We start from the raw sequence: 263,114 nt of genomic DNA, 5'->3' as shown, positions 1-263,114 counted from the left end.
GTCCCGGGGTGGTGCCAAGGACGGGGACGCTGGCCGGGGGCTGTACTGGGGACCGGCCCTGGGCGGGGACAGGACTTGGGGAGGAAACGGGCTGTGAGGTGTCACCCAGGGGTCATACTGGGAGCACTGGGACTGGACTGGGGAGTCCGTACCTCTCTCGCCTCCCGCTCGCCTCCGTTGAGCAGCTCCCAGCAGCCGTGGGGCGCAGCTGAGCCTGGGGCGTCCCCGGGGCGATGGGGATGGTGACCCCCCACCCGCTTGGCGCTCGATGGGGCCGCGGCTCCTGCACCCATCGGCAGCAGCGCCGCTCGCCGCGGAGCAAAGTCCCTTCTCTGAAGGGTGGGGACCAGCCCCCGCCCAGCGCCTTGGCTCCCCGGATTTGGCAGCGGGGGGGGGCACCCGCCCACAGGCAGCTGCTGCCGTGTGTCCCCTGCCACCGTCCTGCGCCGGGTGACTTTGAGCTGTTGGGCGCGAGCCACCGAGCAGCCCGTGACGGGGGGCGGCCCAGAGCCCCCTGACACCTGCTGGGGGGTGGGGGGCAGCAGCGACAGATCTGTCCCCCCACCTTGTGCCCATGTCGCAGCCCTTTACTGGGCTGGGCTTACCCGTGGCAGGGAGAAAGGGGGAAACTGAGGCACAGGGGGTGGGGCTGTGGTTTGCCCTGAATTCCCCGGGGGGTGGGTAGCAGGGGGGAAGTGGTGATGGGCCCCATCCTGAGACACGCCGCCCGGCCGGACTCCTGGGTCCTTTGTCTGGTCCCCGGGGACCCTAACAGGTTCCGGTACCCAGGCGTGCCCCCCCCCTCCCCAAGCCTCTGCCATGTGTCCCTCCCCCCGCCAGCGCCAGGCGGAGGATGTGGTGACGGTGGCGTCAAAGTTCAAGCAGCGCTACGAGTGTCGGCTCCCGCCCGCGGCCGTCCGGCGCCAGCCCGACCCCGAGGAGGAGGCGCAACTCTACAATGGCTCCGGCGTCGCCGAGCTCCTGCGCCCCATGGGAGCCGCCCCGTGCCTCGTCAAGGTGGGACCTGGCAGGTGGGGGGGGGGGGACGGACGCAGGGTGGGAAGCGGGGGGGTCACCCCATGGTCTCCATCCTGATCCTGTGGTTTTTTCCCCTGTCTTTTCCAGACCAAGGACTGGTGGACGTATGAGTTCTGCTACGGGAAGCACATCCAGCAGTACCACGTGGAAGGTGCCGGGGACGGTGACACGGCATGGGGGGGGGGGGGGCGGCGGGAAGGGACAGGTCATCCCTGATGTCGTGTCCCCCCCCCTCCTCGAGTGCCGCCCGCGCGACTCTTGCCTCTCGCCGCAGAGTCGGAGATCAAAGGAGACGTCCTCTTTCTCGGCTACTACCAGTCAGCGTTCGACTGGGACGACGAGACGGCCAAGGTCTGGGCTCCCCCCTCCCCAGTGACGCCACCGTCCCCTCGCCCAACCCTCTTACGAGACAGCGGGGAATCTCCGGGAGTTCCCGTCCCCACCCCGTCCCCCCCCTCCCCGTCCCCCCAGGCCTCCAAGCAGCACCGGCTGAAGCGGTACCACAGCCAGAGCTACGTCAACGGCTCCCGGTGCGACCTCACCGGCCGAGCCAGGGAGGCCGAAGTCCGGGTAAGGTGACACGGGTGCGGTGGCGCTTGTGTCCCCGCGGCGGCGGTGGTGGCGGTGCCTGACGGCTCTCGCCCCAGTTCCTGTGCGAGGAGGGGGCCGGCGACTACATCGCCCGGGTGGATGAACCCCAATCCTGCTCCTACGTCCTGACCGTCCACACCACCCGCATCTGCCACCACCCTTTCCTGCGCCCGCCGGCCGGCGCCGCGCCGCAGCCCATCCTCTGCCAGCCGGCGCTCAGCCCGGCGCAGTACGTCGAGTACGTCCGCGCCCAAGTCTGTGAGTATCGGGGGGAACCCCCCCCCCTCCCCCGCCTCGGCAGGCAAGGGGACCCCAGCAGAGGGGTGACCCGGGTCCCCTCTGTCCCTCCAGCTGACACCAAACGGAAGGTGGAGGAGATCTCGGAGGAGCTCAAGACGTTGGACACGAGGCTGTGGAGCGAGAGGGACGCCGAGACCCCCGCACAGCCTCCTGAGGGCACCCCGGCGGCCCACGGTGACAGCACAGCCCCTGTCCCCTCCTCGCCCTGTCCCCTCCTCGTCCCCGCGGTGAAGCGCAGCTCAGGGAGCCGCCGCGGGCGTTTGCTGGCCGGGGCAACGTGCTCGGAGCTGCCCGGTGCCAGCCGTGCCTGTCCCCTCCTCCCGTGCCAGCCACGCCGGGGGACGAACCAGACCCAGCCAAGGAGGCGGCTTTTTGGGAACGGGTGCGCGAGGTGACCGGCAAGGCCAGCAGCCAGCAGGACAGCGTCAGGGTGAGTCCCCAGCGTCCTCGGGGACGTCCTTGTGGCCACCGGCGAGGACGAGCAGAGCCGGAGCAGTTTCGGGCTCCCACTCCATCACCCGTCTCCTTCCCGCAGGCGGAGGAGCCGTCCCCAAAGGCAGCCGGTGGCCAGGCGGCTGGTGAGTCCCCGGGGCGGGGGGGTGGCCGGCGGTGGCTGCTCCGTGTCCCCCCCCGTGCGTGGCGCGGGCCTTCGCCGTCCCCGTCCTTCCCGCCTCTCTCTTTTGGTGGTCGCCTTGTAGATACCCGGAAGAAAATCCATTTCAAAGTGATCAGGAGCCCCGGGGACCTGCTGCAGTTCATCGAGGAGCTGAAGGAGAGCACCAAGAAGGTGGGTGACCACCTGCACCCTGCCCCAGGCCCACCCGTGGTGGAGACGGGCCCCCCGGGCAGCTTCTCCATGCCTCAGTTTCCCCATCGGCACCAAGGGATGTTCACGAGAACCTTCCCTCTGCTTCCAGGCCAAGGAGAAGGCAAGCGAGGAGGAGGAGGAGGCAGCGGCGAAGGCTTCCCCGGATCCCCCCGTCCCTGAGGAGCCCCCAGCAGGCGAGAGGGAGCGACCGGAGGAGGAAGAAGAGGATGAGGAGGAAGACGGGGACCTTCTGGGTGGCTTCGAGAAGGAGCTGGAGGCCGTCCTGCTGCCCCGGGAGCAGATGGCCCAGCTGAAAGAGGAGGTGAAGACCGAGATGGAGAAGGAATTTGACAACATCATCAATGAGGTGGGTCACCGCGCTGGGGACCCCCTGGCTGGGCTGGGGACCCCCTCTTGACCCCCCTGTCACCCACAGGTGGAGGACGAGCTGGAGACGGAGGGGCTGAAGGGGGAGTTTGACCGTAACCAGGCCTCCAAGTCCTTGGCCTCCACCCTCAACCGCCTCATGGACAAGCTGGACGGGGGTGGCCCCAGCCCGGGAGGGGAGAAGGAGGAAGAGGAGGGGGCCGGGAGGAAGGCCAGCCCCGATCCCCCGGCCGATGGGCGAGTGCGGGTGCGGGTGAGCAGGATCGGGCCCCCCAGCGCCCGGCAGCGGGAGCCCCCCCAGCGGGAGATGGGTCGGGACAACCCCCAGCTCCACCACATCGAGAGCGAGGTCCGGGAGCTGCTGGCCAAGGAGGGGCTGCGGGCCGAAGGTAGGGGTTGGGGAGGGGGGGGGGCTACGACTGGGGGTACCCCCCTGCCCACCCCCAGCCCCCCCATCACCCTCCGTCCTCCCTCTCGCAGGGAAAATCGAGATCAAGATCGTGACGACGGGGGGGGGTGACGAGGACGACGCGCACTGGCTGTCGGAGGAGGACACCAAGAACCTCAAGGAGATCTTCTTCAACATCCTGGTGAGCCGGGGGAAACTGAGGCACGGGGGGGGGGGAGCTGGGACACCCCCCGGTGCTGCAGCCGCCTTGGGGGGTGGATGGTGCCCTGCAGTGGGGGGTGGGGATGTCCCCAGAGCGGCTGGCAGGGGGTGTCCCCCCCCATGGTTCGTGTGTCCCCCCCCTCCCGGCTCGTGTCCCCCCCGCCCATGGCTCGTGTGTCCCCCCCCTCCCGGCTCGTGTCCCCCCCGCCCATGGCTCGTGTCGCCCCCCCCATGGCTCGTGTCCCCCCCCCCCCATGGCTCGTGTCCCCCCCCCCCCATGGCTCGTGTTCCCCCCCCCGATGGCTCGTGTCCCCCCCCATGGCTCGTGTCCCCCCCTCCATGGCTCATGTTCCCCCCCCCCCCCATGGCTCATGTGTCGTCGCCCCCCATGGCTCGTGTTCCCCCCCCCCCCCCATGGCTCGTGTCCCCCCTGCTATGGCTCATGTCCCCCCGATGGCTCGTGTCCCCCCCCCATGGCTCGTGTTCCCCCCCCCCCATGGCTCGTGTCCCCCCTGCTATGGCTCATGTCCCCCCCATGGCTCGTGTGTGTCCCCCCCCCCATGGCTCGTGTCCCCCCCCCCATGGCTCGTGTCCCCCCCCCGATGGCTCGTGTCCCCCCCCTGATGGCTCGTGTGTCCCCCCCCCATGGCTCGTGTCCCCCCCAGATCCAGGGCACGGAGGAGGCGCAGAAGGAGCGGCGGCGGCAGCAGGCGCTGGAGGACAACTACCGCTTCGTCTGGGGGGGGGGCCGGGACGAGCCCCAGCCCCCCGGGGACTCTGAGGACCCCGACTTCTGACCCCCCCCACCCCAGCCCCAGACTCATGGCTTTGCCCCACCCCCCACCCTGCCGTGGGGCTGGACGTGGGACCCCCGGGAAGGGTGTTGATGTCCCATGGGGGGGTGCCCCCCACCCCGGCGGTGCCCCCCACCCCGGCGGTGCTCCCCAAGGGGGGAGCTTGGACTGTTTTGGGGCAGGGGGGGGGCATCTCGCTGTGTCCTCCCTTGGGGGGGGACTCTGCCCTGAGGACGGGCGCATTTGTGACATGAATGAGCTGGGGGGGGGAGTGATTTGGGGGGGGGCGGATTGTGATTTGGGGAGTGGGAGTGTGATTTAGGGGGTGGTGTGGTTGGGGGGGGTGGATGGTGATTTGGGGGGGGGGTGTCCCGTTGTTGCCACTGGAGCCATTTGTGCCCCCCCCCGCCCCGTTCCCGCGAGGGGAGCTCTCTCATAATGAGATGTAACGAGGTCGTTAGGCCTCTGGCCCTGCCCCCCCCCTCCCCCCCCGGCCTTTTTATCAATAAACCGAGGTCACCCCCGGCTGTGTCTGTGTCCCCTGCCTGCACCCCCCCATGTCCTCTGCCTGTACCCGAGTCCCCTGCCCCCTGGTGTCCCCCGCCTGCCCCCCCCCCGTGTCCTCTGCCTGTACCCGAGTCCCCTGCCCCCTGGTGTCCCCTGCCTGCCCCCCCTGTGTCCTCTGCCTGTACCCGAGTCCCCTGCCCCCTGGTGTCCCCTGCCTGCCCCCCCTGTGTCCTCTGCCTGTACCCGAGTCCCCTGCCCCCTGGTGTCCCCTGCCTGCCCCCCCTGTGTCCCCTGCCTGTACCCGAGTCCCCTGCCCCCTGGTGTCCCCTGCCTGCCCCCCCTGTGTCCTCTGCCTGTACCCGAGTCCCCTGCCCCCTGGTGTCCCCTGCCTGCCCCCCCTGTGTCCCCTGCCTGTACCTGAGCCCCCTGCCCCCTGCGTCCCCTGCCTGTGCCCCGAGCTCCCTGCCTGTCTCCTGCCTGTACCCCAAGCCCCCGGCCCCCTGTGTCCCCTGCCTGTGCCCTGCTTGTACCCGAGTCCCCTGCCCCCCCGTGTCCCCTGCCTGCCCCCCCCGTGTCCCCTGCCTGTACCCCGAATCCCCTGCCCCCCGTGTCCCCTGCCCGTACCCCGAGCCCCCTGCCCCCCGTGTCCCCTGCCCGTACCCCGAGCCCCCTGCCCCCCGTGTCCCCTGCCTGTACCCCGAGCCCCCTGCCCCCCATGTCCCCTGCCTGTCCCCTGCCTGTGCCCCGAGCCCCCTCCCCCCCCGTGTCCCTTGCCTGCCCCCGCCGTGCTGCCCCTTACAGCCCCCCCGGGCAGGACCCGGCATCCCCCCCCGCCCCCCCACGAGGGTTGCCAAGGGGAGGGGTGGTGGGCAGGCGGCAGCGAATCGGAGCCAGGGTGGGGCGGGGGCTCGTGTGGTGCTGGCCAATGGGAGCGGCGGGGGGCGGGGCGCGCTGCTGAGCCGCGGCGGCGGGAGCGGGGACCCCCGGGGAGAGCGGGACCCCCGGGACTGATCGGGACCCCCGGAGGGAGCGGAGCCAGCGGGACCCCCCGAGACCCCCGGGACTGATCGGGACCCCCGGAGGGAGCGGAGCCAGCGGGACCCCCGAGACCCCCGGGACTGATCGGGACCCCCGGAGGGAGCGGAGCCAGCGGGACCCCCGAGACCCCGGGACCGACTGAGACCCCCGGCACTGACCGGGACCCCCGACCCCCGCTCCCAGGTGAGGTGCGGGCGGGAGCCCGACCCCGGGACCACCCCGGCCCCCGTGCTCCCACCTACCCCCCCCCGCACCGCGGTCCCTCGTGTCCCCCCTTCACCCTCCTGCCCCGCTCCCCCCTCCCGTTTGCCCCCCGAGACCCCCCTGGGGGCTGCGGGGAACCCAGGCGTCCGGGAGGGGGTGGGGCTGCCCCCCCTTTAACTTAGAATGGGGGGGTCCGTGTCACCCCTCTGTGCCTCGCAGATATCCGGGGGGGGGTCCTGGTGTGGGGTGCCAGCTCTGCCACCCCCCACAGGTGTCACTCCCCGTGGGTGTCATCACCTCCCCGTGGGTGTCACACACACAACCCCCCCCCCCCGTGGGTCCTGTCACCCCCCCGTGGACTTTGCCATGGGGTTTCCATGGCCGGTGGCAGCTGCAGATCAGGCTGTGACAGATGGGGGACGTCACGGGGGGGGGGGACGTCACGGGGGGGTCCACACTGACCCCCCCCCGCCCTGTGCCCAGGCCACGCGGCACCATGTTGCTGCCGGGCCTCAAGAGCGCGTGGCTGCCCTTCCACGGGGGCTTCTTCGTGGGCTTCACCGCCACCTTCCTCCTCCTCCACGGCGTCCTGCTGCCCCGGGCCGTGCCCCCTGCCAGCCAGGACCCCCGGGGGGACGATGACCCCCCGGTGGCGTCCCGGTCCCCAGCGATCTACGGTGTGGCCCCAGCAGGCTCTGCAGGTGGGTGACGCTGCGGCAGGGGACACTGAGCCACTAAGTGGGGACCACAGCTGGTTTTGGGGTCTCTGGTGGGGTGGGGTAGGGCGCGTGGGGATCCCACCCACCCAGCTGCTCCAATTGGGGTGGGGGGCTGAGGATCACCCCCCACCCATGTGCCGTGGGACCAACGGGGTGGTCCCCACCGTCACCAACACGGCGCCGTCCCCCCCCCTCCACGGCGGCGGCAGGCGAGGACGCCGGGGAAGCGCGGGCGCTGTACGAGCGGGTGCGCATCCTGTGCTGGGTGATGACGGGGCCCCGCAACCTGGAGACCAAGGCCCGGCACGTGCGGGCCACCTGGGCACGCCACTGCAACGTGGCCCTCTTCATGAGCTCGGAGCCGGACGAGCGCTTCCCCGCCGTGGGGCTGCCCGTCCAGGAGGGCCGCCACCAGCTCTACTGGAAGACCATCCGCGCCTTCCAGTACGTGCACCAGCACCACCTGGACCAGGCCGACTGGTTCCTCAAGGCGGACGACGACACCTTCGTGGTGGTGGCCAACCTGCGCTGGCTGCTGGCCGGCCACCCCCCCGAGCGCCCCATCTACTTCGGCAAGCGCTTCAAGCCCTTCGTCAAGCAGGGCTACATGAGCGGCGGGGCGGGCTACGTGCTCAGCAAGGAGGCCCTGCGGCGCTTCGTGGCCGCCTTCGCCACCCGCACGTGCACCCACACCAGCGCCGTGGAGGACCTGGCCCTGGGCCAGTGCCTGGAGAAGGTGGGGGTGGAGGCGGGCGACTCGCGGGACACGCGGGGCCGCGAGACCTTCCACCCCTTCCTGCCCGAGTCCCACCTCACTGACAAGTTCTCCCAGAGCTTCTGGTACCGGAGCTACTGCTACTACCCCATTGTGGAGGTACGTGGCACCTCCCGGGGCTCCCGTCCATGGATGTTCCCCTTTCATCCTGCCCGCGTGGGCAGGGGCAGCTGCTAGGGCCCTGAGGTGGCCACAGTTCCCCCACTCATGGCCACGGTCTCCCCACTCATGGCCACGGTCACCCCACTCATGACCATGGTCCCCCATGCATGGCCATGTTCCCTCCCATGCACCACCATAGTCCTCCATGCATGGCCATGGGCCCCCGTGCACGGCGATGATCCACCTCGCACGGCCATGTTGTCCCCGCGATGCATGGCCGTGGTCCTCTTTGCGTGGACATGATCCCCTTTGCACAGCCATGGTCCCCCATGCATGGTCCTGATCCTGCTTGCATGGCCATGGTGTCCCCGCAGTGCATGACCGTGGTCTCCCATGCATGGCTGTAGCATCCCCCACCCATTGATGGCCACGGTTCCCCCATGCATGGCTGTAGCGTCCCCCCCATGCATGCTTGTGGTGTCCCCATCCATGGCCGTGGTGTCCCCACAATGCTTGGCCATGGTGACCTTCCCATGCATGGCCATGGTGTCCCTCCATGCACAGCCACTGTTCCTCCATGTGGAACCACGGTGGCCACGGTCTCCCACGCACGGCCACGATCCCATTTGCACGGCCATGGTGTCCATGAAATGCATGGTCAAGGTCCCCCGGACATGGCCATCGTCCCCTTACGCTTGACCGTAGTGTCCCCGCCATGCATGACCATGGCACCCCTCCCACATGGTGTCCCCATCTGTGGCCATGGTGTCCCCACAACGCATGGCCGCGGTCCCCCATGGGTGGCCATGGTGACCTCCCCATGCCTGGCTGTAGTGTCCCCCCCCAGTGTGTGGTCATGGTGTCCCCATCCATGTCTGTGGTGTCCCCCCGCCCCCCCATGCATGGCCACAGTACCCCCACGCGTGGCCGTGACCCCCGTGACAGTCTCTGCTCCCCACTCAGCCCTGCCCCCCCCACCCCAGCCGCTGCCCGGCAAAGCCGCCCGTGGTGCCCCCCCCCCGCCCTGGCACCCAGCCACGTTTCCCGGCGGGGGGTTGGGGGGGGGCCCCGCTCCGGTGGTGCTGAGCTGGAGTTAAGAGCATCAGCGGGGCTGGCACCGCGCCACGCTGGGGCTGGGCACCGCCGTCACTGGGCACCCCGGGGGGGGGTCACCATGGGGGGGGGGGGCCAGGCTGGGGGGAGCTGCTCCCAATGCCCCCCACCGCACTCAGAGAGACCCGGCCAGAGACCACGGTGATGGGCTCAGGGTGGGGGAAGAGCCTCCAGTCCCCACCCTCCCTCCTGCCCTGTGGCATCAATGGGTGAGGGGGGGTATTGGGTGCCCGGTGCCCCCCCCCCACCTCCCCCAGCCCCCCCCCATCTGTGCCCCAGGGCTCCCAGTGCTGCTCGGACCTGTCGGTGTCGTTCCACTACGCGAGCGGGGAGCAGATGTACGCGCTGGAGTACCTGACCCACCGCCTGCGCCCCTACGGCTACCGGCCCCGCTACCGCCCCACCCTGCCCCCCCGCGCCCCCCCAGACCCCCTGGCCCCCAACACCACCCTGCCCTAGCCCGGACCCCTCCTCTCCACCGGGACAGCCGCTCTTGGTGGCCATTGCTGGGGTGTCGGTGGTCACGGGGGCTGGTTTGGGGGTCAGGGAGAGCGGGTGGGGGTGGTGCCCCCCCAGTGTCTGCAACGGGATGGCGGGGCTGGTGTGGGTGCTGCCCACGGGTGAAGGGCCCCCCCCCCCCGGGTGGCGTTGGGATGGGGGCATGGCCCCCTCCCTGCATGGCCCCGGGCAAGGGGCCAGGGGTCCTGGGGAGGGGCCGGGGTGGGCTGGGGGGACCCATGGGTGCTGCCATGCGCCCCCCACCCCCCCGGTCTCAGCCCCCCCCAATTAAAGCCCTTTGCCCAGGGTGGAGCAGCCAGTTCCTCGTTTGGGTGCGTCCGTGCCACGTGGTGCCACCGCCACGGTGACCGCTGGAGGCCTGCCACGCGGTGCCACCGCCACTGCCGGGGCCACCACCGGGGCGCGGGGTGCAGCCCCCACCCCCCCACCCCGAGACAGGGTCACCCACGTTTTGGGGGTGAAGCTGACCCCATGTTTTGGGGGGGGGGGGTCCCTGGAGCAGGGAGGCAGCTGGGCGGGGGGGGGGGGGGGCCGAGCTGGGGCTGCCCCCGCCCCGGGGCTGGGCAGGATCGGGCCCTCCCTGGGAGGTGCTGGACGGGACGGTGAGCGGCAGGTACCCGATCCGGCACCGGGGTGGGGGGACGGGGACGGGGACGGGGTCCCTGTGGGGTGGGAACCCCCCCACGTATCGTCCCATTACTGCCTTGGGGACCCCAAATGCCCTGGGCCCCCCCCAGGTTCCTGCCTCCCCCCCCCCGTCTCCCTCACACCCCAGCCAGACCCGCGTGGCCTTAATTAGTGGCTGATAATGAGATTTGCTGGAATTGGATGTCCCTGATCTGGCGGGGGGGGGGGCATGGGATGGTGGGGGGGGTCACGGCGGGGCAGGGGGCTGGTGGCCTTGGGGGGGACCGTGGGGGACTGGGGAGGACATGGGGGCTGGGAGGAACCGGGGGCTCTGAAAGGGGGGGGGGGGTGGCTTTGGGAGGGACCAGGGGGACACATGGAAGGGGACAGGGAGGGATTTGGGGGGGGGGACCTCAGCAGGACACGGAGCTGGTGGCTTGGGTGGGGGGCAGAGCCATGGGCAGGGTCCCACTGTGATGGGGGGGGGGCAGTTGCTTTTGGGGGGGGGGTCTGTGGGTGATGGGACCCCACATCAGACCCCAAGGTGGCGGGGGGGGGGAAGATCCCCTCCCACCCCCTGTCCCCATCTCCCCTCAGCCCCCGGGACGCAGTGGTGGGGCCATGTGGGGCTGCCCCCCCCGGGTGCCCTGGTTCCCCCTGGGCTTCGCCGTGGGGCTGGTCCTGGGGGGCAACCTCCTGCAAGGCCTGTGGCAGCCCTGGGCCCCCTCGGCCCCCTCCGCAGCCCCCGGCATCGCCTGCCTGCGCAGCCCGCCCGCACAGCCCCCCCCCACAGGTGAGCCCCACGGGAGACACCCGGACACGGGGGGGGGGGGGGGCGGGGCGGGGGGGGGGGGAGGGAGCGATCCCGGAAGCACAGACAGACACACACGGGGACACGGACATGGACACACGGACACGGACACATGGACCCCCCCCCCCGGTCCGTGGGGAGGCAGTGGAAAGGGAAGGGTGACGGGCACTGTCCCGTGGGGCACCGGTGTCGGCTGGCGGCGAGGGACAGGGGGGGGACATTGGGGGGGTGGTGGCAGCTCTGAGCTGGGGACAAGGATGGGACCGCGTGGCCGGTGGTGGGAGCTCTGACGTGGTGACAAGGACGGGAGAGCGTGGCCGTGGTGGGAGCTGGTGAGAAGGATGGGACAGTGGGGGTGGTGGGGACAGCTCTGAGCTGGTGACAGTGAGGGGACAGTGCGGCCGGTGGTGGGAGCTCTGAGCTGGTGACAAGGACAGGACAGGGTGGGTGGTGGTGGGAGCTCTGAGCTTGTGTCAGTGAGGGGACACTGGGGCTGGTGGGGGGGGGGTCTTAGCTGGTGACAAAGAATGAAAAGCATGGGGCGATGGTAGGAGCTGAGAGCTGGGGACAAGGCTGGGACCTTCTGTTGGTGGCGGGAGCTCTGAGCTGGTGACAGTGAGGGGACACTGTGGCCGGTGGTGGGAGCTCTGAGTTGATGAGAAGGATGGGATTTTGTGGCTGGTGGTGGGAGCTTTGAGCTAGGGACAAGGAGAGGACAGTGTGGCCAACGGTGTTGGGACCTCTAAGCTGATGAGGAGGATGACGGACTCGTGGCAAGTGACAAGGGAAGGGACACAGTGGCCGGGGGAGGGAGCTCTGAGCTTGTGACAATAGTGGGACAAGGCGGCTGGTGGTGGGAGCTCTGAGCTGGTTGGCAAGGTTGGGACCTCCTGGCCCTTGTGGCATCTCTGAGCGTGTGACAAGAGCTGTGACAGTGTGGCGGGAGCTGTGAGCTGGTGACAAGGATGGGACAGTGGTCGGTGGTCGTAGATCTGAGCTGGGGACAAATTTGGGACCTTCTGGACCGTGGTGGGAGCTCTGAGCCGGGGACAAGGAGGGAACAATGTGGTGGTTGGTGGTTGCTCTGAGCTGGTGACAACGTTGGGCCGTTCTGGGTGGTGGTGGGAGCTCTGCGTTGGCAAGAAGGAGGGGACAGTGCGGCCGCTGGTGGGAGCTCTGAGCTGGTGAGAAGTTGGGACCTTCTGCACCATGGTAGGAGCTCTGAGCTGGGGACGGTCTGGTTCTCGGTGGTTGCTCTGAGCTGGTGATGGCTTCCCCCAGTCCCTCTGCCCCGGGGGGGGCCGCGGGACGTCCCGCCGCATCCCCACCGCCCCCCTGCCGTCCAGTGAACAGCAGCCAGGCGCGGGCGCTGTACGAGCGGGTGCGCATCCTGTGCTGGGTGATGACGGGGCCCCGCAACCTGGAGACCAAGGCCCGGCACGTGCGGGCCACCTGGGCACGCCACTGCAACGTGGCCCTCTTCATGAGCTCGGAGCCGGACGAGCGCTTCCCCGCCGTGGGGCTGCCCGTCCAGGAGGGCCGCCACCAGCTCTACTGGAAGACCATCCGCGCCTTCCAGTACGTGCACCAGCACCACCTGGACCAGGCCGACTGGTTCCTCAAGGCGGACGACGACACCTTCGTGGTGGTGGCCAACCTGCGCTGGCTGCTGGCCGGCCACCCCCCCGAGCGCCCCATCTACTTCGGCAAGCGCTTCAAGCCCTTCGTCAAGCAGGGCTACATGAGCGGCGGGGCGGGCTACGTGCTCAGCAAGGAGGCCCTGCGGCGCTTCGTGGCCGCCTTCGCCACCCGCACCTGCACCCACACCAGCGCCGTGGAGGACCTGGCCCTGGGCCAGTGCCTGGAGAAGGTGGGGGTGGAGGCGGGCGACTCGCGGGACACGCGGGGCCGCGAGACCTTCCACCCCTTCCCGCCCGAGCGGCACCTCACCGAGCAGCTGCCCGTCGACCGCTTCTACCCGCAGTACTCCTACTACCCCGTGCGATGGGTGAGTGAGGACCCCCCGCACCGAGACCCCCCCCGCGTCCCCTGGGTGCCCCATCGGGGGGCCCCGACATCCCCCAAGTCCCCTCTGCATCCACCAAGTCCCCGGTCCCCAGTGTCCCTGAGCCCCCTCTGTGCCCCTGATCCCCACCCGTGTCCCCCCAGCCCCCTCTGTGCCCCCAACCCCCACCCGTGTCCCCCCAGCCCCCTCTATGCCCCCGACCCCCACCCGTGTCCCCCCAGCCCACTCTGTGCCCCTGACCCCCACCCGTGTCCCCCCAGCCCCCCCTGTGCCCCCGACCCCCACCCGTGTCCCCCCAGCCCCCTCTATGCCCCCGACCCCCACCCGTGTCCCCCCAGCCCACTCTGTGCCCCTGACCCCCACCCGTGTCCCCCCAGCCCCCCCTGTGCCCCCGACCCCCACCCGTGTCCCCCCAGCCCCCTCTGTGCCCCCGACCCCCACCCGTGTCCCCCCAGCCCCCTCTGTGCCCCCGACCCCCACCCGTGTCCCCCCAGCCCCCTCTGTGCCCCCGACCCCCACCCGTGTCCCCCCAGCCCCCTCTGTGCCCCTGACCCCCACCCGTGTCCCCTCCGCATCCCCCAGCATCGCTGCGCACATGGCTCCAGCAGGGCGGTACCGGCCCCGCCCACTTCTCCAGGCCCCGCCCACTGCCTACCTCTCCATGCCCTGCCCACCCGGCTAAGCCCCGCCCTCCCTGGCTGCCTCCAAAGCCCCACCCACCCAATGAGCACCGGCCACTACCCACCCCGGCTAAGCCACACCCACTTTATTTGCATCCCAGCCCCACCTACCTATCAAGCACCACCCACTGCTTGCCTCACCTGCCCACTCCCCGCTAAGCCCCGCCTTCCTTATTTGCATCTCCACCCTGCCCGGGCACCAGGCACCAGCCGCTGCCCACCACACCGCCCCACCCCTCCAAGCCCCGCCCACCATATTAGCCTGCAAAGCCCCGCCCACCATATTAGTCTACAAGCCCCGCCCTCCATATTAGTCTACAAGCCCCGCCCACCATATTAGCCTGCAAAGCCCCACCCACCCTCCCCAGTTGCGCAGCCCCACTCCCCTCCCAGCCCCACCCACTGCGTTTGCACCACGCCCCCTCGAGCCCCCCCATCCCGCGAGGCCCCGCCCCCAACGGCCCCGCCCCCCGAGGCCCCGCCCCCCAGGCCCCGCCCCGCTGACCCCCCCCGCAGGCCGCCGCCAGCTGCTCGGACCTGTCGGTGTCGTTCCACTACGTGAGCGGGGAGCAGATGTACGCGCTGGAGTACCTGACCCACCGCCTGCGCCCCTACGGCTACCGGCCCCGCTACCGCCCCGCCCTGCCACGCCCCGCCACCCCGGACCCCGCCCGCCGGCCCTGAGCCGCCCCCGGCACCCGGCACCCGCCCTGCCGCGGCACCCGGGGCCAGGGGCGCTGCCACCGAGCCATGGCACAGCTCCACCAGCGTGGAACCGTGGCTCTCCAGCACCGAGCCGTGGCACAGCTCCGCCGGCGTGGAACCGTGGCTCTCCGGCACCGAGCCGTGGCACAGCTCCACCGGTGTGGAACCGTGGCTCTCCAGCACCGAGCCGTGGCACAGCTCCGCCGGTGTGGAACCGTGGCTCTCCGGCACCGAGCTGTGGCACAACTCCACCGGTGTGGAACCGTGGCTCTCCAGCACCGAGCCGTGGCACAGCTCCACCAGTGTGGAACCGTGGCTCTCCAGCACCGAGCCGTGGCACAGCTCCGCCGGTGTGGAACCGTGGCTCTCCGGCACCGAGCCGTGGCACAGCTCCACCAGCGTGGAACCGTGGCTCTCCAGCACAGAGCCGTGGCACAGCTCCGCCGGTGTGGAACCGTGGCTCTCCGGCACCGAGCCGTGGCACAGCTCCACCATGTGGAACCGTGGCTCTCCAGCACCGAGCCGTGGCTCAGCTCCACCGGTGTGGAACCGGGGCTCTCCGGCACCGAGCCGTGGCTCAGCTCCACCGGTGTGGAACCGGGGCTCTCCGGCACCGAGCCGTGGCACAGCTCCACCGGCGTGGAACCGGGGCTCTCCGGCACCGAGCCGTGGCACAGCTCCACCGGCGTGGAACCGGGGCTCTCCGGCACCGAGCCGTGGCACAGCTCCACCATGTGGGACCGTGCTCTCCAGCACCGAGCCGTGGCACAGCTCCACCAGCGTGGGACCGTGGCTCTCCAGCACCGAGCCGTGGCACAGCTCCACCAGCGTGGAACCGTGGCTCTCCAGCACCGAGCCGTGGCACAGCTCCACCGGCGTGGAACCGTGGCTCTCCAGCACCGAGCCGTGGCACAGCTCCGCCAGTGTGGAACCGTGGCTCTCCGGCACCGAGCCGTGGCACAGCTCCACCAGTGTGGAACCGTGGCTCTCCGGCACCGAGCCGTGGCACAGCTCCGCCGTGTGGAACCGTGGCTCTCCAGCACCGAGCCGTGGCACAACTCCACCGTGTGGAACCGTGGCTCTCCAGCACCGAGCCGTGGCACAGCTCCACCATGTGGGACCGTGGCTCTCCGGCACCGAGCTGTGGCACAGCTCCACCGTGTGGAACCGTGGCTCTCCAGCACCGAGCCGTGGCACAGCTCCACCAGCGTGGAACCGTGGCTCTCCGGCACCGAGCCGTGGCACAGCTCCACCGTGTGGAACCGTGGCTCTCCAGCACCGAGCCGTGGCACAGCTCCACCAGCGTGGAACCGTGGCTCTCCGGCACCGAGCCGTGGCACAGCTCCACCGGCGTGGAACCGTGGCTCTCCAGCACCGAGCCGTGGCACAGCTCCACCGGCGTGGAACCGTGGCTCTCCGGCACCGAGCCGTGGCACAGCTCCACCGGCGTGGAACCGTGGCTCTCCAGCACCGAGCCGTGGCACAGCTCCGCCGGTGTGGAACCGTGGCTCTCTGGCACCGAGCCGTGGCACAGCTCCACCGGTGTGGAACCGGGGCTCTCCAGCACTGAGCCGTGGCACAGCTCCACCAGTGTGGAACCGTGGCTCTCCGGCACCGAGCCGTGGCACAGCTCCACCGGTGTGGAACCGTGGCTCTCCAGCACTGAGCCGTGGCACAACTCCTCCGTGTGGAACCGTGGCTCTCCGGCACCGAGCCGTGGCACAGCTCCGCCGTGTGGAACCGTGGCTCTCCAGCACCGAGCCGTGGCACAACTCCACCGTGTGGAACCGTGGCTCTCCAGCACCGAGCCGTGGCACAGCTCCTCTGGTGTGGAACCGTGGCTCTCCAGCACCGAGCCGTGGCACAGCTCCACCGGCGTGGAACCGTGGCTCTCCAGCACCGAGCCGTGGCACAACTCCACCGTGTGGAACCGTGGCTCTCCAGCACCGAGCCGTGGCACAGCTCCTCTGGTGTGGAACCGTGGCTCTCCAGCACCGACCCATGGCACAGCTCCGCCGGTGTGGAACCGTGGCTCTCCGGCACTGAGCCGTGGCACAGCTCCACCGGCGTGGAACCGTGGCTCTCCGGCACCGACCCATGGCACAACTTCACCAGCGTGGCCCCATGGCACAGCACCGCACCGTGCCACAGCCCCACGGCACAACCCATCCAGCCGTGCTACGGGCCCGGAGCCGGACCCCCGACCTCCTCTGCCACCCGACCGCCCCCCCCGTGCCCCCGCCGCCCCGTGCCACGCCGCCGGGAAGGAGCAGCCGCAGTCACAGCGCCAAGTCCGACATTGTTACGTACTTACAGTTACAACCCGAGAGATGAAAACGCTGTACATGGCCCCGCCCCCCCCCGGCACGGCCCCGACCACCCCCCCCCCCGGGCACCCCCCGGCCCCCAACTTGGGGGCCCTGGCTCAGCCCCGCCGGCGCTGCCGGGGCGCGGGGCGCGTCGGGGGCGTCACAGCAGGGGGTGCCCCTACATTCATGGGGGTGTCCTGGGGCGGGGGATGGGGTGGCCCCCCCCCCCCCCCCACCAGGCCCACGGCCAGCGGGAGAGGTGGCGGGGGTCCCGCCGGCGGTTCCCCCCCCCCGCCGGGAACCATGGTACCGCGGTGGGGGGCTGGCTCTATCCTAACGCTAAACGAAGCAATAAATTAACGAGGTTCCCAAGGGGACGCTGAGAAAAAGGGGGGGGGTCGAGGGGGGGGTTGAGGCCACGGCGGGGGGGGGGAGGGGGTGTACAAAAGGTTGTTCTAGAAAAGGGGGGGGGGTCTGCTCTGCTCCTGCCACGGAGCCGGGGGGCTGTGCCAGGGGATGGGGTGGCACGGCCGGGGGGGCACTGGAAAGGTGGCATGGCTGGGGGTGACATGGGGAGGGTGACGTGACGGGGTGACGCAGAGGGGTGGCATGGCCGGGGGGGGCACGGGGAGGGTGGCACGATGGGGTGATGTGAGCAGGGTGCCACGGGAGGTGACCCGTGCTGGGCGGGGGGGTGGCACGGGCAGGGGTGACATGAGTGGGGTGACACAGGCAGGGGTGTCACCGGCCACGGTGCCATGGGAGCCCCAGTGTCCCGACCCTGGCAGGGCTGTGCCGAGACGCGGCGCCCACCCCGCGCCAGGGCATGATGCACGGGGGAGGGGGCCGCGGCGGCACCGGGAGGGGGACCCAGGCATCCGGGCAGCGGTGCCACCACCGCGAGCCCCAGCGGGGGCGGGGGGACCTGGCACGGGCCGGGGGCAGGACCAGAAGAGACCCCAGCGGGAGCAGAATAATAAATAGAGCATCAAAAATACAAACCGTGGGGCGGCGGCGGGCGACGCCGGGGCCGAGCCGGGGCCCGCGGGCACCCGCAGTCCAGGGGGATGCCGAGAGGGCACCGGGCCCCTCGCCGGCTATACCAAGGCGGTCCGGGGCTCGCAGGGACCCACGCTGGCGCAGCTGCTCTTGCGGCGCAGCCCGGGGGTGGCCGGGCCGCCGGGGCCCTCGCCGGGGCAGCCGTGCTGCAGCAGGATGTCGGCGCACTCCTGGCTGCCAGCACGGCGGGCGTAGAAAAGCGCCGTGCGGCCCTGCCCGTCCCGTGCCCGAACGTCCACACCATACTGCGGGCACAGCCGACGTGTCAGCCGCCCCGTGCCGCCGGCCCTGGGCCCCGTGGCCGTGCCATGGGCCCCATGGCCTTGCCACATCCCCAGTAGCCATCCCGTGTTCCCCATGGCTGTGCCACATCCCCCGTGGTCATGGCACATTGCCCCATGGCCATCCCATGTCTCGTTTGGCATGGTGTGATTCCCCCGTGGCCATCCCATGATTCTCATGGCCACACCATGTCCCCCCATAGCCATGTCATGGTCCCCACGACCATGCTGTGTCCCCCATAGCCATGCTATGTCCCCCATGACCATGCCATGTCCCCCCATAGCCATGTCATGGTCCCCACGACCATGCCATCTGCCCTCTGGCCGTGCTACGGTCCCCATGACCACATCACGTCCCCCATAGCCATGCCATGGTCCCCAAGACCATGCCACATCCCTCATAGCCACAGCATAGTCCCCATGACCACGCTATCTCCCCCCCTTGGCCATGCCATGGTCCCCATGACCACGCTATCTCCCCCCCTGGCCATGCCATGGTCCCCATGACCACGCTATCTCCCCCCTGGCCATGCCATGGTCCCCATGACCACGCTATCACCCCCCTTGGCCATGCCATGGTCCCCATGACCACGCTATCTCCCCCCTAGCCATGTCATGGTCCCCATGACCATTCCATGTGCCCCACGGCCACCCCATGACCCCCACACCATGCCACGGCCCCCACCACCACCACCACCCTGTCCCCCCTTCACCCCCGGCCTGAACATACCCACACCAGCAGCTGGGTGATGACTACGAGGGCCATGTCACAGGCCACGTGCAGCGCCGTGCGCCGGTCCTTGTCACCGGTGCTGACATTGAGCTGCTCCTTCTTGCTGTGGGCCAGGAGCAGCAGCACCATCTCCAGGTCCTTCTCCTGCACCGCATGGAAGAGCTGCTCCCCCAGCGGTGCCTCGGCCGCCGGCAGCGGGGCCAGGAAGAGCCGCTGCTCGTACTTGGCCCGGATCCATGACTCCCGCTCCTCCCTGGGGAGATGGGTGGCATCAGGGACCGCGTGGCACCGGGGAGGTGGCACAGCGGTGATGTGGCGGGTGGGGAGGGGGGGGGAACGACACCCACCGGGACGACTCGTGGGTGGGCTTGCAGCGGCCCTGTGGGTTCTTCTCCCAGATGCTGTTGGCGGTGGTGTTGCCGATGGACGTCAGCACCAGCGTGAGCTCCCGGGGCCAGTCGTCCAGGTCCAGGGAGCGCACGCGGGACAGGTGGGTGCCCAAGTTGCGGTGGATCCCCGAGCACTCGATGCAGATCAAGGCCCCCAGGTTCAGGCTGGCCCAGGTGGGGTCTGGGGGGGGATGCGAAGAGACTGTCGGCACCGCGCTGGGGGCATTGGGTGGCCCGTGGCGCTGTCCAACCCTCGGCATGGCCCATGGCAGCATGTGGCCATCGCACGGTCCGTGGCACCCCTTGGCTTGTGGCACCCCATGGTGCATGGCACTGTGTGACCCATGGCACCATGTGACTCGTGGCACAGTGTGGCCCATGGCATCATGTGACCAATGGCACCCTATGGCCCCATATGGACCATGGCACCATGTGACCAATGGCCCCACATGGCCCCATATGGACCATGGCACCATGTGACCAATGGCACCCTATAGCCCCATATGGACCATGGCACCATGTGACCAATGGCACCCTATGGCCCCATATGGACCATGGCACCATGTGACCAATGGCCCTACATGGCCCCATATGGACCATGGCACCATGTGACCAATGGCCCTACATGGCCCCATATGGACCATGGCACCATGTGACCAATGGCACCCCACGGCCCCATATGGACCATGGCACCATGTGACCAATGGCACCCCACGGCCCCATATGGACCATGGCACCATGTGACCAATGGCACCCCACGGCCCCATATGGTCCATGGCACCATGTGACCAATGGCACCCTATGGCCCCATATGGACCATGGCACCATGTGACCAATGGCCCTACATGGCCCCATATGGACCATGGCACCATGTGACCAATGGCCCTACATGGCCCCATATGGACCATGGCACCATGTGACCAATGGCACCCCACATGGCCCCATATGGACCATGGCACCATGTGACCAATGGCCCTACATGGCCCCATATGGACCATGGCACCATGTGACCAATGGCACCCCACGGCCCCATATGGTCCATGGCACCATGTGACCAATGGCACCCCACGGCCCCATATGGACCATGGCACCATGTGACCAATGGCACCCCACGGCCCCATATGGACCATGGCACCATGTGACCAATGGCACCCCACGGCCCCATATGGTCCATGGCACCATGTGACCAATGGCACCCTATGGCCCCATATGGACCATGGCACCATGTGACCAATGGCACCCCACGGCCCCATATGGTCCATGGCACCATGTGACCAATGGCACCCCACGGCCCCATATGGCCCATGGCACCATGTGACCAATGGCATCCCACGGCCCCATATGGTCCATGGCACCATGTGACCAATGGCACCCCACGGCCCCATATGGTCCATGGCACCATGTGACCAATGGCACCCTATGGCCCCATATGGACCATGGCACCATGTGACCAACGGCACCCTATGGCCCCATATGGTCCATGGCACCATGTGACCAATGGCCCCGCATGGCCCCATATGGTCCATGGCACCATGTGACCAATGGCACCCTATAGCCCCATATGGACCATGGCACCATGTGACCAATTGCACCCTATGGCCCCATATGGACCATGGCACCATGTGACCAATGGCACCCTATAGCCCCATATGGTCCATGGCACCATGTGACCAATGGCTCCCTATGGCCCCATATGGACCATGGCACCATGTGACCAATGGCCCCGCATGGCCCCATATGGTCCATGGCACCATGTGACCAATGGCCCCACATGGCCCCATATGGACCATGACACCATGTGACCAATGGCACCCCACGGCCCCATATGGTCCATGGCACCATGTGACCAATGGCACCCCACGGCCCCATATGGTCCATGGCACCATGTGACCAATGGCACCCTATGGCCCCATATGGACCATGGCACCATGTGACCAATGGCACCCTATGGCCCCATATGGTCCATGGCACCATGTGACCAATGGCACCCCACGGCCCCATATGGACCATGGCACCATGTGACCAATGGCACCCCACGGCCCCATATGGACCATGGCACCATGTGACCAATGGCACCCCACGGCCCCATATGGTCCATGGCACCATGTGACCAATGGCACCCTATGGCCCCATATGGACCATGGCACCATGTGACCAATGGCACCCCACGGCCCCATATGGTCCATGGCACCATGTGACCAATGGCACCCCACGGCCCCATATGGCCCATGGCACCATGTGACCAATGGCATCCCACGGCCCCATATGGTCCATGGCACCATGTGACCAATGGCACCCCACGGCCCCATATGGTCCATGGCACCATGTGACCAATGGCACCCTATGGCCCCATATGGACCATGGCACCATGTGACCAACGGCACCCTATGGCCCCATATGGTCCATGGCACCATGTGACCAATGGCCCCGCATGGCCCCATATGGTCCATGGCACCATGTGACCAATGGCACCCTATAGCCCCATATGGACCATGGCACCATGTGACCAATTGCACCCTATGGCCCCATATGGACCATGGCACCATGTGACCAATGGCACCCTATAGCCCCATATGGTCCATGGCACCATGTGACCAATGGCTCCCTATGGCCCCATATGGACCATGGCACCATGTGACCAATGGCCCCGCATGGCCCCATATGGTCCATGGCACCATGTGACCAATGGCCCCACATGGCCCCATATGGACCATGACACCATGTGACCAATGGCACCCCACGGCCCCATATGGTCCATGGCACCATGTGACCAATGGCACCCCACGGCCCCATATGGTCCATGGCACCATGTGACCAATGGCACCCCACGGCCCCATATGGACCATGGCACCATGTGACCAATGGCACCCCACATGGCCCCATATGGTCCATGGCACCATGTGACCAATGGCACCCCACATGGCCCCATATGGTCCATGGCACCATGTGACCAATGGCCCCACATGGCCCCATATGGTCCATGGCACCATGTGACCAATGGCACCCCACGGCCCCATATGGTCAATGGCACCATGTGACCAATGGCAACCTATGACCCCATATGGTCCATGGCACCATGTGACCAATGGCCCCACATGGCCCCATATGGACCATGGCTCCATGTGACCAACGGCACCCCACGGCCCCATATGGTCCATGGCACCATGTGACCAATGGCACCCCACGGCCCCATATGGTCCATGGCACCATGTGACCAATGGCACCCCACGGCCCCATATGGTCCATGGCACCATGTGACCAATGGCACCCTATGGCCCCATATGGACCATGGCACCATGTGACCAATGGCACCCCACGGCCCCATATGGTCCATGGCACCATGTGACCAATGGCACCCCATGGCCCCATATGGTCCATGGCACCATGTGACCAATGGCACCCCACGGCCCCATATGGACCATGGCACCATGTGACCAACGGCACCCCATGGCCCCATATGGTCCATGGCACCATGTGACCAATGGCACCCCACGGCCCCATATGGACCATGGCACCATGTGACCAATGGCACCCTATAGCCCCATATGGACCATGGCACCATGTGACCAACGGCACCCCATGGCCCCATATGGTCCATGGCACCATGTGACCAATGGCCCCGCATGGCCCCATATGGTCCATGGCACCATGTGACCAATGGCACCCTATGGCCCCATATGGACCATGGCACCATGTGACCAATGGCACCCTATGGCCCCATACGGACCATGGCACCATGTGACCAACGGCACCCCATGGCCCCATATGGTCCATGGCACCATGTGACCAATGGCACCCCACATGGCCCCATACGGTCCATGGCACCATGTGACCAATGGCACCCTATAGCCCCATACGGACCATGGCACCATGTGACCAATGGCACCCTATAGCCCCATACGGACCATGGCACCATGTGACCAATGGCCCCAGATGGCCCCATATGGTCCATGGCACCATGCAACTGATGGCCCCGCATGGCCCATGGCACTGTGTGACCAATGGCCCCCCAAGGCCCGTGGCCCCACATCACCAACGGCCCCGCCCCCGCTGCCCCCCAGGAGACTCACTGGGCGCCCCACAGTCCACGCAGAGCGAGTTGCCCCGGGCGTTGCGGATGGCCTGGATGGCCACGGCTTCGCTCTGGCTGTCCATGCGAGCCTGGGGGAGATGGGGGCGGTGAGCGGGGTGGGGGGCGGTGGCCTCGTGGCCCCCCCCGGGCCGCCCGAGGGGTCCTACCTTGTTCTTGCTGCTCTCGCAGCACTGCAGGCTGGCCAGGATCTGGCTCTCGATGGCCTGCACCCAGGCGTCGCGCTCCTCGAAGCTGCCCGCCTCGAAGTGCCACGTCTGGCCCGTGCTGGACACGATGATGAACTCGAAGTTCTCCTCCTCTGCGGGACCAGAGACCACCCCGGGGGGCGGTGGGATGGGGGGGCTGGACGGCGCGGCTGGGGGGTCCCACGCTCAGGGGGTGCTGAGCTGCCCCAGCGCCCACCGTGGCCTCCCCCTCCCCTGCACTCAAAGGGGTGCCCACCCTGGTGGTCCCCACCGTCCACCCATTCCCCGGGGGACCCCCCCCCGTCTCTGCCCGGCAGGGGATGCGATGGCGGCAGGCGAGGATGGGACACAGCCGCATGCATGAGTGGAGCAGGCCACGCACCACGCGCCACGTTACCTGTTTTATAAATATTTCTTAAACTACCAAAGCTTTTTAATTTCCACATTTTGCGCTTGGCTGCGGAGGATCCGGGGCAGCGAGAGCAGAGAGAGGAAAGGGGGAGAGAGAGTCACGAGAGGAGCCCGCAAAGCCCCGGGGGGATGGGGGTGCAGGGGGGTGGCAGGCGGTGGCAGAGCGAGGAGGGGGGGGACGCGTGGGCAGGGCAGCGGTGGCTGAGCATGGCAAGGGAAGAGTGGGGGGGGGGGGGCAGGATCAGGCCCAGATCCTCCGTTGGCTGCAGCCCTGCGGCATCCTAGGGCATCGTCCCCGTGGGGTGCGGTGGCGTTGTCCCCACGGCTCCGTGGCCACCGTCCACGAGTGACCGGGGCTCGGGGCACCGTCCCCGTGGCTCTCACCTTCCGCCTGCCCGGCCGAACCCTCTGTCTTGGATGGCGTCATCAGCTTCTTCCGTCGGTGCTTCTTCCTGTCGATCATGGGCGACGGCGGCGGGTCTTTGCCCGAGCTGCTGGGGCTGGATATGGCCTCGAAGGTGGGGGGGCCGTCTGCCGAGAGACCTGCACGCTGGGGTGCTGGGGGCCACCGAGCTCACCAGGGCCACCGAGCTCACCAGGGCCATCGCGCTCACCAGGATCACCGGGGCCACCAGGGTGACCGGGGCCACCAGGGTCACAAGGGCCACTGGGCTCACTGGGGTCACCAGGGCCGTTGGAGCCACCAGGGTGACCAAGTCCATCAGAGCCACGGGGCTCACCAGGGTCACCGGGCTCACAGGGGCCACTGGGTTCACTGGGATCAGTAGGACCTCCAGGGCCAGCAAGTCCACTGGTCTCACCAGGATCACTGGGGCCACCAGGGTCACAAGAGCCACTTGGGTCACGAGGGTCACTGGGACCATTGGAGCCACCAGGGTCACCAAATCCACCAGGGTCACTGGGGCCACTGGGCTCACCAGGGCCACCAGGTTCATTGTGGCCTCTGGGATCACCAGGGCCACCAAGGGCCTCCAGGTTCCCGGGCTCCCCAGGGGCCACCGGGCTCAGTGGTGACACCACAAGCAAGGTCCCTGGCTCTGTCCTGGGGAGGTTGGTGGGTCCATGAACGTGAGAGGTGACGAGGACGGGGACACTCACCAGAGCCGGACAGCTTGGCGCTGGAGGCGGAGGCGCAGCGCTGCAGGGACCGCTCAGCCTTGCCCGCGCCCTTCATCCCCGGCTCCGGGGGGAGGCTGAGCCCCACGGGGGAGGCACCGGCTGCAGGTGGGGAAGGACCGGTGACATGGGGATCCCCCTGGACCCCCACCCCACTGCCACCACCACCGCCCCGGTACTCACCACCGCCCTCGGGCGCCGTCCCCCCGCCCACGTCCTTCACCAGCCCGTTGATGCTGGCGGAGGGGCCGCAGGCGGAGATGGCGCGGGGCGGGCGCTTGCCGGGGACCTTGACGGTGGTACGGAGAAGGTCCATCTCCTTCCCATGGGTGCTGTGGATGTAGTCCTGCCGCAGGGACAGGAGGGGGCTGAGACCAGGGCTCCCCCTCGCCGTGGGGACAGGGGTGGGGACGGGGACACTCACGTTGATGCTGGGGTGGTAGAAGAGGAGCCCGTTGCTGGACAAGGTCACGTACTTCTTCTTCCACTCCTTGTTGAGGGAGTTGCCGCTGCGCTTCAGCAGGAAGCTCTGGAGATGAAGGGACGGTGAGGGGGACAGGGAAGGGACGGCTGGGGACCTTGTCGTGTCCCAGCACCGCCACCGCTGCCCCGCCGACCTGCTTGATGGGGATGGCACGGCCGCTGCCCGCCACCTCGCCCCGGCTGTCCAGGCTCCGCTTCTCTGAGTCGCTGCCCCGGCGCGTCTGCGGGGACGGGGGACGGGGTCGGTGGGACGCGTGGCACTGCTGGGGGCACCCAGGGTGCCACGTCCCCAGCCACTGCGGTCCCACTGTGGGGACACCCTGGGGTGCCCACATCTCCCCCACTGCCAGAGCCCCATGGTGGGGACACCCTGGGTGCCATGTGTGTCCCCCATCACCACCCTGCCAGGGGGGCACCCTGGATGCCACGTGTCCCCCTGTGCCACCACTACCATGCCAGGGGGACACCCTGGGTGCCACATGTCTCCTGCCGCCACCACCCTGCCAGGGACACCCCAGGTACTGTGTACCTCCCACTGCTGGGTAGACATCCCAGGTGCCACGTGGTCCCCAATGCCACCACCATGCCAGGGGGACACCCTGAGTGCCACATGCCCCCCTGTGCCACCACCACCATGCCAGGAGGACACCCTGGGTGCCACATAGCCCCCACTGCCACCACTCCACTAGGGGACACCCCGGGTGCCACATGCCCCCCTATACCACCACCACCACGCCAGGAGGACACCTCAGGTGCCACGTGTCCCCTGTTGCCACCACCCTGCCAGGGGGACACCCCGGGTGCCACGTGTCCCCTGGCGCACTTACGGCGAAGAGGCTGGTGCGACGCTTGGCCCCGCGGTGCAGGGAGCTGGGGGTGCCCAGGGGGGCGGGGGTCTCGCTCCGCAGCTCCCGGTGGCTGACGTTGGGGGTGGACGGCAGTGAGGACGAGTAGTCACTGGTGTGGCCACCATTGCTGGCCTGGATGGGACACGGGGTCAGCCCCAGCGCCCCGTGGCCGGAGGGACGGGCGATGTGGGGGCAGCGCCCGGCCGGGGCAGGGCGAGCAGGGGGTACCTGGCCGGGGTGGATGCCCCCGACGGGGGTGGATGCGGCCGAGTGGCTGGGGGTGCTGGGCAGAGACTTGCAGGACGCCATGAGCTGTTGCTGCTTCTTCAGCGCCACCACCTTCTGGGCGACTGCGCCGAGAGCCTCGCGTCAGGCAGGCCACGCTGCCAAGACCCCCAACCCGACCAGCCACGGTCCCCGTCCCACCCAGCCATGGTCCCCATTCCACGTGGACACAGCTGCTGGCCCACCCTGGCCACAGTCTCCATCCCATCTGGACACGGTCCCCATCCCACCTCAGCCACCAGCCGCAGACCCATCCTACCCCAGCCACTGTCCCCATCCCACCCAGCCATGGTCCCCATCCCACCCAGCCATGGTATCCCCATCCCACCCCAGCCACAGTCCCCATCCCATCTGGCCATGGTCCCCATCCCACCTCAGCCACCAGCCGCAGACCCGTCCTACCCCAGCCACAGTCCCCATCCCACCCCAGACATTGGCCACTGCGTCACCCTGGCCACTGGCCGTGGTCCCCATCCCACCCAACCACGATCTCCATCCCACACTGGCCACAGTCCCTGTCCTACCTGGACACCAGTCCCCATCCACCCCAGCCACTGGCCACAGTCCCCATCCCATCCTGACCACTGGCCACAGTCCCCATCCCACCTGGCCATGGGTCCTGTGCCACTCTGGCCACAATCCCCATCCCAACCATCCATGATCACCATCCCACACTGGCCACAGTCCCTGTCCCACCTGGTCACCAGCCCCCAACCCACCCCTGCCACGGTCACCACCAGCACGCACCCCCCCCCCCCAGCTACCCTGGACCTGCTGGTGGAGCTGAGCACCCCAGGACACCCACCCTCAGTGAAGACCCGGTCGACGTTGAGGCCATACGTGGCACAGGTCTCGTAGTAGAGGCACCTCTTCATGTCCCCGCAGAGCGCCTGGGCCCGGGCGTCCTCAATCACCCGGGGGTTGGAGGAGCTGATCTTGTCTGGGGGAGCAGGGGAGTGAGGTGGGGGTCGTCCCCTCCCCGTCCCCGTCGGGTTGGTCCCATGTCCCCAGCTCACCCTGGGTGCCCACCAGCGCCAGGGCCACCTCGCTGGCGCCCCGGTAGCCGCTGAGCAGCGCGTGCAGCTGCGTCACCTCCTCGAAGCTGCTCTCGTTCTCCAGGCTGAAGACGAAGATGACGGCGTCTGCCCAGCTGGCAAACTGGGGGGGACGCGGACGGGGGTCAGGGCTCGGCACCGGCCGGCACGGCCCCCCCCTGGCCCCCAACCCCCACATACCTTGGCGTCCGGGGCGCCTCCTTCCTCCCGGATGAGCAGGAGGTGGCTCTGGCCATCGACCATCACCTCGCGCTTGAACTGACCGCCTGGAGCCAGAGGGAGGAGAGGGGGGAGCCCTGTGACTGTGCCTGGCCCCGTGGCCTTGAACTTCCCATGGCCACGCCCAGCACCACGGCCTTACCTGCCCCATGGCCACGCCCAACCCTATGACCTTGCCCATCCCCGTGGCCTTGTCCAGCACCATGGCCTTGTCCACCCCACAGCACCATGGCCTTGGCTGTCCCCATGGCCTTGCCCGGCACCGTGGCCATGCCCTGCACCATGACCTTGTCCATCCCATGGCCATGCCCAACCCTGTGGCCTTGTCCACCCCGCAGCCATGCCCAGCACCATGGCCTTGTCCATCCTCATGACCTTGTCCATCCCATGGCCATGCCCAACCCTGTGGCCTTGTCCACCCCGCAGCCATGCCCAGCACCATGGCCTTGTCCATCCTCATGACCTTGTCCATCCCCATGGCCATGCCCAACCCTATGGCTTCTCCATCCCATGGCCAAGCTCAGGCCCATGGTCATGCCCAACCCTACAGCCGTGCCCAACCCCGTGGCCACTCACTCTCGGTGGGCTCCAGGCCCACGTAGGAGCCAGTGAGGAAGCGGTGGACGAGCGCCGACTTTCCGCTCTTGCTGCTGCCCAGGACGCCCTGGGGAGAGGGCAGAGGGGGCGTCAGGGTGGCCGAGGGCGGGAGGACACGGGGCAGGGACACGGGGACACGGTACCCACCAGGCGGATCTCGGGGACGGAGCGGCCCAGGGTCCATTCCTGGCTGTTCACCAAGGCCTCTGTGGGGAGGAGAGGGGTGAGACGGTGCCTGGGTACCCCCGGCACCCCCGGCACCCCAGCCCGGGGAGGGGCACGGCCGCCCCCAGCCCTGCGGCAGCGCCGCCGGCAGCATCCTGCGTGGGCGGCCACGAGCCGTCACCAAGCAACGGCACCGCACCAAGCCTGGCGGGGGCGGCGGGAAGGACACGGAGACGCGACGTGGCAGGGACGGGGACATGGCCGTGGGCACGAGGACATGGTGGACACAAGGATGTGGCAGGCACGAGGATGCAGCATGGCAGGAGGACGTGGCATGGGAACATGAAGGGCACTAGGACACGATGGGCATCAGGACGCGATGTGGCATGAGGATGTGGCGTGGCACAGGGACACGATGGGCAGAGGGACACGGCATGGCACGAGGACGTGATGTGGCACACGACGGGCATGAGGATGTGATGGTCGTGGTGCGTGACAACATGGCAGGCGGGAAGATGCAGCGTGGCACGAGGTCGTGGTGTGGCACGGGGACACGATGGGCATGAGAAAACAGCGAGGCTCGAGGATGTGGCGTGGCTCGGAGACACGATGGGCACCAGAACACAGCGTGGCACAAGGACGTGGTGTGGCACGAGGAGGTGGCGTGGCACGAGGACACAATGGGCACCAGGAGGACGTGATGTGGCACGAGGGCGCAGCGTGGCCCACAATGGGCACGAGGATTTGATGGACGTGGTGCACGACAACATGGCAGGCACCAGCGCGTCTGGGGCATGAGGATGTGGCATGGCACAAGCACACGGCGTGGCATGGCACAAGGACATTGCCTGCACCCCCCCCACACCCTGCCCAGCACCCCCAGCCCCGCTCGGGCAGCGCGGCACCTCGCCTCCTGCACCACAAGAAGGGGAAACTGAGGCAGGACAGAGGGACCCCCCCCACACCCTGTGCCTCAGTTTCCCCCGGGCCATACTCAGGGCTGTCCCCCGCCACGTCCACAGCAGGCGAGGGGTTAACACCGCTGCCTGTCACCCCGCACATCGTCACCGAGCTGCCACCCCCGGGTGTCCCCGCTGCCACCCCCGGGTCCCCGGCAGGCTCTGCCCACGCGCCCCACAGCACCGGGGGGTCGAGGATGGGAGCAGGGCGGACGCAGGGACGCAGAGGGACAGACGGACGGGTTGGCTATGGGGCGGCCGGACAGATGGATGTGGGGCGAGCGGGACAGAAGGACGGACGAATGTGTGACGCACAGATGGTGACAGAGACGGAGGAGCAGACGGACGGACGGATGCCGGGGTGGAAAGACGGGTGAGGGGTTGGCCCCTGAGCCCGATGGAGCCAGCCCCGACGGGGAAACTGAGGCACGGGAGCCCCTGCCACGTCCGGCGCCAGAGGACCCCCATGTTGGCAGCCCCACAGGATCCCAAGGCTGGGCACGGGCCGGACGCCTGGGTCCCCCCCACCCGGGGGTGGCCCTGCCTGGTGGGTCACAAGTCCTCGACCAGCCGCCCCACGTGCCCCAGCACCCACCACTCCCCCCCAGCCGTGGGGCGCAGATGGGTCCCTCTGCCCCACACAGGTCACAGCCCCACTCGGGCACAGCCAGCGAGTGGACCCAGGCGTGGGGAGCACCCCCTCCACTGTTCCAGGCTCCCCACGTCCACCCCCTGCCCCGCAGCCAGCCACGGGGAAACTGAGGCACAGCACAACATCCCACAGCACAGCCGGCGCGTGGACGTAGGCATCCAGCGGTACCCACCCCCCATCCTTCCTGCATCCAGGTCACTGAGGGATGCAGGGGAAACTGAGGCACGGCACGCCGGACCACGGCATCCCCCCGAGTTCCGCCCGCCCCAGCCCGGTACTCACTGGGGCAGGCGCCTCTGCCCAGGTCGGTGCTGAGCAGGGCCCAGGGGGGTGCGGGGTGGGTGGGGGTGGCGGCCGGGCTCTTGGTGAAAATCCCGCTGATGAACTTGAGCATCTTGCGGTCGCGGGTGGAGGCTCGGCCACCCTCGCGCCCCCGTTTCAACCCCGTTTCGGTGAGGGGGGGAGCGGGCGCCGGCGCCAAACCCCCCGGTCCCGGGTGTAAATCGCTGTTATCCAGGGTCTTGCTTTTGCCTTTGCGGGGGGAGAGCCGAGCCCGCGCCGGCGGTCGGGGGCCCCCCTCGGCACCCGCTTTGCCCCCCGGTTTGGGGCGCCCCTTGCCCTCGCCCTCGGGCCAGGAAAGGCGGCTGCCGGCGCTTTTGTGGGTGCCTTTGCCCATCTTGGTGTCAGAGCCCACCTTGGCACCGCTGGTGGTCACCGTCTTGAAGGGTTTGGTGCCGGCCAGGCGTAACCGGCGGGCGCCGGCGGCCGGGTGCGGGGAGGATGCGCCGGGTGCCGGGTGGGACGGGGGTTTGCCCCCATCTGGGGCACCCTCGGGGTAACCCCAGCTGGCCTGGCCCAGCAGCGGGCGACGGGTGGGTGCCAAGGGGTGGGGGCACTCGTGGGGTGCCTGACCCCGCTCCCCCGGTGCCTCCAAGGTGCCCTTGGCCCCCCGGGTGAGGGCGTCGGGTTTGGGGGGCACGGCGGGAGGCAGCAACGCCGGGTCGGGTTTAGGGGGTACGGCCGGGGGAGGCAGCAACGCCGGGTCGGGTTTGGGGGGCACGGCCGGGGGCGGGGGCAACAAGGCCGGGTCGGGTTTGGGGGGCACGGCGGGGGGCAACAAGGCCGGGTCGGGTTTGGGGGGCACAGCAGGCGGGCCGGCAGCGGGCGTCGAGGCGGGCGAGCGGGGGCGGTTGGCGCCATGCCCGCCGCGGGGCTCGGCGAGCCGTGGGGCAACCGAACCTTCGCCTGTCGGCGTTGGGCCGGGACTGGGGGTCCGGGGGCTGCTGGGGGGCAACGGGGCGTCGGTGGGGCCGGAGCCGGCGGTACTTATCCAGAGAGCGTCCTGGCGTTGGAAAAGCCGCTCGGGCCTCTTGGTTTTGCCGCCGCCGCCGCCACCGCCGGGGTCTTCGGCGCGGGCAGCATCCGCCGCCTGCCCGGGGTGGGGGGCTCCATCGCCGCCCCCCCCCGCCTGCTCCGGTTCCCCTGGGGCTGCCACCGACTCGAGCTTGACCAGGGTGAGGGAGATGAGGTAGGTGGTCCGGCGCTGGAGGCCGGTGGTCCTGCTCATGGGTGCGGGCAGGGCAGACCCCCCCCCACCCCCCCACACCCCGGAGTCGGGTGGGCAGGCAGAGCCCCCCCCCTCCCTGGACCCCCCCCCCCGGCTTTTTCTCTCCTCGCCGGCTCCGCGTCCGCCGGTGCCGGGAGATGCTCGGCGCGGTCCCCACCCCCGGCCCTGCCTCCCCGAAGCCTTCCCCGCTCGCCCGCCCCCGGAGGGGTTGGCACCGCCGCCGCGCCCCCCCCTTCCCAAATCCACCCCCCCCCCCGGGATCGGGGCCGCCCCCCCCCCCACTCACCCCCACCCCGGGTTAGCGACCGGGGGGCATCGTGGGGGGCTCCCCCACCCACCCACCCAGCGCTGGGAGGGGGAGATGGAGGGATGGGGGGGTGAAGGGGAGGTTATGGGGGGGTGGGGGGGTTACAGGGGGGGGGAAGATGGAGGGGGAGATGGGGCGGGGGGGTGGGGGGATTATGAGGATGGGGGGATGGAGGGGTGGAGGGGTGGATGGAGGGGGCGGGGGGGTGCAGAGAATGGGGCTGTTATGGGGGGGGTGAGGGGGTATGGGGCTGGGGGGGTTATGAGGAGGGGGGATGGAGAGGCGGGGTATGGGGAGGACGGGGAGGGGATGGGGGGTTATGGGACGCGGGGTGATGGGGGGGTTATGGGGGATTATGGGGCGGGGGGGGCCATGCCCGGGACCCCCCGGGACCGGGGCTCACGGCAGCGCCCCGACGGGTTCGTCCTTGGCGGCGGCGGCGGCGGCGGCGGGGGGGGCCGGGGCCCCGCGGGGGGGGCCCTGCGCGGCCGGGGGGGGCCGGGGCCCGGCGGGGGGGGCCCTGCGCGGCCGGGGGGGGCCGGGGCCGCCGCTCTCCGCCATGCGCCGCTCCCGGGGCCGGGCCGGGGGCGGGAGCGGGCGGCGGCCCCGCCGCTACCGGGCAGGCGCGAGCGCTCCCGGGCGCCCCCTCCCCGATCCCCCCCCGCCGGCCCCGGCACCTGCCTGCGCTGCCCGGTACACCCCCCCCGCCCCCCCCGTCCCCTCCCTGCCCCCCTACCCCTTCGCTTTCCCCCCCCGCCAGCCCTCCCTCCAGCCCTGCATCCCTCCCTCCGCCTCTCCCAGCACCCTGCACCCCCCCGGTCCCCTCCCTCCACTCCCCTCGGGCACCAGTGGGGGACCGTGAGGGGCTGGGGGGGGGGGCCCGTGGGGGCCGTGACACGGGGCAGGCCCCGGCCGCCTGTTTTCCGGCATTTTTAGCAGCGGCGCAGAAATCCTCCGCATCCCGTTGCCATGGCAACGGCGGGGCTGGCGATGGGGGACCAGCCGTGGCACCCGCCGGTGGCACCCGGGCCAGGCTGTCACCGCCACGCCCGGCCACCTCCCCGGCCCGTGACCCCCACCCCCACCCCCCGTGTCACCCCCCTGCCACGCTGGCGTGTCCCCGTGGCAGAGCCCGGGGAGGGTCACGGCGCCTGGGGACAGACGCAGGGTCCTGGGGTGGACATGGGACCCCGGAGACCGGCTCGGTGACGGGGACAGGGCTGGGGGATGGACACGGGGGTCGGGGACAGGCACGGGGCGTGGGGACGGACACGGGGCCAAGGGGCGCTTGGGGACGGACGCAGCATTTGGGGACAGATGGGGGGGGCTCGGGGGCAGACACGACCCACGGGGACACGGCGCTTGCTCAGGCTCGGCGAGGCAGGACCCCCTACCCCCGTGTGCCCACCCAAGGGTGCCCAGGAGGTGGGTGCTTGCACCCAGCGGGCAAGGACGGGAGGACCCAGCCCTCTGCCCCCCACGGGAGAGAGGTGACCAGGGCCGAGGGGACACGGGTGGCCCGTGGGGCTGGGGGCCGCATGTGTCCCCCCCGTGTGGGATCCCCGGGGAGCTGGCACGTCTCCGGTGCTCGTGACAGAGCCGGGCGCGTCGTCCCAGCAACCCGCCCACAGCCCACGGTGAGCCGCGGCGGCGTGGCCCCCCCCCCCCGGCACCCACCAGGGGTGGGGGGGCACCCTCTGAGCCCCCCTTTGTCCCTCCCTGTCACCCCAGCCCCGTGACCCCGGGGGTGGCACGCTGCCCCCGGCCGGACCCTGTCCCTATGCTGGGCTGGGGGGGTCAGGCCCCCCTCAGCCCCCCCATGGTGCCAGTGCTGTCGTCCCCCCCCAGTACAGCCCAGTGCCTCCCAGTGTCCCCCAGCAGCCCCCCATTGCTCAGGGGTGGCCATCGTGGCACCATGTCCCACGCTACGGCGGGGGTACGGGGTCACGCCACGTCTGACCCCCCCCGTGTCCCCATCCCATGTCACCAGGCCCTGCTGGCCCCCCCAGTGCTCCCTCTGGAGTTGGGGGGCGGGGGGGGGGGGGCACAGGAGGGAGGGGGAGCACACCCCTGGGTGGGGGCAGAGCGGGCAGCACCCCCCGAGCGGGAGCTGGGCTCTGGGGGGTTCAGGGGGGGCTGGGGGGTGTCCTGTGCCCCCCCATCGGTGCTGGCGGTGGGTACCACTTTGCGGGCGCTTAGCAACAAGGCATCCCCCTGCTTCCCGTCACCACGGCAACGGTGCTGGGGAGATGCCAGCACACAAGGGGGGGGCACAGGGATGCGGGGGTTTGGCACCATGGAGGGGGGTGCACCAGCACCCGTGCCCCCGGTAACACCATCCCACCGGACACCCATCAGGGGGGACCATGGGGTGCGACAGCCTCCCCCAAAACTCCAGGGGGCCCCCCAAAACAGCCCCCCCCCCCCCAGCAGTGGGGCCCCCCTCGGCGACCGCCGGAGGTGAGGAAACGGCCCACGTCACCGACCGCAGCGCCGGGGCTGTTGCACCGGAAACCACCCCGATGGCACAGCCGCGGCAAAGGGGGGGGCGGCGACCCCCAAACCCCCCGGCAGGTCCCTGCACCCCCCCCCCCGTGTCCTCAGATGGGTCCCCATGGGGGGACGGTGCTGCTGGGCCCAGCCAGCCCCTGGCGTGGCACCGGGCAGGATTGGGCCTCGGCTGCACCGGGGTGCTGGGCGCCGGCGCCCCACTGTTTGGGGGTGGCCCCGTTGGAAGTGGGGGGCCCCAGAGACCCCAAGCTGGGATGGGCACCCCCAGCGCGGCCGTGGGCACCCGCGGGCACCACCATGGCGCTGGTCGGGGGGGACCAACGTCACCTCCTGTCTGTCCGTCCCTCCATCCCTCCACCCATCCGTCTGTCCGTCCCTCCACCCCTCCATCCCTCCGCCAGCAGTCCATCTGTCCGTCCATCTGTCCGTCCATTTGTCCGTCCGTCCTGCCATCCACCTGCCCATCCCTCCGCCTCTCCGTCCATCCCTCCGCCTCTCCGTCCGTCCGTCCGTCCATCCCTCCGCCTGTCCGTCCGTCCGTCCATCCCTCCAGCCAGCCACCTCTCCACCTGTCTGCCCATCCATCCATCCATCCGTCCCTCCCTCCCTCCCTCCACTTCTCCGTCCCTCCCTCCATCCCCCCGTCCCTCCATCCCTCTGTCCGTCCCCCCTGTCCCTCCAATCCCTCCCCCTGCCCGCTCCCTGCCGGACCCCCGGGGCTGCCCGTACCTTGCACCACGCAGAGGGACGCGGTCAGGCTGGCCCGGAGCCGCGGATCCGGCACCGTCTCCACCAACCGAATCAACTTATTCACGTGTTTCTTGGCCCCTTCGTGCCGCTTCACCTCCGCCCGGATGGCGGCCAGCACCTGCTGCCGGGGGGGGGTCATGGCACCCTTAGGTGCGGGCAGGGTCCCGCCGGGTCCCCGGGGTCATGGCTCAGCCCGGGGCTCGGCCCCGCTTGGCGTCGTCCCCCCCTCGGTTCATCCGGCCCCGCTGCCGGGCCGGGCCGCGCTTCCTGGCTGGCGTCACCTCGGTGGGGTTGGCGTCACCTCGGTGGGGTTGGCGTCACCCCGGTGGGGCTGGCACGGGCGCCCGCCGGCGGGCGCAGGGTTGGGCCTGGGAACCCAGGGAGCACCGGGGCGGCGTGGCGGTGCCCGGCCCCGTCGGCGCGTCGGGACACGCTGGAGCCCGTCGGACGGCACGGCCCGGCACGCCCGCGCCCGCCGCCTCCGGCAGCCCCGCGACGAGTGGGGACGCGGCGGGGAGACAGGGAGGACCTGGCCGGGGCGGAGGAGGGGGACGGGCTGGGGACACGCCAGGGACGCCAGCGGTGGGGAGAGCGGCACGGGAGGGACACGCGGCCGCTGGGACCCACCAGGGACGTGGGCACGCAGGGACACGCACCCACGGGGACACACACGTGCAGGCGGGCGCTGGTTGGGGACACGCCAGGGACATGCGTGCGCTGGGGACACCCCGGGGCAGTTAGACGTGCACCCACGGGAGTCTTGTGCAGTCCCAGACACGCTGGGGACACGTGTGCAGCCACATGGTCATGCTAGGGACATGCATGCAGCCACACAGACACACTGGGGACAGGCGTGAAGCCACATGGACATGCTAGGGACACGTGTGCAGTGACGCAGCCACGCTAGGGTCACGTGTAGTGACAAAGACATGCTAGGGACACATCTGCAGCCACAGAGACATGCTAGGGTCACGTATACAGTGACACGGACACGCTAGGGACATCTGCGTAGCCACACGAACACGCTAAGGACACACGTGCAGCCCTGCGCACCCACAGCCACGCACCCACCAGGCTCACCCCAAAGCCCACGACCCACCCCCACCTCAGGTGGCCCCCACAGGGAGGGGACGGGGGCACCGGGGACGTCCCCGTCCCCAGCCCGCCCCAGGGCCAGGCTCAAGGTGCAGCCCCGCGGCCCTGGGGTGGGGGGGGGTCGGGAGGAAACCGCCCCCCCAGCCACGGCCCCACGGCTTCCCACCACCCTGATGTGGCCGAGCACCCACGGCGGGGGGTCCCAGCACCCACGGGGTGGGGGGGACAACAGCAGGGTCACCGTCCCCTGCCCCCCCCCCCCCCAAGCAGAAGCAGGGAGACGGGGGGCGAGCGGAGGTTTATTGGGTGGGGGGGCTCAGGGGCTGAGGGGGTACGAGGAGGCTACGAAGCGCTGGTTGTCCCCGTAGAAGGAGTTGGCCCAGGAGTAGGTCTGGATGGTGGCGGCTTTGCCCCCCAGGCTCACGTGGCACCTGCGGGGATGGGAACCGTGACCCCCAAAAGCCACGCCGCACCCCGTCGTGTGTGTCCCCCCCCCCCACCTCGTGGGTCCCCAACTCACTGGCGGTCGGGACGGGTCTTGTAGCAGAGGGTGTAGAGGGCCAGGTCGAATTCGGGGCTGGAGCCCATGAAGGTGGAGCCGATGCTCTTGAGATACCCGCTCCAGCGGTACTGCAGGGCCAGGACGTCGGGGAAGGTGGCCCACTGCGGGGAGGGGGACACGCTGGGGAGGGGGGACATGGGGCACGGCCACCAAGGGCACCCTGGGTACGGTCATGGGAGGGAGGGGGACGTTGGGGATGCTCCGGGTGGGGGAGATGGTGGGGGGGGGCGGAGCGGGGAGGGTGGGGACGGGTGATGGGCCACGGGGGTGGGTCACAGGGGTGCTGGGGACAGGGATGGTGGCAGAGTGGGGGGTGAGGACGGTCATGGGAGTTTCTGGGGACGTTATCGGGAGGGGTTAGTGATGACGGGGACCTTGAGGATGGCCACGGAGGAACTGAGACCCGGGGGATGGGCACAAGGGGACAGAGACCCTGCTTGGGGACCCCGCGGGTGCTGGCGGCAGGGATGGGGACCCTGGGGCTGCCAGGAGCCAAGTCCCCGCGGCGACGGCAGCCGTCCCCTCCCCGGTGTCCCCGTCCCCGCACTCACGGGCCCGTCGTAGCTGTAGCTGAGGTAGTTGAGCTGCCCCGAGCGCTCCAGGGCGTAGAGCTGCACCCAGCTGTGGCAGCCCGACACCTTCCCCCGCTTGATCTCCCCTGGGCACGGCAGGTGAGGGGGCGCGTCCCCGTCCCCGGCGGCGTCCCCCACCCGCCCCACGGCCCCCAGCCCCACCTTCCCCGGCCCTTCAGTCCCACAGCCCCTGTCCCGCCAGCTCCTGCCTCCCCGTCCCCCCTGAGCCCCCCCCAGCTCCGTCCTCCCTGTCCCACCGTGTCCCCCGTCTCCATCTGCCATGTCCGTTCTGTGTCCACTTGTCCCATCCTCCCTGTCCCCAACTGTGTCCCCCCACTCCGTCCTCCCTGTCCCCCCACATGCCCTCAGCTCCATCTTCCCCATCTCCCCTGTGTCCCCCCAGCTCCATCCTCCCGGTACCCATCGCATCCCCCCCACTCCATCCTCCCTGTCCCCCCATGTCCCCAGCTCCATCCTCCCCATCCCACCCCATGTCCCCAGCTCCATCCTCCCTGTCCCCCCATGTCCCCAGCTCCACCCTCCCCATCCCACCTCACGTCCCCAGCTCCATCCTCCCCATCCCACCTCACGTCCCCAGCTCCATCTTCCCTGTCCCCCCATGTCCCCAGCTCCATCCTCCCCATCCCACCTCATGTCCCCAGCTCCATCCTCCCCATCCCACCTCATGTCCCCAGCTCCATCCTCCCCATCCCACCTCATGTCCCCAGCTCCATCCTCCCCATCCCACCTCACGTCCCCAGCTCCATCTTCCCTGTCCCCCCATGTCCCCAGCTCCATCCTCCCCATCCCACCTCACGTCCCCAGCTCCATCTTCCCTGTCCCCCCATGTCCCCAGCTCCATCCTCCCCATCCCACCTCAAGTCCCCAGCTCCATCCTCCCCATCCCACCTCATGTTCCAGCTCCATCCTCCCCATCCCACCTCAAGTCCCCAGCTCCATCCTCCCTATCCCACCTCAAGTCCCCAGCTCCATCCTCCCTGTCCCCTCCACACCCCCTCAGCTCCCCATGGTGTCCCCCCACTCCATTATCCCCATCCCCTGTGTCCCCCCAGCTCCACCCTCCCTGTCCCCACGGTGCGTCCCCCCGTCCCCCCCCGTACCGTGGAAGACGTGCTCGAAGCCGGAGGAGTCGAGAGCCTTCCCGCCGGAGCGCGAGTAGAGCCCGAACCACATCTCCTTCAGGTCAGCCCGGAAAGCCTCCTCCGAGGGGTACAGCCCTGGGGGGACAACGCCGCCATGGGGACAGTCACCCCGAAACCGGGACACCCGGCCACCAACCCCCCCCCGGCCCTCCTCATCCTCAACCCCTACCCTTGGCGAGGAAGAAGCTCGTCAGCGTGGCCATGACACGGGTCTGGAAGACGGCGTCGAGGAAGGCCTCCTCCTCGTCCTCCTCCTCGGCTGTCACGGTCTCGTCGTGGCCCGTCACCTCCTCGTAGTTGTCCAGCAGGGCCAGGAAGCGGGAGAAGGTGGGCTGGGAGAAGAGCCGCTCCTCCGCCACGTAGGAGAAGAGCCTGGGGTGCGGGGAGGAGGGGGGTCACGGGGACGGGAAAGGGGCTTTTGGGAAAGGGTTTGGGATGGACGGAGGGACAGGGGATGGAGAGGTGGGATGGAGAGGTGGGATGCAGATGTGGGATGGGGAGGTGTGGGATGGGGAGGTGTGGGATGGAGATGTGGGATGGAGATGTGGAATGGAGATGTGGGATGGGGAGGTGTGGGATGGAGATGTGGGATGGAGATGTGGGATGGAGATGTGGGATGGAGAGATGTGGGATGGGGAGGTGTGGGATGGGGAGATGTGGGATGGGGAGATGTGGGATGGAGATGTGGGATGGAGATGTGGGATGGAGATGTGGGACGGAGATATGTGGGATGGAGATGTGGGATGGAGATGTGGGATGGGGAGGTGTGGGATGGGGAGGTGTGGAATGGAGATGTGGAATGGAGATGTGGGATGGAGAGATGTGGGATGGAGATGTGGGATGGGGAGATGTGGGATGGAGATGTGGGATGGAGATGTGGAACGGAGATGTGGGATGGAGAGATGTGGGATGGAGATGTGGGATGGGGAGATGTGGGATGGAGATGTGGGATGGAGATGTGGGATGAGGAGATGTGGGATGAGGAGATGTGGGATGGAGATGTGGGATGGAGATGTGGGATGGAGATGTGGGATGAGACACACGAGAAGGACAGAAGGATGGGCAGCAGGTGGGTATGGGTGGATGGACAGAAAGACGGCTACGGGTGGCCAGACAGATGGGTGCATGGATGGGAACGTGGGGGCAAGAGGGCGGATAGCCGGACCTGAGGGGCCCGGGCAGACGGACGGATGGACGGAGGGAGGGAGGGAGGCACGGACGGCCAGCCGGACGCGCCGGCAGGCGGGGGTGAGGACGGCCAAGATGGACGGACGGACAGTTGGGTGGACAGATGGGTGGGCGGGTGAAGGAAGGTGCCCAGGGCCCCCCGCCCTGCCCTGCTGCCCCCCCAGCCCCCACCTCTGGGCGGCGTAGTCGGTGCCGGCGCCGGCCTCGTCGGCGGTGACCCGGTGCTGGAGGTGGAGGACGATGTCCCCGCTGCCGGCGCGGTTCACGTCGGCACCGTAGAGCTGCTCCGAGAGGTCCCTCAGCTCCTGCTCCGACACCGAGTCGGCGACGGGGGCCGCGTCCCGCCGCTGCCCCGGGAGGGGGGACGCCAGGCTGGGCCCCCCGTTGCCCCCCGCGCCGGCGAAGGCCAGGAGCCAGAGCAGCCCCAGCGCCGCCGCCATGGTGCTCGGCCGCGCCGGCCCGGCCGGGGGGGTTTATAGCCACCGTTATCGCCGCCGATAACGCCCAAAGGCCAGGCCGGCAGCAGGTGGCCTCGCCGACGAGGGGGGGACCCCAGTGCCCGGGGGGGGGACACGACACCCCGAGCCCGGCCGGGGCAGGTTTGGGGTTCAGCCGTACCCCAAGAACAACCCCGGCTTTATCCAGGCACCGGTCAGACCCCCCCCCGCCTCGGCACGGCTCAGAGCCTGGCCGGCCAAGAGGCAATTTGGGGACCCCCACCCAAATTTTACCCCAGCCCCCCATAGCCATGCAGGGCGGGGGCTTCCCAGCCCCGCTCCTTGGGTGTTTAACACCCCAAAATCCCCGGGGACCCCCCCAGGGAGCGGCCCCATGGCACCCCCCCTTATCGCCGGGGCTGTTTAATGTTTAAGGGACCAAATGTGGCTCCTCCAAGGCCTTCCCAGGGACTGGGGGGGGGCACGGCCCCCCCCCCGGCCTGCCCTACACCCACTTTTGGGGTGAACCACGGGGGTCTTTGGGTACGGGGGGGGGCTTGCAGGGGCTTTAGGGAGGAGATAGGTAGGTTATGGGGGGGCCCGGGGGTGGATTGGGGGGGGCCTATGGGGACCTATGGGTGCCGGGGGGGCTACGGGAGACCATGGGGCAGCCTAAAAGATTGGGGGGCACATAGGGACCTGTACCCCATAGACACCCCCATGGAAGGGGGGGGTCTATGGGGTACGTGGGGGGGGTGTGGGGAACCGTGGGAGGGCTTAGAAGGACTATGGGGGGGCTACGGAGTACTTGGGGGGGCTATAGGGGACTATGGCACAGACTGAAGAAGCTTTGGGGGGGGCCAGAGTCACCTGGGAGCTATAGGGGGCCATGGGGGTGCCTAGGGGTATGTGGGGGGCCATGGGGCAGCCTGGGGGGGGCACAGAGGTCAGGGGAGCCTTGGGGGACTATACAAGGTCTGTGGGACCTGGGGGGGTATGGGGGGGCTTATGGAACCTGGAGGGCTGTAGAGGACCTGGGGGGCTATGGGGGTCCTAGGGGAGCCATGGGGACCTTGGGGGGGGGGGTCTGGAGGATTTGGGGGAATGGGGGGTCCTGGGGGCTAATAGGGGACCTGGGGGTCTATAGGGAACCAGGGAGGCTATAGGGGTCCGGGGGGGCCCTACGTGACCTGGGGCCATGGGGGTGCTGGGGGTGCATGGGGGACCTGGGGCAGGGCTATGGGAGACCAGGGGGGGGGCTATGGGGGTCCTAGGGGACACTGGGGGGCTATGGGAGGTCATGGGGGACCTCGGGGACTGGGGGAGGCCCTAGGGGGCCTACGGGGCTCCTGGGTGGACTATAGGGACCCTGGGGGGGCTGCAGGGCTCCTGGGGGGGCTATAGGGGCCCTGGGGGGAGGCTCTGGGGCTCCTGGGGGAAGGCTATAGGGGCCCTGGGGGGGGGCCTACAGGGCTCCTGGGGGGGGCTATGGGGCTCCTGGGGGGGCTATAGGGGCCCTGGGGGGAGGCTCTGGGGCTCCTGGGGGAAGGCTATAGGGGCCCTGGGGGGGGGCCTACAGGGCTCCTGGGGGGGGCTATGGGGCTCCTGGGGGGGGCTATAGGGGCCCTAAGGGGGCTATGGGGCTCCTGGGGGGCTATAGGAGCCCTGGGGGGGGGGGCTATACGGGCCCTGGGGGGGGCTATAGGGGACCGGGGGGGTATAGGGGCCCTTGGGGGGGGGTTATGGGGCTCCTAGGGGGGCTATAGGGGATCGAGGGGGCTATAGAGGCCCGGGAGCTGGGAGCTATGAGGCTCCTGGGGGGGCTACAGGGGATCGGGGGGGCTATAGGGGACCGGGGGGGGCCCCGGGGCTGCCCCGGGCCCCCACCCCCTCCTCCCGCCTCCGCCATCCGGGCATTCACCCCGGCCGCGGCCTCAGGGCGCGCCGCGCGCATGCGCCGCCCTCACAGCGAACGCTTCCGCCCGTCCTTCCCCGGGCGCATGCGCGAGCTGGGCGGGGCGGTGGGCGGGGCGCGCAGGCGCGGGGCGGTGGGCGGGGCGCGCAGGCGCGGTGCGGCGCTGGGCGCGGGGCCGGGATTTAAAGGGGCCGGAGCGGCCGGGGCTGCCCTGCTCCCCCCCCCCGCCCCCCGCCACCCCCCGCCATGGTGTGCGGCGGCTTCGCCTGCTCCCGCAACGCGCTCTGCGCCCTCAACGTGGTCTACGTGGTGAGCGGGGCCGGGGGGGCCCCTCCTCGGCCGGGGCTGGGGCCTGCAAGGGGGAACCCGCCCAGGTGTGGGGCTGGGGGGCCTGGCTCCCCCCCCCCGGGGGGGTTTGGGGTCCCCCCTGCTCTGGGGTGCTGGGACCCCCCCCCAGCTTGGGGGGGTGGGGTGGCATTATTGGGTCCCCCCTTCAAAGGGTGAGGAGGGGGTGTCTGGGACCCCCCGGGGGGGGTCAGCGCCTGCTGGGGGGGGGCGGGGTCCCCTGTGGTCCCTAGGGCGGGGCGGGGGGTGCCCGAGACCCGCAAGTGGGGAGCGGGGTCAAAGGTCACACACACACACCCCCCCCCCCCCATGTCCGTGTCCCTGCGCCAGCCCCGGCCTCGTCCCCCCACGGACCCCAACTGGCCTGGGGGGGGCTCGGGGGGGGCCCGGCTGCCCCCGGCCCCTCTGAGCTGTGGGTCTGGGGGGGGCTGTGCCCACCCCCCCCCCCGGGCACCTCGGGCTGTGTCCCCCTGTGTGTCCCCCCCACCCTGGGGACCTCGCCCTGGCCCCCCCAGGTTGTGGTGTCCGTCCCCCCCCCCCCCCCCAAATGGTCCTGGGGACCTCGGGCCAGCCCCCCCCGCCCCAGTGACCCTGGGGACCTCACCCCAACCCCAAGGACTTGGGGAGGTGACAGCACCGGGGGGGGGACAGCCACAGCCCTTGGGGGGGGGGACACACACTGTGACACCCCCACCGCTGCCCCGGGGGGGTGGGGATGAGCCTCCCGTGAACCCAGTTCCCCCAGTAGCAACACCCAACTGGGGAAACTGAGGCAGGGTAACACTGGGGTACCCCCCGCCCGAGGTGGAGGGGGGGGTCCCCAAGTGACAACCCCCCCCCCCAGCTGGTGGGGCTGCTGCTGATCGGGGTGGCCGCCTGGGGCAAGGGCTTCGGCATCGTCTCCAGCATCCACCTCATCGGCGGCGTCATCGCCGTCGGCGTCTTCCTCCTCCTCATCGCCATCGTGGGGCTGGTGGGGGCCGTCCACCACCACCAGGTCATGCTCTTCTTCGTATCCTTTCGTGGGGGGGGGGCACGCACGAGACCCTCCCCACCTCGGTGTCCCCAACGTGCCCCTCTGTGTCCTCCCATGGACAGCCCTAAAAATATTTGTTGGGGGGGGCTGGGTACCCCTGTTTTGGGGGGGGGGGGGGGGCACAGGGGAGGTGTCCTTGAAGTTCCACCACCCGGGACAGGAGGAGCTTCAGCCTCTGCTTCCCCCCCCTCCCCGCCGTGGGCAGAGGGACCCCCGGGGGGTTTGTGGGGTGACATTCAGAGCTGGGGGGGTCCTGGTGCCCCCCCCCCCGGCATATCCAGGCACCCCCCTTGACTCCGGCCCCCCCAGTACATGATCATCCTCGGCCTCGTCTTCGTCTTCCAGTTCGGCGTCTCCTGCTCCTGCCTGGCCATCAACAGGAGCAGGCAGGTGAGTCCTGCCCGCACCCCTGCCCGCACCCCCCCAGGGGGGCACATTGCACCCCCCTCCCCCAGCCCCATGCAAGCCCTGGGGGGGTCCGCAACCCCCCAAGCTGAGCACAAGGATGGGGTGGGGACCCCCCCTCCCAACCCTTGCCGGTGCCTCCCCGCCGGGGGGGTTGTCCCCATGGTGCGGGGGGACACAGATGGGGATGGGGGGGTCATTGACTGAATTCTGGGGGGGGGGTCCCTGCCCGGTGCCCCCCCCCCGCCACAGGAGGGGCTCTTCAGCTCGGCTTGGTCCATCCTGAGCAACGAGACGAAGACGGAGCTGGAGCGGCGGCTGGATTGCTGCGGGCTGCTCAACCGCAGCGCCGACCCCCCCGCCGCCCGCGCCTTCCAGGCCGACTTCCACGCCTGCCCCGCCGTGAGTTGGGGGGGGTTGGGGTCCCCCAAAACTCCTCTGCCCCCCCCCCCCCCCCCTCCCAGCCACTTACCCAATCTCTTTTACCTCTCCCCCCCCCCCCCCAAGAAGTGCAAGACCCTCCTGGGCAAAGACCCCCGCGCCAAGTGCCCGACCTGCGGCGAGAAGATGCTCCAGCACTCGGACGAAGCCCTGAAGATTTTGGGGGGGGTCGGGCTCTTCTTCAGCTTCACGGAGGTAAGAAAGGGGGGGTCAGGGGGAGTCCCACACACTTAGGGGGGGGCTGCAGTGACACCCCCCCCCCCTTCTCTTGCAGATCCTGGGAGTGTGGCTGGCCATGCGCTACCGCAACCAGAAAGACCCCCGGGCCAACCCCAGCGCCTTCCTATAGCCGGGGGGGGGGCCACGTCCCTGCTGGGGGGGTGTGGGGGACCCCCCCCACGTCCCCCAGCCGCCGATCGGCTGCCCCCCGCGGCCGCATGAAGCCTTGGGCACGTGGCAGCCCCCGCCCCCCCCCCCACCCAGGGCAGACGGTGGCTGGTGGCAACCCTGGGGGGCGGCCACGGCCACCCCCATGCTGGGAGGGGACACCGTGCCAGGACCCCCAGCCAACACCCCCCCCACCCCCATCCCAGTCCCATCCCCCCCCAAACTGGTGCATACTGGTTATTTATACACCGCAAAGGGGACGAGCACCTCACGGCGTCCCCCCCCCCCCACCCAGCCTGGCCCTGGGAGGGCACCCACTGCCCCCCCACGCTGCCGGGGTGGGGGGGGGCAGGGTGGCATGTCCCATCCCCGTGTCCCCCCCCCCTCCCCTCCTCGCCACCGCAGGGACGTCACCGTGTCCCCCCTCAAATAAAGCCCTCCAGCGACTCCGGCTCCGGCTCTCCGTGGGGCGGGACCCCCACCCTGCCGTGGGGCGGGACCCCCACCCTGCCGTGGGGCGGGACCCCCCTGTGTCACCCCCCCCTCCCCTGACACACGAGAGGCGGGCGAGGAGGTGGGCGGGGGGGGGCGGGGGCGCTGCCCGCACCCCTTTATTAGCAAAGAAGTGGGGCGCCCATCCCTGTGCCCCTCCCCCCAAATCCCCACCCCCACCCCCCCTTGCACGAGGGCTCCCCGTGGGCCCCCCCCCGGCTCCGTCGTGCGAGCAGAGCACCAGTGCAGGGAAGCGTTGACGTCCCTCGCACGCGGCTCGCACGAGGATGGGGGGGGGGGCTACGTCCTTCCAGCTCGCACGAGGACCGGGGGGGGGGGTCACCTCCCCCTTGCACGAGGATGGGGGGGCCACATCCTTCTTGCACGAGGATGGGGGGGGGCCGCCTCCTTCCAGCACCCGCCTCGCACGAGGACGGGGGGGGGGGGGGCACATCCTGCTTGCACGAGGGGGTGCTCCAGCTCCCTCGTGCGAGGGGGGGGGGGTCCCCAGGCACTCAGCAGGAGCCAGACCCCGTGCGAGCCCCTCGCACGCCCCCGGGGCTGGGAACGGCTCCGTTCCCCGTGTCCGTAACCGCGGGGGTGCAGCAGGGTGACCCCCAACCCCAAATACAAGGGGGGGGCCCCCCCCCCCCCCAAATCCAGTCCTGGGTGCCCCCCCCGGGGGGGGGTGGGTGCTACCCCTCGCCCGCCCCCCGGTCCTGGAGGTAGAGGTGCCGCAGGGCGTCGTAGGCCGAGATCCGCTTGTAGGGGTTGAAGGTCAACATCGCCTGGGGGGGGGGACACGGGGACACGTCAGGGGACACGGGGGGGGGGGTCATCACCGTCACCCCCCGCCCCATGCACCCAAAGGGGCCTGCAGAGCTCAGGGTGTGATATCGTGTGTGTCCCCCCAAGACACCCGTGTCCCCCCGGTGTCCCTGTCCCCCCCCCAAGTGTCCCTGTCCCCCCCCCAGTGTCCCTGTCCCCCCCCCAGTGTCCCCCCCCCGTCTCACCAGCAGGAGCTGGGTCCCCAGCGGCTCCATCTCGGGGACGAAGCCCTCGACGGGCTGGGGGGGGCGGGCGGGGAAGGCGCAGCGGGGCAGGGCCACGTCCAGGGGCCAGTCGTCCTCCACGGGGAGCCCGATCATGCTGGGGGGGGGACGCAGGGTAAGGGGGGGGGACCCCGCTCCTAGCCCTGTCCCAGACCCCCCAACACACCCCAGGACCCCCAGCCCCATCTCAGATCCTGCCCCCCCCCACCCAGGACCGCAGCCCTGTCCCAGCCGCCCCCCCCCGACCCCCAGCTCCCCCTAAACATCCCCCCCCCCACCCCCACACCCCACCTTGGGACCCCCAGCCCCCCCCAAAACTACCCCCCTCACCCCCCAACGCCATCCCAGCCCCCCAGCCCAGGACCCTCAGCTCCCCTAAAACAACCCCCCAACAGCCCCCACCTTGGGACCCCCCAGCCCCATCCCAGCCCCCCCCCAACACCCCCAGCCCCATCTCGGGCCCCCCCCAGCCCCCCAAAAACTCACTCAAAAATCTTGCCCAGCTGATCGGCCTCCGAGTTACCGCAGAAAAGTGGCCTGGGGGGGGGGGGGGGGACACCAGGATGTCACCAGGGCAGGGGGGGACACAGGGACACCCCCCCCCCCCCCCCCGCGGCTCACCCCCAGGTGAGGGGCAACCCGACCATCCCCACCAGCAGCACCCTGGGGACCCACACCAGTGTCCCCTGGTGTGTCCCCCCCCACGGTGTCGTGTCCCCCCCCCCCCCGTGGTGTCCCCCCCCCCACTCACTTCCTCCGGAACATCTCGGCGAAGATGCAGCCCACGCTCCACATGTCCACGGGCGTCGCGTAGGTCGACTGCAGCAGCACCTCGGGCGCCCGGTACCACAGCGTCACCACCTGCCGCGGCACCGGCACCCGCTCAGCCGGCCCCACGGCCACCCGGCCCCACGGCCACCCCGGCCCCACGGCTGCGTGAGCCGGGGGTCACCCGGCCCCACGGCGTCCCAGCTTCACAGTTACGTCAGCCCCACGGCCACCCAGACCCGGGAGCCACAGCTCCCACCGCCCACGGCAACCCACAGCTACCTGGGGTCATGGGCAACCCCGCCTGTGGCCACCAGGACACCCAGCCCCAGAGCCACCTGGCCCTATGGCCACCCAACTCCATGGCCAACTTGCTCTAGAGCCACCCTGGACCCACAGCTCCCTGGGTTCATGGGTAACCCAACCCATGGCCACCAGGACCCATGGCCACCAGGACCCATGGCCACCAGGACCCACAGCAACCCAGATCTGAGCTTACCTGGGACCCACAGCTCCCTGGGGTCATGGCCAACACGACCCGTAGCTACCAGGCCACCCAGCCCCAGAGCCGCCTGGCCCTGTGGCCACCCAGCTCTGTGGCCAACTTGCTCTAGAGCCACCCTGGACCCACAGCTCCCTGGGTTCATGGGTAACCAGGACCCATGGCAACCCAGATCTGAGTCTACCTGGGACCCACAGCTCCCTGGGGTCATGGGCAACCCAACCTGTGGCCACCAGGACACCCAGCCCCAGAGCCACCTGGCCCTATGGCCACCCAGCTCTGTGGCCAACTTGCTCTAGAGCCACCCTGGACCCACAGCTCCCTGGGCTCATGGGTAACCCAACCCATGGCCACCAGGACCCATGGCCACCAGGACCCACGGCAACCCAGATCTGAGCCCACCTGGGACCCACAGCTCCCTGGGTTCATGGGCAATCCAGCCTGTGGCCACCAGGACACCCAGCCCCACAGCCACCTGGCCCTGTGGCCAACTTGCTCTAGAGCCACCCTGGACCCACAGCTCCCTGGGTTCATGGGTAACCTGGACCCATGGCAACCCAGATCTGAGTCTACCTGGGACCCACAGCTCCCTGGGGTCATGGGCAACCCAACCTGTGGCCACCAGGACACCCAGCCCCAGAGCCACCTGGCCCTATGGCCACCCAGCTCTGTGGCCAACTTGCTCTAGAGCCACCCTGGACCCACAGCTCCTTGGGGTCATGGCCAACACAACCCATGGTCACCAGGGTCACCCAGCTCCACATCAAGTTCTGGGTGGTCCTACAGCCACCCAGATTTGTAGACACCAGTTCTGGAGCCACCCATGACCAACCACCCTATGGATTCACAGCCAAACCTGACCCACGGCCACCAGGACCCTCGGCAACCCAGATCTGAGCCTACCTGGCACCCACAGCTCCTTGGGGTCATGGCCAACACGACCCATAGCTACCAGGCCACCCAGCCCCAGAGCCACCTGGCCCTGTGGCCACCCAATTCCATGGCCAACTCGCTCTAGAGCCACCAAGGACCCACAGGTCCCTGAGTTCATGGGCAACCTGACCCGTGGCCACCAGGACCCATGGCCACCCAGATCTCCGCTCACCTGGGACCCACAGCTCCTTGGGTTCATGGCCAACACGACTCGTGGCCAACACGACCCATGGCCAACGCGACCCAGGGTCACCAAGATCTGATCCTACCTGTGACCCACAGCTCCTGCCACCCAGCCCCACGGCCCCTGGCACCCACACACCACCCCCCCCAACCACGCACCACGGGGGTCAGGGCCATCTGGCAGCTGTAGATGCGGGCCAGGCCGAAGTCGGCCAGCTTGACCTGCCCGCTGCTGGTCACCAGGATGTTCTCGGGCTTGAGGTCCCGGTGCACGATGCAGTTCGAGTGGAGGAAGTCGAGGCCACGGAGGAACTGACGCATCAGGTCCTGGGGGGTGACAGCGCTGGCGTGAGGACCCCCCGCCCCAAGTCCTCGGCCCCCTCGCCACGGCCCCCCCCCCCAAGTCCTCGGTCCCTTGACCCGCCTTGATGGTGTCGAGGGGCAGCCCGGGCGCAGGCGCCTTGTCCAGGTAGGTCTTCAGGTCCTGGTCCACGTGCTCGAAGACCAGCGTCACCTTGGTCTCGCGCTCGGTCCGCGCGGTGGCACAGACGTCCATCAGCCTGGGGACGGGGGCGGGGGGGCAGGGGGTCAGCGGGGTGACCCCCATCGCCGCTCCCTGCCCCCCATCCAGGAGATGCGAGGGTGGGAGATGGTCCCACCTCCTGTCCCCCCACCGGGGAGGGCAGGGGGTCAGTGGGGTGACCCCCATCCAGGAGATGTGAGGGTGGGAGATGGTCCCACCTCCTGTCCCCCCACCGGGGGGGGGCAGGGGGTCAGTGGGGTGACCCCCATCCAGGAGATGCGAGGGTGGGAGATGGTCCCACCTCCTGTCCCCCCACCGGGGGGGGGGCAGGGGGTCAGTGGGGTGACCCCCATCCAGGAGATGCGAGGGTGGGAGATGGTCCCACCTCCTGTCCCCCCACCCCGTGGCCACAGGGCAGGAGGTGGTGCCTGTCCCTTGTCCTCCACCCCATGGCTGTGGGGCAGAACCATGGGGTGAAGCCAACAAGCAGGAGATGGCTCCTGTCCCCCCCAACCCATGGTTGTGGGGCAGGAGATGTCATCTACCCCGTCCCCCACCCCATGGCTACCGAGCAGAACCACCTATGAAGCCAAGAGGCAGCAGACGGTGCCTGGCCCCCACCCCACCGCCATGGGACACGACCGTGGGGCAGGAGATGACGCAAAGCCCCTTAGCCCCCAAGCATGGCCATGGGGCAGGAGATGTCGGCCGTCCCCTGTCCCCCACCCCATGGCCATGGAACAGGACCATGGGGTGAAGCCAAGAAGCAGGAGGAGGCACCCATCACCCCAACCCACAGCTGTGGGGCAGGAGATGGCCTCTCCTCCGTCCCCCCACCCCATGACCTTGGGACAAGCCCACGGGGCAGGAGACCACGCAAAACCCCTTAAACCCCCAAGCACGACCACGGCGCAAGACGCGGTGGCCTCCCCCGTGCCTCGCCGTGGGGCAGCGCCGTGGGGCAGCGCCGTGGGGCAGCGCCGTGGGGCTGACCGGACGATGTTGGGGTGGTCGAAGTGCTCGAGGCGCTTGAGCAGGGCCACCTCGCGGACGGTGCTGAGGGGGAGCCCGTTCTCCGTCGTCTGCACCCGCACGTTCTTCAGGGCCACGAACTTGCCGCTCTGCAGGTCCCGCGCCTTGTAGACGGTGCCGTAGGCGCCCACGCCGATCTCCGCCACCGGCTCGTACTGCGCCCGCCCCTCCTGCGCCATCCTGCCGCGGCCCTGCGCCGCCCGTCAGCCGCCGCCCGCGCCCGCTGCGAGACCCCCGGCACCCCCCAAGCGCCCCCCCCCCCAGCACCTGCCAGCCGCCACCCAGCACCCCCGCACACCCCCCTGGCACCCAGCACCCCCAGCACCCAGCACCCCACACCTCTGGCACCCAGCACCCCCAGCACCCAGCACCCCCAGCACCCAGCACCCCACACCTCTGGCACCCAGCACCCCCAGCACCCAGCACCCCACACCCCTGGCACCCAGCATCCCCAGCACCCAGCACCCCCCGGCACCCAGCACCCCCAGCACCCAGCACCCCACACCCCTGGCACCCAGCATCCCCAGCACCCAGCACCCCACACCCCTGGCACCCAGCACCCCCAGCACCCAGCACCCCACACCCCTGGCACCCAGCACCTCCAGCACCCAGCACCCCCTGGCACCCAGCACCCAGCACCCCACACCCCCTGGCACCCCGCACCCCCAGCACCCAGCACCCCACACCCCCCGGCACCCAGCACCCCCAGCACCCAGCACCCCACACCCCCTGGCACCCAGCACCCCCAGCACCCCACACCCCCTGGCACCCAGCACCCCCAGCACCCAGCACCCCACACCCCCTGGCACCCAGCACCCAGCACCCCACACCCCCCAGCACCCCGTGTCCCACAACTCCTGGCACCCAGCACCCCTCAGCGAGACCCCCAGCACCCCAAAACCCCCAGCACCCTGGCCGCGCCCCTCTGGCCCCCACCAGCCGGCACCCGGCACCCCACAACCCCCCACCACCCCGTACCCCACATCCCCCAGCACCCATCGCCCACAAGTCCCCTGGCACCCAGCACCCCACACCCCCCTGCACCCCAAACCCCCCCGCACCCAGTACCCCTGGGTACCCAGCACAGGCCAGCGCCCAGCCCCCTGGGACCCCTGGGACCCCCCACCCAGCACCCAGCACCAACCCCCCCCAGCACCCAACTGGCAGCCGGCACCCCCAACCCCTGGCACCCCCAACCCCTGGCACCCCCCAACCAGCACCCCGCGACCCCCAACACCTGACAACCAGCACCCCCACCCCCCCCCAGCACCCCCCAACCCTCGGCACCCCCCAAGCAGCCCCCCCCCATTCAGCACCCAGCACCCCACAACCAGCACCCCCCAACTGGCCCCAGCACCCCACAACGCCCAGCACCCACTGACCAGCAGCCAGCACCCCCCCACCAGCCCCCCCCCCTTCAGCCCCCCCAATCCCCCCCCCGCGACCCTACAATAACAACCGCCGGGGCCGCCCCCTCCCCCACTGCCACGCGTGGAAGGGGGCAGGGACCCCCCAGGGGGGTGCGGGGGGGGGGGGGTGCGTGTAAAGGGGGGGAGGGGCACCCGCGTGGCCGGGGCTCGCGCGTGGGGGGGGGGCACGTGCGCGGGGGGGCCCCGGGACTCACCGGGCGGCGGCGCGCGGGACTCGGCGGCGCGGGCCGGGCGGGGGGCGGGGCTGGAGGACCGGAACCAGCGAGAGGGGCCGGCCGGAAGGGCCGGGGGGGGGGGAGGGACTCGGACGCCTGGGTCCCCCGGGGGAGGGGCAGCCCCGCACGCGTGGGTCCCTCCGCGACTCCCCTGGGGGGGAGGGGCCCGCACGCCGGGGTCCCTGGTGGGGGAGGGGTCCCTCCCGGGGGTGGGGGAGGGGCTGTGTCCCCCGGGGGGGACGGGGGGGGGGGGGGCGCCCCCGGCCGGGCTCGAACCCGCGGTCCCCGCGGCCCCGCGGCGCCCCCTGGCGGCCCCGGCGGGAGCACCGGGAGGGACACGCGGGACGGCGGGACACGGGGGGGGACGGTGCCCGTGGGGGCACGCGGGACCCCGGGACACGCGTGGCTCCAGGACAGGCGGTGCCGTGGGGGGGGTGGGGGTGGGACGGGCCAGGACACGCGTGTGCAGCGACGCGACCCACGGGCACGGACACGCTCCGTGCACGCCCCGCCCACCTCCCCCCACCCCCGCTCCAACACCCCACGGTGCCGGCCCCCGCCCCGTGCCCGAGCTGCTGCCCCCGGGTGTGGGGGGACAGGGGGCTGGGGGACACGGGCCGTGGGAGGGGGACACGGGACTGCGTGGAGAGCGGGCCACGGGGGGGGCAGGGAGACACGGGGCTGGAGGAAAGGGTGGCCTGGGGAGACACGGGGGACACGGGTGGGTGGTGCCGGGGGGTGGGGGGTCCCGGGACCCCCCCGGGCTCTGTCCGTGGTGCTGAAACGGCCCAACGACGGCAGCGGGATCCCGGGGGGGACCGGACCCACGGGGGGAACTGAGCCTGCAGGGCGGAGGGGGGGGTGATGGGGCCCACGGGGAGACCTGGGCCCTTGGGGGGGGCGGGGGGGGGCACTCACACACGTGCGTGCAGCCCCACACGCGTGGCTCCCCCCCCTCCCCAGCCCCCACCCCACCACCCCTTCCCCACGCTGCCCCCAACGCCACCCGTGGGGTGCGGGGTCCCAGAGGTGCCCCAGGGCCGGGGGAGGAGGGGGGGGAGGTCGGCGCGGTGCCCCCCCAGTGCCGGTGTCACCGCGCTCGGCTGCGCCGGGGCCCCACGAGGGTCCAGAGTCCCCCAGCGCTGACGTCAGCCCCGTCCCCACGTGGGACATTAACCCCCCCCTCCCGCGTGGGAGGCACCGCCCGCGTTAACCCTCCCGTGGCCGGCGTGGGGCAGGGCCCGCTGCCCCCCGGGGTCCCCCTGACACCCCCCTACCCCGGCGTGCCGTGGGGTGACAGCAGGGTCACGGGGGGGGGTGACAGCAGGGTCACGGGGGGGTGACAGCAGGGTCACGGGGGGGTTGTGACAGCAGGGTCACGGGGGGGGAGGTGACACAGCCACGGGGGTGGAGGCCTGGGGGGACACGGGGACTGGCCCGTGGCATCGCTTTGGTGCTGGCACCCCACTCAGGACACCCGCACCCCCCCCCCCCCCACTCCCCCCGGGGCAGGGTGGGTGTGGGGGAGGGGGCCGCGCTCTGCCCCCACCCTGGGCCGCGCCGGAGCCGCCCGGCGGCTGCGGGGCCACGTCACCCCTGGGTGCCGCCGGCACGTTGGGGCAGGCACCCACCCACCCACCGGCACCGGCACCCCACGGCGCACCGGGGGGGGGGCGCGGCGGGCGCTGAGTCACCCCGAAAAGCCGGCGGCGGGGAGGGGGGGGGGCAGGGAGCACCCCAGCACCAACGCACCCCAAAAAAAAAACCCTTTATTTGCCAATAAATAAACCTTTAAATAACCCGCGGAGCCATAAGCAGCGCCCGCGGGGGGGGAGGGGGAGGGTGCGGGGGTCAAGGCCACCGCCGGGGGTCTGGGGTCACCGCCGGGGTCAAGGTCACACGCGCGTCCCTCGTCGGTCCCACTCATCGGCTGAGGAACTGGAGGTTGATGGTGGCCTCGGGGACGAGCAGGGTGCGGGTCATGGGGCGGACGCGGCCGCCGCCGGGCTCCGGTCGCACCTCGAAGCGCAGCAGGATCTGGCCGAGAACCGGAGCAGGGACGTGGGGGACAGTTGGGGACAATTGGGGACAATTGGGGACAATTGGGGACAGTTGGGGACAGTTGGGGACAAGGGGGTGGCTCTCACCTGCGCCAGCGCCAGGTGGATCTCCAGCTCGGCGAGACGGCGGCCGACGCAGCTGCGTTTGCCGACGCCGAAGGGCAGGGAGGCGAAGGGGTGACGGGCGGCGTCGCGGCGCAACCAGCGTTCCGGGCGGAAGGAGTCGGGAGCCGGGAAGAGGCGACCGTCGCGGGAAACGGCGTAGTGACAGAGGGTGATGAGGGTCTGGGGGGGCGGGGGGGGGGGGAGCCGGGGGTGAGCGGGGAGTCGGGGACCCCACGGGGGGGATGGCGGGGGGTGACACCCAGCTCACCTCGCGGGGCACCAGGTAGTCGCCCACGCGGATGTCGCGGTCGGGGACGACGCGGGCGTTGGCGGGGATGACGGGGTAGAGCCTGCGCGGGGACGGGGGGTGCTGACGCCGAGGCCGTCACCGTCCCTGTCCTCGTCCCCATCTTCATCTTCATCCCTGTCCCCGTCCCTATCCTCATCTCTATCCTCATCCCCATGCCAGTCCCGTCTTCATCCCCGCCACCATCCCCATCCTCATCCTCGTTCCCATACCCAGCTCCATCTTCATCCCCGTCCTTGTCCCCATCTTCATCCCCATCCTTGTCCCCATCTTCATCCCCGTCTCCACCCCTGTGCTCATCCCCATCCTCATCTTCATCTTCATCCCTGTTCTTGTCCCCATCCTCATCCCCATCCACATCCCCACCCCCATCCTTGTCCCCATCTTCATCCCCATCCCTGTTCCCATCCCCATCTTCATCCCCACCACCATTCCCTCCCCATCCTCTTCCTCATCCCCAACCCTGTCCTCGTCCTCGTCCCGATCCTCATCCTCAGCCACATCCCTGTCCCCATCATCATCCTCATCCTCATCCCCAACCCTGTCCTTGTCCTCGTCCCGATCCTCATCCTCAGCCACGTCCCTGTCCCCATCATCATCCTCATCCTCAACCTCAACCCTGTCCCCATCATCATCCTCATCCTCATCCCCAATCCTGTCCTCGTCCTCGTCCCGATCCTCATCCTCAGCCACGTCCCTGTCCCCATCCTCATCCTCATCCTCAACCTCAACCCTGTCCCCGTCCCCATCTTCATCCTCATCCTCATCCTCGTCCCCATCCCCGTGTCCCCGTCCCCACCTCAGGGTCTCCTTCACCACGGCCCTCAGCAGGGGCACCCTGCCCAGCGCGGTGGCCGAGGGGCTGCAGCCGGTGCCCAGCGCCGCCACCAGCTCCCGGTGCAGCGCCGCCTGCACCCCGGGGTGCCGCGCCAGCTCGTACAGGCTCCACGACAGGGTGCTGGAGATCTGCGGGGGGAGGCGGCGTCAGCGGGACCCCACGGAGATGGGGACACCACCCCACGTCCCCTCCTCACCGTGTCCACCCCGGCCAGCAGCAGCTCGGTGACGTTGCCGTAGATGACCTTCATGGGGACCTTCTCCCGGGCCAGGTGGTCGGTCAGACACGTCCTCTCCGCCGGTTCCCCCCGCTCGGCCACCTCGGCCACGCGCCGGTCGATGTGACCCTTGGCTGGAGAAGACGAAGCCCCGTCAGCGTCACCGTGACCGAGGGACGTCAGCTGTCCCCGTGTCCCCTCGGTGTCCCCTCACCGAAGGCGAACATGTAGTCCCAGGCCTCGCAGAAGGTCTGCCAGGGCTTGGGGAAGAGGCGGTGGAGGGGCTTGGGCATGGCCATGGTGAGCAGCGTCATGACGAACATGGTGTTGATGGAGCGGATGAAGGTCTCCGTGTCCCGCGGCACCTCCTGCTCCAGGCAGCCCAGGCGGGAGGAGAAGAGGACGGAGGAGATGCCTGTCGGGGGAGGGGGGGAAAGGGGGTGAGCCAGGGGACAAGGGGAGCCCTGGGGACATGGGGGACTTTGGGGAACATGAGGAGAACCATGGGGAACGTGGGGAGCCCTTGCAGACACTGGGGTCCTTGGGGACGTGGTGGGGACAAGGGGCACCGTGGGGAACGTGGGGAGCCCTTGGAGACACTGAGGTCCTTGGGGACATGGTGGGGACAAGGGGCACCGTGGGGAGCCCTTGGAGACACTGGGGTCCTTGGGGACATGGTGGGAACAAGGGGCACCATGGGGAACGTGGGGAGCCCTTGGAGACACTGGGGTCCTTGGGGACATGGTGGGGACAAGGGGCACCGTGGGGAACGTGGGGAGCCCTTGGAGACACTGGGGTCCTTGGGGACGTGGTGGGGACAAGGGGCACCGTGGGGACCGTGGGGAGCCCTTGGAGACACTGGGGTCCTTGGGGACGTGGTGGGGACAAGGGGCACCGTGGGGACCGTGGGGAGCCCTTGGAGACACTGGGGTCCTTGGGGACGTGGTGGGGACAAGGGGCACCGTGGGGAACGTGGGGAGCCCTTGGAGACACTGAGGTCCTTGGGGACGTGGTGGGGACAAGGGGCACCGTGGGGAACGTGGGGAGCCCTTGGAGACACTGGGGTCCTTGGGGACGTGGTGGGGACAAGGGGCACCATGGGGACCACAGGGAGCACCATGGGGGACATCAGGAGCCCTGGGGGACAGTGGAGTCCTTGGGGATGGGGTGGGGATGGGGTGGGGACAAGGGGTACCTTGGGGACATGGAGGACCTTGAACATGAGGAGCACCATGGGGAACGTGGGGAGTTCTGGGGGGGACTCAAGAGTCCTTGGGGACGTTGGGGGACAAAGGGTGCCCTGGGGACATGGGGTGCCATGGGGGACACAGGGAGTCCCTGGGGGACATGGGGTGCCCTTGGGGGACATGGGGAGACCTGGGGGGACACGGGGAGACCCTGCAGGACACGGGGACACCCTGGAGAACACAGGAGCCATGAGGACACGGGGACACGGCAGGTCCTGGGACACACGGGGAGTCCCTTGAGGGACACGGGGAGCCCCAGGGGACCACAGCCCCGGTGTCCCCCCCGTTGTCCCCCCTCACCTTCCAAACCGAACTTGTAGAACTCGGTGGCGATGTCGGGGACGAGGTGCTGGGGGTGACGGTCGCGCTGGCGCTGCAGCCGCCGCAGCAGGTCGCCCACCACGCCGGCCACCGGCCCCGCGTACCCCTCGGCCGCCCGCGGCCGCAGCAGCAGCCGCCCCAGCAACCTGCGCAGCCGCTGCCACTCCTCGCCCTCCCTGCGGGACCGGGGACAACGGGTGACGCGCGGGGACACGGGGTGCCCCCCCCCCCCCCCCCCCAAAAAAGGAAGAAGCTGGCACGCCCCGGGCGCGAGCGTGGGCACCCGCGTGTGCCAACGGGCCCGTGCACGTCCCCTGCGCCCACGGGTGGGTGCCCGCGGGCAGCTGGGGGGGGGGGGGGGGGCGGGGGGGGCTGGCGTGGGGTTGGGGGGCTGTTCACGAGGTCTGGGGGGTGCACGTGGGGTTAGGGGGAGGCGTCCATGGGGTCGGGGGGCTGCTCGCGCGGTCTGGGGGAGCCGCGCATGGGGTTGGGGGGCTGTGCACGGAGCTGGGGGGGCTGCGCGCGGGGTTGGGGGGGGCACATGGCGTCGGGGGGCTGTACAGGAGCTGGGGGGGCTGCGCACGGGGTCTGGGGGTGCACAAGGGGCCGGGGGGGGCTGTTCGTGGAGGCGGAGGGGCTGTGCACGGGCTTGGGGGGCTGTAAGCGAGGCCGGCGGGGGCTCAGCATGGAGCTGGGGGGGCTGCGCACGGGGTCTGGGGGTGCACGTGGAGTCGGGGGGGGGGGCGTACACGGGGGTCAGGGGCTGGGGGGGGCTGTAAACAAGGCCAGGGGGGCCGTGGACGGAGCTGGGGGGCTGCGCACGGAGCCATGGGGCAGAGCACGGGGTCGGGGGGCTGCAGGCGGGGTACGGGGCCGCGTACGGGGAGATTCGGGGATTCGGGGGTACCGGTCTCCCCGCCCCGTCGCCCCGTGCCCACGCAGGGCCCGAGGCGCTCCCCCCGCAGTTACTCACATCCTGCTTGGGGGGCCGGGGGGGCTGGGGGAGCCGGGAGCGGCTGGGGGGGGGGGGTAGCGGCAGGGCCCGGGGGGGCCTGAATCACGCCTGAGTCACCCCGGGCTCGCCGGGCCCTTCCCGCGCCCTTCCCGGAACGGGCGCGTGGGCACGGGGGGGGGGCCGGGAGCCCCTCGGGGCGCAGACACCCCGTAGCACCCACGGGAGCCCCACGGGGCAGGGAGACACCCCATAGCCCCCGGGGGAGCCCCCGGCCCCATGCGCAGCCCCCCGACCCCCTGTGAAGCCCCCCGACCCCTTGTGCAGCCCCCCAAACCGTGCACACGCCCCTGACCCCCTTGTGCAGCCCCCCAACCCCATGCACAGGCCCCAGATCCTTCTATGCATCCCCCAGCCCCCCATTCACAGCCCCCAGACCCCCCTGCACAGCCCCTAGACCCCATGTGCAGCCCCCAGACCCCCGTGAGCAGAGCCTCCAGACCCCACGAGCAGCCCCCAGACCCCATCCACAGCCCTCAGACCCCCCTGGACAGAGCCCCCAGACCCCATCCACAGCCCCCAGACCCCATCCACAGCCCCCAGACCCCCCTAGGCAGAGCCCCCAGACCCCACGAGCAGCCCCCAGACCCCACCAGCAGCCCCCAGACCCCACCAGCAGCCCCCAGACCCCATCCACAGCCCCCAGACCCCTGTGGGCAGAGCCCCCAGACCCCATGAGCAGCCCCCAGACCCCACGAGCAGCCCCCAGACCCCATCCACAGCCCTCAGACCCCCCTGGACAGAGCCCCCAGACCCCACGAGCAGCCGCCAGACCCCCGTGGGCAGCTCCCAGGCCCCATCCACAGCCCCCAGACCCCCCTGGGCAGAGCCCCCAGACCCCACGAGCAGCCCCCAGACCCCCGTGGGCAGCTCCCAGGCCCCATCCACAGCCCCCAGACCCCCCTGGGCAGAGCCCCCAGACCCCATCAGCAGCCCCCAGACCCCATCAGCAGCCTCCAGACCCCCCTGGGCAGAGCCTCCAGACCCCAGGAGCAGCCCCCAGACCCCCCTGGGCAGAGCCTCCAGACCCCATCAGCAGCCCCCAGACCCCATCCACAGCCCCCAAACCCCACCAGCAGCCCCCAGACTCCTGTGGGCAGCCCCCAGGCCCCATCCACAGCCCCCAGACCCCATGAGCAGCCCCCAGGCCCCATCCACAGCCCCCAGACCCCACGAGCAGCCCCCAGACCCCCGTGGGCAGAGCCCCCAGACCCCATCCACAGCCCCCAGACCCCACCAGCAGCCACCAGCCCCCCACCAGCAGCCCCCAGCCCCACTCACGCGGTGAGCAGCCCGCAGGCGTGCCCGCGGCAGACCCGGTAATCCTTCCAGGAGGAAAGGTGGGAGCGGACGGGGAAGTCGCCCTCCTGCCGCAGCACCTGCTCGATCAGCCCGGCCTCCGCCACGTGCACCGTCAGGATGGGCCCGAAGCTCGCCTTCCACACCGGCCCGTAGCGGGCACGGCCCTCCACCTGCGGGGACACGGGGAGGTGGCACCGGGGTGGCACCGGGGCATCCCTGGGGAAGGGACCCGGAGCCTCGGGGAGATGCTGGATAGGAAAGGACCGGCCGCGGCGCGGGGGGTGGTGGTCCTGGTGTCGCGGTGGTCTCAGCCCCGCTGTGCCCACCCGTGGGTGGCCCCGGGGCCACGTCCTGGGTGCTGCTGCCCACCCACCCCGGGAGCCCGGCCAGGGCACAGCGCTCCCGGTGAGGGGTTAACCGGGGTTAACCCGGTTAGCAGCCGCCGCTCGGTGAGAGCCCAGGGCTGGTCCCTGTCCCCGCCAAGCCCCAGGGATTGAGATCAGGGTCCCCTGTCCCCACCAAGCCCCAGGGCGGTGGGATCTGGGGCCCCACTGTCCTCTCCAAGCCCCAGGGATTGAGATCGGGCTCCCCTTGTCCCCTCCAAGCCCCAAGGTGATGGGACCGGGGTCCCCCCTGTCCCCTCCAAGACCCAGGGTGGTGGGATCTCAGTCCCCCTGTCCCCTCCAAGTCACAGGACAGCGAGACCTGAGTCCCCTCGGTCCCCTCCAAAACCCAGGGATTGAGATCGGGCTCCCCTTGCCCCCTCCAAGCTCCAGGGTGGTGGGACTGGAGTTCACCCCGTCCCCTCCAAGTCCCAGGGCAGGGGGACCCGGGTCCTGCTGTCCCCACCAAGCCCCAGAGCACTGGGAACGGGGTCCCCCCTGTTCCCTCCAAGCCCCAGGTTGGTGGGACTGGGGTCCCACTATCCCTTCGAAGCTCCAGGGTGGTGGGCGCAAGGTCCCCTTATCCCTGCCAAGCCCCAGGGCAGCAAGACCAGGGTCCCCCCGTCCCCCCCATGTCCCAGGGTGGAAGGAACAGGGTCCCCTTCTCCCCTCCAAGCCCCAGTCCGGTGGGACTGGAGTCCTCCCTCTTTCCCTCAAGCCCTGGGGCAGTTGGGCCAGGGTCCTACTGTCCCCTCCAACCCCCAGAGAGGTGACACCGAGGTCCCCTTGTCCCCTCCAAGCCCCAGGGCAGTGGAACCAGGCTCCTGCTGTCCCCGCCAAGTCCAAGGTGGTGGGACTGGGCTCCTCTCCAGCCCCTCCAAGCCCCAGAGAGGTGGGAATGGGGACCCCCCCGTCCTCGCCAAGCCCCAGGGTTGTGGGAGCAGGGTCCCCCTGTCCCCTCCATGCCCCTGGACAGCGGGACTGGGGTCCCGTTGTCCCCTCCAAGCCCCAGGGCGGTGGGACTGGGGTCCCTTTGTCCCCTCCAAGCCACAGGGCGGTGGGACTGGGGTCCCTTTGTCCCTTCCAAGCCGCAGGGCGGTCAGACCAGGATCCCGCTGTCCCCACCAAGCCCCAGGGTGGTGGCAGCAAGGTCCCCAAGTCCCCTCCAAACCCCAAGGGAGCGAAATGCGGGTCCCCGGTGCCCCCAGCCCCGGGGGGGGGGGGACGCGTCAGGTCGTCGTCCCCACCCCGTTACCTGCAGCTGGTGCAGCCTCCGCAGGCCCCCGCGGCAGAGGAGGTCGTAGAGGAAGGCGGCGGGGCTGGGCCCCGGCATCTCGGCCAGGCTGCGGGGGCCGCGGGTGGCGGCGGGGGGGGGGACCGGGGGGCGCCGGGGGACCCCCAGCTCAGGGAGGCAGCGGGACAGCAGGGCCGCCCGGGCGGGCAGGCGCAGGCTCTGCGGCATGGCCGGGGTGCCCTGGGGAGGCGGCGGGTGGCCCTGGGGACACGCGTGGCCCGGGACACGGGGGGACCGGGGGGACCGGGGGGACGCGCCTCGACTGAGCCGCTGGCATCGGCCGGGACCTTTATAAGCGCCCACGTGGAGCTGGGCGAGCCCCGCCCCTTTCTGCGGGTGACCACGCCCCTTCTGCCGCCAAACCCCGCCCCAAACCTCGCCCCCTTTCTGTCTCCAAGCTCCGCCCCTTCTGTCTCCAAGCCCCGCCCCGCCCTCCCGCGGGGGGATTTGCATAAAGGATCCCCCCGGGCCAATCAGGGCGCGGGAGGGGCCGGGGCGGTCACGTGGGGGCTCGGGGCGGGGGCGGGGCAGGGGCTCCCACGCGTGGGCAGAGCCACGAGCACCCCCGGGCACCCCCCAGCGGTGGGCACCCCCCCAGTCCCAGTCCCAGTCCCAAACTGGTTCCCAGCACCCCCCAAACTGGGGGCGGGCGGGGCCGGGCACCCCCACGGGGACACTGCGGGGGGGACCCTGTCCCCACGGGGGAAGGGGACAGTGACAAGGGGGACACACAGCCCCCCCATCCCCCACATGGCCCCCCCATTTCCAGCAGCCCAGTGACACTCCTCCCAGTTCAACCAGTGCCCCCCGTCCCGCGGGAAACCTGGGGGAGGGGCTAGCCCGACACCCCCCCCCCCCCCCGTGGGGGGGACACGGGGGTGCCCCCCCTCCCCCCCCCAGCCGGATTCTCGGAATTACCGGCTTGCGACACCGGAAACGCCGGGCTGCGCCGGTGGAAACCCCCCACCCGTGGGGGGGGGGAACTGGGGGCCCCCAACCCCCCCCCACCCCGCGGGGGGGGGCAATTCCCGACACCCCCACCCCCCCGTGGGGCGAGTGGGGGGGGCTGCAGTGACGGCGCAGCCGGGAGGGGACCAGGCTTGGGGAGACGCTGGTGGCTTTATTCTGAAATTGGGGGGCTGGGGGGGCACGGAGGGACCCCCCCCCCCGCGTGGAGGGGGGGAGGGGGGCAGCTGAGACCTGTCCCACTCGTGTCCCCTCAGGTGTCCCCCCCCGCGGCCGGATCCTGGAGGCGGCGGAAGACGGCGGGGAAGATCCGGCGGCCGCCGCGCTGCACCTTCCGGCCCTCCTCCGTGGAGGTGCCCAGCCGGGCCACGATGGGGTCGGCACCCTGGGGGGGGCCGGAGGGGGGGGGGGGGGGCCAGTGAGTCCCCAGTGGGCTCCCAGTGAGTCCCCAGTGGGCTCCCAGTGCCCCCCTTCCCCCGCTCACCAGCTGGGCCAGCGGCACCTCCTCGAAAAGCGGGTGCTCCCCAAAATGCTTCACCATCCACTCGTGGAGCTCCGCCACGTCCGTCACCGTGTACACCAGCCCCTGGGGACGGCCCCGGTGTCACCTGGGGGGGGGGGTCCCCAACACCCCCCACCCCCCCCCAGCAGGGCTGGATTCCACCCCCCCACCCCCCGGGTGCTTCCCGATGTGTCCCTGGGGGAAGGAAATTGGGGGGGGGGGGGGGGGGAAGGAAACTTGAGGGGGGGAGGGATGGGGGGCACAGGGAGGGGGTGGGGACACTGGGGTGACACGGGGAGGGGGGGTCCCGGGGGGGCTCACCCCGGGGCGCAGGACGTAGCCGTACTCGGCCAGCAGCGTGGGGCTGATGATTCGCCACTTGTGCTTCGTCCGCTTGAAGTGGGGGTCGGGGAAGAGGAAGAACATCTTGCTGAGCTGGGGGGGGCGAGAAAATATTGGGGGGGGGGGGTCAGCACCCCGCTGGGCACCGACCCCCCCCCCCGCCTCCCCCCACCTCCGCTCGGCGCTGGGGAGGGGGCCCGGGGTGCTGGGGGGTGGGCAGGGTGCGCGGGGACACCCGAGGTGTTGGTTTTTGGGGGGATCTTGGGGTTGTAGGGGGGGTCGAGGTTTTTTTTGGGGGGTCCCAGGGTTGTTTTTTTTTTTGGGGGGGGGGTGGGTCCTCACCTGCGCTTTGCGGAAGAAGTGGGGGAGGTGTTTCATGGCGTTGGCGCGCAGGCAGGCGACGTTGCCGAAGCGGCCGGGCTGGGCCGCGCGCAGCGCCCGGATGCGCTCCCCGGCGAAGGCGGCCACCTTCACCCGCAGCTCCAGCCCCAGCATCAGGGTGCGGGGGAAGAGGGGGGACAGCTCCACTGCGGGGGGGGGCGGGGGGGTCAGGGGGCACCCCCACCCCTGCTGGGCCCCCCCTCTGAGTCCTGCTCGCCCAGCAGCCCCCCCCAAGTGCCCCCCCCGTAGCTGCAGCTCCCCCCAGTGTCCCCCCCCAATAGCTGCAGCCTCCCCATAGCCCCCCCGTGTCCCCCCCATAGCCACAGCCTCCCCATAGCCCCCCCGTGTCCCCCCCATAGCCGCAGCCCTCCCAGTGTCCCCCCCAATAGCCGCAGCCCCCCCAAGTGTCCCCCCACAGCCACAGCCCCTCCATAGCCCCCCCATGTGCCCCCCCATAGTCACAGCCCCCCCAGTGTCCCCCCCAACAGCCACAGCCCCTCCAAGTGTCTCCCCAATAGCCACAGCCTCCCCATAGCCCCCCCACTGCCCCCCCTAATAGCCACAGCCCCCCCATAGCTCACCGCAAGTGTCCCCCCAATAGCCATAGCCCCCCCACAGCCCCCCCAGTGTCCCCCCCATAGCCGCAGCCCCCCACAGTGTCCCCCCCAATAGCCACAGCCCCCCCATAGCTCACCCCAAGTGCCCCCCCATAGCCCCCCAGTATCCCCCCCATAGCCACAGCCCCCCCACAGCCCCCTCAAGTGCCCCCCCATAACCACAGCCCCCCCATAGCACCCCCAGTGTCCCCCCCATAGCCACAGCCACCCAATAGCCCCCCGCAGTGTCCCCCCCATAGCCGCAGCCCCCCACAGTGTCCCCCCCAATAGCCACAGCCCCCCCATAGCTCACCCCAAGTGCCCCCCCATAGCACCCCCCGTGTCCCCCCCATAGCCACAGCCCCCCCATAGCACCCCCAGTGTCCCCCTCATAGCCACAGCCCCCCCATAGCCCCCCCAGTGCCACTCAGCCCCGCCGGGGCCCCCACCCCCGCTCACCCAGCCCCTCCCATTCCCCCCCCGGTGCCCCCCAACTCACCCAGCCCCCCACCACAGCCACAGCCCCCCCATTCCCCTCCATGCCCCCCCCCGCTCACGCAGCCCCCCCACCACAGCCCCTTCGTTCCCCCCCATGCCCCCCCCGCTCATCCAGCCCCCCCCGTTCTCCCCCCCGGTGCCCCCCCGCTCACCCGCCCCCACCGGTGCCCCCCCTGCCCCCCCCATTGTCACAGCCCCCCCAGACCCCCCGTTCCCCTCCCGGTGCCCCCCCGCTCACCCAGCCCCCCCGTTCCCCCCCCGGTGCCCCCCCGCTCACCCAGCCCCCCGTTCCCCCCCCGCTCACCCAGCCCCCCCAGCCCCCCCCGGTGCCCCCCCGCTCACCCAGCCCCCCCCGTTCCCCCCCCGGTGCCCCCCCGCTCACCCAGCCCCCCCCGTTCCCCCCCCGGTGCCCCCCCGCTCACCCAGCCCCCCCCGTTCCCCCCCCCGGTGCCCCCCCGCTCACCCAGCCCCCCCCGTTCCCCCCCCGGTGCCCCCCGCTCACCCAGCCCCCCCCGTTCCCCCCCGGTGCCCCCCCGCTCACCCAGCCCCCCCCGTTCCCCCCCCGGTGCCCCCCCGCTCACCCAGCAGCCCCCCGTAGCCGCAGCCCACGTCGGCGAACTCCACGCGGGGGGGCGGCTGGGCGGGGGGGGCGGCGGGCGGGAAGAAGGCCGGGAAGAGCGGGGCCCAGTCCATGTCCTGCGGCCTGGCGGGGCTGCGGGACCGGCGTCACGCGTGGGGGGGGCAGCGGGGGGGTCCCGGGCCCGGGTCACCGCGGCGGGGGGGGGGTGTCCCGATTCCCCGCGGTGCCAGGCCGGGCTGCGAGGGGGGAACCCGGTGTTACCGGGGGGCTGTGAGGGGGTCCCGGACCCGGCCGGTGTGGGGGGGCGGTGTAACCGGGCGGGCTGTGAGGGGGGGGCCGGCCATGACGGGGGTCCCGGACCCGGCCGGGGGGGGCCCGGTGTTACCGGTGGGGCTGTGAAAGGATCCCGGCCATGACAGGGGACCCAGCAGCCCCGGACCGGGCCGTGAGGGGGGGCCCGGGCCGGTATTACCGGGGTGGGGGGGTGGGGGAAGTCCCGGGGCCCGGCCGTGAGGGGGGTCCCGGTGTTACCGGGGGGGCTGTGAGGGGGGGGCCCGGTTCCCGTCGGTGCCGTGAGGGGGTCCCGGTGTTACCGGGGGGGCTATGAGGGGGGGGCCCGGTTCCCGTCGGTGCCATGAGGGGGTCCCGGTGTTACCGGGGGGGCTGTGAGGGGGGGGGCCCGGTTCCCGTCGGTCCCGTACGGGGCCGTGAGGGCGTCCCGGACCCGGCCGGGGGAGGGGTCCCGGTGTTACCGGGGGGGCTGGGAGGGGTCCCGGGGTCCCGGCCGGGGCGGTGGGCGGCGCCGGGCCCGGCCGCACTCACTAGCGCAGCGTGTGGTCGGCCAGCGGGTTGGCGTGCGCCCGCTGCCGGTAAAACCGCTTCTGCGGCGGCGCCGCCGCCTCCTCCATGGCGGCCCCTGGGCGCGGCGAGAGGAGCGGGCGCCGCCCATAGACGTCACCGCGCGGCGCCGCCGATCGACGTCACCGCCGCACCTGCCGCCAGGGGCGGGGCCTGGGCAAGCTCCGCCCCTCCCTGCGCCTTCCCGGTGCTCCCCAGTCTGACCAGTGCCCCGCCCCTCCCATGACGTGCCAACCCCCCCAGCGCTCCCAGTGCCCCCCAGTGTCCCCATTAGCCCAGGGACCTCACGCTGCTCCAGTGCCTTCCAGTATCCCCCAGTGCCCGCCAGTGCTGCCCAGCGCCCCAGGGTCCTCACGTTTCCCCAGTGCCCCCCAGTACCTTGGGACCACGCGCTGCCCAGTGCCTCCCAGTACCCCCAGTATGCTAGGTCCTCATGCTGCCTGAGTGGACTCCAGTGCCCCCCAGGCCCCCACCAGTGCTGCCCAGTGCCCCCCAGTCCCTCCCAGTGCCCCCCAGTGCTGCCCAGTGCCCCAGGGACCTCACACTGTCCCAGTGCGCCCCAGTCCCCCCAGTCCTCCAGTGCGCCCCAGTCTCCAGTGCCCCCCAGTCCTCCCCAGTGCTGCCCAATCCTCCCAGTCCTCCAGTGCGCCCCAGTCTCCAGTGCCCCCCAGTCCCTCCCAGTGCCCCCCAGTGCTGCCCAGTGCCCCAGGGACCTCACACTGTCCCAGTGCGCCCCAGTCCCCCCAGTCCTCCAGTGCGCCCCAGTCCTCCAGTGCCCCCCTGTCCCCCCAGTGCTGCCCAGTCCCCCCAGTCCTCCAGTGCGCCCCAGTCCCCCCCAGTGCTGCCCAGTCCCCCCAGTCCTCCAGTGCGCCCCAGTCTTCCAGTGCCCCTCAGTCCCCCCCAGTGCCCCAGGGACCTCACACTCACTGTCCCAGTGCGCCCCAGTCCCCCCAGTCCTCCAGTGCCCCCCAGTCCCTCCCAGTGCCCCCCAGTGCTGCCCAGCACCCCAGGGACGTGGCACTGCCCCAGTGCCCCCATTGCTGCCCAGTCCCCCCAGTCTCCCCAGCCCCCTCCAGCCCCTCCTCAGCCCCCCCCAGTCCTTCCCAGTCCTTCCCAGTCCCTCCCAGTCCCCCAGCACCGGGCCCTTCCCGGCACGGGGGCGGTTGGGGAATTCGGGCTGTGGTGAAGCCGGGGGCGAGTTCTGAGAAAGCCCCGGGGGGGGGTGGGGGGCAGGGCCGGGGGGACCGGGGGGGTGCGGGGGGGGGGGGGGGTTGAGCAACGCGGGGCTGGGTCCGTCCGTCCGTCCCGTCCGTCCTTCCAGGAACGGCGCCCGCGGGTGACTCAGGGCGGGAAGTCACGGGGCTGCGCGGGGGGGGGGGGCACACGGGGGTCAAGCCCCACCCCCCCCCGCCACCCCCCCCCGCAGGGTGCCCCGACCCCCGACCCCCGGGGACACCGTGCCCCCGCCGCGGCCACAAGCATTAACCCGGTGACGCGCGGCGGTGACGCGGGCGGCCGGGGGGTGGCCCGGGGGGGTGGCCCGGCGGGGTGGCCCCGGGGCGGGTTGTTCATTAGCCCCAGGGGACCCCCCGGGGGGTCACCCCCACCCCCCCCCGGTTACTGTTTATCCGGGTGATCCCGGCTCCGGGAGTGGGGCTGTGCCGGCGCTGCGGGGGGCTGGCACCGGGAGGGGACTGTCCCCGTGTCCCCCCCCCCTCGGCCGGGGGCTCTCCCGCTGCTGGGACACCACGGCCGGGGACAGGGACACCGGGGTGAGCAGGGACGGGGCCACCGCGTCCGAGGACAAGTGGGTAAGGGACACAGGGGCCAGGGACATGGGGCTGGGGACAACCGGGGACAGGGACACTGTGGCCAAGGCCACCATGACCAGGGACAACGAGGCCAGGGACACCAGGGACAGGGACACCAGGGCCAAGGCCACCATGACCAGGGACGCCATGACCAGGGACACCAGGGCCAAGGCCACCATGACCAGGGACGCCATGAGCAGGGACACTGGGGTCAGTGATACCATGACCAAGGCCACCATGATCAGGGACACCATGACCAAGGACACTGTGGCCAAGGCCACCATGACCAGGGACACCAGGGACACCAGGGACAGGGACACCAGGGCCAAGGCCACCATGACCACGGACACCATGACCAGGGACACCAGGGCCAAGGCCACCATGATCAGGGACACCATGACCAGGGACACTGGGGCCAAGGCCACCATGACCAGGGACAACGAGGCCAGGGACACTGGAGTCAGTGATACCATGACCAAGGCCACCATGATCAGGGACACCATGACCAGGGACACTGGGGTCAGTGATACCATGACCAAGGCCACCATGATCAGGGACACCATGACCAGGGACACTGGGGCCAGGGACACCATGACCAGGGACACCAGGATCAGGGACATTGGGGTCAGGGACACCACGGCCAAGGCCACCATGACCAGGGACACCAGGGCCAGGGACACCATGACCAGGGACACCAGGGCCAGGGACGCCAGGGACACCGGGATCACAGACACCATGTCCAGGGCCACCAGGGCCAGGGACACTGGTATCAGGGACACCAGGGCTGGGGACACCAGGGCTGGGGACACTAGGGCTGGGGACACCGGGGCTCGGATCCAGGCCCTTCCCAGGGGCCAGGGCTGTGGTGGCACTGGTGTTGATGGGACAGGGACGGGAGCCGGAGGGGACGGAGGATGGCACCAGCGTGAGCAGGATGAAGCCACGGGACGGGCTGGATCAGGACGGGGACCGGTGGGCTCCGACTGGGATGGGGTCAGGGATGGGACTGGGCTGGCTCGGAGCAAGGTGACACCGGGGACAGGACCGGGGAGGGACGGGGACAGGGACAGGACGGGGCAGGAAAGGGGCTGGGACTGGTGGGCTGGGAACACTGGAGATGGGGCAGGGGACACTGGGATGGGGCAGGGGAGACTGGGGACCATCCTGGGGACACTGGGATGGGGCAGGGGACACTGGGATGGGGCTGGGGACACTGGGATGGGGCAGGGGAGACTGGGGACCATCCTGGGGACACTGGGATGGGGCAGGGGACACTGGGATGGGGCTGGGGACACTGGAGATGGAGCAGGGGACACCAGGACAGGGCAGGGGACACTGGGATGGGGGAGGGGACACCAGGACAGGGCAGGGAACACTGGGGACCATCCTGGGGACACCGGGACAGGGCAGGGGACACTGGGGACCATCCTGGGGATACTGGGGTGGGGCAGGGGACACTGGGATGGGGCAGGGGACACTGGGATGGGGCTGGGGACACTGGAGATGGAGCAGGGGACACCAGGACAGGGCAGGGGACACTGGGGACCATCCTGGGGACACCGGGACAGGGCAGGGGACACTGGGGACCATCCTGGGGACACCGGATGGGGCAGGGGACACCGGGATGGGGCAGGGACACCGGGGACCATCCTGGGGACACCGGGACGGGGCAGGGGACACCGGGATGGGGCAGGGGACACCGGGGACCATCCTGGGGACACCGGGATGGGGCAGGGGACACCGGGGACCATCCTGGGGACACCGGGACAGGGCAGGGGACACCGGGGTGGGGCAGGGGACAGCGGGACAGGGCAGGGGACACCGGGGACCATCCTGGGGACACCAGGACAGGGCAGGGGACACCGGGACGGGGCAGGGGATACCAGCGACCCGCCTGGGGACACCAGGACGGGACCAGGCAGGGCGCCGTGGGCGGAGCTTCAGACCCCGCCCCTCTCGGGGGCGGGACGGTATCCGCTCTGACCAATCGCGAGCGGGTGCGCGGCTCGGCCCCACCCCTCCGCCAAGATGGCTGCGCCCGGCTGCCACGTGGGGGCCCGGCGGGAGGCGGCGGCGGCGGCGGCGGCGGGGACCGGGGAGAGGGAGGAAGCGGAAGAGGACTCGGAAGAGGACGCGGAAGAGGAAGCGGAAGCGGAGGAGCCCGCGGCCGGGGCGCTGCGGTCCGTGTTCCCCCGCGACCCCGCGCTCTTCGCCGACGCCTTCCCGGTGGAGCGCCGGTACCGGCTCTGCGGGCGCGTCCTCCGCATCGCGCAGCACCACGGGCCGCGGCTGGGGCTGGCCGCCTCCGTCTGGGAGGCGGTGCGTGGGGGGGCGGCGGGGGGACGGGGGGGGACCCGGGGGGCAGCGGGAGGGATGGATGGGGGGGGGGATCAAGGGGGCGGGGGGCACCGAGAGAATGGGGGGGGGGCACCGGGGGATGGGGGAGGGGATTCCCGGGGATCCTGGGGGTGGGGGAGACCCTGGGGGGCACCGGGAGGGGCCTGGGGGGGGGGGGGATCCGCCTGGGGGGTGGGGGGTGTCTGGGCTGAGCAGCGCCCCAGGCGGGGGGTGCCGGGAGGGGGAGGAGCGCTGTCCCCACGCCCCCCCAGCCCCCCCGTGTCCCCCCCCCCCGGTGTCCCCCCCCGCAGGCCCTGTCCCTGTGCCGGTTCCTGGAGGAGCAGCGCTTCGACTTCCGGGGCCGGAGGGTGATCGAGCTGGGCGCCGGCACCGGCATCGTCGGCATCCTCGCCGCCTTGCTGGGTGCGCGGCGGGGCTGGGGGGGGCACCCATGGGGCTGGGGGGGGCACCCATGGGGCTGGGGTCACCCATGGGGCTGGGGGGGGCACCCATGGGGCTGGGGGCACCCATGGGGCTGGGGGGGGCACCCATGGGGCTGGGGTCACCCATGGGGCTGGGGGGGCACCCATGGGGCTGGGGGGGGCACCCATGGCAGGGTCACCCATGGCAGGGTCACCCATGGGGCTGGGGGGGTCACCCATGGGGCTGGGGGCACCCATGGGGCTGGGGGGGGCACCCATGGGGCTGGGGGGTCACCCATGGGGCTGGGGGAGCACCCATGGCAGGGTAACCCATGGGGCTGGGGGGGGCACCCATGGGGAGGGGGTCACCCATGGGGCTGGGGGGGTCACCCATGGGGCTGGAGGGGGCACCCATGGGGTTGGGGGGGGTCACTCATGGGGCTGGGGTCACCCATGGGGCTGGGGGGGTCACCCATGGGGCTGGGGGGGCACCCATGGGGCTGGGGTCACTCATGGAGCTGGGGGGGGCACCCATGGGGAGGGGGTCACCCATGGGGCTAGGGGGGCACCCATGGGGCTGGGGGGGGCACCCATGGGGCTGGGGGGGGCACCCATGGGGTGGCACCCATGAAGCTGGGGGCAGGGGGGGGCACCCATGGGGGTCCACTCATGGAGCTGGGGGGGGCACCCATGAGGGTGGGGGAGGCACCCATGGAGGGGGCCACCCATGGAGCTGGGGGGGCACCCATGGAGCTGGGGAGGGCACCCATGGGGGTCCACTCATGGAGCTGGGGGGGGCACCCATGAGAGTGGGGGAGGCACCCATGGAGGGGGCCACCCATGCAGCTGGGGTGGCCACCCATGAGGGTGAGGGAGGCATCCGTGGAGGGGGCCACCCATGGAGCTAGGGGGAGGTCACTCATGGAGCTGGGGGGGGAACCCATGGGGGGGGCACCCATGGAGCTGGGGGTGGGGCACCGACCCCCCTCCAAACTCCTCTCCCCATTCCCCTGCCCAGTATGGAACTGGAAATGCGGCACAGCCGACTGGTGCGAGCAGCCCTGGTGTTTGGTGGGTCTGGGCGGGGGGGGGGGGGTTTGGAGGTGGGTGACCCCCCCCTCTGACCCCCCCCTCCGCCCCCCCCCTTTAGGAGGGGACGTCACCATCACGGACCAACCGGCGGCGTTAGAACAAATCCGGGAAAACGTCCGGCTGAACTTCCCGGCGGCGCCGCGGCCGCGGGTGCGAGCCCTGGTGTGGGGCCAGGACGAAGGCTCCTTCCCCCGGGAATACGAGGTGATCCTGGGGTCGGACATCGTGTACCACCCCCCCTCCTTCCCCCCCCTCCTGGGCACCCTGCGGCACCTCTGCGGCCCCCGCTCCCTCGCCCTCCTTTGCGCCAAAATGCGGGGGGGGAGGGCGGCGCCCGCCGTTTTTTCCGACAGATGTTACCTCCGTATTTTCGGATCCAGCTGTTGCGGCGGGAGCCGGAGGAGGAGATCGAGATCTATAGGGTGACCTGTAGGGGTGGGGAGGGGGACCCTATAGAAGAGGATGGGGTGGGGGGCACCCCCGATTTCGGAGGGGCCGTGCCCTGAGGGGGATTAAATGGGGCCCCTGAGGGGCCTCGGCTCACCCGGCTGTGTCTGATTTGGGGGGGTCGGGGGGGATGGGGGGAGCCGGGCTGGGGGGGGGCTGCATGTGGGGGGGTGCTGGGGGGGGGTCTGGGCAAGGTTGGGGGGGGGGCTCTGTAAGGGTCTGGGGGGGCCTGGCCAGACCGGGGGGCTCTAGAAGGGTCTGGGGGATCTGGGGGGGTCTCTACAGGGGTCTGGGGTTCTCTACAAGGTGGTGGTGGGGCCTGGCCAGGCTAAGGGGGCTCTATAGGGGTCTGGGGGGGCTCTATAAGGGCTGGGGGGCTCCTATAGGGGTCTGGGGAGGGGCTGGTCAGGGTTGAGGGGGGCTCTATAAGGGTTGGGGGGGCCTCACTAGGGCTGGGGGGGCTCCTATAGGGGTCTGGGGGGGGGGGGGGCGGGGCTGGTCAGGGTTGAGGGGCCTTGCCAGGGCCGGGGGGGCTCCTATAGGGGATTGGGGGCATCTCGTCAGGGCCAGTGGGAGTCTACAGGGCCTTGGGGGGCCTCTATAGGGGTCTGGGGGGGCTGGTCAGGGTTGAGGGGGGCTCTATAGAGCTGGGGGAGGCTGGCCAGGTTCGGGGGGGCTCTATAGGGGTCTGGGGGGGGCTCTATAGGGGTCTGGGGTTCTCTATGAGGGTGTGGGGGGGCCTGGCCAGGCCGGGGGGGCCCGATAGGGGCCTGGGGGCGTCTCGTCAGGGCCAGTGGGGCTCCCCAGAGCCCCGGGAGGGCTCTATAGGGGCCTGGGGGGGGCTCTATAGGCCCGCGGGTCTCGCCCCTTTCCCATCCAATGGCGCGGCGCTGTCGCGCCCGGAGTGACGTCACGCGCACCCCATCCATCCCGCCAGCCAATCGGCGGCCGGGCCCCGGCCCGGCGCATGCGCCCTGAGCGCGCCCGGAGCGCTCTGACCCCCGACGGCGCCCGTAGAGCGGCGCCGTGACGTCACCGGCGCGCGCCGCGGGCCGGGGCCGGGGCCGGGATGCAGCGGGCGGCGCGGAGCGCGGTGTGCGGGGCCGCGCGGGTGAGCGGCGGGGCCGACCCCAACCGGGACCCCTTCCCCCCGCGCCGACCCCAACCGGGACCCCCCCCGCACCGGGACCCCCCGCCCTCCGGGGCACCCCTCGTCCCCGGGACCCCCCTCGGGAGCCCCCGAGGCTCCCCCCCGCCCCGCACCGGGACCCCCCCCGAGAATCCCCCCGCCAACACCGACCCGCCCGGGGACCCCTCCTCTCCCCCCGGGACCGTCCCGGGGCTCCTTCCCGCAGACCCGGGCCCGCCCCCCACACACCGGGACCCCCCCGGGGCTCCTCCTCCGCCCCCAGGCTCCCCCTTCCCGCCACCGGGAACCCCCCCCCCGGGGCCTCTTCCCACCAACCGGGGCCCTCCTGGGGTTCCCCGCCCCGGGACCCCTCCGCACCGCCCCGAGTCCCCGGACACATCGCTCCCCTCCGGGAGGGGGGTTGGGGGGTCCCGGTGCCGCCTCACGCCCCTCCCCCGCAGGTCCCCCCGGCCCGGTTCTTCCGCGCCGCCCCCCCGGTGCTGGCGGCGGACAAGGAAGCGCTGCTGGAGCTGCGGCGGCGAACGGGGCTGCCGTTCCTGCAGTGCCGGGAAGCGCTGCGGCGCTGCGGGGGGGAGCTGGGGCAGGTGGGGGGGGAGAAGCGGGGGAGGGGGGGGCAGGGAACGGGGGGGGCTGGGGGGGACCGGGGGGGGTGGGGATCAAGAGGGGGGGATGGGGACCTGGGGGGGGAAGCAAGGGGGGGCGGCGGGACAGGACCTGGGGGACAATGACCCGGGGGGGATGGGGACCGGGAAGGGGGGATGGGGAGGCAACGGGGGGGGGTGGAGGAATTGGGGGGACCCGGGCGGGGGGGTGGGGGCGAGGAGGGGGGGTAGGATGGGGACCTGGGGGGGACCAGGACAGGGGATGGGGACGGGGAGCCATGGGGGGGGGGCATGGACCTGGGGGGGCTGAAGGGAATGGGGAGCTGGGGGGGGACACGGGGACCTGGGGGGGGACACGAGGACCTGGGGGGGGGACGGGGGAGGAGGGGGGTGGGAGGGGAAACTGGGGGGGAGCCAAGGGGGGGATCTGGAGGGGAAGGGAGTGGGGGTGGGGGACACACGACCCCGGGGGAGCCCGCCCCCTCCCTGTGCCCATCCCCCTCCGTGACCCCCCCTCCGTGACCCCCCCCCCGTGTCCCCCCCCCCCGTGTCCCCCCCCCAGGCAGAGGCCTGGCTGCAGGAGCAGGCGCAGCGGCAGGGCTGGAGCAAAGCCACCCAAGTGCGGGGTCGCCGGACGCGGGAGGGGCTGGTGGGGCTGCTGCGGGAGGGGCCGGCGGCCGCCATGGTGGAGGTGGGTGACACGGGGGGAGGGTCGGGGACACGCGGGGACACGGACACGCGGGGACACGGACACGCGGGGACACGGACACGCGCGCTCGCTGTCGCTCCCGTAGGTGAACTGCGAGACGGATTTCGTGGCCAGAAACGCCGAATTCCAGCGGCTGGTGGAGCAGGCGGCGCTGGGCACCATGGCCCATTGCCGCGCCGCCGCCGCGCCGCCCACCTGCTGCACCAAGGTGAGGGGAGGGGGGGGGGTAACCCCCAGAACCGCCCCCCCCCCAGAACCCCCCCAAAAACTCCTCTCCCCTCTCTCACAGCACCTGCTGCGGGAGGACGAGCTGGCCCAGCTCCAGGGGGGGGACGGGGGGACTCTGCTCAGCGACCACCTCGCGCTGGCCATAGGTGAGTGCTGGGGGGACCCCAAAACCCACCCTGGGGGGGCGAACCCCCAGGGGGGCAGGAACCCCTGGGGGGGCGGTCAGGAACCCCTGGGGGGGGGGCAGGAACCCCCGAGCGGTGACCGGAGCCACATCCCGGGGACAAGCACGCGGCTCAGGGTTTGGGGACAGGGAAAGGGGGGGCTGGGGTAGGACCCCACCCCCACCCCAGGGCCGCATCCTGCCAACCCCCGTTTTTTTAGGGAAATTGGGTGAAAACCTGATCCTGCGCCGCGCCGCTTGGCTGCGGGTGCCGGAGGAGGACGGCTACATCGCCGCCTACGCCCACGGGTGGCTGCCGGCCGCCGCGCCGGTGGCCATGGGGACGTACGGGGCGCTGGTGGCCTGTCGGGTGACGGAGCCGCGGCCCCCGGCGGCGACGCTGGAGGAGGTGGGGCGGAAGGTGGCCCAGCACGTGGTGGGGATGGCACCCACGGCCGTGGGGACCCCCCAGGACCAGCCCCGGGGGGAGGAGGAGACGCGGCTGCTGGCGCAGAGCTTCCTGCTGGAGCCCGGCCTCACCGTGGGGCAGTTCCTGGGGGCGCGGGGGGCGCTGGCCGTGCGGGACTTCCTGCGCTTCCGCTGCGGGGAGGAGCCCCCCGGCCGGGGGGGGTAGAGCCGGGGGAGCGCGGGCCACGGCGAGCTCAGCCCCACACCCCGGGTCAGGATCAGCCCCACACCCCGGGTCAGGATCAGCCCCACACTGAGCTCAGCCCCACACCCCGGGTCAGGATCAGCCCCACACCCCGGGTCAGGATCAGCCCCACACTGAGCTCAGCCCCACACCTCAGATCAGGATCAGCCCCACACTGAGCTCAGCCCCACACCCCAGGCCAGGATCAGCCCCACACTGAGCTCAGCCCCACACCCCAGGCCAGGATCAGCCCCACACTGAGCTCAGCCCCACACCCCGGGCCAGGATCAGCCCCACACTGAGCTCAGCCCCACACCCCGGGCCAGGATCAGCCCCACACTGAGCTCAGCCTCACACCCCGGGCCAGGATCAGCCCCACACTGAGCTCAGCCCCACACCCCGGGCCAGGATCAGCCCCACACTGAGCTCAGCCCCACACCCCGGGTCAGGATCAGCCCCACACTGAGCTCAGCCCCACACCCCGGGCCAGGATCAGCCCCACTCTGAGCTCAGCCCCACACCTCAGGTCAGGATCAGCCCCACGCTGAGCTCAGCCCCACACCCCGGGTCAGGATCAGCCCCACACCCCGGGCCAGGATCAGCCCCACACTGAGCTCAGCCCCACACCCCGGGTCAGGATCAGCCCCACACTGAGCTCAGCCCCACATCCCGGGTCAGGATCAGCCCCACACTGAGCTCAGCCCCACACCCCGGGTCAGGATCAGCCCCACACTGAGCTCAGCCCCACATCCCGGGTCAGGATCAGCCCCACACTGAGCTCAGCCCCACACCCCGGGCCAGGATCAGCCCCACACTGAGCTCAGCCCCACACCCCGGGCCAGGATCAGCCCCACACTGAGCTCAGCCCCACACCCCGGGTCAGGATCAGGCCCTCGCTGGGCGCCTCGGCAGCGGGTGGGGGGAGGTGGAGGGGTTGGGGGGTGCGTGGGGGGTGAGGGGCACGTGGGGGGGGGGTGGGGGGTGCGTGAGCCCCCCGGTGTCTCGGGAGGACGAATAAAGCCGTGGCAGACCCGGCCCCGGGTGCTCTGTGGGGTGGGAACGCGGCGGGGCCCTGCCCCCCCCCCAGCGCTGCCCGGGAGCTGCCCCCCAACATCCCTGTGCCCCCCCCCCCCCCGAGCCGCCACTTTTCTACTGGTTTTTTAATGGCAAATCGGTGCAAAACGTCCAAAACCGGGGGGGCGGGGGCAGAGAAAAGGGGTGTGATGGGGAGGGGGGCTGCGCCCAGGACCCCCCCAAAGGCGGGGGGGGGACGCTGGGGCTGTTCTGGGGGGCCCTTTCTGGCCCCCTTGGGCTGAGCAGGGGTCACCGGCGGGGGGGGGGGGTGTCACAGCCCCGAGTCCCCATCTTGGCACCGGGGGGGGGGGCGAGAGACATCGAGGGGGGGACAAGGGACATGGGGGGGAGGGGGACAAGGGCCACCGGTGGCCAAAGGACGGGGCTCCCCCCCCCCCCCCCAGCACGGCCACCGTCCCCCAGGACTGCATCCCCGGGGGCTGCCACCCCCCCGGTCCCCATGTCCCCCCCCCCATGTCCCCCCCCCCGGCCCCGTGTCGTCACCGGCCGCCTCCCGGGACAAGTAACCGGGAACAGGCCGGGCTGGAACAGCCTATCCTGGATTACTTGAACCGGGCCGCGGCCGCCGGTCCCGCTGGCCCCCCCGCGCCCCCCCCGGTGCCCCCCACCCCCCCCCGGCCGATGTCCCCCCTCCCTCTGCGTCCCCGGGTCACGGTATCCCTGTCGGGGGGGATTCGGGGAGCCCCCTCCCCCCCCCCATAACCCCACACCGGGGGGGGGTCCCTGCACCCCTCCCCCCCGGGGAGCCCCTCACCCCGGCCTCGGTCCTGCCCCCTCCGGGGGGGCGGGGACACGACGGGGGGGGGTGGACAGCGAGGGGGACAATAAAGGGGGGGCATTAACGGGGGTGACAGCGGGGGGGGGGGACAGTGAGGGGACACACGCGCCGCCCAGCCCCCCACCCGGGGGGTTCCGCCCCGCCCCCCCCCCGGCCCGACCTGCCCCGCGCCGCCGGCGGGGGCTTGGCCCCCCCCTCCCCCCCCCCTCCGGTACCTGCCGCCTCGCGCCGCCGTCGAGCCCGGGGGGGGGGGGGGGGGGAGGGGGGACCCCGCACCGGGAGGGGGAGGGGGGGCCGCGCCGCCCCGCACGCGCCCGCCGGAGGAAACGGGGCCGCGGCGGTTTCCAGGCCCCCCCCGGTCGGGCCGGGATGGGGGGGGGGCGGGGCGGGGGGCGGCGGGGAGGGGCGGGAGGGGGGAGGGGCGGGGGGGGGGAGGGGGGAGGGGCGGCCGCGTCCGGCGCTTTGTTATTTTGTTATCGACGCCGGCGGGCGGGGGGCGGGGGGGGAGCCTTGAAACGGCCGGCGGGCGCTGACTGGGCGGGCGGCGGGCGGGGGCGGAGCCGCGGCGCGGGGATTGGCCGGGCGGCGCGCGGGGGCGGGGCCCGGCGGTGTTTACCTCGCAAACATTCCAGGCACCGCGGGCGGGGGCGGGGCGTCCCGCGGAGGACACGCCCCCTCCCCCAGAGAGGGCGGGGCTTCGGGGTGGAGCCGGCGGGGGGCGGGGCGGAGGGCGTGTCCCGGGCTCTGCCCCACGGCCCCCATCGCTCCCGCCCCCTTGCCCTACAGAGCCCCGTGGTCTCCCGCCCCACACCCCACGGCCCTGTCGCCTCCTGCCCCACAGAGCCCATCGCCTCCTGCCCCACGGCCCCACAGCGCCACGGCCCTGTCGCCTCCTGCCCCACAGAGCCCATCACCTCCTGCCCCATAGATCCCATCGCCTCCTGCCCCACGGCCCCACAGCGCCACGGCCCTGTCGCCTCCTGCCCCACAGAGCCCATCGCCTCCTGCCCCATAGATCCCATCGCCTCCTGCCCCACGGCCCCACGGCCCTGTCGCCTCCTGCCCCACAGCCCCCATCGCCTCCTGCCCCACGGCCCCACGGCCCTGTCGCCTCCTGCCCCATAGATCCCATCGCCTCCTGCCCCACGGCGCCACGGCCCCGTCGCCTCCTGCCCCACAGATCCCATCACCTCCTGCCCCATAGATCCCATCGCCTCCTGCCCCACGGCCCCACAGCGCCACGGCCCTGTCGCCTCCTGCCCCACAGAGCCCATCGCCTCCTGCCCCACAGAGCCCATCGCCTCCTGCCCCACAGTCCCCATTGCCTCCTGCCCCACGGCCCCACGGCCCCGTCGCCTCCTGCCCCACAGCCCCCATCGCCTCCTGCCCCACGGCCCCACGGTCCTGTCGCCTCCTGCCCCACAGATCCCATCATCTCCTGCCCCACAGCCCCACAACCCACCCCACGGTCTGCTGCCCCCTCTGCCCCACACCCCCATCCTCTGCCCCCCCCCGCCCCACGCCAGCTCCACCTCAGGCTCTGGGCACCGCCCCCCCCCCCCCCCCAACCACGGGGCCAAGGGCCGGCACGGTGGGACCCACATCCCCCCCCCATCCCCCCACACTGGGGGGGGGGGAATTGCCCCCCAACCACCCCCCGAAGGGCCAAATCCAGCCCAGCCCCACTGCGCTGCGCGCCCCATCGATGGGGCTGACGGTCGATGGCTGCCCCCAGTACCCCCAGTACCCCCAGTGCCCTCTTCCACCTGCCCCAAATCACCACAAAACGGACCCAAACCAGCCCCGGGAGCGCTGGGACGAAGGACGCGGGGCCCCGACCTCCCGGTCCTGGCGGCACCGTGCAAAGATCCGCCGGGAAAGGCCGGACCCCGCCGGCGAACGCGGCCCGGCCGCTGCCGGGAAACGCTAACGCCGATTTTTTTGCTTTTGCAAAAATTTGCTTTTTTGGCGGAAATTTCAGCCCCTTTTCTGCTTGAAAACCTGGTGAATGGTTATTTTTTCTGTAATAAGAAGCGAAATGCCCCGGTTTCCCCTGTTTATTTACGAGAGGGAAGCGTGACGGGGGGGCGTTTTGGCTGGGGGGGGGGGGGGCCTGCCACGCTGCAGCATCGCCGCAAAGGCCGGATTTAAACAAATTCCTCCTCTTTCACCCCAAATTCCTCCTATTCCACCCCCAAAATAACCGCAACCCCCCCCCGACAGGCAGAGCGATGGCTGACGAGCAGCGGGAGCCGAGCTGTCACGGGGGATGTTTTGGGACCCCCCCCCCCAAAATACGGAGGTGCTCGTGCCTGACCCACCGCGTGGGGGCCCCACGCAGCCGCCGGTGCCCTCGGGAGGCTCCTGATTCCCCCCCCGGCCCCGTTCCCTCCCTCCCGCTCCCCACCCCGGGGTCCCCGGGCACGGGGGGAGGGGCAGCCTCGGGGGGGGTCGGGCCCCGGCACCTGCGCCAAACCCCCCCTCCTTGGGCCGAGGGGGGGCTGAGAGCAGGAGGGGGCTCCCGCCCTCCCTCCCTCCCTCCATGCACCCCCCTCTCCCTCCACGCCTCCATCCCTTCATCTCTCTCCAGCCCTCCCTCAATCCATCCCTCCATTCCTCCCTCCCTCCCTCTCTCCCTCCCTCCATCCCTTCACCTCTCCCTCCATCCCTCCTGCCATCCCTCCCTCAATCCATCCCTTCCTTCATCCCCTCCTTCATCCCTCTCTCCCTCCATCCCTCCATGTCTCCCTCCCTCCCTCCCTGCGTTCTTCCCTCCCTCCATTCCTTCCTCCATTCCTTCCTCCCTCCCTCCCTCCCTCCCTCCCTCCCTCTCCCTCCCTCCCTCCTTCCCTCCCTCCCTCCATGAGCTCTTCCCTCCCTCCATCCCTTCCTCCATCCCTTTCTCTCTCCCTCCCTCCCTCCCTCCATCCCTTCACCTCTCCCTCCATCCCTTCCTCCATTCCTCCCTCAATCCATCCCTTCCTTCATCCCCTCCTTCATCCCTCTCTCCCTCCCTCCCTCCATGTCTCCCTCCCTTCCTCCCTCCCTCCCTCCCTCCATGCGTTCTTCCCTCCCTCCATCCCTCTCTCCCTCCCTCCCTCCATGCATTCTTCCCTCCCTCCATTCCTTCCTCCATCCCTCCCTCCCTCCAAGCCTCCATCCCTTCATCTCTCCCCATCCCTCCCTCCGTCCCTCCCTCCAGCCCTTCACCTCCCTCTCAATCCCTCTCTCCCTCCATCCCTCCATGTCTTCCTCCCTCCCTCCCTTCCTCCATCCCTCCATGAGCTCTTCCCTCCCTCCCTCCCTCCCTCCCTTCACCTCTCCCTCCATCCCTCCTGCCATCCCTCCCTCAATCCATCCCTTCCTTCATCCCCTCCTTCATCCCTCTCTCCCTCCCTGCGTTCTTCCCTCCCTCTATTCCTTCCTCCCTCCCTCTCTCCCTCCCTCCCTCCCTCCCTCCAGCCCTTCACCTCCCTCTCAATCCCTCTCTCCCTCCATCCCTCCACGCGTTCCCTCCCTCCCTCCCTCTCTCCCTCCCTCCCTCCGACTCGGCTCCACTTTTGCTCCAACCGCCCCCCCCGCAGGAGCGGAATAAACCCCGCGCCCTGACCCGCACCTCCCCCGTGGAATGACCCCAGAATTTGGGGATAATTACCCCAGAATTGGGGGTTTAATGACCCCAGACGCTGCTGGTGGGGCGCATCGCCATCCCGCTGCTCCGATTTGGGGTTCGGCATCCCGGGAATCGGGGAGCTGCTCCCTGCAACAGCGGGATGAGCAAACCCGGAGGTGGGTTAATAATATTTTGGGGGGGTTGGGGCTTTTTACGTAAAAGCATCGGCCGCGGGGACGGTTCGCTCATCTGGGAGTGAAAAGCTCGCTTGGAATTGCTGGGAAAAAGGTAAAAAATCATCAATAATGGGTTTAAACATATTTTTTTCCACCTGGATGCTGCAGAGAGGGTGAGAAATCGGGGATGCCCTTCCGTGGTCCGGCCCTAGAAAATCCCAAACTCCTGCGATAAATTATCAGATCTCCAATAACGTGAATATTCCCCCATTTTAGGGGCCGTTTGCCGAGTTGTAAATGAGAAAACAGCGCGACGCTCCCGGCCGGGGCAATCTGGGGAGAAAAAGGGTAAATCGGGGTTTTTTTAAGCTGTTGTTGAAATAAAGGAGGGAAAGCCGTGGTTTGTGGGTCCGTAACGGGTCCCTGGGGATGCTGGGGGGGCTCAGAGTCCCCCTACTCCGGCCGGGAGCGAGGACCCCCCCCCCTCCGGCCCCCCCCCAAATGCCACGCGCAACGGGATCGTCCCCAAAATCCCCATGGAGAACCCCAAAACCGGCGGGATGAGGATGTCGCCGCCGGCAGGGAGATGCTGCCGGGGACCGGGATGCTCTGGGGATGCTCCCGGGGGTCGGATCCCTGCGGATGCTCCCTCCCTGCTCCAGCCCCAGCCCGGAGCCGCCATCCCGCAACCGCCCGGCCCCGCTGACACAAACCTCGCCCCGAAAACCCCGGGCGGGGCCGGGGGGTCCCGGCATCCCAAGGGGGGTTTGCTCCGCACCCCGGCACGTCCCCGCGACGGTTTCCCGGGAACCCGGACGTGCGGATGCTGACGGCGGCCCCGTGACAACGCCGGATCCCCCGGGATTCACCACGAAGTCCTGGGGGAAAATTCCATTCCTCCCAAATTAAGCACCAAAACGCGTGGCGGGAGCGGCGCTGACCCGCGACGAGGCGGAACTCGCGGGACTCGCGGCCCGGGGCGAGGAGCCGGGCGGGCCCAGGGGCCCGTTCGGGCAAAGCCGACGGGTTTCGGCCGTTCCCCGCCGGGACCTCGGGGCTGGGGGCGGGGGGGGGGGGGCTGGTCCCGAGGGGAGGGGGCGAACGACACTGGAAAAACAACAGAGGCCAAAAAAGCAATGAGGAAAGCTTAGCAAACTTAAGCGAAGCTTAGCAAAACGTTAAGCAAGGCTAAGGAAAGATAAGCAAGGTTTAGAGAACCTTAGCAAAAAAGCAAGGTTTAGCTCAGTTAAGCAAGGCTTAGCTCAGTTAAGCAAGGCTTAGCTCAGTTAAGCAAGGTTTAGCAAGGCTTAGCTCAGTTAAGCAAGGCTTAGCAAAGCTTAGCTAGCTTAGGCAAGGCTTAGCAAGGCTTATCAAGGCTTAGCTCAGTTAAGCAAGGTTTAGCAAAGCTTAGCTAGCTTAGGCAAGGCTTAGCAAGGCTTAGCTCAGTTAAGCAAGGCTTAGCAAAGCTTAGCTAGCTTAGGTAAGGCTTAGCAAGGCTTAGCTCAGTTAAGCAAGGCTTTGCAAAGGTTAGCTAGCTGAGGCAAGGCTTAGCAAAGCTTAGCAAAGCTTAGCTCAGTTAAGCAAGGCTTAGCAAAGTTAAGCAAGGCTTAGCAAAGCTTAGCTAGCTTAGGCAAGGCTTAGCAAGGCTTAGCAAGGCTTAGCTCAGTTAAGCAAGCCTTAGCAAAGCTTAGCTAGCTTAGGCAAGGCTTAGCAAGGCTTAGCTCAGTTAAGCAAGCCTTAGCAAGGCTTAGCTCAGTTAAGCAAGCCTTAGCAAAGCTTAGCTAGCTTAGGCAAGGCTTAGCAAGGCTTAGCTCAGTTAAGCAAGCCTTAGCAAGGCTTAGCTCAGTTAAGCAAGGCTTAGCAAAGCTTAGCTAGCTTAGGCAAGGCTTAGCAAGGCTTAGCTCAATTAAGCAACCCTTAGCAAAGCTTAGCTAGCTTAGGCAAGGCTTAGCAAGGCTTAGCTCAGTTAAGCAAGCCTTAGCAAAGCTTAGCTAGCTTAGCAAGGCTTAGCTCAGTTAAGCAAGGCTTTGCAAAGGTTAGCTAGCTGAGGCAAGGCTTAGCAAAGCTTAGCTCAGTTAAGCAAGGCTTAGCTCAGCTAAGCAAGGCTTAGCAAAGCTTAGCTCACTTAGGCAAGGCTTAGCAACGCTTAGATCAATTAAGCAAGGCTTAGCTCAATTAAGCAGGGCTTAGCAAAGCTTAGCTCAGTTAAGTAAGGCTTAGCTCAGTGAAGCAAGGCTTAGCAAGGCTTATCTCAGTTTAAGGCTTAGCAAGGCTTAGCTCACGTAAGCAAGGCTTAGCAAAGCTTAGCTCAGTTAAGCAAGGCTTAGCTCAGTTAAGCAAGGATTAGCAAAGCAGCTCAGTTAAGCAAGGCTTAGCTCAGTTAAGCAAGGCTTAGCAAAGCTTAGCTCAGTTAAGCAAGGCTTAGCAAAGCTTAGCTCAGTTAAGCAAGGCTTAGCAAGGCCTGGCTTGGTTAAGCAGGGCTTAGCAATGCTTAGGTCAGTTAAGCAAGGCTTAGCGAAGCTAGCTCAGTTAAGCAAAGCTTAGCGAGGCTTGGTTCGCTTAGGCAAGGCTTAGCGAAGCTTATCTCAGTTAAGCAAGGCTTAGCTCAGTTAAGCAAGGCTTAGCTCAGTTAAGCAAGGCTTAGCTCGGTTAAGCAAGGCTTAGCTCGGTTAAGCAAGGCTTAGCTCGGTTAAGCATGGCTTAGCAAAGCTCATCTCAGTTAAGCAAGGCTTAGCTCAGTTAAGCCAGTATTAGGAAAGCTTAGCAAAAAGTTAATCAGGGCTTAGCAAAGCTTAGCTCAGTTAAGCAAGGCTTAGCTCAGTTAAGCAAGGCTTAGCGAGGTTTGGCTCGCTTAGGGAAGGCTTAGCGAAGCTTAGCTCAGTTAAGTAAGGCTTAGCAAAGCTTAGCTCGCTTAGGCAAGGCTTAGCAAAGCTTAGCTCAGTTAAGCAAGCCTTAGCAAAGCTTAGCTAGCTCAGGCAAGGCTTTGCAAAGCTTAGGTCAGGAAAGCAAGGCTTAGCAAAACTTGGCTCAGTAAATGCTTAATAAAGCGTAGCTCAGTTACGGAAGGCTTAGCAAAGCTTGGCTCAGTTAAGCAAGGCTTAGTGAAGGTTGGCTTGGTAAAGCAAGGCTTAGCAAAGCGTGGCTCAGTAAAGCAAGGCTTAGCAAAGCTTAGCTCCATCAGGCAAGGCTTAGCTCAGTTAAGCGAGGCTTAGCAACAGCCATCGGGTTTTGCTGCGGCACCGTCAGGCGGGACAAGCTCCGGTGACGGGGGGTGAAGGGGTTTGCGGCCGGGGGCGGGGAGGCCCAGGGGACGCGCGGGGCGGGGACGCGCGCGTGGGGCTCCTCACCGGGCTGGGATCGCCCGGGGCAGACCGGGAGCTCCCCCCGCCGAGCGGGCGCCGGTGCCGCCCCGCGGAGGCCGCAGGGCCCGGTGCCGGGAGCTGGGACCCCCCGCGACCCCCCCGGACCGGATCCCCGGGACCCCCCGGGCCCCTCCCGCCGCGAACATCCCGGTGGCTCGAGCCACCGCCCCGCCCATCCCGTTCTCCCTCCCTATTGGCTGCCCGTTGCGTGACGCCACTGATGCGCGGGGAGAGCTCAGGGCGGGGCCTGAGGGGCGGGAGAGGGCGGGGCCTGAGTGGCGGGAGGGGACGGGGCCTGAGGGTGGGGGAGAGGGCGGGGCCTGAGGGGCGGGAGGGGCGGGGCCTGGGGGGGCGGGAGGGGCGGGGCCTGAGGGGCGGGGGCGTGGGGCAGGAGGGGCGGGGCAGGAGGGGGCGGGTCGGGGGCGGCGATGTGGGCCAGGATGAGGCGGGGGGCAGGGGATGGGGGGCAGAAAGGGGGGGGGGTGAGAGGGGGCAAGTAATGGGGGGCAGGAGGGGATGCGGTGGGGGCCGGCGGGGGCAGCGGGCCCCTCCCCAAGGGGCTTCCAGACCAAAATCCCCCCCCCCAGCCCCGCTCCGTGCCCCGGACCCCCCCTCACCCCCAGCTCTCACCTGGGGACCCTCCCCGGACGCGCCCCACGTTCCCCCCCGGCCCGAGGGGAGAGCAGGGACCCACGGACACACGGACCCTCCCCAGGCAGAGGGACGTCCCCAGCGGGTCCCTCCTGGGGGGGGGGGACACGGACCCTCTGCCCCTCCCGGCTGCGGCCGCAGTGGGGAGCCCGACCCCCCCAAACCGTGACGCCCTGGAAATGGGGCAGCTTTAGGTCACCTTCGGGGCCGTCGCTTCAACAAGACGCAAATAAACCCCCGGCTTAGTTAAGCTCCAGCTGGGGCGCCCTCATTAAGTGATGCTCATTGAATTAAGCTTCGTTTACTTTCACAGCGAATTCCCCGCCCCCCCCCCCCCCCCCCAAATCCCAGGGATTGAATTTCCCTGAACATCCCCGCGAACCTGAGACCGGATCCCGGGATCTCTGAGCATCCGCGGGGCATTTAGGAGTTACCCGCACCACATACCATGTATTTACTTACCTTAAATACAGCAGCTACGCTATCAAGTGCCAACAGTGCAATTTGAGTATGGAAAAATTGGGAATCTAATGAATTCCTCTGGGAAAAGGGACCGGGAACATCAGTTTTATTTCTAAAACGGGCTGAAAGCTGAACAGAAAAGGTTAAATCAAATCTTTTAGCGGAAAAGCCTGGCCCTCTGTCGCACTCTCCACGAGGCGCAGTCGCTGCGTTGGAGAAAGTTGGTGCCAAGTACATACAAACAAAAAAGGCTTAATTGGGAAAAAATTTAATTAAACCAGAAGACTTAATTAAAAAAAAGGCAAGAAGGACATCTAAACCCACCCTCCATCTGGGGCTCAAAACAAATCAACCAAAATAAGGAGGAGAGGAGCAGGGCGGGGATAAAAAGCACGTCGCCGTCGGAGCCTGACCTTAAACTCGTTTTCAGGATCGGTTTTGGGCTCTGGGAGGGTCCCGGCAGCACCCGAAACTTCTTGAAATGCCGGAAAAACGGCTCCGTCCCGTGTCTGCAAACCCTGCCTGGCTTTTACTGGGCAAAATGTTGGCAAATTCGGCTTTTTAATTGAAATTCTGAAAATAGCAGCTTCACTGCTGCCTGCGCAGAGGTAGATACCAGCCCCGAATCGGCTCCGGGCTGGGAAAAATGCCCGTGGGAAGGAGCAGCAGCCGCCGTCTTGAGGGGGAGATCTTCACGTGGAGGAGGTCGGATGCGGCCAGGTTTTATGGCAAAAACTGCCGTAATTACGTGCTGGGTGTAGAGAGGGCCGGGGGAGCGCCCCGCTGGCCACCAAACCCGGGTTTCTCGGTGGCTTCTCACCACGGTTTCTCTCATTCCTCCTAATTTGAGCGCACCCCCTCTATAAAATCACTAGTAATGAAACTCTGCCCCTGCTCAGTTTTCCAAGCTCAAAATTCCAATTTTTTTCCCCAAATTAGGGGAAGGAAAAAAAAAAAAAAAAAAGGATTAGCACCACACCAGATCTACCAACCAGGCAGGAGAAATTTGAATTGAAATCAGGAAAATATCAACGAATCCCTTCCCAGATCGGATCAACTATTTGGGGGGAAAAAAAGGGGGAAAACTTTTGAGGTACCTAGACGCAAGCCCCCAAGATCGGCGATGTCGTGGTTTGGACCCGGGATCTTCCCCCGTGGCCGATGCGAGGCGCTGGCTCCGCAGCTCTTCTCGCCGCTCACGGGACGGTCTGGTCCCGCCATCCTCCCCGGAAGAGATCCCGGGCTCCGCTCACAATTCCCAACCGTGTGCCTGGTTCTGTGCTAAGCTCGAGTGATGGAGAAGAGTTTTCTGTGGCACAAGAAGGGTTTCCGTTAAAACCGGTTCTATCTCGGCGGCTGGAGTCATCTGGTGACGAGCGTGTCTGCGTCGACATTGTTGAGGAGGAAGAGTTCAGGGCAAGCGGCAAATCCCAGGTGGCGCTGGAAGAGGCGAAGGACAAGAGTTAGAGCTGGGAAAAGCCTGAGTTGGGCAGGGTTTAACAAAGCCCGAGTTGAGCCCGGTTTTACAAAACCTGAATTAAGCAGGGTTAAACAGCCCAAGTTGAGCAGGGTTTAACAAATCCCAAGTTGAGCAGGGTTTAACAAATCCCAAGTTGAGCAGGGTTTAACAAAACCTGAGTTAAGCAGCGTTTAACAAATCCCAAGTTGAGCAGGGTTTAACAAAACCTGAGTTAAGCAGCGTTTAACAAATCCCAAGTTGAGCAGGGTTTAATGAAGCTTGAGTTAAGCAGGGTTAAACAGCCCAAGTTGAGCAGGGTTTAACAAATCCCAAGTTGAGAAGAGTTTAATGAAGCCCAAGTTGAGCAGGGTTTAACAAATCCCACGTTGAGCAGGGTTTAACGAAGCCCGAGTTGAGCAGGGTTTAACAAATCCCAAGTTGAGAAGAGTTTAATGAAGCCCAAGTTGAGCAGGGTTTAACAAATCCCACGTTGAGCAGGGTTTAACGAAGCCCGAGTTGAGCAGGGTTTAACAAATCCCAAGTTGAGCAGGGTTTAACAAAGCCTGACAAGAACAAGCGGCCCCAACCAGAGGCTCGTGTGTTAGTTTAAGCTCAGCTTTAGAGGTTTTTGGTTAAACCCAAAAGCCGTGAGTGCCAGCGGTGAGGAGGGAGGCAGAGAAGAGCCTCCATCCCCCGTGCAAGCACGTCCCTGCGTCCCCGGCGAGGACGGGGCCACCCGGGGCGAGGACGGGACCAGCCAGGGCGAGGACGGGGCCAGCCAGGGCGAGGACGGGGCCACCCGGGGCGAGGACGGGGCCAGCCGGGGCGAGGACGGGGCCAGCCGGGGCGAAGACGGGGCCAGCCGGGGCGAGAACGGGGACCAGCCGGGGCGAGGACGGGGCCACCCGGGGCGAGGACGGGGACCAGCCAGGGCGAGGACGGGGCCAGCCGGGGCGAGGACGGGGACCAGCCGGGGCGAGGACGGGGCCAGCCGGGGCGAGGACGGGGCCAGCCGGGGCGAAGACGGGGCCAGCCGGGGCGAGAACGGGGACCAGCCGGGGCGAGGACGGGGCCACCCGGGGCGAGGACGGGGACCAGCCAGGGCGAGGACGGGGCCAGCCGGGGCGAGGACGGGGACCAGCCAGGGCGAGGACGGGGCCAGCCGGGGCGAGGACGGGGACCAGCCGGGGCGAGGACGGGGCCAGCCGGGGCGAGGACGGGGACCAGCCGGGGCGAGGACGGGACCAGCCGGGGCGAAGACGGGGCCAGCCGGGGCGAGAACGGGGACCAGCCGGGGCGAGGACGGGGCCAGCCGGGGCGAGGACGGGGCCAGCCAGGGCGAGGACGGGGACCAGCCGGGGCGAGGACGGGACCAGCCGGGGCGAGGACGGGGACCAGCCGGGGCGAGGACGGGGCCAGCCGGGGCGAGGACGGGGACCAGCCGGGGCGAGGACGGGGCCAGCCGGGGCGAGGACGGGGACCAGCCGGGGCGAGGACGGGACCAGCCGGGGCGAGGACGGGACCAGCCAGGGCGAGGACGGGGCCAGCCGGGGCGAGGACGGGGCCAGCCGGGGCGAGGACGGCAGCTCCCCGGGGACCCGCGGGGCATCGCCGGGCCGGGGGGAGGGCGGCTCCTCGGATCCCATCCCGCTCCCCGGCACATTTCCACCCGCAGAATCCAAAGGTTTGGGGTTTCTCGGTTTTCTCTTCTCAGGTAGTCAAACCAAAGCAGCATGAAAGCAACTTTTTCAAGTGACAGTAAAATAAATCGATACTTGAGTATTGAAATTTGGTGAGGCGGTTAACGGTGCTAGGTAATTGCAAGCGCTTAATTAACGTGCAGGGAGCATCGCCGGAATCACCGAGGCCGCGTGCAGCTGATTGCGAAGGGAAAGCGGCGCCGTGCTCGGACCAAGCCCAGGCGGCCGTTCTGCTGCCGCGCCGTGCCGACCATCGCTTACAGCAGCAGCTCGGGCCGTGCCTTCGATAATTAGCGGTTATTAAGCAGAGAGAACTTGATGCAGCGTTAATATTACTCTATTTATTAGTAAATCGATCCACTGTAAGGGATCTACCCACGGTGATGCTCTAGAATAGCCGTTCTCGTCTGTAGAGCATCCCCTCCGTTAGTTTAAATTAATTTCCTTCTCAATTTGAATTGAATTTTGGGGCTAGATGAGCCGTAATTAGCACTGATTACACAGGTTGGTTAATTAAGGGAACGTGTTGCGGGGCGGTCATCCGCCTCCTCCCGGAGGCGAACGTGACCAGCGAACGCCCCTTGGCCGCGGCAAATCGAGGCGGCAGGCGCAAGGCTTTAAGAGCGAGACTTACCGGACAGAAACAAACCCTAAAGGGCTTTCCTTCTCCCAGAGCATGGCGGCAGGCTTACGAATTAATAAAATAAGAATGAAATACCCCGAGAGAGAGAGACACGAGGCACTCGCCGTGCCCGGCTCCTTCCCAGGGGAGCGGGAAGCTCACCGGGGTGGGGTGGGAAGATCGCGGGGCTCGGAGCAACACCAATTCCCAGCCTCTGGATCAGGAGCCGGTGTTCGAGGCAGGAGCGAGGCGGCAACTTCTGCCTCTACCAGCGTTTTCCCCGAAGATTTTTAGACGAGAGACAATTGGCTCATCCCTCCGACCTCCCGTGTTACGAACCGGCTGGGTTAGGCTCTGTTTTAAATAAACAGGTCCGTACCTACACTTGGGCTTAGCTGCAGCTAAGGGAGAGGCTCCGGGGAGTATAAAAAACAGTAAATTTTTTTTTTTTTCAGTGCAGCTGATAGTTTGGCTGAGGAGCAGACAGGAGCAAGGCACTGCCGGGGGCGAAAAAGCCGAGAAAGTAAGAGCAGGGCAGGATGCGTGCGCCGTGTCCTGGATCCCACCAAAGAGATCCCAGCGGGGGAAGGCACCGCACGGCTCACGGGGACCCCATCCTTCGCTCTCTTGCTGGGGGACAGGGTCACAGCAGACCTGCTGCGTGCTCGCGGGGAAGCCAGGAGCAAATACAGCGGAGGCCGGAGGGGCTGGATCCCGCGCGGATGGGGAATCTGCCGGCACGGCACTGCGCGCCCCTCCGGGAGCTCGTCCTGCCAGCGTGGTCTGCGGGCATCGGAGCTGTCGGGAGTCTCCTTTATAGCCAGGTATCGCTAGCGATTCAGAGCAATCCCCCCCAAAAAAAAAGACCCAAGAAGCCAAGTTGAAAAAGTATCTGTCTTTTAATCGAAAAGGTAGTTTGTACAAAAGGGTTCAAAGGCAGATACGGGGGGGGGAAAAAAAATAAAATCAGTTTCACAAGGAGCAGAAGCCAAGAATGAGAACTCGATCCGGAGGCTCTGGCGCAGAGCTACCGTCTGAAAGTTATTATTTCAGCAGAGCAGCCGGGAGAATCTCCTCTGACACCTTACACATCAAAAATCCCAAATACAGGAAAATCGGAGGGATCAATACAGCGGGATTACAGAGCCCGTCGGCCACAAACACGCCTGCGGTCCAACAACCCCCGCCAATTCCCACTTACAATGCACGCGCTAGCTTTTTGTTTGTGGAAATAGGTATAAAACCTACAAGCGTTACAATACGGGGGTTAAATCCCGCTGGAATTTTTGAAGTAATAATTTGAAAACTAGAAATACATTGTGGTTTAATGCTTGCTCAGTACGAGGGGGGAGCAAGCGAAGTGAAGCTGGTTTGGTAAAGGGTAGGAATAGCGTAAACGATCCTGCCCGTAATTAAAATGAAGTTTTCATGCTGTGCTTTGAGTTTTGTCACCTGCGTCTAAGAAATGTGTCATTGGCGTCATGAAATTCCCCCAAAACTCGGGCAGCGACGGCTAAAACACTACCAAGAGCTCAAAACACGAGCGTGCTGCCCCTGACTGTGCCGTTCACCTCCTGCTCGCCGTCAGACGAGCTCCGCGGCACGCCTGGGGTTTGTTCATACGAGAAAAGAAATCACAGTTAAAACCAAACCCCAAACCGCGCTGCCTGCAGATCGTCTCCGAGGCTTTGAATGCCGCGGGACTTTCATTTCGGAGAGCAATTCCCCGCCTGGGACTAGAGGGCACACGAGAAACGCCGAGGAAGGCGATGAATTTCTTGAGAAAGCCTCGTTAACTGGAGGAGCCCAACCCACTAAAGCTGGAGCCCAACCCACCAACAACCCTGGGCAGTCCTGACCAAACTCGCCAAAGTAAACCGCGTTTAGGAAAGCCGGGTTCGCCGCTCCGGAGGGGGAAGGTTGCAAAGCGCCAGCGGCAGCACGAGCAGAGCCCGGCAGAGCCCGAGCCGGCAGCGGCAGAGCCGGGTCCTGAGCCCTCGCTGCAGGGCTCGGTTCTGAGTCAGCGGGGTATCTACAAGCAGAGGTTGTTTGCGACCACCAAACCACTCGTACTCGGGTCTTTCAGATCCACAAAAGCATTTTGGTACCTAAAAAACCTTTGCGGAGCTGTGCCTTAACCGTGCCAGCCAGCCACGGCTTCCAGACGGTCAGAGGAGAGAAACCTCGCTAAATAAACCCCGGGTTTACAGCTTCCGAGATTTTCATGATCAAGACACCTAAAACCACCCTGCCATGCGGTCACCTCGAAATTCATCCGACGCCGGGAGAAATGATGGACGACCTTTTCTAATCGCAGAAGCAAAACGTACCGTTCTCTCTCTCATAATTCGCTACATCAGACTTAGGTCACCTTCCAGGTGAAGGCTTCTCCCGAAAAGGTAACTGAAACTCATTAAATGCTAACGAGAAGGGTAATGAGAAAGGTTTTGTAGTGAATTTAAAACGGGGCCAAGCAGGATCGGCAAATAAAAACCTGAAGTTGTGTTACAGTGATGACCCCCCTGGAGAAGGCTATCGGCACCCTCGGCAATGTGGTGTTTTGAGCCATAAACCAGGGATTTTTGAGAACTACAAAGAGCGTTTCCATTAATCACATACATAGGGAACAAACTCACAAACCCATAAATAACCATAAACATTAAAACTCGTTTCCTTTGCTGACCACCGAAATCACACGCCAGGGCGAGTAAAAAAAATAAATGACAATACCAACGCTGAGGTTTCCTGCCCTTACGTCATTCTGCCCTCGTGGAAGCTGTGCCTTGCGTTCAGCCCCACTCCGAATTAGAAATATTGTTTTCAATTTTCAAGTGAAAAAAAAAAATCAAATCCAGTCAGATCGTGAACGGCAGCCGCAATCTGACCGCAGAGGTAGACTCTGGACGTAGTGTCACTGCGTCACGCTTTGCCTAGTGTCAGCAGCAGCAGCATCCTTCAAACATCGCCCAAAAGGGGCGCGTTGTTATTTCCTAGCTTATTTTTCTAGATTCTCTAGTTCAGCAGAGAAGCAGTAATTACCCGGAGCTTCAGTGTTTCCGCTACGTGGATTAAAATGCTAAGGGATGAGAGAGTCTGCCGGTTTTAATGCAAAAACATAAAGAAGCTGGAGCAAAGGTTAGCTGGGAAAAGGAGTCAGTCCGCAGCACGGTGCGCTTCCCTCTGCGCTACAAAACGCGTTAGCGTCTGGAAAACAGGCAGCTCCTGTGCTGCACAACTGCCGTAACGCTCCTCCTTAAGTGTGATTAGAGGCGTTCAGCAAAGAAACCATCCGACTTCTAAGCATTTCAGCAGCAACGCATTTCCCTATACGTACATCTGATTTTTTTTTTTTTTTTTTCCCCTAACACGCCTATTCCCTGTGCAAACCGCACATACGTTTGTATATGTTCACACAGTAAACCATAGAAACGCACTGGCTCTGATGGCTACTCGCTGTGTACGGACACTGCGTCTACTTAGCGGAGCGAGAAGGCGACTCTTCCACGAGCAGTGTCCTGGTGACGCTTACCGTTCTCCCGCAGGCCAGGAAGGAGACTCCCAGAGCAATCAGACACAGCCAGCTCTGCAATTAAAGAAGGCGCCGGTGATCAGAAACGCTGCAGCACGCCACAGAGACCCAGACTCGGCTCGTTTAAGTGGTATCGCGCGCTCGAGGGTCAATAAATTGTCATTAGAAGTAATACGGGTGCGGGTTAGAGGTGAACGAGCACTGACGGGCACCGCTGACGGGTCGGGTGGACCACTCGGTGGACAGGGAATCGGCTGGGTGGTCGCTGCGGTCAACGGCTCGGTGACGAGTGGGGTCCCTCAGGGTCCGTACTGGGACCAGTATTATTGAACATCTTTGTCAGGGACATGGACAGCGGGATCAAGTGTGCCTGCATCACGTTTGCGGGTGACACTGAGCGGAGCGGGGGGGTTGACACTCTGGAGGGAAGGGGTCCATCCAGAGGGACCGTGACAGGGTGGAGAGGGGGGCCTGCGCGCACCTCATGAGGTTCAACAAGGCCAAGTGCAAGGTCCTGCACCTGGGTGGGGGCAACCCCAAACACAGACACAGGCTGGGGGACGGAGGGACGGAGAGCAGCCCTGCCGAGAAGGACCTGGGGGCACGAAAAGCTGGACACGAGCCGGCAACGTGCGCTCGCAGCCCAGGCTGCATCACCAGCAGCGTGGCCAGGGGGTCGAGGGAGGGGATTCTGCCCCTCTGCTCTGCTCTGGTGAGACCCCCCTGCGGTGCTGCGTCCAGCTCCGGGGTCCTCAGCACCAGAAGGACCTGTTGGAGCGGGGCCAGAGGCCACGAAAATGATCCGGAGGATGGAACAGCTCTGCTGAGAGAGTTGGGGTTGTTCAGCCTGGAGAAGAGAAGGCTTCGGGGAGAACTGATTGCAGCCTTCCAGTACCTGAAGGGGGCCTACAGGAAAGCTGGAGAGGGACTTTTTAAAGGGCATGTAGTGATAGGACAAGGGGGAATGGCTTTAAACCGAGAGAGGGCAGATTTAGATTAGATATGAGGAAGAAATTCTTCACTACGAGGGTGGTGAGGCACTGGGACAGGTTGCCCAGAGAAGTTGTGGATGCCCCAAACCTGGAAGTGTTCAAGGCCAGGCTGGACGGGGCTTTGAGCAACCCGGTCTGGTGGAAGGGGTCCCTGCCCACGGCAGGGGGGTTGGAACTAGATGGTCCCTTCCCACCCAACCCATTCTGTGGTTGTTATGATCATTCTACGATTTTACACCTCTGGCACTATACAGACACGTACAGAGGAACCATGCGTTATTCCAAAGCCTCTGCCAACCTTTCACCTGCTGCGACATTGAATCGAGGCCTTTTGGGGAACAGCGAAGAGATGAATTGCTAAAGAGATGGTCAAAAAAGCAGGGGAAAGGCCGTGTGGGTTAGTAGGCGCAGCACAGAACAGATTCCCAAGCAAATCTGGCAACGAAAGCCTCAACTTCCCCATCTGTTCTGACCCTGTGACCGACTTTAACGCTTGCAAAACGTGACAATATTAATATCATGGTGAGAAAATAAATCCATCGGCTTATCCTGCCTACAAGGAGTCTCAGCTTGAACCAGACTTACCAAATACGCCACAAAGGACAGGTAGATCACGCTGAGAATCGCAGCCCCGACGTACAAAGCCACGTGGTTCAGGGACATGACATAGGCCACCACGAAGTACATGTTAATGCTGCAGATCAGGAGGATTAGCACGCCACCACCGATCTTCCAGAACCTGCGAGCAAAATCAAAGCAAAACGGGGTGAGGCGGAGGGACCACTCTTGCGTTGGAGGAGATGCTCTAGGCCACAAGGCGAGGAGAGGGATGAAACGTGTGCCCGGGGTGGGCAACACGCCGTCTCCTGCTCGGAGGCGATTCCCTGCATACTTACAATCCGTTGGCAAAATCATTCATGACGCTGGGCAGGCTGGTGAACGTCAGGACAGGGATCAAAGCGAATGGAAGCTGGAATAAGCAAGAAAATACAGAAGGATAAAGAGTGGAAATTGTTCTGATTATCTCAGCACGGACAAACATCCAAGGCTTGCTCATATCTGACAGCATTTCCCCAAAGCCATTGTAAAGTGAGTCAAAGGGACTTCCCCTGGCTGGAAGAAGGAAGCAATTTCAGACCCTGGCCGATCCTCTCCACCTCCCGCCAGATCAACATCTCCTGACAGTAACTCGCTCTGCTCAGCTCCTCCTGCAAGCCCTTAGGCACCAGAAGCTGAAATATTCAGTGCCGGATGTTCTTCTCCGAGACCTGACCACCAAACTGGGCACTGCTGCTCACCTGGAGGCTCATAAGAACATTTAAGAAGTCGTTCATGCCAGTCAGGTGTTCGACGTCCTGAAAGATGGCGACGAAGAGGGTGGGGGTGATGGCGATAGAGCGGGTCAGCAGCACTCGGGCAAAACGGGACCACCGCAGGTTCAGGAAGCCCTGCAGAAAAAAAGAGAGCAGCTGCTGGGTGAAAACAGTAAGGAGACTTCAAGCGCAGCAGGAAGAGCGGGGCTCAGGGCAGGATTGAAAGCTGATTTGTTTGAAAGGCACATCAGGGAGTTTTATGGAGCTTCCAGCAAAAGCTGCGTGTCCAAAGAAGGGGAATCATTAATATGAGCTTTAAAGGCTTGGGAGTAGAGAGAACAGGGATGCAGGCAGCTGCTAAGAGTGCTAATTACCTCCATGACGAACTGCCCAGAGTACGTCCCTGTCATTGTTGAGCTCTGGCCGGCAGCGAGGATCCCGATTGCCCAGATATAGAGAGCAGCAGGGCCGAAGTAACACCCCAGGACGACGCCCTGGAACAGAGATTTGCAGTCTCACATCAGTTCAGTCCCACATCTGAGAGAGGGAACAAGAAAGAGCAGGTGAATTCCCTTGTGACCAGATTAATCACGGGCGTTGAGTTGAAAGAGGAGGAATAATCCATTTCTAGGAGAGGGAAAAGCATTCCGCACGTCGGCAGCAGATAAGGCAACACCTCACGGGCTGCAGTTTTAACAAAGCAGATTCAGGATGGATGCAAGGAAAAACTTTGTCACGGCCAAGTTAATAAAAGAGGGGAACAGATAGCCGGGGAGTCTCTGGGGTCAGGTTAGACGCAGGTGATTAGCAAAGGGCTAGATAATTTTGCTTGGTCAAAGGGCTGGGCTCAAGGATCCCCAGGGGTCTCCTCCAGCTCTCTTTTCGGCAATCCTTTTACAGGTCCCGACCTTCAACACTCCCTGTTTACCCAAAAGAAGCGGTCGCTGCCAGACAAGGACGCCAGGCAGCTGGAGACGAGGCCATCCCGCCCCGCGGGTCACTCACCCCTTTGTAGATATCCACTTCCAGCGTCTGGTTGTTGTTTGGGAAGAGCGAGGAGTGCGGGCTGCTGGCGTTCGTGCAGACGTTGTTCTGCAACGATAGGAAGGGGCAGGAGGTTGGTTTTGCTCAGCGAGAGAGAAGCGAGGATGAGCAGAAAAGGGCTGCATGCGAGGAGGAGCGGCTGCTGGAGGTCCCAAGATGCTGGGTGCCTCTTCAGACTGGTTTAAATGGAAATAATCAGCAACCCTGTTCTTTTTTCCCCCCTTTACGCACAGAATATACGGGCTCTGCTTCACCCAGGGGCACTGATAAGGCTTGGAGCTGCCCCTCCACTCACACGGTCCCCGTTACTGCTCTGACAGCCCCAACAAAGTCCCCAGCAAAGTCCCAGCCCCAACTCACCACATCCGCGTTCGTCTTTTCAAAGAAAGCCTCAGCGAAGACAGTCACAACAAAGATGTTAATGATGAAGGAGACAAAGAGAGCGATGCAGGACTCGATGAAGAAATATTTATTAGCTTCTTGTACTTCCCTCTTGTTTGCACGGTTCACTTGCCGGGACTGAAAAGGAGATGGTGACAACAGCAGGCTCGAGAAACGGGAATTCGCCATTATATTACTTATATCTGTAATTATACCATATTAGACAGTGGGACACGGGTCACTGGACGGGAAGAGAACACGCCGGAGAGAAGAAAAAGCAAACCCCAATATTTGCAGAACAAGCAAGGGCTGGTTTTGCCAGCGTGGCAGTGCTAGCCACGAGATGCACACTTCTGGTCCCACATCCATATGTAAAGGACACGCGTCCCGAAGCTCTCAGGGCTTTCCCTGTGCCAGGGACCCAGCCAGCCTCCCTCAGGGGGTTTGCTATGTCCCCACCGAAAGAAATGCTTAAAGCAGACTCCCAGAGGCTGTGACCGCTCGAGCGTTTCAGGCCTCCCCGTACACGTTAAGCAGCGCAGCCGCTTACCTTGACCAAGGCGGAGTGCAGGTACATGTTGTGCGGCATGATAACAGCGCCCACGATCCCCACGGCTTGCTCCAGCTGGGATGTGCCGCAGTTCTGGCAGTACGGGATGAACAGCCCTTTTAGCAGCTTCTCCTGGTTGGGTTTTACTGTGATATACTGGACAGAGGGACAAAAGAAACACGGGTATTTGTAGCGCGATGCGCGTCGCACAGCTGCCTAGGCTGCCTGTTTGAAGATACTCGAAAGCCAAAACGCGGCCACTTTGGTAAAAAGCAAAACCACAATGCGCAATCGTCTGCTGTTTAGTAAAAGCGGGGATGCTGCGCTGAACAGTACGTGCCGGTCTCCGCATCGGAGAGGCAGCGTTCAATACAGCTCAGGGTATGAGCCGGATGACGGCCACACATCGGAAACACAGACCCGGCTTCAAATATCCTTAATTTTAAGTGTCCGCCCCCCTGTTTTGGTCGGGCACAGGAGTAGTGGTGGGGGTAGAGGGAACGTGTCACCAAACAGCTCTGGTGGAAATGCAGAGGCAGACGGTGAAGGTACCTCGTATCCGAACGTTAGAGCCATGATGGTAATCAGAAAACCAAAGAACGCTTCCAGTTTTCGCAAGCCTGGGAGAAGAAAAAAGACCATCAGCAAATTGAGAAAAGCTGAATCTCAGATTTAGTTTCCGGAATTCAGGAGGAGAAATTACCATATTTGTCCAGGAAGAGAAACACGAACGTGTCAGCAATGGTGATGATCACGCCACCCCACAGCGGGATCCTGCGAAAGACGGGCAAGAGCAGACATCAGCTTACAAAACCCTTTGACCTCGTCCGCCAGCCACAACAATACTTCAGAGTCCAAAATCTCTTTTTATTTAGGGCACTTGTTTGGGGACAATGGGGAACCGCATTGTCCAAGGGTTTGTTTGCAGTCTGACAAGACGTTTGGCGGCACAGGGCAAGGGACTGTAGGTTTGTTTTCTGCACAAACAGCTCAGATAAGAGCTCTCTCCCCGAATCTTGAGAGCAAATCCCACGTCCACACTGAGAACGACAGGAGTGAGCGCGACTTTAATAGCTACTTGGTACAAAATTGTAGCTTCCTCTTAGGTTTGCATTTCCAACCTTCCTGGCCAAAGAGGATCTTTCTGGTAGTCCTTTATTAGGAATATAAAATTTGCCAGGAAAGCTGCAGCCCAATTTTGTTGTGTATCAGTTACAGCTAAAATAAAAGCCAGAACCCGCAGTTCTCCTTAGAGCCGAAGAAAAGAAAGAGGCACCGAAGGCTGAGTCATCTAAGAGCTAGCACAGCTTAGATGAATCACCCTCTACAAAGAGCTTATTTTGGAAGATTTATAGGAAATAAATGAGTCTTTTTGGCACACATGGCATCACTTTCTTAATCCTAGAGGGGAGCACTCATTTCCTGCCACCCTCTGACGATAAACCCAACTTACTTCCCCACAGACAGGAGGTTAATAGCAATCGCCGAGCCAATGACTTCTTGCATGTCGGATCCAATGATAGCGAGTTCGACCATCAGCCACAGGATAATCCGCGGAACCTAGAAATATCCAAAACCATTAAAAAGAGGGAAGATTTCTCCTCCCTTTAATTTCCCAGATGCCACAGGGTTGTGGCATCACAGGGGATGGAGCATTCAGGAATGGTCTCTTTCCCCTGCCTTGCTACGGCCGTGGTGTGAAAAACACGTTGATGATTGCCGTTTTACGGCTGGTCCAGAGCAGAAATCCAGGTTACCTGTGGCAATCACTGGAGGAGGTTCCCGGGTCACTTATATAATTTAAATTACTCGCCTCAATACATTTCACTCATTGCAAGAGCGAAACTGGACGTTTCCGTGTACCGAGGCGCTGGAAATGAGCAGCGGAAGATATTTCACATGGTCAGACCAATGACAAAGTCTCAGGAGTTGGATGAGAAACATCGAACTGCACTGAGTTGGGGACATCACCGACTTCCCCACCGCCCTTTCCCAAAGGACAGCCTCACTCATCTTCAGCTGAAGGAGACGCAGAGCCCCTTCTTACACAAGCCGTGAAGATTTCTTAAGCAGGGAAATTTAACAGCCAGGGAATGGTCTTGTTCCAAAGGGCCATTTCTCTCTCCTCGTGGTTCATTGAGCTCATTTAAGCGACAAGTATTTCAACTTCGGGAGGCAGCAGCCCAAACACAAAAGCTTAAATCCTGGGTTTTATTCCTGACTGACTGCAATTCACTGGCAAATGCCAGGACGTTCACCCCGCCTCCCTCCTTGTGCTTCCCTTTTTCCAAGACGGGGAAGAAACCAAAGGGACCTGAAGCATCCCCCATCTGCTCTCCTAACAGCCCAGGTTCTTAACGAGCCCTTTGCTGTGCTACATCAGGGCTACAATTAAAATCTTTCTGCCTTTCTTTCAATTGTAAGCCAAAACAGAAGAAATCAACTTAACCCCCCAGCTTCTTGGACAGTAAAACAAGATGTCACGACGAAAATATATTTTAGCAACCAAAAGACTTTCTCCTGAGGAGGATTTGGCACTGAACGGGCAAGCTCACAGGTCCCGTGAGACCTGCCTGCCCCGGGGGAGAGAACGACACCGATGCAGGCCCACGGGACTAGCCAAAGAGCCCCCCTGTACCGCCGAGGACCGGGAGGTCACCCACCTTCTGGTACTGCCGGTTGCACACTTCGGCGAGGTGCAGCCCCGTCACCACCCCCAGCCTCGCGGCCAGCCGCTGCAGGAGCAGCCCGATGGTCGTCGCCAGCATCAGGACCCAGAGCAGCTGAGGGAGACACGAAGGCAGGAGTGGGTGCGCTGGGGCAGCAAGAAACGACGGCCACGAGCAAGGGCCCGGGCCCCCTAGGACACCTGCGCCCCGCCGGCACCTTTAGGAATCACAGGCCTTTTAAAATACGCATTATTGACATTCGGAGGCTGTTTTATGTGCCTGGAGCTGGCACAGGAAGGATCCGCATGCACGTAAAGCCAGGAGTCACTGCTGGAGAGGGCGTACGAGAGCGCCTCACTCTCCCCTTCTCATTCTCTGGGGTGTTTTCAGCTCAGCAGCAACAGCACTATCAGTACTCCTGCCCTCAAACGCGGTTGGGTACATAGGTTGCACAACTTATAGCGCTTCATGTGTAAGTTTCTGCACTGACCTTAAATCCTGCGACAGCCCCGGACTGTAAATCCGACTCGATGTTGCCCGGATCCAGGTAGGCAATGCTCATCAGAAAGCCCGGCCCCGTGAAAGCCCAGAGCTTGCGGAAACTAAAGCACGAGTGCTATTGAAGGGGAGAGAGGATCGAGACATCGAGTCAGCCCTGCAGCGGAGCCCTCTCCTAACGCAGGGGACGCATCATCCCCGCGAAGCACCCCGGCTATCGGGCATAACAAATGACAAGAGACAGCCAGGGTTTGACTTTAATTTCCTCACTGCCACAACAGAAAGCGGCGCTGGTAAGATCAGTCTGTTCTTAAATCCAGTCCTAAACTCTCCAGCAATCTCTGGTCCTAATCTAAAGAGTTTAGGACCAGACTCTGGGACAACCAAGGACACGCTCTTGGGTGGGAGACGGATCCTCCCGTGCCTGCAGCCGAAAATTCTGCCTTGCTGCTTAATCAAAAGCAAAGAGGGCACCTATACCCCCCTGCAAAGGGGACAATGCTGTTACAAAGGCCTGCGAAGCACTCTTGCTCCCTTTCCTTGATAAGGGAACAAAGAACCAAGGTCCCCTCCCCTGGGGCTACAAACAAGACATTTCTCTGCTCTTTAGCAGATCTTGCTGCTTGGAGCTTCGCAGGAGACAAATCCTGAGGGATGAATCACTGACTCCGCTGCAGGCACAGGAGATCCCGCGCCCTCTTCTCCCCCAGGTCCCCCTCCAGCAGCCTGGCCACCCTTCCCAGTCTAGGCAAGAAGAGGAACCGGCACCCAAGGGAATGACTCAGGCGGGTACCAAGCGCTCACAGATTTTTCCAATCGGATTTTCCTATCGGAGCGAGTGGAGGAGGGCCCAGCCGCACTCACCGTTTCATCTTCGGGAATCGGGATCTTGCTGTCAAAGTAGGTGGTAAAAGGCTCCTCCGAGGAGGTGTCCGGGAGCTGCAGCGGGTTCATGCTGCTGGAAATGGTGCTGACGGCCTCCCCGTGCTCCCCAGAGGCATCTTCTGGAGGGGCGAAGAGAAGCAGAAAGGGAAGGAGTGAGTGAGGGACCCCGGAAACACAGAAAAACCTGGCAAGACCCACAGGTAGAGCAAAATGAGAACGTTCTGCCCCCGCAGCCAATGCTATTACGAGACAATCCAATGACAATAATACGTACTGCTGTAAATCCACCCTTGGAGACCACACCGCCTTGCCCGAACTCTCCCTCTCCCGCACGGTGAGAGGAGGCCAGCTAGCTGGCAGTTTATTTATTCAGATTAATTTAAAAAAAGCCATCACAGGACACTGTGTGATGTAACGGCAGCCCCGCAGTATTACCGTAATGATTAACTGGGACTGAACGTGCCAGATCCAAGAGAAACCCGTGGCTATTTTTGCACCATTACAGGGAGCGTTACCCCGAACTCTCCTGGCTGAACAGAACGTCTGCGAGAAGTTTAGTCCCGGGAGGACCCTGCTGTCCTGCGGAATCCTGTTCCTATCTGGGGAACGCACAACGCAGCCTTGATGAATTTTCAGGACAGTTTCTAAATTTAACTTGTGAGGAAGGTGTGGGGGGTTACTCCAGCAATGAAAATGCACGTTCCCCCAGATTACGTGTTAAGACTTGTAATACCGCCCGATTCCTCCCCTGCCCACCTTCAGCAAAAAGCCCCTTCTCCCGAACCGAGCCAATACTCACTTCTGCTCTCCCTACGTGGCATTTTGCTCTGAGAGCTGAAGGGCGGCACGTGTCCCCAGCGCCCAGCCTTTGTAAAAGGAGGACTAAAACCAAGGCCAGCTCTTTTACCAAGTTTCCTATTGCATCATCAGAGTAAACTGAAGTCGATTGCTCCTCCTTTTTCCCTGCCTCCCAAATACTTGGCAGGGCTGCCTGCTCTGCCGGCAGACCCGTTTACATAATGGATTTAGAGCTACCTGTGTGTGTGCGGGCAGGTGAGAGATCGGTCTGCACAAGACAGGCTTGTTCATCTAGTTAAGCAAGGCTGAGTGAGCCCTGCGAACTGTAAATCTCCTGCTGGGGTCACCTCAAAAGCGTGAGGGTTTGTGTCCACTACGGTAATCAAGCGTACGGGGCGGTAAACGGGCACACCGAATCCTCGGGGTGGTTTTTGCAGGATGGAGGAATTAATTAAATTAAAGGTCGATGTATGAGAGCGATCTGCTGTGCCACAAAGTGACCCTTACCGTAGGACGCCTTCCGGTCCGTGTCGAAGTTCCCCATGGTAGAACCCTTCCAGTGGCCTGGAAACTGGTTTAGATTGGCCACGTTGGCTGCAAAGGAGAGGGAGGAAAAAAACTGTCAAGAAGGAGAACAAAAACCTACAAGAGAGCCGACCGAACCAACAGCTCCTGGCAGGGACAGGTTTACTTCCCCGGCCTTTTTCCAGCTTTGAAGAACCTTGCAGGGCCGGGAGGGGAATGTTTTGCCCGGGACCTGCTTGGAAACTCCTGTTGCAACACCACGAAGAAGGGGTGAGTGGACCGACCAGGCAAACATAAATGTTTGCAAGCAGCCAGGCTTAGGACGGTGCCTGTTGTGAAACTGCAGCTAAGGAAACAAGAGTGGAATTTCCTTTGTGTGTCAAAATTACATACCATCCCTCCCCTTCCAGGCACAATTATTACACCTATGCCGCACCCTTTACAGGGCATCTGAAGTTTCTTTTAAGGTCATGACGTAACTCTTTCATCATGGTGTATTTTTAAATCTAATCCACGCAGAAGGGAACCGGGATCTGGTACGGGACTTTGGAAGAAGCTGGCGTCCTCTGGGCTTTAAAAGGTCAACCCCCCCCAAACCCCTCAAGGACAAGTTAAAGTACCACCAGGATATATGTTTGGTATGTAAAGCACTTAATCTTCCTCAAAGCCCATTGTATATTAACGGGAGATTTCCTTGTAACAAGGCAATATTGATTCAGTGAAGACAAAAGGAAAACATGAGCCAGGAATTCATTTTAAGTGATTTGAACCAATTTTAGGTTTTCAAAGATTAATTCCCCGGTTCCATAACCAGCTCCAAAGGTGGTTTGTAACCAAGCCAGGCACACTAAAATAATCCAGAGAGGGTTACCTCACGCAGGGCTGGAGCAATACCGTTTCTTGTAGGCAGGGCTACAATTGTTATTTATCTATCCAAATACACTCAAGATTCTAAAGCGTTGACTCTAGGGCCACAAGACGAATAAAGCACGCTCCAGGAGCTCTCAGCTCCGCACAACTCGCCGCTCGCGCCCACCAACAAACCCGCCAAGGCACAGCACGCAGGGAAGGAGTTTGCTTATTCCGCCACTTTGCAAATAAACTCTGGACGAACGCATAGAATTCACCTCTGCCGGTGCAGAGCGAGGCGTTGAGGTTTCACCAAACCGTAAGATTTCCCATCCCACTTTTTTTGCTGCTCCCACATGGTTGCACACCAGCCAGCTCCGCCGCTCCTGCAGAGCGGAAACCCGGGGCTAAAGTCACCAGCTCTTCCAGCCTCATCAGGGGTGGTGGAAAGCGGCTCCGGTCCTGCGAGGTGTTTGGCTGGGGACCGGAGGGCCGGTGAGGACGCCGGGCTGCCCTGTCGTGGCTCCTTGAGCACGACTTGGAAGGAAGCGAGACGCCAGATGCCACCACGGAGAGCTGTGACACCGTGGTCTTAAACACATCAGGGGCTCGGACAGCCCCTGCCCCTTCCAGGTTTTAATTGCCACCAAATCGCTAGACGCTGTGGGGAGAAACGGTGAGTAAATACCTCCTGCCACCTCGGTCCAGGGAGAGGAGAAGTGCCACCGCTCCGACCTCCGCCTCTGCCTGAGACTTCCCCCTCCAGCAGCTCCCGCCTGGACGGGGACAACCTCAAGGCTGGAGCAAAGCTTTTCTCTTCGCAAACACTTGCACGATTTTCTTTCTTTACAGGCTCCTTTTTAAAGCACAGCCCTAAGAGCTTTCATTAAAAGAAAAAAAAAAAGCTAAAGTTTAGCAATAAGCCATCTTTTCCCCAAAATCTAATTCCTTCAGGAGGAACAGCGCTTACGCCGGCAGCAAGTCCCACGAAACGCTCACTTCATTAATAAAGGCGAAGAGGAAGAAGATCACATGGTGAACATTCGTTACAGTGTGAGACTGACCTAAATATCTCCTTGCAAAACACATCCCAGCTTGGGCGGGAGCGAAATTGGTTCCCCTATCTCCACCGGCAGCTGCCGAGCTCGTGACACGCTCATTCACCACCCGACGCAGGGAACGCTTTCCCACGCGTGCCGGGTCGGAAACGCTGCCCGCAGATCCTTCTCCCGTGGAGCTCCAATAAGAGCAGCCACCGGCTGCAGCCAGATCCGAGTATTCCAGACGCTTCCAGCCCAGCTGGGAAGCGGAGAGCTGTCGAGAGAAAGATGGTGAGAACGCATCCGAGGGAGGTTTTTTGCCCACTCTGAGTCCACGCCTGGGTGCTTTTCTGAAAGAACGGCTCTAGTGACACCCTGCCGCTGCTCTCAAAGCAGATGAAATCAGAGGATAAAGAAACTGCAGGATAAAAAAAGGTTGGGATTTATCGCTCCTTCTACCCGTAACCTCTGTGAACATCTTCGAGCAACTCCTCAACACCAGGTGTGGGCTCACCAGGCCACGTTCTGTCTCCCGGAGGTAAAACACTCACCGTAACCGTTGCTGGGTTTGACTGTATACATCATATTCACACCCGGGCAAGGCAGCTGCCTTCCCAGGAGGAATATTCTTTGGAATAAGACAAAAATCCAAGAGCAGAATAACACGAGGTTGCTCTAATCGAAAAAGCAAAGACACTGGCGCTGTTGTCCAGACCTTCAATACCCGCGGCGCGAACAACAGATCATTCTTCCATCTACGCCCTCCCTTTTCTCTAATGAGACTACGCGCCTCGGTCCAACGGGTCTTTTCTTCTTGACAACCAGAAAGGCAGCAAAGCCGACGAGGGGAAAGCCGAGGAGCCGACGGCTGCTTGCTCATCCTCAACACGGAGACCCGGGGGTTTGTTAGACCAGTCCCATCTCACGCTGTGAGCGGTTCCTGCGATTGAGATTTCTTGCATTTGATGTCAGGCTTTGAACTCGGCTGGTTCCTGCGGGGCACGCCGCGATCGTTAACTCTTTGGGGCCGACGTCTCATTAGCGCGGTATCTTGTTTGTAGGCCTCACCGGGCAGCCCCTTACACGGTCACACCGAAACCCCGACCCCGTTCCTTCCAGCTCACGTTATACAGGTCACACCGGGGCAGCCCTGGGCACAAATCACCTACCAAAACCGGAGCAGACAACCCGGTTAACCACTCGCCATCCCAACAGGGGTAACTCCTTGCCCGCACAACCAGGTCACCCCCTCGCCTACTTTCCAGACGCCCACGCCGCTCTGCCGGCACCGGCACCGCCAGATCCCGGCCCTGGAAAACCTTTTCCTCCGCACGGACCTGGCGGAGAGTGGCCCCAGGGCGGCAGCACGGCGGGTTGGTCCCTGTGGGATTCCTCCTCGCTCTCTCGCCCACGCTGCTGCTGCTGCCCAGAGGTGACAAAAGCAGGCTGTGACATTGGCCTCGCTCCCACCGCTGAGGCAGGTCACCCAGCTGACTCCCAAACGGGTCAGAAGAGCTCGTTCCCTGCTAATTGTTCACCCCGTACCACGCACTTGAGCTGGGAGATGCCCTGGACGCAGGAGGGCACCGAGCCGAGGCGCGGGGGGGACGAGCCCGCCCTGCTCACCCAAGTACCCTCCTCGAAAGCCATCGCGTGCTGCATTTATTTCTGCGGAAGGAGAACAACACCTGGGAAACAACAACCTGGGAGCAAGGAGCAGCTCTCCTCCCCAGCCTGCTCGATCCGAAGGCTCCTGGATTTAGGAGCCAGCCCCTGCAGCTGCTCCCCATTGCTCTCATCTGGTTTTCGTAAGCGTGGACAGGGCGGGCTGACGCACACCTGAGACTGCACGTATTTTCACAACATGTAATAAATCAAACTGAAATATAAATTAAACTGATGAAATATAAATCAAGCTGATGAAATATAAATCAAACTGATGAAATATAAATCAAACTGATTGAAAAGTTCTATTCTAGCAGCAGCCGTGAGGCTTGCGGATTAAAAACCCCCTCAAAAAACATAAGACTGTGGAAACTTTGGTTAAGAAGTGCTGTAAAGTGGGAAAAAAAAGAGATGAGCGGTGAGGCTGAGCTGTGGAACCACCGCACAGGGTGGGGCGGCGGCGCTGGGGGTCGTCGTATCGCCCTTATGCCCCAAGCCTTGTCCCACATCGGACACGGAGCCGTTATCTCATCGCTGACCGCAGCGTCCCGCTCTCCCAACAAATTCCTGTGCTCAAGAGCTCGTTTGACGGTTCCTCCTGCTCGTTTAACGAGCTGTGCTCACTGCGGGAGAGCACGTATCCCTCCTCTGAGGAAACCTCCGGCTTGCAGTCATGCGTGGACTTTGGTCGGGGTGCACCTCTGGAGGGTGACGCCGAGACGGGGTACGCGAATCCCCGCCGGGGTCACGCTGACCTTCGCCGAGCTCGGCCCGGCATCAGCTACCCGGCAGAACCGCGCCGGGAGCCTTCGCCACCGGCCGGCCTCGTCCTCCCCACCGCAATAACCTGAGGCAGGCACCGGAGCTCGGACCCCGGGGACGCTCGGCTGCGGCTCTGCAGCGATAACAGGACGTGCCCTGGCTCACCCAGCCCGGGCAGGCAGAGCTCCGCAGGGCGGCTGCCGAGCGAGCCAGGGCTTTAAGAGCCCCCCCAAGCTCCGAAGTTCGAATACAAACAGCATCGAGCCCTCGGACGCGCGAGGGACAAGGCTGGGGCAACCCGGGAGGGTTCCGTCCCCAGCCCTGCGGGGATGGGTACTGCGCCGCAGGATTAACGGCTGACGCAGCCCTCGGGGAGGAAGGCAGAGGATGAGGCTCGGGGGCAGGTTTTTGGCGGGGCGAGGAGCGCCTGTCCTCAGAGAGCCCCCAGGACAGGGGACACCCCAAGGTCACCGAGCACCCAGGGAGCCCGGGCTCACGGGGGTCCCTGAGCCCCAGCGAAGCGGGGGGCAGTGCCCAGCGGCTCCATGGCACCCCCTTGCAAAACTGACCCGGGGATCCTGCAGCACACCCAGGGGATCCCCCAGCGATCACCCGAGGGAGGATCCCCCACCCCAGCACATGCGGGGGACCCCCCGGGGATCAACCGAGGGGGCATCCCCCCCAGAATACCCTGGGATCCCTCAGGGGTCAATCAAGGGGGGGGATCTCCCCCTGCACACTTAGGGGACCCCCCAGGGATCACTCAGTGGGGGGATCCCCCCCCAGCACACCCAGGGGATCCCCCAAGGATCACCTGAGGGAGGATTCTGCCCCCCCCCAGCACATGCAAAGGACCCCCCAGGGACCAACTGAGGGGGGGATCCCCCAGGGATCACTAAGGGGGGATCCCCCCCCGCCCAGCAATTACCCAAGGGGGGGACGCCCCCAGGGATCACCTCAGAGAGGGATCCTCCCCCCGCACACCCAGGGGACTCCCCAGACTCACCCAGGGGGGATCCCCCCGCCATTCCCCGGCCCCCAGGGTACCCCCCCCCCCCCCCAGCTCACCGCCTCAGCCGCCCCCGCTGCCGCCGCCGCCTCATGCCCCGGCCGCGGCCCTCGCCGCCGCCGCCGCCAGCCCAGCCCCGCTCGGCTCGGCCCGCCCCGTGACGCGGCTCGACGCGACCGGGGACACGGTGCGGGGGGACACCGGGCCCTGGGGCAGGGGACGGGGGCCCCGGTGCAGGGCGACAGGCCCCGGTGCAGGCCCCGCGCCCCGGCGTGGGGGGACACGGGCCCCGGTGAGGGCCGCGGAGCAGGGGGGACGTGGGCCCAGCGCGGGCTCCGCTGTGGGGGGACGTGGGCCCCGCATCAGGCCCCGGCCCGGGGGACACACACCGAGCGTTCCCCTCCTCGACCCCCAGGCCGGGCCCGTTCCTGCTGCGAGGTTTCTCCGACAGCGGCGTATTCCGCCCCAAAACGCGGATCCGTCGGGAGCCAGCCAGCTCCGCCAGGACCTCGCCGACCTCGGCAGCGCTTTTCATGCCGAAACCCCAAATTTCTAGATTTTTGGCTGCCGGCAAATGGCTGCAGACACAGTTACGGGTGAATTATTTCTGAATGCAGCTGTATCTCACAAAGCACGCTCCGTATTTTGGGGGAGAAGAGTCTTGATTTGGCTTTTGTTTGGTTTTCTGTCTTTTTTTCCAGACAGAAATGCTGCTCTTTCACAGGATTCCTCTTACTCTGCACATTCCCTTGAAAACTTAGGATAATTTTTTTTTAAGCAACCCTTTCCTGAGAACTAAACCAACAGATTTAATTGCTGAGACGCACACGAATCCTGCCAGCCCGGGAAGCAGCGCGCGGCAGGCGCAGCACGGCATCGCTTCCAGCGGCACACCGGAGCTCCCAGTTCTTATCTCCACCGTCCCGACCTTTTAATTTCTTAATAGATCACGGAGAGCGCTCGTTTGGAAGCACGGCCTGACCGTGAACAGACGGGAGAGCGCGTGGGGATCCGGGCTAAGGGAGCGGGACACCCCGACCCGCACGGGAGAGGCCACTCGTTAAAAATCAGAGCCCTTCACCGAGCAAAGCCGCCGGCAGCGGGGAAGGCAGCGCCTTGCTTTTCCCAACGGCGGAGGTTTTGCAACGCGTGTTCCTTATTGTTTAAACACGAGAAAAAAAATCACGGGATATTGCTGAAATGACCAAATCCTGGAAAAATAAGAGGAGAAATCCGGGAAAGGGGAGACTCTGCCGTTGCGGATTTACCCTTACCTCTGACCCGGCAGCGTGGGCACTGGAGAGGGAGATTAAAACCAAACCGCAGCGTTGCTCCCGCGTGGGAACGCGAGCGCGGCACCCGCACCGTGCCGGCGCACCGCCCGGCCTCGCCAAAAGCGCCTACAGGTGCGAGAAACCTCGCAGGAGGTGGTTTGCCAACAGCTTTTGGCCTGAAGCTGGAAAACTTACATTATTCCCCAAATCCCAATGGGTATTTTGGGAGGAGGGCGATGCCTCCCATCAGCCAGATCACCCCGCAGGGATGGCGAGCGCACCGGGATCGGCGTTCGCGGTACTCACCCAGTTCACAGCAGGGCGAGCTCTGTTTGAGGGTGTATTTCTTGGGCATGGTGTTCCTGCTTCTCTCTCTCAGCGGTTTCTGGGAGCGGACAGCCCGGTCAGCGTTCCTCTCTCTATATAAGAGGTGTCCCCACCCTCCTCCGCCCGCAGCACCCACACCGATCCGGCGGTGCAGAGTTCCCCGAGGGGATCTCAGGAGACAATTCAAAGTCTCCCGAAAACAACCGCATCTGCTTCAACCTTATCGTTTATTAAATAACTATAAAAACCGCCGAGTTAAGGGGGGGGTTAATAGGACAGCCGAATGTTTTGATGTGGAGCCTTGTCCCCGTGGCGAGCGGCAACATTGGGCTTTGGGGGAAAGGTGGGTGACGCGCTGCCCGGGGCACATTATCAACCCAGGAGGCTCAATTAAAAAGGCCATTTGGTTCGAGCATCAGACGTGCTCCAGTAATTAACAGGGGAGACAGCCTGGACTCTGCTCCACCAGAGCTATTTGAAAGATTAGAGCCCAAACTGGCACTTACGGGGCATTTTCCAGCCGCCGGTACGTGCAGCGCTGATAAGACGCGATCCCTTCCCAGCTTGGATCAATACAATCTATTATCAGCGATCCCCACTGGTCCGAAACCCAACGAGGCAGAGCGATAACCCCGGGTTTGTCAGGTTTTTTTTTTTTTTCCCTTTTTTGTCTGTAAAAAGGGCCCCCGGTGCCTTTTTCTGATAAGCAACAGCTGAATGCGCAACACTTCAAGACTCACCAGGCAGGAGGGCAAAGACATGGGCATGTGTGACCGGCACCACGCGCGCCAGCTTCCCGGGGCTGCTGGAGGGGAGCGGGGGGGGTTCTGGGGTCCGGCCGGAGGGAGGAGAGGGGATTCGGCTGGGAAAAGCATCCCCAAGGATTCACAGAAGATGGAGGAGCTGCCAGAGACCTGGAAAAAGGCAACATAGCGCCTGGTTTTAGTGATGCCTGGGGGGAAAAGGAGATGAAAGACCTTACGGGCAGGGGTAGGAGCAGTGGTTGTTTCCCAAAAGGCCTTTGACGCCGTTTCTTATGGCACTTAGAATCGAGAAAGCAAACATGACCCTTATGAAACTACCCGGGGGCAGCTGCAGAACAGGTTCGGTCGCTCAGCGCGCAGGTTGTCTGCGGGAGGGACGGAGAGACGGAGGTGCCCTGCGCAGCTCCGGGGTCCGGACCCAGCTGCGGGCCAGGGAAGCTGAGGCTGAGCTGGGGGAGCCACCCGGGGCGGGGACCGTGGGGCTCTGCGGGGGGACCACGGCCCCTCCGCTGCCACGCTGTCCCTCGCTGGGGACCCGCGGCGGGGATTTGATCTTCCCCCCGAGCCTGGGGGGCGGCGAGGGCGAGCTACAGCCCCGCCACGGGCAGGGGCACCCCTCGAAGGGGCAGGGGCACCCCTCGAAGGGGCAGGGAACGGGTTTGACGCCCGGCTCCGGTGCCAACCACCCGCTGCAGCAGGTAAAGCCCCGCTCACCTCGCCTGCATTCACCAGCTGCCCTAACGTGTAACCACCGGGCGCCGCTGGGAAGCCAAGGGCCCGGGAAGGGGAGGGGCAGCCCGGGACAACGCTGCGGCCCCTTCGGGCTCCCCCGGCGCTGCCGCGTGGGCCTTAAAACAGGGCTGGAGAGGGGCAACCTCCGGCGGGGGCCGGCCCGGGGGGCTCCGGGGGGCGCCCAGCCCCAGCTGCGGGCCCAGGACGCCGGCACCGGGCACCGGGCGCCAGGGGGGGGCGGGGGAGAGCTCGGCCCGGCCCAGGCCCCGCTTCGCTCCCCGGCGGCCCCGCCGGGCCACTTCCGCCTGCGGTCACATGACCGGCCGCGTGGCTCTTCCGCCCGCCGTCACGCGCGCTCCGGCGCGTCAGCCAATCAGCGCTCAGCACTCCGCGCTCGCTCTCTCCCCCCCCTCCCTCCGTGACCTTCGCCCTTTGGCCCCGGGCCGTGACACGCCAAGATGGCGCTGTCCAGGGCCTGCTGCCGCGGGGCGCTCTGGCGCCTCGGGCCCGGGCCCGGCCTGAGCCGCGCCTGGGGGCCGCTGGGGCCGCTGGGGCCGCGTCCCGCCCGGGGGGCGCCGAGGTGAGCGGGGACCGATCCACGCCCCCCCGGTGCCAGCCATCGCCCCCCGGCACCGGCTGTGGCACCTCGGGGCCACCCGCCCCCGCCATACCCCCGCCCTCCCCGACCGGTTAACGGCCTTGTTCTCGCCCCGGCGCACCCCCCGGTACTGGCCATAGGCCCCCCCGGTCCCCCTCTTCCCCCGCGACCCCCCGCCGTGACTTACCGTGGTGTCCTTCCCCCCCCCCGCGAGCTCCCCACCCACCTCCCCAGCGCCAGGCGTGCCCCCCATTACCGACCCTGCCCCCCTCCCCCACCTGTGCCACCTTGGCCCCCCCAGCGCCAAGCACGGCCCCCCCCAGGCACTGGGGGAGCCCCCAAACCCCCCCGGGTCCTGGTCGTGACCCCCCCCCCCCCTCCATGCCGCCCCCCCCCAGCCCCGAGCCCTGTCTCAAGCGGCTGCTGGGGCCAGCCAGGGCTGCCCGTGCGGGGCAGGGAGAGTTCCCAGCACCCTGTCCCCTCTCTGGGGGCTTCGGGAGCCCCCCCGCCCTCTCTCCAGGCCAACCCCCGCTTTCCTTGGAGCCTTTTCCGCTAAACCCTGACAGAAATAGCGGGTGGGGTGTGGGGGGTGTTTCTCTGCAGGTCCCCGGTGTGCTGCCTCTCCACAAAAGCCGGCTCCAGGTCCATCCTCGCCGCCCTGGCGTCGAAAGCGAAGCGCATCAACGGGAGGTACGAGAGGTTTTTGGAAAGGACCTTCCCCCGTTTCTATGTGCTGTACGCGACTTTCACGAAAGGTGGGTCCCAGGGAGGAGGGGACGTTCCCGATTCTCCGGGGGAACGGAGGCAGCTGGAAACGTGCTGCCTGTTCCCTTCCCGGGGCTAAAAACCGCATCAGCAGAGGCGTTTGCCTGGGAATCAGGGACCTGAAGGTGCTCTGTGTTTCGGCAGGAATCCAAGCGCTTTTCCTGGAAGTCAAAGAAATAAGAAAAATCAAATCTAAAATGTCCCGTCAGAGACTGAGCGTTCAGCAGCTTCCCTACCGGGAGATGGAGAGGCTGCGGCAGGTACGGCGCAGCGCTCGGGACGCGTTTCGGTGCCGCAACGCCTGGCTCTGCCTCCCCGCTGCTGCCGGGGACGTTTCCTCCCCGCGAAAAGGGGCTTGAGTTTGTGTGCGGGGCTTCGGCAGGGGGTCGGAGAGGCCGATTCCTCCGGGTGAGGCGCGTTCCCTACCTAAAAACGGGGTTTGGAAGCTGTGGCCGGGACTGGGGTGTTAATTTTGAGGGAATTTTGCGAGTTTTGGCATCAGATCCTGATTCTCTCTTCTAATTTTGGAGGCAGTTTCGCAGGGATGTGATCAAGGCCATTCCCATCGGAATTATCGCCATCCCGCCCTTCGCCAACTTCTTGGTCATCGTCTTGATGTGAGTACCGGCGTCGCGGTGACCTCTGGGGCTCGGCCGCGGCCCCGATCTTTGGGCTCCTTGACGCCAATATCTTAAATTTCACGGAATTGGGGGTTTTTTTAGAGTTATAAATCCAGCCGGACGGTCTCCCTTCCTCCCTCCACCTCTCGCTGTGATAAAAAAATACCTGTAGCCTGACGAGCCCAGGGATCGTTTCGCAATACCGGCTTCTGCGTGCCAGCAACCCGCCCGGCTCCCTGTTCCTCACGCAGAGAAATAATCCCCGGCACGCGGGGAACAGCCCCGTGCGTGCTTGGCCGAGAGAATCCACCTTGCACAACTCCCTCCCAGCTGTGTCCATAGTGCCTCAAACCTCCCTCTCCCTGACAGCGATCCTGCCGCCGGAGCTAAATCCGGGCTAAACCCCTGGATTTTTCAATTCTGCTCTCAGGCTTTCGTGTCCTGCGGGTGGGTGAGAGCCCCGCTGCATAAAATGGCGCAGGGTGGGGATCTCTGTGTTGTGTCGAGCCTCAGCCGCAGTGGAGAAGCTCCAGCCGGGCACGGCAGCGATCCGATCGTCCGGAGCGCTCCTTCCTGAGCTCACCACGGCCTGTGGAGGAGCAAATCTCCTTCTGTGACCAGGTGACCCGCTTAGCGGAGGAGGGAAAGGCTGTGGATGCTGTCTGCCTTCTCAGATCCGACTGATTCATTCATGACGCCGTTTCCCACAGCGTTTTCCTGGAGAAAGTGCCTGCTCATGGCTTGGACGGGCGTACTCTTCGCTGGGTTAAAAACTGGCTGGGCGGCCGGGCCCAGAGAGTTGTGGCGAACGGGGTTAGATCCAGCTGGCGGCCGGTCGCGAGCGGTGTTCCCCAGGGCTCGGTGTTGGGGCCGGCTCTCTTTAATATCGTTAACAACGATCTGGATGAGGGGATCCGTGCACCCCACGTTTGCCGATGACACCCAGCTGGGTGGGAGTGTTGATTGCTGGAGGTGGGAAGGCTCTGCAGAGGGACCTGGACAGGCTGGGTCGATGGCTGAGGTCAACGTATGAGGTTCAACAAGGCCAAGTGCCGGGTCCTGCACTTGGGCCACCACAACCCCAGGGAATGCTGCGGGCTTGGGGGAGAGCGGCTGGAAAGGACCAGAGGAAAAGGACCTGGGGGTGCTGGTCGACAGCTGAACGTGAGGCGGCCGTGTGCCCAGGTGGCCAAGAAGGCCAATGGCATCCTGGCCTGTATCAGAACTGGTGTGGCCAGCAGGAGCGGGGAGGTGATCGTGCCCCTGTACTGGGCACTGGAGAGGCCGCATCTCGAATCCTGTGTTCGGTTCTGGGCCCCTCACCACAAGAAGGACATGGAGGGGCTGGAGCGTGTCCAGAGGAGGGCAACGAAGCTGGTGAAGGGCCTGGAGCACAAGTCTGATGGGGAGCGGCTGAGGGAACTGGGGGTGTTCAGCCTGGAGAAGAGGAGGAGAGGGGAGACCTCATCGCTCTACAGCTCCCTGAAGGGAGGTTGGGGCGAGGGGGGGGTCGGTCTCCTCTCCCAAGTGACAGCGATGGGACGAGAGGGAATGGCCTCAAGTTGCGCCAGGGGAGGTTTAGGTTGGACATGAGGAGAAATTTCTTTCCTGAAGAGTGGTCAGGCCTTGGACCAGGCTGCCCAGGGAGGTGGTGGGGTCCCCATCCCTGGGGGGATTTAAAAGCCGTGTGGGTGAGGCGCTTGGGGACACGGTGTAGTGGTGGACTTGGCAGTGCTGGGTTAACGGTTGGACTCGGTCTGAAAGGTCTTTTCCAACTTAAACAATTCTATGATTCCCAAGCTCCTCCCTTTGGAGGAGCGAACGTCCGCAGCTCCTAGGGGCGAGATGTGCCGCCCCGGCGCAGGACGTTGCTTGTGCCTCTTTCCAGCAGCACGAAATCCGACTGCCCCGGCTCGTGCATGCGGTTTTCCTCCCTGAGTCCCTGTCTCCTCTTCTCTCCAAGGTATTTCTTCCCACGCCAGCTCCTGATCCGCTACTTCTGGACCCCCAACCAGCAAGTTGAGTTCCTGGACGCCTACGACGCCATCCGGAGAGACTCGTATCCGGACGTGGTGGAGAGTTTAGCCCTGGCAGCGCGTTTCCTGCCTGAGCCGCAGCTCCGAAAACGCCTGCGGGAGCTCTGCGCCGAGGTACGTCAACGCTGCGGCCGGTATCGCCCATCCTGCCTGTGCTGCCGCTTCCTCGGCCCTGCCCGGTGGTGATAACGCCCGTGGGAGGTGTCGGCAACACGCGCCGTGGCTCTTTCAGGTGCAGCAAGGTTCCCAGCCGCGCGTGGCCGAGCTCTACGCTGTGAGAAGTTTGTTTTCGGGATCTCCGCTGGGTCTGAACAAGCTCCAGGTGTCTCACGTGGTGAGTGCGGCTTTTCTCCTGCCGGCAGCTCAGAGGTGGCTCTTACCGAAGAGCGCCGAGGTGCTGATCCACTCGGTTGTGCCCCAAACAGGGTGTTGTGCCCTAAAACTGGTCCAGTTGTGGACAAAAAGCTGGATGTGAGCCGGCAATGTGCGCTCGCAGCCCAGAGGCCAACCCCATCCTGGGCTGCATCACCAGCAGCGTGGCCAGGGGGTCGAGGGAGGGGATCCTGCCCCTCTGCTCTGCTCCGGTGAGACCCCCCTGCAGGGCTGCGTCCAGCTCGGGGGTCCCCAGCACAGGACAGACAGGGACCTGTGGGAGCGGGGCCAGAGGAGGGCACAAAAACGATCAGGGGGATGGAACAGCTCTGCTGTGAGGAAAGGCTGAGAGCTGGGGTTGTTCAGCCTGGAGAAGAGAAGGCTCCGGGGAGACCTGATTGCGGCCTTTCAGTGCTTAAAGGGGGCTCATAAGAAAGGTGGGGAGAGACTTTTTAGCAGGGCTTGCAGCGACAGGACAAGGGGGAATGGTTTTAAACTAAAAGAGGGGAGATTTAGACCAGATCTAAGGAAGAAACGTTTTACCCTGAGGGTGGTGAGAGCCTGGCACAGGTCGCCCAGAGAGGTGGTGGATGCCCCATCCCTGGGAACATCCAAGGTCAGGTTGGACGGGGCTCTGAGCAACCTGCTCTGGTTGGGGATGTCCCTTCGGCAGGGGTTGGACTGGATGAGCTTTAAAGGTCCCTTCCCACCCAAAGTATTCTGTGATTCCATGAAAACAGCCCCAGAACAAGGTTATTTGTCCATCCTTGCTGTGGGTCCCTGCCTTGGTGGGACCATCGGCCACATCTGAGCTGTCCCACACACCTGAACTCGCCCCGGACACTCGTGTCCAGCCCAGGACAGAGCTCGTGTCTCCGGACACCCACTCCCTGCTCCGCTCGCTGGGCGTAAGGAGAACTGCCAGGGACTGCTCAGGGTTTCAGCGTGGGCAGGACAATTAGCCAGATAATTAAAGGGGAACAAAATGCAGGGCATGTCTGGAATGGGAGAGGCTTTGTCTGATTTAAATTGTGCCTGAATGGGTCGGACGCCCATTTTTGGTGGGGTTGGACGCCCTCACAGTGACCCTGCCCTTGTTTTCCCTCAGAAAGCCCTAAGCCAGGTCCTGTTTCTGACCCCCCACTTGCCGGCCTTTTTCCTGAGGCATCGCCTGCGGAGCCACGTCTTGGAGATCCGGAACCTGGACCGCGCCATGCTGCGCCTGGGCTTGGGCCAGATGTCCGAGGAGGAGCTGAAAGCGGTGAGGACGCCTCCTCCGGCCCCTTTACCGGCTGCTTTACCCCGGGGTTGCCTCATCCCGGCCCTCCCCATCGTTAGCAGAGCTGCGTCGGGGCACAGCCCGTTCCTCCAGAGCCACCGCGAGGCGGATTGCGGCCTCTCTCCTCCGGGAAGGTGTTTTCTGAGCCCGTTTTCCATGCTGGGGCACCACGGGGCACAAGTTCACCGCTGCTCAGCCCCGCTTCGTGCCGAGGAGGGATCACGGCGCGATCCCCGGCGTTTTGTGGGACCCGGAGCGCTCATCCCTGAACGTGTCCCTATTTTTTTCCTCTCCCTCGCCCCGCAGGCTTGTTACCTCCGTGGCCTGAACTCCACTCATCTCGGCATGTCCGAGTGCAGAGCGTGGCTGGAGCAGTGGCTGGGGCTCTCCTGCAAGCTGCAAGGTAACGGCGGCCGAGGGGCAGCTCCTGTCCGGTGGGACAGGAGGGACCTGGGAGCCTCTTGAATTTCTCTGGGCACAGGGAGCGTCGGCTCCGGGGAAATTTGGGGTAAACGGTGGCTTTATCCCCCTCTGGGCTGCCCCGTCGATCCCCCGGGGCCTCGTCCCTGAGAGAAGGACGCGGCGGAGCGTGCTGGCTCTCTCCAGAGATGCGTCCGTGTGGAATACCCAGCCTGTGCCCGGGTGTCCCTGTCCCGCAGAGACCTCGTGGTGACAAATTCGAGCCCCGCAGCAGCACCAGGGGAAGCAAAATGGGAGCGGGAGGGAAATGGGGGACCCAGCGGAGAGCAAAAAACCCCTAGAAAGAGGGGCCAGGGGCGAGGGGGAGCCCCGCAGCCTCCGGTGCCGCGCCGGCAGCTCAGGATGAGCACGTTTGGAGCGGTTGGGCCGCGGCAGCGCTGCTCTGACCCCGCTCTCGTGTTTTTTCAGCTTCCGAAGCATCCCTCCTGGCGAACAGCATGGTCCTGCTGTCCCTCAACTACGTCCGGGCCAAGGAGTGACGGCCGAGCCGCCGGCTGCGCACCCTCACCCCTGGCATCGCGCGCCTGGCGATTCCCAGCCCGGTGCCGCAAAAACGCCATTTGGTGATGTGAAACCACAGCCCGGAGCCGGCGAGAGGGGCCCCGATGCTGCCGTGGGGGCGAAGACGCGATTCCCTCCCTCCTGCGCTGGAGGTTTGTGCCGGCGCCGGCTCTTCTGTTCCCCTTCGTGCCGTCGGAGCGGGCTGGCGACGCCGCGGGGCTGAGCCCCATCCCTGCCTTCCCTCCGTCGGCATCCGGGGCAGGCGGCTTCGCTGTTAGAGCTCTTAAACTGCGTCACTTTAACCACGGGAGGGGAGAACGAGCGTCTCCGCTGCCTGTGGACACTTCCCTTAGTAGTAGCGGGCTCCGTTCAGCTTGGGTTTTGCTGCTCTGTGCCTCGCACGGAGAGTTTTACTTAGTTTCTTTACTCCACTGAGCAGTCTTAAATACAAAAATCTCCCTGAGGGGTTAAGAAAAGACCCCAAATCCCCATGCGACCTTACCTGGAGCCTCTGGGGGGTTCTTGTGCTTTTGTTCGGCTGCGGCTGCCTCCCGGAGCACCCCCGTCACAGCCCCTCGCCCGGGGAGCCCTCGGCGCTGGCTGCTGGAGGGAGGACGCCGGGGCTGGAAACGCCGCTGCCGACAGAAATGGGGTTAGAGAGGCAGCGCTGAACTGCGCCGCCGCCTTCAGCGGAGGCCACGGGCTGCGTTCGTCAAGTTCTGCCTAATTAGATCTTAGCCCCAGTGCTTCCTGCTCGGCAGAGGCGGCTTCGGGGGCTTTAGAGGCAGCTCCCCGCTGCAGCCGCGTTAAGGGGGTCACAACCCACCGTGCCTCACCTCGCCCCGTCACTGCATGAGAAGCGCCCGCTGTTGAGTGAATTCAACCCAACTTTAAGTGTTTTATTAAAGACAAAAGCAAGCGAGCGGCTCGAGCGTCTCTCTGGAGGCCCCACCTGCCTCCCGCGCCGTGAAATACTCCGTGTCCCAACACCGGCTCCTCCATCCACGGACGGGGCACACTAACGCCTGGAAAATTTCCTTTTTTAAGCTTATTAAGCTTTAATACCCCTTTATTGGGGTATAAAAGGGGGGGTAGAAATCACCCACTCGTGCACCAGGCCAGCTCCGAGCTCCTCCCTCACCTCTTGGAGAAGAAAACCCTTCCCCTGACCCCCTGCCCTCACTATTTTTGCAGGAATTCGAGACACCCCCCCAAGAGGAATTCACCGGGGTGGGTTTAACCCTCTTTAAGACACAACTCGCCGTGCAAGTTTGAGCATTTCTTTTATTTTTACACTTAAATATTCTCTTTAAATACAGCATTATCACCATGAAAAGAACATAAAAGGCCGGGGCGGGGAGGGAAATAAAAATATGCGGAGGACAAGCTTTGGATTCACACTGGAAAATTAAAAATAAAAAGCCACCTGCAGACAGTGTGAGCCGGGGAGGTTGAGGAGTCGCAGAGTCACTGTTGAAATAGGAGGAGGAGCCGGGGGACGCCTGGATTTCGGCGGCGCGGTAGCGACGCGGCTCCCGCAGCGGCTCAGTAGCACCAGAGAGGAGCTGGGCTGTTTGGTTTCTTACACGGCGACGAATCGAGCAAGAGCCAGCGCGGAACCAGCGTTAGTGTCAGTGAGGACGTTAAACCAACCAAAAAAATAATAATAATAAAAGGCAGAAACGCGCTTTCATTGCACTATTAACAGCATAGTTATCTTTGTAAAAATAGAATAAATCCTATTAGTTCTTTGCTTATCGTGAAAGCACCCATCCTAACCAGCGTCTTAGGATTCATTCTGTCGGTTGAGGGAGCCTCCGGGCTCGCCTAACGAGTCGCCTAACGAGCCGTGTCCTGGCGCGAGCGGGTCCCGACCTGGCTGCGGTGGCCGAGGGCCGGGACACGGAGCTGGGGAGGGAGTGCGGAGTCCGTTGAAAATAAAAAAGGGGGAAAAAAATAAAGACTTTAACCCGTTCAAGTGTCACCGTTTGCTCTGGTTTTTTTTTTTTTTGCAGCTCGGAATTGCTCCGTTTCGTGCAGGAGCTGAAAAAAAAATCTTCCCACGGCCAAACCGGCGCCGGCACGGTGGCAGCTCCCCACCGGGAAGGGACGCGGGGACGCCGCCGGCGAAGCGCCCGCCAAGGGATAAGGCTTTGTTCCTCCCGAATTTAGCCCTTGTGTGCCGGCCGAGGGCAGGGAGAGCTGTCGCCGCGTCGGCGGCGGCTGAGTAACGTGCGCCGAGCCCCCCGGTTTGGAAACCAGCCCCTTCCCCTCCGCTCTGCCCCGGGGAGAAGGGGACAGCGTCCCCGGGGCTCGGTCCCGGCGGGGAGGGAGGGGAGGGGTGGGGAAGAGCCGCTTTGCCGGGCTTAAGGCTCAGCTGGAACCGCTCGCCGAGGCGGCGAGAGCAGCAAAGGGGTTTCAACACCTTTCGGCAGAGGGAGGCGACCGCCAGGAGCACAAGAAGAGCCTTAAATTGCAACAACCCCCCCCCCCCCAAAAAAACAAAACAATTAAAGCACTTCGTCAGGCCGCCGTTTTCCCCCTTCCATTTCCCTGCTCTCCAGCTGGGACGTTTCCCTTGGGAGCAGCATCCCCTGCGAGCAGCTCCGGGGTCGTTTTCCAAGGAGAAGCGAGGGCGGCGGCCGCGGGGCTGGGTCGGATTGAACCCTCCGGCGGAGGAAGCTCGCGAGGATCGGGGGGCTCTTCGCTCCCCCCCCCCCCCCTCCTGATTCTCTCCTTAAAAAAAGACCGGATTTGCTCATCCGGAGGCCGGTAAATGGCGGGGGATGGAGGGGAGACGCTTCCCCTCGGCCGGGATAAGGCTGGAGCGAGGGCGGAGGTTAAAGCCATTGGGGAGAGGGAAGGGGGGGCTCGGAGAAGGGCCCCCCCCCCCCCCCAGGGCCGGCCCCTCGAGACGCAGCGCAGAGACCTTGAAGGGGGCCGATTTCGGCAGGAGGCAAAGGGGGGGGCCCCGTCCCGGCGCTGGGGGAGCCGGGGGGGGGCTGGATGGGGGGGCTGGAAAGTGCTTTTACTGCCTGAGCGGGGGACGCGGCAGCTGCCTTGACCGTTCCTCGAAACCGGCGGGGACGGACAGACGGACAGACGGACACGTTCCCCGTGCCGCAGCCGCCAAGGGACAAAACTCTTCAAATCCAGGTGGTTCAACCCCTCCTCCAAATTTTCTAGGAAAATTTGCAGGCCGCAGTCTCGCCCCTTTTTGTGCAATTAGAGCCTCCCCGCCGGCTCCGGGTCCTTCCCGATCCATCCCGGCCCCTCGTGCCGGCCGTGCCGTGGGGAAGGGGCCGGAGCAGCACTCGGAGGCGCTGGGGTGTGACGCAGCCCGGTAAACATTCATTAAAGGGGGAAAAAAAAGGAAAAAAAAGGTCTTTTTTTCGTTCAAAACCAAAGCGGGCAGAGGTCTCCCGGCAGCCGGGAGGGCAGGGGCTGCGGTGGGGGCAGCTCGGGGGGAGGAGGACGGGGAAGAGCTGCCAGGGGAAGCAGGAGGCTCCAGGTCCGGCGTGTCCCGGCGCGCAGGTGGCAACCGAGCGGCCGCCGGCATCGGCCGAGCCGCAAAAACCATCTCTGCCGGGCAAGCGAAAGGCTCCCGGCCCCGGGCGAGGGGACGCCACGTAAAATCCTCTGTACAAGCGGCCCCCGCTCTCCCCCACCCCACCCCCCCCCCCCGCAATTAAATAATCACCAGTGGCCGCTGCCGGTCCATAAAATATTATTGTCAATAAATAAACGAGGGGGGGAGGACGGGGCCGCTCACACGGGCAGGACGGGCCCCAGCGAGCGCTCCTCGGCGGAGGGCGGCTCGGGCGCCCGCTCCGGGCCTTGCTCCGGTGGCCCGGGGGACGGGGAGCGGGGGCGGCGGGGAGCAGCCGCCGCTCGGCAGCCCTCGGAGGACGGCGCGGCCTCCGGGGCCGAGGGAGGATTTTTGGATGCTTCCCCCTTGCTCGGAGCGGCGGCGACTCGGCTGCAAGTCACCACGGGGGCGGGGAGGACGCCGAGGTCCTTCTCGCCCGGGCAGGAGGAGGGTGCCGGCGGCTCCGCCGCGCCGCTCTCGCCCTTGGCGCCCAGCACCGGCCTCTGCTCCACCTGGTAGTAGACCACGGGGCCATCGTTCAAGTAGGGCTGGTCGCCCGCTGCCGAGGCCGCCTGCTCCGAGCCGTCGGCGAAGCAGAGGACGGACGAGCCCGGAGGTAACTGGGCTTGGATGAGGATGGGGGCGGCAAGACCCGGGCACAAACCCTCCGGCACGGCCAGGGGCTCCTCCAGGATGCAAACGCCCAAGCTCTCCACGCCGGAACCGTTGCTGGAGTCTTCCTCAGCCTTCAGCCTCTCCAATTCCTCCGCCGTTTGCAGGTGCATGACGGCCGTCTCGTTCTCCGCCATGAACTCCTGGAAGTCCTGCGTTTCGGCCGGCTGCGGCCCCAGCCAGTCGCCGGCGGAGCCATGAGCGGCAGCAGCGGCCGCCTCCTCCTCCGGCGCCGGTGGCCGCCCGCCCTGACGCTTGTTCTCCAGCTCCAGCTTCATGATGGTGTGGAGGTAGTGAGTCCGCACCCGGATGGGATTGAATTCGATCCGACCGGCCATGTTACCGCAACCGTCCCGGGAGCAGCCGCAGGGGAAGGACATGCGATCCACCTGGCAGGGAGACGGAAACGTGGCAGCTCCAGGATCCCAGAGGATTCCTCCCCAGAGCCTAAAATCCATCCCGGCGCTGCCTGACGTCGGGAATTTGGCGCTGGGGGTGGTTCCCCCCCCCCCCCCCCCCCGCGAGGTGTCCCCAAAACAAGCCGGAGCTGCACCCCGGTCCCTCCGGGAGCAGCTGGTCCCAAAGGAGAGCTTGCCAGCACCAGGACGAGCCCTGGCAACCCCGTTTCGCTGCCGGCATCTCCTTCCCCGACTCACCTGGCATTTAATCCCCGCCTGGCTGCAGGCACAGGCCTCCGGGTCGCAATAGAGGCGGCAGTCGCAGCCGCACTCCTCCCGGGAGAGGCGGATGGCCCGCAGCTCCTGCTTCTCCTCGGCGTCGATGCGGTGAACGCCGGAGGCTCGCAGCAGAGCTCGGCGGCGTTTGGTGGGCAGCGGCTGCAGGAAGAAATAGTCGTCCACCTCCACGTTCTCCACGTCGATGTCGTCGTCCGAGACGTCCTCCAGCGTCAGGCCGTCCGCCTCCTCCGACTCCACCGTGCCGTTCTTGGTGAGCTGCGGGGCAGCGGGGCAGGGTCAGCGCCCGCCCCGGGGTGGGGGGGACGCCGAAGCCCGGCGACGAGGCAGGATGGAGGATGTACGTCCCCCCGCCCCCGCCGCCCACCCACCACCCGGCTCAGAGCCCCCCCAGCACCGAGCAGGGTCCGGCCCGGGGAGCTGAGCCCCCCCCCCCAGAGCCGTCCCCGTGCGATTCCCCCCGCAGCCAGACCGCGGGTGGGCTCGTGGCAGTTTATAGGAGATGGGAAAAAAATGAAATAATAAAAGAATTCAGAGCAGCGAATCCCTTTTCCGTCTTCCCTCCACTACGGCGCCCTACGAATAGTGAGATAAAAGGAGGTCGCTGCTGCTTAAAATCCCGGGAGAGCGGCGGCAGCAGCGGAGCTGCAGAGCTGCCCCCCGCGGAAAATGAGGTCGCAACGGAGGGGCCAGCGCCGGACCCTTCTCCCTGCTCTGGTCCTTCAAACTCCCTTCCTCCCCACGCACTCAAATACCCCCAAATCTTGGCTCTGAGGATAAACGGGGGTCCCCAGCAGATGGAGAGGTCCATGGCTTCCCGCCGAGCTGGTGGAAAAGCCTACGTTTCAAAAAAAAAAAAAAAAACCTAAAAAATCAAGAAAACGGAGAGGGGGCAGGCTGGGTTTGCGCCCCTTCGCCCCAAGGAGCTGTCACGGCAGCGGGAGCCGGATCGCGGGCTCCGCAGCGCATCCCGCTGAGCAGAGCCCAGCCCCCGGGCAACGCCCGAGGGCACAGACCCAGCCCAGGGACGGGTTGGAAAACAGGCAGAGCCACCCCAGATCCCGATCTTCTCCCGACGCAGCCCGGCTGCCTCCTCCCAGACTGGAATTTCTACCGGCACAGACCTGGCGAGGTTTGGCCAACAGCTCCGAACACGGCACAGGTTGATGCTGCCCGGCCGGCCCCGCACGCGGGCGCAGCATCGACCCAAAAAAAGAGGTAAAAAAAAATAAAAAGGAAGAATTTAGCGGTGATAAATCCATCCCCAACCAGTGTGAAATGACAGCCTGGACCTCTCTCCTCCGACCCGGCTTACGCTCAAGCTCCACCAAAGCTCAGCGAGGTGTTTCCCGGTTGCGGCATCGCCCGAATTTCACCAGCGACACCCGGCTTCCCCGCCGATACCTTCATTTTCTTGGCGTGGAGTTTTTCTTCCTTGAGATGCTCCCGGAGGATCTCCCGGTGATTCACCTCCTGCTCCTGGGCAAACTCGCAGAGCGTGTAACGGCGGACGGAGTTGTGGCGTTGGGCCATGCCCAGGGAGCTGCCGCCCTGGCTGGGGACGCTGGTGAAGCCCTGGCGTCGGGCGAAGTAGTAGACGGTCACTTGGTCGAAGCGGACATTCTTCCTGCCAAGCTGCTTCTGCCGCTTCAGGATGGAGGTGGCTGCAGGGGGGGGGGGGGGGAGGTCAGAAAAGGGCTGTTAGGAACAAAAAAAACCCCTCGGGGGTCCCACAGAGACCTCCCACCCCACTGGAAAGTGGCTTTTCTGCTCCCAGGAGCAGGTCGAGCTGGTGCTGGTGGCCCTCAGCCGGCTTTGGGTGACGGCTGTGTCCCACCTCCGATGCTCCCCAGACCGACCCCAGGAATCCCCGCACCCCTACGCCATCATCAGCCACCGAAACGTTTCGGTAGGGGCGAGCGCTGGAAGGGGGATAGAAAAGGTCCAGGATGGACCTCGGAAAACCGGTTCGGGTTGTAAATTTGAAATTCCCGGGCTCTGGCGTGACCCCTACTCATGGGACCGGCGAGCAGGTCTCCGCTCATCGCCCCAGGCGGGTTGTGGGGGGTGAAGAGGGGGAGAGCGGAGCCGGCCCCAGGTCCAGGTGCCTCGGTGCCGACGGCAGAAGCCCTGGGAAGCTGGGAACGCGGTGGGCGACCGGCCCCGACCACTCACGGATGAAACCGGTGGAGCTGGAGGGGTTGACGCTGTCGCAGCTATCGGCGCTGTCGCTGTTGGAGATCTCGTCGTCCGAGTTGGAGCCCGGCGAGCCCACGTCCGCATCCTCAAACTTCCTCTTGAGGCCGGCGCTGGCGATCGCATCCATTTGGCCGCGGTTCGCATGGAGAGCCGGCGGGCGGCGAGGGGGGGGTGCTTTGCCACCAGCTCTCCGGTGCCGGCCCCCGGAGCTGCCGGCGGGCTCACCGCGTCCCTGCGGAGAGGGCAAGAAGCCGGAACGGCATTTTGGATAAGCCGGCATCACTCGGGATAACCAGGAAAGGTTTCCCTGGCTCTTAAGAGCAGCTTTTCCCCATCCCTGCCCTCCCCACCGCCAATAAAGCCTCCGATCCCCGACGCGGTCCTGCAGTTCTCCGAGGCGAGCCCATCCCCCCCGCGTCTGGTCTGCAGGAGGGAGCTGCGCGCCGTTATTTAATATTATTTAACGATATCCTTTAATTTTTGGGCAGCCCTGGAGGGGTCCGGAGGGCGACGGCTGCAGCTCCCTTCCAACCGAACTCTTCTGTTCTCAACCGATTCGTAACCGAATTCACCCCAAGAAAAGGAGCCGCCGGTTTTAGAGCGAAAGGAGCTCGGCGCCGCCCCGGCACAGCCGCCCGCCGCGCGCTTCACGCGGGGAAATAACCTTTGCCGGCGGCTCCATGCTCCCGCTAAAAAACCCTAAAGCTTAAAACGACCTCGGGACGCGCCAGGGGTTATCCACCCATCGCCGACGCCGGATCGGTGGCTCCATCCAAGCCGTAGGGAGGGAAAAAGCCCTTGTGGGATTTTACTGGGAATCTCCGGCATTTTCCTGCCCCCCCCCCCCCCCCCCCCGTTAATGCCTACAAGCTCCAAAACAGGGAAATGCTCGGCTCCAGCTTGGGCGAGGAATTTTTGGGAGCCCATCCTGCGGTGGGAAGAGCGGCGAGCGGCGCTCCTCGTCCTCCCGATGCTTTGGGGTCACCAGCGCCTTCTGAAGCGAGCCCAGGGCGTCCCTCGTCCCCCTCGTCCCCAGGGCCAGGCTGGAGCGAGAAATCTCCCGGGATGCCCCGAACCCCCCGCCCCCGGGGAGCCCAGCACCCACCCGGCTGTGCCGTCTCATCTCCTCTCCTCTCCGCTTTGTGTTCCCTCCGTTCCAACCACCGTTCTCATGGCAACGGAACAACCAGCTTCGAAAAAAAGCATGTCAGCCACCGGCATCCCTGCGGAACCCCGGGACGCGGAGAGCTCGGGGGGATCAGAGGGTCTTCAGATGCGATTCGGGGGGGCAAAGGGGCGGCGGGAGGGACTGCCCGCACCCGGATAAAGCTCAGGGATGGGCTCCGCATCGCCCCCGGCACCTTTAAAGCCGAAAAAGAAACACTCGTTGCCCTTCTTTTCCCCCCAAAAGATGGGGAAGGATGCGCCCGGTGCCAAAGCCGCAGCCGGCACCGGGGCCACGGCGAAGCCCCCGAGCAGGGTGCGATTTCCCAGCCCACGGATGCCACGGCTTGGGTTTAAATACGGCTTTTTGGGGTATTTTTTTGAGGGCAAATTGCTTAATCCTGTTGCTAAAGGCGGGGGGGGGTGGAAAAGCAGTTTTGAACCAGCGTAAGCATCAGCCCAGTTACGGAGCCGATTTAACGACACCGATCCCGCACGCGATCCAAGGGGAAAAGCGGAGGCGGAAAACACCCGCTCGAGCGTTGCTGCCCCCGCTGAGCCCGGCACCACGTCCCCACCCCCCCCACCTTCTTTTAGCACCTCCATCGCCCCAAAACGGCCCCGTCTCCGTGCCCGGGAGGTCCCTGGTCGGGCTCCGGCGGGTGCTGCCTGCCTGGCGATGCTCGTCCCGGGGGCTCAGCCAAGCCCCCCCCCAGCTCCGGGCGTCTCTGCTGATCCGACCCTGCCGCCTTCGTCGGCCTCATTTTAGGAAGGAGATAATTAACGAGGAGAGCCTCTGCAGTTTCTCCCATTCCCTCCAAAGCAAATCTTCAAAATATCCCCTATAAACCCTTTCCCGCGGGCGCGGACGGCGAGGAAAATCCGCGACGGCGTCCGGGTGGAAACCCCCACCTGTGGCACCGATCTCCGGCCGGGAATGGAGACCGGATCCTCCCCTGGATGGATCCATCGGGAGATGTTGGAGGATCTTAAAGGTCTTTTTCAACCTAAATGATTCTATGGTTCATATTAATTGGGTTATAAAGGACCGATTCGCTGCGCTGGGGGGGGGGGGGGTCGAAACTGCCCCAGAGGTGGGGGAAAAGAAGCCGAAGCCAAAGGTGGGCACCCACCCGCGGGTGCTGCCTCCAGGGACGGCCGGGGCCGGGGTCGGGGGGCGGCGACGAGCTGGGGGAGACGCCGCAGGGGACGCGGCAGCCGGAAAGCGAAGTTTTCATCTCATTTCTCCACGGTAGAAGCTCCCCTGCCCACGCGGGCATCATCTTCCTCCTCCTCTTCCTCCATCGGCGCGGCGGCAGCTGCCCCCGTGCGATGTGAAGGCCAATTTAGTTCATTTATTAGCTCAGATTTGAAATAAAAAAAAAAAACCCTTTGGAAAATACGTGGGTGAGCCCGGCAGCTCAGAAGCCCCCGGGGCGCAGCGGGGGGGGGGGGGGGGGGGCTGCGGGCAGCATTTCGGAGAAGCCCCCGGAGGGGGGAGGATGGGAGACCCTCGCCCTCAGGTTGGGTTTTAGCCCAGGGGTTGGGCTCTGGCTTAAGCGAAGGTTTAAGGAGAGAGGGGGCAAAGAGCCGGCGTCCTCCCTGCGGCAGGGATGCTCATCCCGGCCTCATCCCGCAGGGAAGGGCTCTCCCCCTCCCTCCTGAGCCAAAGACACAGCCAGGGAAAAAAAAAAATAATAATAAATCTATTAACGATGGTGGTAAGGGGCGGGGGATTAAAATAAACCGTTTGCAGGTTTTGTTCGGTTTTTAAATGGAGATAAAGCCCCAAGGAGGGGATTTGGGATGGGGAAAGAAAAAACTTGACTCAAATTCTGCGAGGAAGGGGCCCCGCGACCCCGATCCCGTTTCTTTCTGCTATGAAACGACACCGAAAGGAGCTCAACGAAAAATATTTATTTTTGCCGTGTCAGCCGCTGCTGGAATTGCCTTTGGGAGCGGGGAGGGGTTCAGGAGAGAGACGGGACTCGCGTGACCACGGATGCAAAGAGCCTCCTGAGACAGAGCCACGGGATTCCAAGATCCGATCAGGAAAACCTGCCGGCTCGAAGCTCATCCAAGGTTGATTAACAAGCCCAGATCATCAGGAGTAATTAACACTGTCGTGCTGCAAAAAAAAAAAAACAAACCCCCACGCTCCTGGTTTGCCGGTTCCCAGCTTTTAGGAGAGGAGGAAGGGCAGGAGCAGCTCCGGGCGAGGGATGCTCCGCGGTCCCCAAAGCCCACGGATCCGCCGCCCGCGGTCCAGGTCCCACCGACGAGTTTCGTTTCGCTTCCCGTGACTCCGGCATCGCCTCCGATGATCCTCGATCCACGTCGGACGCGCTGCTGGGCTGCTCCTCCACCGCAGCTTGTCCAGGCGGAGACAGAAATAGCAATTCCGGAGCGATGAGCGGTTTTATTTCCAGATATTCAGAGTAATCAGTAATTACCAGGCGGGGATCCTCCGAGCATCCTGCAGATTTTGTGATCCTCTGGGCATCCAATGGATTTTCTGACGGCTCCCAAAAATCACGCATGGATCAAGGGCTCCGGGACCGAATACCTTGGAAGATGCTCAAGATTTCCTCCCCTCTACAAACTTCTTTCACCGCATCCCTCCAGCGTCAATTTTCGGGGGGAGGCCGGTTTCAATAAGTTTCCCATAAAAAGCAAGAGCCCAGAGCGGATCCTGACAAAGCCTCTCAGGGTTTCGAGGTATCAGAGGTGTCAAATATGGGGACGCGGGATTATTTCAGCAGCCGGACAAGGAGAGGGTGGGAATGATATGCAAGAAGGAAGAAAAGAAATATATATATCTATTTAGACCCCCGGGCTAAGCAGCAGCCCGCCGGGCATTGGAGAAGCCCCCCAACCGCGTCCTGGTTGATAACGGCTGTATTTAAGACCAGATCACGCAGGATAAAGCCAGAAAAATGGAATCGAGGAAGAACCGAAGGAGCCCATTTTATTCCATTGCAGCGCTCGGCGTCTCCCGGGAAGGCGACGCTGGAGCGCAAAAGGCAGAGCCGGCGGCTGGAAGGAGCCAGGCTGCAATTTCGTATTCCCCCCCCCCCCCCCCCAGATAAGGACGGCTCTCAGCAGCGACTTCAACAGGAAAACGTCTCAACCCCCCCCCCGGGGTGAAACCCACCCAAAAAGGGGGGTTCCCCCTCCGGCAGTCGCCCCCCAGCTCGGCTCTCTCGCCCGTTACCAATTCTGCAGCAGGATCAGCACTGCCGGGGATGACACGGCAGCACCGCTGCAGAGCATCGCGCCGTGACGTCGCGGGGCGGGCGGGGGGAGCGCGCCGAGGTGCCGAGCACCCCCTTGCTCGCCGCCGGCCCCAAAAAGCAACCACAACCCCGTCGCGCAGAATAAAACACCTAAACCAGCCTTCAGCGCTCCCCGGTAAGCGGAAAAAACAGCTCCCGCCATCGCCCCGATGCCCCCCGCCCCCCCCCGGCCGCCACCGGGTCGTACGGCAAAAGCCCCGACCCCGCCGAGGACGGGGGAACGGGTGTTTATCGCCGAGGGAAAGCAAAGAGAAACCCCCGGGGATCCCGAATCCTCGCTCCGCGCTTCCTCCGGAGAGCAAATAAAGCAGCTCACCTCCTCAAGGACGGCCGACGGGGACGGGCAGCCCCCGCGGCTCCCCCCCGGGGCTTCGGTTTAGGTCTGGAAGCGTCTTGGGAAGGGTCCGGAGCGCTCGAGTACGTGGCCGGACACAGTAAAACCCCGCTCCGTGGGGGAAAAAATTAAACTCACGCTCAGTAATCACTGCAGAATTAAACGAGGAGCCGGCTCGGATGCGGGGGGCACCTCCACCCGCCCAACGCCCGGCGCGGAGCATGCGGCTCCCTGCCCGCGGCTCCTCAAATCCAGGCGTTATCCCGGGGCAGGAATTAGGGCAGAATTCCCCTATCGACGACCCCAGAAACGAGATTAATTAATTTCCACCCCGATGGGGACAGTCGGGACGGCTGCTCGGCCACCGTCAAGAGTTCAGCAGTTCGGCTCGTTTACAAATTAGTCGTCGTCGGTTTTCCCAAAGGATTGGGCCGTCGGGCTCCGCAGCCAGAAGGTTGATGGATTTGCTGGGATTCAGGGATGCTGCGGCCGCTGGAGATGCGGGTTCAGCCTGGGTCGGCCACCACCAGCACTTCAGCGAGCGACCGGCTTCGGGTTTTTACGACAAACGGCAGAAGATTCGCTTTCCTCTTCTACGCTGCCGCTAACGAACGCAGCTAACGAGTAAATCTAGGCTACGGCTCCCACGGCTCAAGCACCGCCGGCGCTGGAGCCTGGCGCTTACGCAATCGGCATCACAATCGGTGGCGACGGGTCCGGGTTGTCCTAGAGCCCCGAATCCCCGCCGCGTGCCGGCCGAAGGCGGGCAGCTCTTCCCAGGCTGCTGCCCGACCTCCCGGGGAGGGGCAGGCGGGTGCTGCGGAAAAGGCTGCTCCCAAAAAACCCCGCTCGGTCCCCTTGCCCGTCACCAGAATCAAGTCGTAAAGCTGGGTCTACCCTACATCGGGCATGGTGGGTCCATAGAACATCTCGATCCAAAGACCCTGAAGGCTTGGGAGACCCTGGAGGTGAGGGAGACCCTGGAGGTGAGGCCAAGAGAGACCTCGAAGGCAAGGGAGAACCTGAAGGTGAGGCCAAGGGAGACCTTGAAGGCGAGGGAGACCCTGAAGGTGAGGGAAACCCTGAAGGTGAGGCCAAGGGAGATCTTGGAGGCGAGGGAGAACCTGAAGGTGAGGCCAAGGGAGACCTTGGAGGCGAGGGAGACCCTGAAGGTGAGGCCAAGAGAGACCTTGGAGGCGAGGGAGACCCTGAAGGTGAGGCCAAGGGAGATCTTGGAGGCGAGGGAGACCCTGAAGGTGAGGCCAAGAGAGACCTTGGAGGCGAGGGAGACCCTGAAGGTGAGGCCAAGGGAGATCTTGGAGGCGAGGGAGACCCTGAAGGTGAGGCCAAGAGAGACCTTGGAGGCGAGGGAGACCCTGAAGGTGAGGCCAAGGGAGACCTTGGAGGCGAGGGAGACCCTGAAGGTGAGGCCAAGAGAGACCTTGGAGGCGAGGGAGACCCTGAAGGCGAGGGAGACCCTGAAGGTGAGGCCAAGAGAGACCTTGGAGGCGAGGGAGACCCTGAAGGTGAGGCCAAGGGAGATCTTGGAGGCGAGGGAGACCCTGAAGGTGAGGCCAAGAGAGACCTTGGAGGCGAGGGAGACCCTGAAGGTGAGGCCAAGGGAGACCCTGGAGGCGAGGGAGACCCTGAAGGTGAGGCCAAGGGAGACCTTGAAGGCGAGGGAGACCCTGAAGGCGAGGGAGACCCTGAAGGCGAGGCCAAGAGAGACCTTGGAGGCGAGGGAGACCCTGAAGGTGAGGGAAACCCTGAAGATGAGGCCAAGAGAGACCTTGGAGGCGAGGGAGACCCTGGAGGCGAGGGCATGGGTAGGGCAGTAGGACGCCGTTGTGGATGTCCCACTGGACCAGCTCCCCGCCGGGAGCTGAACCCTCGCTCCCGGATGCTCTTCACGAGCAAGACCTCACGTGCCGGCCAACGCGTGCTCCTGGGCTCCCTCCAGACGGTGGCCATAGCTAAGGACAGCTGGAGGCAGCTGGCCCTGGCCACCAGGAGCCCACGGAGCACCCGAGCTGGTGGGACTCCAGACCATCGGGGTCACCCCCGCTCCCGCGCAGACCTCGGCCCCGCCCGCAATAACGCTGAGGAGGGTCGGGGCCACGGCGCCGCGAGGTCCGGGCGAGGAGAAACCTTCTCCACTGCGGGTTGGTGGAGGTCCCACCACCGCCCACCGACAGGGGGGGTCACCCCAGCCCCCTCCTCATCTCCCAGCGCCTGCGACGGGGCAACGGCCCCCCGCAACGCCCGCCCCCCCCCCACCCCGCCTTCGGGGACACCAGACCAGGATCCCCGTGATGGCTCCTCCTCCAGACCAGCGCGTCCCACCATCACCACCGGCTCCTTCCCACCACCCCGCGGGGGCCCCACCGCTACGTGGCTTCTCGGGGACCCCCCGTAACAGCCCCACCCTCCACCCCAACACGACTCCCACACCCCCCCCACGGCGTGACCCCCCCCCCCCCCATCCCCTATAGGTTCCCCTGCCAGAGGACGAAGCAGCTATAAGGGCACCCCGCACCCTCCGTACGACCCTCAGCCCCCCCAAATCCCTCACAGCCCCCCCCAGGCACAGTAGAGGGGACAGCCCCAGCCGCAAGGGCCCCCCACATCCCCTGTAGGCCCCCCCAAATACAAAGGTGCCCCACATCCCTTACAGGCCCCCGAAACACAGGAGAGGGCAGAGCCTCAGCTGCAGAGGCCCCCCCACATCCTCTATAGGCCCCTGCATCCTCTATAGTCCCCCCTCCCCCCAGCCAGAAAAGGCCCACACATCCCCTATAGGCTCCCCAGCTATAAGGGCCCCCCACATCCTCTATGGCCCCCACCAGCTGGAAAAGGCCCCCAAACCCCTATAGGCATCCCCCATGCCCTATAGGCCCCTGCATCCTTTATAGGACCCCAGCTAGAAAAGATGCCTCCCGTTCCCTATAGGCACCCCAGCTATAAGGCCACCCATCCCCTATAGGCCCCTGCATCCCCTATAGGCCCCCACAGCTATAAGTCCTCCTCATCCCTTATAAGCTGCCCCTGCTGTAAGACCCCCCCCATCGCCTATAGGCCCCTGCATCCCCTATAGGCCCCCACAGTTGTAAGTCGCCCTCATCCCCTATAGGGTCCCCCAGGTGTAAGGCCCCCCACATCCCCTACAGGCTCCTGCATCCTCTACATGCCCCCCAGCTGGAAAAGGCCCCCCCATCCCCTATAGGCCCCCCCCAAGCTGTAAGCCCCCCCATGCCCTATAGGCCCCTGCATCCCCTATAGGACCCCCCAGCTGTAAGCCCCCCTATCCCCTATAGGCCCCTGCATCCTCTATAGCCCCCCCCACAGCTGCAAGGGCCCCCTATCCCCTATAGCTCCCCCAGCTGTAAGACGCCCCCCATCCCCTATAGGCCCCTGCATCCCCTATAGGACCCCCCAGCTGTAAGCCCCCCCATCCCCTATAGGCCCCTGCATCCTCTATAGCCCCCCCCACAGCTGCAAGGGCCCCCTATCCCCTATTGCTCCCCCAGCTGTAAGACGCCCCCCATCCCCTATAGGCCCCTGCATCCCCTATAGGACCCCCCAGCTGTAAGTCCCCCCATCCCCTATAGGCCCCTGCATCCTCTATAGCCCCCCCCACAGCTGCAAGGGCCCCCTATCCCCTATAGCTCCCCCAGCTGTAAGACGCCCCCCATCCCCTACAGGCCCCTGCATCCCCTATAGGACCCCCCAGCTGTAAGCCCACCTATCCCCTATAGGCCCCTGCATCCTCTATAGCCCCCCCCACAGCTGCAAGGGCCCCCTATCCCCTATAGCTCCCCAGCTGTAAGACGCCCCCCATCCCCTACAGGCCCCTGCATCCCCTATAGGACCCCCCAGCTGTAAGCCCCCCCATCCCCTATAGGCCCCTGCATCCTCTATAGCCCCCCCCACAGCTGCAAGGGCCCCCTATCCCCTATAGCTCCCCCAGCTGTAAGATGCCCCCCATCCCCTACAGGCCCCTGCATCCCCTATAGGACCCCCCAGCTGTAAGCCCCCCCATCCCCTATAGGCCCCTGCATCCTCTATAGCCCCCCCCACAGCTGCAAGGGCCCCCTATCCCCTATAGCTCCCCCAGCTGTAAGATGCCCCCCATCCCCTACAGGCCCCTGCATCCCCTATAGGACCCCCCAGCTGTAAGCCCACCTATCCCCTATAGGCCCCTGCATCCTCTATAGCCCCCCCCACAGCTGCAAGGGCCCCCTATCCCCTATAGCTCCCCAGCTGTAAGACGCCCCCCATCCCCTATAGGTCCCTGCATCCCCTATAGGGCCCCCCAGCTGTAAGTCCCCCCATCCCCTATAGGCCCCTGCATCCTCTATAGCCCCCCCCACAGCTGCAAGGGCCCCCTATCCCCTATAGCTCCCCAGCTGTAAGACACCCCCATCCCCTACAGGCCCCTGCATCCCCTATAGGCCCCCCCAGCTGCAAGGGCCCCCCCATCCCCTATAGGCCCCCAGCTGCAAGAGGCGGGAGAGGCCGCCCCCCCTCCCCCCGGCCCCTATGGGCCCCCCCAGCCCGCCGGGGCGGGGGAGGGGCAGCGAGGCGGGACCCCCCCACTCCCCCCCCACTCACCGGGTCCCCACGGGCGGGGCGGGGGTCGGCGGGGCGGGGCCGGGCGGGGCGGGGGCGGCTCCCGGGGGCGGCTGGGCGCGCGCTGGGGCTGCGGCCGCGCGGACCCGCCCCGCCGCCGCTCGCCGACAACAATGGGGCCGCCGGCGCTGCGCCGCCCCTTATATACCCCGCGTCACGTGACGGACACGCCCCCTCCCCGCCACCGCCCGCGCCGCGGGGCAGGCTGGGAAAGCGAGTCCGGCGGCGGGAGCGGCAGGCGCGGCCGCGGGGCACGCCGGGAAATGTAGTGCGGAAGTGGGGGGGTGCCAGGCCGGGCCCCTTCCCCTTGCCCCGGCCTGGAGCGGGGCCCTCCGCCCCCGCCGGGCCCAGCTCAGGGCCTTGGGGGGCTTCACCCCCTCCCGGGCTGGGGAACGGCCTGAGGGGGACGCGGGGGGGGCAGGCGGAGCACCCCAACCCCGCTCCTGGGGGGCCCGGGGGGGCTGCGGGCCACAGCCGCGGGCTGTGTGGAAACGCAGCTGGGGGAGAGGGGGCGGCCGCAAGCGGAGTCTAGACAGGAGATTAGCGCGGCGGGACGCGGCGGGAGGAGGCCAAAAGCGCCTTATTTTAGCCATAATGGACCAGCTGCAGCTCCGGCAGCCGGGAGGCCGCGGGGCAGCTCACCGCGGGGGGGGCTCGGCCGGCCGGCCACGGCCCGTCCTCAGCCCTCCCGGCTCGGGGGCACCGCGGCGGCCGGCCGAGCCCCTCGGAGGCAGCAGCCCCGCCGGTGCAAGCCCCCCGCTCCGTCCTCCTCTTCCGCAGGCTCCCACCGCGAGGCTGAAGAGGGCTGCGGGCCCGCAGGAGACGGCGCGGCTCGCCGGGGGTCTCCTCCTCCCTTCGGCTTCTCCCCCCTCCACGGGACCCACGCACTCGCCTCGGCAGCCCCTCCGACACGCTCCTCCCGAGGAGAGCTCGGCGAGCGGCCCCGGCACTTCCCCCCTGGATTACGGATTAGCCGAGTTATTAACTAATAAGCAGGTCAAGTTATAGGATTAAAAAATCCTCTTCATCCCCCCCTCACTCCGACCCCTTCGTCTCCCCCCTTGTTTCCAGCTGGCAACCGGGGCCGGAGGAAGGACTGGCCCGTTGCTACCCCGTCCATCTGCAGCCTTCGTTCTCCTCCCAGAGCCACCACCTGCAACAAATCACTTCGCCGGCATTTTCCTCATCCGATAGATTAAAATCGGCCGCACGCGCCCAGCAACATCAATACAAAAAGCCGACCGAGCCTGCGTCACTACCGTACAGGTCCACCACAACAGGATTAAAACACGCATCTTCTCCCTCACCGGAGGTACCACAACACGTGCAAAAGGCGAGCGGCCGAACACGAGCACCTCCGTCCGCGGAGCTCGCAGTCCACCCGCTCCCCAGCATTCACGGGGAGAAGCAAGCAAAATTCTTCCATTTTTTAATGGCTTTTCTTGGCATCTTTACCCCGGACCGATTTACGAGGCCTTGGCGGCTCAGGGCAGGACCCGCAGCGGCTCGGGGCGCGCTCTCATCTCTGCTCCGGGGTTAGAGAAGCGAGCTGTCTCGAAGCCAGGTGAGGAGACCAAGCGGCCACCTCCTCCCTGCTGGAATTACCAGAGGCTTTGGCCCCCGAGTTCACGTGGTGCTGGGGGAGAGGCCCAGGTGGAGAGGATCCTGGATACCCGCTGCTGGCACTCGGCTACGGCCGTTCCCAGGATTAACCTCTGGATCCTGCGGTTCCTCGCCATCCCTGACGCTACCCACCCCTGGATGCAGATGGGAAGCAATTTTGGGGGTGAGGGGGAGCCGCCGCAGTCCTGAACAATGGTTTCGGGGAGCTGCTGACCTACGTCCCGCCTCCGGCGACGGAGCGAGCGCGCGCCAAGCAACGTAACATACGATGGGGGAGATGGGGACGCTACGGGGCCCTTTGCACCAGGACGGAGTCACAAGCAGCGACCGTAAGAGCTCGGCCAGTGCAAGCGAAGGATGGGAAGGTTTGGCCAGCTCTAATTTGTGCTAGGTATCTTGATTGCACCTCCAGGAAGAAGACAGCTGGCCGAGGAAGATGGGAACAGAATCTTTTATGGCTTACAAAGACAGAAGAGCAGCCGGTATTTTAGCAGCAGGGACGTGGCTGTCGCGATTGTCGCATCCACCAGTGCCTTCACTCACCCCACGGGCCCTCCCTGGCCTGAGCCAGGACCTGCATCGCCTGCCTTGCGCTGGATCTCGTTGCAGCCCTATTTAAAAATAAGAGCTCTGCTTTACATTGTATTTTTCCCCCTATTTTTTGGCTCAAAATGTCCTCGGGTAGTGCTGATGGTTCGAGGCAGGCATCACCCCGGGCATCTCGGTCTCTACTGGGGGATCTTACTGACGGGGAATAGGATCCATCACCTGCACGGCAGGGCAGATCCTTCACCCCGGAGACTTCACTGCTGTCCTGGAAACCTACGCAGAGCCACTTTTGTCACCGTCAAGTCCAACGGCTTTCAGTAACCCTTTGAGCTTGCTGTCTGCCTCCTCCTCAGTGCTCGCAGGGCTACACCAATGCTGGGGCAGGGGGACGCAGGGGCAGAAAACGAGGCAGCAGGTAGACATCGCTCAAAATTTTCAGCAGAGAGAGCCAAGTCTTTTTTTTTTCTCCCTAAAACATGCAGAATAGAATCCCACAGACGAAGCTGGTTAGCTATTTCTTTATCCCACTCCGCTTCACGTTTTGCTCCAGCTTTATACAACTAAGTCTGTATACAAAGTTCCTGACGACCTTACACTCGCAAGGGAAGGATGGCACCACAACCACACCCGCACACACACAGCCAACACCATTTTCAGGGTGGGTGGAGAGCAGAAAAATGAAGTCACCACCTTTGTCTAACAGATGCGTTGTAATATTAAATGAAAGCTTAACAAAATCTTTTAAGAAAATCCCTCCCAGCCCTAGCCTACCACTCCATCAGCACAGTACATAGCGTATTTGAGACCTGCTCAGCTCAGCACGTGCCCGAGGGCCAGTTGGCTTTGTTGGGCCAGTTTAATTCATGTTCTCTTGCCAGTCTGCGAGCGTCACGGGAGCTGATGCCTCTCAGAAAAGCAGAGCACGCCTGCCATAGAAAAAGCCCTCGCGCAGGTCTTAGGTCCCAATGGCAAATTTCTACCGAGAGCTACACGGGAGTGCGACCTGGTAACCTCAAGCCTCGGAGCTCCAGCAATTAAGCAGCACGTTACCATCAACGGCCATTTAGATGCCGTCAGAGCAAGGAGGTCCCTTGCAAGACAGACAGCCGAGTAACCAACAGCTCGGGGTCTTTCCAGAGGGTGCCCAGGAGTTTCCAGATCTCTGCTCGTGTCCTTGTGCTGGAAGTGAAGGGTCTTCATGCGCGACGAGAGGATCGCGGGTGTTCCTCATCCCGTCCCCTCCTATTTTAAGATGATGTGGTAGCTATCATTGGTTTCAGCTGCAAAAGAAGCAAAGCTCGTGAGCCACCCGCAACAGGAAAGGAATCCGCTGGGTTGAGCGGATCCGACACAAGAGCTCCCCAAGGAGTATGGAAGGGAAACACAGAGCCCGGGCATTTACGCACCTTTCATGGTGTCCAGAACGAAACAGGATTCGTCTTGGAAGTTCTGTATCATCTGAAAGAAGCCACGAAAGCCGGCTTAGTCTGAGGCTGTATTTAAACACAGCAGAAGTGCTTCACAGCCCTAAGTGAAGGCTTTGTGTTCTGCCATTCAGCGATGGGCGCAGATTTAGAGTACCGAAAGGACTAGAAGCTGCTCAGGCAGGAGCTTAGTGCTCTGGGAGGCAGCAAAGGCACCAGCCATAAATATTTATTCCTTCCTCCAGCTTTCCAGAACTGAAGGTCTGAACCAGAAAGCCGAGAGAGAAACCATCGGATTCTGGGATGTAGGTCTGAAAGCAAAGTCTTCCCACAGCGATTCCCCTCCCTGTTTTTATAGCAAAGCTAGCAGAAACCCAAGCATGAAGGAGGGTGTGCACGCAGCCTGGACTAGCTCAGGGAGAGCTGTTCACGCCCGATAAACCTCACGGGTTCAAGTGAGGTGTCCTCAGCAGCAGAGCAGCGTCCCCAAGCGCCAACATCCTTGGCCCTACAGGCTTCAACGATTAACTTCAACCCTTTGGAAAACGGAGGCGACTGAGCAGGGCCCTTCCTGAAGACCCGCCCGGGGGACCCGTCCCCCGGGGTCCTGCGCAACCGCCACAGCGGAGCTCAGAGCACAATCAGACACGAACCAGCTGAAGCAACCCAGCGCAAGAGATCGAAAATAAAGAGCACCCAGAGGCTGTTACCTCGTCACTGATCAGCACGTGTATCCCCGTCGGACCTTGCTTGTAAATCTGGCTAATCTGTTGGGAAGAGATGCTGAAGAGCTGGGCCAGCTTTTCCGTCAGTTCCACCGCCGTCAGTTCCTCCAGATAAATAGCGTGGTACACTGCGAAGAGAAGAACTATTACAGCTAGACGCCAAGCGCAGCTTCCGTGTCTACACCGCGGACGCGGAGATGCTTCAGCTAGCGCCACGCGTGCTAGCCTAAGGAACGGATGCCGAGAGGAGTGCCGCAAACAGGCTGCTCTCTGCCCAGGAACATCACAGCCCCGTTGGGGAGGGACTGTGCACAGCCCGTCTATCGAGTGTTGCTTTTCAGCAGGTTAAACACCCGCTCTGCGGCGCCTGACTCGCGCAGCTATTATCTTTCCAAGCCCAAGCCGCTAGATCTACATGTAGCGTGTCTCTGGTGTCTGCTCTCGCCACACGGCTGCAGAGTGCCCTGAACTACATAAGCATCAGCTCCACAGTAACTTGGCTGTCATCAATGTCCTGCAGTATTTCTGTATTTACGCAGTCCTTGCCCCAAAAAGCTTCTATTTCCACTAGCATCAGCCAAGCAGCATTTTGTACCATTCCCGGCGGTTTTCAATCCCAGCCGGATGGAAACGCCGCCCTAGCACCTCCCCAGAACCCTCCCTGTTCCCCGACTCCCACGAGGCAGGTCCTGGGGGGAAGCAAGAGGATCCGAATTGGAGCAGGGCAAGGAGAGGACAAGCTGTTTGCTTTTGCACTTGCCGCTCCAATCACAGAGGTGGATAAACCGGCGCCTGGCTGCTTCACAAATGTAGGTCACTCATTGTTGTCTGGGCAAGGCTGGATTCTCGCAGGAGCTATCATTTGTCAGCTCAGAGCAGGCAACATGCCGACAGTCAGATTCTGCAGCCACCCGTTTGGTGGGCAAGGAGAAAAATCAGCCGGGTAGGACCAGGGCAAGTAAAACGAGTTCGCCGCTATCTTTCGGCACCCTTACCAAAGCAGAGCGTGCACAACCCCTCGGTTTGTGTACAGAGCCTGCATTAAGTTGCAGATGAGCTCGCACGTGAGCTCGCTGCCTCCGTGCAGTGAAGAGACAAGCACGACAGCAGCCAACACGAGCCGTAGCAGCTGAAAACAAAAGCCACAGACCCTCTTCGAGCTGCTGTGCGGGCTCAGTGGGCTCTGGTAACACAAGCAGCCCTGGCTGCAAGAGGGGCCTTTCGCCAGCCCAAAACCCCCAGGGCAGCGGTGTGGGGATGAGGGGATGGGAGGCAACTGGTGCTGAGCGCCCACGGGCAGCAGCAGCGGGGCTGGAAACAGCCCCCACCGCATTTCTGTTTGCTGAACCCTCCGGCTGTTATTTTCCCCCTCGCCCCGTCGGCAGCAACCCAAGCCCACGTGGCCCCAGCCAGGCTTCGAAGCCCTTACCAAAAAAAGTACTGGTTACTGCGTCCCCGTCCTCGTGTTTCTGCTGGAGGTCCCTCAGCTGCTGGGACTCCTGACACACGTAGATGGTCAGTCTGGGCCGCACCATCCTATGGACAGAGCAGTGCGTGAACGCCATTGGATTGGCTCAGGGACACCTCTAGTTCCCAGCACTTTGCCAGCGCTCTTCCCGCCCCAGTATCCTCAAGGAAAAGAGGAGATGGACGAACTCATCTCAAAGCAAAAGCATCATGGTCGTCCCCACCCTGCTGATGCAGCAAAGGGGATGAAGTCGGCAAGGGGACACGGTGCCAGCTGGCTACCAAGCAGCTACATCGGATGGTTCACTCCCGAGGACAGAGCAGCCACGGTTCAGGCCAAGCTCTGCTGGTACCACCACGCTCCTTCTCGTTCAGAGTCTCATTTTGCAGCGCAAAAGCCGGCAGCGTCTCCTGCCCTTCGTGCCCTTCTCCCCAGCACAGCGCGACCACGTTTCCCTGCTATCTCCCGAGCCGTCGGAGGCAGCACATTAACCCCCTGGAATGCTCCCCACCCGCGCAGCTCTTGCTGCCCCACATCAGAGACCCGTGCCGATGCCTGCCCAGACCTTCCCCCCGGGATACGGCCCACCCTGTGCGTTGTGCCTCTCCAGGCGGCTGCAGCCGCACCTTCTGAAATGCTCCAGCTCAGACAGGAGGTCTGTTAAACACCAGTCCCTGCTCCTTCAGGGAAAGGTGCAAAGGAATATTCCCTTTCTGGGAAGGTAATTCCACTGAGAGGCGGTTCCAGAGGAAACAAGCGCTGTATCGGCAGGACTTTCCGGCTTGCAGCTTGGTTCTCTGACACTCAAAGCGTAAGATCATTTCTAACGCTTCTCTCCTACATGGATTTTCTTCCCCGAATTGTCTCTGGAGCGGTTACCCTGCTGGCTACTAAGTTATCAAATTTGACTGAAAGAGGTTCAGGAAGGTTAATGAAACTCTGTTCTCTCTAATAGCAAGAGCCAAGCAAACAGGCTAAAACAAATACAATCTACCTACCATCCACAATCAGCTTTTAAGCAAAAAACGTACCGTCCTTTTAATGCATTGAAGAGCCTGATGCCATCCGCAGGGCCGCAGATCTGGATAACGTCTTCTCTGGTCAGCTTCAGTAAGTCTGCACCTGCGGTTTTAAAAACCAAATGGAGAGAAAGTCACACACCCCAGCCCAAAGCGTCCGGGATGGGGGAGCTCTGGGCACCGCAGCCGTGCCGTCTCCCCCTCCTCCTGCTCGCAGAGCTCACCCCATTCCCAAATTGCTTCTGCCTTCTGCTAACAACCTCCCCCTGCTTCCCCCAGAAGGACGCTCGCAAGATTTTTTTCCAGACTGGTTTTGCAAGAGTGTGTTTCGGTACGAGCCTGTGTCCTGCATTATCATTTACAACCAGCTATCCAGCACCTCGGTGACCCTGGATAACGGAGGCCGTATCGCCAGGGAAGGAGAGGAAAATAAATGCGAAGCATTTCTTTACACACAGTGCTTTCCCCCAGATCAGCATTTCTCAGCTTGTTTTAAGATCGGAGGGTGCTGCGAGCTCTTGGAAGAGAAACCACCCCAGTCCCCCCTGTTTTGCCAGTTGAGAGCGAGGTGAGAAATGAAGAACACAGCTTTCCGGGAGCCACATTTTATTGTGTTACAAAAAATAGGAGATTTTAGAAAACCTATATTTGCAACGGTAACACGAAGATAGCCTCAGGAGCAAGAGGAGGCAGAGCAACCTGGCACAGAGAAGGGACAGACACGGAGGGGATGCTGTAACCTACCTGAGAAGTTTCTGAAAAGCCGAGAAAAAGTGGAGAAGCGGTTTCGGTGCAGCCACTGCTGGGCCTCCTGGGGCGTGCTGGTGGGCAGGAGGTTCTGCAACGCAGGAAAAGAAGGGTCACAGCCTCAGAGGTGACGCGGAAGCATTTTCACCGAGGAATGAGGACAGGTCAGCTCAGTCAGTGTTTATAATCAGTCTTAAATCGAGACCCTAGTGAGCCAGGCTCACAGCACACGCACAATAAAGGCTGCAGCCCGGACAGGTTTTGATTTAAAAGGCTTCAGAGGGACAGAGAAAGAGGAAGGAAGCGAAGGGAAAAGCACAGTGAAGATCAAGGCAATAAGTAAAGGTCACAGCGAGCTACAAAAAGCTTGCTCACAGCTCCGCATCGCTGCACTGGACATTTTTCACTCCGTCACCTCTTTTTCCAAAGAAGAGTCAAAAAGAAGTTATAACTCCCCAGAGATGTTAAACTAGAGCAGACTCTTCCCCAGCAAACCCCAGCCACCCACGAACCCGCCCCCGCTCCATCCCAAAATCCCGTTTTCTGACCTGTGCACCATCCTTACCACAAGCATAAGCTCTGAGGTGTGACTTACATCTGCGATCGGAGGGGGTGGCTCGGGCTGATGGTTTGGAGAGCCATTGCTAGGTTGGGGAAAAGAGCCAGACAGAGCAGAACACGAGGTCAGCGCCGCTCCTCCCCAGCAGGCAGCAACCACCACCCTCCAAGTCCCATAACCAAGACCACCGAAACACAGGGACAGCCCGCCACGCGGCTGTTACTGTTGCAGTGCAATACTTTGCAAGAACAAACGGCTTATGCTGGAGTATTCACGCGATGGGGAAAGGCAGAGCGAAGCAGGCTGGAAGATGAACTGCTGCTCAAACGCGCCCAGGCTTCTTGTGCAAGAGCCGAGCTTCGCTGCAGTCAGGAGAGGTAACAGCGCCCAGCTTCGAGGGCTTTAATTTGATTTTCCCCCACTGACACAGCCTCTTAGGCTGTTTCCACCCCGCTGTACACCTCGGAACCAGGCCCTTCCTTGCACTAGCAGTCACTGCCAGCTCGGACACATCAATCGCTCGTGGAAGTCAGAAATCGATAGCCAGCCCGCCTCTTCTCCGGACTTACCCTTCGCCAATGGAAAAACTGCTGTGGGAACTGTTGAAGCCAGGGGATGGCGCGTTATTGACGTACGTTATCTCCGGCCAGGGAGAACACTGGAAAGGAAAACCCAGAAGAGTCACAGGATTGCTCTGAACAAACGTGCGCATCTGCTCTGGTCAGCACAGGTTAACAGCTATTTGCTGACTGACAACCGACTCTGAAACAGAATTAAAGAATAAAGTAGGGGATTGAAAGAAGCCACGCCAATTCACTGCAGACGGTCACAAAGCTCAGATGTAGTGATTCTTAATCTCAAAAGGCCAAAAGTCACCAAATTCAAATGCAGCGAGATCTGGGATCTAAACCATCGCTCTGGCACTGGGCTGACACACGTGGCGCCCGCCAGCCTGGGCGTCTCCGTGCAGCAAGGCACGCGGCGGATCCAGCCTGAATCGGGCACTGAGCGTCCCCGAATGCACCCGGGGCAGGACGAGGGCTCCCTCCCCAGGGCTGTTCAGCACCGGCCCCTCAGAAAAATCGCATTTGAACAGACCGACACTTCCCGCTAGCACAGGGAGGAAACAACGAGGTTTTCTGACAGCTGACAACCTCGGTGGCCAGTTGCCACACACAGGCAAAACGAAGCTTGCAGGGAGAGGTAAAAATCTTTTATCAGATGATCTATTACAGTGGGGGGGAAAAAACCATCCTGTTTCCAGGCACAAGAGCCCTTTTCAGGTCTAGTAAGAAACACCTCCTCTGCCTACAAAATTTATCTTGCTTTTGTCTTGCAGCTATTAACAACTTGGCCAAACGTTTCACAGCAGAACCGCCAGTTCCTTGCCACCTGCGAGCGAGGGAAGCCAGGTTTCGTTAAAACAACGATGCCAGCCGCTGCGTAAAAGAGCATCCCACCTCTGTGAGTATCGTAGTTTCGTAGGAGGGCTGGTATTTTTCTTTCTCATGAGGCGTTCGCTTCTCCATCTTTTCCCTGTCCGTCTTCTGCTTCCGATCAGCTCCTTTGGGCTGGAAAGGAAATATTCCTGTTAGAACGGCAGCATGGAAGGGCGGCAGCAGACGGTTGGATAGATGTGCAAGAAATGCAAGAACCAGAAAAGGTGACTCATCCTTCTACTCACCCACTTGTTGCTTTACAGAGGGAAAAGGAAGAGGGCTGGGACTATCTGCACAGACAATTAACTATGGCGACAGCATCGCTTCTGTAACAACCCCGGTATCCTCATCTACCCACGCCCCTAAAATGGGGCCCAGAACATCTGAACAAGGAGGTGAAACATTTTTCGGAAGAAACTTCTCCCGACAGCACACACTGGCTCAAAGGGGCCACAGGCCAGTTTCTGGGGTCACACATCTGAGCTGCGCCTTCACCAACCACTTCGAGAGGCGGCATTTCGGAGGCACAAACTGCACCAGAACACGAGAGCGCTCAATTACGTCCTTGCCTTTGCCACAACCTTGGAAAGCCGTGCGCTTTCTCATATGCAAGATTAAGATGATTTTACTTGCTGCCTTTACCAAATGCTCAAAGCCCTGGGGAAAGCAGCAAGGAAGAGAGCGGCATTATAACCACCAAAGCTATCCCGGTGCTCCCCTGGGCAGAACCCTAAAGAAATTCCCTTAAAACTTGGCCGTGCATGGGCTCTGCCTTGGCTCCTCTCCCTGCACTCACAAGGGAAAGGAATTCGGCCGTGGTGGACCGACACAGCTGCCTGCCAACATGCGGACGCTTCCCGAGCGGATGAGCGGCATCCGTGGCACCAGCGGGGAAGCTTTACGACTGCAAATACAGCCGGGTACCACAGCCTTCCCGCTCCCCCAAGCTCCAGATTTCTTTTCCTCTGGGCAGCAAAACTGAGACCTGAACAAGCCACCACCATGCTCCGAGCGGGGCGAAGTGGCGCTGCTTCGCTGTGGCTTGACTAGCCAGTTCCTGCCGTGAAACCCTGACGGTTGCGCTTATCTTTCCACGGTCAGCGGCTGGAAAGGATCTGTGCTCCAGACACCGACGAGAGTGGGTAAGGGGCCCTCCGCAGCTATTTTGAAAGCACCGGCTTTGAGGGGCAGAGGGGAGAAAGGAAAGAGCAGGGCAGGAGCCCAAATCCCCTTAACCCACAGACAAAGGACACCCCACGGCAATCGGGTCTCACACAGGCACAGGGGAACGCGCAGACGGTGCTGAGCCTGCCTCCCCAACAGCAGCCCCGACACCAGGAGAGCGGCTGCCTCAAACGAGCAGGAGATAAGGCTGAGACCATCAGAGACCCTCCTCTGCAGGGAGACCGTGCCCTGAAGCCACAGCTTCGCTGCTTTGGGTTTTCCTGGTTCAAGGTCATCAGAGCCAAAAAAAAAATCCCACCCCATCCCCTGGCACAAAGAGCTGAAGCTCGGTAAAAACGCAGCGCCGGATGCCTCGCAATCTCCCTATCCTCCGGGTGCTCGTTTGAGACCAGCCTTATCCCTTAACTCGCAACTCCGCAGCCATCCGCTTCGGCTATTTGCATCGAGATACCAGCCAGAACAAGCCCTAACGAATCACACCCCGGCCTTCAAAATATTATCATCCAAATAGGCCAAAGAGAAGAGAGAGAAGGGGAAAGATGCCAAGTCAACAGCAGCGGGGCACGCTGCCCGATATCCCCCAGCAACTTCACGGCAGAACTGCAAAGCAGCACAGGCGCCCGGCCGGGCAACCGACCCCGCTGCGCGCCAAGCGCCCCTAAAGGGAGAAGAACAGAGGGGCCACGGCCAAGATTTCGTGTGGTGTTACTGGGAGGAGGGGGTAACGGAGGCAACCTCAGCGTACCAGACAGCGTGGGCACGGCGTGCCCCCGCTTATTCCCCGCGCAGCCGCCCCCGCAGCACGACACCCGGGCGCTGCTGCACGCGTGACCCTTCTCGGCCACCCACGCCGTCGTGCCGCCGCGGCTGCCACCGCCAGGTCGTGGCTTTGGGTTTCTGCAAACGATTCGCAACAGAGACCAGGCGCCTGCGTCGCTGGAGAGGCCGGATCCAGAGGGACCATCAAGATGCAAACGGACCATCAGATGCAGGTAATAATAAAGTGAGGAGTTTAGACAGACACCAAAGCTCCTTGGAGGATCTCCCAAGCTGATAAGACTGAAGACTAAACGTGGGAGGTTTCAGACAGAGGCAACGCAGTCCGTGTTCTCCCTGTACGTTGTTCTTGGCTTACTGGTTTTGTAGCCTCAACAGCACCCAGACTCAATCGACAGGGAGGAACCAGGGAGAGAACGGCAACGCAAGACCAGAAGGACCAAAAGGCCCTGTTGCAGGCAAGCTCGGCCGTGGTCCTGCACCCGTGACGTTCACTGGGGCTGCAGCGTGACTTGGGACTGACTCCCAGTTTGTTTCCCGGCGGGGAAAGGCCACCAACGGGCTGAGGTACCTTGAAGACCTTGATCTGGCAGCTGGCAGAGTGCAGGTGCTCCGTGTACTCCCCGTTCTCGTTCTCCTTAAACGTGTCTATCTGGACCCGAAAAGGTACCCCCTTCTCTCCTCCATGCTTCCGCATGGTGAACTCCGTGCTGATGCAGTGAACCTGGGGGAAGGCAAGGCATCCTGCCGTTACTAATCCTGCTTGACTGACCACAAAACTTCCCGTTCCCCTCGTGGAAGCCAGGACAGCGCTCGCGTAAAGGGCGGCCCGGTGAGAAGGGCGAAATGCAGAGCTGGGATGGGACCACACCAAGTACCCCCAGCGTTAAGGAGTTAAGGGGATGCCAGAGCAGAGGTGGAGCGACATTCTTCCAACACGTTTTGCAACCTCGTAATGTTACAAGCAAGCCCCGGATCAGCCGGGCAGAGAGTTCGGCTGCTCCAGCCTCCACGCGCTGCAGCCTGTTATTCTGGGCGGGAGGGCCAGACTTCCCAGAGGTATTTTAGGGAGCTGGCGAGATGTGCAAAAGCATCTAAGCAAGATGGAGACCCAAATCGTGAAACCAGCGGGACCTAAACCACCACAAAAATGTGTAAAATAACTTATTAGTGGTCAACTGTGCCTGTGCCTTGCTAGCACATAAACTGCTGCTCTCTTGCATTGCTTGAGGCAGAGGTAGGGTGTATTTTAGTTGACATCCTTCTACCACTGCAGCATCTGGCTGCTATTTCAGAGCTCTGAGCCAAAAAAGCATCTCTCTCCCCCTTGGAAAACTTTTATTTTTTCCCCTAGGCCCCCGCAACAGGAGTTTCCCCACTTCTCCTCTTTTACCTGGATAAACACAGAAGTCCTCTTTGAAGGATCCCACAGAAACTCCACTGTATTGAGCTGGGTCGGGTTTGCTCTAGGGTCAATGATGCCCACGGACATTGGGATATCTGTAGGGGCACATTCGGAGAACAAGCTGCGGTTTGTAGTAGAAGGAGAAGGAAGAGATTCACAGGGAACGTGTGGAAGAACCAACCATGTCTCTCAAAGGGCAGAATCGTCAGAGCACTTTGTCCCTTAAAGTCAAGGGACCGGGAGCCCGGCTGGAGGCTCTTCAGGCACCCACATCTCCCGCCCCAGCCAAGGTGCTGCCACGGGGACTCACCTATGTCCAGTATCCTGTCCCCAGGCCTGTTCCACCGCCAGCCCTCCAGCTGCTGATGCTCGGTGTACTGCAGCCGCCGGTCATGAAACACCACCCGGAATATGCTCTGGAGGGGAGAAACGGTCAGCGCCTGGAGCTGCCCCGGGAACCCCGACGGTCTTCAAGCTGCGAGGCATTTCCCATTCACAGAGGAGGCTTCATGGAGAAGCCAAGGCAATAAAAGAAAGCCCTGAAGGAGCCTTGGGACAGAAGCACGAAGGCGGCAGCTTATTCTTCCCAAACGCTAAGCGCTCAGCGATCGCCTCTTGGCTTGACCCCAGGCCCCAGGAGACCGGTGGGACACCACAGCCAGGCTGGTCTCAACAAGGTGGGAGAAGGGGGAAGGGAAAACGAACCCCCAACCAAGCCAGAGTTGGGGGTTCCCACACACGCCGTCCCAGAGGCCGCTGCGGGAACGCAGGACAAGACCTCGCTCGCTGCTCCCTACGGCAGGGGATGGCCCCAGCTGGACAAGCGTACCCGTGCTCTCTGCTTACCTTTACCAGTTTCCCATTTATCTCTGGCAGCTCCCCAATTTTCCTGTTGTCCAGCATCCGGATTTCATAGGACTGCCCTGAGGGAAAGAAGACAAGGGCACCTTGCGGTTAGTCGGGGGTGGACCTTCGCTGTCACCTCTCCTCTGGCATTCTGACGCCTTTTTCTGCCACACTAGAGGTGCCACTTGATCTTCTTGCCATGTTTCAGTGAGGGGTCATACGAGCACAAGGCATTAGAGCCACAGCTCTAACACCCCTCTCCAGGAATAGATAATCCTCCCCTTTCCCGCAGCAGTACTTTCCAGGAATTACCCTTATTAACCCAAGACCAAGAACAGGGAAGAAATCGATTACACAAGGTTTATCTGGCTTTGGTCGCCAACCCTGATCTTCCAGTTCTACTTGAAAGCAGCGGGTACAGCTTGAACCTGTAAAACACAGCCGTTGCAGAGCACCCCAGCACGGATACACCAGTTAACCACCTTACATCGCGCAGATTTTAATTAGGTTAAATCCTACAGGCGATTCACCGCCGTAAGCAGAGGGCAGGCAGCAAGGCGAAGGAGGCGGCGCTTCCAAAGAGGAGCAATCTGGGGTTTACTATCGAGGCGCTTTCCATCCCCAAGGGGAAATTCCCAAAGGCAGAATTGTACTTTTTAGGGTGTTTACCCGAGGCGCGCACGGCCTGCGGAGGGCACGGGGCTTCTCTCACCTTGGTTGAGATAGGTGAGCGTTTCGTCGTGGAGCTTGACGGCGGGGGAAGTGGCGGCGCAGAGCACGTACTGGAAAGGCAGAATTTTGTTCTCGTTTTCAGGAGGCAAACTCGATTCTTCCTGCTTGAAGATGGGCAGGGCAAGGACGTCGCTGCGAAGAGATTTGTCAGACAGATTCATTTCAGCTCTGGCTACAGAGAAAGGATGCGTTTGGTATTTAGTTCCTCCTCCTAGGAAGAGCTTTGAGCTTTTTTTAGTTAAAAAAACCCCACATACCCTGACATCTCTCTGCAGAACTGCAAAGGAGCATTAAAGCAGACCGAGCAGTCGAGAAGAGGACCTGACACCCGCTCTTGCTAAAGCTTTTTTCAAGTTAGCCTCCCTATCCACCCAAAACCCACATATTTTGCTTCAAAGCTGAAGAGACAACAGAGTTTGCGTTTCAGACTGAAGCCCAGCTCCTCCGGCCGCGCGACTCCTGCACCACTTGTGCATCAGCGCAGAACGGCTGCAAAGACAGACGCGTGCAGAACGACATCCATGCCGCGCCGATAAACGCCCGTCCTCTTCCTCGTGGCACCAGCCCGCTCACCTCCGCCAGCAAACCGGCCCCTAACCCTTTCCCCTCGCTCCAAGCAGAGCGGCCAGGAGCTCGTTTGCCCTCCAGGAGAGGCTTGGCAGGGATTTGAAGTCTTGATCAGGTCAAGGTCGATGATTTTTTCACCATCGCCTCCTCTGTGCTTATAAAAGCCCCCCACCGCCCCAGCAAACAGGGGCGTCAGCCAAAGCGGAGGCAGAGACCTCAGGGCACATCGGACAGGGGGGCCGCAGGCTCAGAGCATCAAACCCTCCCTCCCGCAGCCGTAACCTGCTGCACGACACACGCGAGCATCTCGGTGGAGCGAATCCTGCAGGCTCCGACAGGGAAAGAGCCCTTCGGGGTTCTTTTCTTTTTCTTCAGGGGAAAGAGCCTCCCCTCCAAGCAGGAGGTGGACCCCCAGCTTTCCCCAAACTCATCAACAAGCCCCCAGACCCAAAAGCCCTTTGTGCTGGGCACCACACAACCAGCCAGCCCTGTCCCAAACCGAGAGCTTGGGATGCCCACGGAGGTCAGGAGATGCTGCAACGTCGCTGACGGCGCAGCCCACGCCGTGGGTCCCCACGCCACGGGACGTGGGAGGAACCAGACCCAGGTTTCTGAGACAGGCACCTCTTTTCTACCTTACAGGTCTGCCTCTTGCCAAAAGTCCTGCCCAGCCTACATTTAACGACAGGAGGAACGGTCCTGGGGAGCCATCAGGATGGCTTCACCGCAAACCATTGACCTGCAAGAGCCCAAGCATCTTCCTGGCTATCGGCTTATAGGAAATGATTGTATGGGAGCTCCATACCATGCCAGAGCGCAGCACGGAGCTGTTCCGGCTGGCACGAACTCGGGCTCGTCATCCTCTGGATGCTGTCACGCCGCCCTCAGCGCTGGCTGGGAAAAGCGAGGGTGTTCAAGCCCCGTGCTACCAACTTTTCCCCGGAGAAGGACGTCTCAGGTCATTGCAACTACGCAAAAAGCTCACTGTCTCCATTCCCCTGCAAACTCGGACACTTTTCCGTACTCGGAAGGCCACGTGGCAACAAGAACTTGCTGAATAATGTTACTTTAAAAACCACCAGCGATACCCCTGAGCGTACGGACATGTATTTAATAAAAATTGTTTCAGAAGCTGACTCTCAGCAGTTGTTTTGAGCCATAGAGCAATTATTCCGTAGCGCATAAACCAGAACATCCTCCCACCCATCCGCACGAGCAGAGCCTGGAGCAAAAGCAGAGCCTGGGCAAATGCGCTCGAGCACGGCCGGGACCGCAGAGCTGCGGATCGGCTGCCGGGGCCACCCAGCGCCATCCCACCCCCCCCAGGTGACAGAGCTATTCGGGTCCCTTCGAAGGGCGGTAGCGAAGCACTAAGCCCTGCTGAAGAATCAGGTCGCCCGCCCCTCCTGTTACAGGCTTTGGGCTCACAGGAGCGCAAGGAAGACGGAGTTAAATCACCTTTTTTTTTTTTTTTCCCCCCCTTTAGTTGAACATTAAAAACCTTTCCCAAGTAAAAACTGGACTTATCTGGCCAAATACCAGCTCCCACCCTAACAGGGCTTTAACCCTTTGGTCTCAAGAGACCAAATATCCACCCTCCTCCAGCGCTGTGCAAGTAACCCCTATCCCTGCTGCCCAAACCCGAGCAGGAGAGCCCTTCCCCGCCCAAATCCCAACTTATCAGACGTTACACAGAGCCGCGTGGATGCCCGACAACGCATCGAGGCACGTGTACGCAATTAGGCAAATTACACAACCCGGAGGACGAACTTCCCTGCAGCTCCATCTCATTAGCAGAGGAACGGCGTTTCCTCCCGCAGACGGATTTCTCGCCCGAGCAGGCTGCCGAGGCAGGACGAAGCGCGGACGTTACCGATCCCTGTAAGAAGGCGCGAGGACGGGGAAGACCAGCACTAACCTGCTGCGCCCAGACAGTCGGGAAAATTAATTTAAAGGCTACGCCCTGCACAAATTCTCCCAGGAGCCGAAGGAATGCAGGATGCACTTCTCCGGCACGCAGGAGCGCTTGTTTTCCTCACAGGCTTTGACACGGCAATGCTTCAATCCCACTTCTGCAGCCTCGGGAGACTCCGGTTTTTGCTCTTTCTTTTGCTTTGCCTCGCACAAAAAGAGTCTGGGTGAGAAAGAGGCAAAGCACGACTGTGACCTCCCCGCGCGGAGAGCCAGCACATCGCTGTCGTCCCGGCTTTCACTCACTTCTCCCGTGCACGCGGCGCTCTCGGGCGATGCTGGATCCGCGTTACGCAGCACAGCGATCTGCTGTAACATCACAGCCGCTTTTCAGGGCTCCAGAAGCTCCACACGGCCACTAACGCCACTCGGACGCCTGCCAAGAGGAACGGCAGAGCCGTCCCTGCAAAACCTCCCCAGACCCAGCCTCTAGACTTGGGTTCGCTAAGACCCCGCATAACCACGACCCGATACCCACGTTTTATAGCAAGCTGCAAAAGGGGAAAAAACTTAGGGTAGTCGCGTTCCCGTATTTCTGGAACAAGAGTCCGACCCAATTAATCAGGAATAATCATCAAGCAAATGACGGTTTGCTTTTGCAAGCAGCTACTGGGGAAGCAGAGCTGCTTTCGGTGCAACTCTGCACGCGCGGGCAGGTCGGCAGAGCGTCGCCGCCACAGCCCTGCCCGCGGGGAGCGATCCTTCGCCGTCGCGACAGCCCCCAGGGTCTTGCTAAGAGCCCCTCGGCTGGGACCTCCGGTCGTTCAGACGCCGTTACGTGTCTGTGCTATAGCACCCAGGGTCAGCTTTACGCGTTGCAGGGCGCAATAAAAAATTAAATGTTGATAGAGACAACATGGTTATAAAAGAGCGAGGGGAAGCTCAGCAGCTCCTGGGCCTGGCGTCTTCACAGCATCTCCAGGGGAAGGAGAACTTCAGCCACCCGCAAACAGCAGCAAAACGCCGCAGCCGCTGCCGCGACCTGCAAGGTGACGCACGGTGGCACGGAAAGCGCTTTGTTATTTCGCCTCCTGCTAATCTCCCACCCTGCCATCGCCCAGCAAGTTCAAGAGTGGGGTTGTTTGGGGCGAGCCGGGAAGCTGCGAGTCCTTCAGGTACCGACGTCCCCCTGCGACGTCCCCGCGACGCCCAGCGCGGCCAAACCGAGCTGCCATCGGCGGATTTTTCTTTAGACAAACCCACGCGCGGTCCTGCCTGGTCTAAAGGCACCTGGAGAAGTTCCTGCAACTCCTGGGGACACACCTCCCTTTAAAAAACCAATACTTCACTGTGCAGTTTAACGTGCTTTTGGGGAAAGACACTTCACTTAAGGCTGCTGGTTCTGGGGTGGGAGAGAATCTCCTGGAAAAGAGGGGAAAAAAAAAATTACAGAAAAACTCTGCGGATGGAAGTCTTCAGCCAATGCCTGATTCTCACCTCCAAAGCCACCTCTCCTCTCCTAAAAACCTAATTCCAGGGAACAACTGTAACGCCAAGAATTCAGGTTCGTTAACAAATGCAAAGCACAATCCTACCGCCCAACTCAAACGGGAAAAAGCTTCCAGCCATGCGACAACCCTCATCTCCCACCACCACCTACCAGCGCTCGTTCCCAAGGTAGTAACGTGCCTCTTCCATAGGGAGAAGGGATGAAAGCAGAAAAACCCCCACGGGGCAAGCACAGAAAAGCCACAAACACGCTCAAAACCCAAGGTGCCTGGTGAAACTTTTCCCCCCCCGCTTCCCGCAACACGGAGAGAAAATGTCAGATGTCAGGACAGGAAGGTCGGCGCGCTCACCTACGGGGGCACACGCTCTATTTACGGGCACCGTAGGTCAAGAAAAAGCCTCTGAAAAAGAGAGTCGGGTTTCAGACGGCCGAGGGAGCCCCGCAGAGCGCGCAGCTCGGCAGCAGGTCGGGCTCAGAGCAGCGGCACAGCCACCGCGTCGCCGACACGGAGCTCAAAGCCCTTTTGCACCAGTAATACCAGCGTGAAAAAGTTTTGCAGCCGGGTTGGTGCACGGCACGGGGACGCGCAGAGCCACGGCCTTGGGAAACCTCCGGCGCTGAAAACCGGCGCCCGGCTGGGTCAGGTAAAGGATGTAAACGCTTCAAAGCTGCAAGCTAACTGAAGATTTCCTCCCGCAATCGGAACTTGTGATGCAGGGCCAGCGGGTTTTAGCTTGGCGGAGGCAAGTCTATACGTTAAGATGATCCGCGACACCTTTGCTCGCCCTCTCTGAGGGGAGTGTTTGTGCACAGGACCCCTCGCCCAAAAGGAAGGGGAAAGGGGAGGAAAAGGAGCTTCGAAGCTTCACGACTCCCCCCCGAAGCAAAACTGGATCTCCCCCGCACACATTAAATTGGAAACTCGTTCCCTCCCTCCCCATCAAAGGTAACGAAGGAGGAATCCCTGCTCCGAAAAGCCGCCGGCCACAGCGCTCAGCGTCGCTATCGCCGCGAGGCAGCAGACGCGCTCCCTCCGAGCTCGCGCACCTTTGGGACTTTGGTTTTTTTTCCAAGCGCTCCAATTAAACAAACCCCAAAGGTTGTGAGAGATCCTAACGGGGGTCAGGGACAACTTTGGGAAGGTGCTGGCTCTCCTTGTCCCTGGAAGGAAGGAGAGACGGAGGCTGGATGAGAAGAGCTGCTCTTCCACTTCCCCTGGAAAAGGGCAGTGGGCTGGAAGTTGCTTTCCAGCCTGTTTTACCGTGAGCAATCACCCGACGGGTCATTTTTAATTCTGACATTTACCATTTCCAGCTGCAGACCCCTCAGAAAGCCCCAGTCTTGCGTCAAGGTGTCCTCTCCTGGCCTCCTCCTCCTGGACAGCTTCACCTCAGCCACAACCTCCAGACCTCGCTTCGCCGCCCGCCTGCGCGCCCAGCTCCTGCCTCGGGTCTGCGGGGAGGGATCCATCTCACCCTCCCTCCTCACTTCCAGCCGAGGGGGATCCCAGGATGAAAACAAGCGGAACAGAAGTCGCATTGGAACTAACAAAGCTCTCACCCCAAATTACGCCAAGGCAGCTCTCTTGCAGATGGCACTGGATCTGCACCAGCCCGTGATGGAGCTAATTAATCAAGGACGCTGGTGGGCAAGCGCGTGGCCGCTCACAAACAGACTCGGCAGACCCCGTCCGGTCCAAAACCTCATCCACGGGCTGCGCTTCCCCGTTATAACTCACGCAGCCAGAAACAAGGCGTTATCAAACGGCGAGCACGACGCAGCGCTTTGGCCTTGCCGCTGCACGGAGGCTCGGCCGAGCGGCTGGATGCCAGAGCCGGGATCGGGAGGGCAGAGCGGCGAAGCAAGCTGGGACCCACCTCCGGAGCACGGGCCACGTACTTGTGCGATACGGTTTGAGCATCCGACGCTATGAGGTCCCGATCCCTGCACTCGTGCACGGGGCATTTGACCCCACGGGGGTCCTGCTCCTCTCCTTTGCTCCCGGGTTTAGCTCAGAGTCAGGACGGAGCTAGTCTGACCCAAAAAGAACACGCTGGTGTTCCTCCGGGAGGGTAATTAATTAGGGCAAAGTACTGCTCCTGGGGCGATTACCGTACGCTGCATAAAACCAAAGCAACCAGCCACGGGCTCTTCTAGCCAGCGGCGGCGAAGCGTGGCACTAACACTGGATGCTTTAGCTGCAGTTTGAGGACATCAGGAGGCCAAGGACCCACGACCTCGAGCGCAGCCACCCTCCAGAACGACTCCCCAGCGAACCCCCACAGCCCCGAGCGGCCGACGGGCTCTTTGCAACCACGACTCCATCCCAACTTCAAGCGGTCACCACCACATCCCAGGGTTGGTGCCAGAGCCGAGTGCCCGGCTCCCTCCTGAACCGTCCCCGGGTGCGAGGCCGCAGCCGCCGAACGTGCCGGCGAGCAACTTGGTCCCCCATCTTTAGGCGCGTTTTGGGGCTCCTCAGCCCACCCCGAGCCCCCCAGGATGGCCAACCCCTCTCCCAGGTGCAGGATGGACCCCGTAAGGTGGCCGCAGCAGCCCACCTACCTCATGCTGTAGGCCCCAGCGCCCAGCTCCTGGCCGATGCCCGACAGGCTGGCGTCGAAGTCCTGCACCAGCCCGGACTCGATCACCTCGTCCGCCAGCGGCAGCTTCAGAGCCCAGGCCATCCTCACCCACAGGCACGGGGCGCAAGCCCCGGGCGAGGGGGCCGCGTCCCCCGTGGGGGAGGGCAGCGGGGGGCTCCTCGGCGGGTGCCCCGGTGCCTCCCCCCCTCTCAGCAGAGAGGTAAGCTCGCTCCCCGAGGGGGCTCAGCTGCGCTCCCCCCTTCTCCTGGGGGCACCGAGGCCCCCACCGCCCCTTGGGGGACCCTCTCCTGGGGTGGCTAAATCGGGGACCCCCGAGACCCACCGCAAGGTCTCAACCCCAAACCCACAGCCACCCCCGCAGGCTGCTGCGCCCCCCCCAGCCCTTCAGACCCCCTTCCAAGGGGCCACGCTAGCCCCAAGCACCCCAAGGCTTAGAGACGCCCCCGACGGGGCCTCACCCTCCGGGGACCCCGAACCCCTGAGCCCCGCTCCCAATGCGCCGCCCCCCCGGGGGACCCCGAGCCGTACCGACCCCCCCGAGGGGCTGCACCCCCAGGGGACCCCCCAGGCCCTACACCCCCCGCAAGGGGCTGCCCCCCGCAGGGACCCCCCAGACCCTGCCGCCCCCCGACCCCCAAGGGGCCGCCCTGGCCCCAGCCCCCCCTCAAAGGCCAACCCCCCGCCCAGGGGCTGCCCGCAGCCGCCCCCAAGGCCCCGCGCTACCCCCAGGGCCGCCTTCCCGAGGGGCGGCACCCCCCGGGCCCCGCTGCACGGCCCCCCCCGGCCCCCGGCCCCGCCGCGCCCGCTCCCGCCCCGCCGAGGGCCCCGGGCCGCGGCCCCCGCAAGATGGAGGCGGCGGCGCCGCGGACCCCCCGCCCCCGCCGCCAGCGGGGAGGCGGCCCCGCCCCGCCGCCGCGCCCAGCCAATGGGAGCCGCGCGCCGCCGAGTGACGCGCGGCGGGAGATAGCCAATGGAGAGCTTCGCGCCGGGCCCGCCGCGCGGGGATTGGCCGGGGGGCGGGGCGCGAACGGCGCGGCGTGGGGCGCTCGGGACCTTGCCGCGCCTCCCGGAGGGTCGCGGGTTCGAGTCCCGGCCCCGGCTCATGCGTGCGCTGAGTTGCGCGGGTCTCAGCCGGTCGCGGGGCTTCTTTCCTCCCTCCTGGGGCTGCGGCGGGGATGGAGGGAACGGTGCCGGCCCAGCTCCATCCTCGGAGCCGCTTCCCTGAACACCCGGGTGCTGGTGGCATGGGGAGCCACGGCAGGGTGCCATGAGCAGCCCTCCCCCCGTGTCCCCCAGGCTTTGGGGTGAGTAGGGACCCCCCCACCCCCCTCTTCCTTCCTCCCCCACTCCGGAAAAAAAGGGGAAAGGAAAAGAAAAAAGAAAAATACTGTTTATTTCACACCACTACATCAAGTGCATCAGTCTGCCGTGTCCCCGGCGGGGCGACCCGGCGTCCCCTCCCCGTCCCCGCCCAACCTCCCCCCTCCAGCCGTCGCCTCTCCCCACCGCTCCCCAGGCGAGAGGGGGGAGAGGGATGGAGCCCCCCAACCCGCCTGGCCCCCGGGCTCGGGGTGGGGGGCGGCGGGGAGGGGGTGCTGCCTCCGTTATGGGGTTTGCCGCCCCCCCCCAACCCTCTCGGGACAGTGGGGAGGCCGGTGAAGTCCCCAACCACCACCCACGGCGATGTCCCCGCGGTGGGGGGGGTCGCACCGAGAAGCCCCTCGCGCCGGCGGGCACAAGGCAGGGGACCGCTGAAATCAAAGCGGGGGTGAAATTAAATTGGGGCTCACCCCTAGCGAGCCGTGACGCTACCTCGGAAACACGAGAAAACGGCCAAAAAATGAAAATCACTCCTTTTTTGGGGGGGGGACGACACTCGGGGGGCAGGAGAGGCGGTGCGTGCAGGCAGGGGGTCCGTCACCACGCACGTTACAGGCAGGAGGAGGCATGAGGCAGGCGTGACACCCGACGCGAACACGCTTAGGTCATGTGCGATGTGGAGGAAAGGGGACAGACGGACACACGGACACACCTACGGGCACGGTGGGGTGGTGGAGACCCCAGCACCCACCGCGGGGCTGGGGGACAAAGTCGGTGGCAAAAGTGCTGATGGCAGGAGGTCGGGGTGGGCAACGGGGGGGGGGGGGACGTCCCCGTCCCCGTCCCCAGTTTAGGGGATCTGAAAGACGTTGAGTTTACTGGTGTTCTTGAGGGTCTGCCGGCGGTTGCAGAACCAGACGCGGACGACTTCGCGGTCGTAGTTGAGCTCCTTGGCGATCTCGGTGATCTCCTGGCCGGTGGGCAAGGCGTTCTTCTCGAAGTAGGCGTTGAGAGCCTCGATGGCCTGGGGGGTGAAGGAGGTTCGGCGCTTGCGTTTTTTGGAGGGTTCCCCCCCCACGAACTCCATCAGGTTTTGTTGCCCCTCTTGGTTACGGAGCTCGGCTTCGCTCAACCACTTCTCCAGCACCGGTTTCAGCTTCTGGGCGCTCTTGGGGGTGATGTCCAGCTTCTCGAACCTGCAGCGGGCAGGAGAAGCCCTCAGGGACGCGGCGAGGAGGGGGGGACAGCGGGGGGACACGCCGTGACGGGGCTGGGGGCTCCGGCGGGAGAGACCACGGCGGGGAGCGACGCTGCGGTGAGGAGCTTCGTGGGCAGCGATCCCTCCTTTTCTCCCATTTTTCCTCCTTTCCTCCCATTTTCCTCCTTTCCTCCCATTTTCCTCCTTTCCTCCCATTTTCCTCCCTTTCCCTAATTTTCCTCCTTTTCTCCAATACTCCTCCCTTTCTCCATTTTCCTCCCTTTCTCCCATTTTCCTCCCTTTCCCTAATTTTCCTCCTTTTCTCCAATACTCCTCCCTTTCTCCATTTTCCTTCCTTTTCTCCAATTTTCCATTGCTCCGATTTTCCTCCTTTTTCTCCAATTCTCCCTTTCTCCAGCTTTCCTCCCTTTCTCCAATTTTCCTCCTTTTCTCTGATTTCCCCTCTTTTCTCTCATTTTCCTCCCTTTCTTGGATCTTCCTCCTTTTTTCTTACTTCTCTCCTTTTCTCTAATTTTCCTTCTTTCCCTCAGTTTTCCTTTTCTCCAACTTTCCTCCCTTTCTCCCATTTTCCTCCCTTTCTCCCATTTTCCTCCTGTTCTCTAGTTCTCCTCCTTTTCTCCCATTTCCTTCCTTTCTCCAATTTCCCTCTTCCCCCCCCATTTTCCTCCTTTTCTCTACTTTTCCTCTTTTCTCCAATTTCCCTCCCAACTTTCCTCTTTCTCCAACTTTCCGATTTTTCTCCCATTTCCCTCCTTTCTCCAATTTCCCTTTCCCCTCCATTTCCCTCCTTTTCTCTACTTTTCCTCCCTTTCTCTACTTTCCCTCCTTTTCTCCACTTTTCCTCCTTTTCTCCAATTTCCCTCCCAACCTTCCTCTTTCTCCAACCTTCCTATTTTTCTCCCATTTCCTTCCTTTCTCCAATTTCCCTCTTCCCCCCCCATTTTCCTCCTTTTCTCTACTTTTCCTCCCTTTCTCCACTTTCCCTCCCTTTCTCCACTTTCCCTCCTTTTCTCTACTTTTCCTCCTTTTCTCCAATTTCCCTCCCAACTTTCCTCTTTCTCCAACTTTCTGATTTTTCTCCCATTTCCTTCCTTTCTCCAATTTCCCTTTCCCCTCCATTTCCCTCCTTTTCTCTACTTTCCCTCCTTTTCTCCAATTTCCCTCCCAACCTTCCTCTTTCTCCAACTTTCCGATTTTTCTCCCATTTCCTTCCTTTCTCCGATTTCCCTCTTCCCCCCCCATTTTCCTCCTTTTCTCTACTTTCCCTCCTTTTCTCCACTTTTCCTCCTTTTCTCCAATTTCCCTCCCAACTTTCCTCTTTCTCCAACTTTCCTATTTTTCTCCAATTTCCTTCCTTTCTCCAATTTCCCTCCTTTTCTCTACTTTTCCTCCTTTTCTCCAATTTCCCTCCCAACTTTCCTCTTTCTCCAACTTCCCGATTTTTCTCCCATTTCCTTCCTTTCTCCAATTTCCCCTTCCCCTCCATTTCCCTCCTTTTCTCTACTTTTCCTCCCTTTCTCCACTTTCCCTCCTTTTCTCTACTTTTCCTCCCTTTCTCCACTTTCCCTCCTTTTCTCCAATTTCCCTCCCAACCTTCCTCTTTCTCCAACCTTCCTATTTTTCTCCATTTCCTTCCTTTCTCCGATTTCCCTCTTCCGCCCCCTTTCATCCTTTTCTCCACTTTTCCTCCCCTTCTCCAATTTCCCTCCCTCTCCTCCTCCTCCCGCTCCGGCCGGCCCCGCCGTGCCCCCGTACCTGCAGATGGCCGACTGGCTGTAGGCAGGGCCCTCGGTGGCCGTCAGGGCCTGTCCCACCTGCGTCTGCGTCAGGCCGAGCGACAAGCGCCGGATCTTGAAGTTCTTGGCGAATTCCCGGATCTCCTCCAGGTTAATCCCGTCCTCCTCCGCGCTGCTGTTGGGAGCCGGGGGCTCTGCCGGCGGAAGGACGCGGGGGCTGCCGTGAAACGGCCACGGAGCCGCCTCTCCCCCCGCTGCCGTAACGAGCATCCCCTTCGTTAGGCTCCCTAATGAAGACCTGGCGCCAGCGATCGTCCGCAAGGATGCGGGGCGTGGGTGCGCAGCAACCTCCCCCCTCCCCAGGGGATCCCAGAGCCTGGTACCCCTCTTCCCAGGGGATCCCAGACCTCAGCATCCCCCAGTATCCCCCCCAGTATCCCCAGCATCTTCTCTCCATTCCAGGGGATGCCAGACCCCAGTACCCCTCTTCCCAGGGGATCCCAGACCCCGGCATCCCCCCAATATCCCCCCCAGTATCCCCAGCATCCTCTCTCCATTCCAGGGGACCCCAGACCCCGGTATCCCTCTTCCCAGGGGATCCCAGTCCACGGCATCCCCCCAGTATCCCCAGGCATCCTCTCCCTATTCCAGGGGATCCCAGTCCCTGGCATCCCCCAGTATCCCCCCAGTATCCCCAGCATCCTCTTTCCATTCCAGGGAACCCCAGACCCTGGTATCCCTCTTCCCAGGGGATCCCAGTCCCCAGCATCCCCCCAGTATCCCCCCCAGTATCCCCAGCATCCTCTCTCCATTCCAGGGGATCCCAGACCCCGGCATCTCCCCAGTATCCCCCCCCAGTATCCTCAGCATCCTCTCTCCATTCCAGGGGATCCCAGTCCCTGGCATCCCCCAGTATCCCCCCCCCAGTATCCCCAGGCATCCTCTCCCTATTCCAGGGGATCCCAGTCCCCGGCATCCCCCCAGTATCCCCCCCATCCTCTCTCCATTCCAGGGGATCCCAGACCCCGGCATCCCCCCAATATCCCCCCCAGTATCCCCAGCATCCTCTCTCCATTCCAGGGGACCCCAGACCCTAGTATCCCTCTTCCCAGGGGATCCCAGTCTCTGGCATCTCCCCAGTATCCCCCCCCAGTATCCTCAGCATCCTCTCCCTATTCCAGGGGATCCCAGTCCCTGGCATCCCCCAGTATCCCCCCAGTATCCCCAGCATCCTCTTTCCATTCCAGGGGACCCCAGACCCCGGTATCCCTCTTCCCAGGGGATCCCAGTCCCCGGCATCCCCCCAGTATCCCCCCCAGTATCCCCAGCATCCTCTCTCCATTCCAGGGGATCCCAGACCCCGGCATCTCCCCAGTATCCCCCGCCAGTATCCCCAGCATCCTCTCTCCATTCCAGGGGATCCCAGACCCCGGCATCTCCCCAGTATCCCCCGCCAGTATCCTCAGCATCCTCTCTCCATTCCTGGGGATCCCAGTCCCTGGCATCCCCCAGTATCCCCCCCCCCAGTATCCCCCGCCAGTATCCTCAGCATCCTCTCTCCATTCCTGGGGATCCCAGTCCCTGGCATCCCCCAGTATCCCCCCCCCCAGTATCCCCAGGCATCCTCTCCCTATTCCAGGGGATCCCAGTCCCCGGCATCCCCCCAGTATCCCCCCCCAGTATCCGCAGCATCCTCTTCCCATTCCAGGGGATCCCAGACCCCGGTACCCCTCTTCCCAGGGGATCCCAGTCCCCGGCATCCTCCCAGTATCCCCCACCGTGACTCACTGGAGACCAGCTGGCTGACGGTGGGGGTCTCCGAGCAGGTGATGGGGACGGGCGTGGAGGAAGCCTTTGCCGCCGGGGCAGGGTTTGCCATCACCACGGCCGGCTGGGAGAGAGCCGGGGCCGGCTGGATGGGCTGGACCTGGGGCAGAGGGGAGGGTCAGCACCCCCAGAGCGGGGGCTCCCCCTCTTCCAGCACCACGGCCGGGCTGCTCCCTGCCCGCCGGCTCCATCCGCGCGGTGGCAGGAGAGCGGCCACGGCGTTGCTGACGATGGAGGTGAGACAGGCTGACACGGAGAGGTGACACTGGAAACCACCCAGCTCCATGCTGGGAATGGGGACAATTCTGTACTGGGTTTGGGGTGTCCCGACATGTAGGTTTGGGGGCGACCAGCACCTCTGCTCACGCCAAGGTGAGGTTTGGTCTTTCCCATTCCAGGTGGGAAATTTGGTGGGTACAGAGAGCAGGATGTCCCACGGGACAGTGTTGCGGGGCAGGAGGGGTCATGTCCCAAAGATGCTCACGTGCTCCCAAAGCAACGTGGCCGGGTCCCAAAGATGCTCACGTGCTCCCAAAGCAACGTGGCCGGGTCCCAAAGATGCTCACGTGCTCCCAAAACAACATGTCCAGGTCCCAAAGATGCTCACGTGCTCCCAACGCAACGTGGCCGGGTCCCAAAGCAACATGTCCAGGTCCCAAAGATGCTCACATACTCCCAAAGCAACGTGGCCAGGTCCCAAAGATGCTCACGTGCTCCCAAAGCAACGTGGCCGGGTCCCAAAGATGCTCACGTGCTCCCAAAGCAACGTGGCCGGGTCCCAAAGATGCTCACGTGCTCCCAAAGCAACGTGGCCAGGTCCCAAAGATGCTCACGTCCTACCAAAGCAACGTGGCCGGGTCCCAAAGCAACGTGGCCAGGTCCCAAAGATGCTCACGTGCTCCCAAAGCAACGTGGCCGGGTCCCAAAGATGCTCACGTGCTCCCAACGCAACGTGGCCGGGTCCCAAAGATGCTCACGTGCTCCCAACGCAACGTGGCCGGGTCCCAAAGCAACATGTCCAGGTCCCAAAGATGCTCACGTGCTCCCAAAGCAACGTGGCCGGGTCCCAAAGATGCTCACGTGCTCCCAACGCAACGTGGCCGGGTCCCAAAGATGCTCACGTGCTCCCAACGCAACGTGGCCGGGTCCCAAAGCAACATGTCCAGGTCCCAAAGATGCTCACGTGCTCCCAAAGCAACGTGGCCGGGTCCCAAAGCAACGTGGCCAGCTCCCAAAGATGCTCACGTGCTCCCAACACAACGTGGCCGGGTCCCAAAGATGCTCACGTGCTCCCAACGCAACGTGGCCGGGTCCCAAAGCAACATTTCCAGGTCCCAAAGATGCTCACGTGCTCCCAAAGCAACGTGGCCGGGTCCCAAAGCCGTTCACATGCTCCCAAAGCAACGTGGCCAGGTCCCAAAGCCGCTCACGTGCTCCCAAAGCAACGTGGCCAGGTCCCAAAGCAACGTGGTTGGGTCCCAAAGACGCTCAGATCCTCCCAAAGCAACATGGTTGGGTCCCAAAGCCGCGCACAGCTGGGTCCCAAAGATGCTTTTGTGCTTCCAGAGCAAAGTGGACAGGTCCCAGAAATGCTCATGTCCCCTCAAAGCAACGTGGCCAGGTCCCAAAACAATGTGGCCGGGTCCCAAAGATGCTCACATCCTCCCAGAGCCACACGGCCACGTCCAAAAGCAATGCAGCCACGTCCCAAAGATGCTCACATGCTTCCAGAGCAACGTGGCCACACCCCAAAGCCACACGGCCAGGTCCCAAAGATGCTCACGTGCTCCAAAAGCAACGTGGCTGGGTCCCAAAGCCACACGGCCAGGTCCCAAAGATGCTCACGTGCTCCCAAAGCAACGTGGCCGGTCCCAAAGCCGCTCACGTGCTCCCAAAGCAACGTGGCCGGGTCCCAAAGCCACACGGCCAGGTCCCGAAGACGCTCACGTGCTCCAAAAGCCACACGGCCAGGTCCCGAAGACGCTCACGTGCTCCAAAAGCAACGTGGCCGGGTCCCAAAGCCACACGGCCAGGTCCCGAAGATGCTCACGTGCTCCCAAAGCAACGTGGCTGGGTCCCAAAGCCACACGGCCAGGTCCCGAAGACGCTCACGTGCTCCCAAAGCAACGCGGCCGGGTCCCAAAGCCACACGGCCAGGTCCCGAAGATGCTCACGTGCTCCAAAAGCAACGCGGCCAGGTCCCAAAGCAACGTGGCCGGGTCCCAAAGCCACACGGCCAGGTCCCAAAGACGCTCACGTGCTCCAAAAGCAACGTGGCCGGGTCCCAAAGCCACACGGCCAGGTCCCGAAGACCCTCACGTGCTCCAAAAGCAACGTGGCTGCACCCCAGAGCTGCCCATGTGCTCCCAAAGCAACGCGGCCAGGTCCCAAAGCAACGCGGCCAGGTCCCAAAGCAACGTGGCCTGGTCCCAAAGCAACGCGGCCAGGTCCCAAAGCAACGTGGCCTGGTCCCAAAGCAACGTGGCCTGGTCCCAAAGCAACGCGGCCAGGTCCCAAAGACGCTCACGTGCTCCAAAAGCAACGCGGCCGGGTCCCAAAGCAACGCGGCCGGGTCCCAAAGCAATGTGGCCGGGTCCCAAAGCAACGCGGCCAGGTCCCGAAGACGCTCACGTGCTCCCAAAGCAACGTGGCTGCACCCCAGAGCTGCCCATGTGCTCCCAAAGCAACGCGGCCGGGTCCCAAAGCAACGTGGCCGGGTCCCAAAGCAACGTGGCCATGTCCCAAAGACGCTCAGGTGTTCCCAAAGCCACGCAGCCGGGGACGCCGCCAGCCCTTCGGCCACGTGGCTGTCAGCCCCGCGCCCGTCGCTCACCTCGTTCTTGGCGGGGGGCTCGGGGGTGCCGGTTTTCTTGATGGCGGCCATCTGGATGGCGCTGCCGGCCAGCGTGGCGATGACCTGGCCCTGGGCATTGAGCAGCAGCTGGGGCGTCACCGTCTGTACCTGCAGGTTCTGGGCCGGCAGAGCGGCCGGGGCAGGGCTGGCTGCCGCCATCCCGGGGGGGTTCACCACCCACGGCAGGGTCCCGATCACCTGGGCGAAGGCAGGAGAGCCAGGGCTGGGGGGGTTGCATCCTGCAAACACCCTTCCCCGGGGTGGGGGGACACACCGGCTGCGTCCGTCTCCGCTTTCCCCGGGAGAAACAACCCCAGGGCGGGCAGCCAGGGGTGGGTTTGCAAGGACAGGTCCCTCCCCAGCGGTACCTGGCCCTGGGCGTTGGTCAGGATCTGGCCCGTGATGCCCTGCACGCTGGAGATGGTGTTTGCGATCACAGGGGCGGCTGCCAAGGAGCCGAGGAGCTGGGTTTGGCCCCCGAGCGAAGCCGCGCTGATCTGCGGAGAACCGAAAGCCAGGGGTCAGAGACGTTGGGGGCACCCCAGGCCACCGCGTCCCCCCGCGCACGGCCGGCCACCCCCTTCCCCGTGGCAGGGTGACTCCTGCCTCGCCGCCGTGATGGGGCGCAGTCCCTTGACGTCCTTAAATCCATCCTTTAGATTTTGCCTAAAGCAAAGCTGCCTGCTCGGTCGTTCGTCGTTCGGCAGGGATGGGGAAACTGAGGCTGGGATCTCGCACGATCCCCCGGGAGATGATGGCTGAATCAGAGTGCTTCGTCCCTGGGGAAGCACGACTTCTCGCGGCTCTCCGCGGCCACGTAAGGCAACCGGATAAAGGGGAGCGGGTGCCGAACTCGCCCGGCTCCACGCCGCGGGCTGCCAGGCTCCTTACTATGCCAGGGTTAAAGGCAAATCCGGCCGGTTGGACGGTGATCTGGGTCTGCGTCTCTAACGGCTTGGCCGTGGGTGGCGTGGGCGCTGCGGCGGGCTGTGGCAGGATGGGGGGCTGGCCGGGCGCGGCAGGGAAGACGCCGGGGGGCTGGAGGGGGGGCCGGGGCTGGACCGCAGCCTGCAGCGGCTGGGCAGGCTGCACCGGCGCTTGGATGGCTGTGTTCAGGACGGCGGCGGCTGCAAAGAGACGGGAGAGAGCGTGAGCCGGGGGGAGCCGGGGACGCTGGTGAGACCCTGGGCTCGCTGTCCCCCCGCACCGCTCACCGTCCCTTCCCAAAGGGAACCGAATCACCAGGTGATTCGGCTCCGCGCGCTCGTGTTATCGCAGCGAAAGACCCCCCAGCTCCCGTGTAACAGGCAGAGCCGAGCCCCTCCGCGACGGCAGGACTCATCCTGCCCGGCTGGAGCGCTGGGTCTACCCCAAACCAGGCGCTGCTGCCAGCACAGAGGGTGAGGGGCACCTCCGGGGTCCCGTCATCTCCCCTCTCTACGGATCACTCCCGGGACAGGCTCATTCCCCCGCGGGAGCTCAAGAGGAGACGATTCCCTCTTACAGGGAATGGCTCGGAATCCTGCCCCGGGCATCCCCGGAGAGGCCCGGATCCCCCCCGCAGGTCTCCCCCCTTACAGAACCACACCCGCTGCAACGGGGTGCCACAGCCAGAGCCCCAAATCTAACCTGGACCTCACATCCCATCCCTGCGTGCTGCCTTCCTCCCTGTCGCCATCCTCATCCCGCCCTCCCCTCCTCCCACGCTCCTTTTGCACTCGGGGAGCCGCAAACAAGTCCCCCCAAAATTAAACGCCGTTTCAGACCCCTCCTGGAGAGGAGGGCCCGGATTCGACCCAAGGTGGGGGAGGACGAATTAAGGAGGCTGCAAAGCAGAAGAGCAGCGGTTACCTTGCAAATTGGCTATAGGCGGTTTGAAAATTCCCCCTGTAGGAGAAGCAGCCGTCAATCCGGGAAGGGCAGCGACCGTTGCTGTAGGAAATGTCCACACAGCCAGCCCCTGCTGACCGGCCACTTGACCTGCAATACTGATGGGGATAAGAAGAGGTTGAGTAACTGTCCCTGCTGGAACCATTACTCCTGTCACAACTGTTGCTAAGTTTTCCTGAGTCAAGACCTGCAAAAGTAAACAAGATTTAAAAAAGAACAAAAATCAACGCCACTGCAGATAGCATCAGCGGAGCATAAGTCTTTGTAAAGGGGCGCGTAGACCCGGCGGCCGGGCGGCCCGGGGTCCCTCCCATCTCAGCAGCTGGGTTCCCAGCTCCGCGGAGCCCCCTCTCCGTGGGGAGACGGGGGGCGATTCCTCCCCCCCTCTTCGCAAACCACCCGACGCGTCTCTGGCAGCACCTCGGCGGCGCAAGGCTCTTGGCGAGGGCGCCAAGCAGAGGGAAACCGCCTTGGTTCGGGGTGTAGGTCCTACACCCCGTGCCACGAGCAGCCGTCTCTGCCCTCGGGGTTTGCCTACAGCAAGCGGACGCCTCCCCGGGGGTCCCCACCGTGTCCCCCCCCCCACCTCCACCCCAGCCCTCTCCCCGTCTCCCGTCCCGCTCCGCAGCTGCGGGGTAGTTACCTGCGGGGTGGCTTGCACGGCCAGCGGGGCCAACGTCTGCGGCTGCTGGCTCGTGGCGTGGCTGAAGGTGCCGACGGAGGGGACGGTGCTGGGGGATGCTCTGGCCGCCGGTTTGGTTTTGCCTGGGGAAGGGCAGAGGAGACGGGTTGGAAAGATGCTGCCGGCTGAGCGATAGCAGCTCGTCTGCGCAAAGGACGGGGGTGAGGGTGGGGGGCACCCAAACGAGGCACACCAAGGGAATGAACACCCTCCTACGGGTGTCCCCGGGGAGCCACGGCCCCACGGAGCTGGTGTGAAACCCAGCATCCTCCGGAGCAGCGCTCCGGGTCCCCAGGGTGGGGTCGCTGCCCAGGTTACGTGATGCAGGGGAAGGGCATTTGGGGGCTTTTTATGGGATGTCGTGGGGAGGAGGCAAAGGAGGGAGAAGGGAGAGGTTTGGGTGATTTGGGGAGGAGTAAGTGTGGGAAACAGGGGGGTTAAGGGGATAAAAAAGAGTGGTCGCGTGTAAGCGGTTTGCTGGTCTCTGTGCGCCTCTCTCGGCTGCTGGATCCGGCAGGAGGTATTTTCCTCCGCCAGCTGCTGGCTCCAAAATTAGCAGCAATTTAAGCGGTGTCAGCCCCTGAACCGCTCACCCGGGAATGGGGAGCTGGAAAGGGAAGGGACCGAGGTTGCCCGGCCAGCTCCTAGCAGAGCGGGGGTCCCCTGTGGGCTGAGCTTTGTTTGGTGTCTTTCAAGCCTCTGCCCAAATTCACAGAATATATTCATATTTCTTAGTTATCGTGAACGTCTGAGTAAGAAGAAACCTTGTTCCTAATCCATATTTATTACTTGCAAAAGACCTACTTGTTTTTTGAGCAACCTCGTGTATTTATTCTGCTCAACTTCTAATAACGGCAACCCTTGAGTATAAAATCCACTTAATCCTCTTCTATTTTTGTAAAAAGAAAAACACCCTTTTCCTGCCTTTTCTTTTGGCAGAAAAAAAGTTTTACCAAATCAATACTTTTCTCAGCTAAGAGCCCGACGTTTCTTGGGTTTGGTTCCTCGCCCAGAAATAACTACAGGTCTGCAAGGATTTCAAAAAGCCCTTTTTTTTTTTTTTTTTTTTTTAAATTTGACACCAAACCCAAGCACAGATAACACCCAGCACTTCCCAAACTGCAAAGACCGCGCTACGGGGCAGCGATGCTGCCAGGTCCGATGGGTTTTGCGTAGCCTCCTGTGCTTTTCCTTCCCTCCAGCCCCCGGCAGCGGGATGGGAGCACCCCGCATTGAGGAGGGACGCTCGCCTCCTCCTCTTACCAACTGGCCTCAAACGAGCTACAATCCTGCCCATTTTTTTTTCAGCAAAAGCACGGGGATCTGGCTGTGCTCTAAATACAGCACGGAGGTGACAACCAGAGGAAAGTCCTATTAATAAATAAAGCACAAGAGCGGCAGGAGAGGGGACGGGTCAGGGGCGCTTGCAGGCGGATTCAGGATGGATCTGCAGGAGGATTGGGGTGCCGGCCAAAAAGCAGCGAGGAATACAGCAGGATCTCCCCGAAGGTTTACGGCCAGAGCTGCATTCCCGTGCGAGAAGGGTTGCACCCGCCGTGAGCTCAGCACCCCGGGGCGAGGGGGAGAGGAAACCCAAGCCCCTGCTCTGCGTGGCTGCAGGAAAACCGAGCTCCCCAGCAAAACATCTCATCGACAAATGTCCTCTCTATTTTAAGCACGTGTTTGAGGGCTGTCCTCGATGCAGGATGCTTTTCCCCAACAGCTCCCAGAGAAGGAATTGGTTTTGCTAACTCCGAAGCCCGGGATGGGGATGCTCCAGAGCGGGGTGTGAGTCTGCCTGCACCGATGGGCGCAGCTCACCCTCCCGGCTCCGACCAACGGTCCAGAGCCCAACTTCTCTTGCAGGGATGGACGGACCAGGAGCAGCCCAGGGATCGAGCCCTGGGGAAGGAAGGCATCTTACCGGCCACGTCCCCGCTGCATGAGCTCTGGGTGCTGGGTGGGACGTCCTCTCTGCCCGGGCGGCCGGTCTCTCCCGGGGAGCCCCGCGCTACCTCCCCTGGTGGCATCTCCAAGGCTTTCCGGTCCTCCTCGGCCGGGAGCGGGGCGTCCACGCCGACCTCCAGCACTCGGATGGTTTCATGGCTGGACATGACAATAACCTGCAAATCGCCCCAAAATGTCCATCAGCGCCGGGCACCCGACCCCACGGCGCTGTCCCCCGGGCCACGCACCCCCGGGCAGAGCGAAGCAGCTCCCCCCGCCCCGCGGGACATGACTTAGGGTGACCCTTAAAACACAGCAAGCAGAGCCCACCCTGTCCCCTCGAGGAGGAACGGATGGGGGGATCGCAGCCCCTCCAGCACCTCGCTGCTTTAGTTAATGAGCAGCTTCTGGGCTCTGATAACCCCAGCTCCAGGTGCGTTGGCGGGCGACTCCTTCCGCAGGTAAAACACGGCTGTGGGCGGCCGCAGCACCCCCGGCAGAGCCGGCAGCACCGTATCTGCAGCACTAGAGCGAGCGCTGATCTGCAGCCCCATGGCTCTGACCCGGGGTCAGGCCAGCCCTCTGAATCACGACAGATTCCCCCGTGTGGTCCCCCACATCACCCCGTTCCTTGGGGACACGCGGGGAGCGACGAGCAGGGATACCTGCTCCTCCTACGGCTCTCCTGTGGCTGCAGGCAGCCAAATCCCAGAGCAAAGACCTTTTGCAAGGTCTCGCTGGGCTGCCGGGACGAGGACCTCCTGCCTCCTCTTCATCATTAAAAAAAAACCAAGATGAGGCAGCCAAGCTCCGAAAGATGGAGCTGAACATCTGCGTGCCCAAGCGTGGGGGCTGGTTGTGAGCGTGGGGCAGGCACAAGATGGTTTTCCACCCCACGCAGTGGGGCTCAGGCTGTTGCTGAACCCCAACTCCCCACCCCTTGGCCCTCCCGGTTGTGGGGTGCAAAGGGGTGCAGCGGGGATGGAGCTGGCGATGCCCATACCTGCTCGTTGACCGTCAGCGAAGCCTCCTGGGGCTGCACGGCTTCGGTGTCCATGGTGTCCCGGCGAAGGTGGGAGAGGGCTCAGACCTTCCACATGCTGCAAGCGGGGGACACGGGAGGGTCCGTCACCGACCCAGCGAGCGGCTCGGGGGTCACACGCTGGCTCGACCCGGGGTGCAGAGCAAACCTGGTCTCTCCCACCGCCTCCCTGCTCCTCTCTGCCTCTACCACCCACCTCTCCCCCTCTGTGCTGGCCCCGGCTGCGATTCGGGGCAGCGCAGAGCTTGCTAATGCCCTCCTGCCCCGCACCGTGGGGACGCGTGCTCCTCCCCGGGGGAGCCTTTGGCGTCTCGGGTACCTCCCATCCTCTTGGCAAAGAGGTCACGGTCGTGGGGTAGCGTAATTTATTGGGTGAGCATCAAATATACAAGCAGCAGAGCAAGGGAAGGGTTATTCCAAGCCTTTCCCCCTCTCTCCCTTTGGGAGATGAGGACGCAATTCCTACAGCCTGCTTCGAAAACCCGGAAAAAACAGGCAAAGCCCACGTGAAACTGCCCGTGCTCCCTATCTGAAGGCCAGAACAGGTCCCCAAAGCCTCCGCGTGACACTTCGCAGCTCTCCCAAGCCCCTGACGCTGGCCACAAGAAGTAGGAGAGTTAATTTGCTCTTTCCTGAGGGGACCTAAATTGATGGGGATACTTCATTAGGCTGGTGAAATGAGTCTTTCACGGAGGGAAGGGGCTCGGCGCACCTGTTGGAAGGCAACTCTTCCTCTAACACCCTTCATTAACTCGTTTGGTCACGTATTGTCCCCTCGCTGCCTTGCAGAAGCATAATTGCCTTTATAAGAGGCTTATGAATTTTTTATTAGGACCGTCTCGGGGATGCATTTAACCAGCCAGCCTGGATGACATTCAAAATTACCCGATGCGTGCGCGAAGGTGTCCTTGTTTGTGTAACTGCTCGGGAGCCTGGGGGCATGTTGACGCTGGTAGGTGCAGCCAGACCCCAGCTCTCCCTGCCCGGGGCTGTCCCAAAACGCTGGGGCAGCGTCTGCTCAGCCCCAGCCCGGGTTCCGACCACCTCTGTGCTGGGCCTGATCCTGCCTCTGCCCCACGAGGGATGCTGGCATCGCACGGAGCAGCCAGCTCAGCCCTCGGCAAGCTCTGCAAAGCTGAGCCTGTTAAACAGAGGCAGAGCTCGGGCAGAGCCTCCTTGAGCTCACAACTCATCTGAAAAGGAATTTCAGCCCCAAACTTGTGTTAGTGCGTTTCGTCCATCAGTTTTTACTTCTGCCAGGGAATGCGGCGTGGCGCGGACATCCCCTGCCGCTCTGCTCCGCTGCGATACATCGGCCCGTCACGTCAGCCCAGGAGGCACTTCCAGGAGCCAGGAAACATCCCCCGACACCGTTTTACAAGCCCTTTATCGTTTCTCTGCGTCTCAGAAGCCACCAGGCTCCTGCTGAGGCCACCGAGCATATCCTGAGCCGGAGCCGGCATTTGTATGCGATTAGTAAACACAGTTATGCGTTGATCCAAAGGGGCCTGAATTGAATTAAGAGTCAAATTCTCATTTGAAACTCAACAGGGGCTGAGCATCTAATTCCCTTAGGCTGGCTTTTGTACACACCACTCGTTATTTATCATCTGCAGTGAAGTGACGTTTGGGGTCCCAGCAGAGACGGGGCTATTTCCTTCGTCAGCCGCTTGCCGCAGCTCTCCCTCTTCCTTGGCCCTGCCAGGCTCAACCCAAAAATTCACGCAAGACCCAGAACCAGCCCCGCTGCCAGATTCAGTGAGGACTTTTAGAGCAGCCGGTGACTGATCTCCGGTAGCCGCTGTGAATTTTTAAACCTGGCCTTAGCTTCAGAGCAGACAAACACCTTGGGATGCCGGTGCACGGTTTAATTAACAATTTATTCTAGTGCAACAGAGAACAGAGCAAGGGACAAGCAAGTGGCTTATGCAGGCAGCTGGCATTATTAAAAGTTAATGAGCTCTCCAGCAGCCAGAGCCCGGCAAACGGCGAGGAAGCCGGAGCAAGGGATATCTGTGCTGCCTGCAAGGGGCAGGCAGTGCAGGCAAACCAGCAAAACAAAGGTGCAAAGTGTCCCGCTGCAAGAAGAGCGAGCAAGGGAAGGAAAACCCTCCAGAGGAGCTTTCTGAACTTCTCTGGAGAGTAGCTGGCAACGGGGAGGGTTGTGGGGAGCACAGGGGGGGCTCTGACCCTACGTCCTGCTGAATTCACCCCACAGGGTGCGATCCACTTGCTCCAGGTAGCTGCTATATATCACTTTATCTTCCCTCTGCATCACCGGACCACGCTGGCCAGGATGGATCCCGGCACAAGCGGAGCAGCCCTTGGGGCTTTGCTAACAAGGAGCAACTCCCCAGCGTCTCGTGGCGGCTTTTTCCTACACCTGAGCCTGGAAGAGGTGGGAAAGCTTCTTGCTCTCATCCCATCACCCCCCTGCCACCGTGGTTGCCCCAGGGATCCCTCCCTGGCTGTCACATAGGGATCTTCATTAGAGATGAATGATCAGTTGAGCCCAAACCAGGATCCCAAACGGGCAGGTGAGGGCACAGCGACTGCGGTCGGAAGGGAAGGGGCAGCCGAGGGGCTGCTCGGTCTGCGGGGAGACCCTTCCTGCACAGCCCTGGCACACCCAAAACCCAAAACCACCCGCGGAGCCACTGGAGAGCAGAGCCTGGAGCGGATGGGGAGCACCGGGCTGCTGCATGGGGAGCCCAGAGCCGAAATCCCGTGGGATGGCCGAGGCTGCGGCGATCTCCAGGGCAGCGTGGGGAGAGGCGGCAGCCCCGGTACTCACTCACTGTTTGCTCTGGGGTGAAAGGACACTCCCGGCAGGAGACGGGGCTGGCTGCTGTGTCCTGCTCCTCGGGCGGGCTGCTGGGCTGCGGCACTCCGCGTTTAGGCTGTTGGGAAAGAAAAACCAGAGCTGTCTCGGTGCCGAGCTCTGCCTGCTCCTGCGCTCCCCGAAAGTGTTGGGGAGCAACAGGATCCCGCGTGCCAGGCTCTTGGCGAGAGGGGACGACTCAAAAGCACCCCCACCCTCGCAACTTAATTCTCCCTTATTGCTCCTCCTCACCGCCAAAGGGCAGAGGAGCTTTAGGAACTCGAGCTGAATCGGCGAGCTGCCCCTAAAGCCTGTGGTACTGAAAAGTTAATGCACGCGTTGGCTTTTCTCGGAGCCTCGGAGTTTGCCGACATAAGGAGCACCAAACGCCGCTGCAAACGCCGGACCTCCCTGTTATCCATCCCCATCCATCCCAGCCTAAGTTAAAGAGCCTCTCGCAGAACTGCAGATTTATTCTAGCACGACCAGAGCAGCGAAAGGCTGCAGAGGGCATAATATCCCTGCTCCGAGCGCTGTATTTATCTCCGCGTGAGCCGTAGATCTGTTCAGGCCTGCCCCGTGGGGGAAGACTCAAATAACGCGGAGAGAAGAGGAGAGAGAGATTTTTTTTCTCGGTGCCGTGCAAAGAGACCAATTAGCGCGCTAGACGATTAAACAGACATTTCATAATGTCAGGCTCGATGCAGTTTGGCGTGCTTTGGATTTCGGAGTGGGCTGCTTCTCCGTTAGCAGACGTTCGGCAGGTCGGCAGTACCATTTCATTTCATTTCTTCACACTTTTTTTTTTTTTTTTTTTTTTGCAATTAATGGGACAAATAATTTGTCCAGATGGTGGTGTTAAGTGCACGCAGCAAGAAGACAGCCATTTCGCAACAGATGGTGGCAAGGAAATGAAATGCACAAAATAATAATAATAATATTTAAAAAAAAAAAAAAGGGGGGGTGGGAAAAGGGAAGGATAATTTAAGATGCTCCGAGTCTCACTGTGAATATAATTGCCATGTTAATTACAAGCGTTGATGAGTCAGAGATGTAGCCACTTGGATCCCAAGTGGGTGGAAATCTAAGTCTGAACAAACTTGCCACAGGTGAGAAACCCTAAGAGGTTAATTAAACCTGCTCCGCGCAGAAGACATTTTGGACACAGCTACAGCTCGCTAATTACTCGCTGTCGTTATCCTGGATTAATTCCTTTGGATGGACACTCCGATCCCAGACCGAGGAGTTCGAACGCACCATACGCAGACACCGGTAGCCAGGCAGACAAGCCCTAAAAGCCGGCACTAAGACACCGGTTCCTGCCCCGCGGCGGGTTTGCAGGCTCGCGACGGGGCAAGCGTGCAAATGCACGCGGAGGGACAGACACCCCAACACCTCCCGGCGAAGCCATCACCGACGGAAAGGGGGACAGGTCCAGGTCGTGGTCCTGCTCCCTGGTAATGAAGCGTTATGGTAACAACGCCAGCCCCAAGCATCCCTCCCCGCGGTCTCGCCAGCTCGCGTGATTTTTTTCACCATGTTTGGAGCGCAAAGATCCAGGCTGGAAATGATGCCATCAGCGGGAATTCTCCTTCAAAGCGTATTTCCAGGTGTCACAGCAGTGGAGACCTGCATCCAAGCGCACCCGAGCAGTTTGCAAGGGGTTTTTTTCCCTCCTCACAAATCAGCTCCCCTCTTAAAATGCCTTTTTACCCTTCTAAACATTATCGCTTTTAAGACTTTACAGCGTTTACTGATGGGGAAACTGAGGCAGGGGACGAGATGCGACGCATTGCTGCCGGCAGACCTCAAAACCACCCATCTCCGACAGAGACACACGTCCCGGGGCTGCCTGGCGAGCACCCCTGCAGCCGAGCTCACCCTCCGCGAGCCAGGAGGAAAAACAAAACCAGGCGTTTTCTTCTGGTGGGAGAGGAGCGGAACCGGCCAGCCCCAACCTCCGAATCAAAACCTTTCCGCTAAGCAGCAAAACGATTTACATCTAATTTCTACCCCATTTCCCCACCGTTCTTTTGGGTTCTTTGCACCCAACCGCCCGGCGTGGTACCACGGTAGGGTTTGGCTCCGGGCACGGGGCTGCAGACAGCCGGCGCAGAGCCTTGCTGAGCACGGTTTTACAGCCAGCTGTAAAATTCCTGAAGATCAGGGCTGTAAGGGAAAGCTGGCGGCATCCGTACCAGCTGGACGGTGAAATCTTTTTTAAGACAGAGGGTTTTTTTTTTCCGCTGGGAGGCTTTTGGAGGAGACATGGCAGCTCCCCAGCATTCCTCATCCCCAGTGTTGAGTCAACTTCATGCCTGGAAAACCCCGTGCCAAGGCTGGGGCAGCCGAATCCTGAAGGAGACTCCGGAAAAACTCACCTACCGGCCCAACTCCCAACGCCAGCGAAAAGGCGCAGCCGGGGCCGCTCAGGGATCATAAAGTTTATCAAGCGAACTGAGGGGCTACGCTGACCCCAGACGCGTGGCCATGGGGAGCCTGCCGGGGCAGGAGCCGGCTCGGGAATTTGCATCGGTGGAGAAAATGGAGCTGCTGGCACGTAGCGGGCGCTTCCCAGCCTGGATTATCTCGCTCGAGAGATGCAAACGGCACGGGAGCAGGAGGTGGAGAGGTTGGGCGACACTGATTTGGCCTCAGCCTGCATAAAGCTGCCAGGGACGAGCCCCGGTGCAAGCACAGCTCGCTTCGGCACCCCGATCCCGAGCAGAAATACAGCTGATCCTTTAATTGTTTCATCAGAGCGTCTGCTGCCCAGGCAAGGGAGAGGAAATACCCAGCGGAGGGTCCCAAAACCTGCTTAAAAAAAGGGGGAAAACCCAAAACCTGTTGACCAGGCTTTCCTGCCAGTTTGGCGGTTTAACTCCGTTATTTGCAAAATCCTCTTTGGACCATTAAAGAGAAACATTTTTCTCCCGGCCCTGGCGTGTTTTTTCACGACTGGGAAGATGCACGGGAGACCGGGGTGCTGCACCCCGCTCTGCCACCGCCGGGCTGTGCAGCCTTGGTTGAGTCTCTTCATCTTTGCTTTGCTTCCCACCTTCACGGGGTTTTTGGGGCAAAAGCCTGATCCTGAATAAAACCTGTGTGGCCGTGCCGAGGGTGATGGGGTTCCCCTCTTCGTTGCCTGTTTGCGATGCAAACCCTGGCCAGCTCGTCCTGCCGGCTGCCGTGCAGCGCCCGGCACGGGGAGCAGCCAGATCAGCTTACGGTGACTTCCCAGGAATCTGCTCCTTTCTCTGGAGAGTCAGGAAAGTATTTTTATTCCCGCTACGCATAGATGGAGGAGATGATGGGATTAAGTTCACCTCCCAAGGTCATGCCAGAGGAGCACGGCAAAACCAGGAGCAGATTTTGGATCTCCCAAGCCGGTGCACTTGGAGCTCCCGTATGTCTCCCCCAAAATAGCACCCGGAGCATCAATCACTCTCTGTCCCCAACACCCCGGGACTGGAACCCACCTCGAGGGCCCAGGACATCTCAGAGGGACACCACGGTCAGTTCGGGGGGCAGAGGACCCCCCCACTGAGCCTATGGTCCCATGAAATGCAATGTGGGGGGCAGCGCTCTGCCCCTCATTGCCCCTTCAGGGGCTTTTAAAGCGGGGTTCATCGGCTGAAGACCAAGCCCAACCCTGAGATGGCCGTGGCTGCAGGTGCTGGGGACGTGTCCAAGCGGGGGGTCAGCCCCTCTCCTCCCCTCCATGGGGAAGGAGCGAACGCAGTCCCCCCATCACATTTCTCGCCCCCCCCGGACAGTCAGGATCCACCATACCCCGTGCAGTCCCCCCCATCCCCTGTGCTGTCGGACCTCTGCCAGCCGGGGCTCTGCAGCACCCAGGGAAGGTCCCCCCCACCCCGAAATGCAAAACGAGGAGCTCAGGGTGGCCGTGAGAGCTGCTCCCAGGGCAGTGACCCCCCCTGCAGGGGTGCACAGCCCCCCGCAAACCCTCACAGCGCCCCATGCCCTGTCCCACACTGTGTCGGAGCACCCCAAAATGCCCTTGTATCCCCCCAGCCCTACTCTCCATCCACCCCCCCAGCTGCAGCAGCTACCCCCCCCCCGGGGCTCTGCCTTCCCCCCAGAGCGCCTGGGCACCCAAATCCCTGCCTGGCACCTGCACCCCCCGGCACCCGCACCCCAAGGGCAGGGCCACTCCCTCGTCTCCCACCACGGGGGTCCCTTTGCCCTCCCCCGGCAGGACCCCACCACTGTCCTGTCCTGCCCCCCCAGCACTGTTCATCCCCAGCCCTGTTTCTCCTCTCCTGCACCCCAAAACCCACCTCCCACAGCCCCCAATTTCTCCTGCGCCCCCCCCCCCAAGCCCTCCCCAGGGCAGTCACCCTCTTTGCCTGCCCCGGGGCTCGCCAGCCTCCTCCTTCCCCCCTTCCTGGACACCCCCAGCTCCGGGGTCCCCCCAGGGACCCGCACCTGGCTGTGGTCTCCCCTGGCATCCCCTAATCCTAACCCCCCCCCCATTCCAGTGCCCCCCATCACTCCCTCGCTGCCCCCCAACTGTATCCCCACTCTTACTGCGTGTCCCCACTTCTGCCCAATTTACCACACCCCAAACCCAGTGACCCCCCTCCAAGTCCCACCGCCCCCCCAATCCCGATGCCCCCCCAAACCCCACCGACCTGCCTTTCCCCCCCAAAATCCCGGTGCTCCCCCCCCCCCCGGCGCTGCACCCCGCTCTCCGCCGTTTTCCCCTCCGCGCCGGTTTCCCCCCCCATCACTCTTTATCATAAATATATAAATTATGCTAATTACGGCATTGCATATTCACCGCGGCGGGGCCCGCCGCCCCCCGCCCGGCCCCGCTCCGGCCCCGCACTCACCGCGCCGCCGGGGCTGGGCGCTCGCCGGGGCGGGGGGGGGGGGGGGTCCGCGCTGCTCCGCGCCGCTCCGCGCTGCTCCGCGCCTTCCCCTCTGCCGGGGAATAATTAAAAATTCATCTCACAGCCGCGGCGGCGGCGGCACAAAGGGGAGGGAGGCAGCGAGGGGGGCGGCGGGAGGCGGGGAGCGGCCCCGGGACCCCCGGCCCCGTGCCCGGGGCGGGAGGTTTTGGAGGTTGGGGGGGGAGGATGGGTTATGGGGTGTTTTTTTTCCGTGGAGTTGAGTGTGGGTTTTTTCCTCCTCCGGGGGCATTTTTTAGCTGCTGCGTCATGAACATAATTTATGCGCAGGCCTTTGCCGCATCCGCGGGGCTGCCGCGCTGCCCGCCGCCGCCGGGGGCGCACGGGGCCCCCCACCCCCGGACCACAGACCCCCCCCGAACCAGAGACCCCCCCCAGCCCCGAGACCCCCGAACCAGAGACCCCCCCAGACCCCAAAGCCTGAGTCCCCAGCCCCGAGACCCCCGAACCAGAGACCCCCCCAGACTCCAGAGCCAGAGCCTCCAGTCCCGAGACCCCCAAATCAGAGACCCCCCAGAGCTCCCAGCCCCAAGACCTCCAAACCAGAGACCCCCCCCAGAGCCAGAGCCTCCAGTCCCAAGACCTCCAAGCCAGAGACCCCCCAGACCCCAGAGCTTCCAGCCCCGAGACCCCCAAACCAGAGACCCCCCCCAGAGCCCAGAGCTCCCAGCCCCGAGACCCCCAAACCAGAGACCCCCCCCAGAGCCAGAGCCCCAAGACCCCTCAGCCCTGAGACCCCCGAACCAGAGACCCCCCTGAGATCCCAAAGCCTGAGCCCCCAGTCCCGAGACCACCTCAGCCCCAAGACCCCTGAACCAAAGACAACCCCCAGACCCCAGAGCCAGAGCCCCCAGCCCCAAGACCCCCAAACCAGAGGCCCCCCAGACCCCAAAGCCTGAGCCCCCAGCCCCAAGACTCCCAAACCAGAGACCCCCAGACCCCAAAGCCTGAGCCCCTAGTCCCGAGACCCCCCCAGCCCCAAGACCCCTGATCCAGAGAACCCCAGACCCCAAAGCCAGAGCCCCCAGCCCTGAGACCCCCAAACCAGAGCACCCTCCAGCCCCAAGACCCCCACATCAGAGCTCCCCAGCCCCGAAATCCTCAAACTAGACCTCCCTCCAGGCCCCAGACCTGACACCCCCAAACCAGAGCCCCCCCAGACCTCAAAGTCAGAGCCCCCAGACCCTGAAACCAGAGCCCCCCCAGACCCCAAAGCCAGAGCTCCCTCCAGACCCCAAAATCGGAGCCCTCAGCCCCAAGATCCTGAAACCAGATTTCCCTCCAGGCCCCAAACCCAGAGCCCCGAGACCCCCAAAGTCAGAGCTCCACACCTCAGGAATCCCCAAAACCAGAACACCGCCCCCCCCCAATCAGAGCCTCCCCAAATCCCAAACTCCTCAAAATAAGAGCACCCCAAGCCTGGAGACCCCCAGAGTCACTCCAGCCCAGAGACACCCCCAAACCCAGTCTGGAGCCCCCTATAACAGGGGCACCTCCCAGCCTGGAGACCTCCCAACCCAGGGCATCTCAAAGCCAGAGCACCCCCAAATCCAGAGCCCCCACCCCTAACCTAGAACTCCCCCAAACTCAGAGCCAAAATCCCAGATGTCCTCAGTCCTGTCCCAAAAACCCAGAAGCTCCCAAAAGCCAAATACTGGAGCCCAAATCACTGCCCTCCTCCGAAAGCCAGAGCCCCCCAAATCCCAGACCCCCACAAGACTCGGATCCCCCAAAACCCAGATGCGCCCAATCCCAGGCTCTCCCCAAACCCGGACCCTGAAGTGCCAGGACCCCCCAAAACCCACAGCCTCCCACCCCCAACTCCCCCAAAGCCCAGCCCCTGAAATCCCAGTCTCCCCCAAACCCCGGTCCAGTTAAATCCCTGACTCTCCCAAAAGCCAAAGCCCCCCGACCCCATTGCCAGCAGCGGCCCCCCAGCTTTGGGGTCACCTTTGGCAAACCCCAAGCAGCCACATCCCCAATTTGCCGGGGTGGGTGCTGGGGTGAGCCCCCAGCTCTGCACCACCCCACAAGATCATGCCCGGAGCAGCCCTCCTGACCCCAGCTCTGAGCCAGCTCATCAAAAACCCTAATACAGCATTTCATCATCATAAATTAATGTATTAATCACCACATTAACGTGAACCACCCCGGGGCAGCACAAAGGATTCAATTTGTTCCCCTTCACCCCCCCCTTATCCACTTTCCTCCAGGGCCACGGCTTGGGATAGAGCCCCGGTGCCGAACCCGCTACCTGCCAGGACTCTGGGCTTTTCTTTAAGTAATGAAACCACCCCAAAAACCTTCCTGAGGCTTTAAAGAGGGAGCTGGAGGCAGGGGCCTGGGCGGGAGCAGCGCCTGCCTTCGCCCGGGGAAGCCACAGTAATAATTCAAGACGCTCCATCTTCCCGGCATAGCATTAGCTTCAGATCCAGCCTCCCAGCATAATATGCAGGAGGCTGAGCTCCGCGCGCCGGCCGGCATCCCGCTCCCCGCGCCGGGCTGCGGCGGGGTCGCGTCCCACCCTCCGGGGCTGCACGTCCTAGGGATGAGCGGAGCCACGGGCTCCTGCCCTCCTTTGGGCTCGAAAGAGTTCGGGGGGCTTCGGACCCCACGCTTAGAGCTGCTCTGAAAATGAGGTTTATTTAAAAGGGGAGCCGACAGCTCCCTCACCGGCACGTACAGGACCTGGGGACACCCACGGAGTCCCAAAAACGAGGATGCACGTAGCTGCTAGCACCCACCTTGTCTGCAGCAGCACCTTCCTGCAGGGACAGCGGGATACGCCACAGCCCGATAACGGGGATCGCGCCGGCTGCCCGCGCTCGTGGCTGCCCTTAACTCGTGCTCGCTCACCGACGGTGCAAAGTTTGAGCGTCAAGCTGGGAGGCTGCAGGGCTGCACTGGGGGTGAAGCAATAAACAGGCAATAATAATTCACAAGACGCGGACGCGATTTGCTTCTGGGTGTCTCCGAGAGGGAATATGCCACCCGAGGCTCTCCAAATGCTACCAGTAATTTTAATTTCCAGGCGCGATCGCGCAGACTTGTGCGAGGCACGCTGCTCGTGAATTAGTCCTGGTCCCGGGGACTCATCTGCCAGCTTGGAGGGACTTTTTTTCGTGGACTGGGTGAAGGAGCGAGGAAATAAGTGCCATAAAGGGAACTCAGGTGCAACTTTAACCTTGTCACTACATAATTAAAAGAAGGAAGAAAACTATTTCTGTAATTGCAAAGCTCATTAGAAGCGCAGGTGCAATTCTGCAGCTTTTCAAGCCAACTTATGGACCAATTATAGCTTGTTTGGAATCATTAAAAAGAAAGGAAGCAGAGTATATTATTATCTTGCATTCTGTATCTTTTACAATTTTAAAATTGTAACTTCCTTCTTATCTCCTGGCAGGAAAAAAGGAGGGGAAAAAAAAAAAAAAAGACCAAAACTCCAATGTAACATCTCAATTATTGGCACCTCTTAAAAATGAGCACGGCTTGATAAAGCCGAATTATTTTTACTTCTTTCCCATCCCTATTAGCTGGAAAGAATTACACCATCCATCTTTCCCTGCAGAAAAAGCTAACGGGCTAATTTAAATCCTTCCCTCACCACACACCTTTTTTGGAGTTCATCATAAGATATTCACAACCCGCTCCCACAGCGCTCTTCCGATCACCCTGAGTGAATATATACATTAGCACGGACGCAGCGGGCATCCCTGTTAAAAAGTGCAAATACCACGTGTGGTTCTTCTGAGGCTAAATCCATCCCACGTCCTCTCCCGCGCGCGCAGACAGGTTTCTGGAATTAACGTCACTTAGACTGGCCTAGCCTTTTAGTACCAACTTAATACAATAATATTTAGTGCTGATCAGCACCGACCGCTGCAGCCTACGCTCAGATCCAACAGGAATTAAGCGAGCGCTTAACGTCTGGCGGAGGTTAACGCTGGGGCACGAATACGAACAAATACGCAGCCAGCGCTGGCCACATTTTCATTAATAATCGAATTAGATACGTTAAAGCATCTTTGCCCGAGTACAGCTGTTATTTGAGACCGCAGCGCAATTCTGCTGAAAGCCTGGTTTGCATATGCTGTACTGTGATTATGAATATTTAAATACTTCCATCTAGTTGAATTTCAGACTCATTTACATACATTGGCATACTGGTTAATATAATGCATATGGGGAAAAGGGTGCACGATGCATTTTTAATTTTTCTTGAAGAGGAATTCATTTTATGAGTGCTGAAAAGCTTTTTTTCTTCAGGAAAATAGCTTGTTTGGAGCGGGGGGGATTTTAATTAACTGTTTGACAGGAATAGCTGGCAAAACTAAAATGCTGACTGCAAGAATGTGTCCTTTGTTCCAGAGCTTGCTCTGTTGATGAGAACTCTTGGTAGGTGACCAAATTAATATTGCAGCTTTCTTGTCCGCGCTTCTTTCGCTGACTTGGCTGCTCTAATCACACGCAGCAACGGGTCAGAGGGTTTGCACCTGACCCTGCGCTTTCTGGCACATCTGATTTGCTACGGAAAAGTTTCCAGCCCTGCAAGGAACATATATGCCACAAACCAGCTAATGCCAGCTGTTCCCAGAACTTAAATGGTTGAAAGTGCAGGAAAAAGCGAGCCGGGGCTTTATTTTGACTCCCGTGCTGTAAAGCCACTCCGGTTGCTCACAAACTTCCCTGAACCTGAGCTTAAGCGCGTGTTTTTAAAGACTGCAGGGGGGTTTAATGCAGGTTTGTTGATGCTGTGATAGATCCGGCCTCTGCCTCGCTTTTCCCCTTAAACCTGGAAACAGGCTTTAAAATTTCCATGGGATTTTTCAGGCCACTTTGTAGCGCTGGGTGAAATACGGTCCTGGCAAAGCCAAGGACAGAACCCCCTCGATTTCAGTGGTGGGAGAAGGAAGGAGAGCATTTTCCCCAGAGCTGGGGGAAGATACCATCCAGTAATTAACAACTGCTTATTCATTATTCTTATGTAATTAATTATAGCCCTGCACCCATAGGGTGCTCTCTGCCTCGAAGTACCTCTCACTCCTGATTACTCACACAGGTAAAGTTTCACAAACGCTGTCTGCGCGTAAGGCCACCGATACCAGCTGAATTTTTACTGCTACTTTATTTTTGCTACTGCTTAATTTTTGCTACTTTAAGTAGCAAACAACAGGTATTATCCCAGCCAGCTCTGCTTTTAATCAGCATTAAATAACTCCGTGTTGAGTAATTAAGGACTTTCAGCGTGGGCCCTTCGCTCACCCAAAAACGCAGACGCGGCCGTTTACACTTTTATCTGTTTTGCGCGTTATCGGCGCAGCGCCGACGGCGCGCCAGGCTCTTTGCAGACCGACCCCTTTGCCTTTCAGAAGCGCCCAGCGTGGGAAGCAAAGTCCGCTGGCACGCAGCCAGGCATCCAGAAACTGCCTCAACTTTTCCAGGTTTCCATTTCAGGGCTGCACACACGGCGCAAGACGACCCATGAGCCGATTTTTCAGAGCTTTTGACGTTTACTGGAAGCTTTTTTTTTTTCCTCTTGGAGTCCCAAGAGGCCCTTAAAGAAGGTAATCAGCGATAAAAATACAGATAAAAACAAACCCAAGGATTTGAAGGCAGGTGCTTTCTGAAGAGCCCGGCTCCACCGAATGGAAACGCTTTCTCCTTGCCTTCCCCACCTCCCGGAGCGTTTGTACTCTTCCTTTGCAAGGAAGTTTTCTGTGTGATGATAACAGGAGAGTGGAAAAAGGCACGTTTGTCAGGATAAATCAGGGTCTGAAGCCGGGAGCTGCTGAACAGGCTTAACCCTGCGCTGTTCCAGCGAGCGCCGGGGCTTTGCGGGGTTGGGTTTGTGAAGACATCAGGGCTCAGTCCCTCAGAAATCACCTTCCCCTTCCCGGAGCTGCTCTCCCCTTCGCTTACTTTCACCACACTTAACTCCAACCCACCTCACTCCACGTTTCCGTGGGCACATTTCAAGCCATCGTCTCTCCCACTTTAAAGGGTAAATATTTTTTTTTCCTTTTACGGTTCCTGTACAGTTGCAAGGTGAAGAACATTTTCTAGACATGAATTATTGATGAAGCCCTCCCAGGCACACCAGCCAACGTGCATATTCATCAGGCAGCCGGTACATTATTCATGAGAAGCTCACTTAAATAGGGAAGAGAACAATGATATTGTTGATTGAGATGCCTGAAAACGAGCTTGAAAAAGAGAGTTGTGCCCTCAAACTCTGGCCAAAACGCAGCCCGAAACTTTCAGAAAAAAAGGGGGAATTTTACACTTTAAGGGGGTATCTTTATTGTGGTCCTTTCGTTGCCATCCGTATACGTTACTTTTTTAAACGAGACTTTACACGTAAAATTACTAGATTGCATCATACCTTCTCTATGCACAGACCTCCGACTGCACCTTCGGCTGGCGGATCCATCTTCAGCAGGCGACACCTGCAACAGGTTTTTATAACAGTATTTAGGCCCCATAACTCATCCCAAATTCATTAAAGATTATCACAAGAAACCTCACTCTCCTCCTTTAACCCCATGGTGGTTTTAAGCCGAGGTAGATGCCAGAGCTTTGTTGAACAGAGCTGGTATTAAGGACAGGGGCTGCCCGCTCTTGCAAACGCAGCCGTAAATACAAGGCAAAAGAGCGCTTGAATCAAAGAGGGGTTTTATTTCCATAAACCTGCTGAGGTCTCTCCTGTGCTGTTGCTGGATGAAGGGAAGCAGCGAGGCAGAACAAGCCTGAGAAATGCACAGGCTTGACTGCACCTTCAGCTTCTTGGCAGCGTTTTGGCTACACTTACGGCAGGAAGGGGAGACCACGGTCACTTCGGAAAGGAACCTGTTCTTTACGTGCCCCACGTCTGTTGGGGGAGACCACGCTGAAGCCAATGGGTCCCATGGCAGGATGTTGCCCCCCAAAAGGAGGGTCTGTAGGGGCTCCTTGCCGCAGGGAGGCAGAAAATGGGGTCCCGTCGAAGACCCCGGGAAGGACTCGGGGCTTGTAACAACAACCACAAGGACATGGTTTAGAAGAACCAACATAACCCGGAGCTCAGGCTGCAGTCACCAACTGTTAGCACAGTCACTGCGCTAACGAGCGGCTCTGCCTGCTGATGCTTCACACACTCCTTAAGGCTTAATTAAGCTTAACAATATTTGGAGGTTACCAACCATTTCCATTGATCTTTTATGCATGAACTCAGAGGCGGCTTCTTTCACTGGGTGCAATTCAGGAGGAAGCAGGGAGAGAGCCAGGGGCTCCCTCGCCCACCAGTTTCCCCAGTGCTGTCTCTGGGAAGGCTCTTGCCTGACAGGACAGGCAGCTGAGCTGCTGGGGCACCCTGCATTGCCCCTGGGCCATGCTGGGGGACCCCCACCTCACCTAGGGGCCTGGAATGGGACCCCTTCCCCTGGACCCTGCTTATGGTCCCCCCTCAATGCTGGGGCCTGTGTGGGGACCCTCCCCCAAGGCCCTGCCCAGGGACCCCTCCCTCCTCTTAGGCCCTGCCCAGGGCCCCCTCTCAGGTCTAGCCACTACTCTAGGCTCTGCCTGGGACCCTCGTTCCCCCCTCAGCCCTACTTAGAGGCCCCCCTCACCCCTGAGGACCCCACCTCTACACTAGGCCCTACCCGGGGACCCCCTCCAGGCCCTGCTTAAGGGCCCCCCCGCCCCCTGAGCCTACCCGGGGCCTCCCCACTACTCCGGGCCCTGTCTAGGCCCCCCCCTAGGCCCTGCTTAGGGCCCCCCTTCACCCCCAGGCCCTGCCTGGGGACTCTCCCTCCACTCTAGGCCCGCCCTGGCCCAGCTTGGGGACCCCTGGGGCCTACCTAGAGGCCCCCCCACCCAGCCCTACCTGCCCCCCACCCTGCCTCCGGCCCCAGGGACCCCTCCCTCCCCGCGAGGCCCTGCCCTGGACCCCCACCCTCGAGGTCTACCCGAGGGCCCCCCCCTAGTCGGGACCCCCTCGCCCAGAAAAGCGCCGCCTGCTGCGGCCCCTTTAAGAGCGCGCGGCCCCGCCCCCGCGCGCGATGACGCCGCTGCGCGCGCCTGCGCGCGGCGCCGGCTTCCTGCCCCCGCCCCGCCCCCTGCCCCCCCCCTCGCGGCCCTCCCCCTCCCGCAGCGCCGCAGTGACACCGAGGAGGAAGCGCGCGGCGCGCGCAGAGCGGGACCCGCCGCCGCCGGAGCCAGCGCCGCCGCCGCCGCCATGAACGGCAAAGGCAAGGACCGGGGCGCGCCCCGCCTTCACCGGCAGCCGCGCCGCCCCCCCCCCCCCACCCGCCCCGGGCAGCGCCGCCCCGGGACGCGGCGCCTTTAAGGGCGGCGCCGCAGCGCGTGACCGCGCGAGCGGGCCGGGGCCGCGCGGGCGCCGGGCGGCCAATGGGAGCGGGGCGGGGGGCGGGTCGCCATGGCGCCGCGCGCCCGGGCCCGGCCTTAACCCTGGGAGCGCCGAGCGCCTGGGGGGCCACGCCCCCCGTGACGTGGGGGGGCTGCTGCCGTGGGGGGGGACTCACGCGTGACGTAAGGGTCCCCATTTCGTGCGGGGGGGGCGAGCTGAGGTGGGGGAGACCCCCCCTGCTGACGTAGGGGGTCCCCCGGATGACGTAAGGGGGACCCCAGTAGGTGTCGGGGCGAGCTGGAGTGAGGGGGCCCCCCACGCGTGACGCAAGGGGGACCCCGTTAGATGGGGGAGGCGCTGAGGGGGGGGAGACCCCCCCCCCGCTGCCGTAGGGGATCCCCGGATGACGTCAGAAGGCACCCCGTTTTACGGCAGGGTGCGGGAGACCCCCTGGGTGATGTAATGGGGGGAGACCCCCCCGGGTGATGTAATGGGGGGCCCGTGGGGGGTGGGGGAGAGCCCCTGCACCACGGGGGGGCCCTTGGGTGGCGTAAGGGGGACCCCGCTGCCTGTGGGGGCAGCTGGGGGGGGGTGCCCCTGGGTGACACTGGGGACCCCCTGGGTGACGTAGGGGAGGGCCCACGGGGGGGGGGGGGTTGGTGTGGAGGAGACCCCTTCGTTCTGGGGGGGGGAACCCCCAGGTGGGACCCCCTTGTATTGAGGGGGAGCTGGATCAGGGGGACCCCCCCCCGGGGCAGCTGAAGGGGCTGAGACCCCCCGGAGGAGCCCGGCTGGGGGGGAGCGGGGCAGGGGGCACCCACGGGGGGCTGCCGCGGCCTCTGCGGCCTAACGGGCCCCGTCCCGGCAGCGGGGGGGGGCCGGGGGGACCCCAACAGCCTGTCCCGATCCGGCAGGAAGGGGCCGAATTCGGAGCTCGTTAAACCCCCCCGGCTTCGTCAGGGCAGAGGCGACGTCCGCCCTGCCACGGCCGGGAGAGCGGCCCCCGCCCGCTGCCGCGTCGGGGGGTCGTGGGAGACGCCTCGCTGTGCCCCCCAAAACCCCGGGGCGGGGGGCAGGCGTCGGGTCTGGTTTGGTTTGGTTTCGGTTTAAGAATCTGCGAGTCCGAGCACTGGCTACGACCCAGAATAATTTGGTTTATTATTGGTTTTTTTTTTTTTTCTCTGCCGGGTTTCCTGCCGTCTCATCGCTCCCAGTTCCGGCGGAGGATATTTTAACTCTCGGTTTTGGTTTTGCCGTGGACTGAGCTGCCGAAGTCTGGGCAGGGACAGCCGGGCGTCAGGGGGGGGAACGGGGGGGGGGGGGTCGATCACCCAGGCAATACTGCGAATTAATTGCCCACAGACTGCTCGCGTGATAATTAAGACACGGGGCTTTCCAAAACAAACAAAAAAAAGAACGTTCTGCCCGGCTTCGTTTCTGCCGCGGGCTGACTTCTCTTTCTCGCAGGACAATATCCCGCCCAGCCGTCCTACCCCGTCCAGTCCCCCGCCAACCCCGCCGTGTACCCACAGACTATGCCCCTTCCGCAGCCGCCGCCCTACACAGATGCACCTCCTGCTTACTCCGAGGTAGGCGGGATCCTTCTCTGAAGGCTTTATTTTCTCCCAAATTAAAATAAAAAATAAAAACCTCCCAACGCTTTTATAGCTGCAATATTTTTTTTTCTGCCTGGAGGACTTCTTTGCTGCTCGTATCGCTGGGCAGCGGTCGGTCAACGTGCCGGATGTTCAAAGCTTCCCCTTGAGTTAAGATGACAAATTTAGCTCACCTGTACCTGTAAAAGACATCTACGATAATATCTCTTTGTTGGATTCTTGCGGGCGGTGGGGGAAAACTGTCCCCAACAGTGGGGAAAAATGTCCTTTTACCGTACCCCGAAGTAAACGCTCGGGGAAGGGGATGCGCTTGTGCAAGCGGGAGGGTGAAAGTCTACGTGGGGGCTGGTGCTTCGGCGGCAGGGCTGAGTAAACAACTGCCTGCGGGGAATAACAACGTCTCTAAACTCGCTTGCACGGCTTTTTTTTTCCCAGCTTTACCGTCCCAGCTTCGTGCCTCTGGGGGCTGCCACCGTACCGACGATGTCTGCGGCGTATCCGGGCGCTTCCGTCTTCCTGCCCGTGGCCCAGTCTGTGGCCGTGGGTCCGATCGGCTCCTCGGTCCCGATGGCGTATTACCCCGTGGGACCGGTTTATCCTCCGGGCTCGACAGTCCTTGTTGAAGGTGGCTTTGATGGTGGAGCAAGGTTTGGGGCTGGTGGAACGGCCAGCATCCCTGTGAGTACAAATGGATCCTCCAAACCCTGCGGGCTTCAGCGTTAGAGCTTCGCAGACGGTGGTGGGGGAGAAGACGGCCTGTGTTTTCTGAGAAAAACTTAACTTCTTACCCGATCCGTCGTTTGGGAGAAGGGTGGGCTCCTACTTTCGTACTGAGGGTTTGCTGTCTCTGGCCAACCTGTGGCTCTGGAGCCACGTAGGCTCGCAGGTGGTTCCGGCTCACAGCAAAACCATTGCGTGGCCAGTGCTAGCCCCGATTCGGCCTGGGGGCCATGGTGTAATGCGCTTTGGGGGGGGGGGCAAGCCAGTAGGGCTGCTCAGCGACCTGACTTTCCCTGGCCCCAAACGCAGACTTGCACTTTCCCTGCCACGGTGGAGGTGCGGGAGGTTCCTCCCCCCCTGGACTTTCCACCCGTGGCTCGCAGCCACGTGAAGATCTTGTTCCACAGCTCACAGGCTCCTCTGGGTGGGCAAAAGCCAGGGTCAGCCCAACGGGCTCCGAAAAGAGAGGGCAGGGCACGGGCGAGGAACCGAGCGTTTCCCGTCGGCTCCTGGGCTCTGGCGCTGGGTCTGTGCTCGGCAGCAAGTGACAGGGACGTCGACTGGGAGGTGTCCGGGTCCCTGCGCGGGTCCCTGTGCCAGCTCCCATCGTGACACTGTCCTCAGCTCTCCTCCCCCCTCTCCTTTCTCTGTCTTCCAGCCCCCCCCTCCTGGCTGTCCCCCCAACGCCGCCCAGCTGGCCGTAATGCAGGGAGCCAACGTCTTGGTGACGCAACGGAAGGGAAACTTCTTCCTGGGAGGCTCAGATGGCGGCTACACTATCTGGTGAAGAAGGAAGGGGAAAGGGGGGAGAGGGGGGGGCTACATTTGTGTAAGGACAGACATCACATACTGTCAGCACTTCTCACGATGTAACTGCTTTAGTCCATATTAACCCCAAGTTGCAGATCAGACACGCAGCGGCGAGGTGTCTTCCTGGTTCGGTGCCCGGCCCCGCAGGCACTTTCAAGCGAAACAAGAAACCCCGTTAACGATAGCGGTGCCTCTGTTCAAACGGGGAGGAGGGGATTAATTCACGAAATGAATGTGAGCTCAGCAGCCCTGCCCCTTCCTTTCATTTCACTGGAGTAATACCGGAGCGCTGAGCTTTTATTAATCGGCTGCTTATACACTGGCTTTGGGGAGGGCGAGGGAGCGGATCCGGTTTCGCCTTCCCTTCACGGTCGTGCCGGTCCGCTGGACCCAGAGCCGCAAACCACCCGGGTTTCCCCAGCGAAGGCGCTGGATGGAAAAGCTCCCGCTAGCGGGGAGGGCACCTTGGCGCTTCTTTCTTCCTGACCTCACTCTAGAACGGATCCCTCGAAGCACTCCGTGCTCACATTCGCCCCTCGTTTCCCTCCAGGAAGGTACGCAGCTGGCGTGTACCATGGGATTTTTTTTATACACTCCAAGTAATCTTGGATTTCTTTGCACATTAGATCTAATCAAAGCCATGCTTTGGTGCCAGAAACACAATGCAACTCATGTTTGAACATTTCATTCGATGCTAACTAGGCTTTTAGGACGATGCTTAATAAACAAACTTCCTTTTTTTTTTTTTTTTTAAACTCAACCTGGTGTCTTTGACACCAAAACTCCTTAAGGCTGTTGTTCAAACAGAGAGGCTGGTTACCATCTGTCCAAGGGTGTGTAGCAACTATCAATCAACACACAAATTAGCTTGGTTAATGGGTTGTTTTATGAATGCATACTTTAAAAATGACTTGGGTATAATGAAGTCTTATTAGGGTTAAGAAGAATATTTCAGGGATCCTCAATGTTTTGGTTTTTTTTTGTTTTTGTTTTGTTTTATGAAGAAAAAGATCAGATTCAAATATATTTTATCTTGAGGTTTCAGTTTAATCTAAATCTGTGTCTTGTATATGTTGCGTTTAACCATACAACTGACTGTTATGAAAGTTCAGCATTACGTCTCTCTCTGTATACACTGTGGTGCACTTAACTTGTGGATTTTTTTATACTAAAAAAAAAAAAGTAGAATAAAGACTATTTTGAAAATTTGAATAAAGGAGCAAATTTGCATTAGACCTCAAATAAAACCCCTTGGCTCCTGCCCATCGCAAGCCTTAGGGTTTCTTCACTTATTTCCTCTTTGCTGCTATTTTCTGAACTTCCCCCTTTTGGGGGGGTTGGGGTTTTTTTTTTTTTTCCCGGGTTTGATTTAAAGGCGGAACTGCCCTTGGGAAGGGAGCAGAGGAGGGACGGCTGGAGCCGCTCCTCGCCCCGTCCTGCGTAAAAAGCAGAGGAAATCTAGCGTCTGTGCCTACCTGAGCCTGGGGTCGGGGCTAAAGCCGGCTCTGCAGACGAAGCGAACCTGCTCCGCTTCTGACTCCCCCGAGCCCCCCGAGGTCAGGCGCCTCTCGGGGCAGGGACGAGCGTCCCCGCGTTCGTAGGCTACAATGGGGCTTTCTGTAACTTGCGCGATCCCTCAGCCTATTTTACATGCGCGCTTAACCTTAGCCTCCAAATTAGCCATGCTAATTAACCCCTAAATCATCAGCAGAATAACTTAATTGTTTTGTGAGATAAGGAAAAAGAAAACAACAGCCACTCTTCAAGCGTTTGTCACTGGGCTGTATTAGAAAGCACCGAAGGGAGATGGGGTGGGTGCGGGCAGCCGGAGCGCGGCCGTGCCTGCTCTCCTCCGCCGAGCTGAAGTAATCCCTGCCCTCCGTCTGCTCCGGGCAGCCATGGGCAGAGCTCTGACGCACACCTATTTATTTTTCCTTCCGTGGTTGGCTTAATAAATTAAAAAAAGAGAAGAAAAAAAAAAAAAAAAAAGCAGCTTGTAGATCCCAACTCCAGGGAATTCAGGCAACGTGGACCCGAGTGCGTCGGAGAGGTGTGCGCTGGACCCGGGGGCTTAGATAAAATACTCTTCTTTCTCCTTGGATGGAGCATCCTCCATCTGCACCGACACGTCCGTCTCTGCCACCGGCTGCTCGTAGGTGAGGTAGCTGCCTTTGTTTCTGTACAGGTAGATGATGATCACCACCAGGACCGTCAGCAGGGTGAGGAAGACCAGGGTGATGACAACTACCGGGGAGAAGGCAGAGGGAGGAGCGGGGTTTAGCGGTCGGTACCGAGCTGGTAAATGGGTTGGATGCGGCAAGGAGAGCCCCTACCTGCGATGACCACGGTGTTGGCGTCCTCATGGAGAGGTGGGGTGTGAGCCTTCTTCAGGCTGGGGGTTGTCAGCTCTTCTTCGTCAAACCGGGAGAGAGGGAGAGAGGAGAAGGTGAGCAAGGCTGGTCCTGACGTGGCTAAGCCCGGCTTAGCTGGATGGGGCACGTGGTGGCCCCGGACGAGGTCTCACCGAGGATTGAATGGGACAAACAGCCCGGCAAAGCCGTCCTGGGACGCTCACCTGCGGTCAGAGGGGGCTGATCTCCTTCCATCGCATCGGCTCCTTCCAGGCGAAGGTCTGGGGTCCTTCAGAACTACCAAAAAAAGGAATAAAAGTGATAAATTCACAGGCGACAGCGGCGAGGCGGGGATGCCGGTGGTGATGCAGCGCTAATCAAAGCAAAGGTTTTATTCGGGCTGGTGGAGGGGAGCAGGCTGGGGCACGCCGGGCTCCTGGGAAGGCAGCGAAGCTAGCGAAGGCAGGGAAAAACCAGCCACCGAACTCTGCAGTTCGCTCTCAAACTTTGAGAGCTTCAAATTGCCCGTAAATCCTTGCAAATCCTCCGAATCGGGGTCCCGAGGTTGATGCTGCAGCCGTAACGTTTCGCCTGCAAAAAGCAGCCGGACCCCAGCAGCTGCTAAACCTGGGCGGCTCTGCCCGAGGTGGACGGGCGACCTTCGTAACCCCCCCAAAAAAACCACGTTCTGCAATGGCTCCGGCGCTCGGGCGCAAGTGACTCAGCGGCTCCGCGGTGATGCGCCGCTAGATGTCAGGAGCAAATAAAAATTAATTTTTTTTTTTTTTTTAAAAAAAAAAAAAAAAAAAAGAGGAAATTTAACCGCGGGAGGGTGGACGTGGGCCAGGAGCGGGGAGCCGGGAGCGCGGCCGTGCCGTGCCGTCAGGATGCATCTCACGAGGATGGGGCGATGCTAACCCTGCCGGCGACTTCCCGGATTTTGGAAAGTGGGATGAATTTCTCAGGATCCCGCCTTGCCCTGGTTGTCCCGCTGTGCCCTTGTGACTCACGGCGCTGTCGGCTGGTTGCAAAACGTCCCTTCCCACAGCAGGTTTTGCTTTCGAGCGCTACCGGAGTGCAAACGTTCGGGCTTACAGAGTCACAGGAATTTGGGAAAACAATTTTCCCCCCTTCCCAGCAGCGAGCACGGATGGTGGTGGGACCCCTCTCCCACCTCTCCCACCCACCCTTGGGACCAGGACCCCAAGTCTCCGGCAGCTCCCCCGGACCTTGCCAACTTCCCCCCGGGCTCAAGCCCAGACTGGCACGAGCCACCAACTCATTAAATCCAGCTTTGCTTTAAACCCAGCTTTAAATTAAACCCGGTTTTGCTTTAAACCCAGCTTTGCATTCAACCCAGCTTTGCTTTAAACCCAGCTTTGCATTCAACCCAGCTTTGCTTTAAACCCAGCTTTGCATTCAACCCAGCTTTGCTTTAAACCCAGCTTTGCATTAAACCCAGCTTTGCTTTAAACCCAGCTTTGTATTAAACCCAGCTTTGCTTTAAAGCTGATTGGGCTCCCCCGCAGCGATGTCCGGGCGTCGGGGAGCTACACGCGCTTTCCAAAGCCAACCGCAACCTTTCCACGGAGCAGCAGCCGCTGCTTGGGTGGCTTCAGAGCAAAAAAATGGGTAAAATTTCCCCAAAAATGTAACATTGGGATTTAAGGGAAAAGAGGAAAAGGCGCCGCTTGACGGAAAGGGAGCTGGTGCAAGCCGGGTGCCTCGGGGAGAGGGCGTCTTGGGAAGCGTTCGGCATTGCCGGTGGGAAACACAAACCAGTTTCGTGCCCGCAGCACCTGCAAGATGGAGTCCGGGGACCCACCGAAGGTTTAAACCAAATTTTAGCTGGGGGAAAGACGCTTCAGCATCAAAATGTCAGCGGTCATGAAAGCGAAGCTCCCCGCGTTGCATCCCCAGGGGAGGGATTTTCCGCCCGGATACCCCCTCGCTGCTCCTGCTTTGGGATCGCGGGAAGGCGCTTGCCAAAACCAACCGGGAAGAAGCCCCGTGCTCCACGGCACGGAAAACCACGGGATATTTCGCAGCGCCAGGGTTACCTTGCCGGGCCGGGATCCAGCCGCCACGCTGTCGGAGCCTCCGGGCGTCCGCAGCGGCTGTGCCGGGGGGCTGATGGAGGGGGGTGACTCACTTCCCCAGCACGTTGGATCCGTACGGATCCCCATGTGTTTTTTTAAAGCGACGCAGGGGTTTTTAAAAAAAAAAACAAACATAATCTTCCTCATTCTTGCTCTTGGGCCAAGTTGCTCAAGAGCCGTTCCCACAGCGAAACCCTCCCCGCCCCGCAGCTTTGCTCCCGAAAAGCTCCGTCGAGCGCAGCCTGCCGTCGGGGATGCTCAGCGGCGCCTTCGCGGCCCCCCCATTCCCATTCCCATTCCCGGTGGATGGAGGACGGGATGAGCAAACCATCCCCGCAGCCTGCTCACCCCCATTTCTCCCCCGTCACGCCGGGATGGGTCCCCCTGGAGCGACGTGTCGCTCTGCCCCGCGACCCGCTCGGTTTCCCGCTGGGTTTTCCACTTTCTGGCTCTCGCCATAGCAGGATCAGGCCTTTTCCCTTCCCGCTCGCCTGAAATCCAACTGAAAAACACCCGGCCGAGAGCCGACGTGTCGGCTTCTCCCCAAAAACCAGCCGCGCTTCGGCATCCCTCGTGGCACGACTCCATTGCCTCCCGGTGCAAATCGCGTGCCCGCTGCAGCCAAACCCCTCCAAACCTCCCGGGGACCGGTGAAATTTTGGGGGGGGGTCACCCCAGGAGCCACGTCCCCCCCGACCCCAGCTCTTACCTGCACCCGCTGTGCCGGGGCGAGCGGCTGCCGGCACCATGTGCGGCTCCGAGTCTCGCCCAGGCGAAGGCGTTGCCCTTTTCCTGCCTCACCTTTCCAGTCTGGCTACAACCACGATAAAAACCCAGCAACACCCCCGCCGTTAACCCCTCGCTCGCTGGGGAGCCAACCCATCGCCGGGGCGTCGGGGCGGCGACGCAAGCTCTTGCACCGGGGCGGCGATTGGCAACGGGGTTTTGCTTCGATGTGGGGGAATTTTGCAGCACGGGGAAGGGGTAAAATCAGGGGCTTTTTGGTTTTTTTTTTAGTTTTTGCATGGCAGCGCATTTTCCGGGAGCCGGCGAAACCGGCTCGACGCCTTTCTCCTGAGTCACCGCAAGGCGCCGAGGCAGCGGCGTCGGGTGCTGGGGGAGACCAGGGCGACAAATCCCCCCCGCACCCAGCTTCAGCCGCCGTAAACCCGCAGGCGGGGACCCCCCGGCGCTCCCCGAGGTCCCCCCACCCGGCCGGTGCCGGGCTTTTGCACGACGGAGCTTTGGACCTCGCCGGCACCTTCGCCCCCCTCTCGCCGCCTTTCCTGCCTCTGCCTTTATTTCAGACGGGGTGGGGGGTGGGAAGCGCGTTTCGGTTACGGTGAAACATTGATCTGCCAGCGGCACCCGAAGACGCCCGTTTCCCGCGCCGGGCGCCGGGCTCACAGGGAGGTGAGGGTCTCGGTGGGGTCCCCGGGGGGGTTTGCTGCCGGTGGGGGGTCCTGGCTCGTGTCCTGCTCCGGCGTCCCGGGACAGCCTTGCTCCTGGGAGAGACACGGGCGGGGTGGAGACCTCGAGCTTCCGTTAAACCGGACCCAAGAAGGTCCGAGTCCGGCCAGGGGGGTTCAGGTCGGTGTTTCCCCCCCCGCAGCGCCGCTGCACCCACCTCGGTTGGGGAACCAGAGGGGGAACCGCCGTCCCCGGTGCAGCCGCCTGACGCCGCGTTGAGGGCCAGATCCAGCCCCATCTGCCGGCAGAGGAGCGTCGCACCGGGCTGGATTTGTCCCATGGACCCGCACCCCCGCCAGCTCCCCCCCAGCACGGGTTGGGTCTCCGAACAAGGCGGGCATCCCCCCGCCATCGTGGGGCGCGGATGCGGCCCCCACCACGGCGTCTCCCCTCCCGGCGCCAGAACTTTCTCACCTGAGTTTTGGCCACCTTTGGCTCGATGGCCGTCACCTCCATGCTCTCCTCGGAGTCGCTGCGCTCAGCCGCGGCACCGCCGAGCCGGCTCGGCTCCCGCCCGCCGCCGGGGGACGGACACGCCGGTGCCTCCGCCGCGGAGCCGGGGGCATCGCAGGGGACGGCTGGGGCTGGGGACGGAGGCTCCCCGGGACGTGCCCGACCCTCGCCGTTGGTGGCCGTGCCGTCTGGCTGACGGGGGTCCCCTGCGGCGGCCGGGGCTTCGCTCGCCTCCAGCCCAGCCGTGGCTTTTTCCGGCTCCGGTGGGGTGGTGCCGGCGGCCTGGGCAATCGCCTCGGATAAAATCAGCGACGCCAGGGAGGTGGCAATGCCCTCGGTCCCCATCTGCGCCCCGCCGGCAGCCCCTGCCGGCTCCGGAGCCCGGCTTTCGGGGGAGTCGGCGCCCGGCTCCGCGGCTGTCCCCTGCTCGTGGGACGGAGCTTCGGGGCCGGGCTCCGGGGCCTCCTCGCTGGAGACCGACGCCGTCTCCGACAGGGACCCACCGCTGGCGGGCGAAGCCGGCGGCGGGCCGGGGACGGCAGCACCCAGCTCCCCGTTGGAGACGGCGTCGGTGGCACCGCTGCCCACCCCGGGGGACCCCGCCGTCGCCTCCGCTTCCACCACGGGCTGCCAGTCCGGCGCCTTCCCCGGGCAGGGGAACATGGCCGGGGGGCTCACCGGCGAGGAGATGACCAGTGAGCGCCGTTTGCTGGGGGGGGGAGGAGGAGAAGGGGGTTAAGCCCCCCTCCGGCACGTCTCACAGGCATCATCCTTGGGGACGCGTGGCACCGCGGTGTCACCGCCGCGGCTTGCAGGTGATGCTTCCCCATCCGGCACGATCAGCAAATGACCCAAATTAATTAACCCAGCACCACTAAAGCGCCCTCAACCCGGCGTCGGGAGGTGCTCGCCCATCCCAGGACTATAGGACTGGGGGCTGCATCACCCCTCTGTTTTTTGGGGAGGGGGGCATCACCCCTCTGTTTTTTGGGGAGCTCGCCCGCTCGTTTACCTGGGGACGCCTTTGACGATGAAGACTTTGCTGGAGTGCTGCTTGTCCAGTTTGCTCATCACCTCGTAGAGGTCGCGGTTGAGCTGCGAGGAGAGCGGGGGGGAGGGGGGAGAAACTCATCAGAGGGGCCCCCCCGGTGCCACCCATCACCCGGCAGCACCACGAACATCCTCGAGCTGCTCTCATTAAATTAAACGAAGAGCAGTGAGGACTCGAGGCGGGTGGCCGGCACCAGTGTAGCCGGAGCACCCGGGGGGGGGAGGGGGTGCAAGGGGAGAGGTGTTTTGGGGTGCTGCCTTGCCCCCCACCTTGCTCATCTCCTTGTAGAAGACATCGCGGAGGTTGGAGATGTTCTGGAAGATGGTCACGTAGCAGGCGATGCGGCTGCGGGAGGGAAAACACGGCGGGAGGTGGGGGGGGGCGGGGGTGCCCACCCGTTTCCCGTGGGGGTTTGGGGTGCTGAGCACCCAGCCGGTGAGCACCCATCCTCCGGGGTCCCCGTGAGATGGGGAACGGCGAATCAACCCCCGGGGTGAGGACACGGCGGGCCCGGACATTTGTCCCCGGGGCCACCCTGCTGCAGCCCTGGTGCTGCCACCTCCCGGCTGTCACCGCCACCCGTGGCCGATGTCCCTCGGGGCCACCGCCGCGTCACCGCCGCGGCCTTTCGGGAGAAAACCCCACTTCTTCCCCGCCGTGGGGGTAAGCTGCACCCACCCGCCGGCGCCCACGTCCCGGGGCTCAACGACGGGTTTTTGGGGACCTTGTGCGCAGATGGTGCCTTTTCGAGGGGACCCACGGGGGGCCGGGAGGGGGCTGCCTTTGCCTCCCCCCTTGAAAACGGGGGGGCTGTGGATGCCATCGGCATCCGGGCAGGATCATCCCCGGGGGACACGTGCCTGCCCCAGCCCCCACGACGTCCCCCAGCCCCTGCAACGTCCCCCAGCCCTGCGATGTCCCTCAGCCCCTGCAGTGTCCCCCAGACCCTCTGATGTCCCCCCAGCCCTGTGATGTCCCCCAGCCCTACAATGTCCCCCGATCCCTTTGATGTCCCCCAGCCCTGAGATGTCCCTGAGTCCCTGTAATGTCCTCTAGCCCCTAAGATGTCCCCCAGCCCCTCTGATGTCCCCTGGCCCTTTGATGTCCCCCAACTCTGCAATGTCCCCCAGCCCCTGTGGTGTCCCCCAGCCCCTCTGATGTCCCCCCAGCCCTGTGATGTCCCCCAACCACTTCGATGTCCCCCAGCCCTGCGATGTCCCCCCAGCCCTGTGGTGTCCCCCAGCCCCTCTGATGTCCCCCAGCCCTTTGATGTCCCCCAGCCCCTGCGCACCCCCGGTACCTGCCATACAGAACCGGCAGCTCCTCCCGAAGGTCCCTATTCAGGTCTTCAAACACCGCTTGGGCTTTATTAAACTCCTCCTCGGCCTGCGGGGAGGGAAGGGGGGGCCGTGGCTTTGCCGGCACAGCCGGGGTGTGGGGGGGCTGTGCCGGGCGGGGGTCCCGCGAGAGGTTCGACCTTGGCGATTTTCGCCTCGTCCTTCTTCTTGGCGTTTTGCAGAGCTTCCAGGTGATGCCGGGCGCTGTCGTAGTCCACCAGCTTACGGCCCCGCTTGGCGATGCGCTCCTGCGTGGGGGGCAAGGTGAGCCAGGATCCGGCCCGCCGGCCCCGTCCCCCCGCCCCGACACCGCGCACGGGGGGTACCTTAAAGTCCCCGAACTGAGCCAGGTAGTTCTCCATCAGCCGCAGGGCTTGGTCTGCCAGCTTCGCCTCGTAGTCGTCCCACAGGAGGTCATTGCTCTGCGGGGTGGAAAAAGGGGGGGACAGGGGTATAACGCCCGGATCCCCCCCCCCCAAACCTCCCCTCTGGCCGTACGTGCCGGGCTGCATCCCCAGGGACCCCCCGCCAGCTCAGCTCGCCGGCCCCCCCGCTGCTCGAAGGGGACCCTTGGGGACAGCGGGGCCACGTCGAGGGGCTCACATCTGCGATGGCTTTCAGCTCCTCGTGACCGTCCCAGTCGGTGCTGTAAATCTCCTGCAGCGTTTCAGCCACTTTCCGGGAGCTCTCGTGCATCACTGCGGCCCGGCCAGGGCATGCAAAAATATTATTTATTATTATTTATGATTATTTATTATGATTATTATGTATTAATTTTATTAAATTTTATTATTATTTATTATTATAATAAAGCGGGCATGGTGGTGTTGGGTTGACGGTTGGACTCGATGATCTTTCCAACCTTAACGATTCTATGATTCTATGATTATTTAGTATCCCGGGTAAGAAAACGCAGCGATGCTCAACCCCCTCCCAGCTCCTCCGTGGTGCCCCCGGGGTTTTCCTGGCACGTTTACGGGGACGGGTGCCGTACCTTTCACCGCGCCAAGGAAAGCCTTGAGGTCTTTGTAGAGCTTATTGCCTTCGTTCTGCAAAGCAACGCGGTGAGGGATCAGGTCAGGGCCGTCCCCGAGGGCTCAGGGGGCTTCCACGAACCTGGCGGGGACGGAGGGACCCCGGGAGGCAGCGGGGCCAAGGGCTGGTGTAGGGGTGTCCCCGTCCCCCCCCCTTCCCCGCTGCCCGGTGCGACCTGCTGCAGCTGGAAGTTGTACGCGCTTTGCTCAAACTGCTCGTCTTTGGTTTCCACCGTTTTGCCCAATTTCTGCAAAACCTGGGATGGAGAGAGATGGAGACGTGGGAAACGCCGTCAGCCCCGAGCTCGGCGCTGCCCACCGGGCTCTGCCTCCCGGCGGGGAGCGGGGTCGGTCCCGGCGAAAGCCCCTCTCGGGGGGATGCTGAGGATCCGGCAGAGCCGACGCCGAGCAGGGATGTGGATGGGGGATGAAAAATTCCGGTGCGTCCCTTGGTGCTTTTATTTTTTAGAGGAAAACGGCGACTTTTGGGTGCTAACCCATCACCCTACCCTATAAAACCCTATAGGTGCAGTCCTGTGCACCCCAAAACGTCCGTGCACGTGACTCTGGGTGGAGGCGAAGCCGCGGGAGCTGCCTCGCCAGGCACCAGTGACGCTGTGCCGAGGATGAGGATGGTCCGCGGCCGAAGGCTGCCTCCGGATCCACCATCGCAGGAGTGTGGCGAGGCCGGGGCCATGCGGGAGGGAGCTTTGGGGTGTCCAGGAAGAGTTTGACCCCCCGGGAAGCGGCCGGAGCCTGGCCTGGGCTGATACAGCCGCGGGGGAGCTGAATTTAGCTCCGAGCCCCAGCCAGGAAACCCGGGAGCGTGTGGGTTTGGGGGGGGGGGGGGCTTCGCATCGGCCCCAAAATGGGAGTTGCTGCTGGCTTTTTTGGAGAGAGGAAGGGAAAGAGACGCCCCCGAACCGCCCCAAAACAGCCGAGAGTTGCCCCGTTTCTGCCCGCTTCCGGAGCCCTTCCCCCTCGCTTCCTGCACGGCCGGTGCGGGCGACGCCGGTGTTCCCGGGACCATCCCCACGCCGGGTCCCGCTGGGGACCGTCACCTCCGGCCAGCCCGAGGGACCCCGCGCCAGCAGCGCACGGTCCCCCCGTAACCGCCGGAAGGTGTTTTGGGTGGAAAAATGCCACTTTTAGAGAACCCAGCGGCTGCCAAAGCAGCTTGGGAAACTTTGAGGAGGTGCCACGAAACCCAAAGCCTTGGAGCAACGATGACGTTGACCCAGAAGCACCCAAATTAACACCCTATGAACACCCACGGGTGCCGAGCGGTGCCCGTTGTGCCACCCCCTCAGCGCCGCAGTGGAAAAAAATTTAAGAGTAATATAAAATAAGGGATTTTGGGGCCGGGCGTCGCGGGCGGGCATCGCGCCATACCTTCTCCTGCGCCCGGCTGAACCGTTTCTGGACCTGCTTGGCGAAGAGCCCGGCTCCCCCGCTCTTGCCCTCTGCCATGGCTGCAGCTCGGTTCCTGCTCGCGGCCGCGCGCTGCGGTTTGATGTTTGCTACGGAGGAAGTTCGAGGCGAGGCAGCTGCCGGCATCCGCCGAGCACCCGGGCACCCCCCACCGCGCTCCCCCCCCCCCCCCCCCCCCCGGAAAGGCTCCCCGGTGCACCCAGCGACATGGGTGAACCAAATGGGTGATGGGCAACCTGCGCCCGCCTCTTAATTCTTCCACAAGCGTCTGGTTTTGGGTTTAAACGTGGCTTTCGGTGCAATTTCGGTGCTGGTTTTTTTATCCCCGTGCCAGGCGGGGTTGTGGCACAGTCGGCTCCTCCGGGATGCGGCCGCGGGGCGAGGCGGTAACAGCCACCAAATCCAACATCTCTCGTTGCAAAGGAGGTCGGTTTTGGAAGAGAAACGGAGCTGGCAGCACGGAAAAATCCCAACTGGATCCCCCCCGTATCCCCCCTGCATCCCCAAGGAGCTGCGTCGCTGCCCACGGAAGGGATTTGCAGCATTTTCCCCTTTCCCATTATCCCAAGGACTTTCTGGCTGCCCCGAGAGCGCGGGACCGGTTGCTTTTCCCCCCTGGCTCTTTCCTAAGGTGCGAGGAAGAGGAGGGACACGGCCGAAGGGATGCTCTGGAATATGGGAGGGGAAAAGGATGCTGAGGCTTGGAGGAGAAGGGCTTGCCGGGCTGCGGGGCAGAGCAGCCACCAGCGCCGGGGAGCGGAACAGATTTTATTGACACCGGCTACGGGTTTTAAACCCCTCCGACCGAAACGTGGGGGAAGACGATGTCCATCGCCCGAGCCGGGGACTGGGCTCTTCTGCCACCGCTCAGTTCTGGGCCATCACCTGGAAGGAGAAGAAAGGCAACGGTTGAGCCAAGCAGGGATAGAGCCGGTGCATCGGTGCAACGATAGCGCCAGGTCTCAGCCCCCGGCCACCCAAGCCCCGCCATCGCCTTACGCCGTCGAGGAGATGTAGGCAGGGACGCGGGTGAAGACGGTGGGTTTGCGTTCGACGTTGCAGCCCAGATGGGAGACAAAGCTGGTGACGCCGTGGACCTGGTACTGCCCGTTCACCGCGCGGCGCAGGGGACCGCCCGAATCGCCCTGCCGGACCGAGGAACCCACCTGAGATGGGAGGAACAGGGGTGGTGGTGGCGGGGTGCCAGGGGGGGAAGCGGGATGCCGGGGTCATAGCTGGCAGCCGGAGCGTACGCTGTCACCGCCGGCGCAGACCACGGTGGTCTCGATGGTGGAGCCCCAGTAGAGGAGCTGGAGCAGATCTGGTGGTCCACCACGGGCAGGTCCGCCTGCAGCAGGACGCTGGAGAGCTGCCCGTTGGCTGCAGACAACCGACGGTTAACGTCGCGCTGGCAAAAACCTGCGAGACTCAGCAACCTCCCCCCCTCACCAAAACAGAGCCCGTAGCCGCCACCGACCCCTTTTCCTGCACAAAATCCCCCCCAGACCTTGGCACCACCCCACCCAACATTGGGCGTCTCCATGCCTGGAGCGAAGCCCTGTGTGATGCCTCCTGGGACCTCAAAGGGCTTCAAAATATCCCTCGGCTCCCCACGTTTCCCATGGTTTTTGGGTGATTTAGGGCCGGGGCGACCCCGTCGGCGCTGACCGTGGGGGAGACCCCAACCCGTGCCGTAGCGGGGGCAGTTGTGGGCAGGACGGACCCCTCCCGGGGCAGGGCCACCAGCTGCACGTAGCGGGACAGGCGGATCGGGGCGATGTCGTAGCTGGCGAGAGGAGGGAGAGGATGTTGCAAGGACACCCCCCCCCCCATTCCCAGTGATGCTGCACCCCCCCCCCCAAAATCCCCCTCCCCATGTGCGTTACCCCAGGCGACAGGGATGGATCCGGTGGGGGTGGGTGATGATCTTGCTCGCGCTGAAAACCCGCTCGCTGCCATCGTTTGCGTTGAGGTTCTGATCACCGGCCACGAGGCGGAAGCTCAGATTACTGCCGGGAAGGTGAAAAAACACCGGATCGGGCCATAAATTATTATTATTTTAACCGTGAGCTGGTATGGAAAGGATCAGCGCCAGCAGAAGGTGCTCCCAGAGCTGGTCCATGTAACCCCTTAAGGGAGGACCAGCGAAGACCTCAAAGGCTGGGTTGAGGCAGCCAAAATTTCTCCTTGGAGAGGTTTTTGGTGGAAAACAGCTTTTCCGCGAGAGGAAGGTAGGGTGCCCATGCCCGCTCGCTGATCCACACCCTGGGCTGCCGCCATCACCCAGTTTCTCGGGCTGAGGGACCCTCCGCAGGCGTGACACCAGCTGCCACTGGAGCAATACTGGAGGGAGATCTGGGGAGGGGGGGCTGGGAGACATCGGGGGGGTCTCACTGCATGGTCCCAGGGGGATGAGACCCCCACGGGGTTCGCTGCCTGGCCCTGGGAAGGACCCACCTGGGAGGGCCAGGGCGAGCGCCTCGGTCCCAGCGACCACCGTGGCACCCCGTGGAGGTCCTGCTCGGAGGTCCTGCAGGAGAGAGGATGGGGGGGGCGGTGAATGGCAACCGGGGAGTCGTCACCTGCTAACGAGGCCGATGGAGGGGGGGGGCAGCGAGGAGCAGGAGCTGCAGCATCACCCTGGACCACGGTGGTGCTTCGTCTGCGGCGGGGGCCGCGCTGCTGGCGGCTTTAAAGGGGACGGAGAAGGAGGGATGGGAAGAAAACGGGGTGACACGGCCCTATCGGTCCCTCTTCCAAAACACGCACGGCCCCGAAAACCCCTGGGTGCTCCAAGTCTCCGTCGGCATCCCCGGGAGACGATGCCCTGCTCTTGCACCTTCCTCTTCTGCGCATCTCGGGCAACGCTGTCATGAGTTTCTCCCGGTCTCCAGCCCCGTGGACGCCTCAGCTGCGGCTCTCGCGTCACGCTGGTCCCCGGGATGCCTCCGGGAGTTTTATCCAACACATGAACGGTGCCCGCGTCGCCCCCGGGATGGGGAAATCGAGGCAAACGCAGGGCAAGACCTTCACCCCCTCCAAAAAACCCACCCCACCCAGGACAGCCAGCACCGGAGCGGGGATCTCCGTTTTGAGGTTAAATGGAACGCCAACATGGCTCGTAATAAAAACCTGATTTCTAGCCAAAACAGCTTTTTTTTTTTCTTCCCCTTTTAAAAGAAATCGAGGCCGTTCTGGGGGGTGAACCTGCGGCGTCGAGGTTTTCGCTCCACTGATGGAGCAGCGGCTGGAAAACAGCTTTCGTGATAGCGGTTCACCCAGTTAAAAAAAAAAAACCATAAGGAAAGAAAAAAAAGCACCTGCTGCATTTCTGCTCTTATCTCTAAGGAAAACACAAGATTTCATGGGTAAAACGATCTCCAAATAATCACTTATTTGTTTTATCAGCACAGAAGGGAACAGCGAGGGACGGCAGCGAAGCCTCTGCCCTGGCACAGGGACAAATTCGAACCACCCCAAACGTGACCCATTGCAAAAGTGGCTTTAAACCCCCTTTTGGGCTGCAAAAGGGAGTTTCCAGGGCAAGAAGAGGGAGGGAATTTAAATCAGAGGAGGGGGGGGGAGCTCAGAGGAAGACAGAGAGGGGACGTCCGTAAAATAAATCATCTCTTTATTTGAGGTCGTGTATCCAAAGACAGGTCCTCCCACCCCCACGCCACTTCCAGGAGGGGTTCCCCCCCCACCCCGTAAATGAAATGGCGACGAAGGTGGCAGCTACAGCAGTGGGGCTTGAAGAAAACCAGGGGAAGGAGGAGATCTTGCGCCTGGGCGCTGTCGAGAGCCTCTCCGGGAGGATGCCACGGTGCATTCGAGCTGCGCCGAACGGGCAAAAACCCCTCCTCCAGATCAGCACGAGGACGAGCAGAATCGCACCCAGGAATCATCATCATATAATAATAATAAAAAAAATAATCTAACTTCCCCCCCCCCCCCAATCAAGCCTGGTATCTAAGGCAGACAGCCCAACTTCTCCCACGCTTGCCGTGCCGCGGCGGGCGAGGGCCAGATCCAGTGGGGGGGGGGATCCCCCAAGGGACCACAACCCCCCCTCCCGCGGGACGAAGCTGCGCGGCCGGTCACCGTCCTCCTCCTCGCCGGAAGGAATTTCCCACCCGGCTTTCACGTGCGGGGCGGCACGGCCGTGTTTTTACGGTACGAATTTAAGAGTCTCTGGCGGGCGCCGGGGAGGGGAAGGATGAGCAGCAGCCGGGTACCGACGAGCATCCTCAGGCACCTCTGCAGCCGCCGGGTTTTGGGCTCCGTGGGGTGCTGCTGGCCGAGCTCGGCTCCCCGGGCTTCCCCGCTCCAAAGGCACGGGACTGAGTTCAAGGCAACAGTGAAATGCAGCATATTTAAGGCTTTCGCTTCTTAAATAAAAAAAAAAAAAAAAGGGAAGTTTTTTTTGGATTCTGGTTTCCTGAGCGCGGTCGGGGACGGCCAGGGGCTCGGGGCACTCTGCTCCCCGCCTAGGTGAAGGCCCAGAGCTGGTGGGGGTCCGCTGGGTCGCAGGGAACCATCGCCGGGTGCTTCCCTCGTGCCGTCAAGCACGTACCGGAGGCCGGGTTTTTAATCAGTCGGTCCTGCCAAAAAAAATAAAGACGGCATCAGCTCAGCGATGCCGGCGGGATGAAGAAAGGACGCGACCGAGGGGAAGTGGCAGGGAAGCATCGTCATGGGGGGGGGACGATGCCACCGTCCCCTTGGGTGACTCTCAGGATGGAGACGCATCTCCTCACCTGCGCCAGGTCCCACTCCTCGCTGCCTGGCACCCGGCCGGGCTTCCCTCGGTACTGGCAGTCACCCAGCTCGGCCGAGCCCGAGCCTGCCCGCAGGCAGAGCTCCTTCCCGATGTTGTGCCGCAGCTCCCGCTGGTTCGTGTACTCAAAATACTGGGGGGCAAGAACCGGAGAAAGGGGACGTCACGCTTAAAAAAGTAACCCCCAAGGGAAAAAGAGGGGGTCTGCAGGAGGGGGAAACGCCGGGGGGTGGATGGGTGCCCACCTGGTTGCCCCCCATCCCGTGGCAGGGGTACATGATGAGCGGTTTCCCACCGTGGTTGTTCTCACCGACGTCCAGGCAGCTCTTGGTGCCCTCGTTTTTTATCTGCGGGGCGGGGGGGAAGGGAAGGGGCAGGGGGTGAGCTGGGCTCCGAGATCCCGGGGTAGGGACCCGCCGCGGCTTTGGGCTTTGCGGGGCACTTAATTATCGCTGTACAAACAGGATCCCGGTGCTGGGTGCCGTGTCCGGGTCCCTTGTCCGTTCCAGGAGGCGAGGAATGCCTGCGCCAACGCCTCCGTCCCACCGAGTCAAAGGTGAGAGCCGCCCGGGACGAGGTTTCAGGAAACGAAGGTGAATTAAAACCCGGAGAGGAGCCAGCGCCCGGCCCTCGCCGCATCCAACGGCTGCTTTCGCATCGCCCCGGCTCAGACCCCAACACCCGGCTCGGAGGAAAGGGGCGTTTTTCGGCAACTCCATCCTCAGGGATGGAGCCGGCGCTCCGCGTCCTGCCCGTCCCCAACTCGGTTTTTCAAGTCCGCCCTCTGCGTGTCGATGCCGGCACGGTGCTCGTAGCAGCTTTCAGCTCTTTCGCCCGATTTAACCCAACGCCACGTCCCCGCGGGTCCCCCCCACCCCGTAACTCGTCCCAAACCAGCTCTGCCGGATTCCAGCTCTTTCGCCGTCAGCCAGAGCCCGAACCGGCCCTGCCAGCCGGCGACAGACGCGGTGACAGACGCGGCCGCACCAAAAACCTCCAGCACGCTGGTTTAAATGCAAAACCCCCAAACCCAACCTTTTGGGGACTTCACTGCCGTGGCTATTTCTAGCCGAGGACTGAGCCCAGCGGGATGCTCCGGCCACCCCCCGGACTTACCGCTCCGTAAAAAGTTGGAGTCAGGTCGGGAACGAACATCTCTGGGTAGATGGTCTGGAGGTACCAGGTGAAGTTCTTGCAGTGGAGCTGCTCCCTCAGCTTGCGCCGCTCTGTAATGTCACCATACGTCTTCTATCGACAAAGTCACGTGAGAAAATTAAACTAACCTGCGAAGCCAGCAAGGAAAAAGACAAAAAAACCCCTCCCGAGCCAGGGCTCAGAGCTGAGGGGTCCTCCCGGCTTTGCCATCGGCCGTCACGGCGTGCCCAGGACCGAGACCGGTGGTGGGGTCTCGCAAGACATCCCCGGTCCCTGACAGGTACCCTCAGGCTCTGGCCGCTCACCGAGAGGGCTGGGACATTTTGGCATCACAGCCCAACGTTTTGGTGTTGTAAAAAAAAAAAAAATATATATATATAAAAAAATGTAAAAAGAAAAATGGATGTTTTTCTACCATTATGGCCAAATAGAAAAAATAAAAACCAGCTTTTTGGCCACATCTTTCCACCTGCATTTGCTTTCCCACCTCCAGGCTGAGCCCACCTCCTCCCTCTGCTCAGGCTTGAGCTCCCAGCAGGATCAGGCCCCCCTGGGAGAGCCAGAAGCCCTGGCGTGCCCGGTACCTCTCTGGCCATCTGAGCGGCTTGCTGGTTCCTCCTGTAGAAGATCTCCTTGTAGTCGTCCATCCAGACCTCGGCCAGGCGGACCTGGTTCCTGGAGATGACCTGGGTGCCCTTGGGGAAGGTGTGGGGGCTCTTGGAGCGGAAGACGTGACCCACCACGGAGCACGGGATGATCTCGACTTGACCCCCACACTGCCAGACCTACGGGGAGGCAACGCCTGAGGCGTGGGGGGGTCCAACCCCCCCCCGTACCCCCGAGGAGCATCCCAAGGTCCAACCCCCCCCCAGGAGCATCCCTGAAGATGCCCTTTGAAGATGGCACCGACCCATCCTTACCCTGAAGGACATTTCCACGTTCTCGCCCCCCCAGATCTCCATCTGATCGTCGTAGGAGCCGATGTGCTCGAAGTAGGACCTGGAGATGGCAAAGAGGCCACCGGCGAAGGTCGGGGACCTACGGGGGAGGGAGAAGGCGGGCAAAATAGGGTTAAAATAAAAATAGAGCAGCAGAAGTCTGAGTTATGGGGACATCATGGCCCTCACGGCGGGTGCGAGCCCTTTGCAGCTGTGTCCCCCCCATCTCCCTGCCCCATCCAGCTGTGCCCCAGATGTGGTGGCTTCGGTGGAGGGGCCAGATCCAGCTGCCAGGAGGGGATGGAGGCGGCGGTGGCAGCGTGACACCGAGGGGCCTCGCTGCCGGCTCTCAACGCAAAGCAAAAGGGGGATATTGTTACCAAAAACCTATCGCCAAAAAAAAAAGGGGGGGAGATTAGAGCTCAGCCCCATTCACTTCTCCGGCTTCTCTAATCTTTTCCATCTGATCTTTAGAAGAGGCTGGAACAGAAACTTGCTTTTATTCGGGAAAAATAAATAAAAAAAGGATTCGCTGAGCTGCTGCGTTCCTGCCGAGCGGAGATGAGATGCTGCCGCGAGCCAAACTACCGGCTCGCCGTAAAAGGGACCTTTATTGGGACGGGGACGTCTCCCGGGTGACCTCTGCACAAAGCCAGCCCTGCCGCCGGCCAGGGCACGGGATGCGGACGGGGCCAGGCAGGGTGTCCGGTATCTCCCGGTGGGAGCACCCGGCTTATCGTGGGGCACCGACGGAGAAGCGCAGCAGGAAAACTCCTTCAGGGTTTCTCTGCCTGAAAATAAGGGGGTAAAAATAGGGGTTTTGGCGCACAGTCTGATCCGCAGGTGACATTGTTGGTGCTGTGCCAGCGCGGGTGCCCACCCTGTGCCCAGGTAGCTGGGTATCCAAGAGCGAGAAGATACAAGACCCTTAACGAGAGGCTTTGCAGGAGCGGAGAGATGGCTGGAGGCAATTCAAAGGTGTTTTTGCAAAAGGTCCTTTATGGCTCCACGTTCGCCAAACCTCAGCCCATGCCCGAGCATCCTCTCCTGGGCACAAGCCACCTGAGATCCCTCAAGCCAAGCATCCCACAAGGGAAGCTCTGCTGGGAAGGGGCAGCATCTCCCGCCCAGAGGCACCAAAACCAACAGGGAAAACCCCAATTCGTTGGAAAAAGGAGCAAAAACGACTGGAGGAAGGGGCAGTTTCCCAGCACAGGGCACCCAGCTCTTTGCCACCCCTGGCCGTGCCTCCCTAAGCACCCCGCAGCAGCCACGCACGCTCAGCCGGTTCATTTTGCAGCCTTTGGGTCCGGACACGGCGTTCCCAGGGCTCATCCAACCTTTGCTACCATCACACCAGCTCCGAAGCGGCTCAAAATCCCCCGCTGTGATGGGCTTACTTGATGGGGAAGGTCTCATCCTTCCTCCGCTGCCTCTCCCGGGGCGGAATGACCTCCCAGCCGAAAGTCAGGCTCCAGTCGAAGTTGCCCCGGCTGTGCTGTTTGCCGTTCTGGACAGGCTTGGAGAACTCGAAGGTGTTGAGATCGATGGTGGCGATGTCGGGGCTTACGACGGCCGTGGGCTCTTCGGCGATGCGGGACAAGAGGGGCTCCAGCCAGCCGTGAAAACACTCGCCTGGGACGCAGGGAAGGGTTGGCCACCGAGTGGAGACAACTTGACGCCCCTGGGACCCTCGGGAGGTGGTGGGTACTCACAGTGGGCATCCAGGAAGGTCAGGACCTCCCCGCTGGCCACGCTGGCCCCCAGCAGCCGCGCCGTGATCAGCCCTTTCCTCTCCTCCTGCCGCACGACTCGCACGATCTGGAGCTGCTCCACGTAGCGATCCAGCTCGTCCTTCAGGTAGTCTGGGGAAGGGGAAAAGGAGCAACCGGCTCCGTCGGAGAGGGGAGAGGCCGGTTCCCGCGCCCCACCAGCCCAGCCTGCTGCCCCACCCCACCCCCGCCCCCGCAGGGGCTCCCGCTCAGACCCCGCACCCGGCTTCGGATCCGGCCGCGGGCTCAGGGAGACACGGAGCCTCCTTGCTCCCAAAATCCAAGAGGGTTTTTTTGGCTAAAGAAACCAGGTCTTGCAAAGGAGCCGGCCACCCGCCCCGTCTAATCCTCCACCGGAGAGGGATTCGAGGAACGACGGGGTGAGAAGGTCTCGTGCCCTGCAGCTAAAGTGTCACCGGGCGGACGAGCTGTCACCGAGGAAAGGGACAGGGGACGAGGTGTCACCCAGGGAAATTGGGGGTTCTCTCCTTCCTTGGCAGATGCAGCCAAGGCAAGAGCTGGGAAGGGCCAAGCAAGAGCTGGGGTGTCCAGAGACCCGTCCTGGGAAGGGACCCCAAGTCTCACGAGCATCCGACCTGCGTCCCCAGCGCAGCGGGAACCAAGCCCTGCACCGCCCCGAGGTTTCCGCTCCTTGGGAGCCCGTGCAGACGCCGTGGGCGGAAAGGGAGCATTATCTTTGGGGCGAGGGCAAAGTCCGCTCCTCTCCAGCGCCCTGACGCTGAACCACGTCGTTAATTTGCTCTGGGTGTAGCTAACAAGGATTGCAGCCTGGCGGGCAAGCCGGCTGGCGGATGAGGTATTTGCAGGATGCGGGAGGAGCGCCTGGTTTTTCTCCAGGGCTGGATTAACAGCAGTGCTGGAGAAGGGAAAAACCCTGACGGCGCTCCCGGGCGGACGTGAAACAACGTGGAAGAACTGTCGGATGCATCCTGGGCTGCTCGGAGACTCGGCATGAGCCGCTTCTCCTCCGAGTGGCTCAGAACTGCTGCTCCCGGGGGTGGAAAGAGGCTTGGCATCCCCCTGCATCCCTCTGCATTTCACCACAGCTCCCGCGTCCCGACGGGACTCCCGCATCCCGACGGGACTCCCGCATCCCGACGGGACTCCCACCCACCATCCGTGCTGGCGTCGTCCACCAAGATGACCTCCTTCAGCAGGAGGGCCGGGGAGGTGTGCAGGACGCTGTACACCGTCCGCAGCAGCGTCGACCAAGCTTCGTTATGGAAGACGATGACGACGCTGGTGGTGGGCAGGGGGGGGCACCGCTTGAATTTCTGGTCGATGCACCTCCGAGAGAGAAAAGCAAAGGTCTAAGCAAGACGGGGGGGGCACGACAGAGACGAAACACCCCTCGTCCCCCCCAAACCCCACGGCAGGAGAGCGGCTCCCGGCCCCGGCGGCTCTCGGCTCGTCGCCGCTTTGATTTCAATTGATTTCTACCTCTCCCCCCGCTGCCGGTCGAGTGAATCACATTCCTGCCGCCCGCCCAGCCCCCGGTGTCCCCCCCATTGTCACCGCTACACCTGCTAAGCACAGATAATCGCCTGCCAGCGTGGGGGGGGGGGCTGGTTTCCACGCCAGGGCTGGGTTTCTACTCCTATTCAAGCCTTTTTTTCCCCCGCCAAAATCCCCCCATGCCTTCCCCAGCCCACCCCCCCGCCCCGAGCAGGCAGGGGTTGGGGGGGGGGCCACGCTTTAATCCGGCAGCCCACGGCCGGAGGGCAGGCGAGGAAATCTCTCGAGTTTATGCTGCTTCCTTCGCCCCCCCCAGCCCAGCGGGGTCTGAGGCTGTTCCACTCGGCTAAGAAAAGAAAAAGTCCGATTACTGGAGCCGACTGAAATAAAAGAGGGAAGGGAGGGAAAGGGGGGGGAGATGTCGGAGCCACCCGGCCAGGAGCAGGTACACGGAGACACAAAGAGTCGCCGCTGGCTTTTGCCCATCGCTGTTAAAAAACAACTCCAAGAGGACAAAAATTAGGACGGGGGGGGAAAAAAAAAACCCCTATATATATTTTTACAGCCCTCCCTCTGTTCGATCCCCTGCCAACGCTCGGTGCCATCCCGTTCCCCATCCGCTTTTCTTTCCCCTTAAACTCGCCCCCTCCCGCACGGCTCTGGGCGAGGGTTCTTACTCCGGCGGGCGGCTGTCGGGTCCCAGCGCTCGCTGCAGGGAGATGCGGTCGCTGGCGAAGGCGTTGAAGCAATGCTTCTCGTAACCTCGCTCCTTCTCTTTCGTCTCCTCCGGCGTCCATCGATCCTTCTTGAAGGCTTTACCGTCGGCTCCGGGGCTGGCGGGGTCTTGGGGGGGTCTCTCCATCAGCGGTCGAAGCTCTGCCGCCGTGTAGACGCCGGGCAGGCAGGAGCGAGCGCCGGGCGGCGGTTCCTCCTGCCGAACCGGAGCTCCGATCTGCAGCTTCGGCATCGAGTCTCGGATGTTGTTGACCGCCCCCAGCATCAGGTCGAGGACTTGGTCCTTCCCCTGGACGATGTTCTTCAACCAGGGTTCCTCGCGCTGGTCCTTGTTCCCCGCATCCTTCTGCAGGATGAAGAGGAAGATGACGAAGACGGCGCCCACCAAAGCCACCTTCAAGGGGCTGTAACGTCTCCGGAAGAGCCTCATTTTTTTTTTTTTTTCCCCCCGTGTGGTTCTAGAGGGTCCTCCCTGCGACGATGGGCGTTTAGGGACGTGGGGTCTTGGGGTGCTTCATGGTGGTCTGCTCTGCTCCACTAACCTGGGGAGAAGGAGAAACACCCGCAGGTTAATTCACAGACTGGAGGCACTTCGGGTGCATCCCCTTGATATTAATACAATATTAATTATATATTAATATAAAGTTCACTCCCTGCAAGGGGGCAAGCGAGACCTGTAAAATCCACTCCCCCCGTGGACCCCGTAGCCCGTAAATCCATGCTAAAAATAAAGCAGCAGGCAAAAGCGAGGTTCAAAAAATGCTGCGAGATGCGCTGGATCCAGCCACCACGAGTGCGGGACATCCCCAGCGGTGTCTCCTGCGACCGAGGCAGCTGCTGCAGCATCCCCCCTGCAACCTCCCCGCGCACGCCGGGAGCGTCGTAACGAAGCTAAAATAAAGCCGCAAAATTTGCCGAAATATTTTTGGCCGCGCGGAAAGAGCCTTTCCCCGGGTATTTTCCCTGCCTGCAGCGTCGCTGGGAAGGAAAATACGTGCAAGACCCCGCGGCGCTTTGGTTTCGGCTGAATTAGAGCGGCAGATTCGGCGTCCGGTGCCCTGCCCGAGAGCTCAGCACCGGCTGCAAAGCCTCCGCCGGGACCTGGCGAAAACACCGCGACCGGCCGAGCTTTCCCACCACGAGCAAACCTCCCGCGGCTGCTCTTTGTGAGCAGCTGCCGCCGGAGCATGGACAAGCTCCGCGGGAGCCATTCACCGGCATCTCCTCCTCCTCCACTTCGGGGTTCCCCCCCCTCCTTTCTTTCTTTTTTCCTTTTCTTTTTATTGCCTTGGAAATGGTGCGGCCCCGGAGCGGAGAAGGGCACCTGCCAGCAACTTCAAGGGCGAGGAAGCTTCGGCTCGTGAAGGAGGAGGGACGAGGCGGTCCCCGGGGTCACCGCTTTCAGCGCCGCGGGGATCAAAGCCGGCGGCTGGACCACGCTTCACTGCCAAGGGCGCCCGTCCGCGAGTCGTGGCGGGACCGGGCGGCACCGGCCCCACGGTGGGGGTAAAAAAAAAGCAGAATTAAGGAAAAAAAAAAAAATCTACCTCAATTTCTGCTTGGATCTGAGCAAAGATGCTCCCACCCTACTCGCGCCCCTGAGTCCTGATGCTTCTGTTGTATGGTGCAAGGAGGCGAGAGGCGAAGAGCAACCCCTTTTGGGGTGGAAAACCCCGTTTCCATTATCACCACATCTCTCCGAGAGTCTCCTTCCTGCCACGTTGTTGCGACCACGTTAACGAAGTGCGCTCGTTAGCTGTGCGACGCTAATAAACCCCGGGGCGGCACTCGGGCACGCAGGGAGAGGGCACAGGTTTGTGCACGACAGCGGCGCTGCAGCTCCCGAGGGGGCTCCAACCCCAACCCCCCTCCCCAGCCCCCTCCCAAAAAGGGGCCAAAAAGCAAAATAAAAACCCGCAAAATCCCCCAAAAAAGCGCTGGGGTGGATTTTCCAACGAGCTGCGGTGCCAGCCCCAGGCACACTTGCGCTCTCTGCTACCAGCCCTGCAAACTCACGGGTTGGTGCTGCTCCTTCCCATCCAGCCCATCCCAAAAAATCCCACGTCGGGATGGGGCTCGCCCTGCACCCAGGAAAACCAACGTCAAAATTATCCAGCGGAGCCCATCGGGTTTGGAAGAGGGGAAAAGGGGTTTTGGTGGGAATTTGGTGGCAGCCGGAGCATTCTCCGTGGCGCGGGAAGGAGGAATCGCAGGGAGAGATGGAAATCGAGAGACGCTGCCCCCGGCAGATGGGGGGGAAAAAAAAAGTGGGAAAATAAATAAAAGAAAAGAAATCAACACGCCGCTGCGAGCAAACAGGGCGGCTGCGGTCGACGTGGCCGCGCGCTCCACGTGGCAGCGAGCCGGCGGCCACGATTGCGATGTCGGAAGCGATCGGGATTGCAAAAAGCCAACAGCGGGAAGCGGGGTGCAATCCTGCACCGCCCTGCACCCCGCCGCCGGCTGGGACGGGGGAAAAGCCGGGTTTGTTACCGGCGGTGCCAAAAAATGGTTGGCGCTGCCGGCGAGATTCGGCTCCTGGTGCCGGAGCATCGCGGCGCAGCGCCGGTTTTAGGAACCGGTGATGCCGGGGGGTGCGAGGGGAAGGTGGGTGCTGCGTGGTGCGAAGGGGGGTCCCACGGGGCTCCCGCCATCGAGCCGCTGGCCTCGCCCCGGTTGGGATGAGCCCTCGGGGTCCTGGACCCGCTCCCGGTGATGAGGGGCCGGGACCCCCGGGGACGGGCTGGGGCAGCTCTGCCCCGCGGGGGGGGGGGTGCTGGGGTGTCCCGTGGGGTGAAAGGGGGCCGGATCCGGGCCGGATCCTGTTCACCGCGGTGCACGGAGCCATGCAGCCTCGGGCGCCCGCTGCACCGCCCCGGGGGGCTCCATCCGGGCCCCCCTCCCCTGGGGGGGCTCCGTTCCGGGACCCCAGACCCTTCCCCCAGGGGGGGTCTCCGTCCCGGGACCCCCGGGTCCCCCCTTTCCCCGGGGAGGGGGTCCGCACCGGGACCCCTCCCGCCCGCACTTCCCTCGGAGGGGAGCCCCACACCGAGACCCCCCGGCTCCCCTTCCCCCGGGGGACTCCGTCCGTGGGCCCCCTGGCTCCTTCCCCGACGGGGCTCCGCATCGGCACCCCCAGGCGGGGCTCCGCACCGGGACCCCCCGGACCCCCCTTCCCTGAAGGGGCTCCGCACCGGGACCCCCCGGACCCCCCTTCCCTGAAGGGGCTCCGCACCGGGACCCCCCGGACTCCTGTTCCCCGGGGCGGGGGGGGAAGGCTCCGCACCGGGACCCCCCGGACCCCTGTTCCCCGGGGCGGGGGGGGAAGGCTCCGCACCGGGACCCCCCGGACACCCCTTCTTCGAGGCGGGGCTCCGCACCGCGATTCCCCCGGACCCCCGTTCCCCGGGAGGGTGCGGGGCTCCGCACCGGAACCCCCCCCCCGCCCGCCAGGGCCCTTTCCCCCGGACCCCTTTCCCCCGGGAGGGGGGGGCTGCGTACCGGCCACCCCTTCCCGGGGGGCTCCGGACCGGTCCCTTCCCCGGGGGGCACGGCCGGGGCCCCCTGCCCGCCCGCCCGCCCGCCCCCCCCTCACCGGGCTCCTCGGCGGCGGCGGGCGCGAGGCCGCAGGTGCCGTCCCGGCGGGGCAGGGCGGGGCTGGCGCGCGGGCGGGGCGGGGCCACCGCCGCCACCTGCCGCCGCCCCGGGGTACAGGTGCACGGGGCGGCGCCGCCGCGGTCCTAGCGCCGACGGCCAGGCGAGCCGCGACGCGGTCCTAGCGCCGCCCGCCGGCCCCGCGCCGGGCTCCCCGGGGCGATGGCGGCCTGACACCGGGGTAACGGCGGGGAGAGGGGTCCATAGGGGCCGCATGGGTTTGGAACGGGGGGTACCCTAGGTGGCGTATAGGGCCATAGGGGCCTGACACCGGGGTACCAGCGGAGACAGGGGTCTACAGGGGCAACAGGGGGCACAAGGGCCTGGCACTGAGGGTGCTGGGAGCCCACAGGGGCCTATAAAGGCCATAAGGGCCTGTCGCTAGGGGTGCTGGGAGCCTCAGGGACCTATAGGGGACATAGGGGCTACAAGGCCTGGCACTGGGAGGGGTGGGAGCTACAGGGGCCTATAGGGGCTACAGGGCCTGGCACTGGGAGGGGTGGGAGCCACAGGGGCCTATAGAGGCCATAGGGGCTAGAGGGGCCTGGCACTGGGAGGGGTGGGAGCCACAGGGGCCTATAGAGGCCATGGGGGCTAGAGGGGCCTGGCACTGGGAGCGGTGGGAGCCGCAGGGGCCTATAGAGGCCATAGGGGCTAGAGGGGCCTGGCACTGGGAGCGGCGGGAGCCGCAGGGGCCTATAGAGGCCATGGGGGCTAGAGGGGCCTGGCACTGGGAGTGGCGGGAGCCGCAGGGGCCTATAGAGGCCATGGGGGCTAGAGGGGCCTGGCACTGGGAGCGGTGGGAGCCACAGGGGCCTATAGAGGCCATAGGGGCTAGAGGGGCCTGGCACTGGGAGCGGTGGGAGCCACAGGGGCCTATAGAGGCCATGGGGGCTAGAGGGGCCTGGCACTGGGAGTGGCGGGAGCCGCAGGGGCCTATAGAGGCCATGGGGGCTAGAGGGGCCTGGCACTGGGAGCGGTGGGAGCCACAGGGGCCTATAGATGCCATGGGGGCTAGAGGGGCCTGGCACTGGGAGCGGTGGGAGCCACAGGGGCCTATAGAGGCCATAGGGGCTAGAGGGGCCTGGCACTGGGAGCGGTGGGAGCCGCAGGGGCCTATAGAGGCCATGGGGGCTACAGGGCCTGGCACTGGGAGGGGTGGGAGCCGCAGGGGCCTATAGAGGCCATAGGGGCTACAGGGCCTGGCACTGGGAGGGGTGGGAGCCGCAGGGGCCTATAGAGGCCATGGGGGCTAGAGGGGCCTGGCACTGGGAGCGGTGGGAGCCGCAGGGGCCTATAGAGGCCATAGGGGCCTGACCCCAGCTGTGCTGGGGACCAGTAAAGGCCTGGCACTGGGGGTGCTGCCAGGAGCTATAGGTCCTATACTGCCTGACTGCCAGGTGGCGGGAGGGAGGTGCGAATGCCCTTCCTACCCGCGCTTGCCCCTTAGTTCGTGCTATGTTTGTTGTTATTTTCTTATTTATTAATTATTCCGTGGGTGCTGCGGAGCCTCCTGAGCTTCCTGGCCCTGGGGCAGTGGTTCACCGCAGCTGGGAGTTTGTTTACCATCATTTTTACCAGGGTGCAATAATCGCTGGTAAAATTTTTTGTAACCACACCGGTCGTTATAAATAGACTATCAACGCGGGAACTTGCTAATTAATCCCATCCCTCTGTGTCATCCCTTATTAGTCTGCATCTTCCCGATTGCACCAGCTTGCTGCTCTCCACCGGCACCCGAGCCCACGCTTGGGGACGGGGCCATGATCCCTCCCAGCACGCAAGGGAGGTGGCAGCCCCAAACGGGGAGCCCCCCCGCTCCGAGCACCCCGTTTCCCACGTCCTCAAGACCCGTGTTTAACACTAGATGGTGGTATCTTCATGAAGCTTCAGCCTGAGGATCAGCAGCCGATAGTCACAGCAAAAAAAACTCCCCGGAAAAGCCAGGTGAGATATTGGTGGTGTGAAAGAGGCGCTCAAAGCCCCTTCAGGGATGATGTGACAGGTACGAGCCCTTCGGGAGGGGATTCCTGTGCTTGCAAGGAAGGGCACAAGCAGCCCCCCAACCCCCCGTGCACCCCAGGAGAGGCTGCGGTCGAGATGCGCAGGAGGGCTGAGGGGAAAACCCCAGCGGCTTCTCCAGGATCCCGGAGGAATGAGCCCTGGGCGGGTTTTAATCACCCAGCTGAGGATTTTGCCTTGGCTCCTGGGCTGTACGGAGGATTTGGGGGATTTGACCTGAGGCAGAGAGAGTATTAATTTGGATTATTGGGATATTAGCTTGAATATTAGCTGCCTTACAGGGGATAAGAGCTCCGGGGCACCGCAGACGCACAAATACCCAGCAGCCTCCACGTTAAAGCACTAACGAGTCGCTAGAGAAAGGTGGGGGGAAATTGAGTCACAGAAAAGGCACCTGCCTCACCCAGCGCGGCGCAGAGAAGAGCCAACACTCACCCGCCATGAGGCCACCCTTGGCCTTCATAATCGTCTCCTGTGCTTTTCAGAGCTAAATTTAAACCCTGGGTTTGCGCAGCGGCTGCCTGTAATTCACTGCCGCTTTGTTTCCTGCCTCGCCGCTCTGCAGAGGTTTCGCTCTTAGCACAAAAACTGAAGGGGAAATTCCCTACCCCAAAGTTTGCTGCTGCTACTGAACTTTTTTCAGCTGCCACTTGCCGAGCCCGATGTCGCGCCGTGGTCGCCCGGCCAGGGGAAGGAGGGCCCCCCACCAGAGTAAGTGCGCTTCTGCGGAAAATGGAGCTTTTTTGGCTTCACGGGGTCCACGCCGGGCTGTGTCGCGGGGGACGGGGTGGGGACGGGCTTTTCACTGCGTTAAACCAGCCCTGTTCCCTGGCACCAAGGGAGAACACGGCTGGAGGCAGGTCCTGCCCCTCTGAGTCGCTCGGCGAACCCCGAGCATCTGATTTCCCCAGGATTTTTGTGTTCTCGGATTGCTTCCTTTAATTGCAATTTGTGAAATGCTTTTCAGGTTATGCAGGAGATTAAAATCTCCCGGTGCACCGTCCTCCTAGTGTCACAAAAGTAATTTGGGGGAAATGAAGAAGCAGTTAACTACTGAAAAAACCAGCAGGGATCGTACAAAATCAATACAGGCTTGCTTGGGAATGACAGCTCCAAATCACACACTTCTTAATTATTAATTGGCATAGTTATATATAACTCTCAGACAAAATATATCCTCTTAATCTTTAATTTGATATGTTAGCTATGGAGTTAGCTGCTTTGGAGGGTGCAAAATGTTTGTCCTTGGTTTTTAAGAATCGGTGGGACCCAAACAGCCGAAAATACGATGCAGTTACCATCACGGCTTGTTTGTGGTGTGAGAAGCGCAGAAATACCTGCACTGGAAGCGAACCTTACCATTTTGTCTGCAGTTTTCCTTGCGCCGGGTGCGTTTCCTTCGGGCCGGTCAGGATTTCTGCCCTTCACCCCTACCGGGAAATCCACATCGCCCCGAGCGTCAGAGGAGGCTCCATCAAACCGATCAGCTGAGCCCCTAATTACAGAGCCGGAGCTTAAATTTGCAGCGCTGAGCAGCAGTGAACCTGGAAAATATGACAGGAAGCAAAGCCGATTTGCATATTTATGCTAATCGAGATTACACGAATCTTTCAAATTAAAACGTACTTTGCAGATGGCTTGCAGATTTGTACCGAGCTTTGGTTTTATTTATTATCTTTCAGACTGGTAATAATTGGTGCAATATGGTAAAACTGGAAAATCTAATCCACAATACAGCTGTTAAAGCAAGGAGAAATGTGTTGAACACAACGCAGAGAGGTTTTTCTTCGTAGTAACAATATTTGGTTAACACATACCGTGTGAGTATGAGCTAGATTTTCATTTGCAGGGTATTTTTGAGAGCAGAAGGGGCAGCTCGGGGCTGAGCATCTCAAGAAAGGGGAATTGTGCCCCCACACTTGGATTTTCCCCATTTGGGTTTGTTGTCGGCAGTTTGTTTGCTCTCACACCACTGCACAAAAAAATTAGATCCATTGGTACTAAGTGAATGGGAAATGCAATTTTTCCAGGAAGATTTTCAATAAATGGGACTTTTTGGTTGGTTACAGCTGCGGGCTGAGAGGTGGAAAAGCCCAGCTTGGCCATTCAGTTATCCCCTGACTCGGACAGAATCACTTCCCTTTTCAGTTTTATTTCTGTGTAAATTTTAAGAGAACTGGGAGCGCTGCTTTCTTTGCAGTCCCGCGCGCGTGAGCACGTGGGATCTACAGGGATCCTGCAGCACGACTGAGCCTGGTCCTCCCCGTCCCACCAGCTCGGGGTAACCTCGGCGGCTCCTCGCTGCCTTTGGATAACACACATTTCCTCTCGCTTTTCTCCTGATCAGGCACGATGGAGATGGAAGAAATATTCCTCCAGCTCTGTGAGGAGGTCGCCAGGCTGCGGGATCTGTGCGTCAAGCAGGGCAAGCTCCTCCAGAAGCTGACCGCCAGGAAGGGACCTGTCCTCGGTAAGCAGCGGGGCCGGGGAGGGTGCACTGAAACCGCAGATCCGGGCTGACAAGTGTAATTTGAACCTTTGTCCTGACGCCGGCAAGAAGTTTGCTGCGGAAAGTGGGGGTTTAAGGCAGAAATGCGCTCTGCAACCCGTGCTGGCTGTCGTGGCTTTTTGGCTTCGCCTTCTCCATCAAACGCGGAGTAACGCGTGCGTGTGTCTGCTTCGAGTCACGGTAAAACCGCCGCAGGCGTGCCGCTGCTTATTCACACCCCTCACCCCTGGGAGAGGGGGAAAGAGCATGGGGCAGGTGGTACCCATTGCCTAGAGCGGTTTTGGGAAGCAGGGGTGGTGGTGGAGCCTCCGCAGCCTGGAAACTGCCCAGGGAGATATTCTCGCCCTCCCCAGCAGCCTTCCTGGTTTTCCAAGAGATCTCCCTCCCGGTCCCCCGGCCCGTGGTCCATCCACTCGTCTGTCCCCTGCAACCAGTCACATCAATCCCGCAGGGTTTTGCACGTTGTTCCTGACCTTAAAGGGTGTTTTCTGTGGTCAGGAGGGATCGGCTCCGCCAAACGGCTGCCATGTGCTGTGAAACCAGCAGCCTCATGTGCTCCCCACCCCTGTGCTCGCCTCCTTTCCCCGCAGCTCCGCCGTCTGTGTGTCCTTCCTGGGGCTGGCGCGCAAATAAATGTCTCCAAACAGCGCCTAAACCAAAGCCGTCACTGCGTCTGCCTGGCTTTTGGGGACGCAGCGATGTCTCAACGTCTCCTAAGGTAGCTAATTCTCCTCTGACTCTCAGCCCTCTCTGGCTGTCCTCGGATGCCCTTTCTTCGCTGGTCCAGCCTCGTATTTAATCAAGCAATGGAGACAGGCGAGCTTTGCCAGCGAGGAGGTAGTGCCCAGTTGTTTCGCAAGAGCAAAAGGAAAACGAGGCAATGGGAAGGGAAAGTACAAACAACGTTAAAGTCCCAGGAATGACCGCTCTGGCTTGCTTTCTTTCAAAGATATCCCCGTGTCGCTGCCGATCCAGTGCACGGAGGATATGGTCACGGAGGAAGGGGAAAGGCCACCAGACAGCCACCAGAAATGCTCAGAGGCCCCGGCATCCGCCGCCTCCGACCCGGAGGGCTCTGCTCATCCCCTGGCGCAGCCGCACGCTGCCGGCACGCTGCCCGGCTTCGACGGCAGGTACCCACCAAGCACTGCGAACGGCAGCGTCTTCGGCGGCGGAACTGGAGGAGCGGCTCTTGCCGTAGCTTTTGGCAGCAACAAGGCAGAGAGGAACGAGAAGGTGGATGTAGACGCGTGGCTGAAAACCTGTAGGATGCTTCCTACCGTGAAAGCCCCCAAGGAAGAAGTGAGAGCTTGCTGCAGCCCGCAGGAGTTGGCAGCACCAAACCCGGTTGTCGTGGACTCCTTCCTGACTCTTCTGGACCTCTATGAAGCCCCAGAAGCCCTTCGGAGGGAAGATGCTCCCAGAGAAAGCGCTCTGCCTGCTGAGGCTAAAGTCCCAGTGGAGATCCGAGGACCTGTGAAGGTAAATTGTGAGGCTGACGGGGATTTTTGTCCGTGACTTTTGTGTGCTCTTCCTAGCGTAACGGCATCTGTCAATCTTCAGCGTCCTCTCCATCAGCCCCGCTGTAACACGTGGGAAGCTGTGGCAAAATGGAGGTTTAGGGTTATGTCCTGAAAAGGTCTCTAGGCACCCAATTCTCCGGTTCCAGGGGAATTGGGTTCATAAAAGCCCCTGGGATCTGGCTGCCAAGCAGCACCTGATGCACTTTGGGAGAAGTCCCTCCCGTGATCCTTTCTGAGGCGTTGAAGCAGTCGATTCAGTCTCGGGGGGGAAAAACTGTATCGGCCTCCTTTGGATCTGCAAATTAAATGAGCTCTTAAATATTTCCTTTATTCTCTCTGATTTATACGCCCCCAAAAGGATGATTTCTAAAGACATCCTAAACTCTGGCCCCTCAGTCCTCCTGGTGAACCTTCAGGACGTGTGTTTCGGGTGGGACACCAACCCTGGACTTACTGGTGAGGGTCCCTATAACGCCAAGCCCATTTCCTTTCATTCCTTCTCCCAGATGAGGCCCTTAAAAATTATTTCACGGCTGCTGTGGCTACATATTCATGGGGAAAGCTATTGATTTTCAGCCTGGGCTATATTTAGAAGCTAGTTTCTTTTTAAGAAGAAGGAGAAGAAAGAAAGAAGTGGAAGCGTTGTCTGTCTGGTAAAGCACTAATGTGCCTTATCAGCACTTAAATGATAATGGCACAAAAAGGAAATTACAAATGCGCTCCAGTTTGCTTCCTACAAAAGCACTTTTCTCATGTTCTGACTTGGATAGTGATTGTAGCTGCTGAGGGATAAGCGATGGGCGATGGGGGATGCTCAGGTGCCATACGGAGACGGGATTCTCTGGTGGATTTTGGCATGATGGAGCGAGGGGGGACTCGAGCTCCCCCAGACTCCAGCACGGGGGAGCAGCCCTTAGCCCAGCCTTTCTGTGGGCACAAAAACACGGTGTCTGCTTTTGGAGGCTGCGCTTTGGCGTGGCAGACCCCGGGATGGAGGCTGGATGCAGCTGGAGGCTTGAAAAAAGGCTGCCTCTGCTGTTCCCACTGACCACTTTTCCCCTTCGCTCCTCGCAGACGTCCTGGACTCCGGGCTGGATGCTGGAGGACGGTACGCTCCGGCAGGGCACCGTCCTCGCCTCCGAGGATGCTCAGGCTTGTGACATTTGCCAGGAGATTTTCCCATCGGACGTGGCGGGCCAAGCAGACTATTTAAAGCACGTCTTAGCCCATATGAAGTAGGACTTGTCCTCACGATCGGAAATCCGCGTATTTGCAGCTGGACCGATGTGACGGGCTCTGGACCTTCGTGAGATCCTGCTGCTGGCTTTGACGAGGGACGGCTCAGGTGGCAGTCCTCTTGTGTGTAATCCAGCGTGCTCCCAAACGTGGTCCCTGAGGCACTGCTTGGTGGGCCGGTTGAGGGCTCTGGGTGTGTTTTGGCTTGTTGAGCTTTGTGGATATCAAAGCAGCTTCTGTCCTGGGGTCCGGACGTGTGTGCGGGGCTGGGCAGGGGAGCTGTAACTCACTGGGAAATGGAAATTTGTCAAAATTCACCTTTAACTGAGTGGAAATGAATTTTCCATAAATAGATGGGGATGTTTGAAAAGTCACATTGGCTTTTTCCAAGGACCTGGAAGGTTGGGTGGGAGAATCGCAAGGTTTTTAGGGTCACTAAACCTGAATTGGCGTTTTGAGAGAGGCTCGGCGGCGCGATGATGGGGACCAGATCGCACCTTCCAAGTGTGTTCCCGGGAAGGGCATAACTGAGAGCTCTTCTCTCCTATTAAAACCTCATCAGCTCCAGCTCAGTGACTTGTGGGAGTTTAATTGATCCCTCCACAGGTGGGAAGAGGCTTATCAGCACCCATCGGCATGGGGTCAGCTCTCCCAGCTCGGGTCCCGCTGTGTTTAGAGAGTGGCGGAGCAGAAAGGGGCTCCTCCAGCGCAGGGATGTGACCGACGCGCGTGTTATTGTCCCATCTTTCTATTTCTTGGGGAAAACGTCTTTTGAATGAGCGGCTCTGGGAGGTGGTGATGGGTGTGACTGGGGGATGCAGAGGGTGCAGCTTCTGGGCCTGCGGCTGGTTCTTCACCAGAACCTGGGTGAGCCTCAGGGGCTGTGGTTTGCCCCCAGGCAAGGTTTTGATCTTGCCCTGAATAATAGGAGCAAGTAATTGCATGTGAGGGTGTCATCCATGCGACTAGGATGAAGATTATATTCGTTCATTCACAGCACCTGTAGTTTGAGTGTTACATAGCACTCTCCATCAGTGGCTATCCATGTGTTTTGCAAAGGAATTCACCTGCAGAGCTGGGGAAACTGAGGCACGAAGCACAGATTAGCTCCAAATCCCCAAACAGGCTTTTGTTTGGTTTTTTTTTTTTTTTTTTTTTGGAAAAACCTCATCTCAGGCCTTTGTGTTTTTGCAAGTTGGTTCTGAAGTGGATTTGGCGTTCCGTGTTTGAGTCAACTTGCATTGAAAGCGATAGTCAGATTCTCCTCTGCTTCCACGGATCAGGACTAATTGCCATCTCATCTTTAGCAGTGCAGATAATAGTCACGAGGCAAGTCTCTTCCCAGAAACGGAGCTGCATTTATGAATTTGCTGTGAGCGCGGCGGAGCTGATGACAAACATCTGTGTGTCCTGAGGATCTTGTCCTTTCAGACAAGGCGTGCACGGGGCAGGGCGCTGGGTGGACAGCGCTGCGCTCCCTGGCTAACCCGGCTTCGCAGGGGGCAAAGCCGTTTCTCCGAGAACCGTTTTCCAAGACAAATCCTACAACTTCTTTCTTTAGAGCCACAGCTTTGAGCTTGCTTTCTCCATTCCTGTGGATATTGGAGGTGCTTTCTGCCCTGGGCAGAATCAGGGCTTTTATTTCACTGGAGGTCAAAGTGGGTTTTCTCTTTGCCATGGTGCAACTTTCCCACTAGCATCTCCTGCTCCAGGTTTCCTCCTGTGGCTCCTCAAATTAATTAGGTGGTGGGATGATTTTATAGTGTTTTGTGCTCTTCTATAGGGCCTGGAAAAAAATATAGTTTCCCAGTGTGCTGAGTTACTGGAAGCATCAGATCAGAAAGCGAGCCGGAGCAAGAAAAACCATAAATTTATTTGGTATAAAATTGTAACAGCCATCCAGAATTTGCCGGAAGGAAGAAAACCAGCCCGGTTCTTCTTGCTTTGAGAGCACGTCCGGTAAATTTAATTTAAAAATCGCAAGCGCAGATGGCTTTTCTCAAGAGTCAAAGCAACCGTGGCGCAGCACTGGTTTCCACGAGCGGCCGTGCTGAGGCAGCTGCGCTGCGTGAGGCACCGTATTGCCCAAAACGATGTGAAAAATCACACCGGCCGTGTTTGGGGTCACCAGTGATGAAATCTCAGCTTGATGCTCCATCCCTGGTGACTCGGGATGGTCGAGCAGTTGAAGTTCAACAAACTAACTTCCCTGCTTGGCTTTTCTCAATGTGCTTCGTTATATTTTTAGATGTCGCGTTGTACGGCGCAATTAGTCACCCCCTTCCCAGCCAGATGGTCCACAATGACACAGGAGCTTCTTTTTTTAATCCAGCACTTTCCATTGGCATGAACGTGCCTCTGCTTCCTAAATAACCTTAAGTATAGGGTGCTTGTCTCAACTGCGGAGAGTGGGTGGCATGTTATTGTTTTTGCCCAGGTTCGGCTCACCAGTGGGTGTCATTTTGGAAGAGGCAGGAGCTGGGTGAGGGCAGTTTCCCGTAAGGAGAAATTGGAAAATCAAGACTGGATTAAACCTGCTTTAATTCTCGCTGCTGGGTGCATGCGTCGGGCAAACACAGAAATATGTGCGTCCTCCCTCGGCTCTTGTTTTCAAACCAAGGCTTGAAAAAGCTGGAGCCGGCAATAACGCTCCGAGTGCAAACGAAGCCAGCAAAAATGCAGCTGAAAACCAGATTTGGGTGGAAAATGTTCAGTTGTTGAGTTTTCTAATTAAGGAGCCTGGGATATGGCGAGGGAGAAGGGGCTGCCCAGGTGCTTGGGGGAGTGTGGGTGTCCTGGCGATGTGCCCACACCCATGCACACGCGTGTGCGCACGCGCACGAGCTCTGTGCACCAAACCGTGTACGAATGCCCCCAGACTCCAACATCAGACTCTTTTGGGGCCGCATTTTCAGAGGAGCCAAAAGAAACGGGGATCCCACGGGGCAGGAGGGGGAGATTTAATCCCTCTAATGGGATAGTGATGAAAAATTTAAATTTTCTGCAGCAAGAACAGTATTTCTCGAAGGAAAAACTCTCTCCGACTACTGCGGTTGTCCCCAGTCTCTTGATCGTTCCGGGAATTGTCATCGGAAATAAGGGAAAGGGGGATCGTCTCCCCCCCCAGCTGCAGCAGGAACCCATCTGTGCCACCAGCAAGGATGGGAAATCACTAATGGCTCTGTTAATTAATAACTGACCCTTGATTTTCATCTCCCATTAATGGAAGAAAAATGTTTCTTGATCCCATTGCATTTAGACATGAGCTCAAGGAGGCTGAAACTGGAAGATGGAGCAAAGAATGTACATTTTCAAGCAATTCAATAATTTTCAAGTATTGAAGAGTTTTAGCTGACAGCAAGATCTTGGGCCGGTGGTTTTGGGAGGGGATTTTACATTTCATTTAAGATTTTTTGCCAAAGGCCTTTCTTGGGGAAAAACAGGCAACTGGGGCTAGTGGGAAGGGCTAAGGGGGCGATGGCTGCAGCGGGGCAAACCTTGCTGCCAGTCCCCTGTGTGAGTGATTGAAGGGCGGGTTTAAGCTCAGTTTCTTTTGAAAATATTAAATGCTTTTGGGGTGGTAGAGGACACAAAATTGGAGCGGTCGAGCCCGTCCAGAGCCCTCAGCCGCTCGGGGCACAGCAGCGTTTCAAGTGTTTGCCAAGACTTTTGTAAAATGCCCATTGGAGGGGGAAATATCCATCCCCCCCCCCCGTTTCTGCCCCTTTCCTGCTGGGGCAATGGGATCTCTGGAGGAGCAAAGAGCTGGGGTGTGGGGGCGTGGGGGGCAGCGCTGGCTGCAGCCTGGGGGTGGCGGGTTGGGGGGGAGGATGCTGGAGGAGGCCAGGAGGGGTGCTGGGGGGGAGCTGGGGGGATGCTGGAGGGGAGCTGGGGGGATGCTGGAGGGGATATGGGGGTGATGCTGGGGGGGAGCTGGGGGGATGCTGGAGGGGAGCTGGGGGGATGCTGGAGGGGATATGGGGGTGATGCTGGCGGGGAGCTGGGGGGATGCTGGAGGGGATATGGGGGTGATGCTGGCGGGGAGCTGGGGGGATGCTGGAGGGGAGCTGGGGGGATGCTGGAGGGGATATGGGGGTGATGCTGGAGGGGAGTTGGGGGTGATGCTGGAGGGGAGCTGGGGTGATGCTGGAGGGGATATGGGGGTGATGCTGGAGGGGAGTTGGGGGTGATGCTGGAGGGGAGCTGGGGGGATGCTGGAGGGCAGTGGGGGGTGATGCTGGAGGGGAGCTGGGGGGATGCTGGAGAAGATCTGGGGGTGATGCTGGAGGGGAGCTGGGGGTAATGCTGGAGGAGAATAATGGGGGGTGATGCTGGAGGGGACATGGGAGTGGTGCTGGAGGGGATATGGGGCTGATGCTGGAGGGGAGCTGGAGGGGATGCTGGAGGGGAGCTGGGGCTGATGCTGGAGGGGAGCTGGAGGGGATGCTGGAGGGGAGCTGGGGGTGATGCTGGAGGGGAGCTGGGGGGGATGCTGGAGGGGAGCTGGCGGGGATGCTGGAGGGGAGCTGGGGGTGATGCTGGAGGGGAGCTGGGGGTGATGCTGGAGGGGAGCTGGCGGGGATGCTGGAGGGGAATAAGGGGGGGATGCTGGAGGGGACATGGGGATGATGCTGGAGCGGGATCAGGGGTGATGCTGGAGGGGGATCAGGGGGATGCTGGGGGGGTGATGCTGGAGGGGGATCAGAGAGATGATGCTGGAGGGGGATCGGGGGGGATGGTTCTGGAGGGGGGCCACTAAGGTGCTGGAGGGGATCGGGCGGGGGTGATGCTGGAGGGGGCCGGGGGGATGATGCTGGCGGGGGCCCGGGGCTGGGGTGGGGGCTGCCGAAGCGGGGCCGCAGTACCCTCGCCGGGCGCTGCCCCCCAGCCCCCCCGAACCCCCCGGCCCTGCCTCCTCCCTCCGCCCGCCGCCTCCTCCCGGCCCTGGGCGGGGTTTGGCCCCGGCTCCGGGAGATGGTGGAGCCGGTGTGAGCGGCACCGGGGCTGCAGCCGGCTGCGGCCCCCCCTGGCCCCAGCCCCGGGGGGGAGCCCGGCCCCCCCCGGCCCAGCCATGCCCGCCGGCAGCAACGAGCCCGATGGGATCCTCAGCTACCAGGTGGGGGGCAGCGGCACCGGGGGGGGGGATGCCCGGTACCCCCGGGCGGGCCGTGCCGCCGGTGCGGCCGGAGGATGCTCCGTGGCTGCTCACTGCGGCATTTCCGATGGCGGGGGGGGGGGACAGGGGGAGCAGGGGGGTGGGGGTGCATGGGGGAGGCAAGGCATCTGCAAGGGGGGGTGCGTGGGGGGCTGTAAGGGGCGTGCAAGCGGGGGTGAAGGGCATCTGCAAGGTGGGGGGGTGTAAGGGGGGTGATAGGTGTCTGTAAAGTGGGGTGCCGGGGATGTGCGAGGGGGTGCCAGGCCTCTGAAGGGGGGTGCAAGGCATCAGCAAGGCAACTGCAAGGTCGAGGGGCGGGGGCGCAAAGCGCGGGGGCAAGGGGTGCTCAAGGTGGGTGCAGGAGGGATGTGAGGAGGGGAGGAAGGCACCTGCGCGATGCCTGTTGGGGGGCTCCCTGCTGGGCCCCCCTTGTCCCCTCCTCCGCATCTAGATGTGACCCCCTGGTGATGCTGCGGGCCCTTTGGAGGGGGGACAAAGGCCGCTGTCCCCGCAGGGCCCCAGACCACCCAGTCACCCGGGGGGGCTCAGCTGTTGTCCCCACCAGGCGCTTGCACGGATGCACCCGGTGCTGGGGTGCAGGCAGGAGGTAGCTGGGTGGTCCCCCCTCTTCCAGCACCTCCTTGTCCTGGGGAGGGCCTGGCCGACCCCCCGCTGCACCCATGGGACCTGGCTGGAGGAGCTGCTCTCGGTGGCAAATGAGAGGTGGAGAATTAATTAATCTATCGTGAAATTACAGCTCACGGGAAAGAGTGAAAGGCGTTTACATCTCCCCCGGCAAGGGCTGACAGTCACGTCCTGGCGATGCTGGGCCGTGACCTGCGTCCCCCCTGGCAGCCCCACTTTGGGGCTCCGGAGACCTGTCCCCTCCTGTTGCAAGCACCCGGGTCTGGTCCCCGTCACAGCTCAAATCCTGACCCAGGAGCCAGAGGGGTCCCCATGGGGGGACGGTGCTGACCCCCACGATAGCAAAGGAGGGAGCCGCGGGGATGGTGGCTTTGTCCAGGTGGGATGGAGATGGAGAGGAGGCCACCACCGGAGCAGCCCCCCAATTTGTCCCTATGCACGCTGTTACCCTCATCCCATAATAACACCGGGATCAGTGTTATTAATTACACTTCGGGCGAGATTAATTACATTAATCCTCCCTCCCGCTGCTGGTGGGGGTCGGGACGCGAGGTTTGCCTGCTCGCACGATGCTTTCGCCTCCCCCTGAGGACTCAAAGCCAGACCTGAACCTCTGCTTTGTGCTTTTCCTCGTCCTCAATTACACTAAAGTTTTCCCAGGGAAAGATTTTTCTTTCTTAACCAGAGGAATTGCACTGGGACAGGTAAACTGAGGCAGGACACTCAAAAATCCCTCTCTCTCCCCCTGGGACAAAAAAATTGCAGTAAAATAATAATTTGGAGAAGTTTTCTTGAGATGGACAAGGGGAGAGGGTGCACCGAGCTCATGACACGAAGGGGTTCACTGCAGGCGTGTCGAAACGGACCTTCCTCCTTTGCTCCAGCGATTTCTGATTTCATTTTTACAAGCAATAATTACTTTCAGCCTCCCGACAAAACCAGCTTCGAAGCAGCCAGCGGGAGCTTTTCGCTTAGAAAATAGTGAAGTGGAACAACTCTGGCTGCTCCAAAACTCAAAAGTGAGCGATGCAAAGCTCAGCGTCCCCTTTCCCAGCCCAGTTTCAACGATTTGATGTTTTCCAGGCGCCTGGCGGCAGCGGAGAGGAACGGAGAGGGAAGGCGAAGCGTCTGCGAGTGCTGGTACCCATCCTGGGATGGGATCACTTGCTTTCCAGAGGCGTCTCTCCTTCCTGCTCCATCCCAACCCAAGCCCATGGATCCACAAATCCTATAAACCTATTAAATCCTTAAATCCTCCAGCAATTTCCTCAATGAAATAATTACTCCGAGTTCATTTGAGTGGCTTAACGAGGACCGAGTGAGTTTTGAGTGGGGCCGTTTCCTACGGTGGCATCTCCGGGCAGGGCTTGCCGCGATTTTGGGGGTGCTGCAATGGCCGGGAAAGGGCGATGGGATGCTCGGAGCATCTTGCCGCGGAGCTGGAGGTGCCCACTTGTCCTGTTTCCTCCTATTTTTGCTCCTGAAGCTTTAATACTAAATAATAAAAAAGCAGCGGGGATCCGAGCTTGGATCACGATGGGATTTTAACTGATTAGACCTCGGTGTCACCTTCCTCCGCCGTGTTATTTTACACCCCGTGTTGCCTTTCAGGGCAAGCCGGGCAGTTAACCTTTGTGCCGAGCGGCGCCGGGGAGGAAGTTCATTAGAGCAAACGAATTTGTAGGATGGAAATGATGGATTGACTCAGCTTGGAAAATAAAGTAGAGCTGGAGATAGCTGGAGGAAGCGAGGAGATTAAATATGTGGCTTATCTGGATGTTTCCATAGCACGCTAGGACTTGGTCTGGCTAACGAGGATTTATTGAAGCACCGAAGGGACGGAGGCCGTGCCAAAGCGAGACCTTCCTGAAATACCCTGATTTTTTTCAGGAAATTTTGATGAAAATCAGGGCCGCCCCGTAACGTCTGTTTTCCCAGCGGTTTGCACCTCACTTGTATTTTGGCACCTTGTGCTTTTAAATACACCCAAACGCTGCTTATGCCTTTCACCCCGGCGGGATGCGGCATTTACACCCCATTTCTCTATCCGGGATAGTTTTGGCTCAAAACAGAGCTGGTTTCTCCCCATCCACTAAGTTTTCCAAGTGGGAAGAGTCTTGGGGTGCGTGCCTTTAAATAACCGTCTGGGTCCGCATCGCAGATTCTCTTTCCAACGGTCGCTTTTTGTGTCCCTGGGGTCGGTGCGCAGCGGGTGCCACCGAGCTCCTCTCGGAGAGGGCCACCCCGGTGTCCCCCCGACTGATCCGGAGGTTCAATTCTCCCCAAAAACCCATGACCGACATGAGGATGAACCGGGATGGGGGTGACAAAATGATACTTCTGGAAGAGTTACAGGTAGCGAAGCCGAGGGGCTGAGCGTACCCCAAACAGCGGGATAACTCCCCAAAATCCCATTGGCACTTCCCCGGAGCGCAGGAGGGCGGGCAGGGGGAGATGCTTTGCACCGGGGAGGGCTGCCGGGGGCAGGTTTAGCATCGCTGGTCGGGGCACGGAGGTAAAACGGTTTCTAAGAGAGAAGGAGACTTTCCCCGTGTCGCCCGCGGGGCGTTGGAAAGCTGCGACTCCCAAATCGCTCTGTTTATTCCCACTCTGACGCCCACGTAACGCGCTCGAGCTTGCCATTTTATTTAAATTACGATGTAAAGCGATTTTATTAAGCCCTTTCATCCCGTGCCTTTTCCGAGGTTGGAGTCTGGGGTTTTTTTTTTTTTTGGCAAATCCGGAGGGGAGCAGGGTGCGTTGCTAAGAAGGGACGGAGGGTGGCGGAGGCTGTCGTCGGAGGGAGGACGGGAAAGCCACAGGCGCGTGATAATCTGGCTGCTGGGTAACGTGGGCGAGTCCCGGGAGCTGGCGGGGAGGTAGCAACAAGTCGGCTTTGAAATTAGTACGCAGGGACCAGCAAACTCATTTCCAGACACAAGCGTTTGTTCCTCTTGCTCGTCAAATTAACCGGGGATTGGGAGGCGCGCGCTTTCCTGAGCATCGCTGCCGCGCGGCGGCAAACAATGCTATGCACTCGAAGCAGTAATTCGGGGGATAAAAAGCAGATTTCACAGCAGCTTAAATCATAATAAGTTATTTATTCTCTTTTTTTTTTAACAAGTCTTCATGGTTAATGCATCATTTTTAGTACATCGGGCAGCGTATGCCAGCGCAGCATTTGAAGTTTTACTTGAAAAATACAGCTTTGGTTGTTTTGGGCTGTTTCCCAGTGCACGGCGTAGCTCTTGCTTCTTGAATTTCATCCAGGTTCCCCCACTTTTCTCGGTATTTTGCTCTTCTTCAAACTTCAGTTGCAGAAATTGAGCGACTAGATGCGAATCTTGACCTTTTTTTTTTTTGTTTGAATCATTTTTGGTCGCTGTGATGACGGCAACGGGCTTGCAAAGATGAACCTCAGCAACTCAATAGCCCCAAACCTTCCCCTTTGTGCTTTTAATAAAGGAATAATTTGAAAACCGATGAAAACGAACGGGTGTTCAGGCATTGCAGAGTTTTTCTTTGCACGGGTGAACAGATTTTGGTTTTCTTGGCTTAGTTACTGTCCGTGCAGGCAAGGAAGGAGAAACCGAGCGGCGGTGACGTATTTTCTTTAGTATTTAAGACATGCATAGCAATTAAAAGACAAAGTGCAGCCTAAAGAGGAGAAAAAAGATATCAAGTGTTTCCAGGAGGCCCTTTCAAAGCCGCAGTTGTGACTTGGAGTGCGAGACGTGGTTGGGTTTTTATTTCTTTGAACGCAGCCTGGTAATCCCCTTCCCCAGCCCTGGTGGCAAGGGGAAAAGAGAAGCAAAAAGACTTCTTTCTGTTTGCTCCTGTAGTTCTCCTTCGGCTTTTAAGGCACAAATGCTCTTCATGCAGCACTGGCAGTGGTGTTTCAACCGAGGAGGGCATTAGCTCTCAGCCCTTGGCTTTTGCAAAGAGATAAATGATGTTTTCCGTGGAAAGCACGCTTGCACCGAGGGAAGCCCGAGGCTGAAGATGAAGCTTTGCCCTTGCAGGTTCTTGAGGGCCTTTGGAGGTTGTTGGTGGCCATGTCCTGTGGCCAAGTGCCATCTAGTGAGTCCTGCAGGTATCACGTTTGGAGACTGAAACTGGCTGTGATCAAAAGTGCAGTTTTGGGGTTTTTTTTCCGAGTTTGGAAATCCCCCCCCTTTTTTTTTTTTTGAAAGGAACTGCAACAACAAAGCAGGAGGTTTGGTTTTTTTTTGGTCTGAAACACTCATCCCTCTCCCCCATAGTAAATAGTTCCAGACTCACATTATGTACAATATAGGTGATGTTTTGGGCTGTTTTATTTGGGTATGGGAAGAAAAACCTCCTACAAGGTTAAGTCCATGTTTTTAGGGCCATGCCTGGAGGAGGAGGCACGCAGAGGCATGATGCTTGTGGACTCGCGTGGACGCAGGGGTGGGTGATGGCCGGGAGGACGTACGGGAACTCTACACACCCAGCCCCAACTTTTACCTTCTTCTCACTGCTAAACAGAGACATGACGAAGAGGCGGTGATTGACCAGGGAAGAACGAGTAACGTTGTCAATATTCACTATGAGAAGGAGGAGTTGGAAGGTGAGTCTCTGCCGAGATCCTGGTCGAGGGGCCACCAGCCCAGCGCGTCTTCCCATTGCACCAAGTCCCTACAACATGACTTGTTGTGCAGCGAAATAAGCCGTGCTTCTTAATAAAGCAGCACAGTTATTTTCACATTTTTTAATATTACGGCTTGTAAACAGAGGGAAGAAGCCCCCGCAGAGGCCGCAGGATGAGTTTTAGCCACGGGGCTGGATAGTTCACGGCTGTTTTCTTGCAGAGGCTGCTCCTGGCTCGGAGAGGTCAGGAGAATAATTTGACGGCTGCAGATGCGAGGCTGTGATTTTCTTTTTTTGTTCTGGAGTTCATTATCATGGGACTGATTTGATCTTCTCTTGTTGCCTTGTGCCATACAAAGATTTTAAAGATAATTACCTTTGCTGCTGCTTAATGAGCAAGTCTGAGTGTTGTCCAGCCGAAGCTGGAATTTGAGAAGAGGTTTGATACTTTCAAGGCACTTTTAGATGACCTGGAGCCATCACTTGTTGCTCTGCTTTTGCAAAGTTCGAGTTGGAAAAAAGGAGGTCCGGTGAAAATAAAATGAAGAGAAGTTGGTGTTCCTCCTGGGATTTAACCGTGGCTTAGCAAGGCACCAGCCACGTCAACCATTGCCGCAATGCCAAAAGTGCTGCAAATGCTGCTTTTTCGCAGGCCACCGGACCCTGTACGTGGGCGTGCGGATGCCGCTGGTGAGGCAGAGCCACCGGCATCACCGACCCCACAGCCAGAAGCATCGGAAACGGGAACGGGAGAAGGACTCTGCCCCCACGGAGCAGGGCTACCACTGTAAGTCCCACCGCAGCGCTCACTCCTCGGGGCTACGTGGGCGCTGGGGTCTCTGCAAGCAGGTCCGTGTGGCTAGTTTGAGTGACTTGCTGCTCTTCCGAGGGAGAGTGGCGTTATTTAGCACGGCCCTCCTTCCCTCTTTTTCCAAACTTATCTCATTTTTTTTTTTTAAGGCAGTTAAATGCATAATGGATTTAGGCTTCTCTTCCTTAGAGGGATCCTGGCTTTAAAAATGGAAATGTGGGGAAGGAGAGCTGCCCATCCTTACGCAGAGGTGGAATAGATGCTTCTCCTTCTCCGTGGCTCTGTGCAAGCCTGGACAGACCTAGGGGAGAGCACCCGTTCTTAGCCCATTTCTCCCTGGGCTCGGCACATTGCAGTCGGTCAGCCGAGGAAAGTCTGGGAAAGTCTGTGCTATAGATTGCCTATAATTTGGTTAAATGTGTCGAGTCAGACAGAAAGGCCGGATCGGGCAAGAAAATTGCGTTATTTAGAATGGGAAATAATGATCATATTAGGGGACAGACCTAGCCGTATTTATGGCTGAACTGGAGCTCATCCGATGCCCACTTTGCGTATGAACGTGACGAGCCGCATTCAGGCACGGTAACGGGACGGGGCTTTGTCTTCTGCTCCCAGACACCCCGTCCCAGCGGGTGCAGTTCATCCTCGGGACCGAGGAGGACGAGCAGCACGTCCCGCACGACTTGTTCACTGAGCTGGATGAGATCTGCGTGAAAGATGGCGAAGATGCTGAGTGGAAGGAAACGGCAAGGTGAATCCCTGCTGCCGGCTGCGGTGGGAGAGGAGCCCCCGCGCCGGCAGCGCCCGGGGGCTCTGCTTTCCGCTCTCCGGGACGTGAAGCTTTTGCAGCTGCAGGTGCCGATGCGAGGAGCCTTCTCCTCTTGCTACCCCGTAGCTCTGTTAAAGGGGTTGCAGAGCTGAGGCTGTTTTCTTGCAAAGGGATTGATCGCACCCGATGTCCGCAGGTGGCTGAAGTTTGAGGAGGACGTGGAAGATGGTGGCGAGCGCTGGAGCAAGCCCTACGTGGCCACACTGTCCTTGCACAGCCTTTTCGAGCTGAGGAGCTGCATCATCAATGGCACGGTGCTGCTGGACATTTGCGCCAACAGCATCGAAGAGATTGCAGGTACCCTGGGCGCCGCATCCCTCCGGGAACGGCCAAGCTCGGTTTGCCGTGGTGCCCTTCACTCCCAAATCAAACCCTGCCCCAATGGCACGTCCTTTTCCAGAAGTCCCACTGTGTTTTTAAGTCGTGAGGTTGGTTTTGGATGTAGACTGGGCGTGCAACAGTCACACCAGCTTTTTCTTCCAATATGGGATCCTTTTGAAAGCAATTTGTGGGGTTAGAGAAGCGATTAGAGAATATTCTCCAGGCAAAAAGGAGCGTGTGTCAGGGCTTAGCTCTTAGAAATACGGAGTCTGCGTAAGAGCTGAACCTCCTTAAATAATCTATTTATTACAAGCCATTGCCTCGCATTCTTTTTTTTCTTTTGCCTTAACATCCAGGATTTAAGAGTTTTAAAGGCAGAGTTTATCTGGCAGATGACCAAGCAGTGTATTTCTGTGGGGAAGATAATTGAAGTTAATTGAAAAAGCAGCTTTGGAGAAATTATCTTTGACTGGCAGGTCTCCCTTCAGCCCTTTCAAGAGCTGGAGAAGTCGGAGCCGTTCTTAGCCCATTTCTCCCTGGGCTCGGCAAATTGCAGTCGGTCAGGCAAGGAAACTCTGGGAAAGTCTGTGCTATAGATTGCTTATAATTTGGTTAAATGTGTCGAGTCAGACAGAAAGGCCAGATCGGGCAAGAAAATTGCGTTATTTAGAATGGGAAATAATTACCTTAGCGGAGTGATGAATAAGCCCTTTGATGATATTTTTTAGCAAAAGAAAATTCTTGCTTTCGCTGCAAAGGCTGAACTGTACTAAAATGCCTTGCTAGGCAAGGCTGAGCGCACCGTGGGGTATCCTGCGTGGCACAGCCTTCCCTGGGGGGCTTCGGGGGTCGGGACTTGGGGGGTTTCTGCTCTGACGGCTTCATTTCCCTTTGCCATCCCCAGATATGATCCTAGGCCAGCAAGAACAGTCCCCGGAGTTTGACGAGCGCATGCGGGCGAAAGTTCGAGAAGTCCTTTTGAAGAAGCATCACCATCAGAATGAGAAGAAAAGAAACAACCTTCTCCCCATCGTCCGCTCATTTGCTGATGGCAGCAAGAAGCAGTCAGACCCGCACCTCCTTGACAAGCCGGGTGAGGGTTCCTGCAGGGCTTTGGCACCAGGAGAGGGTTCCTGCAGGGTTTTGGCACCAGGAGAGGGTTCCTGCAGGGCTTTGGCACCAGGAGGGGGTTCCTGCAGGGCTTTGGCACCAGGAGGGGGTTCCTGCAGGGCTTTGGCACCACGAGGGGGTTCCTGCAGGGCTTTGGCACCACGAGGGGGTTCCTGCAGGGCTTTGGCACCAGGAGGGGGTTCCTGCAGGGCTTTGGCACCAGGAGAGGGTTTCTGCCAGGCTTTGGCACCAGGTGAGGGTTCCTGCAGGGCTTTGGCACCAGGAGAGGGTTTCTGCCAGGCTTTGGCCCCATTAGACTTGTCCTGGCAAGGGAGAAGCGTCCCAATTGCTCTTTGTCTGTCTTTCTAAGTCTGTCTTTTTCCTACCAGCCCAAACACTCACCCCTCATCCTTCTCCCACCACTGCAGAAGCTAAAAATGGGGTGAACCATGAAACCAACGCAATGGATTTAAGCAAGGTGAGACGCTCGTAGCTTTCTTACGCTTTTAGGGCCAGATTTGCTCTTGCAAACTTGGCTGCAGAGTGTGCTGCAGAGTGCTGTGGGCTTTGCTTTTGGGGTCATTGCCTGAAAATCGCTTCTCGTATCCAGGCGGAGCTGCACTTCATGAAGAAAATTCCCACCGGGGCTGAAGCGTCCAATGTGCTCGTAGGAGAGCTGGATTTCCTTCACCAGCCCATCGTGGCATTTGTCCGCCTGACCCCGGCTGTCCTTCTCTCGGGCATGACGGAAGTTCCCATCCCAACAAGGTCTGAATGAGAAGCACAAAGTTTTTACTTAAAAAAACCCCCAACAAAACAATATCAAATTGCATGCATCAGTTTGGCGTCCCAGGGGAACAAGGCCAGCGGGAGCAAGCACGTTTCTCCCACCCACATCTCCTTGTCTTTGTTTCTCCCTTCCCTGTTGTAGCTTTTAAATCCATTGGCCAATTTTAATGAAAGTCGGCCCAAAAATTAAATTTGCAATTGGTTTTGATGAATTTCAAATTCATCACTGGAGTCGGTGAGCCCTTTTGAGCCGCGCTCTGGGCTGGGAGCTCCCAGGGATTTCCTTGGGTGCTCTTTGAGCAAGGGCATGTTCTTCTCTCTCATTTTGTTCTTCTTGCCCAGGTTCCTGTTTGTTTTGCTTGGACCAGAAGGAAAAGCCCATCAGTACCATGAGATCGGCAGGTCCATGGCTACTATCATGACGGATGAGGTGCGACAAGATAAGAGATAACTCCGGCTCGTTTTTGGCTTTCTTGACCTCTCCCTGTCTCTGTAGCAGTGAGGAAGATGATTTGCTGTCCCAGCTGCCCGCAGCTCTCCAAACAGCCCACCCTTCCTTCGCACCCTAAAGCAAACATGCGGATTTGCATCACCCCACATCCTGGAGGCTGAAATCGCACCCGGGGTGCATCTGCACCTCATCCTTCTCCCCGGAGTCCCCAGCACGCTGTCCCCAGTGGTGGCATTGCCAGGGCCAGTAAACCTTCTCTTTAAGCAAAAGGCTGTGGTGTGCCATGGGGGACGGGAGCCTCGTGGAGACGATGCACAGATTTGTCCTTTTGGGGGAATATTTCCTGCCATTTCCAGCAGAAAATCTGGGGAAAATTATCTTGCATTTAGCCAAGAGCTTATTGCACCGGTTAGGCCATCCTAGCTGGGTTGTCCTCTCACCAGGTTGTCTCCTATCGGCAGGTTTTCCATGACGTTGCCTATAAAGCCAAGAACCGGGCTGACCTTGTGGCCGGCATCGACGAATTTCTGGATCAGGTCACGGTTTTGCCGCCGGGAGAGTGGGATCCGTCGATCCGAATCGAGCCCCCGAAAAACGTCCCTTCGCAGGTGGGTGCTGCAGCAGAGGAGGCGCGAGGGGGACGGGCAGGATGGCGGCACGGCTGGGGATGCGTTCAGGGGCCCAAATTCACAAGGTCCCAGTTTGTACCCAGACCCGAAGCAAAACAAGCCAGTGGTTACAAATACATATCTTTATCTTATTTGCATTTTAACAGGAGAAAAGGAAGATGCCGGGAGCTCTCGATGACAGTGCTTCTCACAGCAAGCCGGAGAAACACAGTGGTCCTGAACTGGAGCAGACAGGAAGGTGTGAGCTTTAACAGGTTTTTTTCTTCTGTTTGCCTCTAAAATCTGAGCATGCACCTTCCCTTCTAGCAGGTTTTTGGGGTGAATTGGTTCAGCGAAGGGGCTCCACGTTACCAGCTTGGTCCCCTGGGCTGGGCGGGTGAGAGGTCTGGGCAGCAGGGCTCAGCCACAGCGTCGTTGCCCGTAGGTTTTCTCGATTTGGGGTGGAAGCAGATGCATAAACACCTCCAGGTAGAGCTCTGCTGCTTCTCAAAGCATGGGACTGTTGCCATCAGAGGGGCTCTCAGGTTAGGTCTTTTTTCTTTTTGTTGGCGGGGTTTTTAGTGTGCCTCAGTTTCTACTGGGTATAAAACGGGAGGAGGAGACTGCTGCTTTTTAGCACCGAAAGCTCTTCTGTGCCTGTGATTGTCCTTTTGCGGCAAAGGAAACTCAGCGTGGTCTTCCAGCAAAACAGTCTATTTCTTTTTCTTTCCTCCAGGCTCTTTGGAGGTTTGATCCTGGATGTGAAGCGAAAAGCCCCGTGGTTCTGGAGCGACTTTCGCGACGGTCTGAGCCTGCAGTGTCTGGCGTCCTTTCTCTTCCTCTACTGTGCCTGCATGTCCCCTGTCATCACCTTCGGGGGACTGCTGGGGGAGGCGACCAACGGCCACATAGTGAGCACCTCTCTGTTGGGTGGCGTGGGGGAGGATAAAACCCATGCAAAAGTCCTCGCTGCATTTTTTTTTTCCCCTAATGGTTTATTTGCTCACTGCTGCCTCTCTTCCCCGGACAGAGTGCCATGGAGTCGCTGCTGGGCGCATCCATGACCGGCGTGGTGTATTCCCTCTTTGCTGGCCAACCTCTCACCATTCTCGGCAGCACCGGACCCGTCCTCGTGTTTGAGAAGATCCTCTACAAATTCTGCAAGTAAGGCTGGCTGCTGTGGCTGGGTGCTGCGAGGGCCTTCAGAAGGCGGCAGTGATGGAGAGAAGAGGTTTTTCTCTTCTTTTTCTCAGTGGTAGTTGTTAGATTTAAGTTGTCTTCTGTGTCGTAGACATTGCACGCTGCTGCTTTAGTACGTGATGGTGTAAGGGCCCTTGGTCTCTGAAGGGTGGATGGGGTCATCTGGGCTTTTTAGGGTTAAAAGCAGCGGGAGGAGGAGAAACCGCAAGGATGCGGATGCCCAAGATGGGCTGCACAAGGAAGATGAGACAAATCACTCTGGTTTGGGAATGAGGGAAGATTTGCTTCCCTCTGAGTGCAAAACCAGGCACTTTTTAGCCTGATTTTTGCTGGAAGTGGAAATACAGTTTGCCCAAATATCCAAATAGTCTTCTGCTGAAATATTTTGATGATTGTCTTGAAAAAGTAGGAGCTTTTCATGTGAAATGGATATTTTTCATGACAGTTCTTTTGTTGTGATGACTTTGATGTGAAATGAACCACCCTTATTGCAATTTAAATTTACTATTAAGCCCCCACTTGCTGGCAGCAGGTGACTGGGCACAAAACCAGCCAGTTTTGGTGTTCGGGCATCAGGGTGATGTGGGAGAACACCACCTTCCTCAACAGGGACCTGGCCTCAATTAGCCTGCAGGGCATTAACACAAGATAATTGCTAAATAATGATAATTAAAAAGTTGGCCTCTCCTCCTGCGGGTCCACACCCTGCACCGCAGCCCCGAGGCTGTCTGTAGTAGTACACGGAAACTGCGTTTACCATCCGCAGCCTTGACGCGCTCCTAAATTGCTCCCGATTTTCCCCGAAGGAGGGCACGGCTCGGAGCCTCTTGCTGGCCTTTCCACCTTTTGTTTTATTTTGGTTTCCCAGGGACTACACGCTCTCCTATCTCTCTCTGCGGGCGTGCATCGGGCTGTGGACCACCTTCTTCTGCATAGTGCTGGTGGCCACCGACGCCAGCTGTTTGGTCTGCTACATCACCCGCTTCACCGAAGAAGCCTTTGCCTCCCTCATCTGCATCATCTTCATCTACGAGGCTCTAGAGAAGCTGAGTCACCTGCGAGAGACCTACCCTGTGCACATGCACAGCAAGCTGGACTTCCTCACCATCTACTAGTGGGTTTTTTTCCTCCTAAAATGCTGCTGCCCCTTGGCAGGAGCTCAGGGCTGCACCTCCATCGCCTTTCCCTTACCCCTGTCTTGGCTTCTCTCCTCCCAGCTGTAAGTGCGAGGCACCGACCCATCCCAGCAACGAAACCCTGCGTTTCTGGGAGAGCAACAAGATCAACGTGTCTGGCATCACCTGGGAAAACCTCACAGTGACTGTAAGTGCCCCGAGCTGCTGCGTCCTTGCCCCACGGCCGTGGGGTCCAGGGGCATTCGCATGGTGCAAAAACTCGGAGCCCTTCAGGTGATGATGGGCTCCAAACTGTGCTAGTGCTGCTCTGAAAAGTCATCGCTTAAACCTAATGTGGGGTTTTTAACCCCCGTGGGCCTGGGAAGGAGACTCTATCTTGTCCAGTCCACCTTGTCCCCAACGTCGTGGGTCCTCAACCCGGTTGCAGGACAGTATTTCTGACCAGGAGCAAGGCTAAGTGGGTGGTTTGATTATTGTAGCAGTTGGAGGACTTAAGTTCATGCTTGAAGGTAGTAATTGGCTTCCTTAATTGGTTCCTAATAACTCCAGGCCTTGCTTGCTTACTCAGTGCTGTCTGTAGGTACGTGCATAAATTTGCATGTCTGAGCAGCCTCTCGGGCTGGTGTTGCTGGAAGCAGAGCCCAGGCATAGGATGGGAAGCTCTTATGGACACCTCCATCCCCTCTTGGCCATGTCCACTGGGAAGGGACGATGTGTCTCTTCTCCTTTCCTATCACGGTTGCCTTAGCCCTCCTTCCCTGTTCCCTTTTCCTCTATCCCCAAGAATTTCCAGCGTGTCCTTCCCCTCTGGTGTCTTCTTCAGCCACGGTTACCTGCCATTCAAGCGGAGGATGTGCTGTGGGTCTGTGGTACGGTGTCCCATCACATCTCGTCTCTCCGCTCTCCCATGTCTAGTTCGATGTGTCACTTGTTCAGCTGCTGCTGCTCATTAAATATAAATCTCTATTGGCAGCAGCAGTTACCAGGTCATGGATCTTGGACCGAGATCCTCAAAAAACCCCTATTATCTGAGGTTTCCTTGCCGCATGTGCACTGCCTTTGTGTCCTGACACTCTGTTTCTCCAGGAATGTCGGTATTTGCATGGAGAGTTTCAAGGACCTGCCTGTGGACGCAATGGCCCCTACACACCTAATGTCCTCTTCTGGTGCTGCATCCTCTTCTTCTCCACCTTTGTCCTGTCGAGCTTATTGAAGAAGTTTAAAACCAGCCGTTACTTCCCAACCAGAGTAGGTAGAAGATGGTGGCCAGCAGCAGTCTCCACACTCATTTCCCAAAATGGCTTTCCTGGAGCACTAAGCAGTATTTGCCACCACGTGGTCAAGCTGGGAAATGTTGACCTTGAAGGCCAAGCTCTCCATCAGCTTGGATGTCCCTCACTCGTTTCCATGAGTGCAAAACGATCGTAGCATTTCCCACCTGCCTCACGACCTGCCCCAGAGCGATTTTTTGCTCAGGCAGTGGGAAATCAGGTCTTCCAAAGTTATTTTTTTTCACCTTCTGTTCATTATGGGCTCAAGGGGACAGTTGATTTAAATGAGGAGCTGCCGTAGAAAAAGAGACTATTTCTTCGTTTTGAGGAACAAGTGATGCCTCAGTGCCTTATTCCCATTTTAGCTGTGAGTGTGGCTGTAGTGGCGGACATCTGCTTCCTTATTTTTTAACGTTTTTTTAAGGTTTGAATTAAAACAACCCTTTTCCACCTAATTAAACTTTTTTTTTTTATTGTCTGACACCAGATCTCACAGGGACAAACACAGCAACAGTGTCTAACCAAGGGATTTGGCTGCATGGCCTCAGAGTGGTGGAATTTTGTTAACGAGCCTTAATGTTGTTGATGTCCCCAACTTTTCCATCTCGTGTTATGGCCCCATTTGCGATGCCCCTTTCAGCTCTGGTTTCTCGCCCCAGGTACGGTCCACAATAAGCGACTTTGCTGTTTTCCTCACCATCGTCATCATGGTGCTCATTGACTTCATGATTGGGATCCCATCACCGAAGCTCCACGTCCCCCATATGTTCAAGGTAATGGGGTGTTCTGGCACGGAGCTGGTTTCAGCCCTTGGGGATGCCACAAGGTGACGCCAGGGCAGGACAGGGCCGAGTCTGGAGGAGATGCTGGTGGTGTGACCATCTCCCTTTCCACCTCCAAGTGCATTGTTTCCTTCTGGAAACAAGAAGACAGCCCCAAAACTAGATACCTACAGAGAAGTATCTATGGGTGCTTGTGAAGAGGACACTGGCACTGCTGAACCCCATGGGAGAGGGTGACATGAAGCCAGGGCTGGGAGATGGTCTGACACAGGGATGGAGGGGAACATCAAAGCCGGTGCAGCGGCTGGGCTGGGAGGTGATCCTGATGTGCGTGCTTTGTTGCAGCCTACCAGAGATGACCGCGGGTGGTTCATCAACCCCATAGGACCCAACCCTTGGTGGACGGTGTTGGCTGCACTCATCCCAGCTCTGCTCTGCACCATCTTGATATTCATGGACCAGCAGATCACTGCCGTTATTGTGAACAGGAAGGAGCACAGGCTGAAGGTAAGGGGCTGCAAGAGAGGACCCCGACCCGCTCCGGGCTGCAGGTACAGGAGAAGCTCCTATTCCAAATGCTTTGTGAAGGCTTTGGTTTGGGACAACGTCAGGCTGCGTGGCAGGATGCTCTCCTGGATTAATGATGACGTAGGGAGCAAATGAGGGGAGTTCAGATGAGCAATCTTGCGGAGCAGCAAATTAATCTTAGAGCAATATAGAAGAGCGTTTTTGTTTTAAAAAGTCAGCAGCAGCTAGGGGAAGGAATCATTTTGATGAGTTGCGAGGGATAACTCAGAGTCACACCTTACTTGCAAGTGGTGGAAATTTCTTTATGAATGAAAAAAATAGTCAATTTTTTTTTTTTGGAGAAGTATCACAAACTCTCCAAATCCACTTTGTCTGAACTCCTGCCAGATTTTCATGCAAGGTGCTTGTGCAAAGCCTGGATGCATCCTTATTTGTTTCCAATTCTTGCTTTAAATATTCAAGAAGTTGACTTGAGCTCAAGTAGGGTTTTGGTCTGACTTGCGACGTCGTCCTTGCTCTTGTGCTGTGGGATGCTCTGTTTCTTGTTTTGCTCCCTGCAGAAAGGATGCGGGTACCACCTGGACCTTTTCATGGTGGCCGTGATGCTCGGGGTGTGCTCCGTGATGGGGCTGCCCTGGTTTGTGGCTGCGACCGTCCTATCCATCACCCACGTGAATAGCCTCAAAGTAGAGTCTAACTGCTCAGCTCCCGGAGAACACCCCAAGTTTTTGGGGATACGAGAGCAGAGAGTCACTGGCTTCATGATCTTTGTGCTCATGGGCTGCTCTGTCTTCTTCACTTCTGTGTTAAAGGTAAGAGGAAAACACAAAACGCCTCACAACCAGGAGCTTTTTGGAGGCTGTACAAAATTAGTCCCCTCTCTCCAGGCCTGAGTAGTTGTGGAGCGGAGGAGGAGGTGATCCCAAACCTTGGGGCTTGACCCACGGCGGGGACCAGCCTCGGTTATGCTTTCCAGCCCTTCAGACCCCAGTTTGGTGCGCTCGAGGCAAGCGAGCGAGACAACTGCTTTAACCTCCCGGTGTCTTTCAGACCCACCCGTGTTTATGGGTTACGATTAAGCATATTCATCTGCTCTCTTCCAAACGGGCAGCACTTTATGGGTGGCAATTTGCTCCCCCAAATGCCTCAGAACAGCCGTTCCCGGTAGCCGCACGCGCTGACATCGTCCCCACGGGCTTCCTTGCGTGCTCCTCCCGCAGAGTCGCCTGGCTCTAGGCTGAAGGGAGGCATGCCACTTCTGCGTGTCGCAACAAGAATATGTAGAAATATTTTTCTACTGTCACAGAACGTGGCGTATGGTAGCATGGGTGAAATCGCCTATTTTCCCCCAACCTTTCTGGAAAATAAGATTATTCTGACGCTCAGCCTAAAGCAGAGCATTAGCTGACTCGCACGCACAAAATCTCTACTGGTTAAAATCCTGTGGAAACTAGAAAGCTTTAGGCAGTTTTAGGCAGTCTCTGTAGAAGAGAGCGGTAATACGGAAAATGCAATTTAAAAAAAAAATAAAAAATCATTGCATTCTTTTTTTCAGTTCATACCAATGCCCGTGCTTTATGGTGTCTTTCTCTACATGGGCGTGTCGTCGCTCAGAGGAATTCAGGTACGGACTTTTGTTACAGCGTGCAGCATGGCTGCTCCCTGGTACTTCGTCTCCGTAGCAGCAGGAAAAAAAGCAGTGGCACGGATAAAAACCTCTCTGAAAGCAAGCAATGAAAATATTTTGTGTAAGGAAAAGGTTGGTGGAGGCAGAGGAGGTACATAGGGCTGGAGGACCCGGCAAGTTCAGCGCGCCCTGTTTCCCAGTTTAGGGCAGGTCAGTGTTTGCTTACGTGAAAATGGGGGAATTCGGTGCAAATTTTTACCACTGTTGGAAATCCTTGCCGGGGGATTCAGCGAACCAAGAAATGCTAACAACACAATAACGTGGAATAATTGCAATTTGGCGGGCAGCTTTCATGGGCAAGCTGGTTCATAGATGGAATGAAGGGAAAATGGGTGCTGCTGCCAGGAGCGTGGTGGGATCCATGATTTCTCATTGCGAGCAAGACCCTGAAAACTCCCTCCACGTCTCAACAGGGCCAGAAACTTTCCGCAGTCCCCAGGTGGCAACGTTTCCACTTTTATCTTGCAGTTCTTCGATCGCTTGAAGCTGTTTTGGATGCCGGCGAAACACCAGCCGGATTTCATCTACCTGCGGCACGTCCCCTTGCGAAAGGTGCATTTCTTCACCCTGATCCAGCTGATCTGCCTCGTCCTGCTCTGGGGCATCAAGGCGTCCCGTGCCGCCATCATCTTCCCCATGATGGTAAGAGCCGGTGCCGCTCGGCAGCGGGACGTTTGCAGTGTCGGAGTGAGATGTAGCATCATCTCTGACCTCGCCGCATCTTCCCTCTTCTTCGTGAAGGTTTTGGCTCTTGTTTTTGTCCGGAAAGTGATGGATTTCTGCTTCTCGAAGCGAGAGCTCAGCTTTCTGGATGACCTTATGCCGGAAAGCAAGAAGAAGAAGTTGGACGATGCCAAAAATGAAGCCAAAGAAGAAGAGGTAAAGCTTGCTGAGTGCTCGGGGCTGGACATCTCCCTCGGGCTGTGAGGCTGCCTGTTTCTATCACAGCTTGTCTTTAGATGTTGGGGGAAGATCAGAACTAAATAGAAATAGATCCTAATAACCTGGATCCTGCATCTTAACCTTTTTTTTTTTCCCTTAAATTAGCAGGGAGTTTAACACTTGAATAGAGGCATAATTTTTAAAATTATTCTTTTATAATAAAGATGATTATTATTATTATTATGGAAAGATCTGCTCATAGTGCTGTTTTTAACCCCTCCAAAATGTTTGGAGTGAACGGTCTTTACCCTGCTGCAGGGGTCAGAAGGTGAGGGCAGCCCGCAATGTTTTTCCTGGGTGTTCAGTTTATCTCCACTTCGATCAAAGGCAGAGCGCTTGATTTGTCCCTTTTTACATCAGGAGTCCCAGAAGATGATGGAAGCTGCTGCTGCAAATTCAGTTCAGCTGAAACTGGGGAAGACCAGCGACTCGGATATCCCAAAGCAAAACAGTGACAGGTAAAGCCCCACCAAGCACCAGGACCCCCGGCAAGATTAGTTTGAAGGTGTTTGGCACAATTTTCTCCACTTGCGTCTTTATTGAGCATCCCATAGAAACCAGCAGTCAGCTGGTGGGAAAATCGAATTTACGGGCAGGGCTGCAGGAGGTGTTCGCAGGGCTCTGGGTGGCTGCATAACTCATGTTTGACCCCAAAAACGTGCATCATCGGTGACTTTACGGTAGCTGGAGATCCTCATACTTAAAAATGAGGCATGATCTGTATCAGCAGTGGCTTAGGAGCCCGCCCCAGCGCTAAACACCAGCAAGAGCCTTCGCACGGAGCTGTTGCTCTGCAGCTCTCGGGCTTGCCTCCCAAAACTCCTCGTCCAGCAAAACCTCCCGTGTTTATGCTGAGCTGAGGCCCCCCGGTTCCTCTTGCTGATGCTAATGCACTCGGTGGCATCAGTTTCCATAATTACGGATTGCCATGTAACATATTTATTGCAGGGCTGATCCTTCCGAGATTAATATCTCGGATGAAATGTCAAAAACGACTGTATGGAAGGCTCTCACTATGAACACAGAAAAACTCTGAATCCGGGCAGGAAAGAGGTAAAGGACTGCGTGTGAATGTGACCGTGCTCCTCCGCGAGCGATGGCGCACGCCTGCGGTTTTCCCGTGCTTCGGCCGGCCGTGCCAAGCCAAGGGCCCGTCCCTGGCAGCAGGCAGCGCGCACCGCGGCGTGCAAACCAGCTCCCCTCTGCTGGGGTGGTCCCACAAACGGGGCTGAATCAGCAGCAGCCGCAGGTCTTCCACTGCTGACGCTCTCCCTCTTTTTCTCTTCCCCGGCCCCCCCAGTTTTCATGTTTAGGAATCTTGACTTTGAAGGAGAGGAGTGAGAACGTGACTCAGGGATGTGCCAACGCAGACACGGGGAGAAACTGCTTTTTTTTTCAATTGGAGGATTCCCATGAAAGCCATGCGGATGTTTTCAGTTATCCTTGGTGTGCTTCAGGCATTCAGTATCTCTAGACCAGCAAACTGAGGTGCACATCGCAGTCAATGGGAGTTCGGTGTCGTTCAGCCTCCGTGTGTACGTGTGCGTGTTGTTGCGGTTTTGTAGTGGTAGAGGGACTGCTACCGCTTTATCATTCAGTGCTATTTTTTTAAATATCTAATTCCTCCTCTCCTTTCTCTTTTTTCCAAATATAAACTTTGAATGTACAAAATAATTTTCTGTTATATTTGATGCATTCTCCACTTGCTGCTTCATCATCACCAGGTTCTTGGGCTGGTTTGGGGTCCTTGCTTTAATTCTCTCTTGTGTCTTACTGGTACAAGAGCCGTGCCCTCCGTGGCAGGGCAGCGTAAAGAGAGTCCGAGCAGCTGGGCTAAGGCGAAGGAAAGGCGTTTACTCCCTGCGCTCTAGTTTTACATCCCTTTTTTTTTTTTTTTTTGCTTTCGTCCTGCCATCAGCCTGGAAACTGCAAAATGCAGAAATGCCACCTTCTTGTCCCCTGGCTGTAAACTGAACATAAGGGAGGACTTAAAATTGAATACCTTGAACGCGCCCTCTGGTCGTGGGAGCGGCCGGGTGAGACCACGGGCTCTGTGCCCCCGGCGGCCCCTCCCTTGTTCCTCCGCTTTCCTTCTCTCACCTCCCTGGGACCCTCCGGGGTGTTTTTCTTCACCCCTGTCCTTGCAAAGTCTTTTCTCTTGCAGGATGGGACGAGGCAGGAGGAAAGCAGGAAGGTGCCTTTTCCTCCTCCCTTTCCCTGTCGCTTTGCAGGAAGAAGCTGTTAAGCAGAGACGGTTCTCGTGCTCCCTTTTGCATTTTGGGGGGGTTGTTGGGCTGCGGTGTCACCCCAGGCACGTGGGGTCGAGTCGGGTGGCCGTGGAGCCTGGGAGGAGAGGACAACCCAGCAGAAAAGGTCCCCTTGCCGCCCCTCCACCTTGCTGCGGGCTCAGCACGTGCTCCAGGCTCTTGGGGTCTGCAGCCGGTGCCCCGTGCCCAGCTGGGACGGGTGCAGGGACCCTCCTGCCCTCGGCCTGTCCCATCCCCCGCGGGAGCCTTGTCCTGCACCAAACCGACCTGAAACGACCACGGCAAGTTCTTGCTCCTCTCAAAACCTGAAATTGCTCCGTGAGGATGAAAGCAGGGCCAAAATCAGACGGCTTCTACGGGACGGGGCTTTGCAAACTGTAGTTTGGCTGGTGCCAGCGTGGCACGGTGACTGGCAGAGGGGGAGGAAACTGGTTTAGCCCTTCGAAAAGGAGGGGAGGCAAAACGAAAAAAAAGGCGTGGAGGAAGGGAAAGGTGCAAAGCCTGGCTTTTCTTGCTGCTCTTCCTCCGTGATAACCATGCCCGTCCTCTCCCCGCTGCCTCCCGCTGCCTGGCTCTGAGCGTGGGGCTCTGCCTCCTGCTCCGAGCCCAGAGAGAGCCCCGATCTCTTCACCATTTGGGAAAAAAACTTCAATTCCCGTGGACGTATAAGCGTTAAGCCAGCGAACCGCGCTGGGTGCGGAGCTGGGTGGTTGTGGTACCAGTCCTATTGCTGCCCTGCCCCTAAAAGGGAATTATTTGGCTTCTAATATAGGACAATTTTGGTTTTTTTTTTTTTTTTATCCTTTTTATTTTCCTGGATTTAAGAGAGCCAGGCTGAACTCCGCTCCCCGCTGGCAGGGTCCGGGGCCGGGGCTGGGATTGTTTTCAGCACGTGCCTGGCATCTCTCCAGCTTAGAAAGAAAGAAACCCACCGCAGAAGGAAAACGATGCCGGTTTTAATGAAGAGCAGCCTGGGTCCGGCTCTGCGGGGGGCTGCATCTCCCCCGGCCTCGAGGGGCTGCAAAACCTCGGCAGCTTCCTTGGCCGCCGCTTATTTAAAAAGCAAACCAGGCTTCCTCGACGTGCCCCAGCGCAGCCGCCTTCTCCCTTTGAAGCGTTGTTTTTGCTATTTACAGGGCTAGAATTTTTTTCTCTATTTATTTTAATTGAAATTAAATGAAAGCTGAGGTCTTGCTTAATAACGTGACTCTGGGCCGTCTCAAAGGTGGTTGTAACCCCCCGGGCTGGCCGTGAGTCCCGGTGTTACGGCTGCCGGCCCCTTTATACGCCCTAAACCCCGTGACGGCTCCTTATTTTAACAATTCCTCGTGCAGAGGAAAATTATACGGGGGGGGGGAAAAACCCCCTCAAAGGTGTTCCTGGAGTTGCTTTAGCACTAAAAAAAAAAAAAAAAAAATCTTTGAAGTGACCTGGAATGCTTTAGTTGGCAGCAAACCCCCTTCCCATCGACGCAGGATGGGTGCTGGGTGTTTTCCTCATCTTCGGTGCCTTAAAACAGCTCCCCAAATCTCCCGTGGGCCCCTTGAAAACGTTTCCTAAAATCAAGTGCATGGGAATCCCTAAGGGGGGAAAAAGATATAAAAAGGTAATAAATAAAGTGCTGGCACATTATTTTTTTTTAATTATTTTCTTTTTCCCCCAGTGTGCTACATGTAGAAACACAGAAATTATTTTTGTTGTGGAGATGCTGAAATATATTTATTTCATTGTAAGAGATGATCTAGTCTGGGAACGCTCCGTGTTGTAAATAAAACCGAGGGGGGGGGGGGGGAATCCACCAAGCGAATCTGTGTTATTTATCACTTTGAATCTTTGTGTGTTTGGGAGGTTTTTTTTGTTTGTTTTCTTTTAAATTTGATTTATTTCGGGTTCATTCTGTGGAACACAAATAACATAAATCCGTGTGACCGTCCCGTGGGTCCCGTCCGTGAAGCGTTGCTGTCGGCCGACGGGTGCCACCCGCCAGAGCCGCGTCTCTCTGATTTTTCTCTTGTCGCCCATCGAACGTAACGGGAAAATAATACAATAAAAGTCTCGTTTGTCTCGCCGTGGCGCTCCCGTGTCCTTTGAAGGGTGGAGAGGAGCCAGGGGCGTCTTCGGAGCTTTTTAAGGGGGGGGGGTGGAGGTGATGGGGGAGTGGGCAGCGCTGATTTGGGGGGAATCCATCTCCCCGGGGCTTTGGGTCCGGAACAGCGGATTGGGGCCAGGTTTGAAATTAGTGGGTTGGGGTTTTTTTTAATTTTTTTTTTATTTTATTTTATTTCTATTTTTCTTTTAATTTTATTTTTTATTTTATTTTTATTTTCCTTTTTTTTATTTTATTTTTTATTTTTTAAATTAAAAATTATTTTAATTATAATTTTTAATTTTTTAATCTTTTTTATTTTTCTCCGCAATTACTTGCAGTGAGCTCCGTGTTGCAGGAGGGAGGGGACAGCAGTGTCACACACGTCACCTCTGCCAGACCTGGGGTGGTGCAGGGGGTTCAGAAACGGGACCGGGGGGATGAAGGTGCCGGCATGAAAAATCACCCAGAGCGAGCAGTTCCTCTCCCTGCGTTTTTGGGGCTTTTTTTGGACCATTCGCAATACAATTAATCAGCATTAAATTAAATCCAAACAGGTTCTAGTTACCTTTCATATATTTTTTTAAAATTTCTTTCCAAAGCCCCTCTGGCACAGGTCTGTGGGGTCAGGCAGGCGCATCCCAATCGCCCTTTTACCTAAAACTCGAGGAATTGAGAGAAAAAGGGGGCACCTGTGCCAAGCCGGGGGTCGGAGCCCGGTGCCTCGAAATCCCCCGGGACCAGCGGCGCGCGGGATCCCGATGGGATGCTCGGAAGGGTTGGAGACGTCAGGGAGCAGCTGCCGGATTTAGCAAGGGCTTTATTACGATTTAGGGAAAGCTGCAGGACCTGCGGCGCCGCGGGAGCCGTTCCGGAGAACACGAAGCCAGAGGAACCCGGGTTTGGAGGGAAGGCTGAGCCGCGGGTGCGGAATTTAGGAGGAGGTGACTGGGAAGCACCGAATGGGTTAAAGTGGCTGCGTGTGAGGGATAAACCCTTCCCGCAGAGCGTCCGATCGCTGCTGGAAGTGGAGGGGTCCGACACCCCCAGGCTGAGGGTGCTGGAAAGCCGATGCCTTCATTTGCCATTTAATTGTACCTTAAAAATAAAAAGCAAACAAACACCAAACAGCTTCACGGAATAGAAACTCCCCCTAAAAATCATTTTAATAGCTTTGAAACAGCGGCGGTGATCTTCTCGTGTGAAAATGATAATAATAATAATAATAAAAAATAATGATAATGATAATGATAATAATAATAATAATGATGATGATGATGATGATGATGATGATGATACTAGCCCCTATAAATGCAAATGATCCCACCACGTTAACACTCAAATGAAGTAAAACGTCCGAACAAAGCATGGTAAGAACAAAACAGCCTCATCCCATCGAAAACTATTAAATCCCCCCCCAAATACCTTAATTTTCCTTGTTTTATTTTATCGCGAATAAACACCAGAGAATCCACGTGAGCCAGCCAAAATCAGGCGTAGGGAGCCGCGCTCTGCCTTCGCACCGAAACCCCTGATTTGTGGCTACATTTTAAAATTTCTTCGGTTTTAATTCACCCCGGTTGCCGTTTGGGATGACTTACGCCAGCGGTGGGACCGCAGCCGGGAACGGGATGCGGCGGGGCTCCTCCTGCAGGAACCTCTTCGTGGAGCTGCCGAAAAGAAGAAAACAGCCGGGAGAAAAACTCAACCGACATTATCGGTTGGGCGCGGGGGGCTCGAGGCGTGGCGGGAGGTTATTTCCCGGCGTGGTCCCGCTCCCCTCTCCCCTCCTCACCTGTACCGCTTGGCGTTGATGAGCCAGTGCACAAAGTCTTTGGCCTTCATCTTGTCCAGGTAGCGGGTGAAGTCGCTGGTGAAGGTGCCTTCCGAGTGCCGCTTGATGTTGGAGGCGAAGCTTCGGGCGCTTTGTGGTTCGTACGACTGCCGTCTGCTCGGGAGAGAAGGACGGGGGAAGAAAACGGGGTTTAATGCACGGCGTGGCGCGGGGATCCCGCACGCTCCCTGCGCGGGGCGGGGGTTGTGTCCTCTGAAATACTTCACCGCGTGGAGCATCCTCCGGAAAAGCGATAATAATACATCAAAATAATTTTCAGTTTCAGGGGGGGTCTACCAAGCCTGGCCAGGGTTGTTCCTGACATCGAACGTACGCAACAGCCTATCCCGAATTATTTGCCTTACGCCTTGCTCGGCTGCGGCGGGTTCGTGCCTCCACCCTGGTCCTTGCTTGCTGCCCCGGGAGGGAGCGCGGTGCAGCCCGAGGCTTAGATCCACCCCCGGCAGCTCCGGGATGGAGACCTGGTGTCGGGGCCCCCCCTTTCACGAATTCACCCCGGCGGAAGGTCCCCAAACGGTTTTCCTCCCGCGCGGCCGCCGGCATGGAGGAGGGCTCAGCACCCTGCCCGAAGCATCGCCCCCGTCCTGGCTCTGCCCCGCCGCGTCCCCGTGCAGGCAGAGAAATCCCGGGGCGGGGGACACGGCACGGCCCCGCGTGGGCTGGCGGAGAGCCGGGGGGGGGGCTCGCCTGGATAAACACCACACAGGCACGTCACGATAGCCCCGGAGCCGGGAGAGCCGGCAGCGAAGGTCACGGGGAGGGCTGAGCGGCTCCCGCAGCCCCTGCCCACGCCGGCCGTCTCCCCGGGCCAGCTCCGCCAACGCCCCGTACCTGGCCGCGTCACCCAGGTCCTTGGGGCCCATCTGCCACCCCGCCGGGATCAGCACGGCAAACACCAGCCCGGAGAGGTACAGCCACCGGACCACCTGCATTTCTGGAGAAGGCAGAAGTCGAGAGCGAAACGTCCAGGGTTGCGATGGCCGTTGCCCCCCCCCAGCCCCTGCGGGAGCCCGGGCACGGGGCAGACCCAGCAGGACACGACCTCCTTCCCTGCTGTCTTGGCAGCACTTTGATGGGTGCAGGGGAAAAGCGCATCCTCGCAATTACCTACCGGCACGGCTGCCGCTGCTTAGGCGCGGGCACGCAGCCGCCAGATCGGGTTTGTGTGATCTCGAGATATAATTAATCGCAATAAACTTTATCACGAACCTCCCCTTTTCTATCTAGGAGCAATATTTCTGCCTTGAGCTTATCACTGGGGTGCTGGAGAACTTTCCCGACCGTTGGCTGCTCAGAAAAGCTGCTTTCGGAAGAGTTGATTAATTAGAGTTTTACATTTCTTATTTTTGCCTCAGCAGTTCAGGGGGAGTAAAATGCCAACCCCCACCCTTTCTTTGCTGAAAATCAGACTTTTGGTTGCCTGTCACCAAGCACTTTTATTATTCTGGTTTAATTTCTTCAGAGATTGGTGGTAAAGAAGGGAGGAAAAGGCACTTACCTTCTGCAAAGACAACTGCTCCCCTAAAAGCAAGATCCTATTTTCCTCCTTCAAGCGGGTTGTGGCTGAACTCTTCTCCTTCCCAGTGCTTTTAAGCTTGTTAGCAGGATGCTAAAAGCTGACGGGTAGGTCATCGGTACTCCTGGTTTTGGTTGGATGGGTCATTATGAATCATTACAGGATTTTTTAAGTGGGGCTGTTGCAAAAAATATAGTTGTTGCCATATTTTTCAGCTTACGCCTTCAGCGAGGGTTTTTTTTTGTTGTTGTTGTTGTTGCTGTTTCTCTTATCTTTTCTGGTTTTTTCCACTTCTTGGACAAAAGGAGTGACCCATGGGTTTCCTCCTTTCAGGTGAGATGGCCCCTTATTGCCACCGCACATCTTGCATGGAGAAATGATTTCTCTGCCCGCAGGGCTGCCCTTTCAAACACCTTTGGTTTGAGTTAAAAAACATTAAGAAAAAAGCAAAAGCAAAAATTTAAAAGGAGCATTTGGGCACCCAAGCACTTGCTGCTGCTTCCTGCAGCGCGGTTACAGCTCATCGGCTGGGCAGCACCACTGCTGATCCACGCCTGGCTTTGTTCCCCAAGGCCAGATCTGAAATTGGGGTCGTTCACCATCATTTCTTCGTTTGGGGGATGACGGGAGGCACCGTGGGCGGCTGCAGACCTGGCTCAGCGTTTTTCCCCATGGGACATCCAGGGGCAGCCCAGGAGCTGGGGGAACATCTGGAACTCATCAGGCCAAGGACAATAGTTTTGCAGGGCGTCTCCTGGGAACTGGGCTCATTTTTTTTAAATCTTCAAGTCCAGCGAAGGAAAAAAAGGCTTGAGAAGAGCAAAACCGAAGGGTAGCCCTAAAGAATCGCATCTGGCCCCGGAGGAGAGGGTGCTGACAGCTCCAGGTGGACACGGAGCAAAGCCCTCAGCTCCCTGAAGATGCTGGGGGGGCAGATGAGCTTTTGAGGGCTGCTGATTCGGAGGGCTGTGCTTCTGGGGCAGCTCTGAGATGTTTGGGGAGCTCTTGGCTAAGGGACGTCTACGGTTCAGCGCTCGGGGGACCAAATCTGCCCTTTTCACAGAGACGTGGTCAATGGGCAGAGCGAAGCAAGTCTTGGGAAGCTGGGCCATGTTCCTCCCTCGCCCAACATCAGCCACCAGAAGAGACGAGGGGTCCAAGTCCTGATTTCTCCGCCACCACTGTCCTCTCCTCCTGGGACCTTTCTTCTCGCGGTTGAGTAATTATTATTATTCTACCAAAGAGATTTCTGTAATTATTGTCACTGTCAAAATATGGCTGGTGTTGAGGGGACACTCATCTTGAAGAGCCTTTTAATTAGGGCCAACAATGGCCTTACGAGAAAGCCTGACATCAGAGGAGATTAATTAGCTCAACCTTCGGAGGAGAGGTCCAGATCTCCTACCCATCACTTGGATGGGATATTTATTAATGCCACTAAATTAGCTCATGACGACACTGTTTGATGACACGATGTCCCCCTGGCCCAGGAAGACACACGAGCCATCTGCAGTGGTGGGGGGGCTCAGGAGCAGAGAAATTCAGTTCAGCCTGCGCAGTGCTTGTCGTCTTGCCTCTTGGTTTTCTTAATCGTGGCTCCCAGTGTCAGAGTGAGTCGGAGAAATGTCCTACAGGACACTTTCTCCACTGTCCACGGGTGATTTTCACCGGCCTGTTGGGACGTGGTGGTCTCCCCTTTCCAAGCGTCCTCTGTGGTCTTCCCCTTTCCACCTGGGTTGAGTTGCTGGTGGCTCTCCCACCCTGGAGGACCGCACCATGGGGGCATGAAGCTGTGTTTTAAGATGCACATGCAGATCTGGATTTCGTCCCATTTTTACCACTTGAGGAGGTTTTTACGGACAGCAGGTGGCAGCCTTCCTCTGCCCGTCCTTCCTCTGCCTGCCCTTCAGCTGCCTCGCAGCCTCCTCCTCATCGCTCGCTCCCAAACCACCCGCTCTGTCCCTGCAGGGACCAAAGCGCTGTGATGTCCATCTCCTCGGGGATGGAAGGCCCCAGGCTGGGGGATGCTGTCGGTGGCAGCACGGTGATGGCACAGCCCAGTTGGGTTGGTTTTGGTTCAAACCCTTGCTCTGTGTGCATCTTTGGAGAAGCACCTTTGAGGACACGTGAGCATCCTGCGCTGATGGAGCATGGATCAAAGTAGTTGATAAGGGAAGACTCCCGGACTGTACTCCATGTCCACCAACCCTCAGATAAACTCATCCATACCCCATCCAACCTTCGCTGCATTTTCCCATGAGGTCCCCCCAGGACTGGCTGTGTGGCCGACCTGCCCACCTCTGCCAGTCTTGGTCTCTGCAAGCATGGGGAGAGGCAGGAGGAGCCAGGCTGCTCTGATGGGGATGGTGGGACATGGCCTTGTTGGGTTGTCCAAAATCAAGCTGGAACCAAGATTTTATGCATAAGCCTGCTCTTAAATTATAACCCAGACCTGCCGAGCCTCATTCTGCCACCAGCCAGCTCCTGCTCTGGGGCTCGATTTCCCTGCCGATGGGGTCAGGCTGGCATGCCTTGATGCCTTGATGCCTTGATGCCTCCATGCCTTGATGCCTCCATGCAACAGCCTGAAGGCAACCACAAAGTCACCATAGATACATCAAACTGCTCCAATACTACTGTTCTGTAGCTGCAGGTGCAGTCATACCAAGTGATGGTTCATTTTGGAGGGATTTACTGCAAGTAAGGAGGAATAAAGGCTTTGACTTCACCTTCCTGGATCCTCTGCAAAGAGACCTTCCTTTCCCACAGAGGTGCATCTCAGGTCCAACCCAGCGCAAGAGAGCAGGGGATGGAAAAACCTTTCGCCCCTGCGTGTCCGCCCCAGCTGCAGTGCGGAGCCCGGTGCCCTGTGAATCGCCGCTCTCCGCTCTCGTTTCCCCCATGGCTGAAGGTGTTTGTGGCCTCCTCCCTGCCCACCACAACTGGAAGAAATTTTATATCCGTGCGTCAGAGCGTGCTGCCTCTTGCTGGCAGTAGCTACTGCCAAGGCACAACCGGGCAAAGACAGACCTTCTCGGGTCAGTGGTTTAACCTGAAACACCTCCTTCAGGGTGACGCCGAGCGCGTGGTTTCGGTTTCAGCATCTTTTGGGCTTTTTTCCTGTGTTTTGCTTTACAGGTGTTTAAGAGCAAAGGGAGGGCCATTAAAGCTACTCTGCGTTCCCAGCAAGGTGTTTTGGCAGCTCTGAAGGGACGTGGATTATTTTCCTGCCTCTTTTCCCCTTTTTGCGTGCTTTTTTAGGCAGGAAACAGTATTTGCCTTTGATGCTGCAGAGTCGAGGGCCTGCAGCCCCCTGGCTTGTGCTCATGGCTGACCCATGATGCCAGGGTGGAAGAGTGTGGTGGGATGCAGAGAAGGTGCCAAGCTACATGGCAGGCTGTGTCGAGCTCATTTGGAGACGTGAGCCCTTAAGAATAGGGGTCAATGCCACGTAGCCCTTCCCGAAATCAAGCTCAGGCTGTATCTACCCCGTGGTGGATCTCCATTTTTGATGAATCTGTTACTTTTCTCCCTTTGCCGTTAACATAGCAGAAGGAAACTGTGTGAGATCCCTCTTGCCCCCAGCTCCCATCTCTCTCCTGTCCCTGAGCGCCCTTCATGAGCACTAAATGTCCGTGGTACACGCGTGGCAAGGCAAGCCGTTGGGTGCCAAGGGTGTGCTTCCCACACGGGAAACTTGAACGTGAGCCTGGAGAAGGGGAAGTGGTTTCATTAGCGGATGGTTGGACAAGAAACCAGCTTGCACCCGTGCCGGGCTGGGTGATGGGTGAGCTGATGGGGAATTGCAGGCAAAATGCATTGGGGTCAAGCATGGGGCTCTCACGTTTGGGATCCGGATACCTGGTGGGTATCCAGCTGTGGTGACACCGCTGCAAGAGTGTCCCTGCTCCTCCTCATCAATGATGGTCACTGGGGATCATGAGAAGGTCAGATTAGAGGCTCTGCCCTTTCACCTGGGTTGACTCTTGCATTTCACCTCCTTTGGCTAAAACCCCAGCAATCAGCCTCAGCAGGTGGAGCAGGATGCGGGACACCTGGCTGAGCCTGGTGCTCAGCCCTCCGTGGTCTCCAAGCCTGCGGCTCCCCCTGCTCCTGGTCCTCCCCGGCTGCCCCTGCTCCCTGGTCCTCCCCGGCTCCCCCTGGTCCTCCCCGGCTGCCCCTTGCTCCCTGTGCGCTCTCAGCAAGATGCTCTGCAGCGAAAGGTGGGTGCTTCCCTTTCGCTTTTGGAGGAGAGCGGTCGCTGTGAGCTGTGCCAGGCGCTCTTGGGTGGTTTTGAGAAGGCTGTGGGTGCGCTGAGCAGGCTCGGTCCCTCAGGGCACCCTGGCCCAGCACCAAGCGATCGCTGGTTCATGCTGGGGCCCTGCGGGAGCTGAATTGGGGCAGCTCTGGGCAAGCGAAGCTGTGGGTGCGTGGGGAGCTCCTGGGGCAATGCCCACGGGGTGGGGTGGCTGTGGGAAGGTTTGGCTCAACGCCTCGGTGGTTATGTGCCTGCAGCCAAAATCCTCATTTAGGGTTAGGGTGGTTTTTAAATTACCCTTCTTTGTCTGAGAGAAAGGGAGGTGGTGGCTAATGGTTTATTTCTGCTAAATGTCCCCTCGGCTTTGAAATGTGGAAAACTTTGCCGGGTTTATTTTTTTTACCTGCCTCTTCTTCCTGCCCATAATGCTATAAAAATCTGATAGACCCTAATGAGACAAGTTACCATTGTGCATGGGTTAAAAAGTCCTCAGTAGAGTCTGGAGCAAATGTGGCAGAAGTTCTAATTTCACTCCCTCGATTTCTACGGGCCCTTAGCAGGCTTGTGTGTGATTAAATAACCCTTGACTCCTTGGCTTTGCAAAAAATCCCCTATTGGAGACCTTCTTTGGCTCTTTGCAACGGCTTTTAGTTTGGCATCGATTGTTGGTATCCGGCTGATGAAACCTGATCACGGCATAAATCAAAACTTCTTCACATTCAAATGCAACAATTAATCCTGGGTGTGTTGGTGCAATTAGATGACAAATTATGCCTCAAGATTCACTTGCTTGTTTATATAGAGAAGCCGTGTTTGCTCAGCCGGGGATGTTTGGCTGTGGTTTTCAATCTACCCCAGGGGATGTCGAATGATAAACTCGGGGAGTTGCACCCTGCTGCAGCTGCAGAACTCAGACCCTTTGGCCTCAGCTCCTTCACCTGGAGACAGAAAGTTTGTCTGCCCGCTTGCACCGACTGTTTTTTGGCTGACTTGAATTGTCTGGGCCCTCCTTTTTCCAAGATGTTCGTGCAGAATTTTTTCTTTCAACGCTCAAGCCTTGTACAGAAGGATTGGGGCCCCACCAGATTGGGGCAGGGGTTGCCTTCAGCCCTGCAGCTCCCATGCCCAGGTAGAAACACTCCTGGCACTCGTGGGTACCTGATCTGACCGCTCTGGTCCAGTTTTGAGACTGTAGGGCTGGTGCTGAATAGCAATGGCACAAGCTGAGAACCCAGCAGCTCATCTGCTGCTGGATGTTTGCTCCTGACGATCCCGGTGCCGCGCGATGTCTCATTTACAGATAGTCTTGGAGCCCACCTTGATGCGGGTGGATGCGCTCTGCGGTGGGGAAGAGTCTTATCAACGCAACAAGGCGTGGTTTTGCTTGAACCGCTGGAAAGTTGGGGTGGCTGCTGGAGCAAAGGTGTGTTCTTCAGATGCATTGCTGTTTCCATGCAAAAATGAGTATTCGGGGGTTGAATGGTACAGAAGGGACGAGTGGACTCCAGCACAGGCGCTCATTCTCGCAGGGATGCTGCCTGCGGAGGGGGAGAGCTGAGCTACGCTGGTTAATGACGTTCAGCTGCGGTTTTTAGCTCAAAATCCTAACACAGACAAGGTGGCAAAACTCCAGGACTAAGACTTATAGATAAAAAGCCCGTTGATGTCACTAGTGCTAGCAGGTGCATATTTACACATTCCACTTACACGAAGGTTTTATCCACTGATTAACTGTTCTTACGGCATTTCTTTGTGAAACACCCATAGATGTTTTCTTATCTCCTTTAACAAAATAAGCTGATAGCGTTTTATATCCCTTTCCCTTACGATGGTGATTGGTGCTGATAGCAGCTATCATAATTCCTCGGGACTCTGATCCCTAAGTGGGGGGCAACGGCTCTCAGTGAGAAAGCAATTGGCTGTTTGGATAAGCAGCTTAAAGAATAAGGAATTTTTTTTAAAGAGTGGAGAAAGGGCTCGTTTTCTCTACCTGATGCTGCTTTGGCAGGAAAACAGCTGCCCCGTCACCAAATAAATGCAGCTCCTGGGAATGAGAGAAAAATCCCGACTGTTAAAAGTTGAAAGAATTGTTGGGGAAGGGGAGTTGATTTTTCTTTATTTGTGTTTTTTTTTTTTAAAAAAGGCAAATTGTGTAGGACATTTTAAGTTTGTTTTCATCCATTTTTTTCCAGTTTTCCAGGCTGCACAAGAGGGCATTATATCAACCTGCAGCTGCACCTTGCTTGTGGGCAAAGGAGCTCTTGCTGTCTTGCCAAACAGGATTAATGTCAAGCCGGCAGAGAAGGGCCTGTATCCTGGAGGACACGTGCCAGAGGATTTGTTTTAGTTTGTTGGTTTGTGGTTATTTTTTAGGAGTTGTTTCTGAGCTGAACCGGTTCCCCGATCTCATGCCCAGTCCTGCAGTTTTGCTGCGTGGGAAGGGACCTCGAGGACTCGTCCTCCCTTGCTCTTGTGCGTCCTGCTGCTGGTTGGAGGCAATGAGCTTGGGGACCTCTTGTTTTGGAGTAAACCAGCCCAAATCCTGAGCGTGCATCTCCCCTGGGTGGGAGCTCGGACAGTTCGGAGGCCTTCACTGGGCTGTGGTTTAACAAAGCTGCGTCTAATCCCCTCCTGGCTTGCTAAATCCTTGCATCCTCCTCGCTCTCGGCGACTGCGCCTGGGAAACCCTCCCGGCCATGGAGCTGACCTTTCCCAACAAAGCACCTTTGTCAGGCAGACCCCGGGGCTGCGGGGTTGCTTTTTTATTTTCCCTTCTTTACTTACTCCTCTCTTTTCATTGATGGCACCACCCAGCAGCACAAGGACCCATTATCCCAACGGCTGTTGGACTTTGCTTGTTTGCAGGAGGGTGATTAAGAACAAACGGGCAGCGGCGGGCTGTATCCTGGAAAGCGGAGGCCAAAAGTTTGAGCAAGAGGAAACTTGGCAGCAGAAACAGAGCCCCGATCCAGCCGGTGCTGAGCCCGCGGTCCCCATGTGCCTGGGAGGGAGGGAACCTTGTTTTCACACGATGTGGCTGATCTTTGGGGGAGGGTGGGTGGAAGCAAGAATGGGGGTTTTCCCCCCAGGTGGACCTGTTCTGGTGAGGGATTTCCCGGTCCTGCGTCCGTTCCCCATGGAGCATCGCGGCAGAGGGCAGCAAGAGATGGCCCGGGTACCCATTGCTCTCCCATGCTTGGTGCCAGGGCGCGCTGACCCCTGTCCCCTTCCAGTCCCCCACCTTGGGGCACCCGTTAATAACTTCCAACTCTGGGCTTTAAAAAGGCGTTTTTGGGGCTGTAGGAGGGTGTTGATGTGGGAACAGAGACACCATGCAGATCTGTTCTTGCCCTCCCTGGTCTCTGGACATCTTCCACCCTTCTTCTCTTTAATTGCATGGTTTATTTGGAGGCAACACTCATCTTATCCTGTACTTCCATGGATTACAGTGCTGCATCTCCCCAGTGCCCCTGTACTGGGCACCGGTGAGGCCGCACCTCGAATCCTGGGTTCGGTTCTGGGCCCCTCACCACAAGAAGGACATGGAGGGGCTGGAGCGTGTCCGGAGGAGGGCAACGGAGCTGGGGAAGGGCCTGGAGCACAAGTCTGATGGGGAGCGGCTGAGGGAACTGGGGGTGTTCAGCCTGGAGAAGAGGAGGAGAGGGGAGACCTCATCGCTCTACAGCTCCCTGAAGGGAGGTTGGGGCGAGGGGGGGTCGGTCTCTTCTCCCAAGTGACAGCGATGGGACGAGAGGAAATGGCCTCAAGTTGCGCCAGGGGAGGTTTAGATGGGACATGAGGAGAAATTTCTTTCCTGAAGAGTGGTCAGGCCTTGGACCAGGCTGCCCAGGGAGGTGGTGGGGTCCCCATCCCTGGGGGGATTTAAAAGCCGTGTGGGTGAGGCGCTTGGGGACGTGGTGTGGTGGGCGTGGGGGGTTGGGTTGGCGGTTGGACTCGATGATCTCAGAGGTCTTTTCCAACCTTCCTGATTCTGTGATTCTATGTCTGCCCACGCGCACGGCAGCGTCTTGGTCCACCGCAGCAGCGCTGAAGCAAGGACCAAACGGGGCACTGGTGGCTTCGCGCTCACGGGAGCACGGCAGCTCGTCCCAGCGGGTGCCGAAGCCTCACCCAATGTCCTGCTGCGTTCAACACCAAATCATGCATGATAGGAGCCAGTGAGCAAAATACAAATTACAGCAGCCGATCTTCAGGCGGAGGCGGCGTTACCCGGCCGGGTGATGCCTTTTGACAACAGGAAGGGTGGCTGTTGGCCCTCAGTGGCTGCGTGAGCTGTTTCCTGGCTTGTAAAGAATTGGAACCGCAGCAACTATAGGCTGGGCAGAGGCTGAGTAGGAGGGGGAGGACTCCGTGCTTGCGCTCAAAAGGAGGTGGGTGCTGGCAGGGTGTACCACGGGTAACACCAACACCCATGCCGGGCTCTGCCATGTCTCTGCGCAGAGGCTTCTCCTCTGTCAGCAGCGTTTCTGCCCATCAGCCCTGGAAGATGCACTGGAAACGTCTTTATTTCCAAACCTTGCACATCTTCCAGTGCGGCGTGGAGCTACGTGCAGAGGGAGGACGTCTCTAGGTTGGCTTCCTTGTGGATCGCATTGCTCTGGAGTCGGTCCCGGGATGCGTGGGACTCTCTAGAAAAGTGGTGGAAATCCTCCTGGAGGGGGGGTTTGCTGCCCTGCGTTGCTCGGACTTTCTGGGGACAGCTGATGTGCTGAAATCCCCCTCCGCAGCGCTCTTCCACCTTCCCCGCTGTTTGCCTGGGTTTCTTCTTCATCTCTCATCCTGTTTTCAACAAGCAGGACTGGGCACCGCTCTGCTTTGTTCTCCAGGCGAAACCAGCCTCGTGCTTTTCATGTGAAGTCAGAAACGGCGGCTTTAAGCAAAGCACTTAAGGTTGCAAAATAGTCCGAGCTGGTAGCAGGGTAGAAGGCACGTGCTCCCAAATTGTGGAGCTCGGAGGCAGAGTGATGGAGAGAGCTGGGGCTGACCCTTTGCAAGGGACTGAAGCGAAGAGGCACCTGCAACCCATTGAAAAATCTTTGTTTAATTGAGATATTGCCACTGGGTCTTCTTCTCAAGCACCTGGTTCCTTCCCCTACCTCTACGATGGCCCAGCGAGCTTGTGTTTCAGGGACTTTAAATGATACGCAAACAGAGCTGCTAGAGACCTTCTTTAAATAGACTGAAAGCCCTTCGATGCGTAAAAAAGATATAAGGTTTCTGGATTGTTACGACACGTGAAAATAGTTGGGTTTTTCCTCCCAGCCAGGAAAAAAACCCTGAAATTTTTCAAGCTCTGCAGTAATTACCTGCTAATGGAAAAGATAGTCAAGAATGAGAAATGGTCTGTGAAATCCTCTTGGTGCAAAGAAATTGCTAGTAGGCACGTTTAGGAAATAACTGCATCCGTTCCCCCCTTCTTAATTATGGCAAATACGTACAAGAATGGTAGGCTGGGGTGCTTCAGTGGGATAGTTTCAGCTGGTGATATACCTCTAAAATAGGAATAAAAAAATAGCTGGTAATACAAAGCGCCAATATAGTTCCCTTTTTTTATAACGAAAGCAATGCTGGACCTGTATGGTCGCAAGGAAGGGTAGGCGGCCACGTGGGTGCATGGGACGGAGGTGTGCTGAGATACTGCTTCTGAAATGGAAACGCCTGTTTTCGAGGGAGAAGCTGGGAAAATGAGCGTGGCGTAGCTGTGACTGCATTATTGTGCACTACAGGTAAATCTGGTTTGAATGAGCAGGGATTATATCAGCCCTGGCTGTGTCTGCTGAAATAAAGGTTTGGTTTTTTTTTCTGTGAAGTGGTGATTTCTGCTAAGGGAGCGTTGAAGGGCTGGTGGTCAGCAGTAACAATCTCATTTAAAAATGGGGCCGAAGAAGATTGAATGTTTAAAAAAAAAAAAAAAATTCTTTGTTTTTAAGCGCTGCTGCTCCCGTTTCTGGGCGGGCGAGAACAGGCAGGAGGACCTCGGGGTTTCCCAGCCGCGACCTGGGCTCTGCCCTGTGCCTGTCCCGGCAAAGGCGAGGTCACGGCGCTTGCTGGGTGCCAGGGTTTGGTCTGGATTAAAGGCAACTTCTCTGCCCGGATTAAACGCAACACGGACCAGCGAGAAGCGGGGTGGGGAAGGTGCTCCAGGGCTCTGCACCGCC

General features: G+C 61.8%; 24 protein-coding genes across 52 annotated transcripts in view; 10 read left to right on the top strand and 14 right to left on the bottom strand.

Moving 5' to 3' along the window:
* Positions 1–5,055, top strand: part of OS9 (OS9 endoplasmic reticulum lectin) — a 6,687-nt gene extending 1,632 nt beyond the window's left edge. Inside the window, exons 2-14 of the mRNA XM_075133948.1 lie at positions 841–1,017; positions 1,126–1,189; positions 1,313–1,389; positions 1,510–1,608; positions 1,686–1,887; positions 1,981–2,103; positions 2,259–2,359; positions 2,465–2,507; positions 2,628–2,716; positions 2,847–3,104; positions 3,174–3,513; positions 3,605–3,714; positions 4,400–5,055. Of these exons, the coding sequence (XP_074990049.1) occupies positions 841–1,017; positions 1,126–1,189; positions 1,313–1,389; positions 1,510–1,608; positions 1,686–1,887; positions 1,981–2,103; positions 2,259–2,359; positions 2,465–2,507; positions 2,628–2,716; positions 2,847–3,104; positions 3,174–3,513; positions 3,605–3,714; positions 4,400–4,531 (1,815 nt within the window). The 3' untranslated portion in view covers positions 4,532–5,055. The remainder of the gene's footprint in view (positions 1–840; positions 1,018–1,125; positions 1,190–1,312; positions 1,390–1,509; positions 1,609–1,685; positions 1,888–1,980; positions 2,104–2,258; positions 2,360–2,464; positions 2,508–2,627; positions 2,717–2,846; positions 3,105–3,173; positions 3,514–3,604; positions 3,715–4,399) is intronic.
* Positions 5,056–6,773: 1,718 nt separating this feature from the next.
* On the top strand, positions 6,774–9,724 carry LOC142073643 (glycoprotein-N-acetylgalactosamine 3-beta-galactosyltransferase 1-A-like). Its single transcript, XM_075133642.1, has 3 exons — positions 6,774–6,978; positions 7,206–7,870; positions 9,266–9,724. The coding sequence occupies exons 1-3, from the start codon at positions 6,774–6,776 to the stop codon at positions 9,443–9,445; spliced, it is 1,050 nt and encodes a 349-aa protein (XP_074989743.1). The 3' UTR covers positions 9,446–9,724.
* A 1,029-nt stretch (positions 9,725–10,753) lies between these two features.
* Positions 10,754–14,333, top strand: LOC142073610 (glycoprotein-N-acetylgalactosamine 3-beta-galactosyltransferase 1-B-like). Its single transcript, XM_075133602.1, has 3 exons — positions 10,754–10,925; positions 12,290–12,951; positions 14,166–14,333. The coding sequence occupies exons 1-3, from the start codon at positions 10,754–10,756 to the stop codon at positions 14,331–14,333; spliced, it is 1,002 nt and encodes a 333-aa protein (XP_074989703.1).
* A 1,988-nt stretch (positions 14,334–16,321) lies between these two features.
* On the bottom strand, positions 16,322–35,615 carry AGAP2 (ArfGAP with GTPase domain, ankyrin repeat and PH domain 2). Its single transcript, XM_075133644.1, has 19 exons — positions 35,329–35,615; positions 28,586–28,644; positions 28,418–28,505; positions 27,803–27,888; positions 27,584–27,725; positions 27,373–27,507; positions 26,511–26,632; positions 26,262–26,414; positions 25,569–25,655; positions 25,376–25,480; positions 25,135–25,297; positions 24,934–25,053; positions 24,199–24,345; positions 23,801–23,860; positions 23,365–23,516; positions 23,196–23,286; positions 19,084–19,306; positions 18,734–18,989; positions 16,322–17,967 (listed from the first exon to the last, which is right to left on the bottom strand). Exons 1-19 carry the CDS (start codon positions 35,486–35,488, stop codon positions 17,761–17,763), a joined length of 2,556 nt encoding a protein of 851 aa, XP_074989745.1. The 5' UTR covers positions 35,489–35,615; the 3' UTR covers positions 16,322–17,760.
* Positions 35,616–36,671: 1,056 nt separating this feature from the next.
* Positions 36,672–40,643, bottom strand: LOC142073832 (uridylate-specific endoribonuclease C-like). Of its 2 annotated transcripts, XM_075134055.1 has the most exons (6): positions 40,101–40,643; positions 38,911–39,113; positions 38,700–38,816; positions 37,558–37,664; positions 36,965–37,107; positions 36,672–36,875 (listed from the first exon to the last, which is right to left on the bottom strand). In XM_075134055.1, exons 1-6 carry the CDS (start codon positions 40,367–40,369, stop codon positions 36,761–36,763), a joined length of 954 nt encoding a protein of 317 aa, XP_074990156.1. In that variant the 5' UTR covers positions 40,370–40,643; the 3' UTR covers positions 36,672–36,760. The 2 variants fall into 2 exon arrangements, with proteins under 2 accessions (XP_074990156.1, XP_074990157.1); XM_075134056.1 differs by lacking the exon at positions 37,558–37,664.
* A 1,776-nt stretch (positions 40,644–42,419) lies between these two features.
* Positions 42,420–45,341, top strand: TSPAN31 (tetraspanin 31). Of its 3 annotated transcripts, none has more exons than XM_075133995.1 (6): positions 42,420–42,590; positions 43,471–43,638; positions 43,972–44,052; positions 44,320–44,469; positions 44,578–44,703; positions 44,783–45,341. In XM_075133995.1, exons 1-6 carry the CDS (start codon positions 42,528–42,530, stop codon positions 44,855–44,857), a joined length of 663 nt encoding a protein of 220 aa, XP_074990096.1. In that variant the 5' UTR covers positions 42,420–42,527; the 3' UTR covers positions 44,858–45,341. The 3 variants fall into 3 exon arrangements, with proteins under 3 accessions (XP_074990096.1, XP_074990098.1, XP_074990095.1); XM_075133994.1 differs by having other exon boundaries at positions 42,421–42,590; positions 44,575–44,703; XM_075133997.1 differs by lacking the exon at positions 44,320–44,469 and having other exon boundaries at positions 44,575–44,703.
* Positions 45,342–45,471: 130 nt separating this feature from the next.
* On the bottom strand, positions 45,472–52,067 carry CDK4 (cyclin dependent kinase 4). Of its 2 annotated transcripts, none has more exons than XM_075133992.1 (8): positions 52,005–52,067; positions 50,342–50,571; positions 49,250–49,385; positions 48,985–49,152; positions 47,191–47,300; positions 46,926–46,976; positions 46,401–46,536; positions 45,472–46,175 (listed from the first exon to the last, which is right to left on the bottom strand). In XM_075133992.1, exons 2-8 carry the CDS (start codon positions 50,557–50,559, stop codon positions 46,083–46,085), a joined length of 912 nt encoding a protein of 303 aa, XP_074990093.1. In that variant the 5' UTR covers positions 50,560–50,571; positions 52,005–52,067; the 3' UTR covers positions 45,472–46,082. The 2 variants fall into 2 exon arrangements, with proteins under 2 accessions (XP_074990093.1, XP_074990094.1); XM_075133993.1 differs by having other exon boundaries at positions 47,191–47,258.
* Positions 52,068–53,776: 1,709 nt separating this feature from the next.
* On the bottom strand, positions 53,777–61,279 carry CYP27B1 (cytochrome P450 family 27 subfamily B member 1). Its single transcript, XM_075133601.1, has 9 exons — positions 61,073–61,279; positions 59,414–59,844; positions 57,100–57,296; positions 55,767–55,967; positions 55,532–55,686; positions 55,297–55,463; positions 54,459–54,540; positions 54,173–54,370; positions 53,777–54,062 (listed from the first exon to the last, which is right to left on the bottom strand). Exons 1-9 carry the CDS (start codon positions 61,277–61,279, stop codon positions 53,949–53,951), a joined length of 1,752 nt encoding a protein of 583 aa, XP_074989702.1. The 3' UTR covers positions 53,777–53,948.
* On the bottom strand, positions 58,112–66,395 carry METTL1 (methyltransferase 1, tRNA methylguanosine). Of its 4 annotated transcripts, XR_012670426.1 has the most exons (7): positions 65,799–65,924; positions 64,978–65,108; positions 63,264–63,448; positions 62,901–63,014; positions 62,562–62,663; positions 62,252–62,462; positions 58,112–58,126 (listed from the first exon to the last, which is right to left on the bottom strand). XR_012670426.1 is itself a non-coding variant. In XM_075133533.1 (6 exons), the coding sequence occupies exons 1-6, from the start codon at positions 65,882–65,884 to the stop codon at positions 62,331–62,333; spliced, it is 750 nt and encodes a 249-aa protein (XP_074989634.1). In that variant the 5' UTR covers positions 65,885–66,395; the 3' UTR covers positions 62,212–62,330. The 4 variants fall into 4 exon arrangements, 3 of the variants coding, with proteins under 3 accessions (XP_074989634.1, XP_074989636.1, XP_074989635.1); XM_075133533.1 differs by lacking the exon at positions 58,112–58,126 and having other exon boundaries at positions 62,212–62,462; positions 65,799–66,395; XM_075133535.1 differs by lacking the exon at positions 58,112–58,126 and having other exon boundaries at positions 62,212–62,462; positions 64,978–65,212; positions 65,799–65,903.
* Positions 66,396–69,655: 3,260 nt separating this feature from the next.
* On the top strand, positions 69,656–72,002 carry EEF1AKMT3 (EEF1A lysine methyltransferase 3). The gene is given in 4 exon segments (XM_075133620.1): positions 69,656–69,964; positions 70,294–70,405; positions 71,555–71,814; positions 71,817–72,002. Coding segments are annotated over 4 exon segments (849 nt in total). The 5' UTR covers positions 69,656–69,673.
* A 975-nt stretch (positions 72,003–72,977) lies between these two features.
* Positions 72,978–75,429, top strand: TSFM (Ts translation elongation factor, mitochondrial). 3 transcript variants are annotated; one of them, XM_075133943.1, is made up of 6 exons: positions 72,978–73,054; positions 73,534–73,677; positions 74,258–74,386; positions 74,490–74,612; positions 74,694–74,778; positions 75,017–75,429. In XM_075133943.1, exons 1-6 carry the CDS (start codon positions 73,013–73,015, stop codon positions 75,427–75,429), a joined length of 936 nt encoding a protein of 311 aa, XP_074990044.1. In that variant the 5' UTR covers positions 72,978–73,012. The 3 variants fall into 3 exon arrangements, with proteins under 3 accessions (XP_074990044.1, XP_074990045.1, XP_074990043.1); XM_075133944.1 differs by lacking the exon at positions 74,258–74,386; XM_075133942.1 differs by having other exon boundaries at positions 74,490–74,778.
* A 10,246-nt stretch (positions 75,430–85,675) lies between these two features.
* On the bottom strand, positions 85,676–111,141 carry SLC11A2 (solute carrier family 11 member 2). Of its 8 annotated transcripts, XM_075134011.1 has the most exons (19): positions 110,954–111,141; positions 110,216–110,389; positions 109,455–109,533; positions 102,532–102,618; positions 101,206–101,345; positions 100,334–100,459; positions 99,838–99,957; positions 98,628–98,734; positions 97,878–97,948; positions 97,727–97,794; positions 97,175–97,330; positions 96,604–96,762; positions 96,205–96,291; positions 95,574–95,693; positions 95,185–95,334; positions 94,783–94,856; positions 94,472–94,625; positions 92,895–92,948; positions 85,676–87,024 (listed from the first exon to the last, which is right to left on the bottom strand). In XM_075134011.1, exons 2-19 carry the CDS (start codon positions 110,348–110,350, stop codon positions 86,947–86,949), a joined length of 1,965 nt encoding a protein of 654 aa, XP_074990112.1. In that variant the 5' UTR covers positions 110,351–110,389; positions 110,954–111,141; the 3' UTR covers positions 85,676–86,946. The 8 variants fall into 8 exon arrangements, 7 of the variants coding, with proteins under 7 accessions (XP_074990112.1, XP_074990113.1, XP_074990116.1 ...); XM_075134012.1 differs by lacking the exons at positions 109,455–109,533; positions 110,216–110,389; positions 110,954–111,141 and adding exons at positions 104,990–105,603; positions 105,697–105,760; XM_075134015.1 differs by lacking the exons at positions 109,455–109,533; positions 110,216–110,389; positions 110,954–111,141 and adding exons at positions 104,087–104,278; positions 104,369–104,452.
* LETMD1 (LETM1 domain containing 1) lies at positions 110,429–121,006 on the top strand. Of its 3 annotated transcripts, none has more exons than XM_075134023.1 (9): positions 110,429–110,465; positions 112,173–112,259; positions 112,479–112,594; positions 112,869–112,951; positions 114,918–115,104; positions 115,223–115,324; positions 116,471–116,623; positions 116,948–117,044; positions 117,530–121,006. In XM_075134023.1, the coding sequence occupies exons 1-9, from the start codon at positions 110,444–110,446 to the stop codon at positions 117,598–117,600; spliced, it is 918 nt and encodes a 305-aa protein (XP_074990124.1). In that variant the 5' UTR covers positions 110,429–110,443; the 3' UTR covers positions 117,601–121,006. The 3 variants fall into 3 exon arrangements, with proteins under 3 accessions (XP_074990124.1, XP_074990123.1, XP_074990122.1); XM_075134022.1 differs by lacking the exon at positions 110,429–110,465 and adding an exon at positions 111,399–111,551 and having other exon boundaries at positions 112,173–112,324; XM_075134021.1 differs by lacking the exon at positions 110,429–110,465 and adding an exon at positions 111,406–111,551 and having other exon boundaries at positions 112,173–112,324; positions 116,527–116,623.
* Positions 121,007–121,332: 326 nt separating this feature from the next.
* CSRNP2 (cysteine and serine rich nuclear protein 2) lies at positions 121,333–134,263 on the bottom strand. Of its 3 annotated transcripts, none has more exons than XM_075134019.1 (5): positions 134,183–134,263; positions 124,754–125,009; positions 123,983–124,242; positions 122,540–122,836; positions 121,333–122,272 (listed from the first exon to the last, which is right to left on the bottom strand). In XM_075134019.1, exons 2-5 carry the CDS (start codon positions 124,902–124,904, stop codon positions 121,391–121,393), a joined length of 1,590 nt encoding a protein of 529 aa, XP_074990120.1. In that variant the 5' UTR covers positions 124,905–125,009; positions 134,183–134,263; the 3' UTR covers positions 121,333–121,390. The 3 variants fall into 3 exon arrangements, with proteins under 3 accessions (XP_074990120.1, XP_074990119.1, XP_074990121.1); XM_075134018.1 differs by lacking the exon at positions 134,183–134,263 and adding an exon at positions 125,883–126,049; XM_075134020.1 differs by lacking the exon at positions 134,183–134,263 and having other exon boundaries at positions 124,754–125,092.
* Positions 127,844–131,815, bottom strand: LOC142073815 (uncharacterized). Of its 6 annotated transcripts, none has more exons than XM_075134027.1 (3): positions 130,684–131,815; positions 129,554–130,599; positions 127,844–128,643 (listed from the first exon to the last, which is right to left on the bottom strand). In XM_075134027.1, exons 1-2 carry the CDS (start codon positions 131,540–131,542, stop codon positions 130,298–130,300), a joined length of 1,161 nt encoding a protein of 386 aa, XP_074990128.1. In that variant the 5' UTR covers positions 131,543–131,815; the 3' UTR covers positions 127,844–128,643; positions 129,554–130,297. The 6 variants fall into 6 exon arrangements, with proteins under 6 accessions (XP_074990128.1, XP_074990130.1, XP_074990127.1 ...); XM_075134029.1 differs by having other exon boundaries at positions 129,554–130,557; positions 130,726–131,815; XM_075134026.1 differs by having other exon boundaries at positions 129,554–131,240; positions 131,319–131,815.
* Positions 134,264–136,255: 1,992 nt separating the features above from the next.
* On the bottom strand, positions 136,256–155,675 carry TFCP2 (transcription factor CP2). Of its 2 annotated transcripts, none has more exons than XM_075133947.1 (15): positions 155,252–155,675; positions 148,679–148,830; positions 147,967–148,043; positions 147,431–147,536; positions 147,109–147,215; positions 146,287–146,439; positions 143,775–143,885; positions 142,884–142,972; positions 142,351–142,399; positions 141,753–141,846; positions 141,021–141,111; positions 139,951–140,057; positions 138,507–138,649; positions 137,779–137,830; positions 136,256–137,652 (listed from the first exon to the last, which is right to left on the bottom strand). In XM_075133947.1, the coding sequence occupies exons 1-15, from the start codon at positions 155,371–155,373 to the stop codon at positions 137,615–137,617; spliced, it is 1,491 nt and encodes a 496-aa protein (XP_074990048.1). In that variant the 5' UTR covers positions 155,374–155,675; the 3' UTR covers positions 136,256–137,614. The 2 variants fall into 2 exon arrangements, with proteins under 2 accessions (XP_074990048.1, XP_074990047.1); XM_075133946.1 differs by having other exon boundaries at positions 136,810–137,652; positions 142,321–142,399; positions 155,252–155,540.
* A 989-nt stretch (positions 155,676–156,664) lies between these two features.
* On the bottom strand, positions 156,665–185,258 carry POU6F1 (POU class 6 homeobox 1). Of its 2 annotated transcripts, none has more exons than XM_075133981.1 (13): positions 184,256–185,258; positions 183,947–184,010; positions 172,604–172,709; positions 169,771–169,867; positions 168,745–168,943; positions 166,782–166,903; positions 166,100–166,325; positions 165,140–165,375; positions 164,617–164,745; positions 164,228–164,446; positions 161,356–161,494; positions 159,587–159,761; positions 156,665–157,808 (listed from the first exon to the last, which is right to left on the bottom strand). In XM_075133981.1, the coding sequence occupies exons 4-13, from the start codon at positions 169,822–169,824 to the stop codon at positions 157,463–157,465; spliced, it is 1,845 nt and encodes a 614-aa protein (XP_074990082.1). In that variant the 5' UTR covers positions 169,825–169,867; positions 172,604–172,709; positions 183,947–184,010; positions 184,256–185,258; the 3' UTR covers positions 156,665–157,462. The 2 variants fall into 2 exon arrangements, with proteins under 2 accessions (XP_074990082.1, XP_074990083.1); XM_075133982.1 differs by having other exon boundaries at positions 184,743–185,258.
* A 419-nt stretch (positions 185,259–185,677) lies between these two features.
* Positions 185,678–189,804, top strand: DAZAP2 (DAZ associated protein 2). Its single transcript, XM_075133911.1, has 4 exons — positions 185,678–185,789; positions 187,376–187,497; positions 187,960–188,202; positions 188,903–189,804. The coding sequence occupies exons 1-4, from the start codon at positions 185,777–185,779 to the stop codon at positions 189,029–189,031; spliced, it is 507 nt and encodes a 168-aa protein (XP_074990012.1). The 5' UTR covers positions 185,678–185,776; the 3' UTR covers positions 189,032–189,804.
* SMAGP (small cell adhesion glycoprotein) lies at positions 189,315–194,650 on the bottom strand. Of its 2 annotated transcripts, XM_075133909.1 has the most exons (4): positions 193,466–194,650; positions 191,630–191,702; positions 191,388–191,465; positions 189,315–191,298 (listed from the first exon to the last, which is right to left on the bottom strand). In XM_075133909.1, the coding sequence occupies exons 2-4, from the start codon at positions 191,658–191,660 to the stop codon at positions 191,126–191,128; spliced, it is 282 nt and encodes a 93-aa protein (XP_074990010.1). In that variant the 5' UTR covers positions 191,661–191,702; positions 193,466–194,650; the 3' UTR covers positions 189,315–191,125. The 2 variants fall into 2 exon arrangements, with proteins under 2 accessions (XP_074990010.1, XP_074990011.1); XM_075133910.1 differs by lacking the exon at positions 193,466–194,650 and having other exon boundaries at positions 191,388–191,462; positions 191,630–192,595.
* Positions 194,651–194,786: 136 nt separating this feature from the next.
* BIN2 (bridging integrator 2) lies at positions 194,787–200,424 on the bottom strand. The gene is made up of 12 exons (XM_075133908.1): positions 200,242–200,424; positions 199,026–199,106; positions 198,810–198,864; positions 198,419–198,513; positions 198,142–198,237; positions 197,956–198,063; positions 197,779–197,864; positions 196,748–196,823; positions 196,440–196,522; positions 195,389–196,136; positions 195,132–195,212; positions 194,787–195,009 (listed from the first exon to the last, which is right to left on the bottom strand). Exons 1-12 carry the CDS (start codon positions 200,404–200,406, stop codon positions 194,908–194,910), a joined length of 1,776 nt encoding a protein of 591 aa, XP_074990009.1. The 5' UTR covers positions 200,407–200,424; the 3' UTR covers positions 194,787–194,907.
* A 3,470-nt stretch (positions 200,425–203,894) lies between these two features.
* On the bottom strand, positions 203,895–217,485 carry GALNT6 (polypeptide N-acetylgalactosaminyltransferase 6). The gene is made up of 11 exons (XM_075133870.1): positions 217,245–217,485; positions 211,076–211,675; positions 210,058–210,230; positions 208,866–209,015; positions 208,551–208,785; positions 207,133–207,250; positions 206,797–206,997; positions 206,174–206,305; positions 205,303–205,404; positions 205,038–205,190; positions 203,895–204,881 (listed from the first exon to the last, which is right to left on the bottom strand). Exons 2-11 carry the CDS (start codon positions 211,561–211,563, stop codon positions 204,768–204,770), a joined length of 1,866 nt encoding a protein of 621 aa, XP_074989971.1. The 5' UTR covers positions 211,564–211,675; positions 217,245–217,485; the 3' UTR covers positions 203,895–204,767.
* Positions 217,486–220,304: 2,819 nt separating this feature from the next.
* Positions 220,305–222,644, top strand: LOC142073750 (uncharacterized). Its single transcript, XM_075133896.1, has 2 exons — positions 220,305–220,800; positions 221,916–222,644. Exons 1-2 carry the CDS (start codon positions 220,306–220,308, stop codon positions 222,078–222,080), a joined length of 660 nt encoding a protein of 219 aa, XP_074989997.1. The 5' UTR covers position 220,305; the 3' UTR covers positions 222,081–222,644.
* A 4,410-nt stretch (positions 222,645–227,054) lies between these two features.
* On the top strand, positions 227,055–246,620 carry SLC4A8 (solute carrier family 4 member 8). The gene is made up of 25 exons (XM_075133868.1): positions 227,055–227,193; positions 232,387–232,468; positions 233,141–233,275; positions 233,915–234,050; positions 234,265–234,425; positions 235,354–235,542; positions 235,949–236,037; positions 236,170–236,327; positions 236,691–236,778; positions 237,261–237,407; positions 237,575–237,666; positions 238,144–238,318; positions 238,438–238,571; positions 239,476–239,721; positions 239,825–239,930; positions 240,830–240,991; positions 241,674–241,787; positions 242,142–242,303; positions 242,885–243,136; positions 243,880–243,948; positions 244,480–244,653; positions 244,753–244,890; positions 245,314–245,411; positions 245,902–246,006; positions 246,254–246,620. The coding sequence occupies exons 1-24, from the start codon at positions 227,149–227,151 to the stop codon at positions 245,987–245,989; spliced, it is 3,240 nt and encodes a 1,079-aa protein (XP_074989969.1). The 5' UTR covers positions 227,055–227,148; the 3' UTR covers positions 245,990–246,006; positions 246,254–246,620.
* A 3,700-nt stretch (positions 246,621–250,320) lies between these two features.
* LOC142073751 (exendin-3-like) lies at positions 250,321–252,719 on the bottom strand. The gene is made up of 5 exons (XM_075133897.1): positions 252,660–252,719; positions 251,993–252,095; positions 251,102–251,254; positions 250,908–250,976; positions 250,321–250,404 (listed from the first exon to the last, which is right to left on the bottom strand). The coding sequence occupies exons 2-5, from the start codon at positions 252,091–252,093 to the stop codon at positions 250,395–250,397; spliced, it is 333 nt and encodes a 110-aa protein (XP_074989998.1). The 5' UTR covers positions 252,094–252,095; positions 252,660–252,719; the 3' UTR covers positions 250,321–250,394.
* Between the last annotated feature and the right edge of the window lie 10,395 nt (positions 252,720–263,114).

Source organism: Calonectris borealis, chromosome 30 (assembly GCF_964195595.1).
Source record: "Calonectris borealis chromosome 30, bCalBor7.hap1.2, whole genome shotgun sequence".
NCBI lineage: Eukaryota > Metazoa > Chordata > Aves > Procellariiformes > Procellariidae > Calonectris > Calonectris borealis.
This window is presented reverse-complemented; position numbering and strand designations above follow the sequence as displayed.

What these genes read in the sequence shown, in the direction of transcription:
- LOC142073643 (XM_075133642.1), top strand. Translation starts at nt 6,774, where the DNA reads ATGTTGCTGCCGGGCCTCAAGAGCGCGTGGCTGCCCTTCCACGGGGGC. An exon ending in GGCCCCAGCAGGCTCTGCAG is followed by an intron (nt 6,979 to 7,205) that starts GTGGGTGACGCT and finishes CGGCGGCGGCAG; the next exon opens with GCGAGGACGCCGGGGAAGCG. An exon ending in GCTACTACCCCATTGTGGAG is followed by an intron (nt 7,871 to 9,265) that starts GTACGTGGCACC and finishes TCTGTGCCCCAG; the next exon opens with GGCTCCCAGTGCTGCTCGGA.
- LOC142073610 (XM_075133602.1), top strand. Translation starts at nt 10,754, where the DNA reads ATGTGGGGCTGCCCCCCCCGGGTGCCCTGGTTCCCCCTGGGCTTCGCC. An exon ending in CGCACAGCCCCCCCCCACAG is followed by an intron (nt 10,926 to 12,289) that starts GTGAGCCCCACG and finishes CCTGCCGTCCAG; the next exon opens with TGAACAGCAGCCAGGCGCGG. An exon ending in CCTACTACCCCGTGCGATGG is followed by an intron (nt 12,952 to 14,165) that starts GTGAGTGAGGAC and finishes CCCCCCCCGCAG; the next exon opens with GCCGCCGCCAGCTGCTCGGA.
- AGAP2 (XM_075133644.1), bottom strand. Translation starts at nt 35,488, where the DNA reads ATGACCCCCCCCCGGCAGCAGGTGCTGGCCGCCATCCGGGCGGAGGTG. An exon ending in GACGGCGCCCGAGGGCGGTG is followed by an intron (nt 25,054 to 25,134) that starts GTGAGTACCGGG and finishes CCCCACCTGCAG; the next exon opens with CCGGTGCCTCCCCCGTGGGG. An exon ending in AAGAAATATTTATAAAACAG is followed by an intron (nt 23,517 to 23,800) that starts GTAACGTGGCGC and finishes CTGGTCCCGCAG; the next exon opens with AGGAGGAGAACTTCGAGTTC.
- LOC142073832 (XM_075134055.1), bottom strand. Translation starts at nt 40,369, where the DNA reads ATGGCGGCGGCGCTGGGGCTGCTCTGGCTCCTGGCCTTCGCCGGCGCG. An exon ending in ACCGACTACGCCGCCCAGAG is followed by an intron (nt 39,114 to 40,100) that starts GTGGGGGCTGGG and finishes CCCGCACCCCAG; the next exon opens with GCTCTTCTCCTACGTGGCGG. An exon ending in GAGCTTCTTCCTCGCCAAGG is followed by an intron (nt 38,817 to 38,910) that starts GTAGGGGTTGAG and finishes TTGTCCCCCCAG; the next exon opens with GGCTGTACCCCTCGGAGGAG.
- TSPAN31 (XM_075133994.1), top strand. Translation starts at nt 42,528, where the DNA reads ATGGTGTGCGGCGGCTTCGCCTGCTCCCGCAACGCGCTCTGCGCCCTC. An exon ending in CCCTCAACGTGGTCTACGTG is followed by an intron (nt 42,591 to 43,470) that starts GTGAGCGGGGCC and finishes CCCCCCCCCCAG; the next exon opens with CTGGTGGGGCTGCTGCTGAT. An exon ending in ACTTCCACGCCTGCCCCGCC is followed by an intron (nt 44,470 to 44,574) that starts GTGAGTTGGGGG and finishes CCCCCCCCCAAG; the next exon opens with AAGTGCAAGACCCTCCTGGG.
- CDK4 (XM_075133992.1), bottom strand. Translation starts at nt 50,559, where the DNA reads ATGGCGCAGGAGGGGCGGGCGCAGTACGAGCCGGTGGCGGAGATCGGC. An exon ending in GCCGAGATGTTCCGGAGGAA is followed by an intron (nt 46,977 to 47,190) that starts GTGAGTGGGGGG and finishes CCCCCCCCCCAG; the next exon opens with GCCACTTTTCTGCGGTAACT. An exon ending in CAGCTGGGCAAGATTTTTGA is followed by an intron (nt 46,537 to 46,925) that starts GTGAGTTTTTGG and finishes TCCCCCCCCCAG; the next exon opens with CATGATCGGGCTCCCCGTGG.
- CYP27B1 (XM_075133601.1), bottom strand. Translation starts at nt 61,279, where the DNA reads ATGCCGCAGAGCCTGCGCCTGCCCGCCCGGGCGGCCCTGCTGTCCCGC. An exon ending in CTACAAGTTCGGTTTGGAAG is followed by an intron (nt 55,968 to 57,099) that starts GTGAGGGGGGAC and finishes CTCCCCCGACAG; the next exon opens with GCATCTCCTCCGTCCTCTTC. An exon ending in GTGGTGAAGGAGACCCTGAG is followed by an intron (nt 54,541 to 55,296) that starts GTGGGGACGGGG and finishes GTCCCCGCGCAG; the next exon opens with GCTCTACCCCGTCATCCCCG.
- METTL1 (XM_075133533.1), bottom strand. Translation starts at nt 65,884, where the DNA reads ATGGAGGAGGCGGCGGCGCCGCCGCAGAAGCGGTTTTACCGGCAGCGG. An exon ending in CGGCTACGGGGGGCTGCTGG is followed by an intron (nt 63,449 to 64,977) that starts GTGAGCGGGGGG and finishes CCCCCCCCGCAG; the next exon opens with TGGAGCTGTCCCCCCTCTTC. An exon ending in ACTTCTTCCGCAAAGCGCAG is followed by an intron (nt 63,015 to 63,263) that starts GTGAGGACCCAC and finishes CGCCCCCCCCAG; the next exon opens with CTCAGCAAGATGTTCTTCCT.
- TSFM (XM_075133942.1), top strand. Translation starts at nt 73,013, where the DNA reads ATGCAGCGGGCGGCGCGGAGCGCGGTGTGCGGGGCCGCGCGG. An exon ending in CGGTGTGCGGGGCCGCGCGG is followed by an intron (nt 73,055 to 73,533) that starts GTGAGCGGCGGG and finishes CCTCCCCCGCAG; the next exon opens with GTCCCCCCGGCCCGGTTCTT. An exon ending in GCGGGGGGGAGCTGGGGCAG is followed by an intron (nt 73,678 to 74,257) that starts GTGGGGGGGGAG and finishes TCCCCCCCCCAG; the next exon opens with GCAGAGGCCTGGCTGCAGGA.
- SLC11A2 (XM_075134011.1), bottom strand. Translation starts at nt 110,350, where the DNA reads ATGCTTTTCCCAGCCGAATCCCCTCTCCTCCCTCCGGCCGGACCCCAG. An exon ending in AACCTCCTGTCTGTGGGGAA is followed by an intron (nt 97,949 to 98,627) that starts GTAAGTTGGGTT and finishes CGTCTTTCGCAG; the next exon opens with GATCCCGCTGTGGGGTGGCG. An exon ending in AATGATTTTGCCAACGGATT is followed by an intron (nt 94,626 to 94,782) that starts GTAAGTATGCAG and finishes TTTTGCTCGCAG; the next exon opens with GTTCTGGAAGATCGGTGGTG.
- LETMD1 (XM_075134021.1), top strand. Translation starts at nt 111,430, where the DNA reads ATGGCGCTGTCCAGGGCCTGCTGCCGCGGGGCGCTCTGGCGCCTCGGG. An exon ending in CCCGCCCGGGGGGCGCCGAG is followed by an intron (nt 111,552 to 112,172) that starts GTGAGCGGGGAC and finishes GTTTCTCTGCAG; the next exon opens with GTCCCCGGTGTGCTGCCTCT. An exon ending in GTACGCGACTTTCACGAAAG is followed by an intron (nt 112,325 to 112,478) that starts GTGGGTCCCAGG and finishes GTGTTTCGGCAG; the next exon opens with GAATCCAAGCGCTTTTCCTG.
- CSRNP2 (XM_075134020.1), bottom strand. Translation starts at nt 125,057, where the DNA reads ATGCCGGCTTATCCAAAATGCCGTTCCGGCTTCTTGCCCTCTCCGCAG. An exon ending in CAGCTCCACCGGTTTCATCC is followed by an intron (nt 124,243 to 124,753) that starts GTGAGTGGTCGG and finishes CCCCCCCTGCAG; the next exon opens with CCACCTCCATCCTGAAGCGG. An exon ending in TCCACGCCAAGAAAATGAAG is followed by an intron (nt 122,837 to 123,982) that starts GTATCGGCGGGG and finishes GCTGCCCCGCAG; the next exon opens with CTCACCAAGAACGGCACGGT.
- LOC142073815 (XM_075134025.1), bottom strand. Translation starts at nt 131,542, where the DNA reads ATGGCCACCGTCTGGAGGGAGCCCAGGAGCACGCGTTGGCCGGCACGT.
- TFCP2 (XM_075133946.1), bottom strand. Translation starts at nt 155,373, where the DNA reads ATGGCCTGGGCTCTGAAGCTGCCGCTGGCGGACGAGGTGATCGAGTCC. An exon ending in GCTCACCTATCTCAACCAAG is followed by an intron (nt 148,044 to 148,678) that starts GTGAGAGAAGCC and finishes TCTTTCCCTCAG; the next exon opens with GGCAGTCCTATGAAATCCGG. An exon ending in CCTCAGAGCTTATGCTTGTG is followed by an intron (nt 141,847 to 142,320) that starts GTAAGGATGGTG and finishes CCTGCGTTGCAG; the next exon opens with AACCTCCTGCCCACCAGCAC.
- POU6F1 (XM_075133981.1), bottom strand. Translation starts at nt 169,824, where the DNA reads ATGGACACCGAAGCCGTGCAGCCCCAGGAGGCTTCGCTGACGGTCAAC. An exon ending in TTGCCTTTAACCCTGGCATA is followed by an intron (nt 164,746 to 165,139) that starts GTAAGGAGCCTG and finishes GGTTCTCCGCAG; the next exon opens with ATCAGCGCGGCTTCGCTCGG. An exon ending in TGACCAACGCCCAGGGCCAG is followed by an intron (nt 164,447 to 164,616) that starts GTACCGCTGGGG and finishes GCCTTCGCCCAG; the next exon opens with GTGATCGGGACCCTGCCGTG.
- DAZAP2 (XM_075133911.1), top strand. An exon ending in CACCTCCTGCTTACTCCGAG is followed by an intron (nt 187,498 to 187,959) that starts GTAGGCGGGATC and finishes TTTTTTTCCCAG; the next exon opens with CTTTACCGTCCCAGCTTCGT. An exon ending in GTGGAACGGCCAGCATCCCT is followed by an intron (nt 188,203 to 188,902) that starts GTGAGTACAAAT and finishes TCTGTCTTCCAG; the next exon opens with CCCCCCCCTCCTGGCTGTCC.
- SMAGP (XM_075133909.1), bottom strand. Translation starts at nt 191,660, where the DNA reads ATGGAAGGAGATCAGCCCCCTCTGACCGCAG. An exon ending in TCAGCCCCCTCTGACCGCAG is followed by an intron (nt 191,466 to 191,629) that starts GTGAGCGTCCCA and finishes GGTTTGACGAAG; the next exon opens with AAGAGCTGACAACCCCCAGC. An exon ending in CAACACCGTGGTCATCGCAG is followed by an intron (nt 191,299 to 191,387) that starts GTAGGGGCTCTC and finishes TCTCCCCGGTAG; the next exon opens with TTGTCATCACCCTGGTCTTC.
- BIN2 (XM_075133908.1), bottom strand. Translation starts at nt 200,406, where the DNA reads ATGCCGGCAGCTGCCTCGCCTCGAACTTCCTCCGTAGCAAACATCAAA. An exon ending in TCAGCCGGGCGCAGGAGAAG is followed by an intron (nt 199,107 to 200,241) that starts GTATGGCGCGAT and finishes TCTCCATCCCAG; the next exon opens with GTTTTGCAGAAATTGGGCAA. An exon ending in CCTCTGGTTCCCCAACCGAG is followed by an intron (nt 195,010 to 195,131) that starts GTGGGTGCAGCG and finishes TGTCTCTCCCAG; the next exon opens with GAGCAAGGCTGTCCCGGGAC.
- GALNT6 (XM_075133870.1), bottom strand. Translation starts at nt 211,563, where the DNA reads ATGAGGCTCTTCCGGAGACGTTACAGCCCCTTGAAGGTGGCTTTGGTG. An exon ending in CCGCTCAGATGGCCAGAGAG is followed by an intron (nt 206,306 to 206,796) that starts GTACCGGGCACG and finishes CTTTGTCGATAG; the next exon opens with AAGACGTATGGTGACATTAC. An exon ending in AGGAGTGGGACCTGGCGCAG is followed by an intron (nt 204,882 to 205,037) that starts GTGAGGAGATGC and finishes TTTTTTTGGCAG; the next exon opens with GACCGACTGATTAAAAACCC.
- LOC142073750 (XM_075133896.1), top strand. Translation starts at nt 220,306, where the DNA reads ATGGTCACGGAGGAAGGGGAAAGGCCACCAGACAGCCACCAGAAATGC. An exon ending in AGATCCGAGGACCTGTGAAG is followed by an intron (nt 220,801 to 221,915) that starts GTAAATTGTGAG and finishes CGCTCCTCGCAG; the next exon opens with ACGTCCTGGACTCCGGGCTG.
- SLC4A8 (XM_075133868.1), top strand. Translation starts at nt 227,149, where the DNA reads ATGCCCGCCGGCAGCAACGAGCCCGATGGGATCCTCAGCTACCAG. An exon ending in GCACCTCCTTGACAAGCCGG is followed by an intron (nt 235,543 to 235,948) that starts GTGAGGGTTCCT and finishes TTTTCCTACCAG; the next exon opens with CCCAAACACTCACCCCTCAT. An exon ending in GAACTGGAGCAGACAGGAAG is followed by an intron (nt 237,667 to 238,143) that starts GTGTGAGCTTTA and finishes TCTTTCCTCCAG; the next exon opens with GCTCTTTGGAGGTTTGATCC.
- LOC142073751 (XM_075133897.1), bottom strand. Translation starts at nt 252,093, where the DNA reads ATGCAGGTGGTCCGGTGGCTGTACCTCTCCGGGCTGGTGTTTGCCGTG. An exon ending in GACCTGGGTGACGCGGCCAG is followed by an intron (nt 251,255 to 251,992) that starts GTACGGGGCGTT and finishes TCTCCCGAGCAG; the next exon opens with ACGGCAGTCGTACGAACCAC. An exon ending in ATCAACGCCAAGCGGTACAG is followed by an intron (nt 250,977 to 251,101) that starts GTGAGGAGGGGA and finishes TCTTTTCGGCAG; the next exon opens with CTCCACGAAGAGGTTCCTGC.